The 288,358-nt window shown below is 40.6% G+C and overlaps 14 protein-coding genes across 20 annotated transcripts; 7 read left to right on the top strand and 7 right to left on the bottom strand.

The window, feature by feature from the left end:
• Positions 1-28,603: 28,603 nt before the first annotated feature.
• Positions 28,604-29,678, top strand: LOC146616946 (uncharacterized). The gene is made up of 2 exons (XM_085372893.1): positions 28,604-28,876; positions 29,010-29,678. Exons 1-2 carry the CDS (start codon positions 28,604-28,606, stop codon positions 29,676-29,678), a joined length of 942 nt encoding a protein of 313 aa, XP_085229019.1.
• A 5,851-nt stretch (positions 29,679-35,529) lies between these two features.
• On the top strand, positions 35,530-41,019 carry LOC146616945 (very long chain fatty acid elongase 4-like). Of its 2 annotated transcripts, none has more exons than XM_085372460.1 (6): positions 35,530-35,596; positions 36,190-36,377; positions 37,561-37,641; positions 38,778-38,949; positions 39,073-39,200; positions 40,723-41,019. In XM_085372460.1, exons 1-6 carry the CDS (start codon positions 35,530-35,532, stop codon positions 41,017-41,019), a joined length of 933 nt encoding a protein of 310 aa, XP_085228586.1. The 2 variants fall into 2 exon arrangements, with proteins under 2 accessions (XP_085228586.1, XP_085228588.1); XM_085372462.1 differs by having other exon boundaries at positions 37,561-37,645; positions 38,782-38,949.
• Positions 41,020-45,149: 4,130 nt separating this feature from the next.
• Positions 45,150-51,332, top strand: LOC146616944 (microtubule cross-linking factor 3-like). Of its 2 annotated transcripts, none has more exons than XM_085372110.1 (8): positions 45,150-45,893; positions 46,467-46,691; positions 46,879-47,037; positions 47,353-47,421; positions 48,000-48,269; positions 48,345-48,731; positions 50,216-50,878; positions 51,216-51,332. In XM_085372110.1, exons 1-8 carry the CDS (start codon positions 45,150-45,152, stop codon positions 51,330-51,332), a joined length of 2,634 nt encoding a protein of 877 aa, XP_085228236.1. The 2 variants fall into 2 exon arrangements, with proteins under 2 accessions (XP_085228236.1, XP_085228237.1); XM_085372111.1 differs by lacking the exon at positions 51,216-51,332 and adding an exon at positions 51,014-51,124.
• A 1,745-nt stretch (positions 51,333-53,077) lies between these two features.
• Positions 53,078-58,382, top strand: LOC146616943 (uncharacterized). The gene is made up of 6 exons (XM_085372112.1): positions 53,078-53,298; positions 54,169-54,429; positions 55,736-56,065; positions 56,468-56,547; positions 56,639-57,536; positions 57,638-58,382. The coding sequence occupies exons 2-6, from the start codon at positions 54,286-54,288 to the stop codon at positions 57,893-57,895; spliced, it is 1,710 nt and encodes a 569-aa protein (XP_085228238.1). The 5' UTR covers positions 53,078-53,298; positions 54,169-54,285; the 3' UTR covers positions 57,896-58,382.
• An 8,897-nt stretch (positions 58,383-67,279) lies between these two features.
• LOC146616942 (E3 ubiquitin-protein ligase rnf146-like) lies at positions 67,280-70,515 on the bottom strand. Its single transcript, XM_085372597.1, has 2 exons — positions 70,331-70,515; positions 67,280-69,754 (listed from the first exon to the last, which is right to left on the bottom strand). The coding sequence occupies exon 2, from the start codon at positions 69,751-69,753 to the stop codon at positions 68,695-68,697; it is 1,059 nt and encodes a 352-aa protein (XP_085228723.1). The 5' UTR covers position 69,754; positions 70,331-70,515; the 3' UTR covers positions 67,280-68,694.
• Positions 70,516-73,505: 2,990 nt separating this feature from the next.
• Positions 73,506-74,457, bottom strand: cenpw (centromere protein W). The gene is made up of 3 exons (XM_085373358.1): positions 74,371-74,457; positions 74,177-74,290; positions 73,506-73,532 (listed from the first exon to the last, which is right to left on the bottom strand). Exons 1-3 carry the CDS (start codon positions 74,455-74,457, stop codon positions 73,506-73,508), a joined length of 228 nt encoding a protein of 75 aa, XP_085229484.1.
• An 896-nt stretch (positions 74,458-75,353) lies between these two features.
• hddc2 (HD domain containing 2) lies at positions 75,354-77,032 on the top strand. The gene is made up of 6 exons (XM_085373079.1): positions 75,354-75,434; positions 75,809-75,930; positions 76,187-76,289; positions 76,361-76,429; positions 76,506-76,644; positions 76,719-77,032. The coding sequence occupies exons 1-6, from the start codon at positions 75,357-75,359 to the stop codon at positions 76,874-76,876; spliced, it is 669 nt and encodes a 222-aa protein (XP_085229205.1). The 5' UTR covers positions 75,354-75,356; the 3' UTR covers positions 76,877-77,032.
• Positions 77,033-79,176: 2,144 nt separating this feature from the next.
• On the bottom strand, positions 79,177-95,783 carry tpd52l1 (tpd52 like 1). Of its 3 annotated transcripts, none has more exons than XM_085373608.1 (6): positions 93,367-95,783; positions 86,836-86,951; positions 86,580-86,728; positions 84,441-84,542; positions 81,203-81,263; positions 79,177-80,043 (listed from the first exon to the last, which is right to left on the bottom strand). In XM_085373608.1, exons 1-6 carry the CDS (start codon positions 93,383-93,385, stop codon positions 79,921-79,923), a joined length of 570 nt encoding a protein of 189 aa, XP_085229734.1. In that variant the 5' UTR covers positions 93,386-95,783; the 3' UTR covers positions 79,177-79,920. The 3 variants fall into 3 exon arrangements, with proteins under 3 accessions (XP_085229734.1, XP_085229732.1, XP_085229733.1); XM_085373606.1 differs by lacking the exon at positions 93,367-95,783 and adding an exon at positions 88,009-88,828; XM_085373607.1 differs by lacking the exon at positions 93,367-95,783 and having other exon boundaries at positions 86,836-87,656.
• A 2,393-nt stretch (positions 95,784-98,176) lies between these two features.
• rnf217 (ring finger protein 217) lies at positions 98,177-110,795 on the bottom strand. 2 transcript variants are annotated; one of them, XM_085373603.1, is made up of 7 exons: positions 109,782-110,795; positions 104,728-104,949; positions 103,445-103,609; positions 102,555-102,652; positions 102,362-102,468; positions 100,036-100,107; positions 98,177-98,562 (listed from the first exon to the last, which is right to left on the bottom strand). In XM_085373603.1, the coding sequence occupies exons 1-7, from the start codon at positions 110,748-110,750 to the stop codon at positions 98,480-98,482; spliced, it is 1,716 nt and encodes a 571-aa protein (XP_085229729.1). In that variant the 5' UTR covers positions 110,751-110,795; the 3' UTR covers positions 98,177-98,479. The 2 variants fall into 2 exon arrangements, with proteins under 2 accessions (XP_085229729.1, XP_085229730.1); XM_085373604.1 differs by having other exon boundaries at positions 102,362-102,465.
• Positions 110,796-116,750: 5,955 nt separating this feature from the next.
• On the bottom strand, positions 116,751-223,434 carry nkain2 (sodium/potassium transporting ATPase interacting 2). Its single transcript, XM_085371856.1, has 7 exons — positions 222,033-223,434; positions 164,652-164,789; positions 162,538-162,618; positions 144,318-144,518; positions 132,472-132,532; positions 123,449-123,530; positions 116,751-118,120 (listed from the first exon to the last, which is right to left on the bottom strand). Exons 1-7 carry the CDS (start codon positions 222,084-222,086, stop codon positions 118,111-118,113), a joined length of 627 nt encoding a protein of 208 aa, XP_085227982.1. The 5' UTR covers positions 222,087-223,434; the 3' UTR covers positions 116,751-118,110.
• A 26,347-nt stretch (positions 223,435-249,781) lies between these two features.
• LOC146616933 (triadin-like) lies at positions 249,782-287,767 on the top strand. 2 transcript variants are annotated; one of them, XM_085371858.1, is made up of 7 exons: positions 249,782-250,143; positions 258,700-258,758; positions 272,010-272,208; positions 276,042-276,083; positions 284,579-284,626; positions 287,003-287,152; positions 287,596-287,767. In XM_085371858.1, the coding sequence occupies exons 3-7, from the start codon at positions 272,022-272,024 to the stop codon at positions 287,616-287,618; spliced, it is 450 nt and encodes a 149-aa protein (XP_085227984.1). In that variant the 5' UTR covers positions 249,782-250,143; positions 258,700-258,758; positions 272,010-272,021; the 3' UTR covers positions 287,619-287,767. The 2 variants fall into 2 exon arrangements, with proteins under 2 accessions (XP_085227984.1, XP_085227983.1); XM_085371857.1 differs by lacking the exon at positions 258,700-258,758 and having other exon boundaries at positions 249,783-250,143.
• On the top strand, positions 260,600-264,011 carry LOC146616936 (uncharacterized). Its single transcript, XM_085372891.1, has 7 exons — positions 260,600-261,919; positions 262,222-262,369; positions 262,718-262,861; positions 262,975-263,079; positions 263,189-263,283; positions 263,510-263,514; positions 263,808-264,011. Exons 1-7 carry the CDS (start codon positions 261,778-261,780, stop codon positions 264,009-264,011), a joined length of 843 nt encoding a protein of 280 aa, XP_085229017.1. The 5' UTR covers positions 260,600-261,777.
• On the bottom strand, positions 265,528-267,705 carry LOC146616935 (G2/M phase-specific E3 ubiquitin-protein ligase-like). The gene is made up of 5 exons (XM_085372890.1): positions 267,693-267,705; positions 267,519-267,617; positions 267,162-267,316; positions 266,914-267,042; positions 265,528-265,692 (listed from the first exon to the last, which is right to left on the bottom strand). Exons 1-5 carry the CDS (start codon positions 267,703-267,705, stop codon positions 265,528-265,530), a joined length of 561 nt encoding a protein of 186 aa, XP_085229016.1.
• LOC146616934 (uncharacterized) lies at positions 267,735-268,552 on the bottom strand. The gene is made up of 3 exons (XM_085372889.1): positions 268,255-268,552; positions 267,953-268,150; positions 267,735-267,862 (listed from the first exon to the last, which is right to left on the bottom strand). The coding sequence occupies exons 1-3, from the start codon at positions 268,550-268,552 to the stop codon at positions 267,735-267,737; spliced, it is 624 nt and encodes a 207-aa protein (XP_085229015.1).
• Positions 287,768-288,358: the final 591 nt, after the last annotated feature.

The raw sequence follows: 288,358 nt of genomic DNA, 5'->3' as shown, positions 1-288,358 counted from the left end.
AACATCCTCCAACCTGCTCAGTCTTTCCACCCCGTGACCTCTCTTTCACCTTCCTTCCCCTCATTTCATCACTTAATGTACCCCTTCCTGACTGACTGGCATTTTCACGCATAGAGACACCCACCTGTCAGTTGTGTGGTTTTCACATGACCCATCCTGTTATGTTAAAAGACAGCGACAGAACTCTGCAGCAGGGCAGCTCATGGTTTTACTCGCTTATCATAATGGCAACATCACAGTTTGGCGACTCAGACTGTAGTTTTTGTGTTTACATGTGAAAAATGAAACCAGTCAACATTTGTTGACACCCCTGCCTCAAATAAGATTTTTTGTCCAGTCACAGACAGTTAGGAAAGTACTCGAGGTCCTGATTGTGCAGGCAAACTTGTCGAAGAATTTTGTCCATATGTTTTTAGGAAATGACAAGTTTTTTTAAAGCTTTGCCTCTGCCACAGTGGAGTTTGAATCAAATTGTCAATATGCAATTGAAGTTCACATTTTCAGCTTTAATTTGGGACGGTTTACAAAAAGTTTTGCAGTGATTGTGAAGGAATTTAAAGCCATTTGGACAAACTATCCTTCCATCCATTCATTCTATTCCACTCGTCCTTATTAGGGTCACAGGAGGGCTGGAGCCTATCCCAGCTGCCATAAATTGAGAGGCGGGGTAAACCCTTGACAGGTCACTAACACAGAGAGACAGACAATTATTTGCATTCAAATTTACATCTACAGACCATTTAACCCAAAACCTCTAACTGCATGTGTGTGAACAGTGAGAGGAAGCTGGAGCACCTGGAGAGAACCCATGTAGACTCCACACAAAGATCAAACTTGGGAAGCTCTTCCAGTGAGGTTGCAAGTGCTAACCACTGCGCCACCGCACTGCCTTAAAGAAACTAACATCATTTTAAATATAAGCACTAAATTTAACACTGGGATGGGATTTCCTTTGCAATTTGCAGCAACACAGCTCAGCTTATCACAGCATCCACACCAGGAATCTATTGGAGTTCAGACTTCTTTACTCGTGCTGCACTGCTACAGCCAATCTTAGGGTTCCCACATCTGCCAAATCCCACTTTAATTCTTGCTTACACTTTTTCTGTTACGGAGGCAAAATCACCTATCTTTTTTTTTTTTTTCTTTTTTTTGCCTGTCCCGTTTGGCTCTTTTGCCATCAGAATTATTGTCTAAAGGCGAAGAAAGATGCCCAACGGATTTTCTTTACCAAATTGACCATCCCAGCCTTGCCGTAATGGTCCATTTGATTCACCTTTTATTGTTTATTTTATTTTCACTTACTGAATACGGGACAGACTTGACTGGGGGAAAGAAGGGGAGAAAGAAAGAGGGAAAGAAAAACAGCTGAGAAGAGGGACGGGGGAGAAGGGCAAAAAACAAAAACCAACAGAATGGGCAGAGAGAAAAAAATGCATATATCGATCACCTGGATCACCTGTTGAGAAAGAAAAAAGAAAACAAGCAGAAGAGAACAAGAGTAATAGAATAAACAACATCACAATGATATATGGGAATATGACAGTAAATACTAAATATTAAACATTATTGTGCAGCACGTAAGATCGACAGCACACAGTGTGCTTTGAGGTAGGAGCCAAAAAGGGTGTAGTTTGTGTGTGTGAGCGCCCGTGTGTACACCTGTGAGCATGGACGCGCTTGTTTTTTTAAAAGGTTCCTTCATGTAATGATCTGCTAGAGGGTGTGGGGGGGCCACAGCCCCGTCCTCCAGGGCATGAAGCAGGTATGGAGGAGATCAAAACTCCAGACATCCAGAGGCCCCCAGAACACAAGAGACCAAGGAAGACTAACAGAGGGGCAGCCGCGCCACTGTCCCAGAAAGAGCTGAGGAGAGTCCCAGATGAGGGGTCACTCAGCAGCCGCGGAGCAGAAGCCAGGGGGGGTTGCAGTGACGCGCCCGTGAGCTCCGCCGGCAGCCAGCTGTGCCTGAGTGACCGAGCCCCAGGCTGAGAGGCCGGGGGCACCCCACCTCCGAAGTGGCCCGAGCGAGCCCCAGGCTCCAGGCCCCGATAAGCAGCCGCCAAGGAGTGAGCCGGTGTGCTCCTGGACGCCCATCCCCAGACACAAAGAACCACCAACGCACCGATGTCTGAGGGAGTCCGCCACCGGCAGAGGAAGTGGTGGTAGGGGGAGATAGGCCTCCAAACCTTGGAGGGCCTGAGATGTCCCCAGAGAGGTGGCGTCTGACACCCAACCTGACATATAGACACAGACATACAGGCACACACAGATACAAACATCCATTCCCACCCTCATGCTCTCATATGCACTTACTCCACACTCAACCAACGTGGAGACAGACATAAAGAGACGCTGTACACACGATCACACTCCCCAAGCGTACTCTATGAACCGGGTCTAGGTACCCTTGCCCCTGGAGGGGGGAACTGCACCCAGACCCAGGTGGTGTTACCCTTTTTCCCTGCGGTGGGGAGAAGCAGACCGCCCTGACTCCGCAAAATCACCTATCTAAGACTTAGGCAACTGCAAATAGAGCTGTTTATGTTCTACACAAAAGATGTTCAAGGTTGACACCTTCACTGGACTTACAATTTAGGTTAAAATTGTAAGTCCAGTGAAGTTTTTTTTTCGCATATATAAATATTATTTCATTAGGATATGAATATGGCATGAGCTGCAGTTAGCGGGTAGAACTGTCCTCTGCTTTTTTGCTTCTATGAATGCATGTCAGAGCCTGTGCTTATTCACTTTTACTTGAGTAAAGAATTTGAAACCATCGTTGTTTTTTAACACAAGTATCTGTATTTCTGTTCTGTACTTTTTCCATCCGTGCTGATCAAATATTTTGCTGTCATTTCAGCAGATAAAAAGAAAATCTATTACACTTGGCTAGTTAAGACTGAAGAAATTCAAACAGTATGGGTTTGTGTCAGCACGCAGCAATTTTTGTGCAGTAAGCACCCATGACCTCATTTATTTCTTCTTTGTTAAAGTGATTATTGTTGCTCGGTTAAAAGACCTCTTTTTAAATATTAGATCATAAATACTTGCTGTGGTTGAGCCAAGATTAGCTGACACTGCTGACAGTTTTTTTTATCCTAAAAGCTGGCCTCTTCCTCTGCTAGAGAAAAGGCCTTCCAAAACTGCAGTGAACATGACATAGAAAAAGGAAACATGGCCTTTTTGTCATGAGAGTTCTGAATGAAGTCGATGTTAAACTTTAAAGGATTTGTACTGCGAATAGACAGTCTAATCACTTTCATATTAGCCATGCAAAACGAGAAAGAAAAGAAAAGAAACACTAATCCGATTAGCAGCAGAGAAACAGCCAAATTCCTGACCTTCTCTGACCAAAACCTAAGTTTGTCAGCAGCCACTTGCAAGTATTGATATGGTCTCAAATGGCGAAAAGAAGTGGGAAAAGGAAGAAAGAGTTTCCAGGCTCATGGGACAAAAGACCTGGATCCCTGCTTTAGCAGGTCGCTCACAACACCCTGTGAATGCATGTGCGTCAGAGCGTGCACTCTATAAAACCCCATTCAGCCTGCTCCTCTCGGCCATCTGAACGCAGCTGGTGAGCAGATATGTGGGGACAGAGAGGAGAGAGAGAGGGGTTGACAGCAGGGATAAAGGTAATTCAGGGTGATACAGACTGAATTTATATAGAGAAACAAAAAGGAGACGTGAGGCAGGGTTCAAGTGACATCTGGAAATGGATACAGCTGCGTTTGAGACTTCGGCTTCCTGTCTAGTGTTTATGAAAGCTGTATTAGCATTGTGCATATCATTTAGCCTTATCGCTTAAAGAAAAACATGTTCTTCTCATCCTCAGGGGGGAGTAGATGTTGGAGAGTTGTCTATTAATACACAACATGAAAACTATAATGCTTTTTTATATAATGTATTTTTCCATCCCTCGCTCTATGCACATGTCATTTTATTTGGAGGAGAGAGAGTGTAACTGACATGACTGTGGCCTAATCCCTCAACAACAGTTCTCAAAGATACTGCAGAGCAAGAGATTTGACCAACAGCAAGCATTTCCTTTAAGGTCCAACAAAAACCCAACAAGGAATTAATTTCATAATGACATCACAAAACACACATAAATAAAAGTGAGCAAGTGAGGTGCTGCCAGCTGTAACCAGCTGTTTTGTGTGTGGGGGGGGGCACTGCTGTTGAAAATTTACCAAAAAAAAGTTTGAAAGAGATTATGAGTTCCTGCCTCTTAAGCTAAATGAATGAGATCACCGGAGAGGGGTGAAGGAGGGAGAGATGAGGGCGGCATTTATCAGAGAAATGAGATAATTTCGGGGATGATTCATCAATTAAAAAAACTGGTTCTGAAATCATTGCTAAACCACTTTTCTCTTACAAAGACAGAAAAACATCACACCACCTCAGAAAAAAGCAGACATTTATGGTGTTATTAGAATTTACAGTACTACAATATGTTTGCTGGTTTTTTGTTTTTGGGGAGGGGTTTTGTACATCTTGTGTAAAGTGATTTACTGTTATCTGGTGAGAGTTTTAAACCTACCAAAGTGGTTCTTAAACATACAGCTTCGGCCGCAAAAATTCAGATAAATATATAAATCCTTGAAGACATTTTTATTTTAGTGCAGCTTTTCTGGAAAGTAATTTTTCACGTTTTGTTGCTTTAGTTTTCCCTGAATGGTCATTAAACTCTTTTACATGTTTAACATGTTTAGCAGGTTTAATGTTTCACTGGCAGGATTTAGAGCTATTAAAATAAAAGCCTGTGCTTTAAAAACAAGCATTTTCCAACTGAAATATGGAAAATAGCCGTACATAAAAACGCACATCCTGGCTCTCAGTTTTCATACAGTATGTATTATACATTCATGGGTGTCTTGCCTGACAAGAACATAGTGAAAGTTTTCTAATATAAAAAGCATTTATGTCATTTTTGAAGATTTAAACACACATGGCCTTATGTGTTCAAATGCTCATTAACATACAATCACATGTCAGCAACTCAATTTATTTAGATGTTTAGACATGGCCAAGACCACCAACTAACTAAGTTTAAACCAAGCATCAGAACGGGGAAGAAAGGTGATTTAAGTCACTCTGAACATGGCGCGGTTGTTGGTGCAAGACTGGCTGGTATTTCAAAAAATGCTGATCTGCTGGGATTTTCTAAAATAATCATATCGATGGTTCACAGAGAACGGTCAAAAAAGAGAAAACATCCGGTGAACGGCAGTTCTGTGGGAGAAAATCCTATAGTTGATGCCAGTTGCCAAAGAGTGCTTCAAATAGAAAACAGCATCCATCCATTTTCTTCCCAATTTTAGGGTTTAAGGAGCCTATCCACTAACTAACCACTAATTACAACTAAGTTATGTAGAAGAGCATCTCTGAATGTATAACACGTCAAACCTTGATAGGCTACAGCGAGAGAAGACCACATCTAGTGACACTCCTGTCAGCTAAGAACAGGAAACTATGGCTACCTTTCAACCAGGCACACACAAATTGGACAGTAGAGAATTGGAAAATCGTTGCCTGGTCTGATGAGTCTCATTTTCTGCTGCAGCATTTGATCGACAGGGTCAAAACTTGGTATAAAAAAATTCAAAGCATGAATCCATCCTGCCTTGTATCAACAGTTCAGGCTGGTGGTGGTGTTGTAATGATGTGGAGGATATTTTCTTATCACACTTTGGACCCCTTGAGTATTGCTACAGCCTACCTGAGTGTTGTTGGTGACCATGAACTGCAGGATAATGCACCATGTTACAAAGCTCAGAACATCTTAAAAAGAGTTTGGCTTTCTTGCACAAAACTTCCCTTTTCTTTAAATTATTTAGAGTTTCCAGTGGTAGCCACCAAAACAATTATTTGAAGCATACGAACAGATCAAGATCATAGTTTGGGCTAAAATAAAAAACACTGAATTGCTGAACAGATTTTAAAAGGAAGTCTTGAACCAGGTATCGGTTACATAGTATCCCATATCCGTTTAACTTTTTCCCCCTAGATAGTAAGTCAGATTAGCAGATGGCTTCTAAGACTGGTCTCAGATACAGAGCCTATTAGATAGCCTGTTAGGGCTGTGCACTTATGCATTATGGATCCAAGACATGGACCTTACTCAAAACTGACATGTGCAAACTGCAGGTAATCCAAAAAGTTGCCTTGGAAAAAATTTCGGGGTGTCCTTTCTAAACCACCTATGAAATAAGGTGGTATACTTGCAATGTGACAAGCAGTCACCTGCTGAAGATCAAATACAATGACTTTGATTGTTGGGTAACTTGTGCTGAATGAATGCAAATCGATGACCGTTCAAGATCCTATGGCGCAAAAGAAAAAATGGAGAAACCGCATCGAGGATAATATAAAACATCAACGAATGACCATTGAGGTGATACCGTAACCACTGATCACAGGAAACAGAAGGAAATCATAAACAACTCTGAGAATGCCCTCCTCTTCCAACTGCTAGGTAAAGGACAAAAAGATGCAACTAACATTTTGAATGCATAGCCTTGCTTTCTGTTTAAATCCCCCATTTCTCTTCTTTTGTTTCAAGTCATTAAGCAAAATTATTCTCAAAAGAAAAGTAAGACGAAGAATAAGAATAAAAGTAATAAAACTAACCTTAATATTTACTGCAGTATTCTTGACAGCAAAGCTCAACATCTGCAGTAAATATGGTTGCAGATATTTTCTTTACATGAAAACCTGTTCACATCCTCTGAGCAATTTCCACATTTTAATTTACTACAGGTCATTCCGTTTCTGCTTCCAAAGTTAAAATATACATCATTTACCAAAGAATTTCTCCTATGTGCCGCTTACTGACAGAATAATAAATTACACTATAATAGCTGATGTGAAAAGTCATAAAACGACAAGAGTAATTCCCCTCTTCTCCCAAAATTACAGCCTTCTACCTTCTTTCAGCACATGGTCACAATTTGTGCTGTCATCTGTCAGTATAACACACATCATTTATTGCTCCGGAGAAGTCTCTTCCTTTATTCCTTGCTATGATGGCAAACAAGACAGGTATCTGTGAACTAGAAGACTGAGGGCAAAAGAGGGGGGAAACACACTTTAACCACTGGTTTTACACTTTTGAAGCTCAGGAGCTACATTTTTCTAGTCCTATATTCTGCCAGTTGAGTAAACTGAACCTAAAATGAGTAGACCAAACACAAAGGACCACCTCAATTCTAAAACTTTGGGCTATTTTGGCAAGCCATTGTGCAAAAACACAAAGACATATCTGATGTTACAGAATGTTTTACTCATTCAGCGCCTCATCTGGATCCCATTAAATGATTGATGTGGCTCAACGTGAGTTCCGATGTTGTGCCACTTTGTGACGTTTGATCATTTAGTAAGCTTCACAGAGCTTCTGACAGAGGTACTATGGCATAGTCTGACCAGTGTTAGAATATTACTTTGAATAGGTTGCAGATCACGAGTTATCCTGTTAACATGATGAACAATGTTGCTATTTTAAATGACCCAAAGTAAATTGAAACGTTTGAATTTTGATTATGGTTAGAGATCGCAAGTTGTCCTGTCAACTTGTTGAGCAATGCTGCTATTTTAAATGATCCAAAATAACTTAAAATGGTTGAATTTTGATTATTTTGCCAAAGAATGTTTTAAATAGGGCAATAAAGAAGAAAGGTCCCGAATGGGCTGCAGATGCTTCCTCAGTTCTGGCACTCAGCACTTTCATCTTAATATATTTTTTACGGATGCGAAACAAGGTTTACACTTTAACTGTAATATTAGAGCCCGTTCAGATTTTGGAAGTTAGGGAATGAATGAATTATAGCACTGAAAGGTTTTCTAGACTGACATCATGGCCACATGTCTGGAGTGGCAGGCAGGTCATAGGCACGGCAGCTCAGGTTGTATATAGGAATGGACATGGGGCTCTTTGTAAGTTGTCCAGTCGTTGATGATGTTGTTGGAAATATGCAAAAAGAAGGTAAGCCTGAATGGCAGAAAGACACAAAGCAACTGATTAAATGTTACAACTTTATAAAAACCTTTATAAAGAAGGAAAGAAGCACTCCGAGACCAGTATTTAACATGTAGTTTAAACAGTTTTTTTATATGTCCATTTTTGTTATCTTTCTCCTTTTTAATAATAATTTGCAAAGTTTGTAGTTCAGTAAAAATCAGATAAAGGTAGCATAGAGACTTTGTTTACTTTGATTACACAAACATGTAGTAGTAGGTAATGGAAAACAGGTACTGACCTTTTAATAACTGGACACAATTAACTTGATCTTATTATATAATATTATACTACACTATATATTTATAACTAACTAGGGAGCATTTTGTTTCGCTTGACAGTACTTTCTTTAAAGACTTAACATATTTTGGGAACAACTTGAACAAATGGCAGATGTGAAATATAAAAGTGAGGCCAGAGGCCCAAGGTGACGTGATATTTAGAATATCCATATATCATTGTTGATATACCTATACGTTGTCAATGCAAACAATAGCTGTAAGAAACCTAGTTTTAAATAGCTCTATAGAGCATTATATAGAACTCTGATCTTCAGAACAATGTATTGTCCTTGAAGGAGAGGTCAGAGGTCAAATGTGACATGATATTTTACATCTCTATATAGTGCTTTCTACATGTTGACAATACACGCCACACTTATAAAAATTATAGTTTCTAAATTATAAGGCTTTTGGTCGATTTTCGACCAATAAATGGTTAACCTTGATCTAAGCCAAATTGTAATGCATTGTAAGCATGACCCCAGTCTGCACCTCTATAACATTTTATCAGAATTCATTCAAAACTTTATCGTGGTATTGTGTTTTAACACAGAATGACATGCATACGAATGATACCCAAAACATAACCTCTGTAGCAGAGGGGATTATGTTTGGATGTAATTGTTAAGTAAAGATAAGCATTGTCATTAGTAGCTTTAATCGAATGATTAACTGTAACCAGCAATCACTGCAGAAAGCAAAATGCAGAAACCTGAAAAACTCCACAGTCCCGTGAGGGGCAGAGGATATGAGGTCAAAAGGAATTTCTATTTGATGTAGAAGAGCTTAATCTTCAAACATATTATAATTATTGTAATTTATTTTCATGTTATGCTCATTGAAGATGACTGCAAAACTTCCTTTCTGTTTGTGACTGATCTGTTTTGCAAAAGATACTAAATTACCCTGTGGCCACATGCTCCGCTGATTGATCAGATAGAAAGGCCTATCTCTGGTTACGATCATTACTGGGTTTTGAAAATGGACATTTGACCGTAACACAACTTTTCTCTTTTTCTATGGTGGCCATTTAGAAGTCCTCTTCCTATTGAAAAAACAAAAGTTGTATCCAAGATGGCCGACTTCTAAATGGCCACCATGGTCACCACCCATGTTGAGGAGTTTGCCCCCTCACATATACTAATGTGCCACAAGCAGGACTTTAATATCACCAACCATTCCCATGTTATTACGGTGTATCCATATAAATGGCCCACCCTGTATATATATAAACACCCAGCACGCCCCTGCGGGCGGTTTATCCTTCAAGCTCGGGTCCTCTACCAGAGGCCTGGGAGCTTGAGGGTCCTGCGCAGTATCTTAGCTGTTCCCAGGACTGCGCTCTTCTGGACAGAGATCTCCGATGTTATTCCCGGGATCTGCTGGAGCCACTCGCCTAGCTTGGGAGTCACCGCACCTAGTGCTCCGATTACCACGGGGACCACCGTTACCTTCACCCTCCACATCCTCTCGAGCTCTTCTCTGAGCCCTTGGTATTTCTCCAGCTTCTCGTGTTCCTTCTTCCTGATATTGCTGTCATTCGGAACCGCTACATCGATCACTACGGCCGTCTTCTTCTGTTTGTCTACCACCACTATGTCCGGTTGGTTAGCCACCACCATTTTGTCCGTCTGTATCTGGAAGTCCCACAGGATCTTAGCTCGGTCATTTTCCACCACCCTTGGGGGCATCTCCCATTTTGACCTCGGGACTTCTAGGTTATACTCGGCACAGATGTTCCTGTACACTATGCCGGCCACTTGGTTATGGCGTTCCATGTATGCCTTGCCTGCTAGCATCTTGCACCCTGCTGTTATGTGCTGGATTGTCTCTGGGGCATCTTTACACAGCCTGCACCTGGGGTCTTGCCTGGTGTGATAGACCCCAGCCTCTATGGATCTTGTACTCAGAGCTTGTTCTTGTGCTGCCATGATTAGTGCCTCTGTGCTGTCTTTCAGTCCAGCTTTGTCCAGCCACTGGTAGGATTTCTGGATATCAGCCACCTCCTCTATCTGCCGGTGGTACATACCGTGCAGGGGCCTGTCCTTCCATGATGGTTCCTCGTCTCCCTCCTCTTTCTTGGGTTTCTGCTGCCTGAGGTATTCACTGAGCACTCGGTCAGTTGGGGCCATCTTCCCAATGTATTCTTGGATGTTCCTTGTCTCATCCTGGACTGTGGTGCTGACACTCACCAGTCCCCGGCCCCCTTCCTTCCGCTTAGCGTATATATATATATATATATATATATATATATATATATATATATATATATATATATATATATATATATATATTTCCAGAGTTTCCAGATTTTCTCTTTTCACTTAAATTGGCATGGATTTTCACTGCAAACAACACATATTTGAATTTTTTTTATTTCATAAAAGTTACATCTGATGCTGAAACTGTCAAGATCTGCTGTCTGGAGTGTGGACTGCCTTAATTAAGACGCAAACACAAGAAACAGAAGTAACCATAAGATGAGCAAGTCAAAGTCAAGCCAAATAGTCCAGAGATGTCAGAAACAATGTCCAAAAGTACATTGTTTCTGACATGGAACGTAAAACCAATCAATGTAAAAGTACCGAAGACACTAGGAGTGGCAGGGAAACTAGAGGTAGGAAATATAAAGCAACCTAACAAAAAGGCAAAGGAAGAATGAGACAATATATGAACTGGGGGTTAGGGTTATGGGGTAGTGAGAATAGTATGGTAGTGACACAGAGGAGGACAAACGAAATGATGAGTTGGGGAAAGTGAAACTGAACAAAAGACACAGGGAACAGTCACTAAATTAAAACAGGAAGCAAGATACTAAAGACTAACCTGACACAAGGTAAAGCTGAAAGACAAGGAAATGAGACTGATGGAGGGAACACGAGAGGACAGGGCAAAAATATAAACCTAAAGTCATCAGTAACTTAACAGAGTTTTCAAATAAGAACACTAGAAAATATTCCATAGGGAACAAAATGCAAACATGAATCATACCAAAAGACATAAACTCAAAACCCCTGGGTCCAAGACCCCGGCCACCATGACAGAAACAAAGAGCATGGCAAACTGACTGCATGTAAATGTGTCTGAATTACGCGATGAACATACAATAGCATATTGCAATATTTGGAGACATTTGCAACATTTGTGAGTGTAGACAGTGTAAAATGTGGACATAGCTTCTGGGTCGTAAAAATGCATCAACCTGCATTCTATCTGAATGCCATTTATGGGTTTGGTCACTCAATTTGGGTCATACTGAAGAAAAAAATTAAGAAGTTTTATAAATCTTGGTCATGCTATGTTTCAAAACAACGTCTAACTGGTAAGTCTTTTGCCAATGAATGTGCAGTTTCACAGTCAGGCCCACCCTCTGATTTCACAGGCTTTTTGCTCATCTTGAGACATCAAAATGGAACTTCAGAAACCAGCGACTTACGTCACAGTAGCTAGCGCCATCTTTTATACTCTATGATTTTGATCAGGCGTTTAGCTATTTTCCATTGTTGAAAACAATGATCCTGCTTCACACAGACCTTCTCAAAGAAGCAGATTATTTTGTAACCTCAAGTTTGGTAATTTGACTGTTGCCAAAATGTGACTATGTTTAGATGAGAGGGTAGAGCTAGAGAAGAGCAAAGGGGAGTGGGGGTGAGGAGCTTAGCCTCTTTTATTTTCCATTTAACTCTAAATAGGACCATAATTTACAAAATTACTATCATGTTGTGCTTTAAACTGTGATCCAAGGCAAAAAACTTCAAGGTCGTCTAATTATCAGCGTTAATGCAATCAGACTTGGATAACATATTTTAATACAGCTAAAGCTGCAATTCCTCTGTAATTAAAAGGAATTTCAGTATATTATATTTGAAATTACAACGTAGTTATATTTACCTACAAATATTTAAAGGTAGGCACACTAAAATAAGGTGGTAAAATACCTGAAGTTATGCAATACAGTGGTCTCTCGCTTTATCACGGTTCACCTTTCACGGCCAATTTTGCGATTTTTCTATTTTTTTTTTGTACAATTTTGCATGCTTTTATTTTTTTACAATGCATTGTGTTCTGTGTCCTGATTGGCTGTAGACCATTGTCAATCAATCTTGTGCCGTGTCTCCTGTACAGTACAGAATGCATTCAGCTTGTCAAATTTACATAAATCAAAATCACTAGCAGTGTGACTCTGAAGTGTTTTCTCCCCAACAAACACAACAATGTCGGTAAAACTTTTTGCACCATCAAAGGCAACTGCAGGTTTTTTCATTCTCTAATACTGGACTTATTTTTCTACGAAGGTTTGAACTTTGCGTTTAAACAAGAGAGAAAAGTATGAAAATGTTCGTGCCTGTCTGAGAAAAATGTATAAAATGTGTAGTGAGGGATTTTACAGCCTTAAAACATCTATAATAATTGTATAAAATAAAGTTGGGTACTTCGCGGATTTCACCTATTGCGGGTTATTTTTACAACGTAACTCCCACGATAAACGAGGGACCATTGTACTTAAAATTACTCATGCATTGCATAAATTATTTGCATATCATTTAAAATTACTACTTAAATTTACTCTCATCATAATGACTTCTTTGTTTTCTGTAACAAAAATATTTTCACATGTCTACATGTACAATGTCAAATAAAAGCCATCCATTTCATGACATGGGACTATGCCCTTAGTCACATATTAGAAAGTGTTACCCAGACTTCCTTTGGAGTCTCCCCCTGCTGGACAATAGATCGAATCCACTATCAAGGTGCGTTAGCTTCACTTTTTAGCCTAGCAGTTTGGCATTACAATGAGAGCTACTAGAATACAATTCTGAATCAGTGGAGTACTTCCATATGATATTTACCTAGTAAATGGCTGTAACCGGAAATCTATTCTAAATTTACATGTGATACGAAGAATTGTAACTATTGTTCCCGCAGAGAAACATTGCTTCATTCATTTAGTCAGCAACATCAGGAAAAATCGTGGGAATGAAGAAAACTTGCTGATCGTCCCATGTGGCTGTGAGGGCGGAATCTGAACAAACACAGAAACACTGGTCATTGTTAACCACATCAGACCGCAGATGAATCATCTGTGAAGAAGCTCAAAGGGGTGTCTGGATGGGTTGCATGTGCGTCTGCGTGTGTGTAGGCATGTGGGGATGTGGTTTCTGTAACCACATTTGCAATGGAAAGCTCTGTGTTCTTGTCATTTTGACTGAAGAATTGATTAGCATTTTGTGTGTCTGGCTATGTTTTTGTAAAGGTTGTTCTGACCTTTTATACATCCAATTAGAAAACAAAGAAACTCAGTATTTCTCACCTTTAAAACTTTTTAAGAGAGAATGCTTTAGGGGGCTAAGGTGAGAAAATTAATTCAAAAAAGCAGCCAGGTCTTTGAGCCACTGGCGTATCTGTGCAAGCAACCCTGTTTGTTTCTCAGCAACACCGACCTCTCTAATGAACCGTTCTGCCTGCTGTTTCTGCCAGAGGTCTCGTAATTATCCAATAATTCTTGAGGAACTGTTCTGGCTGATGTTGTAATGACCTGACTGAGTGTTTTTAACAAAGAATGCTTGAATATCAGCATGCACATGTTTCCAATTCAGACTGACAGCAGTTTATTTACATGTTTATTATGCTAAAAATGCTACTAATGATATCATCTCTTTTAGTATTATAAACACTTTTGAATGAAAGGACCGTTTCTGCTGTGAAAATCTGGGATGTTTATACATAAACTATTGTGTGTCATTCTGGGGGAAAAAAAGATCTTAGCAGGCAAATTGAAGTCAGCCCTTTTCCCAAGGAAGCATTACTTTCTTCTCAGTGAGAGCCTAGCAAGTACTTTGTGTTTTCCTGTAGTACACTCACAGTGACACTGCTGCATTCATGTGGTTTTTTAAAACATGTTTCATCATTCTCACATCAGCACACTGAGCATGAGCAGCACTAAACACTGGGGACCAGCCTTACTCTGACCATAATACATTTGACTTTCAGCACCTCTGAAGCTCACTAATTACTTTAAAGACTAATTCAATGTGCTAAATTCCTCAATGATAAATGTTTTAAAATGTCAAACTATACAGTATATGACCGTGGGTTATGTATGGCACTATTTCTTGGTTGTGTGTATTAACTTCCTGGAGTCTCCAAGAAAAGTAAAGTTTATTTTTTTAGCATTATTCAACAGCAAAGCAACTCAGTACTTTACTCAACTGGAAAAACTCATTTTAAGAGAATATACAAAAGCTAAAGAACAACAAAAAGAAAACAAGAAATGTGGAAAAGGGAAGCTTTAAGAGGCTTAATGTCATGGTCTACGGTGGGTGGCTGGAGTTTCCATTAGGCTCCTGAACTGACCTGGGATCCGCCCCTGGGCAGGGCCAACTCCAGCTCCTGCACACCTGGAGCCTATTGCAGGCTATCAAGCCAGAGGGATTTAAACCACACATCGATGTTCACTCACTGCCAGTTCGTCATCAACCCATGTTGGTAACAGGTCTTGTGTTTCAAGTTCTCGCTGTGATTCATCTTACTAACTAAGACTCTTTTGTGCTACAGTCGCTGTACCCACCCTGGCTCACTCCACCTCCGGACTCAGAATACCTAGTGATCATTTTGGAAATCCCTCTGTGCCTCACCTGCCTGCCCTCCTGCCATCACACTCCATCTGGAGCCCCGGATCTCAGGTCAGCCTTTCCACGCCACTCAGCCTCCCCTGGATCTTCATCATCCCCCTCTCAAACACTCCAGGTCCCTAACTGCAAAGTAAGAATTGCTGCTCTTATACTGGCCACTTCTGAGCTGCCTTCACTACCTGCCTAACTTCTATATCCTCTCCCCTCAGTGTGACTGTTCCCCACTCAGCTCCGTTCCACTTCTCAGGCCTCGTTCCCTCGCCCTAGCCACGCTCCCCTGGGCACGCCACACCAAGGCTCCACGTCTCGTCATTTTCTGTCTTTGCCACGTTTCCCTTTTTTTTGTTCCCCTTGCACTTAACCGTAATAAACTATTAAATCATCTACCGTCTCCGCTCTGGGTTCCTGCACCTGGGTCCTATTCAGTACCGGCCATCCGTCGTCGTGACACTTAAAATATATCTCAGAGATTCTCATCCACATTGGCATGAGATTTGTCAGCCGCACATCCATGATATGAATTTCCTGTTCCACCACATCCCAAAGGTGCTCCACTGGACTGAGAGCTGATGACTGTGAAGGCAATTTGAGGACGGTGAACTCACTGTAATGTTTAAGAAAACAGTTTGAGATTATCTGAGTTTGTGCAAGCGCTTGGGCGACAGTGGGAAGGAAAAACTCCCTTATAACAAGAAGGATCCTCCAGCACAGCCATGACTGTTTGGGTGGTGAGGGGAGGAAGAGAGAATAAAGACACGCTGTGGAAGAGACCCAGAGATTAATAGTAAATAATTATTAAATGTAGAGAGGTATATAAATACATGTAAACATGTTTACAATAAACATGTAAATAAAAGGTTACTGAAGGTGAAACACTCAGTGCACCATGGGAAACCGTACCAGCCTTGACATGTTGCAGTGTAACTAAGAGATGGTCAATGGTCAGTGGTGGTCAGTGGTCAATGGTAACTTCAGAGGTGGGACCAAGTCATTGTTTTGCAAGTCTCAAGTAAGTCTCAAGTCTTTATCCTCAAGTCTCAAGTCAAGTCTCAAGTAATGTCAGGCAAGTCAGAGTCGAGTCTCAAGTCACTGGTGTAAACGTCCAAGTAAAGTCACAAGTCTGAAATTTTGAATTTCAAGTCCTTTCGAGTCTTTTAAAAAAAAACAAAAAAAATTATGTTGCAGTTATGCTAAATGTAAATATTAGACCATGTAATTTTTAAATCTGTGTTTTTCTCAACACATGACAAAATAGTGAACTTAGAAAATATACACAAATTGTGAAATTGCACCTCTATAAAATGCAGCTCAATTAAACCTAGCTCCAAGAATAATTTTCACCGACAGTTCTGAGATAAGCTGCATGTTATTCTTGGATGCGGTTGTAGGACCGGCTTTAAAATCGCATGACAAAAATATCATACATAAATAAATGATTATTTTTTTTAAATATCATTTAAAAAAAAAAACTGCATCACCAACGTAGCCTGGAAAGCATTTGCTAGTTAGATGAAGTCAGCTATCTCATCGTAGCATATTTATATGCATATTTATAATTATACGTTTCTTGGAGTGAGTGCATACACTCATGAAGTTTAGTAACTTCAGGTCACTGCAACAAGCCCAGGTACAGTTTACCGACGGATGGGTGCAGGACCTTGAAATGCACAGTGTAGAAAGTAAAGACCATCGTACGTATCATAAGTTTACCAGTCTCACAAATCGTCGTCATAAATACAGATTTGTTAACCGTTTATTAATAGGACCTTTGAGCTCAACGGTAATTAATTAGCAGTGGAAATAATTTCTGGTAGCATCACAGAAATGTAGCAGTGACAATAATATTGTATGTTGTAATCACACTGGACAATTAGTGATACAAAACAACTGTTTTATCCTGTGACTAAAAGTATATGTTTTTGTCAATGTACCATAATAACAGAAGCGAAACGCAATATTGTGTCAGGACAATTCACTATTTATCCACAATAAACAAAGAAGCGACAATTTCTGTTCAGCGCCAGACTTGCTTGTAACCTATATCACCAATTATGTTAAGAAAAATGACGCATTAACTACAACAGCAGACTGACCTTCGTGTAAATGCTTGGAGCAGACTAACCTGTGAGCTGGAGTGTTCTAGGACGTTATATTTGATCTTTGAATGGCTGCAATCCAGGCCATCCGTCGCGTCTTTGTTACTTCGGAAACATGGCTCGAACAATTTCTCTTCAACGACGTAATCCGATAACAACCGATCTCTTTACCCGTCGGCTTCCCGTGGCTGTCATGCGACCGGCTATTGCAGTTAATAATACAACGGCTTCTTGACATTTTTGTGTTTCTTTTTATCGCTGTGTAACTGATTTTAATTGAAAGCCTGCGTGCGCTAGTACCGCTTGCCACGAGCTCCCAGAATCCTTTGCGGTTCTACCCGTGAATGACGTCACATTTTCAATCTCTATATAATATGCATGTTAAATTTTATATTTGGGGTAAAATATCAAGTCTTTTCAAGTAAACCGGTTCAAGTCCAATTCAAGTCCCAGGTCATTGGTGTAAAAGTCCAAGTCAAGTCACAAGTCTTACAACATTTTTTCAAGTCAAGTCTAAAGTCATAAAATTAATGACTCGAGTCTGACTCGAGTCCAAGTCATGTGACTCGAGTCCACACCTCTGGGTAACTTTATTGATTTGCAGCATGTCCACACATGAAACAACACACACATAAATCTAAAAAAAACAAACTAACAAGAACAGCCCAAATTTCATCAGTAATGTCCAATAATGTGTTATTAAGCAAGATAATAGCAGCAGGTGTAAAAGACACTCTGTCGCTTGGTCTTCACTGCAGGCACTTTATACCAATGACCTGAGGGAAGCAGTTGAAAATCCCTAAAGAGAGGATGGTCTGAACATAACATGACAGAGGTTGCCTTCTTGAAAGAGTGAGTGTAAACACAAAAACCTATTTTATTTTATATGCAGGAATATAAAGCAGGCGAGGAATTACAAACCCCTCATCATCAGTGGCACGCCAGTGGAGAGAGTGGACAGTTTCCGATACCTGGGTGTCCACATCACTCAGGACCTGTCATGGTCCTGCCACATCAACTCCCTGGTTAAGAAAGCCCGTCAGCTTCTCTTCTTCCTCAGAAGACTTAGAGACTTCCATCTGCCACTGAAGGTGCTCAAGAACTTCTACTCCTGCACCATCGAGAGCGTCCTGACGGAAAACATCTGCACCTGGTTTGGGAACAGCACCAAGCAGGACAGACGAGATCTGCAAAGAGTGGTGCGCTCAGCCGAACGCATCATTCAATCAGAGCTCCCTGACCTGCTGTCCATCTACACCAAGCGGTGTAAGTCCAAAGCTAGGAAGATTATGATGGACCTCTCCCATCCCAACAATGGACTCTTCTCACTGTTGAGGTCTGGGAAGCGCTTCCGCTCCCTTAAGGCCAAAACAGAGAGAATGAGGAGGAGCTTCTTCCCCCAGGCTATTCGGGCCCTGAACCAGGTGTAGGACTGGACTCTCCCACACACGTCACTATAAGACTGGACTCTCCCACACATCACCACACGCACCACCACACATTTCCTATAATCCTATAATTCCTATAATTTATAATCTTTACAATCTCTTCTGCTATTTGCACATTCTTTACTGTAAATTCCTAAGTTAATTTGTAAATTTTGTAGTAAACTGTAAATTGTAAATATTGTAAAACTTTTCTTCTGTCATTTAATGGTCGGGCATTGTACAGCTACAAGCATTTCACCCCCATGTCATACTGTGTATGGTTGTGTGTGTGTGACAAATAAAATTTGAATTTGATTTGAATTTGAATGTGCAGAAAATAGGTTTAAATGTTAAACAAATTTCTTCCAGTCAGAGAATGTTGCATATAAGTTAATGTTAGCTTGATGCATAAAGTTAAAAGATTAAAACTAATAAAAGAAGTTTTAAAAAGAGACATTTTCATTTGATTACATTTTATATGATGGATTATGCAGAAAAAGTAGATTTGGGCGGAAAGATCTATCGCTTTATTACCTATTCAGGGTGTAAATCATGTTTTAAATGTAACTAAGTAACTAAGTAAATAAATACTTTTAAGAATAAGTAATCAGTAAAGTAACCGGATTACTTTTTTGGGAAGTAATCAGTAATTAGTTACTGATTACCGTTTTTAAGTAACTTGAGCAACACTGGTCACCACAGCATCATCAACGCCCCTACAAGGCCTGTATGCAAATTGCAGTGGATCAAGCTTTTCTACTTGCTCCAGAATCTCCTTCTTGATGAGCTTTTCAAAGGTTTTCATCGCTAGAGACATTAAAGAAACAGGCCTTAAATCATTTAGTGATGTAGGTTTTGTGGTCTTTGCAACTGGAGCAAAAATTGACTTTTTCCACACCTCTGGAACCTTCTGTTGCTGAAGTGATTAGAGAAAGGTGTAAGAAAAGATGCTGCATAATTGCTCAGCACATGTATTTAGCACCTGGCCACATATGTCATCAGTCCCTGGACTCTTATTAGTCTTGGTAAATTTAAAAAGATTGTTGATGTTTTCCTTTAAAAAGCAGCTGAACAGTTGTACAAAGTGACCAGTGAGTGTTATTTGTTAACTATTGTGCTATGCCAAGCTATAGTGCTAGTTGTAACTGGCTAAAATAAAGACACAGAGACAGTAATAATGTCTTCTCTTTTAATTACGACAATAAACCCAATAAGTGCTTTTCACTAAGTGACTAGCCCTTTTATGTTGCTTTTTAGGGCCAACTCTCTCATGTAGATGCTAAGGATGCTAATCATATCTTTCCCAGCCACAATCACTCAACCATAACAGAAGTTTTGGTTGCTGGTCAGGAAAGGATCAACATATCTAGTGTAATTAAAATGAGCTATTAGTGGTACATAGTCTCTCATTAAATATTATGAGACAGATTTACTGTATGTAGGTAAAGTGTATGGTTAGTCAAGCAGCTGGCAATGAGCTTGAAAATATGAGCACGCACAAATAAAAGGCATGCACAAATAAGCATGCAAACATTCCTTGTGTGTGTTTGCACTTTATTCCTTTCTTCTTAAACTGTAACTGCAAGAACAACATAATGGCAGTCATCAAATTTACAATGTAAATGTGTTTGTGGGACATCTAAATAGTCTTTAGGACAACTGGAAAATAACTAGACAAACAAAAACTACAAAGCGTGGTTGGTGGATAAACAAATTAAAGTCACTTTTTTAAAGACAAAGACAAAAACTCTAATGATGTCTGCTCAAACTTTTAAATTACATCATGACCACAGACAACAAAGACTTTCTTTAGAGTGACTCACAAAAGAAGCCAGCTTATGCTGATCTAAAAGGGAGATGCATTTTTGTATAAAAGCCCACTTCTTTTTAAATGTCTGTTAAAACATAGTTTCTGAGTCAGACTTAATAGTGAAATATACTAATACACTTAATGACTGTGCAGACACCATTATATCAAAATTGTATATGACAACTCTTTATTGACTCCATTGCTCCTTTGTATTTTTTCTTCAGTCGACTCATTTTTGTTTTTTTATTAGACTCTCACATCAGTCTCACTGTAGTGTAGGCTGGTTTTGTAGTTTATAGAGCTAGAGGTGTCATATGAGTGGATAATGTGGATGCAAAAATGCAGACTTAAAGACTGAGTGACTAAACAAAAGACAAATCTTTATTTAGATGAAGCTGAAAATCCAAAGGGTAAACAAAAAATGGATCCAAAAATCCTGCCAGGGAAACCACTCAGGCAACCAGTATGACGCAACAAGGAACTGAGACAAACTGGGGCCTTAAATAAACACATGATGTAAACAAAGGAAGTGGATACCAGAGCGTGACGAAACAAAGCTGAACTAATTAAACAAAAAAAGGAAATAAAACTGAAAATAAGGCACAAGAGACAAAGACTGCCAAAGTAAAACTGGAATGAACTAAAACATGAGAACACCTACCACAGAGAACAGTATAACAATAAATCTGCAGATGTGGTTCGTAAAGGACCCAGCCACACTCAAGCACGTCTTGGTTGGTTGTAGGACTAGCCTTACTCAGGGCAGATACACATGGAGACACAACTAGGTTCTCAGGTGTCTAGCCGAGAAAGTTGAGCGCAAAAGAAAATCCATCAACGCTCAACTTTCCACGAACCAAGAGGAGCGTCAGTTTTCATTAGTATTTGTCCAGGAGGGAGACAAGCCGAGGATGAGATCCTCAACCCTGGACCTGGGCCCGCTGAAGGTTGCCAGGGATTGGCAGATGCAAGTGGACTTGGACCAGAGGATAATTTTTCCCACAGAGATCGTAACAGCTACTCTGCGACCAGACCTTGTCCTTTGGTCTAACTCCCAAAAACTTGCGTATGTCATTGAGCTGGCGGTACCATGGGAGGAAGCAATTGAAGAGGCATTTGAGCCTTGGCAGCTGAGGCAGAGGACAGAGGCTGAAAGATCAAGGTGCGCCCGGTGGAAGTGGGGTGCAGGGGCTTTGTTGCCAAGACAACAGCCAAACTGCTTAGAGAGATTGGGATCAGAGGACAGGCACAACGGCAGGCTATAAGAGAACTGGCTAACACTGCTGAGAGGACCAGTCACTGGCTATGGCTAAAAAAGGGCTGACATCATTTGGGCAGCTAAGGCAGTCAGCTAACCGCGATACACATGCCAAGGATTGATCGACCCGTGGTGGGCCTGCCTCAGTAGTGGGCAGCCACTGGGCACCCGGGAAGCAGTGTGTTGGGACGGTACCTTGCTCAGGGGTACCCATTCAGTGGATTCGAACCTCAGACCTTCCAATCATAGGGCCACTACTCTACCTACTGAGCTATCCCTGCTCCTGAATGAGGCTCCATAAATGTTAAAGAGGTAAGTATTTCTCAGTTGCATTGAATAAATAGAATAAACTGTAGAAAGACAAAGGTAGATAGCAAAATGAAATCTAAGAATAGGATGTAAACCAAAAACCCAACCATGAATGCTATAGATAACTAGTGCTATAGGTAACACTAGAAAACTTGAAACTAGGACCAAAAACTGAAACTGATAACTCCAGGTCAAAAAACCCAGCACCATGATACTAGGTAAATAATTGGTTGGACAAAGACACACTTTTCAAAGTTTTGCTTACACCACCACAGTCGATTTTACATGAAACAATAAATGGTTGATCGTAATGTAAGCTTTAAGCTTTATTTCAGCGGGTTTTACAAAAAAAATGCTTTAACTGTTTAGGAATTACAAGCATTTTTGCACATATTACCCAACTTCCTCAAGCTCAAAATCAACTGGACTGGCAGACCTGAAAGACCACAGAAGACAACTGAAGTGCATAATGGGAAAATTATTGCTATGGTTAAGAAAAACAACTTCACAAACAAGTCAAGAACACTCTGGAGGACAGAAGTGTATCACTGTTGAAATCTAAATCAAGAGATGCTTTCATGAATGGAAATACAGAGGGTTTACAATATGATGCGAACTGCTGGTTACGCTCAAGAAAAAGAAAGCCAGATTAGACTTTTCCAGAAAACATCTAAAATAGGCTGCACAGTTCTGAAATTGAGAAATAAATAAATCTTCGGAGAAATCAAGATGAACTTGTACCAGAATGATGTGGAAAAAAAGTATGGAGGAGGAGAGAGACGGCTCATGAGTCACTAATGTTTATTGATTATGTGACTGCTGACAGAAGTAGCAGGATGAGTACAGGGCTACTTTCTCTCTTCAGATTTAGCCGAATGTTGCAAAACGGATCACACAGCACTTCACAATGCAAATTGATAATAATCCAAAGCAAACTACAAAACCAACCCAAGAGTTTCTCAAGGCAAGAGAAAAAAAAATATTGGATTGTTCTTCAATGATCATGTCAATCACACGATTTTAACACAACAGTGCATGTTAAGACTGAAGATAAAACTTTGTCGTTTTGTTTTAACTCAATTAAAAAACAAAATATAAAGAGATTATTTTCACAAAGTACAGGGATTTAGAGGTTCTGGGTCCTTTTGACCCAGTATTTTTGGGTTTTGGGGACATTTTGTATTATGGTTTATGATTTTTAGGTTCACTGGGTAGTCCTGAGTTTATTTTGTACATTTAGGCTCCACTTGTGTCTTTGCCTTTTGTGTCCCCCTCTGTGTGTATGTGTTTAGGTGTGTTAGTCCTTGTGCCTTATTTCCCTCTCCTCTGCCTTTCCCCCACTCCTGTGTCACATTCCACCCTTTCCTGTTTTATTGTGAAAGTCTCGTGTTTCCATGTTCATTGTGCTTCCCCTGTGGCGTCATGTTAATTCATGTCAGCTGTGTTCCCTGCATGTTCTGACTTCCCTCATTATCCTTCTGTGTATTTATGTCCGCGTTTCCCTTGGTCCTGTATTGTGATCTCCCTCGTGGTTGTGTGTTTATTGTGTGTTTCCCCGTGTGTTTTGCTCTTATAATTTGCCAGTATAGTTTCGTGTTATTTTCCTTCTACCTAATAAAGCTATGAGTTTTATGAGTTCTAAGTCCCGTCTCCACGAGTCTACATTTGGGTCCTTTCCTGCCTGCCGCACACAGCCGTTTCATGACAACATAACATTAAAGTTGTTAATTCTGTTTAAGAATTTAAATAGCATTAACACCCTTATATAGAGTTATATACCACAACTTGATGGACAGGGGGGTTACCTGTGTTTACTTTCTGCTGACAATATAGTTTGTTGTTACTTTATTAGTAGTATTTACATGTTTGAAATAAAACAGTCAGTCAGTCATAAATGCAGAGAGACCCACAGCCCCAGTGGCAATTCAAAGGAGGAAACACATCATTTGATGATATCCAGAGGACTTTGCATCTCAGTACTTTTAATATAAATATATATATATATATATATATATATATATTGAAAAGTCTGCATTTCAGTCACATCTTAATTGTGTGATTTAAAAACAATTAATTGTGTGATTTAAAATCCACTGTGTCAGTGTACAAATGCAAAAGTACAGGTCTATGTCCAACACACAGACATGGTTATGGATCTAACTATAGCCCTAGATACAGTGAATTATAGTTCCTCAAATATAAAGTTCAATTCTTGAGAAATTTGGAGATTTCTTTCTTCTGTTCTTCTCCTCTTTTAAACCAAACTCTCTCTCTCCCTTTAGAGGAAAGTATCTGAGTTCAACATAATTAGAGATTTAACATTACTCTGGCGCTCTTATCAAGCCAGAACAGTAAACACATAAACATCTAGCTCAGCAACTGACTCACTAAATTGCTGATGAAACTTTTTGTCATTTTTTAACACAAACAAACAAAAATGAACATTTAATACAGTTTAAGTTGTGCAAAATTGACTGAGCAGATTCAAACATGTAGAGAGAGCAACAGATTTTTAAAAAAGTCAGAGATTTACAAATGTTATTACTTTCTAACGTGAAGAAAATATTCATGTTTTTGATTTCTATGCATCCATCCAGTAGCTACTAAGTGATTTTACAAAAACATAAACAGATCTCATAAGAGAAAACGGATGTGACAAAGTTATTAACATACACTATCTATAAATCTGTAAATTGTGTACACCAGTTTTTGAAGAAATCCAGTAGTTATTTAAGTAAAAACCGTAGCCTGGAATTAAAAATTCACCAAGAATCAACTCCTTGGATAGATACACAATTCACGGATCAACCTTACAACAGTCCACACAATCTTCCTTAAAGCCACACTAATCATGCTAAAGAAAAGTGTGGTCTGATAAATATAGGAGCCATTACCTTTTAGCAGCACATCAAGAAAAACAAACCCACATATCTGACTTATTCTGCTGAAATACAGGGTATTTATTTAGCTTAGACATGTCTGAGTGACTGAGTCTGAGTAAGTTGTTGACTTGAACACAGTCTTGAACAAGTTGGTACAAAGTCTGATGGTGGTTGTGGTTTCTAAATGTTATCAAAGGTCATGGGCATGTTAAATCCAGGCTATTGGCAGTAATTATCAAAGGGCACTCCAGCCTCTTCTAGTGACGTAAGACACTGACCTCAGCCTTAGCTGCAGGCAGTGGGTCAGCCCCTTGGATCCACTTCAGATTAACATTAAGAGAACGTGACAGCGCTGAGAGACTTTGAGCTCGGTCGGGCAGAGGATTAACTACCTCTATACCTGCAGTGCCTACCTAGAGCTAGTGCGTCCCAATTCCATACTACGTACTAACATAAGCAGGGCTAAAATATGTAATGCATTCACACTGGAAGAGGTACTAAAGGTATACTAATAGATTTGTAAGTCACAGCTCCAAATTGCAATTTCTGACAGTGGTAATCTAAACCCATTTCAGGTCAGCTTACTTATGAAGGAGTGTTAATCAGTGAAAGCTGTTGCATAAAGTCTTCTGTACCTTCTGTGGTCTATTAAACATTATATAACCTCTGGAGCTGTGAAACAAAGCTAACATTAGCTAACATGGAAACAAGCTAGACTTTAGCAACTGAATTAACATGCATGAAGAAGGGGTATTATTGTAAGAATAAATAACAATATTAAAAAGCTTTCTCTTGACTGTTTGTAATTTACATCTGTGAAATACATTATGTATTTGATGCTGATTGTGCACCAGACTGATAGAAAAAGTAAACATTTGCTTAAAGAAAGTTGCTGTTTTGGAATAAGGATCTTGCACGTCTACCAAAATAATAAGTTTTCACATATTTCAGTACTATGTGTGTGATATTTTAAGCTATCTAAGCCAGTCTGGGTTTTGAAGGGTTTTTTTCAACAGATAAAACTATCATTCCATTAAATATCACAGTGAATCATACTGTAGATGCACTCTGCTAACTGAGCTAGCTAGCCGGGGCTCGATTTAGCTGATGGCAGCGCAACCCTCTCGTCCGAATATGATTTAAACTACCCAATGCCATCATGGTGTTCATCTGTCACGTACAGCTTATGGTAAGTTTAGTTTGATGCAGTCTGTAAAGAAAAACACAGCATGATTCACAGCTTTAGTGCATGTTTTTGTGTCATTTCACCCCTAAACATAGTTAAATATGCACATTAATTAGTTGCTTTAAAACTGTGGAAGAAGAATATAGCATATATGGTACTTCTTATTTGTTCAATGATTTAGTGGTAGGTTTGCTGGAAAGAAAACTCAGAGTAGACAGCAGATCTCAAACAAACTTAAAGCCTGTTAGCCTGCCTGCCCATTAACCACATCCCCATTATGGGCTTATTGGCAGAGCTGGTCCTGAACCAGCTGTAAATATAATTAGTGACCATACTGTGCTGGAAGTGCCTCGTGTTGACTCTTGCTTTCCACCCCACAGTTGCAGGCCCTCTCTCTGCTGGCTTTGCTTCTTAAAACTGATCCAATAACTCCTGTTTTGAGTGGCAATACTTGTTTTTATGGATTTACATCACACCAGCCACCATGCACTATGACACATTTCGCTCTGCCCAGTCAAAATATCGGTAGACTTGGTGGCAATGAGGCAAAATCCTGGGAATCAGATTTCCTGTAGTAAGGCCAAGTCAGTGAACCACGTGTAAGTGCTTCCAGCTAGCTTTAGTCTACAGAGAAAATATTTTTCCTCAAAATATTGTCATGTGTTACAGCTGTAGAGAAGAATACTGTTCACTTTGTGAACACACATTCATGAAATGTGACTGTATATATGCATACAAAGTAAGTGTAGTAGCTTTCACAGGATGTAATCGCGCTGTCAGTATAATGTAAAGACTTCAATAAGGCAGTGGGGTATGGCTGAAGCAATAAGTGGGGTTTCTTGCTGTATACTATTGAAACTTCCAGCAGTTCTTTAATCAAAAGAACAGGTCTAGATTTCATTAAGTAAATGAAATAGAAGGTTTCTTTTAAGATCACTGCACAGGTGTTCATTATTATAAGAAGTTGCAGTGCAGAGCCAAGTTTTCATCAAAGGCAAAAATGAAGGGAGCAAGCCAACCAGCCCGGCCCCCTCCCACAGAGCACCTTGAGACAACTCCTGTATTATGTCTGTGGTTTCTCACTCAGCAGTGACTGACAGGCTGTAGTATAGGTAACGAAAATATTATAGCAGACCATATAGTGTGTTTTCACAATGCTATCAGGAGCAATGATCTTACAAGCTGCTCACATTGCTTGCAGGGAATCTGTTTAATTTATCTGGCTGCCAGTTTCCTAGATGTGATAGCAGCAACAGCCCACTGATATCTGTCTTTCAATAAGAACCGAGCATTTTCTGCATGTCTCCTGTCTCCGAGCGTGTGGAAGTTTCTCAGGGTTTTGCAATTACTGAGACACATTTTTAACAAGTCACTTTTAATGCAACATTTAAACTTTATGTTTTTAACGTGAACTTTACGTTCTGCTCCACAAAAGTAAGAACCGAATGTGATTTCATTAACTCTCTGGGTCTTATCCCGTAAGAGGATTGCTGAAGCAGTCAGTTCTACCTCTATACTTAAACTGGTCTGGTCTTAGAATCAGTGCTGGAGATAATTACAATACTTGGCATTTTAAATTATATGGGGTTGGTCCTCTCTAAATGAGACGTGTAATATATAAGTTTTTCTTTTCTTTTTTTTAATTCTAAATAACTCAGAAAAACCACATCTTACACATTCTAACCACATTCTATAGTGTAAGTATAAATAACATTTAACTTTCCTTAATGAAAGTAATTTAATAGAGGTTATTATAAATTCTAAATGACCCCACTTGTCACTCTAATAATAAAAACATTTTCTCTTTTTAATTATTGAGTCCTGCTTGTGTCTCTTTACAATGTTACAGTTTTTCTCAAATGTTAAAACACAAAAGCCAATCCTGTAACCCAAATGACCAGTAGTCTAAACACATTTACTAAATGTAGCCACCATATTCCAGTACCATAAACACATGTCACATGAAGACACAATTCACAAAACACAACCCTCTGTACTCATAAATCTAAACACATTTTTCCTTGCTAAAACACATGTTGCAAAACAACTCTGCTCATATTCTCAAATGAAAGCCCATGTGATGCAAAATGCTTGCCACAGTCACCAATCTGTGAAAACAGGGAACACACCTGGCGTCAGTCACTACACACAACGACTCAAAATTGAAGACACCTGTTGCTAATGATGTGACCCCACCTATGAAAGCATAGTTTGGTGAAGATGCCAAACAATCACAATGGATGAAGGCATTCGAGCGTGCGGAAGGAGAAGAGCTGCAGGCCAAAGAGGAAGAGGGGTTGAGATCAGAGGAGGAAGAGGTGAAGGCCTAAGAAGAAGAGGAGTTCGGAGTAGAGGAGGAAGAGAAGGAGGCCAACAAGAGAGAGGAGAAGGTCCAGGTGGGAGAAGAAGACAACCTCGCACCATCATAACAGATGATATGCGAGCAACAGTAATTGATCATGTCATTGTCCATGGCATGACAATGGCTGAAGCGGGACGAAGAGTACATCCAAACCTGAGTAGGTCCACCGTGGCCACCATTATCAAGGCATTTAGACAACACAACAGGTACAGTACGCTATTGCTTTCTTTGTCACACTACAGTTTTACAGGCCTGTGAAAGTGGTCTGTTACTTTACATGTAGTTTTACATATAAATCAGTCAATTGACAACACATGTTTCTTTCTTTAGAGCTGAAAGAATGCCACATAGAGGTGGGAGGGTTGCCATATTCACAGCGGCACAAGAAACCCTCATTGCAGATATGGTCCGTGAGAACAACTGCATTAGACTCCGAGAGATCAGAGACAAAGTCATTGCAGATAATGTAAACTTTGAGAACATTGATGCTGTCAGCGTGTCCACAATAGACCGAGTTCTCCGGCGCCAACAGATGAGGATGAAACAGGTCTACAGGGTTCCCTTTGAGCGCAACTCTGCGCGACACATAGGACAACGTTACGAGTATGTGCAAGTACGTATACATCCATGTCCACAGTACAGTTAGTGGACATACTGTGTTGCTTAGTGGCCTACATTACTTCTGGACAATACTGTGCTACCTGATTGACCGTTCTGAACACCTGTACGCTTTTCCATGTTCACAGAGGATAATGCAGTTGGACGCGATGGCCAGACCCCATGAGTACCTCTTCCTGGATGAGGCTGGCTTCAACCTCCAGAAACGAAGGCGAAGAGGCCGTAACATCATTGGCCAAAGAGCCATCACTGAGGTTCCTGGCCAACGGGGGGGTAATATTACTCTTTGTGCAGCTATGGGTACGGAGGGGCTTGTCCACCGGCATGCTGTCCTTGGGTCTTACAACACCCAACGTCTCCTCACCTTCCTAGAGGAGCTAAAAGACATCCTCCTGGACCGTCAACAACACCATCCTAGGCTAGCACATCACATGTATGTGATCATTTGGGACAACGTCCGCTTCCACAAAACACACCAAATCAGAGAGTGGTTCACCACCAACAGTGACCACTTTTTAAACGTCTGTCTGCCTCCCTACTCCCCTTTCCTGAACCCTATAGAGGAGTTCTTCTCATCATGGAGATGGAAGGTGTATGACAGACAGCCATACACAAGAGAGAACCTCGTACGGGCAATGGAGCTGGCCTGTGCTGACATCCCAGTGGAGGCCTTCCGGGGATGGATTCGCCATTCCAGGGCATTTTTCCCGCGGTGCCTAGCAAGGGACAATATAGCCTGTGATGTGGATGAGGTGATGTGGCCCAATGCAGCTCGGCGACATGATGCCGCACAGTGACTGTGTGTTATACTGTAAAATGACCGTGTAGACAATAAAAAAGACTTCACACCCTGATCATGTTTCCGAGAGTACTGTTGTGTGCGATAGATTCTGTTTTTGCATTGAGTTGTGTTACAGTAGTGTACGTACATGCAGGATGTTTTTATAGATTTATAGTCTTCATGTGAAACTCACAAATCTAAATGCCTAATCCTCTGCAGGGTTCTATGATGATCCGTTACTGTACAGTCTATAAAAATATGCATTGGCAGTTATGAACCAAAGAACCTTCTCACAAATTGAGCATTGTGTTTTCAATTGTTTTGCTGTAGTGTGTAATGCTGTGTATAGTGTTTACAGTTTTGACAGCTTCGAGCTGCTCTCTTGGTGTGGGAGTTTGAGTTTTGCAGTGGGAAGGTATGGTTGTGTTTATGTAGCTTTAGAGAAGGGTGTTGTGTTTGGACATTGGGGGACCTGGTGGTAACGTTTGTGACATGTGTTTTAGCATTTGAGAAAAACTGTAACTGCGTCCTTAGCCTCTAAGAATAACTTTGTGTGGATGGCCAAGTGCTGCGCAAGTCAACATGAAGAAAAACAGAAGAGAAACTCTGTCTTTGAAAGATGATGAATGAAAATGGCTTGGGTTTCAGAGAAGGGAAACTGAGAAAGAAAGCAAGAAAAACAGGAGAAATGTTGTTCTATCATCGTCATCGATATGTTTCTGCATGTGGGTTCCCTTAAAGGCCAAATGAAAAACAGAAGAGAAACTCTGTCTTTGAAAGATGATGATGAATGAAAATGGCTTGGGTTTCAGAGAAGGGAAACTGAGAAAGAAAGAAAAAGAAAAACAGGAGAAATGTTGTTCTATCATCGTCATCGATATGTTTCTGCATGTGGGTTCCCTTAAAGGCCAAATGAGGACGTGTGTGTGTGTGTGTGTGCACGCAGCTGTAGAGAACATATATAAGTGTGCAGCTCAATTCCTGTTTTTATGAGAAGCAGTAAAAAAAGCCCTGTTATCCCCAAAGTGGCACAAGCTGTGACCTAATGCCACATCTAGTGAGCCACTACACACAGAGAGGGATCAGCTACTGAACGAAGCCATTTAAATCTCAGCCTGATGGATATGCCGTCCTAAATTAAAACCATATGAAAGACTCTGATGGAAGATTATCCCGATCCAGATTATACAGAAACAGAGGAAGAAAACGATTCAATGCAATTAGATGTAATTGGAGAAACTGGAGCTAGGGTAGGAGAGCTAATTAAAGGAGCACGAACCTGCGTTGTTTATGGGAAACTGTTGCACTTTGCGCCATGTGAAAAGTTGCTGCACGTGTTTAACCTGAAACAAAAGCACTGGCCTATATGAAATGTGGTGATTTAATCCTGCTTAAGAATGCAGTGACCGCACACCTACAGAAAGAACACACACAGAAACCACTGAGAAAAGTAATATGCACATTCATCTATGAGCTAAATCTCCCTAGGCCTGTAATTTCCTGGCCGCACGTGCTGAAAAAGAGACTCAAAAATACATCTTGACTGAGTTACAGTCTTATTCCTATCTGCCCTCCTCGTCTCACACATTATCATAATTAACTCTGTCAACGTGAGGATGACAATGTGCTTACAGTTAGGGTCTTCCAGTTTTTACTTTTTTCCCAGCAAATAAACGCAAACAGCTACTTCATGCTGGCAGGTTTGACATCAACCTATCCCAGTTACAAGATCCTCAAGGATGTGAAACTCCCCCTTTATTTAGAGAACGCTTTGGAAAAGCGGTATTCCCAAAAGACTTTTTTTAAAAGCCGCTCCAGAGGTATGTGGAAAATAGTTTATCCCAGGTTGCTGGCTGTGACTGTGCCCTACAGAAGGAAATTTCCCTTCCAGAGAGTTCGGTGGTTTGTGCACAGTGTGTTCCAGCATAAATCATAGACTAATATATCTCTGAGAGAGATGGCTGTGCTCTGGCATTTGCTCAGTTTGGAAACGGTGGAATATTTACCCTTTTGAAAATGGCACTGCCAGATGTTACATGAAATATGAAGCCCATAAAGTCCGATAAAAGCGTGTGAGATCAACAGATGGTAACTTTACAAGCTGCGAAAGCACAATATGATATACAGCTGGCCATGCGTGAAGTGAGATGACACTATAGAAAATAGGAAGAGTGAAAACAGGAAGTCTAGTCAGCATATATTCTCTTTAACCCCTACTACGTCACACACTCAGAACCTCAGAGCACTTCACTTCACTTTCTGAATAGGAAGTCTGCAACAGGATATGCTCCTCTGTATGATTATAACATTAGATTGTAATTATGGGATAAATTTACTTAAACGTTTATGGAGTATAAAATGTACATTTTTAAACCCCACAAAGCAAAGCAACCACAGTTTAGTTAGACTTAGCAGGACATTTGGGAATGTCAAATGATAATATTAAATGCATTAGCTTGCATTATTAAAAGCCTAACTTCCAAGTTGCCCTGATGTGCCTCCACACTGGTAGTCATTTCTGATTACGGTCGAGCCCAATTGCCTCCTTCACGTTGTGCATGTGCACAGAAAATGTCAGTGTCAACCAAACTGGAATGCAAATGTGTGTGCAGGATGGTATCTGTGTGCGTTTTCACAACTGAGGTTAAACCCACGGTAAACATCCTGACCTGTGAATTTCAAAAACTGCTTCCTGAATCTTGCGTTTTAATATCGTGTGAAACACTTCATACGAGCTACATTGTAACACATACAATTAGCGTCCAGCATGTTGCACAACCTAAAAGATGAAAAAGAAGAAAAAAACAGCAGTTTGGCTGCAGATGCACTATCGATTGCAAATGCTAAAATGTCTAAAGGAAGGAAGAATATGAGCAACTTCCTATATTTCTTTCTTGCAACACTCAAAGAATAAGTATGCAAAAAAAAAAAGGTGGGGGGACAACTTTGTCCTTTTTGCAATCACAAACACACACTGAAACTATTAGAAAGCACACAAAAACAGTTATTCATCTCATCCGAGGGAGCGTGGGGGAAGGCAGGCCTGCAAAGAATGTCAATTTTAGAAATGATAGATCTCCTGTTAACGAAGCAAATAACTGCAAGCACCATAATTACAGTGCAACTGGAGCCATGTAAAAAAAACCATCAAGGCAAATTTGAATAAATTGCACCAGAGGAAGCACACTGTTTCATGCATTGTTTAGACATAATCTACTGTTCAGTTTATTTTGTATATAGTTCAATCGATCAATGCCAAATTCAGACAGCAGTCAAAACTATTTAAATATTAAGGTGTCTATTAGTGACACAGCATCTTGCAGATGTAGACATGATTACCTTCACAGACCTGTGAATGTATATGCAGTTTTTATTTACAGGGTATCATACAGGACTTAACTGTACTGCAGCAATATCAAAACAAATGGACAGAGGACGTCAGTTTACAAGTTGTATTTGGAGAGAAAGGCATTAATCTGAGCCATTACACCTGTTCCTTGTAGCTTGGTTTAAACACAAACAGACACAGGATACGTTCACATCCTTCACTGTTCTGGATGCCTACAGCCTTTTGGTGGTTGGGCCAGGTTAGTGCAGTCCAGCTGGATCTGTCACCCTTCCTCACAGAAAAGCCTATAAATGGCTCTGGCACAGCAATAGAGCCTTTTCAAATGTACTGGATTCTCCAAAACAGCACAGCCTGACACACTAGTCAAAACTAATTTTCACTTGTAGGTTATGCTGTGACAACTAACCTAACAAACGCAGATAGTGACATATAGCCATAATAATTCGATGACTAATGTTGTGACTTGGCAATACATTTTTGATAAAGGAAATGGGAAATTTCGCTCCACCAAAATACATAAACCAGCTTTCCTTCTGAGGAAACCCTCCTAAAGGAGTCTTGAGCCGGTGACGGTGAATTGAAAACTTAAAGATAGCCTAACAGCACCATCTAGTGGAGAAATCCGACAGGGACGTTTTTACGAGTAAGGCAACCTGCAGAGCCAAACCTCTAGGATGTATATAGTTGTTTTAGGCTGTGAATAGAAAGTTATTATCATTTATCTATTTTTATTAAGATATATGAATAGCAACGAAGCTAGTTTGCTTCTTAATTATCTAACTGTTTATATGTACGGTTAGTAAATGCCGAGGTTTATCACAAGTGCGACAACGCGAGCACGGCCACGAGGTGAGCTGCCATCGCCTGATGCGCGTGAGACGGTAGAGTCGATTCCCGCATGCGCAATGCGCTCTGGCTTCCCTGCTTCCAGGAGATTGGGAGAAGAAGATGCGGCTGAGCGGCCGGCACGGACCGACTGCTTAACGGGCAAACCTTAGTCATAGGTTTCCACTTGCCTTTTCTTTTGTTAGTTTCTTGCCAAATTTGCTGCTTGATGTCGAATTTGAACAGGAGCAGCGAATGAACTGATAAGCTGTAAGGGCAGAAGAAGAAGAGGGGGAGCGAAACAGTTACTGACAGGAGTTGGGCATCATATTGCCACCGGATGTCATTATACGCTTTTAAATATCGAGGACGTAAGTAAATGCATCTTTAAAAACTATTGCATGAGTTTTAAGTGTTATTGTAATGCGGTTTTGAGTATACTTTGTTCTTGTGAGTTTATTATACATGAAAATTAAACATTTGAGCTTTAATTTTGGAGTTACTTAGAGAGGGGACGAGCCTTTTGTACACCAGAAATAATGTATTTAACGCTGGCGGATGAAGAATCACATTTCTATGGCTTGCAAGCTACAAAGAACTATAGTATCAGCCCTCAGTGCCTTTCAGCTACCACCTGTTACCACCATCCGAATAAAGCTGACTGGAGTAAATCACTTGTTGGACCCCTTTTAAAATAAAAAGGGCGATGTGTTTATTCTTTTAAATCCCCATCATTGCAAAAATGACAGTATCACTGCTGTGCAGTGTGCAGGTTGTATTGTCTGTTTTCCTTTCTTTCTTTATTTTTATTTTTTGCGTATGTCATAGCACATATAGGCAGATAACCATCCGGCAGGCTGTCAAATGGTTGGGCATTTGTTCTTAGGCCTACATCTAAGCTCGTTGATCAATTGAATGTAAGCCTCTTGAGCGGTCAGGGCGAAACCTGCTGACACATGCGCCCCAGTCTTTTTGTTCTTGCACAGACTCGGTTAACCCTCTCTTATCTGATCTCCCTTCGCGGCCCTCTGCTGCTCAACTAAACCCTGGACCCTGGATTGGATGTGATGCATCCTGCAAATAAAGTTATCCTGATAAAGCTATGAGCAACTCTGTGCTCAACACTCAACACTTTCCTTCCACTGAGCGCTCACTGGTGGGCAGTAGTTACTGTACACTTAGCAATTAATTATTTAAAGGGCAGCTGATCTGACGCATAGGATTAATTATAGATTAATATAGAGACACCTGCTCCCAGCTCTCAAGTGGATAAAAAGGGTTTGTTATGTAATGCTGCCTTATCAATGGGGTGCAAATCGCCCTCTGCATTATTACTGTCTCATATGTGTGCGTTTTTTATTTGTGTGCCCATTATTACTCAGTATCCTCCATCCATTTTCCTGTAGTTATCTGTAACTGATGGGAGTGCCCAGCAATCATAATAATCAACTTCCTGTGGAGGTTTGTGGTGAATAGGTGACTAATGTGCACTTTCAATGGAGAAAAGAGTGAAAAGAAAAAACTTCATCATGCATTTATCATAACATGCATTTAACATATTATTTGAGCTGTTGAAATGTTTGACTTTAGTCCAGACATCGTTTACCAATACAGTGTAACTCTAGCTGATTTTGATATTCTGCTCTTCTCTCTCTCTCTCCACCACAGTGTAATCTAGACCAAAGGCAGAGCCATGGAGGTTGTAACGCATCTTGTGAATGACACTGTAGAGTTTTACAAATGGAGCCTTACTATAGCAGGTAAGCTAGGATCTCTTGCTTGGAAACAACACGCAATAGGAGCTTTCACTACATACGCACATCTGTGGGGTGGCAACATGGTTTGTTCAACAGTGGCTGCATAATCATAATAATGGATTATTATAACTTCACCAAAAGTGATCGATGTCTCTTGTTTTCATCATCATGCAGTCGTGTGTATGTGTAGATGTGCTTGCTGATGGTATATGGAGTGAACAGAAAACTGCAAAAGTAAACATACTTGATGCTTTGCAAGTGTGTTTACAGCTACGTGCGTGTATCAAGTGAAAGAGGAACTGCAAAACTAAACTTGTCAGCTTATTTTTGAGCCGGGAAGAGTATTTTCACCTTCAACTTACATCCTCTGTACTGTTTTTATAGAGCTAATAAATGAATGCCAAACTATAACTTCTGTAGCTTGTGTTCTTAGTAAAAAATAAATAATAAAATTAATAAAGATTATGAGGGTTTGTGGATCAACTTTACAACATATGTTTATTAATGCTTCAGTTGAATCTATCCTGATATTTACAGCTGTAACTTGTGTTTTTCTTCCCCACCCTTAAAATTAACTGTAACCCCTTTACCATCAGACAAGAGGGTTCAGCACTGGCCCATGATGTCCTCTCCCTTCCCTACTCTGGCTATCAGCTGCCTGTACTTGATCTTCCTGTGGGCAGGACCTAAATACATGCAAGATCGCCAGCCCTACACACTCAGGAAGACCCTCATAGTCTACAACTTCAGCATGGTGGTCCTCAACTTCTACATCGCCAAAGAGGTGAGTGCCATTGTAGCCTTTGAAGGACCGATCATAGCTTAAAGTGGAGGTACTAGATGCTTAAAAGAGCCACGATATGGTGCTTGGCAGATTCTGGGCAGAATCTAAATTGAAAATACATTTTTTGTCCATCAAACTTACAAACAAACATAAAAAAATACTTTACAAAGCACTATATATTTTGTATATACATGAAATATACCTTAGAGCTTATTAAAGGAAATGGATGTATGACACAGATTCTGCAGGTCTGTGAATTCAGTTTCCAGCTTTAAAGATTGTGGATCTAATCAAATGAACATTTTATTTCTTTCCCTAATAAAGAGAAAATATTTCAACTTAATCTTACTGTCAAATAACCATTATTTGCACAAGTCAGAAGCGGCTGCAGTATTTTGTGGCTACCTTTTTTGATGTTAGCAATAATGCTCATATAACATGTTTGCAGTGAAGCCCACAGCATGAACATCTGTCACTGAATGCACCAAATAACAGCATTTCAGTCCGCTCAGAGTTTTCAAAACTCTTACCTGAGGGGGTTTAATGTAGCTTCCTTGATCACCCATTTTCTCTGGTAACTCCATTACGTGGATGGAACTGCCTTTACTCCCTACTAGAAGAACCTGGAGGGCAGCCAGTAAGATTAGTGTGGAAACCTTTGTATTGAATAAATAAAGACATTTTTAATTTGGTGCGTCATATATCCAGTCAACTAGAAGCATAAGACGTAGGAGAAATTCGATTTTTGGATATACATATTTTTTAACTGTCTATGTGACTTTAAATGAGTAGGCATCATATTTAGTGATTTACATTACCAAAGTCTTGTATTGCATACATGGCAATGCATCTGCAAAACATGTTCAATTCTACAAGAAAAGAAAGTGGGGAGATTCACGTGAATTATAGGAGCACATAGGCTCTTTCACTAATTTGATCTTTTTGAGTCAAATTTGTGTCTGCTTACATTCTTCATGTATTTTTGGATAAACTGAAGGTCCTATCTGCACAGAATCTCATGTTCAGTCCTGCTCTCTGTGTGCTGTTAATGTTTTAGCAGTGCTTACGTGAAAAAGGGTAATTGAACAGGAGTGACTTGCAGTAGTTGTCGGTCTCTCCAGATCACAGGCAGGATCTGTTGTTCTGCTCTCATCCTTGTTCCGACTTTGTGTCCTCTCATCAGCTCCTACTAGCCTCCAGAGCAGCCGGGTACAGCTACCTCTGTCAGCCTGTAAACTACTCGAATGATGTCAATGAAGTCAGGGTAGGTTCCCTCGCACGCACAGACATCTAAAAAGCAATCTGTGAACATCCTTCGCACACAGTTTACCTCTGCACTGGACATAGTTAGGGTAAAATAACATTAATATGACACTTTTTAGTATGACAATTTTTTTACTACTTTTACTAATCTTTTGTAAAGCAGTGGGGCTGCAGTATTGACACAGGAAAGAAGAGCCACATTTCTTGACTGTACATATATCACTATAAGCATGAAGGAGAGCGAGGGCTGAGAGATACTGTATATTTCTAATGATTTCAGCACAAAGAGGGTTTGGCTCAACACTCAGAGGGGCGGGACCAGTCAGTCTCACCACCCTTAAGCTCCGCCCCATCTCCACCTTTAGGCTTCACGCTTTCATGATGGCCTTAAGGATAAGAGATGCCAGAGCAAGATGGCTTAGAGAGCAACCTTGTGTGCTGTGTGTCACAAGGGGAGTAATTTGTACTGCGACAGAGTTGAATAGGATAACAGAGAGAGAGATTTTGACATGCTGTGTTAGTATAAAGGAGTTACTAAAAATATTTGATTTGCTGATCTCTCCAAAGATCCTCAGTTGCTACATTTTTCTGTCATCTAAAGATTTTCTATTAGTACAAAGGAAACTCAGGCAAAGAATCTGCTTCATTATTTGTGTACTAGGAAGAATACCACGCTAGAGATCACCACTAAAGAAATATTAATATATATTGTACCAATAACTATGTAAATATATAATTTACATAGTTTACAATAATGTTATTTTATGTGGGATTCTGATGTTGTCTACAGTTGCCATTGGCTTTGTTTACAGTGATCTTAACTCCATGTAATCATTATTTGCAGAACATTTGTTACCAGCAATGTTTCACTGAAGAAACCTTCAGAAAAGGAATCAGAAACAGGCTGTAAATAGTTAAATATGACCTACATAGGACCTTAACCTCCTCCGGAGGTCTTGTTTAGGATGCAAGGGATGTAACAGGTCTGTGTTGAGAAGAGTGAAATATAAGATGCAAAAAAGTCAGAGAAGTCAAATGTAATGTCCCATGCATTGTCTCAAAAGGTTTATTGACTTATGTGACGGATTCACCTCGGTGTGCTGTGATAATTCACCTTGCCTCATTTTATATCTTTAGATAGCCTCGGCTCTTTGGTGGTACTACATCTCCAAAGGAGTGGAGTTCCTGGACACTGTCTTTTTCATACTGAGGAAGAAGTTCAACCAAGTCAGCTTCCTCCACGTCTACCATCACTGCACCATGTTCATCCTCTGGTGGATTGGAATCAAATGGGTTCCCGGTGGACAATGTGAGTCAAAGAATCAGACTAGAGCTTGTCTTTGTACTTGGAGCTGGAAAATAGGCACATTACGGCTGTTTAGTAATAACACAGCCACCATCACCTCTGATATAAATGTAACTGTTTCCACAGCATTTTTTGGTGCAACCATCAACTCTTCCATCCACGTCCTCATGTACGGGTACTATGGCTTGGCTGCCTTGGGACCTCAGATGCAGAAGTACCTCTGGTGGAAGAAATACCTCACCATTATCCAGATGGTAAGTGGCACCTTTAGGGATGCATCATATATCAAATAACTTGACGTTATTGATTGCGAAAGTTTAGCCAACAGTTTTTTATGCTAACATGGTGTGATTGGTGTTTTTTGCCTCTCCGAATTACCTGAGCCAATTGTGAGGACAATGAAACACACTTTGGGTTTCACTTGCCTCAGAGTGATTATTAGTGACAATGGTTATCATCTAAAGATCCACTGATCTGCTAATATGTGAAGCCCCTAGATATAGTTTGCACCTTCATCCAGTTATAATAAAGTTTACGCAGAAACGCAGAGCTTATGAAGCTAATAATGAATTGCTATAAATGTGCTACAAATGAGCGCTTAATTAATTTTTTGCTTGTATTTAATTAACTATATCTGAATTTGTTGAACTCTTACAGACTTAATTAGACCTTTCCATCAGCAATGAGTCTTTTGAAGTCTGCCACATTTATGACTGAAAATTGGTTGACAGTGTATTCTTTATTCCACACATAGGGAATATTAATAAGATAGGATAAGACAAGATGACCTTTATTAGTCCCACGTGTGGGAAATTTGTTTTGTTACAGCAGTGGACAGTGCAAAGTTGCATAGAAAAATTAGAGAAAAAACACTGGAATAATATATCTATGAGATACTGTACACAATAATAAAATACTATATACAATCGAATAAAATAGAATACAAATGCTAGATACAATTGATTATAATACAACGATGCCAGAAAAGAGTATTGCACTTAGTGTTATTGCTATTGCACATGTGTGGATGTGTGTGTTTGATCAGTTGAAGTCTTTGTTGTGGAGTCTGACAGCAGTAGGGAGGAAAGACCTGCGAAATCTCTCCGTCCCACATCGTGGGTGCCACAGCCTGCCACTGAAGGAGGCAGGCAGGTTTTAATATAATGTTATATTAAAAAATCAACTTTTAAATCTGTAACTATATTTTCCTCTTAGATCTTCACATTTTAAAGATTAATACAATTGGGTATCATATCAGTATGAAACATTATTTAATTGTTATAAACTTTTAATATAGTGATAATAGGCTTTTAGGAAATGTTATTAGCATTGATTCTAGAGGTTCCATGGTGTAGTAGCTAACACATTAGTCTAGCACAAGGTGGATCCCTGGTTTGATACTGCGAAGAGATGCAATCTCAGGGGATCACAGGCTAGTCCCAGGTCCCAAGACTGGATAAATTGGAGGGTTGCATCAGGAAAAGCATCCGATGTAGAATTTGTGCCAAATCAGATATGCTGATTCATCCACCGTGGTGAACCACTGGTATTAAACTTGGGAACAGGAGTGAAGTCAGCCCTCTGAAACAGCTGTATGCATGAGAAACACAAATATGTAGGCTTTAGTGTTAAGAAGTTAATCTGACAGATCTTCGTTTGTTACTGATTTCTGCCTGTTTCAGTGATAGCTCTGATTTTAGTTGGTAGTTGTATATTCAAAAATTCAGACTGCTTCTTCTGTGTCTTTTTAATCTTTTTTTCTTACATACTCACCAGATCCAGTTCCACGTAACCATCGGCCACGCTGGCCACTCCCTCTACACCGGCTGTCCGTTCCCCTGCTGGATGCAGTGGGCTCTGATTGGCTACGCCGTCACCTTTATCATCCTCTTCGCCAACTTCTACTACCACGCTTATCGACGCAAGCCTGCCTTTTCTCGGAAAGGAGGGAAGCCCATAACAAACGGCTCCTCTGTGGTGGCTAACGGTCATAGCAAAGTGGAGGAAGAGGAGGAGGACGATGAGGAGGACAACGGAAAGAGGCAAAAGAAAGGAAGAGCGAAAAGGGAGTAAAGCAGGAAACGGGGCTTGCTTTGCGAAAAGCAGACAGTTATTTTATAGGCCAGAGAAAGAGGGAGGGGAGGGGAGGGATAAACAGAGTTCAAACCAGACGATCATCCCTGCAAATAAAGTGGATGGATGTGATTAGGGACCAACTTGATGAAGTGAATGGTTAGCAGTGTGTGTTCACTGGGTGTGTCTGTAAATGGTTCTGGTTTTGAGGGGACGAGAGTGTCGGTTGTCTCCATGACAGCTTTCTTTTGTAATTAAATCCAGATAAGAAAAGAAAATTGCTGTTCGTGTAGGCCCACCCCCCCGTTCCTCTGTCCAGCTCTGTTTTGGACCATAGTAGGACCAAAATATTAAAGGAACCGCATCCTGCTCAGCATCCACTTACTTTCAACCAGAATCCACCTCCAACTTTTGTACTCTGGATTCCAGTACTGTTTAAAAGCTTAATAGTGTTTAATAAGCTAAATTAATTTATTTTCTAGTGCTTTCAATGAGTATCAATTCATTTAAACTGTTAACAAGGGGAAAAAACATTCAAAACTCTGATCTTTCTTTTTTTTTCTTTTTTGGTTTGGGGGGTAATCATTGTTTACAAATACTTAGTTTACCTTAACATGGCTAGCAAAGAAACAAAAAAACATGTCTCTACATTATCTGCCATCAACTCTTTGCAGTCAGCTGCACCATCTACCAGACTTCAAATTTCACTGTCTTCTCTGATTTTATTTACCTGTGCTGCACTTACAGAGTGAGACACTATTTTCTTTATGTGCTTTGTGGATTAAAAACCTGGTTTTAAATACTTTTGAGGGGGGCGGTGAAATTGTAGGTTTTTTTTTATAGAGTCACGCTAATTTATGATTATCTTTGTTATAATACACATTTCTGTGGGTCGTTCTTTCTTTTTGCTGTGCAATGTAGCTGAGGTGCAAGAATAAGAGATTGATGTACAGCTCAGTATTGTCTCACTGCCACGTAGAACGGACGGGGAAAGTCGTCTTGAGAAGAGCTTCGTCTTTTTTTTTTTTAAGGAAAAGGATTGTCTTATTAAAACAGAAGTGACACAGCTTTCCCTGGCTGCACATATAACTGAAATAAAGACAATGTCAGCACCCCATAGGTTGCGTTTGTGTGTCTTTGTGCTAGTTTTGGCATTAGCGTCTGTGCATTCAGCTGCAAATCATCTGCTAAACTACCAGAAGCTAGTCTTCCCATCCTCCAACTTTCTCCCTTTGTCCTACTTACTTCATCTCTCCTATTTCCATCTTATGTCCATCATGGAAAGAGCTCTTATAGGTGAGTGTGTGTGACAGAGAGAGAGAGATAGGCAGAGGTAGGATGTGTGTTTGGCCTGCTCAGACAGATCTGCCCTAATCTTTGGGGGCAAATTGGCTTTAGCTCCAAAAGAGCTTATTTCCACGTCACTCCATAGGTTACTCAGGAAAGCGGGTCACTGAAAGAGAAGCCTTCACTAATCTGCCACCAGGTTGCTACTGCAACTCTCAAACTGCGTGGATTAGTTCATATTTGGCCTTGAAAATAGTTGATTTACAATGTGAACCATGTGTATTTAACAACTTCAAGATATTTGAAAAGAAATAGTAAATTCATCAGCCTGAATTATAACTCTGCCATTCTTGTGACACTGCATGATCTTTCCACACACTCACATTAATTTTTTTCATCATCCTGTAACAAGCAAACTACAGCCCACTCTTCTTTCGCCACACCATGAGTCACTAATGGCATCTATTCAATTATTTAGCCCCTATCATTTTCCTCGTCCATGCCTTTTCCTGTGTCCCGCAGCCTCTGCTCATTCTCAGGCCGTCATTTGTGGCTGCATGTCTGGAAAGTCAATTGCAATTCTTTTGCATCCTTTGTTGTATTTTTGCAAGTTCTCTTTATTTCCTCACATAATTTTCCCACATTCTTATCCCTCCTTCCTAGCATACATGCCCTACTCCTAAACTCCTACTTTCTTATAATGGTATACCTGTGGCTATTTTTATCTTTTTTTTTTCCACTGATGTCGTTAGCAAGGAGGTGGAAGGTTGTAGATGTGAATGATAGATTGGGTGAGATGATTGAGAGGAAGTAAATTTGTCCTCCTTGGGGACACAGAAGGATCTAAGCCAGCGACTAATAGGATTGCAGAATTGCCAAGGCTTTTCTATCAAAGGCATTTAGCACAGGACACTATAACCTGCATGCTTGCTGCTGTTGCTGCAGGAAGCAGAAAAAACATGTATGCACATGCATAAAATTGACCACTATTGCTACAGTTTGATGTGGAACTTAAAACATATGCATTCATAAAAACACACTGCTGCTTCCTGAATGTCTTCTTTCCTTTTGTGGCACACACAAACCTTTACACAAAGACAATAGAAGTTGTAGCTGGGAGACCCAAGTGGGCCAGTTTGCTGGAAGGGTGAAGGGTCAGTTTTCCGGAGGGGGTTAAATCCTTGCAAACCTGACCTGGGTCTTACTCATCTCATTAGCAATTATATTACTAAGGAGCTCATTCTAGCTGAACAGAGAGTGGAAACAGTCAGCTTTTTACTGGCTCTCTCTCTCTATCTGTGAGGCAGATTACCCTCTGGGCTTCTGCATAGGCAGTTTTGTGTATGTAGAGCACCCTCTGTTGGGCCACGGTTATATTTCTTGATTATTTAGAGGTGAGAGGATGAGCCCAATGATACAAACCTGTTAAAAATGTAAATATAAACCAAATAAAATGCTGTGCAAGGAAGTTAAACTTCAATTCAGAACAGTTTAAAACCAGTGAGAGAGTAAAATGCACAGCCAGTGCGGTTAATTTTCAGCAATTCAGGAATTCAGCTCATGTTTGAGCATTTTCTCCTTGTTTCCTTCCCTTAAAAATGGCTTCTTGGCAGTCACACTTTCACTGAGACCATTTCTGATTAAGCTTAAGTGAACAGTCAGGTCTTTACTGGATTGTTTCTTATTTCTTAAGTACATGACCTTCAGATATTGTTCATCTTCTGCTGTTATTTTTAGGCCTGCCACTTTTTCTTTTTAACTCCTGACTTTAATCAGTTTCTTGAAAATTTTCAAGCACAACTGCGCACCATGAAGAGATATAGCAAGTGTTTGCCAAATAGTTCTTTGGGAATCACTTTGTTGGTGCAAAAGTATAATTTTATGTCCGTTAAATGTGGTTATCATTGGCACTTTTCACAGATTCAACTAAGCAAATGGGAACAACTTCTGTGTTTTTGCAATGGGCTGCTAGCAATAAGTGCCTAAAGATACAATTTTAGCTTTTTGGAGGCAAAATAAAAGGAAATTATGGGTTGACTGAGACTTTTACACAATACTGCAAGTAAAAAGGAGTAATAAATAACAGCAGGACTGGATGTGTCAGGAATCTGACAGTTCACCTTTGCAGCTGGACCCACTGGAGGATTACACCAGCCCTTTCAGCAAACTGGAGCCCCAGAAATCGATGCCTGTTTCAGTATCAGTGAAGTGGACTGTATTCAAACCAACCAAGAGTAGTCTATTTCTTACATTCTTGTTAACATTGTGCAACATATTGTAGTACAACAATATAATGCTCTGAATATGAGACAGAGGAAGAGAGTGGGATATGTCTATAAGCACGAGGCTGTCGGGAGAGGCTGTTTTACTTCCTGTTCTGACGTCCACCATAACGTTTACGCCCCCGTGCCCCTGCCCTGCAGTGCCTGGTGGTACCCCGTGTCAGCGTCTCCTCTCTCAGAGGTCCGCGGTAAGGATTCAGCCACTATGTAAAATTCTAAATAAATGTTAAAACGCATTTGTTTTATTATTTTTTTAATACTTTTACAGAGTCGTGGCACCGCTCATGTGTTCCCCGCCCTCACTGGCTGTGCGTAAAGCTTTCGGGTCATATGCATATGGTTTGGGATGAGAGGATAGGGGCGCTGACAGCAGCGGCACAATAGCGACATCTAGTGGCTCACTGGAGGCAACTTTGAACTTTTAGAGTTTTTATGAATGTTTTGCTCATGTTTCAGTCAGGCTAAGATTTTTAGAAAATCCTTCTGTAGGGCTGCTTCGTTTTTCATCTATAAAAGCACGCAAATGCAGCGTGTGCGTGGAGTTTACTTGAGGTGGAAAAAATGAAGCCGACCGTGAGCGGCGCTGCAGATCCTTCTTCCACAGCACCGGCAGACAACAACGCAGGCAGGAGGAGGAGGCAGCACCGGGCTCCCTCGCCGGCTACAGCCCAGGAGGGGGCATTAAAGATTGTTCCCAGACACCCGGGCAGCTCCAGGCCTCCTGATCGTGCACGGAGAAGCGGGGATCTTGGGTTGAGGGACAGCCTGAGCACCGCAGACAGAAGGGAGAGGGAGCCCGAGAGCCGCGGAGGGGCAGCTGTTCACCCGGATGGTGCTGAAGCTGAGCTTGTCAGACCAAACAGGGCGGATGCTGTCGAGGAAGATCCGGCAGATTTCCCTGTACCGACTCTAGGCTCTGCCTTAACCCGCTTTAAAGGTGACTCCACACAGCCTTTGTTTTCCGGCAGAGCTTATTCGCTGAAAGAAAAGGAGAGGAAGCCAGCTGAGAGAAGCGGACACGGGAAGAGAACCGACGTGTCCGCGGCCTGTGGAGCGGGCCTCGGTTTGGGTCTGTGGAAAGGGCGATGCTTACAGGCTGAGCTGATTCACTTCCACCTGCAGAAGAGACTCAAGAGGAGGGGAGCCAAGATGCAAGCCAAAGCGGACAGCACTGGGACGTCGGAGACCGCCGTGGAAGAGCCGGAGCGGGCTGCAGAGGCGACAGAGGCGGGGTCCGTGACACAGCAGGACCAGGCCCTGGAGGAGGAGATGGAGAGGCTGCTGGAGGAAAACGAAGATCTCAAGGTTTGATAGACTTTAACAAAAACATTTTTTTAAATAAAATTAAAATACTTTAAAATACATAATCTCACCTAACCTGAATTGTAGGCCAATGCTAAAGAGGTGAAATCATATTAGAATGACACAATTCAGAAACGTCTTAATTGTCATGAAATGACAGATAGCATATGGGGTCGATTATGTTTGTAGGACAGGCTCTCTGTCTTCAGTGAAAACGCATTCGCTATTGTAACTGTATATCGATCCTGATGCTATTGATTAATACGGATCGATTATATCTTGTGTTTAGAAGGGACTACCCACAATGCCACAGCTGGAATTCATATGTTTGCAATGTTGCATTTATATATCCCTGAAATGAACTGTGGAGTAATAAAGATGATCAGACTCACATCTGGAAAATGATTTTTTTTCAGGTTGTATATTTTAACCTGAACCTGAAAATCTGTAATACGTCTGGAGCTACTAGTCAGACTCTGAACCAATAAAATCTCCTGTTTTCGAAGTATATACACCTCCTGCTGTCAGTGTGACACATGTAGCAATCACATCTTCTGTCTGCTATGATTCTGCTAGTGTGAGATTGAAGAAATGAGGGCTGAGATGGACGAGATGCGAGACACTTTCTATGAAGAAGACACTTGCCAGCTCCAGGAAATGAGGCGTGAGCTAGAGAGAGCCAATAAAAACTGCAGAATCCTGCAGTATCGTCTGCGGAAGGCTGAGAGGAAGAGGCTGCGCTACGCCCAGACAGGAGAGATCGATGAAGAGTTGCTCAGGAGTCTGGAGCAGGACCTAAAGGTAGGGGAGGGGAGGAGATGACTCTGTGTGTTAAGGTTAATATGTTATGTATGGGAGGTTTTAATGTAGGCTAATACGAACCATCACGTTAGTTCAATTATTATGCATTTTACAGCAGCAAAAATCAAGTATAACAGATTATTAGTTATTTCTCCAAAACAGCAGGTTCAGGTTATGATTATTACAGGTAGCAAAGGATGTGTCTGTGAGGCTCCACCATGAGCTGGAAAAAGTGGAGGAGAAACGCACTAAGACGGAGGAGGAGAACGAAAAGCTGAGACAGAAGCTCATAGAGGTGGAAGTGACCAAACAAGCCCTGCAGAATGAACTAGAAAAAACCAAAGAGGTGTGTAAACGCTTCCCCACATCCATCACCATACATCAGAGGAGCATTAAATGTAATGTGTCATAAATGTCCACATATATGAATATTAAATGATCGACCAGCAACTTCATTAGGTAATACCTGAGTTGAACTTCAGCAGGTCGCATTGATCATTCACCGAGTTACTCCCACGTGATTGGCTGAACAGATATTTGCTTTAATCAGCAGTTGAGTGGGTATACTTAACAAAGTGGCCAGTAAGTGTACGCATACAAGTATACTCATAAATACATTAAGAAGTCATAATTTAATTTCAATTGCAATGTCCTCTTATAGTCTCAAAAGAGAAGAGGAAGCAAGGACGTCCAGAAGAGTGACAAGAAAGCAGCACAGACTCCCACTGAGGTGAGATGCTGTTATGATTAAAAATAATTATTTTATTTTGTGTATATTTATACATTTTTGGCATAAATGCTTACCTTGCCTAAACTGATGCAGATAATTGTTAGGAGGTAGTTCTCTTAGGAAAATGTGCAGTCTCATGTGAACTGATGTGTGAATATTTAGTCCTGTATCAGCTATTTTTAAACATGCACTTCAGCCTGGAGACAGCCTGCCCATGTATTGAGCAGTCAGGCCAAAGAATAAACAGCTTTTACCCTGCAAACTCTCAGGGTCCAACCTGAGATTTTGCGTATGAGCTTCTGTGATATCCTGTTGTGTCAAATGTTTGGCTTTTCACTTCCAGCTACAAAGTTTTAGTGAAAGCTGAGGGTTTGCAGAGCTGGAGCAATTTTGTTAGACTTATTACATGCCAAGAATCCGCTGAGTCCGACGAGAGATAACCGTCTGGCTCAGAAAGACTGTGGCTAAAAAATCTGCTCTTCACTTTAATCTTAAGTCTTAGGTCTCAATGCAGAAACCAGCCTTCTTAACAATTTAACAAATTCAATGCACTTGAGTGTATACAGTTTGTGTTTTAGGAGGACAATGAGGACCTGAAGTGCCAACTAGCTTTCATCAAAGAGGAGGCTGTGCTTATGAGGAAGAAAACAGCCAAGATTGACAAGGAGAAGGACCGGCTAGAGCAAGAGCTGCAGAAATACCGCTCGTTCTATGGAGAACTTGACAGTACCCACCCAAAAGGGGAGGCTGGGGGGCCACCCACCACGCGTGAGTCAGAGCTGAAGCTACGCCTTCGGCTGGTGGAGGAGGAAGCCAACATCCTCGGGAGAAAGATAGTTGAGTTAGAGGTAAGAGCAGACTGTGTGAAATTTCTGAATGAAAGATCATGTGATTTTTGCACCCGTCTCCCTTTTTCCTTACAGGTTGAGAACCGTGGCTTGAGGGCTGAGCTTGATGACCTCCGTGGAGAAGGAGAGAGCGGTGGAGGCTCGGGTTGTGGAGCGACAGGTGGGCCGGGCGCAGGCCGAGGCCTGGGGGATGATCTGACAGAGCTCAGACAACAGCTACAGCTGGTGGAGGACGAGGCAGAGCTCCTGAGGAGAAACCTGGCTGATGCTGAGGAACAGAACAAGAGGGTGACAGCTGAGCTGAACAAGTTACGCTTTAAAGCTGGCACTCATGAAGGAGGTGCCAGGCATGGAGGAGGAGGAGGAGTTACAGGAGGAGCAGGCATTGATGGAGCAAAGGCAGAAGCCCTCCAGGAGGAGCTGAAAGCTGCAAGACTGCAGATTAATGATCTAAGTGGCAAGGTAAGAAAGGCGTTAAACACTGACATAATATAAGATGCTGATCCATGTAATTCATTTAATGCTTTTATAATTAGTGTAAATATATGCATTTAGGTATTAATTAGTAACTCATTCCCAAGACTGAGAGTCCACAAACACAATTCCCTAACAGTCTGTGGTTCCAAATACGTGTGTTGCCATCGGGGAAGGTACTCTAAGAGTACCCTCTCATCTCTTCTTTCCTCTCTTTTTTAGCTTTCATTTATTGGCTACTATAAATATTGATGCTGACAGATCTGCAAACATTTAAAATCAGTCGATAGTATCAGCCTGCTTGGTAAATCAGTTGGGTTTTTGTTATGATCTGCAGCAGCAGATTTTGTGGAGCAGAGAGTGAGGACCTATTTGCAGACAATGTAAGCAGGAACAGAACTATAACAAAAGGCGAGCAGATTATTCGGGCTGATTGGCAAAACAGTACAAAATAAGGAAACTGAACTGAAATCTAAACTGGGAAAGACACTAGAACATGGGAAGCACTGGAAACATAAGCTGTGTCTCAATTTAGGGGCTACTTTAGCCGCGCTCCTAATCCATTGCCGCACATGAAAACTATTTTTATATTATTATAAAAATATTTGAAATACTAATTTAATTAATACAGTATTGCAAAGAGTAATAAAAATAATATTACAACAAAGTAGCTGTCGCCATTGTTGGAAACTGGAATTGGCTGGGCCGCGCTATGAATTCTGGGATAGGTTGGGCCACGAAGGATAGTCCCGACCTATCCTTCAAATTCAGGGAAATGAACGACGCATTTGTCGGCTGCATTTGGAGCAGCCTTCGAATTGGGACAGCCTTCATTGCATTGCTGTGACGTAATTGGCCTTCAAATGCGGCCTCCGAAGGATGCAGCCCCTGAATTGAGACTCAGCCATAGAACCTGAGAGACACAGGGGAAGACAGACAGACACTCAGACAAAGGACTGAGACAATACGTACACTGAGAGGTGATCAGGGAAGTGGAAACACATGGGAACACAGCAGGAACAAATTAGACATAACGAGATAGGGAAAGCAAAACTGACACAATGAACATGAGACAAGGACTATCAAAATAAGACAGGAAGTAGCACGAACACAAAAACTCAAGAGACTCAAGACATACAGAGAGATGTAGGGTGAGAGATACAGAGCGAGGGAAAGACAAGACAGTTTTACATGCACCTTTCACAGTTCTGCATAACTTTAAATGGGTAAAATAACTGAACAGTTTTTACAACAGGGGAAAATTGCCCATAAAGTCCCAAATCATTTTTTGTACCAGGGTGTAACATGTTCGATCCTGCTGCAAAGCCTGGTATTTTAACATTGCAGCCTATGAGGATTGACTTGCTTTTGGAACCAGCCTGCAATTTATAGTTTTATCTGTCCACCCCAGAGGTCACTGCTTCGCCAAAACATCTTAAAACAGTTCATCTCTCTCCGCCTCTTCCCATCAGGTTATGCAGCTGCAGTATGAGAACCGAGTGCTCCTCTCCAACATGCAACGCTACGATCTGGCTTCTCATCTCTCCCTGCGGCCGAGCCCACGGGACAGCGATGCAGAGAGCGATGCCGGTGGCACGACGAGTGGTCGCCGAGAGAGCGACGAGGACTCCACCTCATCCCGCCTGCTCCCTCCTCACCGCAAACGCGAGGGTCCTGTTGGTGGGGAAAGTGACTCAGATGAGGTGAGAAACAATAACGGCAGCAGTCGCTGCTTGACGCCCACCCGGGGCCTCTACACCCCTACTGGGCCAGAGGGCGCCGCCTCCTCCGCCTTATCCCGCTTCCTGCCTGGTGGCCGGTGCACCCTGCGTGAGCGGCAGCAGATGATAGACATCCGCGTGGAAGCAGAGAGGCTCGTTCGCACCATTGATAGGCTCATCGCCGATACTGCGGCCATCATCTCGGAGGCGAGGGTCTACGTTTCAAATGGCGACTTAATGTTCGGGAGGTCCGGCGAGGAGGGTGGGGAAGAAGATGGGAGCAGAATCAGGGAACATGAGCTGCTATATCGCATTAACGCCCAGATGAAAGCCTTTCGTAAGGAACTGCAGGCCTTCATAGACAGACTGGAAGTGCCGAAGCTAGAGGACAGGGAGTCAGAGGAGCCGCTGTCGGTGAGAATAGAACTGAAATATCTCATGTGAGCACGTAAAATATCCTCGAGAGTTAACTGTATTTCTTCCTTTTTCTCTCTTTATCCATACTCCCGTGTTTCTCATCTGTCGGTTTGCCGCTCCTCCCTCTCCCAGATGTTCCAGCCAATCATTTTACTCATCCTCATACTCGTGTTATTCTCATCCCTCTCTTACGCCACCATCTTCAAGCTCGTCTTTCTTTTCACTCTTTTCTTTGTTCTGTGATGCACACCTCCCTTTAACACACGTCATCCTTTGGTTTGTTTTCCCTCCGTTGATTTTTTTTCTTTCCATCCCCGCATCATTTGTTGCCAAGGTAACCGACAGCACAGTAAAAGCTCAGCACTTACCGAGGTTGCACTCACATTGGAGGAAGTGTGGCCAGCTTCAGCACTGGAATCTGCATTATCATCACGCATCGCCATCTGCATAAGACGCTCGAGACGGTAAGTTACAGACAGGTTACACATTGCAGATAGCGAGTGGAACTCTAACATAATAATGCTTAATTTTAAGCCTTAGTGATGTTTAAACGGTTAAATTGCAAAAATAATAATAATAATAATTCACGCCCCTAAGTTGTCATAAATAGGAAAATTTGTCTTACAGAGAACAAAATTGTTTTCAACTGGACTGTAAAAATGTCTATTTCTGCTAAATGCAATTAAGCATTTTAATGAAGCGGACAGCGGGGATGTAGTTTCAGTCTCAGATGGCCATCTGAGGAGCTGCAACTCCTCGTAGGCTTCATTTGTAAGCACTGGAAGTGTCCACGGGGTTAAAAACAGCCACCTCAGAGACTTATTGTAGTACAAACTTGCAGCACGACAGACATCATCAAAGAGTCCAGTTATATAATATGTCCTGTGTGTGTGTTTGTGTGTGTGGACATTTTAAGATGTGTGCCTGTTTGAATCATAATAATAAATAGTCCAGTTTTTTTGTAGTTCATTCCTCACTGTGCGGGTAATAGCTGTGGATTTAAAGCCAACGGAGATATGTTGGCATATTTGTGCGGAACTTGTTTAAGCCAAAATGAAAGTTTGGTCATATAGGTTTTATTCTGACTGGATGCAATCTGAACCACTTAGTGCTACTTAGTACATTAGCTGTTGTAACAGGACTTGACGGCAGCGACATCGTCTTTAATTTGTAGAACAACACTTGCTGTGCCGCCCTGCTGTTGTTGTTGCCTCAAAGTAAAGTAAGGTGAAAGTTTGTTTCTGTCCCACCCCTGAATTCCTGAAGGGCTTAATTATTCATTTGGGAACACAACAGGTGGAAGACTAAGGCTGATTTCACACTGGAAGGAATTCTGATCATCACCATAAGAAGGGGTCAAGGACCCCAAAATTCCCAACAGGGTCTTGATTAGGGGTTGCTATTAGTAATTGATGGCGTGGCAGATGAACAGTAGCAACTGTCTTCAGATGTTCACCGCAGCAGAATGAGTCACAGCTTTAGGTTACTCCAGGACATGGATGAGAGTGTGCATATTTTACTTCTTTGCACCATTTGAAGCATAAATAATGTGATACCTCTAGTGAGTGTGTGGCTTGATTGTTAGTTTGAAGTATTTTATATGTATATATATATATATATATATATATATATATATATATATATATATATATATATATATATATATATATATATATATATATATATATATTAAAGCTTTAAATATTAAATTTAAAGATTTAATATTAAATATTAAATCTCTACAAATTAGATGTAAATGCTGTATTATTATTTTTATTATTGTTTGTGTGTTGTTGTTGTGTTTTTGTGACTGTCTCCAATAAAGATATTACTCCGTGTGACACATTATTACTCAGTGTCACACGCACTCATTTGGCATCCCTTGGAAAAATGATTTGCAAGCTGGGCACGGTCACAAGGCAAAATCTGCCCAAGCGTCCGAAAGCAGAGTAGCAACAGAGAAGCTGATTGGTCGAGAGACCGCAGCAGCTGAAATAGCTATGTAAACACTTTCCCCTCTCTCCGCGAGCCCCGGTAATTATAGCAGGGATGCTGGTGACGACAGTTTGTCCCATCGAGACTTCAAATGCTGGAATAAGTTTGACAATATGATATTTGACCTCCGCCCCACGTAAACACCCGGGAGCGGTATAAAGTGTGGGTACCCCGGCTGGAACAGAAGTTGTTTACCCTTTAGCTCAACGCTCCCCGAGGAGGAGGACAAGGGGATCCTTTAAATTCAACCCCTGAGGTTTTTTTTTTTTTTACGTAACACAGTGGAGGCAAAAGCGAGGGGGACGCAGCGGAGAGAGGGCAGTTGAAAATAATTGGCGAGCAGGAACGGTTGAAAGGACCGAAGAGACCAGGGACTAGACTGAGGAGTTACACCCGAGGGCAGATATAACTTTTACGTAGAGGTAGGTAAGAAAAGCTGTAAATTACTAAAGTGGGAAACTTTTTTATTTTATTTTATTTAGTTTTAATTATCAACATATACAAAATGAAAATTGAAAAAATAATAACATGATTTTTTTGTTTTCTTTAAAGATTTATTCTGAGTCATGTTCAGTTTAATCATTTTTCTTTTGGCTTAGTGTCGGGCATACTTTCTGTTCCCCTGTGCCTCTCCCCTGTCCACAGGACGTGCAGTCACTTTACTATGCATAGTTACAAGATTATTAATATCTCTACTCTTACATCACAGATGGGAGGGAAGTGGCTGGTAAATTCGGGCATTTTCTACCAGGATACTTGTAATATTGAGTGGCGGCATCATCAACAACAACAACATCAGAGAAGCCTTGCTGTCTCAGTTTACCACAGCAGTTAGGCTCTTGCTCTTGGCTGGTTTTAGGGAACTGGCTCGCCGTCTTGGGTGCATCTGAGGTGTTCCGCAGTTTAATTCATGCGTGAAATGTTTTTTCTTTGAAATGCCCGGTCAGGCTGGAGGTCAAACTGACCAAGAGTTGAAACAGATGGCTGTGGCACTGTCGTGTAATAGTTTTGTCTACACGTGCTGCATTGGTAGTTCTAACATGCCTGCAATTATTGGTGAAGAATTCCAAAAGCAGCTGTAAATATCTGACCTTCCTGAGGATAGAAGTATTCAAGCCAAACCCAGATGAAAAAGCCTTGACTGAAAAAGTAGAAATGGGTTGATCAGCCTTTTGATTTCAGTGTCAGAAACAAAACCAGATTTTGGGCTACTTTATATAGAAATACATTGAAACACATTGAAATTAATCAACAACGCTTGTTGTCTGTCTTCTATTTCTTTGACTTTTTAGTGTTTCCAGGCCATTAATCCTTCTGCCCCTTGCTTGCAACCCTTTGGTGACCTTTGACCGAAAAGTGAAAGGGGGGGAAGTCATTTGAAAGAGTGTCTGGCTATTAAGCAGCCTGTCATGGCAGCTATAGATCTGGAGCGAGGGCTTGAGCACAGTGGTTGTGGCTGGGGGCAAGAGAGACCAGAGCTGATGGACAACTTCGACTCGGAGATGCAGGAGTGGGAGGACCAGCTGCAGGACATCCAGAGGAAAATCGAAGAGGTGAGACGTTACATAAACAATGCAGGACTTTTAAATGTACAGACTGTATATAAAATATGGCAGTGGCCACTGTGATGTCACCCGTTAGCTTGTGGACATGCATTTTGAAACCTCAGCTTTAGTATTGTGATCATCGCTGTATTGTTGTGGAGCCAAACTGACCTTTGGCGTCACTAACCATGCTTGCTAGCATTACCAAGGTGCATTAATGAATAATGAAAGGCAAATTTGGACATTTCATGTGACTGGTGGGTTGTACTGGGATCGTGTGCAGTTTTCTTGAAGGTGCATATCAGCTTTTGATAAAACATATTTATTTTTGCTCTACAGTTGTGCAGTTCAACATGGGTCTATGGCAGGGGTGTCAAACTCCAGGCCTCGAGGGCCGGTGTCCTGCAGGTTTTAGATCTCACCCAGGGTCAACACACCTGAATCAAATGATTAGTTCATTAACAGGCTTCTGGAGAACTTCAAGACATGTTGAGGAGGTAATTTAGCCATTTAAATCAGCTGTCTTGGATCAAGGACACATCTAAAACCTGCAGGACACCGGCCCTCGAGGCCTGGAGTTCGACACCTGTGGTCTATGGGGATTAACTTTTGGTCGCAGCCTCAAGTGGTCATTTGAGGAACTGCACCAATCTCAGGTTAAATTTAGCCAAAATTGATCCTTAATCACACATTGCATCAGCACAAACAGTCGATGTATCTACGCAGTGTTAACTGAATAGATACGTGCAGATTTCTACAGACTCTGGGTCAGTGGGTGTAAATTGTACTTACTAATACTACAACCTACCGGTGTGGAAGTGCAAAAGTAAAATTCAGTAGATTGATTTTGTGATAAATGATGGTCTCGATGTTTAATTTAAAGTGGAGTTATTTTGTTTTTGTTGTTGTTTTTTCTTCCCAGAAAGATGTATCAGTTATCTCTCAACATGACCACGTGTGGTACATGTTGTGTTTTCAGTGAGGAGCTTTTGTGGCCCCTAGAGTGTGTGTTAATTGGAGTAACATGTGTGTTTGTGCTCCATAATAAACTGTTGGCAGCACACAAACTGACACAACCTCTTGGCTTTGTTGGAGCAGTGATGCAGACAAATGTTAACAAGCTGATTAAACTGTGATGTGCTGACAGATATGCTGGACACACACACAAACTGTCTGAAAAAGGATACCAAAGTATTGCACATTACAAAGATGCAAATTGAAACAGGTGCATGTGTGTAATGGTATTATGAGCTTGTCAGAAATCTAAGTTAGATTTTAAAGTAGTTTTGTAATCATTAATATCGCTGCTTTCCAGCTGTACAATGAAGTTCAGGCCCGCAGAGGAGCAAACGATATCGCCGCTGACAACCAGAAAAATGGCACCCCGTTGGAGTGTGGCCTGGGTCACCATGGCAATGGCCTTTTTGTGCCTGACCATCACAGAGAGAGCCACACTAGAGCTATAACTGTGCCACATCACTATAGTAACGGCTGCAGCTCCAGTGGGTACAGCTACCCTGTGTCTCATCAGAACGGCTACGGTTTCTGCCACGCCAACAGCGTCTCAGAGATTGGCGACCTGCTGCAGGATTATTTGGGGGCAGGGAAACAAATGGGCCGGAAGAACAATGGAGCTCGCCACGTGGTAAGTAGAGGAAATAAATTCTCTTATTTCCCTTCCATGTGCCTCATGTCGTTGGCATTTGCACGCCCGAAGGAACCCGATCAGTAAAAGTATAAGTAGGGCTTTGGTCAGGAGCATATTGATTACAGTTCCCTGTAAGTCTGCTTACACAGACAAGCTGCCAGATAGGAGCTAGTTTCACATTCTGTCCCTGTACCTGACAGCAGTGGAGAAGAAAGCCAACTTGCCAAGTGCAACATGAAAGTACAGTAGATAAGAATAGATTGAGCTATGCTATATCGAGTGGTGGGGTTCAGTTTTGGTAAAGATACAGTAAAGGGTACCTTGCCAATGATCTTCCAGCAAATATAACAGCACAGGGTGATACAGGGTTATTTTTATGTCACTTCTGATCTCTTTCAGCGCTTCAGTGACACAATCAAAGTGAGCCAGGACATCGCTGCATGCCAGGGTGAGATTGAAAGAGGATCTGGAGATAAAAGGTAAGAGGCTGTATGTGTTTTTCATCAACTCTTTATAGTCTGAGAGGATTTTTGTGCCTTGTTTTGAGTTATTTTCTCTGTGCCGAACCAGGCTTGGTAAAGAACAGTTTTTCGGCAGTTTCGAGGAGACTGAAAACAGAAAGAACAGAGTGTCTCACATGAGAAACTCCCCCTGCAGAGAGAGTTCCCCCAACAAAGAAAACTCAGCCAAGCCCCCTCTTGGACAAAGGGATGCTCCTGCGCAAGCACGCTCGCAACTCCAAGGGACTGCAGAATCTCCCGCTCTGGACAGGAAGTCCTTCAGTGCAGGTGTCATGGGTGACAGGAAATGCAGCAGCCCCTCTGTTCTCAGGAAGTTTGGAGCCATGCTGCAGGAGAATGAAGGTAAAATGCTGACAGAATCTGGAGTGGTTACCCATCGGGGGCAAGCTCCAGAAGCAAAGTGTCCCACTCCCAGCTGTCAGCGCAGAACTCTGGGAGCCGCTGCAGTCGCCGGCAGGTTGCCCACCCGCGTGCCTACCCAGAAGTGCCAAACGGATTCTGACGTGCTGACAGCAGAGATAGAGCCCAGCCAAGATCGGGGGTTAGCATTAGACCCTGGAAGGCAGAACTACAAGGATCAAAGAGGAGGGTACAGCAGTTCCAAAGGATCCCAGTCTGGTCCCCAGCAGTCTCAGAGGAGATCACAGGTGGCAGGGAGCCCAAAGATTAGACCCAGAGCTCACAGTGGGGCAGACAGAGATGGAGGACTGGCTCGAGAGAAATCAAGAAAGGCTACAGTGGAGCAAGCGGAGCCCAAAATGGAGCACAGGGTTTCAAGTGCTCCCTCTGTAATCCATAGGGGAATGTTATCAGGACAGGAGTCGACTCGTTATGGCCAGTTGAGGGATGAAGGACTCATTGAACTGCTGGACATGCTGGAGATCCAACACGAGTACAGCTCCAATCCCAGAACAGGATACAAACCCTACAGACAGGAGCCACAACAGGTAGGTAAATTTCTGCTTCTTTTTTTACTATAAATTTGATAAACCTGTAAAAAAAAAACTGTAGTACACCCTAACACGCGTACCACTGTGTTTGTAACCAGACAAACCAAGCTGAGTTGTCACCAGCCACGCCTAAGAAGAGCTTCTCTCGCCCTGCACGGCCGGCCAACCAGCGACCTCCTTCCAGATGGGCCAGCCGCACCCCTCCTGCCAGAATCACCGCCCCCTCAGGCCCAATCTACCGCCCACCAAGCCCACTCACTCACCCCCCTAGCCCCATGACCAGAACCCCAAGCCCTGCCATGAAGCACCGGCTTCTTATTTCTTACTCTCTTCCTACTGAGACCGTCATTATGTAATAGTTCCATTCGAACTGAGCTTGTTCCCTTCCTCTTTTTTTGTAAATAATTTCTATCAAACAAGAGCGCTTCGTTTTTGTTGTGAGATAAAACACATCCACTACATTCTCCAGTGCTGCTGTGGCTTTTAAATCCTTCTGTGCCTAAACTTTGCCAACACATCACCATATCGGCTTTGTTGTAATCCTGCATCGTATCTATAAACTTCTTTATTTTATTTTTTTTTGTATTGAATTTCAGGTGTTTTCTGTGTAACGTGACGAAGCATGCAGCCCTGTTTTGAGGGTGCATGCCCGTGTGTTTGATCCTTACGGCTGCTGTATTATCGACCGTTCTCCGTTCTTCCAGCGGCCACTCCTCTAACTGTCAACAACAGTGTGTTGTACTGTATCACATTGTCAAAATATATTTAAGATGTCGAAATAACAGCTGTGACAAATGACTATAATATGCCTTTAATGTCTTTTTTTCTTGGTAATAAATATGACAGTGCTTTGACATAAAGACTCGTCTCTCTCTGCGTTGAAGGACTGCATTGTCTCACTCCATTAATATTGGCTCATATTGCAGGACGTTGCCCGCTGATGCCTGCTGATATCCAATCACAGCATGCCAGTGAGATGGCAGCTCGTCCAGAGCTAGGCGGCTTTGCAACGTGACATAAGCTATTTGAAACAAGCTATGTGATTACTTCCAGCTTCCAGATTGGCATATGACACAGTTTTGATTTGTTGGGTTTAATCATGTTCTTAAAAAAAAAAAAAAGTGAAATGATGATGCTGTTAAGCACATAAACACCGTGCAGCGTCCGTTCAAGGGCAGTTACGTTACCTGCCGTTATCGGGATATTCAGCGTGCGGCACAGGCAGAGATGACGTCGCATGCTTTGTGTTTCTCACCTCATCATTCTCCCATCAACAACCTCTGGGGCACCTGACACCTGCTTTGGAGCAGAGGAAGGAAACACATTGACACACTCACAAGTTTACACACTGGCGCTGAAAGAACATTTGCATTGCATAAAAAAAGCATTCATATCACACAGTTTCTGCACCAACCAACATCATTTTTAGACGTATGCACATATGTTCGTGCCCTGCTATGCCTTTTGCCCCATTTTACAGGGTATTTGAAGTGTGAAATGTCATTTAAAAGCTGCATTGGTGCGTGGAAGACTCTTGGGCCTGTGTTTCATTTCATGCCTGTCACCCAACCTCTCAGTGCTATGTGGCACCTCAGACAGAAATAGCAAGCGTGACGTGTGTTTTGGTGCCAGAAATCTTATCCTGCTGTCTTTAGGAGTATAAATAAAGAGCAGGAAGGGGGTTTTGGCTCCTCTCTCTGTCTCCTTAGCTCTTTATCTTTTAGCTTATTTATCTCCTTTTCTGCCTCCTCAGGTAGAAATGCCTTTAGATTCTGGGTTTCAACTGCTCATCTGGGACATAATTTTGCCCCTCACTCATTTTCTTTTTTAAGTAATTTTATTTAGTGGTTTTTGGGTTCATTTGTGTGTGTCTGTGTGTATTTTGCTTTTTTAGGCACATTACAATAGTTCCCCTTATTATTCCTCTGTCTGGTATCAAAATTACATCTCTCTTCCTGTATCCCTGTTACAGCATTACTCATTGGTCTTCCCGCCTCTGCTTCCAGGTTCTTTGTGTGAGTAAATGACAGCCCGTCTTACAGGTTGGCGCCTCCACATGCTGCAAGATGCTGGCCATCTCCGCTACCCTCATCAGGCCCCCTACTAACTCGACCTCCCACCTGCATAAGCGAGCTTTTAAACAGGAAATCCGCACTAGAAAGTGTGAAAAAGCAGTGTTCTTTGCCATGTACGTCTTCTCCTTCTTCACCCTCCTAGTCCAGCCTGCTCCCCCTTTATCCCTGCCGCCCTGAATGAAAGACACTGCTATCAGACCGACACAGCATGGCAGAGCCTGGCACAACATGCTCTCCACCGGAAAGGCTATTCATGTGAGCAGAAGCAGACACATGCCAGTGGGGAGAAAGGAAGAGAACACAGGAGCAGACAGCTGAAGTGTCGCCTTGGCTTACTTGACGTCAGCAACCAAGTTAACATACCCAAGGGGGTTACGCCCACTAAAAGATACTTTTAGTTTTACATCATCACACCTCGGACAGCCTCTACTTTACGCAACTACTTTACGAGTTATGCAACTTTTATTATATGCTATAAAAGTGCAGTCCTGTCCAAACACATTCATTCATGACACATGTACAATGCTGAACTGCCCTTTTCAATGGTTTGCTATTGTGTACATGCGTGTGTGTGCTGAGATCCTGGGAGCAGCCCAGACAAGGCAGCACTTGTACCCCCTTAGAGAATCGAACCTGTGGCAGTGATTGCCAACATTTACATCTATCCTCACCTCTGTTAAGAGAAAACACGTGTATCAGTCTTTCAGACATTTATCCAGACTTGGACTGAGCGTAATCTTGGACTAAAAAGAAAAGGTAAAAGAAAAAAGGTTTTACAGACCAATTTACAACTGGTCTAAATCAATGTCTGGAAAACTGAGTTTATTTTACAGGAGCAACTTATAGTTGTTTCATAGTTAATATTGCTTTATTCAAAAATAAATCCTGCTTGCTTTACAGCATATCACAGTCAGCCACGGTCATGTCATGATGCTCTTTAATGCAAGGTTGAAGACCATACAATAGAGAGAAAACATGAACAATCAGATGACCACATATGAGTAAATGCTTGGTGACAGTGGGAACAAAAAACTCCCTTTTAACAGGAAGAAACCTCCCGTAGCGCCAGACTCAGGGAGGTGCAGCCATCTGCCACTACCAGTTGATGGCGAAGGTGTAATTAATAAAATTACAGATGTCTTCCTGATGGAACTGAGGCATCAATATTGTTAAAACACCTCTGTTTATCTTGCAGTCTCCAATCAGAACGTGGTTAAAATGATCTATGATATGCATAATTTGCACACACAACTATTTTGCTGTACATGTACTTTTAATGTCAGAGCTCATCTAAAACAGGGATTATCTAGAAGAAATGGTCTTCCATCCCTCTAGGAGGACTGATGATGTTCTATGTGCACATGTGCCGGTTTTAGTTCTTTTGTCCAGTAATTTTTCAGCATCCACAACAAAAAGACCAAGAAACTGGGTCACATAAAAGGAATGTGGTCGTTTTTAATGTTACCTTTCCACAGAACGCATGCCAGGATTTCCGCTGTGGAAAAATGCCTATTACAAGTGTTAAATATATCTCACTGAGTCCCTGGTTGATGACATAATGTTTTCTTAGATGTCTGAAGAATGTGAGAATCTCACATTCCTTCCTGTCACTTCTTAGCCACATCCACCTGTCCTCTGTCCTCTGCTCTCCACCCCTGTCCCGCCTCTCTAAAGCTGGTCTTGGGGAGTCTTCAATGAAATCCCCAGCATGTGTCAGTTGCTCCTGCAACAGACTCAAAATAGTTGACTGTCATTAATTTTGAGTTCATCTCACAAAATTGTGAACAGGAGAGCAGCAGGGCCAAAATAAGTGTAAAGGAGAACAGATCAGCTGAAACTGAGCCGTTTTACAGCCGTTTTCACAAGCTCTCTCATTGCATTATATAGCTGGATTTCTCGTGTTAAAATTTAACAGACAAGAAATGTTTGCATGTCTCAAACAACAGGTATGTCTCTGTCCTCTCATTGGCATCCACCTGCCACTGCACACGTGAGCGCACAGCTGCAGAAACGAGCAGGGTTCGACTGACACCTGTTTTGTTCAGTCTTTTCAGACCTTTTGCGAAATGCTCTTTCAGAGATCTATGCGAACCTGAAATTTCTTGTCACACATTTGTAAATAAAGTTATCTTCTTGTCTCTCAAAGATATTGGGTGATAAGAATTCACACATTTTCAGCAGCTGCTGAACCTGCTCCTCTCGAATCCCTGTATCGGTAACACGTAAAAAATGGATTTCAAAGCTGCTGTACATCTCCCAGGAGTGTTGACAGCCTAAATTATGAATTTGAGGGTCAACTCTGTTAGGCCAGAGGTGTAATTTCAAATTCCACTGCTCCACGCTTCCATTTTGTGCTCCTTTTAACCATATGGCACAAAATGTCCCGTTAGACTGGAGGTGGTGTCACAGTTTGTTCTGCTCTATCTTCGTCCACCTGTCCACACTGTCAGTGTGCCTGCATCTGTCCATTGAACCAGCCGTCTCAAATGCTAGATGATGAGTGCAGCAGTACAAGAGGTTGGACCATTAAGGACAGCCAGGGGGGAGCCTAAAGTGTTCTTGAAAATTCCAGAACCCTTCATTAAAATAGAATGGGGCCCAAATATCTCCCCTTTGAAAGACGACCCACGAGGGTCGTCTTTCAAAACAAGAGCGGGGCGCTCTCGTGGGATTAGCTGGTGTTGCTTGGCAGAGGTGACTATAGTGGTCCATTTATCGTGTGACAAATGACCAATTTTAATTTGGTGGTCAGCTGGGAGCGGCAACATGGCTGCAGGACTGGCCTGTGGCCCATTCATGTGCCCATGTTCGCGTCAGATAAATGTTCCTGGACATACACATCACCAAGGAATGTCATCTGTTTTGCAGGTACATGCACCTGGCTGCTGCTGTTGACTGCAGTAATGCATTGGTACAATGTTGTCATGGACTTTTTCCCCTGAAGAAAGATTCTCAACCAAGATTTTATGCTTCATGGCTCTGTCCATTGGCCCCTGATTTTGGTAAAATCGTTCTGTACCATTAGTGGAAAATGACACCAAAGCATGTTTCCAACCCTATGCTTGACTGTGGGGATGGTGATCTTTGGGTCATACTCAGCATTTCTAAAACCAAAGAGCCCAATTTTGATTTCATCTGATCACAGCACTTTCTTTCAAGCTCTTTCTGAATCATTTATTTGCTCACCTAAAAGCAGAGTGACCTTGCAGCCACTGGAAGATTCAGTCTATTGCAGTCTAGTGTATTATTAATGGCATTCTTGGTCACTGTGATCCCGAATGTCATTAGATCATTAACAAGCTACAGGGGAGTTTTAGAGTGTTCTGCCACCTTTCTCGTGATCATTCTCACCCCAGAAGGAACAATCTTGCATGGGAGATGAATTTATTTAAGTTTTATGAACTTTGTTAATGTGGATTTTTGGTTGATATTGTGTTTCTCTCCATTGAAATGAAACTTTTTTCATTTCATTTTTCATTTAATTTATTTAGAAAAGGGCAAACTTACAAATTCATTGGATGACCAAATAATTATTTCCCACACTGTATAAACTAGAGAGCAGCTAGATCTCTAAAGAACATTTCTTCCTGTGCAAAAGCTAATATCAGTACCTTAAACTGTCAGCTCAGTACTAACCTGTCTAGTTCTCCCTTTAGCCTTCATTTGGTAGCAAGTAGACACCAAATGGAAAATACAGTGTGCAATCACATTAAACTGTTTTTAGAAATGGAGAAGACTCATAATATAAACTTTACGATCTTCATAGTAATAATGTGATACGTCACTGTTATAAATGGTTCAGTAGCACTGGGCTTAGTGAGGCATGTTACTTGATAGGCTAATGGTGTTAGGTCGATGAGCGTTACAGTAGAAGTGAAGTCATTTTTGGCTCCTGCATGAGTGAGGTACCTTGTCTGTGAATCTCTGCATTATGGTTAGAAATACTGATGACCTACTGTGCATATATGCATAGACACATCATGCACAGCTGCAAGACAGAGGCCACATGCTAATGGTTCTTGTAACAGTCTAAACAGTGTACTAACATCTTTTATTCTCTTACAAAATAAACATTTTAATATTCAATAGAATTTGTATAAGAAAACCTGAGCCTGTATTTAATGGACTCAACCAATCCACCATGTTCAACAAAATAAGGTTAGAAACAATCCCCACAATAACAATGCTCCACTTTGGGCCTCAGGGTGGCGAGAGTGATGAGACTATTTGTGGATGTATTGGAGACAGGGTATGTATTTTATGTAGTGTGAAAAGTTAGGCTACAGAAGGCATTTGACCAGTATATGAGGTTCACGTGAGATCGTTAGAGGGCAGCTACGTGTCTGAAAACATATAGCAGGCTTGTCTCCCGTCTGTCTGCCTGCACTCAGCAATAGCCATATCATATAGTGCATGCCCAGACCAGAAGTAGCCATGACCTCTCATCATAGATGCAATGAGACTCACAGTCAGGTTTTAAAAAAAATAAATTCAGAAAGACATCTTTGTTTCTATGTCAACATCATGTCTGCTCTTCTTCATTTGTCCTTCATGCTATTTTCACGCTAATGTCACATCTCATCTTCCGCCCCAGCAGATGTTCCATCTAAACACAGTCTCTGTTTCTGTGTAAAAGCAAAAGAGCACAATGTAATATCCACGTTATTATTCATGTGCATCACATTAGTTGTTCAGTGATTATATTTATGATGTTTTGACTGTTGCACAACAACATATACAAAAATATATCAGTCAGAAAAGAATACACTGCTACAGTGGTGAGGTAATGCAAGTTTTTTTTAAGTACTTGACAGAGTTTAGCCTTCATGTGTAAATGAATGGAACACACACAAGACAAGTATCAGCTGTGTTCAGGTATAGATCTCCAAAAACTTGAAAGCTACTGAAATCAATATTTTCATAGAAACAATAGATCAAATTGCATGTAATGTAAATGCAACTGGTTGTGGTGACAAGCACCCATAGATATACTCCTGAGCTTGCGGAGCCTCTCGGTTCCAAGCAGGCGTTGTGTTTCAGTTATGTGGAAAACTGATTTACTGTATTGGTTTGGTTGTCGGCTACAGCTGGAAGGTATTTTTAGAGAACAAGAAAATCATAAAACTCACCATAAACTACCTTCTCAGCAACACGTGATACTTTGGTGAATACTATTTTTTGCAATACACATAAAAGGGAAAAGAAAAGGAAATATACTGACCTCAGAAGGTGGTAAGGCCCAGTCTACCCATCAATCTGTCAATGTTACGCAGTATTTAAAGCTTTAATTTTGGGGGGTACATCTCTTGGCACCACAGGATTCAGGCACACTTTCTTGATATGCACTCAACTGTAGTGTTGTAGTGAGGCTCACTGCTATATTGATAACTGCACTGTTGCACTCAGGTCATTTCTTTCAGAAACTCTTTAGCTGGATCCCTGCACATTTTGCTGAACTGCACCTCCACAGCTTGAAGATTATTGGTGATGCAACTCCTGGCAAAAATTTGCAGTCACCACAATTGGAGGATGTTCAGTCAAGATAGCGATATTAAAAATTAGTACTTTAGCTCAGGTTGAGCGGTTTGTAGGAATGTTAGAGAGGCATCCTGAGATGGTTTGGACAGTGGATATACTGGGCAAAGGATGATGAAAAGATTCATGGATGCAGTGAAGGAGGACACGCAGAAGGTCGGTGTGACAGAATAGGAAGCTAGGAATGGGGTGACATGGAGGTAGATGATATGTGAACAACTATTATATATAATTATTTTAATTAATGGAATATTTCTGTCCAGATCCAAAGTTAAACCATTATCAACAAAACCAGAAAAACATCAAAGCCTGACATCCCTGGTTGACGTATGGGCTTTACTAATAAAAGCAATTTTCTCAATCAAACCGAGTCCAACTTTCTCAAAGAGCAGTTGATGGATAAACTTGGAGCCAGAATGGATGTTTTTGGGGTTTTTTAATCAGATTAAAATCTTCAGCCAATACGAATTTATGATTAACTTCTGAACATTCACAGGCCATGCTTCATTTTCATTGTTTTCTGGTTTTCATTTGATCACATTTCTTACAGTTCTGTCAAAACGCCAATGTTTCATGAAGTCAGAATGTCCAGCATTTGAATACAAAAATGTTTTTGTCATATTGGCTTTGTTTATTTCATAAAGTCAAACAGCTAAATGAACATCCTCTAAGTGTGGCGATTCCATATTTTTCTTGTATTTCTTTAGTGCTAAGCATTGCCAGAAACAGAATGGAGCCTGCCAACACATATGAATGGCAAGTCATTTGTATTCCAATCAGGGTATCCTCTATCTGGCTTATTTGCCATAAAGGCCCGTATGATGGTGGTTATCTATGAGCAGGTTTTCCTGTCTCTGCAGAGGACTCCTGAAGCCCTTTTAGAGTGACAGCTAGTTCTTGCTCACCTCCTGAAACAAAACACACCTTACATAGTCACTTATCATGGTCAGAAGTTTGTTTTGTTTAACTGTTAACATGACTAAAAACTACAAACTGAGTGTTAAGTTTTTACCCATTTACAACTCGATAAAGTATACAAAATTGTGTTTGAATGCTTTCTAAAACTGCTGAAAGAATGAAGATGTTCTTTTTTCAAAAACAAAACAAAATTGCATTCACTTATTTTCCAGGCTGCAGATGAAAATTATTTTACCCAGGAACAGAAACACGACATCTGGCCACCATCGCCACTGACTAAAGAGTGCACACAGCTTTGTGAAAGCTCTGAAAAGACACAGACAAAGTCTGGCCCACAGAGCCATGTTTCTAATTCAAGTCACAGTCCAACTGCACGCATCAAGCCTGCAGTTTTCTTCACTTGGCAAATGCTGCAGCTCAGCGGCTTTGGTGGGGTTTCAGAGCATCATATAAATAAATCCAAAGGGCAGAAGGGTCCGGAGCCCAGTGTTTAAGTCACAGCCTTTAGTGATGCATACAGACTAATGCGTCAAACCAAAGCAAATGTGAGCAAGACTTTGATGGAGATACAGTGGGAGTGCAGTGGTGTTAACTGTTAGTCTGTTTGTACCTTTTAAAGGCTGTGAATAAGTTGATGTTTTGGATTGGATCAGCTCCATTTTACTGAAAAATGTGCAGAGAACCCAGAATTTATACAAATAAATTTACATGTTGCTCATGGATTATAGAAAAGGCAGTAATGATTTTAAACACACAAACTGAATATTTCTGTCCACTTAAGATTCGTAATCATTTAAGAACAAATAAATGTTAAATAAAAACTCAAGTATTCACTTTGACACAAACTGCAGCTGAATTCAGCAACTTTCCAGTACAATGTATGCTTGAGTTAGTAATTCCAATGTTAAAAATGTTATTATTCACAATAGGCACAAAAATACTCTTAGTTGCATCACGGGCAAGGTTTCAACCACCCAGTCTGTATGGAGCTGCTTAAGGGTTTCAGAAATCTGAGCAACACCTCCATCTTGTGGACTCTTGAAACATTAAATCCAGGACACTCCTTGCAAGCAAGTCCATGGATCAGAGCTTCCAGTCATCCCACAATCCTCTAATGCACTGAATTACATATTCATCCATCATAAATGAAAATCAACACACCCCATTATGTGACTTTAAATCACAGATAAACAATTTTAATAACTTGACAAAAACACCACAAGGGAAACATTCAGACTTCAGTAAGACAGGTACAGCAAAAACTTAAAAGCTGAAGCAAGAACATGGGGAGGGAAGGCGTCGTGAGGGTGACAGAGCTTGTGAGGACAGTGTGAGCTCATTCAAGTACACGTCAATGCCAAAGCTTTGATAGTAGCCCTGTGACAAGAAATAGAAATCCAAATGTGTCTCTCTACATATATAACCCAACACTTTCCAGTGGTTCTGCCAATAGCTTTTCAACACCCAACAGTGCTCACAACAAAAGAAAAAACACATCATTATTAAATAAGACTATCACACCAAACCAGGGGGGGAAAATGGCCTCCCTCCTCTAATACACACACGCGCACACACACACACACACACACACACAATCTCAAATTTAAATAGCTAATAATTAGATCCTGATTAAGCTTTTAAAAAAAAACAACCTAATCATCACAGCAAGGAAGCAGTTTCAATCCTCTGTAACTTTTGCTACATTTTAGGCTTGATTTTTAAACCATCACTCTAAAAATGGAGAAAAGAGGAAAAAACATTTAGATATACATAAATCAGCCACATTAACAATGAGCTCATAAAATTGGTAAATAGAGAATCACTGAATTTCAAAAGGGCTGTATTACACTGTCACATCTTATGATAAGGCAGTGAGCTTATGGTAGTTTATAGACTGGATAGCTTTCTAAAGCACGTCACTTTTTTGTTTTAGGAACAAGCCTGCTGTTGCATAACCACTGAGCCATGAACTGCAAACTGTTTACGACTATAACAACGACCTTAAAAAAAAATTATATTCCTTTCTAAGGTTTTAGTTGTTTCTGCTCATGAGAGAGTACAACAAAGGTAACATGAAACATCAACCTATATCAGAGGTGTTATGATGATGTTAGCTATTACATTATCCCACACGTAGCAATTTCATATAATGTCTATGTAAAAATGTTAATTTGCTTCAGGTGACATGAACTGGGGAAAGTATGCAAGTCTGCAAGCTAAATTACTTGCATTACAACTTCAGTGGAAATTTTGCTAAGAGTCATAAAATGGATTCTCTAAACTCTCTCAAAACTGGAGGACCTGATTCCAGCTACTGCCTGTAATCCTTCTTCTCGCTTTTACTACTCTCTATATTTTCATGAATTTGGTCTGAACACAGCTCAACAGACACAGGGCCACCGACAGAATGAAGTTTACATTAAAGTGGAGGGAGAATTTTAATTATTCCAACAATAATTTCAGGATAATGTTTGGCACATCAGTCAACAGGTTAATCACCCAGTGACACAGGCAACAACACATTCAAAAGGTATTGCTCTATCCATGGGATCTTTTAAAGATGCATACTGGTTTTTAAACTTTTTTGCTGAACTGATGAGAGTTTGAGAACTTTTCAAATGTTCCAGTCACACTTCTGTCACAGTGCACTGCCCATCAGGACTACGTGAACGGAGACTGAGTGTAGAACTAGAAGGCCTGCCCCTTGGAGGGACTCTGGTTGGCTGGATCTCTCTTAGCGGCCTCTGCCTATGTCTTCTTCGTGCCACTGATTCTTCTCGATCTCTCTCGCACTTCTTCTCGTCCTCACTCTCACTGTTGCCAGATGCAGATTCATACATCTGAAGCTCGTCATCTCCTTCCACCTCTTCACCCTCAGGCTGGCTGATTAGAAGCTGAGAAAAAGATGCCTCCAGGGTCGAAGGTGACAGAGGACTGGTGAGATGATGACGCCCCAGGAGTGTTTGAGGTCTAACAGGGGGACAAGACACAATAACCGGAAAGGAAGACTGCGATTGGCCAGCAGAGTCCGATCCATGAGCTGAGCTGACACGCTCTGTTGCTGCCGGAGCAATGACAGGTAAAGCAGGAACAGGGGTAGGTTCAGGGTCTAACCTTAATCCCGCCACCCCCTTTTTAGGAATATCTAGAATGTCCCTCTTTATCTTGCGCCTGCGACCATGCTCATTTCTGCGGTACTGGACCATGTTTTCCAGATCAGCCACATAAAGAAACCCCGCAATCAGCATCTCTGTGCTCTTTCTGCCCTTGGCGAAGGCCTCCTCTAGCTCTCGGCTTGTTCTCTCATCGTACTGCCACCAACCGTTGCGTCCTTCATAGTACCATGCATAGTCTCCGCAGGATTCACCTCCTACTCCCCCGCTTCGGCTCAACCCAGAAGCCGCTGCCTTCAGTTCTTCAGGTGACAGGAGAACAGGCCGCTCCAGGAAGTCCTCAGGGATTTCCTGTCGGCAGAGAGCACAGCGCTTGCTATGCCAGGAGGCACCTTTCACGCACAGGAAGCAGAAGACATGGCAGCACGGGAGGCGTACAGGATGGACGCAGCTCTGCAGGCAGATGGCACACTCCGGGGTAGTGCTGGTGGAGGCAGCATCCCCCACTTCCTCAATGAGCTTGGAAGGTCGCAGGGCGTTTGCTGAGAGGTCCACTTCTCCACAGCCTGCCATGCTGCAGGGAGAGAGTCACAGCACAGCAAATGGGACATGCATGCTACAAGCTAAACAGATTTAGTGACTCACTGACAAAAACATGGGAATGCAGCCCAAGTTAGCATACACTGCACTGCTCTGCTGACACTTCTGGGAACGCCCTCGTTCGCATATAGCACAAAACTGTTTTCAGGGCAAATATCCCCCTTTGAACATTACTTCCCAAATAACTGTAGCTTTGAAAGCCTAAATATTACAAACAACAGACAGGCCAGCATACTTCTCGTGACTTTATCGGTCTGCAAATAGAACAACAAAGGCCTCTCTGTTTGGCAGAGCTAATGTAGCCACCCAGCTAGGCTACTGTTGTGCTAACGTTAGCTTTTCAGCCCCAAGTTGTATAAACAGATATTAAACTACTTGTCATAATGTTAAACTCTGGCATTGCTTTTGTGGCTGTAACCAATCTACAGTCGAATAAGTTAAATCATTCATTCAGCCAAAGTTGGCCTGCTAGCTCCAGCAGTGCATGTAGCTAGCCTGCTAGCTGTCAGTGTGTCTCCGGGCTGCTAAAGTGGCCTATAAATACACTCACCTGAACTCGGGATACCTCGAGAAGCGTCCTCAGCTGAAGGCCAGGTTGAGATATTTCCACAGCTGCATTTATATTTGGTTATGAAGTTATGTATGACAGGAAACGACTGTGTTGCTACGTTAGTTGAGCTCTGTGCCCTGCCCAGCTAACTTCAGTACTGCTGGATGTGCTGCAAACACTTTCCAGCGGTGATACATATGTTGTGTAGATCTGGTGTGTGTGGCTGCACAAAGTAGGTAAAAAAGGAGTGTATTTCACAGTAAAAGGAGGGCTTCATTAAACCTGTTATGGTTTAGTATGTTGTACACCATAAAAAAGAACTAACTTTATTTAATTTTTTAAAATAACTGCGATTTACTTAAGAAAAACAAATAATAAACCGTAAAAAAAACAAACATTTGTCCTACTCAGGTATAATATTTTCACTTTTAATTAGACATTGTAGTTACTGTGTGTTGTGCTTGGCGCAACCCTGTTACCAGAACTCTAAAAAACTGAACCCAGAGTTAAAAAACTATTGTTTGATAAATTCTTACTCATCAAGTTAAAGATATACATGGTCATACTGAATACTCATTCCCTATGGTGTTAACACCCAGCTCAAACACATTTTTAAAGAAATAATCAAAAAAGTAATTTGCATATATGCCTTTAAATTTGCATAATATTTGCTACAGCGTTTGTCTTAAAATGTCTTTATTTAGGTTTACCAGGCAAAGAAAAAAAATCACACTAATGAAGCCTCAAAAAGTCATGTCTCAAATATAATGCACTTGGCATCAAGGGGTTAAAATATGTTGAAAAAAAGTTACAAATAAATATGTTTAGAAAAAGGTTTAATATGGTTCACATTTTGTCTGAGGTCAAATGTCATTTATACAACAAGTGCATGTTTTAATATTTTGTGCAGGGATTAGTTTCACATTTATCAGTGGCACAGAAAATGTCCTGCAGCAGTAGAATGGCAGTGATTCTATAACATTTTCATGCAGTTGCTACATCTGGTGATTATATTTGCTATATTATTTAGCAAATACAATCAAATTATCTGAACTTTATTATCTGTGTTAACAGTTCAGTAGGAAAGCGGTGAAATTTTTGCACAGGAATGAGAGATAGACACACAGGATGACAAAATTACAAACTGTAAATATAAACCAATCAGCAGCAACGTTAGGATTAAAACCACTGGCATAATAGAAGATCCTTAGGGTCATGTTTGAGTCTCTTTTGTTGTCAGGGAGATCCATGGCGGGTGGGAGTTGGTGTTGGTTTTGTGGCTTATCTCAGTGCATGGAGAACCTTGAAGTGTTTAAGGAATCCACAGCACTGGTGCATCTTTTTGTATGCATTAAACATTTTGCATTTCTCAGCCATTTTGAGCTTCTAACAAGCACAAACACAAAGTTTTCATCATTAAATGTGAAAGTATAATTTGCCCCATACTTGCCCCAGGCTCTTGTGTTGATTTTAGTCCCCAAAAGAGTAGTGTTCGAGTGAGGCATAAACTGAAGCACAGATGAACCTTGGAAATTAATAGCTAACATACAAGCATGTCCAGATGAAGATGTACACAAGCACTTTAATAAAGTTAGTCATATCCATCCACTTCAGTCATAACTGTCGGGCTGTATAGAAAAATCTGGCTTCTTTTAGATGAAAGAGTTTCTACTTGATTTTAAATTAGAAGACATTAGTGCATAAATTCAACAACGGATGCTAAAGATGGAGCTGCAAGGCAGGAGGGGAAAATGTGCACACCTCATGTGCACATCTATGCAGAACATTTAAAAAGGAAATACATTGATGAACTTTCATGGTGCTATCACTTACTTTGTTTTTCTCTACCCTTTCCAGCTTTTGTTTGTTTGTTTATTTACTGTGTGTTATTTATGCTTTAAGGGCTGATTTATAGAACATTTCTATCCCAAAATTGTGGAAAAGTGATTAATTTCTTATGGTATCTTGTAATTGTTTGTTTACTTGCTTGCTCGCTTCTTTATTGGAAATGTATGCACATTTGTGCGTTTTTACACATAAGATACCTCATTTGTAGAGGTAAAAAGAATAGTTAAAATTAAAAGAAAAACAGAAAAACTGTAATATAAAAACAAACAAACAAACCAAACAGATTTTTTTTTGTGACAGGTGAACACACCTATCAGGACATACTTTTCTACATACATTTACAAATGTATGTATAAATATATATCTCCATATCTAGGGTAATATAACAAAGATAATAAAACATGATAAATTAACATGTCTTTTGCCTCATACATGAACAAAGTTGGTTATAATTAAGTTTATGTAAATGAGGCAAAATAAGTAGCCCCATATTTGGAGTATAAATCAGCCCATTCCAACTCATTTTTTCAAAAATGCTTAATTCCCACCCCTGACTCTTGGTTGTTGGGTGTTATGTAGATGACTTTGAACCCCCTCCCCCGCTACATCTGCTGTCAGGGTGCCGGTTGAGCAAACATGACACTCTTTTCATTAGTAACTTAGCAGATACTGTAAAAGAACAATCAGGCACTTTTACGACTTCAACCTTTTGGCTCACTATGAGGAACCCTGTAGTGACGTGGAACCAGTAGGATATCACTTCATCACACTAACACATGTAGTGTGAAGAAGTGAGGAATTTGAAGAATCATGGGATATAATGGGAGAACAAAACAGATTCGAGAGAGCTCATCTGCACACATACAGCTTTTTAAAACCTTATTTTGGGATCAAGTCAGCAAACTTAATCAGGTCTTATCAGGACTGACTGGTGATTATGTATATGCAGGTTTGATGAATCACTGGCCACTGAAATTTAACTACATTTAGGTAGGGAGTGATTTAATTTGGCTTCCAAATGAATGCCCAAATAACTGCCTGCAGGCATTTCAATGTGGACTTTCTAAAAGAATTTGATCCCAAATGTTTTCAGATAAGAATAACAATTATTTTCTATATTTTAAGTTGTCATACATAAATTAGGCAGTGTAAAATTCATGAATGTTTAATACAGAACAATGAAAGGACAGTGTTTACTTGCACGGAAATACAATTTTAAAAAAAAACTCAAAAAAGGAATTTCAGATCAAAACAAGACATTAAAAATATGAAAGAATATTGCCACTGCCTTCCAAAATAATCTTTATGATGCTCTTCACCGTCTTCATCATCCTCTCGCCTTTTTCAATACTTTCTGTAAAGAAAGAACGGAAATATTTTAGAGTGAGCTCAATTTGACACAACACTGAAATTTCTAACTTCTGTACAGTACGTTTAAAATATCTTTAATAATATGAAGAAGAAGTGCCAGCATACTGAGGGAATAAAATTATGTCTGTTTTATGTAGTTTCAATTACAATGATTAAAAGAAAAACTTCGTAATGTAACAAGATGATAGCTGTTATTATTTTACAGTAGCAGAAACTACCTAGCGTGGAGCAATTCTTTAAAAGTCTTTGAAATGTTAACATGTGATTTGATTGTGTGTGCAGAGAAATAATGTTTGTTTGTTTATTTTAATATTAAATAATGTGTATTTTCTGCTGTAAGGGCTGATTTATGTATATAAGTTATTCAATCAAGACCCCTCCAATAAGGGAAAAAAACGTAGTTTACTCTTTTACATTTAGTGCTTTACAGTTATATACACTGATGGAAATATTGAAAATAATTCAATCTCTAATTTTAAGGTTGTTTAGTTAAACGGAGAGACAGAACCAAACGATTAATCGGGAATCAATAGATTAACTAATGATTTACTAATGAATAGTAAATCTCTAATCACTGGTTGGTTACATGATTGTGTTGTTAATGCAGTTATGTGAACATAAACCGACCTTGGAGACTGCCCTGACGTGCTGAGCTCTGATCGTCGCAGATTTCTCCTCAAACGCTTTGGCCTTCGCCTCTTCAGCCAGGCTGTTCAGGAACAGCAGTGTCAGCAGTTCGATCTGAGCACACAGGAGCAAAAACCAGCTGTTATTTAGCGTCGCTCATCTACCGGTCAGCTGCGGACAAAGCGATAGCCTACCATCGCCTCTGACGCCGGCCTCACGTTTATGTTGCCCTTCGCCTTCGTTTTAATTGTACTTTTCAGTCTGGGCGCTTTGTTCAACATGTCGATGAAGTTTCTCTGTGAAACAAGAAAGGAACACCCCACGAAAAACGTTTGTTTACGTTTTCTAATCTCCCGCTTTGTTGACTTCCGGTGTAGATTCTTCTTCGTGGTCTTATAAGCCGTTTGCCTCCTTGCTTGTTTCATCCGCGCCATCTAGAGTTTTGTACTCATTACTGCGCAAAGCAGTAAATGCTTTCTCACCTTGTATTAACATACCAAAACATAAATAAATAAATAAATAAATAAATAGATAAATAAATAAAAATGCAGAAGATTTAAGGCAAACATGACAAAATATTAGGGTTGAAACTTAGATAAAAGTAAAAGTAACATGCACATGCAGGAAATCTTATAATTTGATGTTCACCTGTCACAATTTTTTTACCTCTACAAATTAGGTATCTTCTGTGTAAAAGCGCACAAATGTGGATACATTCTGAATAAAGAATCGATCAAGCAAGCAAGCAAACAAACAATTAAAAGATATCATAAGAAATGAATCACTTTTCCACCAATTTTGGGATACAAATCAGCCCTTACAGCATAAGTAGCACATTATTTAACAGTAAATAAACAAACAAACAAAAGATGGAAAGGGTAAAGAAAAACAAACTAAGGTTCATCAATGTATTTCCTTTTTTAAAATGTTCTGCATAGATGTGCAGATGACATTATATAATATCCATAAATCTGCATAAACTCCTAAAACACAAACTGCAGGATTTTAAAGACCTGAATGTGTATTTTGAGGACAGGAGGAGAGGCAGTGCTTCCTGAATAAACAGATACAAGTGTGTCCTTCGACTCGGTATCTTTACGTTGTGTATGCTGCCATCCAGCGGCTGCTTTGCGCTATTACATCAGCAAACTCAGTCTTTCTGTATCCGGGTCGGCGGATCATGATGGCGGCCACCGCGGACAAAACAGCCGGCATGAGTAAAATGCTGCAGTTTATGAAACTTATCGGACAATTGAAAGTGAGTTATTATAGAAAGAGAACCAAGACACCTCTATGTTGTTATTGTAGATGTGTACATGTGATATGTTCCTGCAGCTTCGTGTGTTTTTTGCCACCAAACCTTTAGTGTACAGTATTTCCCCACAACGGAAAGCCAGAAAAATCTATCACCAGAAGCCAGAGATATATTATCTTTTAGGTCTGCTTACCCGCTTTACCTGCAAAAACAAACAAACAAAAAACTTAAAACTATTCCTACTTGCACTCACGACGAGTTATCAAACACAGTGAAGTCAGTATCTGCACACAGAGTGTCCCCCAAAAAACCCCTGATGAACCAGTTATGAGACAGATATCTGCATGTGTGTCACTGATGGCTGATATTACTCGCAGAGGGTGCCGCGGACCGGCTGGGTGTACAGGAATGTGAAGAAGCCGGAGAGTGTGTCCGACCACATGTACCGCATGGCCATGATGTCTCTGACCATCACTGACCCCACAGTGGACAGGGACAGGTGGGTCCCATACACCTGAAAATCAGTTTTTACACCATTATCTAAAAGGAAAGCTGAAAAACATATAAATGTTCCTCTTTTTATGTGCTCTGGGTCTCTTCCTGTTAAAAGGGACTTCTTCCTTTCCGACATGGCGACAGCTGTCGCCATGTACTTGCTCATAGGAGATCACAAGGAATTGCTCTTTCATATTGCAAGGTTTTTAGCTTGCAGTATAAAGGACCTTGACTGTTGTTGTGAACTCTTGTGTCTCCAGGTGCATAAAGCTGGCTCTGGTTCACGACATGGCAGAGTGCATTGTGGGAGACATCGCGCCATCAGATAACATCAGCAAAGCAGAGAAACACAGGAGAGAAGAGGCAAGCGACTTCATCATAAAGGAGGCAAATACTAAACTTGGCTGTAGTTGTAACTTCTCCTTGCCTTTCAGGAAGCGATGAAGCAACTAACGAGTCTTCTTCCGGAGGCTCTCAGACAGGAAATCTACACACTGTGGGAAGTACGTCTCTGCAAACATGGCATTTGTTGCTTCCTGGCCATGTGCTTTATAATCGGGATGCTTTGTCCTTGTGCAGGAATATGAAACTCAGAGCAGCGCAGAGGCCCGGCTGGTGAAACAGTTTGACCAGCTGGAGATGATCCTGCAGGCGCACGAGTATGAGGAGCTGGAGGGAACACCAGGAAGACTGCAGGAGTTCTTTGACTCCACAGCCGGTACGTCTCCAGCACGTCTATCGTAGCATTTACCCATTTTTCTACTCGCTCTGATCTTGCTGGGCTGTCTTTAGGTCGTTTCCACCACCCGGACGTTCTCCAGTTGGTCAGCTCTATGAACAAAGAGCGAGAAAGTCACATGACCAACACAGATGGCAGAAAGACGTCTGAGCCATCGCAGGCTGCTGATTCGGTGCCTGAAAAAGACCACACAACGTCACACGCTTCCTGACTGTAACACGCACACAGTGAACAGGACTTCTCAGGTAGACAGAGATGCTGGATTCAGACAAACAGTCTGTACAGGGACGCACAAGCTGTAATATTGTTTTTGTTTTTTTTGTCTAAATCACACCAGTTCATTGTTTTAGTCATTGTTTTATATGTTTTCAGTTTACACACATTATTGCGTATTTTAAACCAAGACAAAGTTAAAGCAAAGACTGAAGATTTGAAGTAGCAAATGACTTTTAAGGAACCGCTACGTTTACATATTATCTAGTAACGCCATTTCTTGATCTTGTATTTGTGACAGCTTGTGTTTTTCAGTTATTTGATATACATGTACATCTTTAGTGTTTGATACTTGAATGTGAATCAGGTATGAATCTAAAAAAGATGCGCTCACACTTGGCTCCTGAAAGTAAACTTAGAGGCTTCAAAACCCAAGTTTGGCATCACATTTATAACTGTGGCGAGGGCTCTCATCTTAACTAATTTGGTGCTTTAAACTTTTCACCTGTGCTGGTGTGATTAGATCTGTGATTGGCTGAACAAATAAGGTGGTGGAGTAGGTCTGATATCAGTTATTGTCAAAGATTCCTTCAGACTGATCTCAGTCGTTCTGCATTTTTAAATTAGACAGAAATTATCTGCAAACCTTCCACAGTCTCTGAGACTGACTGGCGGATGCGACTGTTTGCAGACAGCTTGCCTCCTAAAAGCTGACGTGTGCAATCATCGTGCAATCAAGCAGTTGCGTGTATGCAACACCTTCAAGCTTTGAGCAAGCATTTAATCACCTCAAGCTGCAGCTGGTTTAAGAAAATGAAAAAATCAATACCAGACACTGATTTCTTTATAGATGGAAGGAGGTTGTGGTCTTATTTTTATTCATGACTGAGCTCTTGGCTTGCTCTGAATTAGAAGGTAGCTTTGTCGAGCTAAGTGTGTCCAGTGATTTTCTTTTGAGCTGATTTAATATCAGTTTGCTCACCAAACGTTGTCTCGTTACGATTGTGCACAACAACACATGAATTGAGCTGTGGTTTGGGTAAGGCCTTGAAGGGGACTGGCGGCGGCTCCCGGGCCTGGCAGATCCTGGCAGAAGTGAAAGAATTGAAAAATGGCAGGTAGGATGGGGCATGAAAACAGCTTGCAGAACTGGGTGATCATATATAGATAAGAACAGGAAGTGGCGTGTTTAGAGACGTGGTCCTGGTTCTGAAATTCAGATACTTTAATGCAACAGTGTCGCTGCACCATTACATTGTAGTCCATAAATGATAGGTGTGTTTTAGAAACAATGCTGCAGATAAACGATTATTTTAGTATTCTGCAGGTATTAATGTTTGTTCTGTTTTCCTCATGCTTTTCCAGAGTGCTGTTGAAACTGTAGAGTGACATCAGGTTTGGTTCAAACAATCTTTATTATACATACTAAAGTCATAAAAACAGTTATTGATCATTCACATACAGTGTTATTGTACATGATGGTCACAGTTATGTCTTTTTGTGTTTATGCTGTAAAGACATTTATTACATAAAAGGTTTATTGAAATCAAATTTCCAAAGACAGAACAGAACGAGTTATTTTTAGTGAGTCTGTTTCTGTTTATGGATTTTATTGAATGTATTTCAAGGGCCAAGCATCTTCTCATGGGAGAGGACCAAAAACAAAAGTTTAACACATGGAAGAGAAAGTAAAAACTACAAAACACAAACGATTATTTACTGCAAATAATACAAAGACAAAGTAATGAGTTTGCCACACAGAGCAGATTTGAATAGTTGCAAAGATCATTCTCATCGTTTACGGCACCAACATTTTAGTTATAGTGACACTGAATTCAATTTTTCAGCGTTAAAATGTTCGTTAAAATCTGAGCTCATGTAGTTTCACTACATGCGTAACAGCATTCGCTGGATTAATGCGTCACATTTACAGCCAAGAATTGTGCTCCCGATGATACATCATGTCGCACTGATGCTTTTTCACATATACACCACTGCTTCCTGTAGTTGCTCTCACAGTTTGCATTTAGATATTCAAACAGACCCCAGCTGCAACTCCCAGCTGACTGCTGGCTGCGCCTCCCCAACCCCATGTGTATATCAGTACACTGAGTATATATCGTGAAATGCCGACGACAAAATGTTTTTAGATGCCACAGTGAAACCCGAGGAGCTAGATCTTCTGTAGTAGTGTAAAATCCTTTATACAAATGTCACCCAGGATGTTCAGGTTGATCGGTCACATTTTTACAGCATTAAGTAATAAAATTACTTAATTTTTTAAATCACAAACATATTTCTAGTAAAGATGTGAAACAGCAGTTTTCTGCTGTCCTAATAAAGAAAGGTAGCTGTTTTAAAACTCTCATACTGATGCGGTGTTGAACATCTACTGTCACTTTTTCCACTTGTCTTAAATTTACACATCTCACGGAGGAATCGGCCTTTTGTTTTGTGTCTGGGGAAACCCAGCTGTGATCTGACAGCCGAGTGAACTACATGAGCACAAATGTGCCAAATAGAAGAAGAAGAAAGTACCAGCTCGATATGCGGGGTTTAGGTTCAGTCTGTCTCCTGAAGTTGATGTGTAATCAGCTCAGACTCGTTTCATGTCGTGTTTCAGGTCATTTAAGGCCTATCTGCTAGCTGCTCCTCCCCAACCCCATCTCATCAACATCTGTGGTCTAACGTGGTTAGGAAACCTCTGGAGGACAGATGGCATTCATCAAATCCACTAAAAACCCTTCAACACTATAAATAGAAGGAAAACATTATAGGCTCCTTGCTCTCATTAGTCCCCGTATCATATGAGGTTTAGAGTTGATCTTTTAAAATAAAAGAAGACGACTGCAGCCTTAGGGGTCATTTTGGGTAAATGTAATTATTTAGGTTTTAAGACAATCTGTATTCTGCAAAAGCGCCTTGACACTAAGGATCAAAAGGTGTTGTGCACTGTTTCAGTCAGAGCTTTGAGTTAAAGTGCTGCGACACATCGGCAGCGGAGTTCCCGTTTAAGCCCTGGCTCGTGGTCCGGGTGGAGCCTTAACACTGCCTCTCAGAGCTGTCCATCAAGTTGTTGGTGGGCGTGTCCTGTGAGCTGGCGTGCGCTGCGGATGACAGGACGTCCTCAAAGCTGCCCCCACTCCCGGTGCCGCCAACCTTTGTCTGGGACAAGAAACAAAGGCACAAAAGTGTCACTGAAGCTGTCGTTCTTGTTCTGTGGTGCTACAGAGTCGACTCAAGGTGGCAGACTTTTACAAAGACTGAAGCTGTCGGGCATTTGCAGGGCGTGTACATGGAAACAGGAGTCATTTCACCAGCTTTTGTTCCAACTTTGCCGACCACCACAGCAGATTTCAAATCAAATAATCAACATGTGATTAAAGTACAGATATTCAACTTTGATTCAAAATGCCATTAACTGTTTAAGAATTTACATTTTCAGAGGCTCATAAAGTAACTGGACAAACTAACAAATTTGTATAACCCGTGAACATCACCACATCCTGGATAACTTTGAGATGCTCTGGTGGGCCTTTACACTTTGAAACTTCAGCTATTGTGTCTGCTTTGTTTGTCATTAAATAAGGGAACACGAGTCACCTGATTACAGAACCGCTTGTCAGTGAATTTTCCAGTTACTTTTCAGCCACTGTTTGTAATTCATGAACCGTTAATGCAGCTGTTTTGTAAAGCCTCTTGAATTAAAGCTGAAAGTCTGCACTTCAATCACAGCTTTATTGTTTGATTTAAAATCCTCTGTGATGGTGTACAGCGGAAAAAATACAAAAATTGTGTCTTAGGCCAAGAAATCATGTACCAAACTGATCATTTACATCACATTTGAAGCATCCATACATGAATGAGTGAAAATGTGCTTTCAGTCAATTTGAAAACCAAAACTCTTAATATAAACCTCTCTGGTGATCTAGTCGGGTAAAAACAGGGTCAGTTTCACAGCTTACTAACCCATAAATGTTGCTTCCTAGTACACTCCTCTGGACTCTTAGGACTTGTTTTGGTATCACTATAAATGTCAGTAATCAGTGGGTTCCCTGTCAGAGTGTAGGCTCATAATTACACACTAATTATAGTACTTTGTTTTATGCGTCAGTACTTAGAAGCTGCAACCTGACCAGCTTCTTTATGTGCAGCGTTCACATGAAATAGTTTTTAGTTTATCTTGAAAAACATTCAAAAGTGCCCCTAAATGCCTCGGATTAAGTGAGACTACTTTTAAGGCAAACACACTCTGTTTGAGGCTTTTCACATGTTATCACTTTATAATGCTAAATCTCTCTCTCACACACACACACATGGTTACCTTGATAGTGGAAACTGTGTTCTCAACTTTCTCTTCAAAAGACCTGAAGCTGGGAGAGTTTCTGTGAAAAAGGGAGGGAAAGATTATTAAAAAATAAACCACATTTTGCTGTCTTATCACATGAGCACACAATTATTTGTGAAATCCTCTTCTGAAATAGAAGAAGCTACTTTTGGCAGCGCCCTTATTCAAAAAGGGGTCATGTTTGATTTGTAAAATATTCTGAAATAACACAATGGGGGTTTTTTGGTACTGCAACACAAAAAAGTCAAAATGACCTGAAGAAGTGAGCATGTGGAAAAAAACACACCAGGTATTTTTCCAGGTGTGTCAGGGTCAGAGTGCCTTTAACTAAATACAAAGCAGTGCAAGCGTTGCATTAACTCCTAAAGACTGCACAGGATTTTTTTGTGTTAATACACAAAAACTTCAAATTTTAAATGATCATCTCACATATAAACATCTCTCTCTCACTCACACACACACAAAGACACGCACAAAAGCACAGAGTGGTTACCTCATAGCGGGCATGCTCATAGAGTGTTTGATAGAGTAACTGTCCCCGGAGAGCGTGGTGAGAGAAGAGTTAATGATTAACACAGGTTACACGCACTCACCAAACCAGAAACAAAGCCAAGAGTCAGAGCAGTGCTTAGCTGTTCTGTCCTGATGCTGTGCATGTGCAGAGTGTGACAGAGGATTACGTACAGGAAAGCAGTTACATGTCAAAAGATATGCAAGCAAGGAATTAGCAGCAGCCACTCCAGAGTTTCTCGTGTATTTTCATTAATCTCTCTTCAATAGATTTATTAAATAAAGCTATTAATTTAAAACTGAAAAATCCAATGTGGTCCTAAATTTGTTTTTTATTAGCTTAGCTTTAGCACTCTCTGCACAGGGAAGTGCAGCCACTCATGTGACTCAGTCAGGAAGACAGTTTCTCTCCCCGAAAACAAAACTGATGTGATTCTGGGCTCAGACCAGAACCTGACTGAGTCCATACTGTGCTGTCCAGTTAGTGCTATCAGCTGATCTGACTGAGATCTACTCACTGCAACAGACTCCTTACTTTGATAAAATCTACTGTGTGGCTCCTTACCCTATGGAGTTGGATCTTAGGAAGCATGAAAAAAGACGGAAAAACATTTTAGGATACTTGGACAAGCCGATGTCAGCATTACAGTCACACTCTGTCAAATTCACTTTACCAAACATTAATATCAATACAAAACTATTTAACTACAAAAGGCAAACTACCACTACTACACTTATTTTAGGTAACACAAGTAACCAACTCTTTGAAACTTGACTCTTAAAACATGTGTAAACAATCTGTGTTAGAAGAAGAAAACAGAAGAAGAACAAGGGAAACAGTGTCACAGTGACTGGAAACCCAGCTGTGGAACTCGGTTGACAAACAACAGTGTAAATCATCTTTGTAACTGTGTTACAGACTGACTTGATTTGACAGTTTGTTTCTATTAATCTACCTGTAACGTGATTTTCTGTAGGTTGTGGGTTGCTTTTTTTGGCGTCATTGGTCAGTGTTAATTGCACAGCATTAACACATGTTATACCAGACAGGCAGCTCCTATTCATATTTGCATGAACATTTTGTGGCACATCCAGTATTTATAGTTCATTACTAAATGTTGCAAGTTAAACCTTTCAACATTTTTTTGTTAATGATCATGATAGATAGATAGATAGATAGATAGATAGATAGATAGATAGATAGATAGATAGATAGATAGATAGATAGATATCCACAGCAAAAATATTCGAATAAGTTCATGCCCACACAAACCAAACCTGTGTAGAGTGTGAGAACATACCTCCGTGGGAACAGTAACTCTAGACCAAACATGCTGGAATATACCAAAGATAATAAGTTGTTGCTTTTCTGCAATTGATATCCTCAAAAAAGGATACATTAAATTACACAGGGAAGTACTGAAAGTATAGTATAATTTTAATTGTATAATTAGAATAGTATAAAAAGTATATAAGTACAGTATTGGTATAGAATAATTAAGTGTAATTGTGCTTCCACTTAAAGCCAAAGAAAGCCAAACTGTCTGCAGAAAAGACTTCTGATTGATTTCACCACTATTACATTATTAATATGAACTATTATTATTATGAAGCACTAGCAACATGGGCCTGGTGACATTGTGATGTCCTCACTGGGCTTTTGGTTCCTAACCTTCAAAAGCTTTTTTTGTTTTCACCTGCACATCCTGGAAATACTTTCTGCATCACCATTGCGCTGTCACGCAGTCATCTGTGCACATTTAACACAGGGACACATGCTTTCCTGCAAAACACCCCAACATTGTGTGTGTGTGTGTGTGTGTGTGTGTGTGTGTGTGTGTGTGTATCCGTCTCTCAAACAGAGCAATGTAGACTGTCAGCTCAACAACAACAGAAAGTGACCGAGGGAGACAGCTGCTGCCTCGAGCCCTTTGACTCAGAAAGCAGCTTAGTGCTTCTTACATAATCTGATGCTGCCTTGAACTGTTTAGACCAAGAGTCAAAACTCTGCTGTCTGAGACACAGAGATGGGTAGCACAGATAGAAAGTGTCACCGAGCTGGTTAAAAGTGGAGGCGCACGCGGGGCAGATGGGTTCAACCGGAATGCTTGTGTAAGTTACACAGATGAGCCGATAATGGAGCTTTAAGATGATCAAGTGCCTGCAACGGGCACATTTAAATGGTATCTTTTGTGAGCTACAAGCACACATGAACAACATTTAAAGACTGAATGGTGAAAAAGTTCAAAGACTAAAGCAATTAATGGGATCAATCCATGTGTTTAGACAAAGGAAGCCTGGTTTAATACAAGATGCTCTTGACCTGTCAGCAGAACTACTAGCACAGCTTTTATTAAGATAAAATCCACTTTTAGACAAACAATGACTGAAAACCTTCACAAACAAGGGCTTCGATTCATTAGCACATATTCCTCTGCAGAAGGACGACATTTATCACACTATTTGGCGAACATGCTTCACTGAAGAGGCAAGATGACTTTAGACATTTGAAACAGTTTATCTAATCTATGTTTAAAACCGTTTGCAGATCGGGTGTCACAGAAGGCAACGCCATGTGTCCACAGAACAACCAAATTCATTGGGTGACTGGCCACACGGTTTGCATACAACTACTGTCACTGTTAAAGCTGTTTGGCAAGTGTGAAGCAGGAAATTCAATGAACATGTGACCATCAGTCTGTACCTCATATCTCCAATCTTCCTGGTGATGGTGCTGCCGAGCGTGCTGAAGGCTGCCGAGGTTCTCTGTCCCGCTGTGGAAAGCGTCTCTGATGTCTTCTTGTAGCTGCCAAAAACCCCCAAAACAAAACACACAAAGGTGCGTGCAGTGAAAGATAAAGACGCATACACAACACAGGCTTGTTCGGAGAAAACAAAAGCATGAACATGCTGTAATTAAAACTTGCACTACTGAGGTTTTACAGGAGCAAATGGAATAAGTCACAGTTCATGTTGGGTGATTCCTTTAGCTGATAATTCATATGTGCAATTATTTTTACAAAGCCTCACTTCAATCACTGGTAATAAAAATAACCATCTAGCTTATTTTGAAATTATTTGTTAGCGTTAAGTAAAAAGGCGAACACATAACTTTAAGGCCCTACTTTGCTTTTTTGTATTGTAGAAATTTGACATGAATTTATGTTGGGCCTGTTTGCTTCCAGATCGTCTATCACAGCTTCTCGCATGTCTGTGTTGCCCAGTTTCTCTAACACCACACATTGCTGTGGTCACCCTGGTTCATTATAGATGAGGATGGAGTCTGTGTGTAAGGTGATCTTCGGTGAAAAGTGTAACTGGATAAGAAAGCTGGCCTTCAGAGACTATCCTCTTGCTCTTCTTTGTCTCTTGCTGTCTGGATAAAAGCTCAGTGCTGACCATCTGATCAGAAAATTTGATTGTTTCTCTGGAGACAGAGACACTAAAAGATCTTACAGAAACAACATTTTGGAGATGAGAAGATGGCTCTTTAGCTTAGTATTCCCATCAAGAGACTTACCAAGTATCTTTGGAGCTAACTATTATCACCTGGTCTTGTACAGATAAATGAAAAATTAAAAGGAAAACCCAACACAATAGTATTTGGGTTCCTGCTAAGGTGTTAGGTTAATACATGCTGCCAGAACAGCTTCAGTCTGTCCTAGCATGTCTCTGAAGGTCTAGTGAAGGGATAAAAATAATTCTTATAGAAAACATTCCCGATCACAGTGATAAGGAACGCAGTGTAACAAGCACCGGATTCACATGAGATGTGGTGACTGGGCACGATTCACTACTTTTCATTTTATCCAACCATCTGGATGTTATCTTTGAAAAAAAAAACACTCCTTTTGAGATAGAAATGTAGGATCACTGGGTAAATTTGATCACTTTGCACTTAACTGCTAAACCATCATGTTTTTCCATCCGTTAACTATCCCTGCTTGTCCTACAAGCCTGAGTCGATCGCAGTGCCATGCATGCAGAGCATTACAGAACCACCAGATCTTCTTACTATGGAGGTCGAGGCTTTCTGTTTTCCTTTTAATTTGTCACCCTCTGAGATTTTTTGGAAAGAACAGAAAACCAGCACATTTCCCCAAACTCCAAACTATTCCTATTAATCTTTAAATAAGATCAACTCCTGCAGATCTGCATGAACATCAAAGCCCCGGTAAAATCAAACCTAAAACCTGCAGGGCTGCACGTTTTGTACCATTTCATTCACTATTAGGTTGGTAGATAGTTGTACACTTTTTAAAGCACACAGTTGAAATCAATATTTCTTTAAGGGAATTTTTTTTTCAGAAATACACCGACAACTTCTCTTTAAAAAAAAGAGAAGTACACAAACAATAAATGTTTCCTGTTACAGGTAGGGAAGTGACATTTAAAAGAAAATCATAGTACAGTACAATGACTTCCAGCTGCTAAAGGGAACATGTACTACTAATTGTGCACTGAGGACAACCATAGCCTTCAGCACTGGGTGATGTGTTTTGATCAGGTTTATGGTGTCTGTTACAGTGAGCACAACAAAGATAACAAATCACACACATGCTGTGCAGCCAGGAGCAGAACATTATGTTTTTTTAATTAGCTTTTTGATATCTGGCACTCGTTTTGGATAGTCAATGCTGGCTGTTAAGAAGAGAGAAACCTGCTCTTTGTGTGATTACTTTGAGTGTGTCCTATGAAGGGCATCAGTGTTTACAGCTAACATAAAAGCCATTCTGCCGTGTACACTTCGAAACACAAACCTTATTAAGCACACAAATTCTTTCTTTGTTTCTTAGCTGTGTGATGTAGCCTCTCTCTCTCACACACACACACTGTAACTTACGCTACTGAGCTCTGCATGTCGTGCCAGCCTCTGCTGAAGTTGGTTTTGAGCTCGCTCAGAGGAGTGATGCCCAGTTTCTGTTTGAGCTCCGCATGCTGCTTCTCTTTGGAAGACAAAACCTGCCTCAGTGTGCCGATCTCCTCTTCCAGCTGGACATGCACAGAAAGACACAGCTTCTAAAGTGACTTCATAGACCGAGATAAAAAAGTCATCATCCTAATGCTAAAGATATATTTGTGTTCTTGTGTGTGTTTACTTTAGCTAACTCTTGCTGAATCTCCTCCCTCTCTTCCTCCGTCATGGAGGCGCTCAGGTTGACGTCTGACACAAAGTCTTCATCAGCCTCTCTCAGTGGCTCCGAATCTAGAAAACCTGTGTGAAACACACACAAAGGCACCATAAATGCACTTTAGCGTGTCCATGTGTGACCTTAAAACTGACGACACCCTAATGACAAGGTGTGAATTCAACATTTCAAGGTGAAAATCTGGTCTCTGACCACCAGTAAATCTGTACTTGGCGCCGATTTATTTCCTGGTATTGTTACTTGTTTTGTTGCCATCGTGTATTTTTAAATGAGCCATGTCAGAGACAATCTGGCATCCATGCCTCATTCTGCCTTTTTCTGCTTCATTGTTTTTTTTGACTCTGCTTTTTCCACGTTTTCTGTGTCTGTCTCCATCTCTGATCGTGTCTCTGACAGTTATGTAATCTGAGGCTGCAGCCTGTAGTGCCCTAATCTGGCTTAACTGATGTGGATTATCGTGCTTAAACTCTGCTGACCAACACCACGGGCAAACACAAACACTAACGCACACTCAAACAAGATGGGTTGAGACTTCGGGGAGGAGAGCAAATTTTAAGTTGCAGTGATTGATTTTCAGTTTTGTAGCAAATGAAAAACATGCGCTTGGGGAAAAGCGTTGAATTGAGATTAAAGACATTATGTAAAACCTCCGCTTGCTTACAAGAGCGGCATCGCAGCCGTCTGCCCAACTTACGAGCTATAAGAAATGAAATATGATTAGACAGGACAGAACACACACATAATTCAGATACACAAACAGAATGAAACAACTACAGTAAATGACGCTTTCTGATTAGCAATGTTTATTTACCTTTTAATTCTATTGAAATAATAGTTGCAGAGAGGTGCAAACACCCAAAATAAAGCATGAGCTGAAGGTGAACTCGCTTAGACTATTTTAGTATGATCCGTCTTATACTGTTGCACCATTTGCTTTTATGATATTTGTAAAGGGCTTAACAGCAGCACACAGTACCAGGAAACAGCAGGAGGGCAGTGTACACACAACGCAAGAAAGGTAAATACACGCAAGTCGTGTGTCAATGAACACTTAAAGTTATCCCTTTAAATGCTGACTCAGACGCCATTTCGACAGGATGGAAGTAAAACGTTTTCACGTACCTGCGGTGAGGTGTCCCCTCTCTTGATGTGGCCGCATTATAAGACAGGTGAGGGGACAGTGAGGTTAGTAAAGACTAATGTACTGCACTGTGTCGCCACTCTCCACTGACTGTAGTGGCTACTTTAACATATCAGCAGTTCAGTTCTTTGAAAACTAAGGTTAAAGGGGACACAGCAGCAGCTCATGCAGCAAACTCACACACAAAAACAGCGTACAGCACGAAACTCAAGCACAGCTTGCAGCAGTTCAGTCCGTTGCAGGTCTTTCTACAGTAAAGAGCTTTTTCTGCTAACATTACACAGCAGGAGGACAATGAGATTTTAAACCCCTGCGGTTTCAATAGAAGCTTTTCATGTCTGTCTTAAGTGCACTCAGAAAGCAGTGTCCCTGTTTACACAGCCTTAAAAAGCCAGGCAGAGCCCCGGTTTAGATATTTTCTACCAGAGTTGGTAAAGCTTGGGAAACAAAACACTACACAACACAACACACCATCTCTGCTGAAGTTCGTCTGCAAGGTACAGATTATGTTTTCTTTTCAAAGTGCTTTTGAATATAAAGGTAAAAACCACTGCAAGGTAGCTATGAATGACCACATTTGAGTGCTGTTCTTTACTTGTTAGCTGATGATTTTTGCAATTTTTTGGCTAACCTTGATTTCCTTTTAGCTAACTTTTTTTTAAAGACCTAAGCTATGTCTGTCTGTCCAAAACCTTTGAGGTCCACCAAAATATTGCTTTAGCTAAGAAATACCCTGGTTAAGAGTAGTTATAAGGCATCTTATGCCTTTATTTGACAGTGAAATATAGATAAGAGTGAAAGGGGAATAACCTGCAGAAAGGTTAATGTTCATTGGGTAAAATCAAACAGACAGACATTGAAAACAAGATTCAGTGTAAGATCAGGTACTGACAATCTCAATTTCCCAGGTCTTCACATAGGTCTAGAGACCAGTTGGGGATCCTCAAACAAGCAGTGGTTGCAAAGGAAAAATGTGTATTCTCTGACTGGCTGGCAAGTGGTTGCTGGCAGTCGCTAGCAAGAAACTGGTTTCAAAGAAACAGTGCTACTGCAGTAGAGGCGATGATTGGTCGCCTTCAAAGTAAAAGTTTTGCGATAATACACAGCATTTGATTTCTCCGTGTCTAATTGCTGTCACACTTTTTCAAATGTTGCTGAAGCTCGGTGGTTTGTTAGCAAGTGTTTGCAGGCAAGTCTGTGTCTTCCATGCAAACTACAGTGGACGGTGACAACCTGCTAGTGACAAAAGCAATCACAAGCAAGTTTTAGCTGTGGGACGTTCTCCGCGACTGACTTCACCTGGCAACAGCAACCAGTTCAGAAAAACACGTTTCCCTAGCAACCAGAGGTTGCCAGGTGTCAAAAACTGGTCTCTAGGCCTGTGTGACTGACACTTTTTAATTAAACAGGAGCAGTGGGCCACTAGAAATGTGCAGGCAACATCTAACAACGAGAAGATTAAACTTTGTGAAAAGTTACAATGCTAATTTCATGTTGTTTTTATAATACAATATACAATATACAATATAAAAACTATGTTCTACAACAAAAAAAACTTTTGATTGAACACTTAACATATTGTAGACACTTGGTAACAGAAAGAAAATAAATTCCCCAAAAAAATTGCAGGAATTTGGATTTATTAAATTTATCTGATTGGTTAATTGTTTGATTGCATTTTCCTTGTTGCTGCTGTTAGGCTGAGTGTGGTCTATATTTGAGACTAAATGCAAACTGTATTATATACAGTGGGGTCTGTGTGTTTGCTTTTTAATTATAACCGCTAGGGATACATCCCATGTGAAATTCTAGATGGCTATTATGTTAACGTGACACGAGTGATAAACAACAGTCACTGCCACCTCTGAGTGCATTCTCATTTGAGGACACCACAAAAATCATGTATCGGCAGATACAAATAATTCAATCGTTACTGAGATAAAAGACTGAATTTAGTTTTTAATAGCTTTGTCACAGATCAGATTGCCTGATGCTTACCATGTTGCTTGTGCCAACAGAAGCCCTAGGGGTAGCTGTAGGTTTAAATGTTCAGCCAAAGTGAACGACTGATCTAATCTACAGGCTCTATATCTACATCCCTTGTCACCTGTGCTGTCCAGCTGCATATCCCAAGCGGTGGACGTGGCCCAGGTGTCAGACACTGATGTGTGACCCCACCGGCTGTCCCCTGAGGGTGAAGTTTTACCCCATTCTGTCAGGTTTTCCCCATTTTGGACGACGGAGGTAAAACCATATGAGCTTTTCCTAAGGGACTCCTCATCAGAGGGGTAAAGCTTACCTTGATTCAAACCTGAGTAAAGTCACAGTTTAAAACATGTTCAGTACCTGAGGAAAACAGAATTTTTAATTTTGCAAGCAATTAGTTCTTATTTAATATTTTAGCTTAAGGAAGGGGAAAAAGGCAAAAGTGGGAAAGCTCACAGGCTGTGAAACTGCCTGTAAGCATACAGGAAGTTCCTGCAGACAGAACAGAGTGCTTACTGGTTTAAGGGAAACACAGGAATGTGAGTAATTTCATACAAAGAAATCATCCTATCAGTCAGCAACATCTCATATAACTGCCAACGTTTTTTGCTAGTGGTTTTACGTATACAGTATATCCCTCAAATGGTTTGCACTGTAACAGAATTGCATTTTCTTCCAAAACTGATGAAAGACGTCGAAACTTCACCCAGCAGACACAATGTTAGCATTTACAAGGTTTCATAAAACCTATGGAGGCTTTTTAAAGGAGACAGCTGCATGTGGTGGAAGAAAACACAATTGGTGAGAGCTGAGAGTGTTAAATGAAACGGTAACGTTGTGTACCGCGATACCGAAACAATCCACCGAAGATGTTAAAATGCTCTGAAGGGCTGAGGTGGACCATAATTTTCTGTAGCTATGAGCAAAAACCTGTCATATTACACGTAGTATATCTTTTTCTGTTCTATTGCAGAAACATTTCGTGTGGTTTAAATGCATTCCCACATATACATTCATATTTCAGGTCTTTGAAAAAATAGATTATTTGTGATTTAACAGGTATCATGCACTCAAATCAGCCTGATCACTGCTGCTTTGGGTAAAGTTATATCAAATTCAATGAAAGGAATGACTTTCCCTTCAATTTAAGGAATAAAATTCCAGTCTTTTTGTCTTTTTACTTGTTGGTTTATTCACACAGACCAAACTCACTCATCTGACTGTTCATTAAATCAACACTGAATAACAGAAGGGCAATAAGTGCTCCAGTAATTCCTATAGACAGGCACCTTTAAACATTCTGCACCTTTACTGCTTCAGCATTGCTCAGAGCACCACTGCATGACGTGGTTTTATGCTTTTTGTGATTCAGGGTGGATTTACGGGTTTCTTTTGCTTTACTGGGAGAGTTGAGTCTTACCCTGCTCTCCCTCGTGTATGGCTGAATCAACCCATTCCTCTCCGGGGCCCATGCTGCCCCAGTCCACCACTGATCCACTCAGAACACTAGAGTACATCTCTGCAGCGGAGCAAGGCAGCAGGGTGAGGGGACACAAGAAATCCGGTTATACATGCAAACATGGAGACTTCTCCTCCCTGACAGCTGTAGTTAGGCCCAGCTCAGTGCAGGAACAGGAAACCTGACTTTTGACCCTATGTGCCACTGATATGAACTTCTCCGAGCTCTTTAAACATGATGTAGCTCCTTCTTATTATTTAGAGACCCAGACCAAGAAGAAATCAGTGCCACAGAGGGTTCACAATGGGATCTTGTATAACTTTGAAACAATCCAGAAAGAATATCTGAAGCTATTAGGCAATACAAGCTCCCTTCTTGCAGATGAAATCTCATTACACCACACTCCAGCACTACAGGAGGAAGTTGGCCAGGATAAGGCCAGTTTCACTTACAATATGTCCCTCTGGTTCCACATTTTGACAATGAGGCAAAGCTGACTGGCAAAAACAGTTTTTCCAGGGAAGAAAAAGATCACGTACTTGGGTGGAAAAACACTGAGCATACATTTTAATCTAAAAAGCATGTTTTATGGTAATAAAGAAGAATAATTTCCTCAGAGGTGGGTCTTATACAGCAACATGTGTGATTTTAGCTACTCAAAGCAGGTCATACCAGACTGTGAGGGTCTTTTAGCACTAACACTGATTTATGTCATAGGGTGCTCAGAAGAAAATTGTCTCCTTCTTTACTGTCCATTCTGTGTGTCTCCTCCCTCCCCCTGCTTTTTTGTGGGGGTGAAATACCTTTGGTCACAAGATTACCATTCGGCCCAGCGGTCATGTGGCTATGCTAAATCAGAGGCTTGGGGATGGTCATATGGCTGAAAAAATTAATTAAAGCTGGCAAACAGTAGATACTGCACATAACATTTACAGCAGTTAACACAAAAAAAATCCCTGTTCCAGACATTACAGCTGCTTGTACATGGGTAACCATGAAATATAACCAAAAGTATTGCTTTATAAAAAACAAATAAGTTGATTATAAAGTTCATATTCCCATATCAGAGTCTTTTCCCCCCTTTTTCCTCCCTCTCTAAGCCTTTCCGGCTTCCTGTTAGCTGTAACAGGTACCTATTTAGAATCAGACTGCAAAAGAATGCAATTACCTACCTGAATAAGCAATCCTTTATATCCCACACAAGCAGAGCTACTGCTCGAGCTCCAGCTTTCATTTTCACAATTCATTTGGTCTGAGCAGTCAGTCAACGTTATTTATCTATAGCTTGGAGTCACTCTGTACTCTAAAAACAACACAGATTCTTTGCACTGCTGTAGAAAACGAAAGCAATGCGTCTTCTGTAAAGCCTTTTGCGGCAGTGATTTTATCTCCTGCAGTACCTGCAGCAGACCAAAGCGCAAAGGTAGTGGACAGGGGAAGGATGGAGGGGGGCTAAGCCAATTCCTGAGGTGAATAGAAAGCATTCTGGCTTTGCAGAACTTCCACAAATAGCCTGAAAGTCACCACATAGAGGGGGTAAACAGTAGCCAGCCCAGGATTTGGTCAGGAGTTTCCATGTCGTCTTACAGTGTGCGTGCGTGTGTGTGCATGAAGCTTCTTAACTGTTGCACTGCTTCTTAAAAACGCAGCACCCTCAACAAACAGTCTTTACACTGAAGGCGCCATGCAGCAACAGATGAAGCTGACATAAGCAGCAGCAGATGCTCCGCTTTATACACTTTTCCCCCCCCTCTTCTCCATTCCCACAGCGACGTCATAACAGTGGCGCGTGCAACACTCAAGTTCAACTCATTATCAGATCAACTGGAAACAAAAAGTAACGCTGCGGATTCAGTTATCCCGGTCTGAGAGGTAAGAAACGGCACTCACTCACCTTGCTGCCTGGTTTCCATGAGCGACGCACAGGTGAGCTTCACAACAAATAATAATAAAAAAAAACGCGCTCTGAGTCAACAAGGATCGGCCGCACGGGCAGCTGCACCGCTCCTCGGGTCAGTCCGTGTGTCAAGTTTCCGTGGATGTCACGCACGCTGGGCCAGTTCCCGGGCGGAGCCTGCAGCGCGAGCCAATGAGCGCGCGCAGTTTTAATGTAGTTAATTTGCTCCGTGCACAGGAAGCTGCGCTCGGTGGACACAACGAAGATGCCACAGCGACAAAGGTCCAGAAAATAAATGTGTTTGTTGGAGGTGGAGAAATATTTTCATTTTCATTATTAAAAAACAAACAAACCGGAACATAAAAATACAAATAAAGAGATAAAAATAAGGTAAATATTTAAATGTAACCATCTTGGATGTTGTGAGCTACTAGTACATATAAAGTAGTGCATGTACTACACCTCTGCACTGTCTGTGCACTTATTATTTCACTCATGTCTAATTGTACATTTTTTAATCGATTTCATTTTGTGCTGTAATTTAATTATATTTATTCATGTAATTTTTTCTAATGTATTTTTATTCCCGTGTTTAACACTTTGGTCAGTGGTTTCTGTTTTTAAAGTACTTAAGTAAAGTAAATAAGGTTGGCTTTGCTCTTACTGGTGTGTTTGTACCACTCCTGACACGACTACTCACACTTCAGTTGAACACTAAATAAGCCACTTACACTTAATGTTATTACTTGTTTTTAAGCCATTAATGAATCTGCCATTTTTTTTTCAGAATTCATTACACCGCTGTTTTAGTGTCTACTTGTTCATAGGAAATAATGAGGTTTTGGCCTTAGACTGCCCATGGTTATGTTGGCTTCACCTCCTCTGGTGCACTTATGACCCCTGCTGACATAAAACTGCAGTCACAGCCGTGCTTACACGAATACACAGACTGTAGCCACTTAAACACCCTGTCAAACAGACCTCAGAAAGAGCTGCATAATTGAGAGAGGCCTCCACTTTATCTACGAACAAAGAAGCAGAGTGTTTCGGTGATGCGTTAATATAAAAAAGAATCAGGCAAACCGGGGCATTTTGGCATTTGACTTACTTTACTTTATTCTCCGTTAATAAAGCAAATGTTCAGGAGAAAACAGTGTTTGTGCCTGGCTAAGTGAGCAACAATAACAAATATTACTAGCAGATGTTTCAGCAGGTGGAAGAAGGTTTTCCTGGTGAAAACAAGGAACATACTCATCAAGCGTCTCTAACATTTCCTTGAATAGGAATACCCGTGGATAACTGTGTGGCGTGTACACATAAACCTGCTGCTGTTGTCGTTCCAACAACTTTGCATGTCTAGATAGGGAAAACCCAACCCGATGTTACTGATAGTACACCACCATATTGCAACATCACTTGTCCTGAGTCAAACTTATGCTGAAATGACACTGAAATCGTTTTTTTTTTGGCGTGATTAACTCTTTCATCGAGACAGGGTTAGTCCCGTGTTGGCCTTAAATTATATTCATCTGATGAGTGCAATAGCCTCCTCGAATTAATCCAAAGAGCGAGTCGGAAACATGGTGACAGAGTAACTTGTGCAAAAAGGTACAAAGAGTATTTGGGATGTAGCGAAACCCACTGCATTGTGGCACTTATAAAATTTCAGAAGTTTAGTTTAATCTGAAGCTATAAAACATATTTTTAGCAGGAAAACACTGAGTCATCTGCATATCTTCTGTGTGGTATGGGTAAGACATCCATAAATATATATTCCTTCAACAGTAGTTTCAGACAAATTTATTTTACATCAAGAAGCCTGTTGTACTGCTCTATTAACTGTTCTAATAAATAACACATACAACAGCAGGCTGATAAGACTGCACCCTTGTCTGTAATATTTGCAGGACCCTGAATAAAAAGTTGGTAATCTGATCTATTGTTGATGTGAAGGCACCATTGCATATTTATGCCAATAAAACCGGGAATGTCATATAAACAAAACAAAGACCATGGGTGTCAACCAGCCAATGCTTCCCAGCAAGGGGAAAAAAATCATGACCTGAAACAACTCTAATGTCACTAAATGAATATACAGAGCAGCTTCTGGTTACAGCTTTAACCAAAGAGCTCCTGGCTATAGTAACACAACAACAGTAACAACAAAGATGGGATTTCTGCATGGCATTAGCACTGGGCAGAGTTATGCAACACAGATGTGTATAAAAGGGTAAAAACCTGATGTGACATGGAAAAGAACCATCCCATAAGACCTCAATTATCTGTATTTACAAAAAAACCCCAAAAACAAAAGGCAAATTTGCCATCTTTTTTTTTCTACGAGCTAACCATTAAAGAAAAATTTAAATTTAGGAAAATGCTAAAGGACAATAGTCTAAAGGACATATTCTCTGTCAATCATTTAATAACTTTAAAAAAAAAAACAAAAAAAACAAGCAGCAATTCAATACACCAGTGTAGCTGAAACGTGCCTGCATGAAATGCATGTGAGTAAATGTTAAAAGCATTCAGTTTGGCCCATTCATTGCACATCCGCCTCCATGCTGCTGATTTACTAATACATATTGTAATGTACAGGTTTAACCCGTGACCAGAGTGCAGACCGGACAGTGGCGGCTGCACCCAGACAGTTTGATCTTCTTTTGACACTACAGTGGTTTTACTTCCTGGAATTTAAACCAGGGTTTCTAATCCCTGAAGCTCCAGGCATCAGGAAGAGCTGCGACTCTAGAGTGCAGTTGAGGATATCTGTGGCACAGCTCAGGTAAGATGGGAGTCTCTGGGTTACAGTGAAGAGAAAAGCAAACTTCCTGAGAACAGATTCAAACCCAGAATCGTGACCCTGTTGTGGTTGTTCAGATCGGGTGTGTAACAATCTGTGTATGTATATTGCGCCTACAGCTGACACGTTGTATGTGTTAACTCCCAGATGTAGAAAAGAGATCAGGTCATGGGATAAATCCCAGTTAATGGCATTGCACTGCAAATCATCCAATCATCTGCTTCAGTGATGAAACGTGCTGTAATATTCGCTCCGACAGCAACTGCTACGGATGCACAGACACAAACTTTCCACCTGTACTGTAATCACCCGCCTCTCCACATCCACTCACAGCTGAGGTCAGAGTCCAGTCACACCTCATGGGGCAGCGGCACGGACAAAAGATGTTAAAGGACAATCACGAGGCATCAAAGGTATATATATAAAAAAAAATGAAATAAAGCAAAAAACAAAAAGAGTGACAGGATAAGTGGAGAGAGCAGCTGGCTGACTGCTGCCAGGTGGCGACCTTTAAAGCTCTTAAAAATCTGTCGTTTCCTGGCAGCGCTCGCTGTGCGCACTCTCTCTCGTGCCAGTGCGAATGAATTCAGAGGTTTGCATCAAAACTGCTTTGTCACTATCCAAACTGTCAAGCAGGCAGACAGCTTCAAACAAACAAACAAACAAACAAAAAAAACCAAACACAAAACTGATCCACATACAGCTGACATCCAAATAAACTGGATGACCTTAAGAACAATAACACCCTGTTTAGCTCTTTGGTAAACCGCGGGCCTAACTCTACATTCTATTCTCTGTCTTTTCAGTCAGTTTCTGGTCTTCTGAGCACTTTCCAACTATCTACCGTACTTCTACAGCTTGTTTTGATCCCCATTTCTTGTGCACACTCCATTACACCTCATCGACACCCCTGCAAAAGTTCACGTCTAAAAGAACAATAAAAACAAAACAAATAACAAAGGGAAACGGTAAACCGTCTATCCCGCCATATTCAGCGCTTTGTTTTGGCACAGCAGCTCCTTTTTTTTTGATGATGCAGATACTGGCATACAGCATGTAGGCTCACTGGAAACAACATGCCATGCAGAGAGGGAGAGTGTAAACCAGCATCAGCTCAGACAGACAGACAGAGAGGTGGGACAAAAAGACAGCAAGAGAGACGGGGACAGACAGGATGAAGGTTTGATGGAAAACCATAACAGAAAACAACAGAGGCTTGTTAGAACTCCAAAGGGCCTTCCAAAGTTTCACTTTCGTGTGTGTTAGTGTGTGTGCGGTCTTTAACACCAGACGTCACTCTTAAGGTTGGGTACACACCCAATCTTCAAACCTTCTAGTGAGAATTTGAGAGGCAGTCGCTGTTACCCAGAATAGTCAAGTATCATCCTTCCTTTGACATTATTGTCCACGCTGTCGGTTTGCCAGATACTCAAACTGCGATGGAAATTTTTCCAAATATCTGACCTACGCTGGGAAAAATTGAGGTCCAGCTTGCGTTGCATCGGTGAGAACTTGATATCAGTGCTTGTTTCAAATTCATTTCCATTTCTCACCCTTTTTTCCTGCAGCCAACAGCGGCAAAAACAACCTTTGCAAATGAATAAAAACGTATTTCCTTCTTTTTCATCCGCGAGGCTCTGCTATCACCGTGCAGCCGGCATTTCTGGCACCTTCATAATTACCGGTATCCGACACAATCAAAGCCTCGTGTCCACAGTATTCCTACATCTCAGCGTCAAACTAACCGCAGGTAGGAAAGCAAGGGCGCAAACCAAACTGCAGCTGTTTAAGCTGCGATTTATGGTTGTTCTCCTTTAAAATAATGAAATAAAAAGTGTGACATTCGTGGAAAATGTGCACTGATTTAAACTTCCTGCAGTGTATCCAAGAAAGTCCTCAGAAGTTCCTGCATTTAACATCCTCTATGTGACGAGCACTGTGCAAGACAGCAGCTGATCGGGGGGGGGGGGGGGGGGGGGGTGCTTTTTTTTTTTTTTTTTTTTACTTTTTTTTTCTTTAATTACTCTTCTGCGTAAATATCCAGCATTCATTTTGCAGTAGTCCCACTTGAGAGCAATAATCCAGATGTAAAGATGTGCATTCATGTAGTCCTCACGTTATAGATTTAGGTACATCATTCCACCTGAGGTCCTTCCTAACTGCCAGTGTTTAGTTTGTGTTGCTCATCTCAAGAGTTTTGTGATGACTCAGGCTGGGAGGTCTGTCCCTGAGGAGGTGCGGGTGTTGTCTTTCCAAACCGTGTGTGTGTGTGTGTGTGTGAGGTCTGCGTGGAAAGAAGGACGAGCTTCAGATCCATCGTCCGGAGCCTCTGGTGCGCTGCTGCTTCTTCCTCTTCTTGCACACGTAATAAATCGGGAAAACAACCAACCCTACAAACAGAGAAGGCAGAAAGTGCAAGAGAGGTCAAACCGCTGTCTTATCTACAAGCATTAAATATTCTCTGTTGTGCAGCGCTGCAAACAAATGTGGAGCTGAAAGGCATCGGAGAGAGACGGCAGCACAACACTGATTCTATTAATGATGAACCCGCCAGCATGACTATCAGTCTGCAGAGGACCATCAGTCGGACTTACAGACGCAGGAAACAGATTAACAATAATTACACTAATAACTACAGGTCAGCTGAGGCATGAGCAGTTCACAGTGCAGTCTGATTAGTCTGTAGCTGGATGTTCCTACAAATGTACAGCACTGTGCAAGTCTTGAGCCCCTGACCTTCCTCATTTCTTTATATTTTGCAGGGAAAACTGGAGCAATGAATTAAAACCTGCAAACATACACGAAGCTTAAAGGGCTTTAAAGTCAATATTTGGCATGACCACCTTTGTTCTTCAACACAGACTGAACTCTCTTAGGCAGCTTTCTTTAAGTAGTCTTTAGGAATAGTTCTTCTAGAAGGACATTTAAAGCTCTTATGCTGATGTTGGCTGACGTTTGTTCCATGACTGATAGTGTTCCACTGTGTGCTTTTTATTTAAATCAGGATATGTTTTTACTGCATTGGCAGTGTGTTTGGGATCATTTTCATGCTGCAAAATGAAGATGAGGCTTCAGTGAAAAAAAATTCTGAAGGGGAGCTGCATCTCTCGGGTCCCTCTTGTCAGGTCTGTGTTGAATTTCTAGCTATTTCTTAAGTTACTGTTCATCCGCTGTAAATCTCGTCTCCCTCAAATCTTTAGGGGCACAACTTCCAGCTAAAATCTCTTTGGGAATCACTTTGCTGGTGCAAAAGTATTATTTCATACCTGTGAAACTGCCTTATCTTTCTTATCTATAAAAAATAGGAACAAATGATATGTTTTTGCTATAACAAAGTGCAAATTTTAAAGATAAAACTGAAATTGGTCCATTGCTAGGTTGTCTCTTCTGTGTAGACACTGAACTCTAGTTCATCCTTTGTGTTAGCTATATTTTTAAGCTTCAGGTCAGGTACAGGGACTGGACTGAAAAAGAGTGAAGAAGCAGCCCAATGTCCTATGACAACCTTCAGAAAGCCCAGAGAACTGATGCTCAAAACCACCATAAAAAGTTACTAGAAAGCTTTGTTCATTGGAAGCCAAATACAAAGAAATTAGGGGTGACTAAACACTTGCACAGTCCTGTCCTTCCAGGAAGCAATAGTTACTCCATTATAGTGTTTCTCTGGATCAACAGCTTTGTCCTTTTTGAACAGAAAAAGTGAACTTTTACAGAAAATAAAAAGATGCCCATGACCGAAAACAGATGATAAGAGAGCTCCTTAGCAGCCTGGAGGAAAACAACAAGGCGAACCATCTCGCTGATAAGTGTTAAATGCTCTCACCGAAGCAGATTAGAGCTCACGTGTGTTTGTAATATGTTACCTATCACCATTGCGAGAGCTCCGAGCACCACGACCAGCAGAATGACCACAGGAGCTATCAGCACCTTAGAGGCTGCAGAGAGACACAGGCAGAGGAAAAGATGATTGTCATTTTTTTTTCTCTTCATAAATTGCGACATTTGGTCATCGGTGAATAGCTGCGGGATGGAAGTTACTGTAACTACAAATTACTTCATCCGCAGTGTAATGTTCTTTATTAAATGCTACATCTTTGCCGCTAGCAGTGCATGGCACGAGAGCAGTTATGAGCGCTGTAATGGGCCAGTGGCTCGTGTTAAGCGACAAATTAGCTCCCGGTTCACGGGCACCCTGCTGACATAACGAGCTGAAGCTGTCGCTGAGAGCAGAGTGAAAGAGAGCTATCAGAGGGGATTGCATGTATTTGATAACCGTGAATGGATAATAAGAATGAACATCTGATATGTGATTCTAATCATGCTTCATCAGGAATCTCACGAATGAAGTACAGAGGTAGATGTGGATATGTTCACTTCTGTTGTTATTGGGTGGTGAATTCACATCAATCACTTAGAAACCAGAGAATCTGGTTTCTAAGTGCAGGAGCCCCAGGAAAGGCTTTTTCATTAAAGTGATGCAAGCAGTGGAGCTTTAGGGATGGCAAGTCTGCTTAATTCCGGCTGTTCCGCCACTCTGATCCAAACTGTAATAGCTTCAAACTGTTAAAAGTACAAATACCTCTATTCTTCTCTGTGTTTAATACTTCTTAGCAATCGCGCTAAAACACTAAGACAGGATGCTGAACGTGGTAAGGAGTATCCCTACTAATTCTTCCTGCTTCAGTGCAGCCCATAGACGGTTATAAAGCCTCAGTCTGAGCGTCTTCGCTGTGGTTTCAAGGCACCGATCTGACTGTGAAGCTGACTTGTGATCAACAAGTCCTTAGCACATGAGGATAGCCTGGATCATCCTCCTTTCTGACTCTCAGAATGACCATAATTTACAAAATGGACTGCGTGTTTTGTTCAGTATGACCTGAAAGTAACAACTTAGACCATAAATAAAGGTGATGATGATGATGATAAAGTCAACAGGAGCGTGATGACTGAGGTCACAGAGAAACAGCAGGCGAGGGCTGTTTGTCCACACACTTCTTTACAGCCAAAGATCTTTGTGCAGCCACAGGAGTCGGCCCCTGCTGGCCATTAAAAAGACTGCAACTCAAAGGCACCTAACGCTAACCCTGATTGAATTTACAGGCTCAATCACTCATTTCAGGTCACACCAAAATAAAAATTAAGCGTATTTTGTAAATCTCGGTCATACTGTGTTTCAAAATGGAGACTTATCCGTGGAGGAAAACACACCTTCATTTTCTAACAAGAGGCCAAAAACAACTCCAGATTGGTTCAAACAACTATACTTTCAGTACAAGCATTTGTGCCACTTTGAAGACCCAAACTGTCACCCTCAGATGAGAGGGGATTGGTTAGGATGTTCAGGAACCATCAAGGCTCAACCCTGCCGTAAACAGGTAACTGTCCACAGTGAAGTTTTACATCACCAGGAACTGAGAGGATGCTTTCCAAAAGTTAAAAAATCAACACTTTCAAACTCGACTGAAATTTACAGCTACAAGGACAAGTGCCTTCTGGAGAAAAGTTTCATGATCAGACAAAACAAAGAGTGAGTTATTTTGCCTCAATTACAGGAGGTCTGATAGCAGGAGTAAAGCACGGTGGTAGTAGCAGCTGCACTGGCACTCCATACACTGCACAAAGCGCATGGGATAATAAAGAAGGAGGACTACCTCCAAATACTTCGACAGCTTGACATTTGAAACTTGGACACAACAGCTAAATGAAACCTTGTGCTGTACATATGAGGGAAAAGAAATCATTTCCAATAATATTCTTGAAACTTTCAGGGAATGTACTGGTTCTCTGTAATTTCAAAAGCACTGTCCAACTGTCCAAAGCATCAACACATTACTTGAAAGTAGAAAATTGGGGCACGGTGCAGTCAAGCACACATACGGTACTTCCCCTGAGTTTTCTGGATGTAAGGTGTCTGTTACTCGTCTTGCACACACTTGTGTAACGAGCAGAGGACATTGTCCTAGTCTGACACTACTGTTGTGTGACAAAGCCAGTGACCAGAGTTCACTCTCATCACAGCTTGAGCAAACAGCTCTGTTGTTTAAATCTGTGGCAGAACACACGGTAACTGCCATAACGGGCCACTCCTAGTTGTAGACATGCAGCTGTGTTAGCATAAAGCTCACTATAGCTGAAAAGAGCAAACATGCTATGAAAACATCTCTTTATCAATTACACGCAGCAACTTACCACAGACAGAGCCTCTAATTAGCCGTCTCAGATGAGGTTTATCGGGGAGATAGCGATACTTGCAGCCAAACACACTGAGGTTGGATGTGTGGTCCCCAAAAAATCTGCTGGCAAAATGAAGCGAAAGATGAAATCGGAGAGAAGAGATGGGCGGACAAAGCAGCCAGAATGAAGAAAGTGGAGCACAACACACCTCAGGTGTCTGTAGCGCTCTCCGCAGCGGTAACAGAAGTTGGTGTTGCACTGCACACAGGTCATGTGATCGCATCCCTCCGTACGCTGAATATGAATCTACAGACGAAGATTAAAACAAAGAGAGGTGATGTAACATTAACTGAATCTCAATAGTGCAGCTTATCCACTATCGCTTTAGTGCAATACCTGAAGTCTCGTTCGGTTTCGAGCTGTACACTATAAGCATCTAACAGCATCCGCAGTAGTACAGTACATCAGCAGTACGCATCAGGGAGCAGACTTTCTATAACCTCAGCAATAACTAGCTTTGAGCAGCTTCTTTTACTTGACACCAATCTGCTGTCTTCATCAAACATGAGCTCCTCTTCCTGCTTCCAGAGCCATGGAGCACCAGTGTGACAAACACAGATGGAAAGTGTTTACTGCTGTGAGCAAACAGTTCCCATATACCGGCAATTAGCTTAATTTATGTCTTCCTTTAGTCATCTGACAGTCAAATTAGATATTGCGTAGACCAACTTGGTCGTAATGAGACTGCACGATAAGACCAGGCTGGTATTATGGCTAGCAGGGAGATGCCAGTGAGTCTACCAGATATGGTTTTGTGCAGCACACATGGCCATCATTTTTCAGCGTGGACTGCCGCTGCCACACGTGCTTTTTTTTTTACATCTGTGCATCCATCCTGTTCTCTACAGCGCTCCATCCATCATCTACAGCTGCTTCAATGCTTCTTAACCTTCATTGATTCATTCATCTACACCGATAACACCCTCCATCAGTCAAATCCCTTTCTGTTTACAGACACTGTGGCTGCTTTCAGGAGTCCTCTTCCCAAAATGTTGGAAACTAAAAGCTTGTGGCGTGTGTCGTTCATCAGTGTCTCACCTTGCACTTGGGGCATTTCTGGGCGTTTCTCTGTCCGTGCTCAATGACGCTCGCCCAGGTACGTAGCAGCTTGTCTCCTTTCCTGTAGTCGCGGCATTTGAGCCCGTCGTGCCAAGGTGCGTGGCATTTAAAGCACCACACAAACTGGCAATTGCTACACTGGATCTGCAGAGGAGACAGAAGACAGACATGTTTACCCACAAATAACCAACATGCTTAGCCTTAAAAATGGACAACTGCAGTTTGACCAATCACATTGAATGTGGTACTTTTGAGCAGAGGTGCAGATTTAGTACAGGCTATTAATCCTTAAACCAAAATGCATTATTTTAGTAGCCAGTTATTTATATTCATATATACACATGACCCTTAATGAAATCCCAGGTTTATCTATTTTCCAACCGATCTGATCTTTTAGTTCCTGTCTCCTAAAGCATGGAACTCCAGAAAGCCCCTTTTGATTGGTTCCCCCTCGCCTGGCTTCAGCAAACAGAACCTGCTGCTTTTAAGCTCCGCCTTCTCACCGAGGGCTCACCCAAACCCACACCTCCAGAAAGCCCCTTTTGATTGGTTCCCCCTCGCCTGGCTTCAGCAAACAGAACCTGCTGCTTTTAAGCTCCGCCTTCTCACCGAGGGCTCACCCAAACCCACACCTCCAGCTGTGTAATAGATGACTACAAGAGGAAAATATATGTCGAGCTGATGTCAGATAGGCACAGGCTGGAAACCAAGGCTTAGGTCTTACTTCCCACTGATTACCTTATTATTTTAAAACTCTGCCCAATTTCATAAGAGCATTTGACATTATAATACACAAATAAACACACATCACACAAAAGTATTATTTAAGACCTTTAGGTTTTTGAATTTGCCTGTTTTTTTTCCCCAGGATTGTGAGGCATTTTATTCCTAAATATAAGAGTTTGCCAGTAGGGAGATGACAGGGAATGGGGGAAGAGAGATGGGAAACGATAAGCAGCAAATATCTCTGTGCAGATGTGAACTATGGATGTGGTTTCGGTTGAACAAATAAAATCATACATCAATAGGGGACCCTGGTCTTTGTTGCTCTTGACGTGAATAAAGGCTTGGGATCTGATTTGATCCACTCGCAGTTAACCAAAGCAATTACTTTTACCCCAGCTCTGCTTTTGTTGCCTAGTGCACACACCAGCGGCACGAGGCACTTCTTTTTAATCACACAGCTCACTGCGACTCGCTGCGAGCATCCCTTTTTACTGTACAACATTACGGCAACTGTCAACGCCGGCACGTCAACTTACTTTATACTTGTGCTCGGAGCGGTTGGGGGTGTGCGTCTTGAGAGAAGTGAACTGACTGCACTGGGGGCAGGGCTTTGTGCTCGAATCCAGCTGACTCAGCTCCAAGAAGTAACGATATTTTGCCACCTCCTCTTTGGTCAAATGGGAAATCACCAGTCCTTCCTCCAGGTTGCCACTACACTCCGTGATCGGACAGCTGATAAGAGCTTTCCCCACTCGCACCTGGGGAAAGAACACAGACAGATGACATGGCATCGTGGAAAAAGCTGCCTTTAATGCACGCAGAGGCTCAGAGGAGGGTGTTCTACTTTTAAATGTTACTGATAAACCTGTCAAAGGCTCCACAAAGAAATCGGTAAGCTTCATAAAACGTGTGTCACCACTCGGCGGTTTGTTATGGTGTGTTTCTCTGGCCCAAATCTACATGCTGAATATATTTACACCACTGATGAGAGATGGTAAATAATTCACCAAAGACCAGAAGGACTGAGGGGCAGAGGGAGGTCGTGCAGCCGCTGGAGGTTAATCTACGACAAAGCGTGTGCACGTGGGCACATTAGTGCAGCGTGAGTGCCTGGAACTTGGTAACTCTGAGTGGAACTGAACCACAGTCTGGTGATCCAGTAAAACACTAACTAACCATAAGGTCACGCACTCTGGAAGAAGTGCACTCTTTTATTTAGACTTCTCTTGAAGGCGTGTGAGGCTAAGGTAAACAAACCTGCTCACCAAAAGGTGAGCCGGATATTTTGACTGTCTGACTAAGCGATTTCAGGAGGCTGACATGTAATCCTGGAAATTTCACAATCTGTTATTATCATGAGTCATTAATTTAGCCTTTACAGTGCTACGTGCAAATGTCCGGCAAACACAAACTCATGTCATCTAACCCTGCCTATAATGCAGTATGTGATGCAGTAAATGTCACGGGCAGGATTAGAGACAACTCAAATCCCACTGGAAATATTGCCTCCTATTCTTTTACCATCTTTCGTTTCAAACTTTTTTCAATGTGCTTCCTCCCAGCTAGGGCTGATCTTCTCTAGTTCCATTCATCTTTCATTTCCTCATTTTTCGCTCTCTCTGTCTCCTCAACACATTAAATCCATCAAACCCTGCGAGACCTGTTATACTGACACATGATCAGGTCTTTTCTCCCTTTGTGTGTGTGTGTGAGAAATGGCAGGCCGAAAACAAAGCACAATAGCATCAACTTCTGATGGTGTCACACCCATATCACCCACCCCTCAAAAACCCAATATTGCATATAAAGTTAGCATATATCATCCAAAGCTATATTGATATTGTTGCCACAACAGCAGCGCAGGGATGACCAGCACAGACTGGTTTGACTGGTTATTTCTCACCTCCACGTGTCACAGAGTGTGGTCTGCTGAAAATACAGGTGACTTTGTTCTGTGGTTTTAATGTCTTGAGTGAAAACATAATCAAATATAACCAGAAACCTGATTTTACCACATAAGCAGTGAACCGTTCACCTACCTGAGCCAGTCCGAGCACGTAAACTGCCACGTGCTGCACGTATTTGAAAACTAGCTGACTGAGGCTGGGTTGTAAACTAACAGCATTGGGTTACATCCAGCTTTGAATAACAGATTCGTAAGAGCAGCAGATGATGTCAGCATGACGTGGACCAAAATGAGATCATGCTGCCTTAAAGTAAAACAACTGGTAGTAAGTGTTTAGGAATGTAGGAGGCTTTAAAAGGGACCTGTGTTTGGCAATCTGTGATTCAGTATTTGTATTCTGTACTCTACTGGGGTAGCTTTGCACGATTCACAGCCCTGTCCCCCTTCCCTCATACCCAACCAGTCAAGGCAGATGGCTGCTCCGTCCTTAGCCTAATTCTGCCAGAGGTTTCTTCCTGTTAAAAGGGAGTTTTTCCATCCCACTGTCACCAAGTGCTTGCTCAAAGGGGGCTATTTGCTTGTTGGGGTACTCTCTGTATTATTGTCAGGTCTCTACCTTACAATATAAACTCCCTTGACGTGGCTGTTGTTGTGAATTGGTGCTATAGAAATAAAGCTGAATCGAATTCACAGTAAAACAATTTGTCTCACAGGTTCAGCCAGCTTATCAACTGTATGAAAAAACTGTTTTAGCGCTCTCTTCCTGTTCCCTTTAAGCCGACTTTCAGCTGAGTGCCTGCCTCTGCTGAACTGAACATTTGAAGAGCAGATGGGTGGATGTGTCCCTGAGATGATTGATTAGGGATTTCCACTTTTGCTGACATCATACAGAGCACAGAGTACAAAATAATGTCTAGAACTTACTATTATGGGCAATGTGAAGCCTGAGGTTTTGGCTCATAGGGTTTTCCCATAGTTAATCTGACCTCATGAAACCTCTCGTCACTATTTGTTTAATAACACTAAGCTAAAATTGAGAAGCAGTGTATGAAAAACTAAATAAGACCCATACTGCTTCTGTCATATGTCTAAGCGGGTAAGTAGCAGCCAGGTGCTGGTAATCAAATGAACCCCATTAATGGATCTTTAGGAAGTGCGAGCACCTCTATGAAAGCAGAGGTTCTGGCAGTTTGCTGGTCTGAAGCATTCAGCTGTGTCTTAACATGCATCAGTAATGATCTCAGAGGAGCGACTACTGCTGCCCGTTAGCCTGGAAAAGGTTATAAGGCCATTTCCAAACAATCTGGAACCCATCATCCCACACTGAGAAAGACTAAACATGTAAAATGTTGAAGAGATTTTTCCCAGGAGTGGATGATGCAGCGCATTCACCTCAACGTTTGACCCCCCAAAACAAAAACTAAAAAACAAGTTCAACTTCTCAGACTCTAAAGTGCCACATTTTTCAAAAACCCAACACAGCCTATCAGCACCTCATAACAACTGATGATGGAGGGGTGATGATTTGAGTCAACCATGAACTCCTCTGTACACCAAAGTATTCTAGAGTGAAATGTGAGAACATCAGTGCAACAGCTGAAGCTTGGCTCAAACTGGATCACCAACAAGACAATGATCTCAAGCAGAGCAGCAAATCTACAGCATGATGACCGAAAAAGAAAAGAATCAATGTGTTGCAATGGCCCAGCCAAAGTCCAGACCTCGACCTGATTGAAATGACCATTGTAAAGACCAACGGGCTGAAAGTTCCTCCACAATCATGTGAGACAAACAGAAAACAAACACTTCAACTTACTGCCGCTAAAGGTGACTCCACTGAATCACGTAGGATACTCAGCTTTTCACACTCTGCTTCTGCATTTTGGCTTAATTTTTGTTATATAAATGACGACACAGTGTAATATATCATGTGCTGGTGTTCATTTAAGAACATGCTAATGTCCTGATACATATAACCTTGGAAATGAAAGCGATTACACTGCCTAGATTTCATTAGGTCTTTATTTAGCACAACAGGAAAGTTGCAGGTTTAATCCCTGTTATAACAACTGTCATAACAACACGGCTGGCAGCGGTTCAGTGCAACATCCATCCATCCTGCAAAGCCTGACCAAGATCCCAGGAGCAAAAACAAAAACACAGAAAAACAAAACAAAAAAACCACCAATTCCCAAGTGTCTGTGACCACATCCATCTGACATACCGCTTCTACTGAGGGTAAGCGCCAAGCATGTGTGCTAAAAATTCCACCTCCACAGGATAATGTACATGACCCTTTTAAAAAAATAATAATAATAATTCACAGTGTGCTCATCAGAGAGCCGGCTTGGTTCTGTATTTGCATGAATGTTCATGCCCTGTTATCAAAGCAAGGCAACTGCAGATAAAAATGAGCCTCAATGACTGATAAAAAGTGTGTTATCTACACAGATTAAAGCCAATCTTGGCAACAGTAGCAAGGAGATGAGAGTGCAGCTCCTCCCTGGGCTGCAAAAGCAACAGGGATTATGACTGAAAGATTGCTGACCAGAACAGTCTGATGAAGAAGCCACAAAAAGGCAGAAAATCCATCCTGAAACACTTTACCTCTGGTAGAAAGCATCGCGGGCTGGCAAATTGTAATTTTACTGTCAGTGCAGTGAACATGTACAATAAACGGTTATTTAATTTATCTGTTCAGTGGACTAGTCAGTGTTTCGGGGTCTGTGTTAGCAGTGGAGCTATTAAAGCAGAAAATAACTGCTAATACGCACAATTTTATATTTGCTTATTTATCACAGGTCACACAGTCATGGCAGCGCTGACCACTGTTACTGAACACTGCAGAGCTTCCTTACATCGTGCAGGCCTGGTAGGAAGCAGCAATGTGCCTTGTGCTGCAGTCTGATAGCTGTTTATACTGGAGAGTAATCAATCTATCAATTATTAATTCTCTTAATGGATCAGCATAAAGCAACAGAGACTCCACACTGATATTTATTATAGTGGAAGAACTCATTCGTCAACTATGACGTTGTTGCTTCTGTGTTGACTGCTGCAGCTGTTTTTATCCATCTTATTCCTCCAGATACCAAAAGGCATTCTGGGAATGTAGGAATCAACCCAGAAGGGGATGATCCCACACTTTGTGCCCCTTTGGGATGCAGCTGGACATACTAATGCACATAAGAATAAAGGTCTTCTATCTGAAGGTGGGATCCTTCTTAAAGAGCCTGAGAGAAAGACGCTGAATAAGCCAAAGAGCTCTCACAAAGTCCTCTATTGTGAAAACCACCGCTGCCAGGTCCCAATTTTGGTGTGGCATGCGTCTGTGACCCAGATTCACCGAAAAAGTACTCATCACAAGACAAGAAGACCTGTAGATTCTCGCACTCACTCGTTAATTAACCCTTAACGTGGATCTTTTTGGACGCATGCGAAACACGTGGGGTTGGGGGTCACCACCTGGTATGCTCGAAAGCCAAGCCCGTGCTTCTAAATGTGGATAAAATGCCAAATATAGCCCCAGAAAAGGGTGACGGAGAAGACTGCAAAGTTACTGCTGCTCAAGGACACCTCGGCCAGCTGCTGCTGACCGACCCAGCGAGGCCTGCTTCTGGGACAGGCCCCTTTTGTTTTCACTGAGATACCCCCCCCCCCCCACTGATCCCTAACCCAACCAACCTGGGAGCTGACGTAGAGTTTCAGACACTCGTCACACACGGCCTTCCTGCAGCAGGGCAGGGGTGCGATGGTTTTCTCTTCCATGCACACCCGGCAACTCTGCATCGCACCCTCGGCGCCGGCCTGCTCCGCGGACAGCCGGTGGGACAAGTCCCCGAAAGGATCCACCAGGTCGTCCACTGTGTACGGTTGCGGCTCGAGACTCGAACCCGCATCCTGCCCAGTCTCCAAGTCCCGTTCTGACGCGTCTGGTGCGACCGTGTCATCGGAGCGGTCCGTGATTTCGGCGTCTTGTCTATGGCTGTCGTTGGCAATGCAGTAAACGGTGCAGTAGACGTGCTCTTTGGCACTGACAGACCCCTCCGGAGTGGCCGTGCTGCCGCTGTTGTCACACGTATGATGGTGCTGACCTGTAACGGTTAACAATTCAACTGCCCGAACACCCAAACTCGGTAACTCGCTCGAGGTTGGTTCGTTTTCCACCTCGGCTTCGCCCGTTTCTACGTCCGACTTTGTAGACCCGCTACAATCAGGTACATAATCTTGAGTGTCGTTAACGTTTCCTTCGTGGTTTTCAAGCTCGGCTCCGTACTGCATCCGACTGCCTCTGTTAAGACGGAAAGAGGGAGATTTTGAATCCCCGAAATTCTTCCTCAGGATGTCGACAGCGCTCGCCCTCCTCCTCGCTCTCCCTCCGCCGTTGCAGTTGTTGTTGTTGTTGCCCTCCGCATCCTTCCCCCCCGGGTCCCTGTCGCTTTCGTCCAGCGATAGCCGAGAGTTTGACCTGGTGACACGTCGGCTCAAATCTCCGAGCGTCCGCTCAACTTTACCGTCCGTGAGGGAAGTTTGTGTCGGCAGGTTGCGGGACAATTTCACCCTCCCCTCCTCGATGCCGCTGATGAAACTCGGCATTTTACAGGCGTCAGCTATCGGGCCGTCATTTTCCATTCCCGATTTAGCTCTCCCCATTTAGAGAGCGGCTCTCTCCCATGCGTACCGCCGCCTGCTCGTCTGTCTGCCTCTCACCCAACTCCCACTACCAAAACAAAACAAAGCAGTCAGGTCGCTGCTTCCGGGTGTCGTCGTAAGCGTGAAGGAGAGCAGCGATAGGCCGATGGAAAGCCTAGTGGTGGAGATCGGAGAGAGCCTAACTCCCCTTTAATCTATGCCACCAAATAAAAACAGTGCTCCCGGTACTAAGTGTGAGGAAGAGGAGCCAGAAGGGCTGGCCCACTGGTTATTTTGTTTTTTTGTCCTAGGCCTCTGTACATGGGTGTCAAACATAACGCCAGGATCGGCCCACTAAAGACTCTAATCTGGCCCACTGGATGGTTTAGAACAGCGGTCCCCAACCCCCGGGCCTCGGACCGGTACCGGTCCGTGAGTCGTTTGGTACCGGGCCGCGAGAGTTGAGGCTCGGGTGTGAAATGTATGGCTTTCAGGGGTTTTTTTTTTTTATCGGTTTTTAGCGTTTACTGTGTTTCCCACTGATAAAGACCTCCTCCATTAACATCCACGAAGTAAAAAGTAAGTAATAGATAAACATTTAAATGACAGAAAGTTCCTCTTTTTTTCACTAGTTGAAATAAATTATTTTTACTGTAAAAAGAAAAGACAGAAAAAAATCAGTTTTTCTCCCAATCCAGCCTACTGTACAGTTTTAGCAAATGTGAAGGAGTGCACAGATTTTGAACTTTTAACTGTATTTCATAGGTTTTACAGCTTTTCCTGATAAAGACTCGCCCATTGACATTCATACTACACCAAAGTACTTAACTAACAGATAAACAATTTCAAGACAGTAAAGTTCATGTGTTTCCATTACTACAGCGAGTCTACAGTTTAACAGAAACTTTATCTTTTATCATTACAGGACAACCTGTGCAATGAACTGCCATAACCTTTTTTGTAATTTTACACATTTATCATTCAGTTTCACTTAAGATTAAAGCGGCCCTCTTATGCGGCACATAGTATAAAACAAGTGACATCCCTGCCCTCGTAGGTTCTTCAACCTGTCCTTGTAACGACTGCAGCTCTGCAGCTGGATCTTATAATGTGCAGTTAAAATAATTAAATGAAAAAAATCCATCACATTTCTTTGACATTTCAGCATTAAATTAATATAAAATTACAGCCTTCTTTTATAACTATTGTTTGTAAATCTAAAGAAAATGTTCAGTTTAATAAGTTTTGCTTGTAAAAAATCTGAGCTATGATCACATTTAGCAAATACAATATTAAAACATTAAAAATCGTGAGCATTTATTGTCTGAACAATTTTCCATTTTGTCCCATTACGACAGAGAATTGGACCATAATTTAATTTATTTTTTCCTGCCACATTTCAGCTTTTCATAAATGTTCATAAATGTAAAAAGCCATTAGTCTGTATTTTTACAATAACTACTGAACAATCCAAACCATTGAAGCATATAATCATCATTCTGGTAATGTAAAAATATTAACAGTCCTTCTGACCAAGGTTTGTGTATCTTAATTCATAATAATGTGTTTTTGTAATACAAAAAAATACAGGTAATGTCTGTATTTTCTTACTGTACCCCCCCCCCCCCCCCCCCCAAGAGTCTAACAGGTCTTTGGGCAATTCATTTCTGGGAAATTTTATTGAAGGAGAACAAAAAACTTCAGATTGCTGTGTATCTGCTGTGGCAATGTCCTTGAGCAAGATACTGAATCTTTGTCAGCTTCGTTTACAAGAAACTGAATACATCACTTTGTACTGCTGTGCAAATCATTATAACAACTCAGAGAAGAAAGAATCGAGCAATAGCACTTGTTGTAGACCACTTACTCTTTGTTGCATCACACTCACAGTTCCCCTCTTTATAAAAATCCAGCTCTGGTTAAATTTCATCAGGAAAAGTGAAGAATGAAAGCAGTTTGAATGGACACATTTTTACTGCAGTAGAACTTTCAAATGAATCTAAGTAGGGTACCTGTAAAATGGGTTGTTAGCTTTGCTACTTCTCATTAATGCCACAGGGCTGGGGCCACACACTAATTAGTTTTCTTGTTCTGGTTGTGCCCAATTGGTTTTAATGGAGAATGCCAACAATGTTCAGAGAGGAAAAAAAATCTTTACAAGTGCACGTTTATTACATAAGGCCTCAAACCCAATCAGGAAGGTGCTGTTTTACACAAAACAGGTCAAAAAGTAACTAGTGTGCAGGGTATAAAATAGTTCAACTACTTGCATTCTTCAGCATTTCTTCAGCCTTACAATTAACTGGCCTTGCTCACTCCGGGAATGTTTTCCCATATAAGTGGGTAGATGTGTCATTCCTTCCTTTAACATTGATATGTTGAAATGACTGTTGTAGTTTTTTGGAACAGGAACAACAGCTTCCCAGTTTTGACTGCATGTGGGAGTTAAACAGGCGTAGTTGTTGATGACAGGGTGCACTGAATATTTCAGAATCTGCTGATCAGCTGCAGTTTTCCGACATAAGCATTGCTAGGGTTTACAGATAATGGTTGGAAAAAGATAAACTATCAAGTAAGCAAAAGGTCTCTGGGTGAAAATGTCTTCTTGATGCCAAAGGTCTTAGGAGAATGGACAGACTGCTATGAGCTCACATGAAGGCAAAAATAACCTAATTATCAATCATTATAATCGGGGTAAGCAGAAGAGCATCTCTGAATGAGCAACACACTGAACCTTGAAGCAGCAGAAGACTAAACTGGGCCAGTTATGAATAGAATACTAATACTACAGTTCAAATTCATACAATAGACAAATGTCATTTGTCTATTAATAAATAATAAATCCACCCTACCTTGTGTTAATGGTTCAGATTGTTGTTGGTGGCGTAATGTTGTGAAGGATATTTTCCAACATACTTAGTACCAACTGAGCATCATTTAAAGGCCACGGCCTACCCAAGCACTGTTGCTGACCATGTCTGTACCTTTATGACTATAGTGCACCCATCTTCTCATGGCTGCTTCCAGCAGGATAACACACCATGTCACAAAGTTCAGCTAATCTCAAACTGGTTTCTTGAACATGACGATGTGTACTCCAATGGCCTCCACAGTCACCAGATCTCAATCCAATAGAGCACCTTTGGGATGTGGTGGAACGGGAGGTTGACATCCTGGATGTGCAGCTGATAAATCTGGAGCAACTGTGTGATGCTTGCATGTCAATATGAAGCAAAACTTTCTAGCACCTTGTTGAAGCTGTGCTACAACAAACGAAGGCAGTGCCAAAGGCTAAATTGGGTCCAACCCAGTCCCAGCAAAGTGTGAGCGTATACTTGATAAGAAACCCTGAAGTCCACAGAAATAGCCCGGTCTGTAAATGCTAAACTAATTTACATGCATAATATAGCTGGGATGAATAATCTGAGCTAATGTCTAAAAGGAATCAAAGAATAGAGGACACAGTACAGACGTTCCTTCTCCACACTCTACTTTAATCCCAGCTGTCTAGTTTATGTACAGTCAGTCACCTGTGGGAAACCCATCATATGAAGAGAAGGCGCTAACATACATACATGGTACATTCTAGTCAGTGGTGAACTTCAACAAATCAACCCAGAGCCACAGAGAAAAGACTGGACGTCTCTGCTCCCACTTTCAGTAAGTGGCACATTTCCGTAACATTGTACTGTGAAAATAGTTGCTAAATATAAGATGATCATGTCTTATTGCATTTTCAAACACTCGTCTAACAGAAGATTATCTGTTTCAACAAACCAATTTCCCTCCAGAATGTATGCTTTTTTAAATTAAAGCGCAAATTTCCACCTAAATCAATTATCTAAGAGAACTCAGCTAACTGGTATCTCATACCACACAGAGTATCTTGGAGCTTTTTTATTGCAGTGTCAAGAGTTTTACACTGGCTTGATTGAATGTTTATTTACACTGATCAACACAATAATGGCTTGGCTCAATTCTTCTACAAATTCTTTTTTCCTTTTATCACACAAAAGCTCTATTGACTGTTCCAAAGTCTAAATGGGCTCAACCAGCTCTCAAGATAAATAACAAACAGTGTAGCTGCTGTCTTCCTTTTTACTTTAAAAATGTATTATTACTGTTGTTATTGCTGTTTTTTCACCTTTAACAAGCTCTTCCTTCAGCTTAAAGTGGCACCTCGCTTTAGAGCAGAGCGTGTGTTTTTTTAATTGTCTTTTTGTTAGGTTCGGGGTTCAAGTCTGCATAGTTCACCATGACATAGAAAACAATGCACTGCAGTACACAGTCCCACATGTGGTCTCACACACACACACACACACACACACACACACACACACACACACACACACACACACACACACGGGTCACATTATATTTCTGAAATCCTTTCTCGCTTGTTAAATGTACCAAATTAGGACTTTCTAGATCACTGATTACACAGCGTGGTCAAAGACAAATTTATTAACAAATAAAATCCACTTTCAGTTCAAATAAAGTCATTTCATAATGCTGCGACTGACCAGCTCTTTCAATTAAGCTTCACAATAATGGAACATTTTCACAGTTTCCCGATTTGAACTGTGCAAAACAAACCAAGCTGTCAGAAAGCCACATGTGCATGTGTTTGGTTGACAGTTCAAATACAAATGAATATTAGTTAATTTAATTATGTGTTGAATTGAAAGTGAATTTTAAGGCCTAACAGACCAGTTAATTAAACAATTACAGCCTATAGTGCAACTAATACTCTCCCTCCGCCTTGTCCTCTCTTTCCCGCTCTGATTTCAAATATACTATACAGTTAGAAGAAGTAAAACATAGTAGTCCCACTTATACACAACATCATACAGTATTAGTCAACTAGAAAAAACAGTAAACACAGCCACATGTGAATAAAAAACGTCTAGAAGGTCAAAGTTACATTTCATAGTTTTACATCGTAGTAGCTATTTTTCTCCCTTTACTCAGCAGACATTTCAGACTGTGTTATTTATAGAAAAAACCCCACAAAGTTCACATTTAGGACTCTTGGAGGAGCTTTTGAGGAGCATTCGACAAACCAAACAGTTCCCATTTTTAAGTAGCTAGTTAGTCACACGCAGCATGAGATTAAATATGCAACAGTTTGGGAAACACCTCATGCAAACACACAAAATGCTGTTTCTGTCCTCCGGAGCGACCGTCGGCGGAGCCCCACAGGGCAGCGATTTGAAATGCCTGGAGTTTCATTACAAAACGGATATACTGCTGAAGATACTGGCCGAGGGGGTGCTTAAGGTGGATTTTGAGACGAATTTTGTTGAGGAAAACAGTCTGACCTTGTCCATCCTTCTTTCGTGAGAAGCCAGTGTTTTTCCTACCAGAAAAAAAAAAAGATTTTCTCAGTAAAAGAAAAAGGCCTCAAAACATTTGGTCCAGTGATTACAATACAAATGCAACATCAGTCACATTTCCAGGAGGAGTCAGTTGAATAAAAATAAAACATAAAATAAAAAAACCTGCTGGCTATCTGGAATGCCAATATAATTTTAATTTGTGATTTCTTTTATCAGTTTTCTTTCATGGAAACCCTGCAAAGTAAACTTGAGACCTACTATTATTGGTCCCAGTGTGCGGCTCTCTGAAACCGAGGTCTACAGAGGTCTATGTGATGGTACAGTTGGCACTTTAAGCATTAAAAGTGGAGCAATGAAGTGAAAGAGGAGAACTGCTAAATGTCTTTCTCTGTTTTTTTGTCCTCATCAGGCTGCTGGCGAGGGTGTGCAAGGATACGGCAAACCTTGCTTTCCCCATTTGTTCCTTTCAATCTTTTATCATTCACCACAAAGGCGAAACATCAAATAATGCATCAAAGAATATCATTTAAAGGCTTCCCTGTTCTCCAGTGACGGTGACCACCATCTTTCGGGAAGGTTTCCTTCTCTAACATCCAGCTCCCTGAACTGACAGAAAAATGCCAATTCACGACACGACAGGCTGCTCTGACTGTGATTGTCATTTATATAAAGTGTTGCCTGCAGAAGATTTTGGCTGCTTTTGAATTATTATTAAAAAGAGCTGGATATTGCAAAAAAGGGTGATTTGCCATTCTTTCTTTAAAAAAACAAAAGAGTCTAATTAAGAAAAAGAGAATCGATTGTTCGGTGACAGATATGGGGTAGTCTACACAAGGACTGAGACGGATGGGAACCTGTCGCTCTCCTGTGACATTTTCTGTCTTTGTTGCCATCTCTGTATGTGTCTTGGGTGGAAGACGAAATATTTATACAGCAAGAGACACAGCTGTTTTTTTTTCCTTGTATGGCTGAAAACACCCCGACCTTTGGGATGCTGCAGCTAAGAAGTGTGGGTCATCTCTACCTGCTGCGTCAGTCAAGTGTTCAGTCTCTCAATTGTAAACATTAAGATTCACATTAGCAGTAAAAAAAAAAAAAAAAGTGAAGTGCTAAGATTTGTCCTAAGTTTGTGTGTGTGTGTGTGTGTGTTTGTGTGCATGCATGCGTTCACATGTACATTACTCAACGCCTGTCTGTGAATGCGTCTGCTTCCTGTACGCATGCACAGATGAGAGGACGGTAAAATCAACGCTGTTGGATAACATTCAACATTTTTTTGCCAGAGTAAAATGTGTCCTCCTGCCGTCTTGGCCATCACCGTTAGAAAACCAGATCCTGAAATTCACCGAAAATAAATAAATAAATAACTAAAACAAAATAAAAAAAACTTTGAAAGGTGTTTAACATTCCTTAATCGGTAGTCATGTTCGGAGATTCTTCGCTGGACTTTTCCAAGTGTTAATCAGTCAGGCACAAAGAGCAAAAAGTTCCAGAGAAGGTTAAACAGGCTCTGTTGTGTGCACGGGGATGGTTTTTAAACTCTTTGGTGAGGCGCAAGAGCTGTTAGATACCAACACACTTAACCAGCGCTCCTGAAACATGTTTTTTTTTTCTTTTGACAGCAGAAAATTGAACGAGTTCTCATTGGAAGCTCGCAGGAACACGTGACCGTCGACCGTCGAGCGTGGCCTCTTTGCATCCCTTCGGTTTCCCTCGTAAAGCAGACGCCCAGCAGCACAAGGGAGAAGCAAGTCACTGGCTACTGACCGGGTCTGAGGAAGGAATGAAAAATGTCCTGCAGTTACCATGCTGAGCCACATGAGGCCAATGTTTCATCAGGAACTCCACTGAAAGACAGGCTAGTGGGAAGCCATCTGACCAAGTGTTTGGGGAGATTTGTGAGCTGAATCGCAGAGAGTCATCTGTTCCCTGTCTACTTGTCTGTGTCTCTATTGTTTATTAAAAGACAGTTGGGAGTAATAAAAACAGGATTTTAAGCAGGAATCGTTGGTAAGGCAGCACTCTTGGAGTCGCTTCTGGGCTTATTTTGACCTGTGGGGGGAAAAAAAGACAAGATGAAGAAAACCCAAAACAATGCCAATGATTTTATTTCTATTCTAACTGGTAAGTAGTTATTTTTAAGGTGCGATAAGACATGAAAACATAAAGTGTATGTGACACGGTCAAATCTTCCGTAAAAATGAGAACACTGAAGGTTAAGAGGTTTATGCTGAAATGCTAAGCAGTACATTGTGTTCAGTACACTCCCTGACTTAGTCATTTACTCATGATAATGTTGCTGGATGAGAACATCATGAGCACTTGTCCCATGTGTTTTGTGAAAGATAACACTCGAGAGAGAGCCTGACAATCTCAAGGGTACACTGGCTCTGTGATACCCCACACCCCCTTTTTGTTGCCAAAACAATCATCTGACATTAATGCAATCATATTACATCATCTTTAATGCAGTGATGTCTAACTGTAAGAGTAAGACTAAGATTTGGTAGCCGTGTAACCTGTACTTTGAAAAAGTCTTGAGCCATCTGTTCTTGTCTTTTTTTTTTTTTTAGAGCGCTCTTGAGCAACAGCTCTCCAGATTTTTCTGAAAAAAGTTTTTCTTTGGGCAGTGGCTGCTTTTTCACTATTTCGTATCAGCCCATTTCTTTTACCTGACCATTTTCAGAGAAGTGTTTTTCTTCTGTTAGGCCCTTTAACACTGACCCTTGAAACATTCAAGTACAAAAAAACCTCCCCTCACTCAAGTGATAAACCAGTGGTGTATCTACACATAACAGACAACTTAGCTAAGAAACCATTTTAAAATGCATCTTGAGGCACTTTGTTACCAAAACACATTATTTGTTCCCATTTCTTCAGTTTCTAGTCTTTAGCTGAAAACATATCATATTTTAGCACACTGTGCAGTGTTTTCAATCCATCCATCTTCTTCCACTTTTAGGGCGTTACAGGTTACACTCTTTACAGGTCGCCAATCTATCCGGTTGTTCAGTCTGACGTCACTAGCCGTGTCTGGGTCTAAACTCCGCTGCAGGTCCATATATCAAACGATCACTATGGCATTACTGAGAGTTGAAAAACTGTCTAAAGTCTTTCATCTTTAATAAAATGATCAGTGTTCTGCTCTACCAGGTGTAACAATTGAGTTTAACATCCAGGCATCCATGAAAACGGAATTTATGACATTTAACGGAGTTAGAAGTTAGCAGGGAGTTAGCTCGCTAGCTTCTATCTAAATACAATATAGCATGTCCTGACTGCGGGGTTTTGGAAACAAATTAAAACGTACAGCTCTGTTATCACTTCCAGCATAAATGAAGACAGAAAACTAAACAGCAGTGACGTTTGTAGGGTTACTGAAGTTGGGCTAGCTGGTATATAATGATGTGCTACGTGACCGCTAGCGACACAGCTATGTTAGCATAATATAAACAAGCTAACTTTTTTTTCCACTCGATAAAAGTTAACGTGAGTGTTCTCGGTGGTCAGAAACAAATGTAATCGCATGGCAGGATGCTGTAAAAGGACCAAACTTCAGCCAGGAGAACAACTGAGATAATCCATCCACAATACGAGGTTAGTCATTCATATACTGCTGCATGGGCTGGGCTGTAGTTACATCCTAAGGTTTTAAAAACTGAGCTTAAATAAATGATTAGTGGTAATAAAAGCCGAGGGAGGTCAACAGTGATCACTGACTGTTTTAGGAGCTTTTTGAGATCAAATAGAAGAAAATACATAACATTAAACATGTTAACAACACAAAAGCCATATTAAACGCAGACTACTTTAGACCCGGAAGTAGGATTCGTCGCGTCATCACTGAACAACCGGATTGCAGGGCTAACACAGAGAGACAGACATCCATTCACACTGACATGTGTACCCTGTCAATTTAGAATGACCAATGAATCTAACCCTCTGCATGTGGGGCTATGAGAGGAAGCTGGTGTGCTAGGACCAACTCGTGGGGAACATGCAAACTCCACACAGAACAGCCCTAGACAGCTGACGAATTCAAACTCAGGATCTTGCTGCTGTGCAGTGACGATACATGATGGTGAACCACGCCTTCAAGAGTTATTCCTGAAGACTAATTTAAAAAAAATAATACAAGAAAGATTGCCTGAGCGAAATCAGGCAATGTTTAAAAATAAGGTTATACCAAGGTTGCTAGAATTGTACAAACTCATGTATGTTTGCACACAATTCAGTAAATCACTCCAAGTTTTCCCTATTTTTCTAGCAAAACATAAAGAAATGGTGGATGGCTCAAGACTTGTAATTTCTCATTCTAAGGATAACAAATATTACAAAGCGTCGGATGTAGTGGTTTAAAGTATGCCACCACTGGACTCTAGAGCATTAGAGATGTGTTCTCTGGAGTCTCGACTCACACTTCTCTGTCTGGCAATCCCATGATGAGTCTGGGTTTGGCAGTTGCCAGGACAACAGTGCTTGTCTGACTGCATTGTGGCAAGTGTAAAATTGAATGGAGCGGTGATAATGGTGTTTGTTGTTCATGAGTCAGGTTCGGCCCCTTAGTTCCAGTGAAAGAAACTCTTAATGCTTCAGCATCCCAAGACTCTTGGACAATTTCATTCTCCCAACTTTGTGGGAGCAGTTTGGGGACAACCCCTTCCTGTTCCAACATAGTTGCTCACAAGTGCAAAGCAAGGTCCATAAAGACATGGATGAGCCAGTTTGGAGTGGAAGAACTTGACTGGCCTGCACAGAGTCCTGACCTCAACCCAAATACTTTTGGCAATACAGCGCACTGTACTCACAGCAGTCACTGCTGGTCTTATGCTACCTACCAGCAACCACGTAAAAATTGAATCCCCTCTTTCTAACAGAACGTGTTTTAAATATTACAAGTGAATGCTGTCAAAATAAAGCACTTTGAAATCAGATGATTCTTGGCGATACAGCCTATCATTCAAAACTATGCCACAATGCAATAGAGGTCAGCTGCGTTAGGAATGGGAACCAAGAACTGGTTCTTGTAAACAACTGGTTCCCAATTGTTAGTCTGCTTGCCTCGATTCCACTTATTGGTTCCACTTGTACTCGTTCTACAGTCGGCTGATTTCAGTTTGCGTGTCAGAGGAGCAAATTAGCGTCAAAGTCTGCAGCGTGGATATGGACACTACTTTTATTTCTATTACAGAAACGTATGAGAGCATGATAAAAAGAGCCGGAGCAAATGAAGTGCAAACTGCATCGAGAACAGAAAGAAGATGCATTACACTGCTAACACAACTTTGCCTCTTTGCAAGCACCTGTGCAGAGAACATGCTAACATTAAGCTAGCCAAGAACCCAGAATGATGTTAAAGCTGATAAGTGAATACTAACCCCAGCTCAGCTGTCAGACCCTGAACTTCAACACGTAGCAACCTGATGAGCAGTCAGACTTCTCAAAATGTCTTTGTGCTGGTTTTCATCTTTGCTTAGCGCTGTCAGTTTTGTGTTCATAACCAAATACTAAGAGAAAGATCGTATGTGTGTTCTCATTAGGACAGGGGTTTGTGTTGATGTATGGGGCTGTAGCCTAAAGAGACTTTGAGACAATGTGTTTCAGGTCATTTTACAGAGTAAAAAGCAATGTAACAAATTATTTTCTTCTAGGAGTTATTAAGTATCGTACTGCAATACCTCCAGCATGCACAAACATTTGACCACATAGCACTGCAATCAATTTGCATGAATGTAATGTCTTTGATATGCTGCTTAGCAATGGCAGAGCCAATGAGAACCCACTGAAAATCAATAAGAGAATGGATAAGGAATCAAATAGATAAGTGTTATTGATAATGGAATCAGAATTGCTAAATTCTTATCAATTTCCACCCCTAATTAGCGTGAGACAAAAAGATGAGGACTAAATAAAATGTGTAATAAATTCACTCCAAGAGTTTCAGCTCTGTATATTTTTTTCTATCATAAAACCACAAAAGTCATTTTTTTCTTTGTAAAAAGAAAGACATTTCTACAGAAGGCTGGAGGGGTGACTGTTGTGCGTGTGTGTGTGTGTGTAGGTGTGTGTTTGTGTGTTTTTCCTTTGGGATGGTACAGCTGATGCTTTTTTATTGGTCCCTTTGGCCAGAGCCAATAAACACCAAACTGAAGGGACAACAGCTGGAGAACAATGATAGCATATTGATGACGTTTGTGTCAGTATGTGTGCATATACTGTAAAGTACGTTTGTGTGTCCATATGTGTACAAGCACAACTACTGTCTGGATGTTTCTGCGTATGAGTTTGTGTGTACTCATGCTTCAGCTCTCGTGTGTATGTTTATGTGTGTTTGTGTTTCCAGCAATTATCTTGGGTGGGGAGGTGTGTGTGTGTGTGTGTGGAGGGTTTTTTGATGATTTATGACCCGTGTTATGGCTTCCACAGGGGAGATATAAAACTACAGAATGGTCCTTTATTGCCTTTCTTCTTTGTTTAGTCCTATGTTTCATCCATCACTCTCTGTTTCTCTTTTTAGCCACTCCTCTCTCTTTTTCTTTCTCTTCATCTACTAGCCTCTCACCCATCTCTCTCTCTCTCTCTCTCTCTCTCTCTCTCTCTCTCTAATTTGCTCTGGCTCTTTTCTAATAAAAACTGTTATTGATAACCTGCCCGCTGCACATCAGTGGAATCACCATTAATTTTCCTCGCTGTTTGTTACACTGGTGGACCTCTTTCCTGCGTTCGCTCGGCGCCTTCCCCACAACAAACCGAGACAGTGAGATTGATGCACGGTTGTCTGAGCCTGGACTCGTCTTGTGATCCTATTGGCTTCGCTGCCTAAGAGCAGCCGAGGATTTTGATGAAACTGCAATCCACAGTTTGAGTCTAGGGAAATTACCATATAAACTAGGATCTATCCTGCAAATACGCAAAAGAAAAACCTTGCAACAACAACAAAGGCCACTCCATGAGACAAAAATAATACTCTGGTAGGTGCTCGTTCCAGTCAGAGTGGAAAAGATGGTTAAGAGCTAATTATCAAAAACAGTGTAGTGGTTTTCACTACATGGCTCACCTTTATTTGTGAGGGGAGTGATAAAAGCACCACAGTGGTGATAACTGATGAGACCTTGAGCTGGTAAATGATAAGCCCTTATGCTGATAGAGCAAGAACGTGCCTATATCCACCTCTGCAGAATGCATGATATCAAACCCAGATGAAAATGAGCCCCTAAACAGACTGTTGGAGTTGAATTTTAGAGGGTGAGAGCTTTTCGGGGTTTAAAAAAGTGAGGAATGACCATGGCACTGATGTTGTTGGTACAACATATGATAAAATTAACCTCAAAGCATTTTAGCCAGGCATCTGCAGAAGAGACAGAGTGTCCCCATACTTACATGTACATGGGTTGTAGTTGAAGGTGGGAGGTCTTCTGAGGCCCCTGGTAGCCATACGAGTCAAACCCTCCTATAAAATCAACTGCACAAAAAAACAAAAGCAATTAGAGAAAGCGTATGTCACCGTGGTTATCAAGTGGGAACATCCCACAACAGATGATTCATGCCTTTAAACCTACTCCACCTACAGAGGTCTCAGCAGTACATTTTGAACCAGAACCACCATCTCTGTTGCTTCTATTCCTGCTAATCAGGATTGTAAGCATGAAACGGCTTCAAGTAAAAATTCTGCAATGCAAATTTCCTATCTATTTTTAGGTGCAAGACTAAGACTTATGCAGCGATATATATTTATGCCTTGAGAATACGCTTAACTCCTAAATTATCTAGGATAGCTCCACAGATTCCTGAGCTGAGGAGCTGCCAGCAGGTGGTTGCTTTCCTCACACAGAGGCAAAAAGCCTGGACTTTTGAAGCGAGGGAGCCATGATATTTCTTTTACTTTGATGTTGCAGAGCTCATAAAATGATACTTCCCTGCCTTGATCAGCAGCATACATTCCTATTTATTCTGTGAGATTTCATAACTTCAAGTACAATGCAGAGTTTTGGCTGTCACTGCATAGAGCAAACGTAGCTGTGAATTTACCTTAAACCTGCAGAAAACAAGTCTAAATAACATTTTACAGCAAGTACCACATACAGTCAGGCATCTTTATTCCCAAAACAAGCCCTCATTATGGCAGATAGCTTTTATATGTCTATTACTAAGATAATAACATACATACATTGCATGTATGTATTGCATCGTGCATTAGATGAGAAGATTGATGTAAATCTTTATGCAACCCAATAAGCTTAGCTCTACAATTATCAGATAGATAATCAACATGTTAACTCTTGTTTAGTTAATCTATATTAAAAAAAATGTAAAAAAAAGAAAAGAAAAAAAAGGCAGTTTTTTTTTTAGCAACTTAGATTATTTGATTATGTACAGTTAGCCATCCTTTAATCACTAAAATATTATATTTTTAAAATCAAATAAAAAAGAGATAATGTGTTACTAAAATTGTAGATGTAGATGTTTTTGTTTGAGAAAAATTTCTCCTGTTTCAAAGATTTTGCTATGCTAACTCGCAGCTAGCTTTAGCCTCAACAGCTAAGCACTTGTTTAGTACTGAAATAATAAATATAATTTCTGTATTAAGTCGCACCTGTATTGCATGGAAGCCTGTAACTCAAAATTTCAAGAAAATCTATCGGTAACTTGAAATTGTGACTTTTTTTCAGTGGGTTAAGGCCCTACCAGGACCTCCCCTTGTGTGGGTGTGGCGTTCTCTCTCAGCCTCCTCCTCCTTTGCTCCACCCCTTTGTCTTTCTCACTCTTCTCTCTCCCCAGGACACAGCTGGTGTTCATTGGCCTAGTTTACCACCTGGGCCCAGTCAGCAATCACCTCTCTGAGATTATATAGGCTGGGGAAGAACTGTGTGATGGTGGTGATTTTTCTGGTGTTTCTTCATTGGACTGGACTCATAACTCAGACGCCCTCTACAGGAAAGGGCAGAGCAGGCTGTACCTGCTGCGGAGACTCAGGTCGTTTGGAGTGGAGGGCCCACTCCTGAAGACCTTCTATGACTCTGTTGTGGCTTCTGCTATCTTTTATGGTGTGGTCTGCTGGGGCGGCAGCATCTCTGCTGGGGACAGGAAGAGACTGAACAGGGTGATCCGAAGGGCCAGCTCTGTTCTAGGATGCCCTCTGGACCCAGTGGAGGTGGTGAGTGACAGGAGAACGGCGGCTAAGCTGTCATCCCTGATGGACAACATCTCCCACCCCATGCAGCAGACTGTGACAGCACTGAGCAGCTCCTTCAGTGGGAGACTGCGGCACCCACGGTGTGGGACGGAGAGATTTCGCAGGTCTTTCCTCCCCACTGCTGTCAGACTCCATAATAAAGACTTTAACTGATCAAGCACACACATCCATACATATGCAATAATACTAAGTGCAATAATCCTTTCTGTCATCGTTGTATTTTTACTCAGTTGTATATAGTATTTGTATTTGTATTCTATTTTTATCTTATTGTATATTTATTTTATTTTATTCTACTGTATATAGTATTTCATTTTATTCTATTCTGTACAGTTGTGTACTGTATTTATTCTTATTGTATTCTAATTTTTGCCTCATAACTTTTGCACTGTCCACTTCCTGCTGTGACAAAACAAATTTCCCACGTGTGGGACTAATAAAGGTTATCTTATCTTATCTTATCTTATTGTGTTCTAGATGTCGAAAGAGGTCTTACTGTGTGATTGTCCTGCCTGTGGCGTGGAGTTGTGGGAGCAGTGGGGAGAGTAGCTGCTTCATGTGAGTAGTGTGGACTTGTGGGCCTCAACAGCAGCAGAAGCAGCAGTAGTGGAACTTGCTGCTGCTAGTGATAGGGTGGGCTTGTGGGCCCCCGGAAGTGCCTGTTTGGTTGTTGTGTCCTTTGTTCTTGCGAGCTTTTTCTTTTTCTAGTGTTATTGGTAAAACGGCTTTGCCGTCTCTGTCAGTTCAAATTATTTGTAATAAAACTATATTATATACTGAACACCTCTGTCTGGTTTCCTTTTCATTCCATTCTGGACCCATTTGTTACGGGTCCCCACACTCACAACCCAAGACCTCTTCGTGGGGATGTAACACAGTGGTGGAAACAAAGTGTTGGATGGTTTTAATATTCGCTAGCTCTGAAGCTAGCGAATAATTTTCGATCAGCTTAACTAACTTCAGTAACCCTTCAAAACTTAGTTTTACATCTTTATTTTGCTTGTGACCGGCTGGATGTGGGAAGAAAGACAAGAGGCATAAAGATGTTAACTAGCCAGCTAACTTAGTGCAATCGTCTTGGCTCTATGAATCCTGATTTTCATGCCTCGAGATTTATTGCAATATCAGCTGCAAAAGACACTGATCATTATTGGACTTGAAAGAATTTAGACTGCTGCTTTAATGGTCAATGGCAACTCTGTTTGCTTTTGGAAGTTGAGGAACATTTCAATACGGAAATGGATAATGATGCTGGACTTAACAACCAGACTGTAATTGCTTTTATTAAAAAAAAAAAAGTTGAAATATGCCTGTGCACATAACTAAATCTTCACGTTAAATTAAAAATAATCAATTAATATAGATCTTGCAACATTGAGACATTTAAAATTTTACTTTAAAGACAACCATACTCTACATTATCAGTAAAGAATATGAAAATCTAACACTGATTATTATTAAAAGCTATTTAGTATTTTAGGAATTTGGCATGACATACTTTTCTTGATTGTTTATTTCACTTAAAATCTTAATCTTTAGTCTTAATTAGTTGTAAAACAAGTTGTCCTTTATTTTTTCACATTGCTTGCATGAGAAATTTGAATATCAGCCTAACACACAACAGAAAAGCAGATGGAACAGTTTCTGGTGGTCATTCAGCTGATTGTGACTGTTCAGAAAGACAAGACAGAGCCTCTGTTGGTGCATGGAGCTTTCCTTCTTTGTGTGGATCCTTTTGTGGAGGAATGGCCTGGTGTAAACCGTAAGGGTTTCCTGCTGATTCATGCTGCAGTCAAATAGCCTCAGCAGAGTTTCTGCCATGCTCGACCCTTTGAACACTAGAGAAAATGGAGCCTCTGAGCTTGTCAGCGTGCTGCCTGTCAAGCTGTAGCTACCCAATTTAAAAATTCAGATTTGTTATTCATAAGGCTCAAGACTGTCCAGTAAGAGTGTAAGCACATAAGCAACTCTCTCAAAAAATGTTGCAAAACTTTATATTTCTTTACATTTATTACTGGTCAAACATTTCTATGATGACTGTTAAATAAAAAGTTGCTGTTGCTATGTTAAAGTGTTCATTCATAACTGCGTGTCGTTTGTGTGTACGAATGCGTTTGATAAAAATCTGTCTGGCACATTTGAGTAGCTCTGAGACAGATAACACTTACTATCTTGATTAATACACATGCGCACACACACACCTACACATATGCTCAGGCAAGCACAGAATAATTACCAAGGTAATGAGCTTTCTCAGCAACTCAAATTATTATTGGTCCTGAGTTTTCACTTCTTCACCCAAGGCTGATTTCCACCAAGCTCCCTTATTGTTTATTCACCCAGGATGGATCATTGTGTACCACTTTCCACAGCCAAAATTTGGGACTCACTGCTTAGCATCACTATCATTGTTTTTTATATATTAAATCTGATGGATTTATCAATGCTTTATCTGGAGTTCAAGCCTAGCTTTTCCAGTTCAAAGTCAGATAATTATTGTTTCACCACAATGTACCTCCAAGGACTTGTGATTGACTAAAAAAAAGACACAGAGCTTGAATTACAATATCCTGAAAGGTTTTTATGGTTTTCAAAACATGTTGCCTATCCCTACTTTAACAGAGGGCTGAGACTTTAATTTGAATCCTGATTCTTTCTGATAGCATTTTCCCCTTGAGAAGTATTAAAATCTTCCATGCAGTTTATTATCTCTCATCTGTGTGCAGTTTGAAGGTTTTCCTCATGTCTGCAGGAATTTCCTCTGTGCCCTTGTTTGCTCCCACAGTCCAAAGACATGCAATTTCGATAGACTGAAAGCTCTAAATTGCCTGTTGGTGTGAACGTGAGTGCGAATGCATTTGTCAACATGCATTAACAATTTCATAGACTAGCAACCTGGCCAGACTCTACCTTGTGCCTCCTTCTCAGTGTACACTATAATAGGCTCCAGCTCCCATCACTTTTAATATCATAATTGATTTAGAAAATGGATGAATGTATGGGTCAGCTGTTAATATGTGGAGGTGAAATTTGCCCAGATTTGTTAAAGTCCCTCACAACATGGTTTCAAATTATAGCTTTTCTATCTACTGTGAAATGTTCATGAATAAATAAGTAATGAAAAGGGCCCCACTACACTCATCATGTGTTGATTGATGAGTTTTTTTCATTATGCTGTTAATGTCAACAGAGCCATTAAAGGAGAGGAAATATGGCACTCAACGAATCCTGTCTAGAAATATATAAAGGACTATTCTGTTACCCAAAGAATTTCCATCTTTGCTACCAAAAGGCCAATCAACAGCTAAATAATATTTAAAAAATTCAACGATACAATCACCATGCAGTTCAGACTCATTTATAATGGTTCATGACCGTTTCAACAGTTTGGTAGAAGATATTATTCCTTACTATATAAAGTTATAGAGATATATCTTTCTCAGGTTACTGTGACATTATTTAGAATGCTCTCCATTCCTTAGTACTGATGTGGTGAGAGACTCAACTGTAAATGAAATTATAATGATGTTCAGGTAGTACATGTGTAATCAGCAGGGGAACAGAAGCTCAGAAAAAAACGTATTTTGGGGCAAAGACACCAAACTTTTTAAGAACTTTTAATAGGAATCTCTTTTGATTCTATCCATGCAGTTTTTATGTCTCATGTTTATCTATTTAGGGACTTTGTCTTGTTAACATGAAATAATTGTCCAAAAAAGTCCTGCCACTTGTCAGCCTTCTTGCTAATGCCTCTAGACAGTTATTCTGAACATCCTGTTTAGATAAATGGGAAGAGATCCTGCATGTATACAATGTATAGATAATTGGCGTTCTGCAAGGGCAAGCAAGGCAAGCAGGGCTTGGCCTGTGAAATCTCAAAAGAGGTATCAATTAAAGTGAAAGCAATCTCTCTTTTTGTATCTCAAACAGCGTTTTGTCTTGAACTTTCCACCATCCTATAAATTACTGCCATTTTGTAGATGTTGCAGGCTATTAGGAGGCTTGCCTCCAACCATTATTGGCTAATGCCATGTAGACAGAGTACATAAGCCTGCCACAACATAGCAGAAACTACTGTGAAAATGTATGACAACAACACAACTGACTCTCAGGTTTCCTGGTTTGACTGTTGCTCTTTTGAGGTAAGGGTGGGATAATTACCATCCTTGCCACTACAGAATTTTCTCAGATTTCTATTCAAGAGTCTCTCGGTGACATCTTTCTCTTAGTCTCTGTTAGTGCATGAAAATACTGTGAACTCTGACATCTTTTAGCTGAGCCCTATCAGCTCAAACCAATGAAAAGTAACAACAGGCACTAAAATGTGAAAAAATAAAGCTGTTGCACTTTGACAGAAACATGTGTTCAGACAGGACTACATAACTCATGGATGAGTAAATGTTATTTAAACTTTTTCCAGGGACTGGATTTGTTACCTTAAAAACTAAGAATGTTTGTTTTTGGCAACATTTCACGCCACTAAGCACAGTGATGGCAACACATTTCTCTCATCAAAGTCTGCTGCTTAGTTCTGTCAAACTCTCTCTCGGGGTGCAGCATCAGGAGGAATGTGCAGTATCGAAAGCCAACGGCCAAAATGCAGTTAACAAAAGGGCAAATACTAAATGTTGCACATCAATTATTTAGACATGGAGATGAAGGCAAAGTGGCATTTTAGGTTTACTGTCATCACTGAGCTTATTAAAATGCAGTATTAAAAAAACCTCTCAAAAACAACCCCTGAAACTCAATTATTTTCCTTTAAAGTCTCATAAATGTAACATTACATTACTCTCAGCTGTTCTTAAATTTTTACACTATGATGATTTCACTTTTCGCTGTGACCTCGTTTAACATAGAGGTCGTCCTGTCCCAGTACTGACCCACACTTTTATAACAGACGGGATAAATTTGCCCCCTTAAATCTCGACTCCCAATCTGTTCAGGGCAGGAAGGAAAGCAGAAAAATGTGTCTAGTCTCGAGGCTTCAAACTATTTCCACTGATCTAGTCTGCATTTATTACCTATCAATATTTATGCGTTAACAAGCAGCCTCCATGGTTCACTGTTGAATAAGACATGCCACGGTATTGATCTTTGGGAAAAACGGCTGCGTCTACTTTAACGGAATAACTTAACTGATGGCCTCAGGAAAATGGGCTCATTCAAGTAAATGCACAAGGATGCACACTGCATTTTAAAAGCAACAAAAACTGAATTAACATGTTGATGTGCCACATTTTCATCTTCTGCGCCACATGCAAAGGCAACTATTTAGACTCACATCTTACATAAAACGCTTACTATATAGTAGTCAGTGTCACCTCTGGAAAACCAGCCCAATTCCAAATCAGCATGGTTGTATTAATGAATTGATGTATCGATAAAAGCCTCAATAAAGACAAATACTTTGTGAATTGACTGATGAACATCTTTTAGTTCCCTTTCTCTTCACACATTTTTCCCTCCATGACTGTTGCTTGGTGATGGTGGTTGAAAGTGGGAAGCATGAGGGAGAGACCTGCAGTATGAATGAAAAGCAACTTTGATCTAGCAGAAATGTGCTCAGCTATCTTCATCCTCCACACGTTCTCTCACGTCTCTTTCTCTGCATGTTGCTGTAAAATGAATGAGCCCGGCTGTTAAGTCTGTGGGCTACAAGTTTCACTGTGAATTTGTGTCGGTAAAGTAGTGGTAACGACCCTCAACGAGACAATGGCTCCATTCAAACCTTCTGCTTTTTTTTATTAAGAGAATAAACAAGATGGACAGGAGGAGTGTAGTGAGAGGGCGACAGATTGAATTTATTTTAGAAGCCTGACCCTTCAAAGCAACTTTACCCAGTATATTAGAAATCAACCACTCACTGAACCTTGCCAAACAGAGTTTAGTCAGAGCTTAGCAACCGTAACCAGGAACAGCCGGTTTGTCAACCTTTGGATTTCTACACACGCTAAAAGCAGCCAGAGAAACAATTAAAATCCTCAGTTTAAATGGCTACAGTTTTTAAAAAAATCTTTTCAAACGAACAAACAAAAAAATTCAGAACAGATTAAACCATTCGACAGAACAAAAAAACTGCAATTTTTTCTCATTGTGCAACGTCATTGGTTGTGGACCCAGAGTTTTGAGTATCTGTTGACATTCAATTCTTTGATAATTTATTTGTATATATATATTTTTTTTTTTTGATTGTCATGCTCCTTTGTATTTGTAGCCTTAAGTACTTTGTTTCAGATCCCATGTATTTACATTTGTTTTCTGGCTTGAGGTTATTCTGTATACTTGTTATTTTTCTAGCCCTTTTCCTTATATACTTCTGTGTCAAGTGTGTCTTAGGGTTTAGTCTCTGTGTATAATCACTTTCTTTTTTCATTTTGATACTCTCCTGACTTCTGTTTCTCAATTCTAGGTTAGTCTACTTCCTGTCTCATTATCTTTGAATAGTTTCACCTGTTTCTTGTTCCCCAGCTGTTTCCACTCAACTCCGTAACCTTCAGTGTGTTCCTGTGGCATTTCCCTGTCTTTCAATTAAACCTCGTCATGTCATTCTGTTTCCATACCTGCCTGTTTCACGGTGTTTTTCACTGTGCTGCCTGTATTTTATTGTTTTGTATCGTGGACTTTGTTTTACTTCTGTTTTGTGAAGATTTATGAATTTTACAAACAGTAAACTAAAAATACCTCAGGAGTTGGAATGTGGCTCAGTGCTCAAACCTGAGGATGTGTGCTTTGTGACAAATGGTACGACTGGTGTTTATAAACTCTGAGTGAGACAGCTCACCTGTCTGAAGCAGAGAATTAAATCTGATGGTAGAATCTCACTAATCCTGTCTCCATGTTAGAGATAATTAATAGTTTGAAATATTTAATAAAGTCACAGCTGCTGTGCAACTCGTGTAAATACTTGCAACTCCCTCTACTCATATGGATCCCGCAGATGCGATTCTGCAGGTATTTAATGAATGTTGAAAAGATTGATATTTCAGAAGTCGCATATTTTCATGTGACTCAATTATAACTTTTGTTTGTGGATCTCAATGTAACTCCCCATATGTAATCATTTATTCCTCGCACACACTTAAAAGAGATGAAAGTACTCATTTAAATAGAGGATTATGTAAGTTTCAAAAAACAAAAACATAATTTTGCTTTCAAGGTATTTTTCGTGTATGACCATGTGACTGCAGGTGTGTGACTGTGTACTTACAGCTATCCTCCTCTTCAGAAATAAGCTTGACCACGTAACAGGCGTAGATAAACCCCACCAACTAGAGACAAAGACAAAGGAAAAAAGACAAAAAACAGAGGAACATTACTCTTTTGTGCAACACAGAGAGAAAGCGGAAAACATGTGAGGGTGAACAAATAGTTGGAACAGACAGAGAAAACAGGTGTTGGTGGAAGTGGAGCGGAACAGCACTGTGGTATTTTGCTCCAAAATAGAGCGCTGTGTGTGTGTGTGTGCAAAAACATATTTTCAATGACAACCACAAGGTTATCCCAAATTTTCATGGTTTTAGAGCTCCACAGACACTGTTTTAATGCACAATTTGTTAACAGAAAACACCAATGTGTCACAACTGTTGCTCTACAATGTCATGCTGTGGGTAAACATGTGCCGTCTATTGCCTCGGTCACAAGCAATAACTCTAGCTTACAAAATCAAGGCAGATAATGCTACATTTGTGATTATCATCAGAATGAAAACCTTACACCACCGCTGTGGGGTAGGGCTTTGTAAGCGTACAACCACAGGTGAACCTCACAGTCTTCCATCTCATCATGTCATGTCCGTTTGAAGCCATTCACATACCTGGAAATAATGAGGGCCAAACAATCAAAAAAGGATGCTGCAGCTCTGTGCTGTGATTGTTACAGGGAGAAGCTTACATTAAACATGTGTGTATCTGTGTGGGTTATGTTTAGACTGTGGTACAGCAATCCACACCAGCAAAACACCTTTTGCTATCTGATCTGCTTTCCCATTGGCTGTCTGTTTCCTAGGAGACCGATAGGAGGTGGCCGATTGGAGCAAAGATGCAGGAAGGTGCAGTCGATGTAAGGTCGGGATTTTAGTGACCTTATTACCCCGCGATGACAGAGGAGGAGAAGAGGATGGAGGGAAGAGATAAAACGTGGGATGGGAGGAAAAATAGGTATACACGTGTGATTGTATGAGGCATTAATTTAACCTATTACCCTGAATAAAGAGGACTTATTGCTGAAATATGGCTTTAAGTGTTGGGAAAATGACATTGACCTGGTTGGTATTCTATTGACTACATGGACGGATGCCAACACACACACACACACACACACACACACACACACACACACACACACACACAAGCGCATAAACACTCAGCTAGCTGCAAATGTGAGGAGCTACATTTGAGATTCAGTGTATATCTCAAGGGCCTGACCTCATTTACTCTAAATAATGTTCAGCTCCCAAAGCTCCCCTCCGTTTCTCACACTGACTATTCCTTCCAGCTTCTCTTCCTTTTTCTCTTGCCATTATACATCCCATTTCCTTCCACCTTGTACTCGCTCTCTCCTCTGCCTCACACAAGGAAACGAGTCAGGAATACAGTGTTTCGCTGCGCGGTAGATGAATTTACTTAAAGCTAAGCCACATACAGGAGGAGGAAACTGCTGCCGGTATCAGCGGGGGGATCAAAACTGATGAGAAAACAAATGTGCTTTGTGCAGCAGATATGCCATGAGAAATATCCACTGGTCAAAGATGCTGATAAGTTTACGTCCTACAACATCGCAGCTGTCGGTACTACTGACAGCATCATTTCAAAGATTAGGATGACCTCGACCTCAGGCTGCGTCTCCTGTCTGCCGCCAATGATTTTTATATTAGTATTCACTTGAAGCAGACTTTTTGCATTGCAAAGTCAAAATGTTGCTTAAAAGACTATGAAGAGTTTAGGGAGTTTTCCACCAATGATCGGGAGCTTGTTCTGTCTTCTTCTGCAGGCTCATTGGCTCTGAAAATGACTTTTGGGTGCAGTTGTGTTAGCGCGACTGAACAGGGAGCGGAGAGCCATGCCCGCCCCGCGATAGGGAACATTCTGATCAGCTGTGACGGAGTACGTTTCTCTGCACATCAATATCCTGTTAATATTCGTGAAACTCAAGTATTCCGTTTTTGGTGTTTGCTGCATATAAACATAATATCCTGTTTACAAGAAGTCTGATTATATCTCGTCCTGGAGTCAAGAAATCCAAATAAGATAGCTGGGGTTCACCAATATTAGCTATGGGGCTGTAAGCATGTGTGTTCCTTATCTTGTTTATTGCTGGAGTTCTGGGTGTGTCTATGTTTGATCCCTGCAGTTATATTTGGACTTTCCTGCTCATGAACCCTGGAAAATAGCATATTTGTTATTTTAGGTTTTGCAGGGCCAAACACTTCCAAACCACATTTTTAGTTTTGACTAAGATTTTGATTAAAAAGTGCCAATAGCAACCAACTAGAAACACATTGTCAGTGTAAGATACAACTCACAGACAATTACAAAACAGGTGTGTGTATAAATAAAAACTGAATGGCATGATTTGCAACTCTCATAAACACCTATGTTATTCACAAACAAGAATAGAAATCACATCAAATGTTTGAGCTGTGAAAATGTACCATTTTAAGGAAAAAAAGAGGTCATTTTAAACATGTCTCCAAAACATTGGGACAGGGCCATGTTTAGCAGTTTGTAGCATCACCTCTTTTTGACAGTCTGTAACCATCTGGGAACTGATAAGAGTAGTTGCTGGGCTTAGTGGATCGCAGGCCGACCAGTTCAGCACCCGCGATCCACTAAGAACATTATTCTGAAAGTGTTCAACAATTGAAAGACACAATTTTTTTGCAGATTGGTAAAACCTTGCCCATCTTTACTTCTCAGAAACTAGGCCTCTCTAAAATCAACTTTTTTTTTTTATCGGGGATTGTAAAAAGAAAGAAATACGGTGTTTTAGCTTCTCCACAGTACATGCTTTCTGCCTTTTAGTGAGCTATACCCCCAGGTTTCTCAGACAGACTCTGGCTCCTTTTTTTCATTTTGTCTGTGGATTTAGGTTTCCTAGTTACTGAGCGATGTTCAGTGTGACGAGTGGAAATGGAAAAAGCACCACTTCAGCATCAACTCAGACAGGATCCCTGCCCCTGATCAGCCTGACAAGCAATAACTTGTACAGCTTCACCATTTCGCCGCACAGCACCGTGCACCTCACTCAGAGCAGAAGCCCTTTATTCTTATTAGGTTTTATGAGCACAAGGGCGCATGCAATCCCAGGAGGCAGGAGTTTGTCCCATTTCTTAAACATACCGTTTATCGAATGCCTGTTGCCATGGTAAACACTGCAAATGTAGTTAGTTATGCAACAGTAAGTCCGTAAAACCTAGTTGCATTATTCCAAGGTAGAGAAAAGTAATGGTATGGGTGATAAATTGTGAGATATGCATGTTCTTCCCGCTTCGATGTAGTTGACTGCAACATTTCTCCCCTTCAGAGCTTGAACAGAGTGTTCTGAACAAATGTTTGCAATGATAACGATGGCAAAGTGGCCTTCCTGCACTGCAGTTACACCTCCTAGTTTCACAGTGTCTGTGAGTGGCTGATACACATGCACGTGCATGTTTTCAATCTCAACTCTTCTTCTTGGTGTATTTGTTTTACGGCTCCCATTTGGCATTTATAACAGATTAGTCCATGTTAACAATGATTCAATTAATTTATTAAATGAAGTAAGAATGAAATGGGGTGTTGCGATGGTAAATGCCATTATCTGGCAAGGCCTGGACTCAGGAACCCACAGGTGTGATTGTTAAGTGTGAAGTTGTCAATACTACTAATCTGCAAATAAACCCAAAGTACAAAATAATAGGATGTAAGATTTACTAATGATATTTAATAAAGACGTGCAGTGAGCTCCACATGTATTTGTAGATTCCCATTCATGAGTTCCTCTTTTATGGAAAGAAGAGAAAGAAAAGTCATACAACATGAATATCAAGGCTTGCAGTTGGCAATTTCTAGCTAATTGCACCATTATTTGATACAGAAAAAAAAATCATGTCTTACCTAATTTTCTATTGACATCATCCTGGTAGTGGTTATAAGTACAAGTGCATAATAACAGTTTAAGAGCAGCTCGTAGCTCAAATGTTTAGAGCCATATCTGCATATCTCTGTTCCTTTTAAATGGCTAAATTGTTTGCAGTGAAGCCGCTTTTCTACGTATAAATCCTGAAATTTGAGATGTCAGAAATTAGCCAGAGAAGGAGTCAAAACACCCCTGATGGAGGATTTTGTCCACCATTCTATTCATGCTGTTCATAAGCAAAAACCTAAGCAAACACTTAGCTGTGTCTGTCAGATTATAAGTAGCAAGCTGTGCAAGTGTTATTAGTTGGTCTGTCTGCTTTACAATCTGCTAATTGGAGAAACTCCTGCTAGATTTTGGTTGTTATCACTTGAATAAACTAGCTCCATCTGTGATCATAGATGGTAGTGGATCACCCAAAGAACTTTCAACTTCCATCTGCACTTTTTCCGGGCTCTTGCTTAATAAATCTTGCACTAAGAGTCTACAGCTATATGAGAGGTTCTGTGAGCTGGGGTGAGAAATGATATGGAAAACCACAAATATCAACCTCTAGTGGCGCCAAAGGAAAAGTAAATGTCAGTGGCAGTGCATTGTCAGGATATCTGAACTTTTACCAGGTCTTTGTTTTTCTTTCAACAGGCCAAAATCCTCAGGAACATTGCCACATTGCTAAAATCACTTTCATTGCCGCTGTGTGCTACGCAGGCAAAGAAATCCCATTAGACAAAAGGAAGATAAGTGAATCATCATACTTTTCTACAATCATGATGCTCCAAATGTTCCCTTAGCAGTGATTCTGATAACACCTGGAAGTTTTGAACGGAGCGCAGGGAGAAATTAGTTGAATGTCAAGCAGCTGGTGTTCGGTAAGGATGGAAACTCTACGTTCTGCATGGCCTGAGAGCAATAATTCACTGATACCATCACGGGATGAGACCTGTTAGAAAAGCAAGGACAGATGCCATGGACGTGCATGCATAAGTCAGTTTCCCAGTGACGCAGTCAGTTCTACACCAGAAATGAAGAGGAGTTAACATTTTGCATGAAGCACAGTGCTTTTTAAGTAGATCTTAAACCAGCTGAGTAGATCCGCAGGTTAATACATGACCACCACCACCAATTACCCCTCCCATTCACTGTTGCTTTATTCTCATAACATTCACAGTGTTCATTCTGAATCTTAACGATAGAGCTGTTGTCTATTTGTCTGCTAATCTTGCCTTGTGTTGTGGATGTATTGCTCTTTGATGAGAAATGAATTCATCTCCAATGAGCAAATCCATTACAGCTGTCTGTGGAATTGTACTGAAGATAAATGTGACGAAGATGTCGCATCCATTGGATTAAATCTATTTACGTGCTGATGATGTCCTCTAAAACTTAAACAAATGCTGGGGGAGTTGAGGGTGTGGCGAGGGTGCGGCGTATTATATTTTGTCACCAAGAGAAGGAGTGAAAATTTACAGCTTTAATTAATACTTAATTTGTTTTAAACAAAACAAAAACCAAAAAAAGAGACACCATCAAGAAAACAGAGATGTGGTTCATCAGGAGAAGGATGACAATATCATACATACAAGACCAAAAGAACACTGTGTCAGAAGACCACATTGAAACAAGGAGGATTCTTTGGACACATTATGATAAGAGCAGGAATGCAATATAATGATGACGGAATGAAAGACTGGATGAAGAAAGCAAATGAGCTGCTGCACTGTGTGAGAGACGGGGCATCCTGGAGGACCATGTTCGCCAATACTATTCGGCAAGGCACCTAAAAAGACAAACAGACACGTAACCACCAACTGTGATTCTACACTCACCGTTTACTCCCTGGACAAGCTGCCATTTTGGTATTATTTCTGTCGGTCATGGGACTTTGTGCTGCCACTACAGCAGGGTGACATCATGGTGACAATGTAGGATCAAATAAATTCGGTTCCAAGCAAACAGGCTGACTCTGGAACAATCCGTGCATGATGTCACACGAGAAACTTCTAAAAAATTTCATGCACAACACGGTGCATGGATAGCAACAAGGTCTTTTCTTAGTTTTTAGAAACCATCTAATTTTCACATTCACATTATTTGCCAGATTTCCTACTGGTATTTGGCTCTAGTAACTCTGTTTCTATTTCTGCATTATGTTTTCACAATTTCCAATATGTTTTTTAGGATTATAGTTTGTTGTTCTTATAAGAAACATGCAGCACGACCCATGAATACAGCTTGACCCTAACATGTCATTGTGTTTGATCCCACTGACAATGTCACATAATTTCCACCTTAAAATAACCTGTAATTCAAAGGATTACTTTCACAAGATGAAGGCTGAGAAAAACTCTACAGCTGTCTGATAGATCATACTGAAACTACTAGTTACAGTCCATTTTCACAGAGCTTTTTTGGGTACCATGCCATGGACCTGCCAAGCGCAGCACTCTGGAACTATTGGGAGCACAAAATATTTAACTGACTGTTGATATTGCGCAGTGTTAACCTAAAAGCAGTGCTGTACCAATCTGATATTCAGTAGACATACTGGTCTGGCAGCAGTGAGCTCTCTAAATCAGGGGTATCAAACATAAGGTGCGGGGGCCAGAATCAGCCCAGGAAAAGCTCCAGTCCAGCCCACTGAATGGCTTTGAACAATGTGAGGGCGGGCATGAATTTTAGACTTTTAACATTATTTATACAGGTTATACAGGTTTGTACAGGTTGTACAGCTTTGCCTACTGATAAAGACCTCAACCATGATCATTCACACTAAACCAAAGTAATTAGCAACACGTTCTCATCCCAACGCGTAACATACAGACGACTGTGACAAATTGTCGATAGGCATGAGAACGGGTTGGAATAAATCTATACATGCGTTTTACAATCAACCTAACAAAGCATTATGTACGTTAAATCTGTTCACTTTCAGATCCTGAATTACTTTGGAATACACTATGTGATAGGGTTAAGGTGATGGTTAAGGTTAGGATTAGGGCTGGAATAGACGGCTTAGAGCTTCTGCTCTAAGTGTGTCTTACCGCTGTGAGCAGCTTTCTATTTGATTCAACTGAAAACCGAGAGCGTTTCATAAGGATGCGGAAGGGTACCTTTCGCGTTACTATGTGACGCCTAGGGTTGTGACAAATCGTCGGCATGTTACGCGTCGGGAATGATAATGCTGTGTAATTAGGTAACCAATAAACAATTCAGTGAGAGAAAAGTTCTTGTCTTGTGCTATAGAAATTTTTTCATAATTTACAGTGGGTCCACAGATAAACTTTCTTTTTTATAATTACAGGACAGTCTCAGCAATTAGTTACCAGATTTTTTCCTGTAATTTCACATATTTATTCATTACAATTTACCCCCAAAGACTTGGGCTGACAAATTTCTTTCATTTACTGCAGTAGCATTTATTTATTATGAAAAAATTGAGACATACTGTTGAAATTGTTCAATTTTTTTCTTAAATGAAGATATGTGAGGACTAAATGTCTAGTTAAAGAGTAAAGAGTTAAACTTCTTTACAATGACAGAAAGGGGAGTTTCACTCGTCCACCCCACTTGAACTCAAACTGGGGCTGTATGTGGCCCAAATTCTAAAACATGTTTGACATCCCTGCTCTAAATTGTCTAATAAATAAACAGGATAAATAACTTTTTTAAATCTGGTTTTCTGTGTCATTTATTACATTACTCATAAATGCCAATTCAGTTAGTGTATTTATTTATTACATGTTGGACACGGTTAACAAAACAGTGTTTTAGTCCATCATAATAATAATAAATGCCCAGTCTCTTTCTCAAAGTGAAGAATAAAGATAAAATCAATTCCCTGGTTTTAAGTGCTCCTGATTTAAGCATATTCTCTGTGCAGAGTTGTAACATGCAAACAAGCCGACATAGCTAATGGTAATTTTCATCAGTCGATTATGTCTCAGAGACAGGGTTACTCAGCTGTGTGTGGGGACCAGGCTATATGCAGCCATTCCTCCCAATCAGAGAAAGAAAACAAAAAACAACAGTAGGTGATTTCACTGATTAGTATCTCCACTTTAGATGAAGTTATGCTAATCACTGAAATTACTTGCAGGCATGCACTTTAGACCACGGAGCCAGCAGACAGCCTCTTAGATAATATTGTTTAATATAATTATCACTTTGTTTGTGCTATTAGGATGTACAATAGCGCTGAGGGGGAAAAAAACGTAATTAAAGAAGTAACGCTCGTGCATTTCCCCACTGTGCTATCGTCTGGGATTGAAGGCCTACATTTCACTGAGCACGCTCCAGTTCTCCCCGGAGAAGCCTTATGCTCTACGTCAGTACAGCTGATATTCACTCTGTGGAACAAACTGTAAAGGAATTGAAAGTTTAGAAAGCTAATTAGTCCACTCTTCAAAATTAACACAGTAATTCACTGTAAAAGTCAGGCAGCAAACCAATTAACGATTTATCATATACACTTTATGAAATAAATGAACCATGGGACAAAGCCCAACGAGACTGACTGTGGAACGAGTTGTTTTCTTATGAGACAAATATTCTCATCTGTTGTAGGGAGAAAAAAAAACTAAAATAGATTTGCGGTCACAGTTGTTACATCACATGAAGTCAGTAAACTGGAGACGAAAATCCAACTGCTGCGAGACACTTAGAAAAGCAAACTAGTCCATCACACACCCAACTAACCACCCAGACAAACAAAAACATGCAGCCACTGAAGCTGCAATGCTTCAGTGGCTATTTGTCTTCCTCACACTGTCCAGACTTGTCTACATTTAGATTCCCCCCACCATCGAAACACGAGAGCCTTTAATTCTTGAAAACACAAGCATTACCCCTTTTTGTCAGGTTGTCAGATATTACCTGTTAGTATTGATCCAGCACCATTAACGTTGCTCCAGGATCCAATCACCTGGGGTGTGTAAGTTCAAACTTGACAAGAGCAAATAATGAGATTAACCTGTTCATGTTCATTTTTTGGTGTTTTCTTTAATGAGGTCCTCTGAGCTCTTTTTCAGTCGAATGTCATCCAATCATCCATGCACACCCCCAATCATTATCACCTTTCAAACATGCTTTGCCACTTAAATAATGTGTCATAAAGTAGGACATTTCAAAACAGGTGAGTTTACAAATGTAATTCAACTCTTTCTGAACTTTTGGCTCATGCTCTTGCCTTTCGTTAATGACTCTTTAATGTTATGGGAGCTTGAGATGCCATAAACATCAAGGAAAAAGATCATAATGATACTCAATAATAATTTGTTTATTAGCAGTAAGAAAGTAAGGAGTAAACTTCACATTGCAAATGTTTCAGTTTGCGTGCTTGATTTAAATATTCTCTGCTTTATAATTTTCCCCTTGAGAAAGATGCTCCTAGAAATCCAACAGAGTCAGTCTGAAAAATCTCTTACATGTAACCTTGCGCTCTTTTTTTAAATACAGATGATTCTTTTATAACAGTAATTTTCTTTAACGTCAAAACCCAGTTTGCACAAGTGCAATGCATACATAAATCTGGCCCATAGTTTAGTCCCATTTAGATTTTTGCAAAACAATATAGTTCGATTATAAGACACCTTTTTCACAATGTTAGTCACATGTTAGAAAGCCTTTGTGCCAGAAAAGGAAGTAACAATAAATACGAAGCTTTAATGACACCAACAGACCAATGCTGGATTATGTGCCAAGCATCGGTTATTCAGACAATCAACCTGATAACGACCAGTCATTTAGTTTAGGGTGTAATTCAAGCAAACTCTAACCCACCACCAAACAAGGCTGGCGGTCGCCTGGTGAACCTGTCAGACTGTTGAGTTTGTGCTCATGGAGCATGACAGTGTTTCAACACACCAATTACAGTGAGACAGTGGTACAGCTGTGCGGCAGCTTGGCACTCAGCCACACTATAAGCACCACTATCGATTGTCAGAGAGACACAGAGTAGGCATGAGAAGGGGACAGTCATGCACTGCAAGAGAGCGAGATGCAGAATGAAACCGAAAAGACGGAGAGTCACTCGCTTCCGAAACCTTTTCCCTGTTCTTTGTTGGCGTAATGATGCACGGCCGTGGCATTAAAGCTCTGACTTGTTTATTGCGTGCACTTCCTTATTTGAATGTATGTGTACAAACAGAGCTACAGTACAGAGGAAACTGATATGAGAAGTGGCAGGCCTCCCTCATTCTCGCTTTTTACTTCTCTCTGTATGTTCTCTCTTCTGATCCTCCTAATTATCACAGTTTGACAGTGCAGGAGAGGAAGAAATACTGAGGGCAGAGAGAAACAGAGAGGAAAACTATCACGTTTGGAAAAATGAAATAAAACAGAGAGACAGGCAGAAAACCGAGATAGAGGAACGGTTTCTAAAGCAGCTTATCCAGCCTATTCTATGTTAATGAGGGTATGAGTTATTAACTTAATGGAGACTCATTTTAGTCTAAAACAGGTACTAAAAAGGCCCAACCCGCTGCAGCAGACAAAGGAGCTGTCATGGCTGTGGTACACTTTAGAATACGTTCAACTTATAGCCAAATATAATTTGAATAATTGCAATTTTAAAAGCACCGTGTCACATATCCATACACAGACAAAAAAAGTACAAAGCCTAGGATGTAATTGCCGCATATGTTAATACTTACCTGGACATGTAAACTAATGCAGAGATAGACAAATTTTTTCTTTTTAGTCAAATAAAAGAACCATGTAATTATTTATGATCAAAAAGATTTATTTATGGTTGGAAACAAGAAAGGCTCGATGTACTTTAATCTAACAACACCCTTAAATATGATGGTTTAACTCATTTTACTTAATTTTCTAAGACAGCGGTCCCTAACCTTTTTTGCGCCACGGTCTGGTTTAATGACAGACAATATTTTCACGGACTGGCTTTTAAGGTGTGGCGGATAAACACAACAAAATAAAATGATATGACCAAGGCAAAAACTGTGGTATTTTGTAAATATAAAAATAAACGCGAATTCACTGTGTAATTGCGTAACATTATCATTACCAGCGTCCTCCTGAAATGCGCCAACAACATTGAGAGTAACGTTCTCCTCTCTGCTCGCTATGGTAATGCGTAAATATTTCTTTCAAAATAAGACACCCAACTACAACACGGGAAAAGACCCAGGGAAACCAAGTTAACGATAAAAACCCTGAAAACCATAAAGCCTCAACTCTCGCGGCCTGGTACCAAATGACTCACGAACCGGTACCGGTCCGTGGCCCGGGGGTGGGGACCTCTGTTCTAAGACATACACAAAAAGTTCTTTTGTGGGTTTTTTTGCTTGTGTTAGGAGTTTTTTTGATCACTAGCAGACCTAATCAGCTCTAGCTAGGTCATTCTACCGCTGAAATGACAGAAAAATATTCATAAACTCTTTCCTCTTGTTGCTTGGGTTTGAAAATGTGATAAAAAGACACAAACCCTATTAAAAATATTACATTTACTAGAACTCTATGGAAATAATAATAAGAATGTTGACAAATGCAAAAAGAATGGATGAATCTGCTAGGTAGGACAGGATTAACACACTTTTGAAGAGTTAATGGTGGACAGCTGCATTCATTTAAATCCATTTCCTTATCTCCAAATATTCTTTACCAGTACTGACCAGCTATCACTGGACAGAGCCTTACTGTTCTCGTGGTGCGAAGTTGCAGGTTAAGCATAGGTGAATGCAGCCACCTGTACGCAGGCCCACTCAATGCACAGGCATTAGGTTTTTCCTTTGGAGGCTGCCTGATGTTCCCCTCATAATTATGGCAAATTTAGTCGGCTCTAAACTGCTACAGTTGTATCTACAGTACCAGCAGGTCATGACTGCCTTTTAAAGCAATAAACCCCGAGTATGTCTACTACATGCAGGCACTTGAGTTTGAAATTACAGTGCATTGTACTTATTCATCTCAAGTACTTACAGCCAGGAGTATCTGCAGCGAGGAATGAGCCACCTCTATGAACTGAAAATCCATCAGACAGCCAGATATAGATATATATCGGTGGTCCTCGGGTGCCCAGGAGGGAGGAGGGGTGATGGGCGTCACCCTGCATCCTGGGCCATTCTCCATCCACCAGGAGCGGTGCATGGACAGGTTAAATGTCAGGACAAGGTCAGAGTCCTGGCAAACAGAGAGAGACAGACAGAAAGAGGTTGATTACATCCTCAGACAGAACACGAACAAGGAGCAAAGAAGAGGCCGTCTGAATATGTCGCACCCTGAGAGCTAGACAGAAATGTAAGGAGAGAGGTTTGATCTAAGATTTAGATTTAAACTCACCAGCAACTTTATTAGGTATACCTGTTCAGCTGCTCATTGATGCATATGTCTATTTAGACACATGGCAGCACCTCAGTGCATTTAGGCATGTAGGCATGGTAAAGACGACCTGCTGAAGTTTAAACTGAGCGTCAGAGTAGGGTAGAAAGGTGATTTTAAGGGAATTTGAGCGTGGCATGGTTGCAAATGCCAGACGGGCAGACAGTCAGAGTAGTTCAGAAGCTGCTGATCTGCTGGGATTTTCCCACACAGCCATCTTTTAGAGATGAGAAAAGGGCAAATTTGGCATAAACAACATGAAAGCGTGGAACCATCCTGCTTCGTAGTGGAAATATTTTCTTCCTGTGCACGAGCTGAGCATCATTTAAACTGGTTTCTTAAACATGACAATGAGTTCAGTGTAATCAAATGATCTCCACAGCCAGCAGATCTCAATCTAATAGAGCACCTTTGAGATGCGGTGGAGTGGGAGATTTGCATGATGGATATGCAGCCGGCAAATCTGCAGCAACTGTGTGATGCTATCAAGTAAACATGGATCAAAATCTCAGAGCCATGTTTCTAGCAACTTGTTGTGCCACGAAGAGTTAAGGTAGTCCAATCTGGTGCTAGCAAGGCGTACCTAATAAAAAGTCATTCCAGTGATTCTGGGCCTGGATGTGAATTGTGCACATGCAGCTACTGTCATCATTATCACTATGACAATGATGACTTGGAAACTTAACCAGAATCAGAACCAACCTATCAGTAATTAGCATCTGTGATTTTTGCCTTGCTAATCATGGGACGAAGGAATAAATATTCACTAATACTCACTAAAACACATTAAAAGCCCCCCCCCCCCCCCCCCGGCCCCAAACCACACATGCACACACACAAAAAAGTCATTTTTTTATGATCTGAAACTTAAGGTTAGGTTTATGGTAGGGTCACTAGAGCGTTAACTTTACTGTGGGGGTTTATAGCTGCACTGCCAACGTGGCTCCATAAATGTCAGCAACATCATTCACTATACCACTCTGACCCAGATTTAATTATCTTTTCACATACTGCCATGTATTTCCATAAAACTGCAGAAACTCATTTGAGTGGAAGAGCCCTAATGACTGGCGATTCCTTAACTTTTCTTCTAGCATCAGCAGCAGGTTTCGACATCTCCGGATGACTTTTGCTCGCAGACCTTTACTGCGCTGCCACTTTGATTTAAAACTTTCCAGCTCTAACTGCACCACTGTTGTGTCGTACTTTGTGTTTAGAGTTAAACGGCAACTTACTGTAATGCTAATTTGCAAGAAGAGAACACGGTAAGCGTGCTAGCAGCTGACGTCAGCATTTTACCTACATAACTGCACAACATCACAAAGCCACTAGCTACAGTCTGATAGCGTGTACTCATATGAGGCAGGATTGCCTTATATCGTACAGATTTGTTAATTACCTAAAACAGAGAAAGCAGCTGTCACACTTTATGTCCAAATAAGCATGAATAGTCCCCTCACTGATGGAACAAACTCTAAACTTTTACATTTTCTGTGGTAAGTCATTTCAGTTCAGCAACGCTGAAACGGGCCCAGTGTGGAGCATCTGTAGAGGCTCCTCGTCATTACATTTTCTAAAAGCCTCAAAGACGCACAATGAATCAGCTATGATTGTCGTCTCGGATTAAACAATGCACATATTAACGACTCCATTTAGCAAGAGGAGGCATAGATCATTAAACAGACAACCATGCGAACCACACGGGCGTCTGTCCATGTGTTACTTCGCCATTAGCCGAATGAGAGGCCCTAATGCTCTTTAAAAGCACCATAAATCTTTATACTAAGATATAGAAAGAAAGAAAAAACATCATAAAACCGATTTTCTTGTGTGTGCCACTCAGATTTAGAAAAAAAAATCTATTAGTTTTTGTTGCAAGAAAGTGTGCCTATTGTGGTTTGATGTTACCCAAGAAGAAGATGAAACAAAGTCTACATAGCATCCTCACAACAGTCCCATAAGTACACTGTCTGCATTTAAAGTCACTTCTATTGAAGCACATAAATCCTTAAAGAGAGCTTTAAATAGAAACCCTGTTCTTACATTACCTGTTTCTACTCCATATATCCCACCTTATCTTGTCCTTGCCTGTCCCTCTTAACCTCCCACCACATCCGCACTTGGCTCTGTCACCTCTTTCTGTACCGTTACTTAATTTTTTCCTGCTCTCTCTTTTTCTCTCTCCATTCATTTATATTGTGATCTCACCCCCCTTCCCCCCTTTTCTCCCCTTCTTATTCTTCTTCTTTCCGTGGCCTCTCTCTATTTCAGCATAATGAGTAAATGCCTCATTAGCGCAGAGCTCTGATTAATGCCATCTCCCCTTGTTGTGCTCCTCTTTTTAATGAGTAAAATCTCTCTAATTTTCTGTCTTGCTCCCTCTCTGCCATCACTCTCCCCGTGCCTGTCACTGCGTCGCCGCAGCTTTCTCTCTGTCTTCTTCTTTTTCACTATATTTCTTCATTCTTCGCACCTCCTCCCTCCCCCCCGTTTCCGTCAATGCTCCTCTCACTCTATACACCTGCTGAAATGCTGGGGAAACAGGTAATAATGATTCCAGCACAGCATCATCCATCAGTACTTTCATAACAGGCATTTTCAAATCACAAGTAATTCTCGTTAAAAGGCTGAATTTGGCAAAATGTTATGAAGACCCGAGAGAATGCGATGCCAACTCTTCTCATTCTGTGAAGGAAGCATTTATGGACATGACAAGAATAATGCGTTAAGATGCTTGGCTAAATTAGTTTGGCTAAATCGCTAACCACTCGGGGAATGAGCAAACAGAAGGAGCTGTGGTGTTTAATTTTAGATAAGGGAAATACATTTTACAAAAAGTAGTTTGGAAAAAGCTTTACTTTTTTTAGCTTTGATTATAAAATATATGAAATGTTTCCTTTAGAAAACTGACGTTGAGAAAGAAAATGAGTCATGTCTAATTCTAAATGGCATCCTCTCAGACATCGATTTTAGCCGTTAATCTTGCTTGTTATATTCAACAAGGAATATTTAGACACTTTAAGAAAAGTTTTATTTTATTTTATTGTTTTGGACCTTGTGAGAATCTGATGAGAAAATTGATACCATTCCTATATCTGTATGTTAAATATGAGTCTGCAGCAAGGGTGTGGTTAAGGGGGGCCAGGGGCCTGGGGGGTACTGCCCCTGGCCATCAAAATTTCAATGTCCCCCCTGCTGCCTCCCCAAAAAAGAGGTCAGCAGTGAGGTTCTGGAAGTAAAAAAATCCCATTAATATTCTCCAAAAGGGCTTTTAATTATGAGCCACATAATTATGTCGACCATCAAAACCATATTTACTATAAGCTATCACGTTATGAATTGATAGTATGCGTGTGACATCAATCATTTTATTCACAGTGCTACAGAAAACAACTACTCTACCTAATCCTGAAATAAAACAGTGACCTCTCTAATTGGTTATGTTGGCTGGTTGCTTTTGTGAAACTCCAGAAACCGCCCGAGCGGTGACTCGAGTCAGGCTCGAAGTGCAATACCACATCCATAACTGAGCTATATTTTAGTACACATAGGGGGCACTGCGTTACTGTACACACACAAACACAAAAAAAAATCCAAAGATATTACAACACAGTATTATCATTAACCATAAAAAACACTGATGATAAAAAGGATTCAATCAGAGAAGGGTGGAAGTCGTTCGCTTTGGACTCTGTTTGCAATTCATTATGTGACGAACAGTTCTTTCACCAATAAAAGTAACTACAAATGCTGTCTTGTACTTTTTGTTTTTAAAAAATTTCCATTATTTTATTTATTGACTTTTTTCCCCCAAATCAAATATTTTTCTACTCATGATTCACCCCACAGCTGGTTAGCTTGGTTCAAGGCTACAAACTCTTCATATAAAAGATTTTCTGAAACGTCAGTAGAAAAAAAATGAATGAATAATTCTTTAACTAGTGGACGTCAATTTGAGCTCTACTGTACTGTAATATTAATGCAATCATGGGTGGAAATGAGAGGGAGGGGGTCTAGCTCTCCTTATACCTCATTGTAAAGTCCATTACTCCATTACATTTTTTTAGTGTATGCTGGTTCTTGTACTGGTTCCTGTAGCCAGAAGAAGGTTAACTAGCTTAGCAATGAGCAACAGCTAGCCTAGCTAGTCTGAGCTAAGAAAACCCACCTTACAAAATCTCTAAGTTAATAAATGTTAACAGGAAATATGTATTCGTGAGCTTTAAGTTTTGATATGTATTTTAATATTTCTTTAGAAGGAACCAAGATAACTGTTTTCCCTCAGTTTTACGCGTACATGCTAACCTAAGCTAATCACCTAAAAAAAATCAACTATACTAAAGCAGAGCCATTATGAAATTATGTGGTAATACTCCTCCAAAATAAACAAACAAATAAACAAAAAAGAGACTTTTCTGTTTTCTCTTTTTTCTATTGAGCCCTGTTTCAGGATTTTGTGCATGTGTATCACAAAGGTTACAGCATTTCTAATATAGCTCGGCCCCAGACTGGAACTAATAATAAAAAGCGTATTATCCCCTTTGTATTCATCCAGCTGCAGTGAGCTCTCTCAACAAGGCTCCACCACCACAGGAAGAGAAAATGTGACACATTAGAGATTAAGCTCATTTTTCCAAACCCATAAATAATGCAGATATTAAGAGTTGTAGAGTTCACAACCTGTTCAACACACTGGGAGGCAAAAAAGAAAAAAAAAGATTACTCCATGTTCACCAGTAGATCACAAAACAATTAAATTGCAGCCTGCACTGGCATTGATGTATTGAACTTGAGGAATGTATTTATCAGTGCACTATTTAACCAAGTAAAAAGATGAAGCTGCAGCTCCAAAATAATCTTGAGATCTGTGTGGTGATGAATGGGCTGTTTGGCTTGCAAGCCTAAACAAAACCCCTGGCTGAAGCTGTATTAATATTTCTAACCCAGTGTGTGTGTCTGTGTGCATGTACAAAGCACCATTCTGGCTGTTCTTAGTCTCCCTATATTGTTCCTCCTCTCTTCCTGTCTCTCATCCCCCTCTCTCTCTGGCACACACACATGCAATAGCACATACAGTCTATAATTTCCAGTGTTCTAGTTAAGGATCACGCACTCATGCTCTCAGGTCTTTGTCTCTGACTGTGGGCTAGTGCCGCTTCAATGAACCAGATCTGTTTTTTCCACCACCTTCCTCTCCACCTCTACTTTTCTCCTTCTGCCTCCGCTCTTCACTCCAACCCCCTCCCACACCTTCAGTCTTTCTCAATTTCCCCTCAATTTCCCACCTTCATATTTTCCTTTGTCTTCATCTCCCAAGAGGGAGAGGGGGGGGAGACCATTCAGAGTGGTCGTTCCTCTGATGGTCTTACAGTTAACAGGGGAAGAGTGCTGCCATTGTGACATGAAACTACAGAGACTATTTCAACGACTCGAATAACAACACATGCAATCAGGCAAAAATTACATTTCATATTTTTTCACATTTTCAACTAAAAAAACAAAAGAAAAGGAAGGAAAAGTATAAGCCTTTAAAATGAATTTTGAATACCTTAGAGTCAGTTCTAACCAAAATCGATGTGTTTTTGTTTTTATTCATACAGCATGTTGAATTTCCAGTTTAATAAATGTGCCTACTTATTTCTTCTAAGTTAATCAGAAAAATATCATATGGCTGGCTGGATGGATGATGGGCAGAATAAGATGAGGGTGAAAGTAGTAGATTTTTCCCATTTGTACCCCAAGCAATAGTAGATTGTATCACAAATGCAAATATCTCGTCAGACAATCACATGGAAGAAACTTAATACATTTAAGCATGGAGCTGTGGTCAACAGGACATGCTGAAGTTCAAACTGAGCATCAGAATGGGCAAGAAACAAGCCTGGTCTGATGAGTGCATCCCTTTATGACCACAGTGTACCCATCTTCTGATGGCTGCTTCCAGCAGAATAATGTGTCATGTCATAAAGTTCAGATCATCTCAAACTGGTTTCTTGAACATGACACTGAGTTCTCTGCACTCAAATGTCCTCCACAGTCACCAGATCTCAGTCCAACAAAACCTTTTTGGGATGTGGTTGAATAGGAGATTTTTGGATGCAGCAAATGTGTGACACCATAATACCAACATGGGCCATGTTGGCAATGTTTCCAGCATATTCTTAGAACAATGCTACAAGCAAGTTTGGCAATTATGAAGGCAAGAAGGGGTCAAACCAGGTACTAACAATGTGTGGTTAGTAAAGAGTCTGGTGAGTGTATATTAGTTTATAGCTACCTTATAGCTTTCTAGTCTAAACATACCATACTAGCTCCAGCAGTTTTGTAGCAAATAAAAAGGTTTAACAGTCTAACAGACAAACCAGTCACCCAGACAGTCAGTTGCCTCAGCAGGCCACCACAAAGATCAGCAGATCATCACACTAAAGGGCAGAAAATCAGTGATGGGACGATATTAGCTTTATTCTCTCTAAAGTCAATTTTTCACTCTATTTAACTGAACCTCACTCTCTGGCTGTATCCACTTTTCTGTCATTTTCTCTCACTGTGTCTCTCTCTCTGTTATTTCACACCAACATAATCAGTCACTGTGCATCTCCCTGCCTTGTTTTGCCATAATTTCCCACGGGTGTTAGATGAGGCCTTAACCCATAATGCTTGAAGCACTTTTCTCCTATCAGATTGGATGGGGTTTTGGGGGAATTGTTTGTGTGTGAGTGTGCTGGGGGGTAGATAGTGATGAGGTCTGTTCCAGATCATAACCCTGACCTTAACCATACCAAACCTATTACCATTTCTAATCAAATGCCTCAACAAAGTCACTCTAACCTCTTCAATCTCTCTGATCGGTGGGCCAATTATAGTGCTTCTACCCCAGGTAGAATCCATAATTTCATGAAAGGGAGGGGCTGCTAAGAGAAGCATGGAGCGAGTAAACTATTTCATCCAGCCACACCTTAAGGAATAATTCAGAATCCTGTCAGAGCTTTATACTTGTGAATTCCAAAACAAAGAAGAAGAAAAAAAGAGAAAGAAACCCTAAACAATATTTTCAAACGGAAACAGAACAGCTGAATTGTTAAAGCTGCGCTAATCATTATTCGTATATTAAGAAATGATCAAATTGCTGTGTGAGAAGTGAAAAGGTGTTACTTGTAAAGAAGAATGCAAAAATTCCATGCAAATTCTGCATATCCCATGGACTGTAAGGGGCTCGTTTTGGCTCTTACAAGGCCATGCACAATATCTGACTCTTTAAAGTGAAACATAACCAGATTTCTCACATATATTTAAGAAGACGTCCCCTGTCAAACCAAGACAAAGCATCTACTGATCTCAGTTAGTCCTGAGATTCATGTTATTTGAATTTTTTTAACAACACCCGATAAAATAAATTACTTTTAAAAATGTGTGACTTTGGCTCTGATGCAGCCCCCACACTTTCTCTGAAGCCACCATTCGGTGGTCTCAGGCAACATCCCACCCACACAACTTGGTTGCATGTCACAAGTAATAGTCAACACTGAAGGCTGCTGTGCCACAGACGGGCACAGAGGGGCTCATTTGCAGACTAGAGCCTCTCTGGTGTGCAAGCAGAGGTATGTTTTGAAGGTAAAAAACAGATACTGGAGAGGTTGCAAAAAAACCCAAAAAACCCAACAAAACCCCACTGCAATGCTTTAACCTGAACTCGCCATTAGCAGCAAAACCTTATGAGCTATACTTATGATGTTTCCCAGTACAAGTGAAAGCTTACAAATAACACACTTTATGCACTTCCTACTGATAAAAGAGTAATGGTATATTTGCATAGACATATGGGTAACTAAAGCAAATTTCAGTCAGCACGTTTATTTTAATCGTGGCTCAAGAGTTGGCAGTTCGTCTTGTAATCGGAAGGTTGCCGGTTCGAGCCCCGGCTCCGACAGTCTTGGTCGTTGATAAGAAGTACACTGTAAATTACAAGTTGAAGGCTAGGCAGATTAGCAGTTTAGCATTTACAGTGAAATCAAACTCTATCGCTAACATAGTTGAGCTAAATCCATTAAGACTTGAAAATAACACAAGCTGCCATCTGGGCCCTGGGACAAGTTTGACTGCAGCAGGCAAGTCAATCAAATCCATTATCTACTGTGGCATTAAGCCAATCTGTGCTCTGCTCATTTCACATGAAACTGTACAGTAAAAACGAGTAACAATCAAATGGAATCACCAGTAATAATAGCTCAGGGCTCAAGCAATAGAATTGGTGGGGTAGAAATGTCCCACTAGAGATGTGTTGAATGGGGAAGGGGGGAAAAAAGCAATTTCATGCCACAATTTCAACAAATGCATCCATTGATCAAACACAGACGGGGCAGATGGATTAAGTCAGTGACTCAGGGTGGATGTTTTAACTAGAACGCCTATGATTAAATGTGTGGGGATCCCCTCATTCATCGTCTCAATGCAACTATTAGCATAGAAGCTGGAAACCTGTTTTCAACTTTCTTCAGCAATGAATTAGGTGGCTTGGAGTTTGATTTACTGTCATATTTCTACTGCAATTCATCCCGGAGTAAAAAGCCCACCGCATGCTGACAACAGGCGCATCTGATGTTAATATGAAATTGATATGAAAGCCACATTTGATATTTTTTCTTCTTCTTTTTTTCCTGCTCCTCTGTTAGATAAGCGATCCTATCTTGTTAAGAGGTTTTGTTGAACCAACTTTTTCCGTGTTTCGACTTCTTTTTTCCCCCTTGTCCCCGCTTCACCTCTTTTTCCGCGTTGAAAGACACCCGTTGATTCACTTGTGGCTCCATCTCGCAGCACATCATCGTCTTCTACAGCTCTTATCACACTTTCTCATGTCTCATCCTCTCAGTCTCTCTCTTCACCCCCGATGCCTCGCTTTTCTTCTTTTCGTCACCAAAACTTTTGGCCTTCTTTAATTTTTTTTCCTCCACACGTTTTAGTTTGTCGCTGCTTCACTGTGTATGTGGAAATCAAAACGTTTTAAGGCAGTCTGGATTTAGTCCATGCACATAAACAAATATGCATCCCTCATGCACACACACTTTCACAAATTTAAAAAGTATGCAGGACACCCTCCCACACAGTACCCCCTCCCCACCCCGACCACCAATAAATGACTGACAGTTGGTGCGTGTGCAGTTCTACGAGCCACTATCTGTGCGTTGCCCAGGGGGGTGGCTGCATCTTTTATATGACACAGTGGACTTTTCTGACACTTAGCTGTCTGAGAGTGTGCATGCATATGTGTGAGAGCGTGAATATGCGAGTGTGCGTTCGCAACATGGTGACAGTTCTCTCTCTCTCTCTCTCCACAGGCTCCTCTCCAAAACTGTCAGGGATGCCACATCAGAAATCTTTTTAAAGATTAATTTTATGGCATTGCTGCTATATTAGATAGTGCAGCAGCGAGTGACAGGAAGGATGGGACTGTGACAGACTGATATATGGTATGAATCTTGGGCTTAAACTCAAATTACTGTCAAGACAGGATGTACACCTTATCTTGCCTCTGGGGCTCCACGGGGGCCTCGTGGAAGGCAAAGATACACGTTATCAAACACAAATGTTAGAAAAGCCAAAAAAGAAGGCTTCACAGAAAGGCAGACACAGTTATTTAGCAGAAATTTAAACATAAACAAATATAAACTGTCTGCTTATAATACGCAATTCTAATACATCTGAAAATCAGCTTGTATAAAGTGAAAACATCCATAGGTGTGTTGTTCTAGGATTTGTACACAAAAACCTGCCTCGTGCTGACATATGTTAGCAGACATGCATCAGTGTACTGTGTGTCTACTTGGAAGCAGCGTCCAAAATGAACTGTTTGACTCAGCAGTCAATAGGAGTGGTTAAAAAAAAATCATCTTTTTTTAGCTCAATAAAGTAATTTTTTTTCAGCCTTGTTTGTGTCACATTCGTATTTATTTCAGTACACTGATTTTAGATAACCAAATATCTAGTTGAATATTAACATAAAAAGAGGCTAGAGTGAAATTATTTCAATATTCATTCATTAGTACAAGCATTAATAGAACCAAAGACACGTGGATCTCAAAATTCTACTTATCTGTTTTTTATGTGCCATGTAGAGCCTAACACTACACGCCTAACACGCCGACTCTGGCAAAAAGTAATTAAGTCACTGAAGATTAAAGTGACGGGCTGTTCATGCATCTGTTTGTCTACTTAGGTTTCTCATTGCTCAAGAGTTGTCTGCCATATTGGATGTGATACAACAACTGTTTGCTAGTGGAAAATGTATATTCCCCAACTTGCTTGCTGTGTTTCCTGGATGTTGCTAGCTGTTGCTGGGTGAAAGTGGTTGCAAAAATGGTGCTGCACCGAAAAACCTGGTTGCTAGCAGATAACCACGGTTGACTGCAGGTTTTCGTATTTGTCAGTAAATATTTGTTAACTACTAGATGAATAAGTGCGATGCAAACTAGAGATGGCGAAGTAAAAGTTGTGCCTCAGCTCTTATGCTGCACCCAGTGTGTTTTCGAACGGTGCCACTTTTACTTGCAGGTGAATGGTCTCTATGCCCATTTTGTGTTGCACTCTTCAAAGTTTCAGTACAACTCAGAGATAGCATTTGTGGTTTTTGCCACTTATTTGGAGAATACATATTTTTTCCTAGCCACAGATGGTTGTCACGGGATTACCGCCTGGTCTGTAGGCCTGTGTGACTCAAACTTTAGCAGTCATCTCCCTACAACTGCCATTCACCTCCACCATACACTAGCATCCAGTTGGGGAATACTCATTTTTCCTATTACATCCAATGGTTGCCAGATGGCTACAGACCAGTCTCTGAATGAGTAGTGCCTTATTCACTTGATCCTACGTTGTCACCATGATTGTCACATGTCCAACATGGCGGACAAGTTAATGTCATGTGGTTAGTACTCACTTGCCTGTGAAACCTCAACACATTTGCACTGTTTGCCTGCAACAAACAATCCTGATGCAGGCAAACAGTCAGGCATTATTTTACACAATGCAAAATCTCAAGTTCTGAAAGCAGCTTCCTTCTGTGACCGGTGCCAAATTATAATGGCTGCTCTGCCATTATAATTTGATCTAATTCCTAAGTCCAGTAACAAATAATTCATTCTACATTTTAAGAATCGCTTTACACCAATATTTTAAAAAGAATAATATTGTTTAACCCTAACCCTAAAAAATCTGGGCATGTCCCCAATTAGTCTAAGGCTACAGGTTAAGATGTACTGTGTGAATATCCCACTACTTTGCATCTGATTGGCTAATATTCACTGCTTGGCTATGTTTATGGCTAAACGGTTAGGGCTGGTAAAAAAGCCAAACTCTATCACAGAAAGAAGAGCACAGTAGCATCACCCCTGTTAATGACATCGTCCTAGCGTTTTGTTAGTGTGGCAAAGACAACCTTTTGAAATTTACTCAAAGAATCGGAAAACATACCCCACCTGGTCCTGGTACAATCTAATATTAGATTGTATTAAATGGTACTTGCTACTATTGGTCAGAATGGATAAAGACCATCATTGGCTTGATTGCTCACACACTGAAACAGATACCTGTAGAGTCATGTGATATGTAATTTTTCTTGGTATTTTATAGACAAAATTCAGTTCAGTTCAGTTCAGTTCAGTTCATTTTTATTTCAAACATGTGCCTTCACAATCATTACAAAATATGATTCCATTATTTGTTTGAAAAGGAGTAGGCAGAAGTATTTACTTATTTGCAGAAAATAATGCAACCGTTGCTGTCTCTAGATTCATGAAAGATCAAGGAAGGTCAGCTTTGGTCAACATAAATGAGAAGACTTAGAGGATGTTCAGTTTAGTTAAATAAAAAGGAGAATTTTTTTAATGTAGTATCAGTGCTTCCCATAGGCCTGAAAAATAAAGCTAACATATCAAAGGAGGCAAACTGAAGTTTCTCTCAGTGCCAATTGAGGTTGGTTCCAAAAGGGAGTCAATGCCCATAGACTCCATTCTAAAATGGCCAACTTTACAGCATTAAAATTATATTTACAGGCCGCAAAAAAAAAAAAAAAACTAAAAAAAAAAGAAAGAAAAATCATTTTCTCATCCCGCAGCAACTCTGAGTGGGGTCATCCACCTGGATAATTGAGTTAGGCAGCCTATCAGCATCTGCTAGGCCTCATCCACTCTTCACTGTGTGTGTGCTGCTGGAGCATTTTTAATGGATTGGCTGGCTAATGTTATGGCTTGTTGTGCAGAACAGACCATCCAAAAAGCGTCTACCTTGGATTTACTGGGGGAAATACTAGTATTTTATCAGTCTGTTACTTTAGCCAATAACATGGCACTCCACTCTTTAAGTTCATAAAGCTTGGCTTCAAAAAGCCAGCATAGCAGTAACATCTCAGTGATTCCTAGCATTATACGAGGCACAGCATTGATTTTAATGAAACAAACACGCTGGATACAACTGCATTTCCATTAAATATGGGTAACCTTAATCTGCTGATGAAATCTGTGTGATACTGTTGAAATCTCCAGAAGAAGAGAATAAGCCAGCTGTCAACTGCTGTTCCCACCGTTAATAAAAACTGTCAAGCTCAAAATAATTCAGGAATAAAAAAGTGAGTTCCCCCTAACTTTGATTTACGGGCTTGCTGTGTGTTTGTGTGTGCATGTCTGTAAGCGTGGGACAATGTCAGTGAGTCATCGCTGACGTGCACCATGCTCCCACAATGTCCTGTTAGCTCTCAGTGTCATGATGTCTCATCAAACCCACTTTGCCGTAATCTCAGTCATGATAATGATCTGCCTGTTCTTTCAGCGTCTGTCCATCTGGTTGCCTGGTTTTAGGACGTCAAACTGAGCTGACAAACGCGGACACCGCCCACCCATCCACCCCCACCCCACCCCCATCCACCCCAACCACTCGGTGTCTCTCCTACTTTTCCACTCACTTTCATGGGGGTTTACTTTCCTTATCAAGAAGAAATGTCATGGGCATTTGGCAAATGCCATACCTTTACAGGCCTAATATTTCTGACTTTTCCTGCTGTTGTACTACAAAACACCAAGAACATTTGCAGTTAGCAGAACATCAAACAGCCTGTGTGCCGTGCACCGCATGGTTAAAATGAAATCTGTCATCAGGAAGGAATTGAGAAGATTCGATGCCTTTGCCTGCAATATTTCCCCTAGTTTAAAACATATCATGCAGAAAAAATATATAAAATGAAGGCAGACCCCTAAGCGCACACTTATTTCCCTGATAGGCTGATAAACGTACAATCTGCATATCAAGTCTATTAATGGTTAAAACTGAGTGTTGGGCTGAAAAAAATGACATCAAAGCTACATTACAAATCCAAGTGTCAGTGATAACATAGCGTAAATCAAAGGACTGTCACCCTCTTTCATTTGGAGACGCCAGATGGCTTTTATGAAGAAAAATGCAGCGTGTCACAATCAGTTTTGTCCCGTGACCCCGCAGTAATGGTGTGAGTGTATAAAGTAATGGGCTGTACACAAATCCCTGCCCTGTATTGTCCACTAATAGGAGTGCCTTCTCAACAGGGCCACGTTTCCCCGTGTCTCTACAAAAGAAATTTGAAGGAGGAGGGGGAATGAAGAACGAGGCGAGAGATGAAGATGTGCGAGACAGAAGAGGAGCATGGGACTTTGGAAAGCAACTTGAAAAAGACTTGATTATAGGGTGAGCAGAGGGAGAGGAGGGATGACTTACATGGAGACAGAGAGAGTGAGGCGCAGGAGGAGGGAGAGAGAGAGACTGAGCGAGAGAGTGGCATTGAGAAGCAAATGAGAGAGAGAGTTTCAAAGAAATTTCATTTATATCATGGCATTCTTGAAGCGCGTGCCAACCTCAGCCTTATCAAATACCGACAAGTGGCAGCGTGATACATAAATAGAGGCAGCAGGAAAAGAACATGTCACGATGATACTCATCTCACTCTCTGGTAAATATACTGTACAAACCATGTATTATTGATACACTCGTATTCAAATCCGAGCTTGAAGTCTGTTTTCGCTGGGCTGTCATGATATTGATATATCAACTTTTATCAGCTGCTGGTTGGGATCCAATTAAATCTGGCGCTAACATCTAGTTTCCCTCAGGGTGATTAAACCGGAGAGTGTTATAGACCAGGAAGCCCACAGCTGACCAGCTAAAAGGTCAGCTGGGACTCCTCTACATGTGGAACTGGTTATTCTACACACCTGCAATCCACTTTGCAACCCACCTTCATCTCCAGCCTCTATATATATAAAGGCAGGGAGGTGCATTGTCTGCTCTGAGGCCATTTACACAAAGCATGAATTTCTGAGTTTTTAGGATGAGAACTTCTCCTTTAATGCAGCGGTCCCCAACCTTTTTTGCCAGTTAAACCAGTACAATACCAAAAAACAGAAAATTTATTCATAAAGACCCAGGGAAACCGAGTTAACGATAAAAACGATGTTTTAAAAAAAGGATAAAAACTGGTAAAGACCCTGAAAACCATAAATTTTACACCCAAGCCTCAACTCTCGTGGCCCAGTACCGGCCCGTGAGTCACCCGTAGGTTGGGGACTGCTGCTGTAATGTATATACACACCAAAACTCAGCACCAAGCTATCAAACCAGCATCAGAAACAAGACGAGCTGGTTCTGATGTTTCTAAACAACAGAAAGAAAAACTGAGATTCTGGGTTCATCTAATCCTCCCGAGAGGTAAGAAGCAGGGAGAATTTCATGGTTTGGTCCAGGAGTTGAAGTTATATCGGAGCTGCTTTTGTACATATTTCAGGGTAGTTTAAGCTCTTTGGCGGAGTTGGGACCACCTCTGAGGAGGCAGAGAAATAATTTCAAAGCTGACTGACCCTTACCTGCGTCTAGCTGTGTCTGAAGTAAAACAGTATTATATTACTATTTGTATATTCAGTACCGATGAGTGTTTTGAGATAAGAGCGCACTTGTTGCCAAATGCAGTGATCTGATTGGTCAGATCTGTTTATTTGCATCTGAAAATCTTTAAAAATCAAGCTTAATCTTAAAAAGCAAAATGCAGCACGCCTGCATTAAAGATAGATGAATCTGAAAAATATTTTTAACATACAATATATTTGTACAGATTTACAGTTAATGCAGAAGGGATGAGAGGGTCCAAAACAGAACCATACCAATATAAATCAGTATAGATGGAAGTATCCAAGTTAAATAGCTTTGGGGATTCAGTGGTTGCTGGAAGTTGAGAGAAGTTTATGTTGGGACCTGCTCACTTCAAGTCACTGAGCATAATTTACCTCCCACTGTTCACCACATCGCTGCAAATCACTTCCAGTGTTTAAAGCTGTTCTAAGATCTTAATTTTGTAAAAAATTTTGAGGCCTGTTGCCAAATTTGTTGTTATTCTGGCGTTGACTACCACTCACAATGCGGGGGTACAGAAATCAGTTTTCTTATGTTTTAAACTGGATGTGTACACCTGTGGAAACAATATCAGACTTGTACTTGTTTTACATGTGGACCAGAATAATAATAGCCCTCAGGTCAGTAATTAAGCCTCAGAACGGTTGGTGATGGATTTATATCTCACACTGTATAACAGCTGGTGGAGCCGATCGGAGGAGAAGCGGGACTTTGTGGTTTTCTCTGCTGCGGTAACTGGGTCAAGGAGGATGTGTCCTTGAGGCACGTGCAAACTGTTCTGGTCATAAAAGCAAAGCTGTTTAGCATCTGGTTTGTGTGTGCTTCTGTACGATTGGTCAGCGGGTAATTGATGACGGTATTGCTAATTAACTGGCTGCTTTGCCCTCATTAGAAACCAGATGTGTTGATTTTGGTCAGGAGAGCTGAAGCCTTTTAAATGACTTTATCTTACAGAACACAGACTAATAATTTTAACCCAAAGAAAAGTGATCCACACTATTTATTTTGCTGTGCCATTTCCGCATGTTTCTACCTTCCACTCTATCCGTTTAAAATGACAGACTTGCTCGTTTTTCCCGTGTGATAAAAACGAAACCCAAACAGTAGTCCCCTGTTCTCTCAGTTTCAGTGGTTTCTGTTACAACTAGGCCATGGGGATATTGAGAGGTATATACCAATCAGCCACTGACCCACTGTCGAATGCGGTGAATAAAATTTATCGCCCTGCTATTTGGATTTCTGAACAGAAGGCGGATTTTAGACAACTTTCAACTCAAAATTGAAATGTGTAAAAATTTGTGAAAAAGGCTGAGAGTGTAGACTGTGTGCTTGTGTGGGAAGAGCAGAAACGGTATGAGTATATGCAACAAGTACCAGATATAAAAGAAATTGTACTCCCAAATATCATTAATTGATTGATGGATGACTGATGGAAAAACCAATAAGATGTAGATTAGAACAGATTAAGACAGATGGTATGAGGCGGCTGTAACCGCAGTCCTGTGTCAGATATTAAACTGATAGCAAGCATGTTGTGAAACTGTCCAATAAAATAAGTAAATTACAGAGAAGTGAGGCAATTTTTTTTTTTCAACAGCCACACACCCGAGTGTGTAATCAGCAATAATCAGCACTCACATCAACTGATTTCTTCTGTTTATGGAAGCACTGATTAGCCTTAATAAATCATCGAATCTGATAAAATACATTTAAATCAACAAATTTGGAGTTTAGATAAGGCTAACTTTTGAAAAACACATCAAAAAGAATTTGAAAACCCTCCAGTCATCTCTAATATTTATTAGTGGATAATAGAGACATAGTGATTTTAAAATCAAACCAATGACGGCTGAAAGGAAATAATTTCACTACAATGCAATGTTCCACTAAGAAATCTTTGGTCTTGACATTCATGCACATTTTGCTTTGGCACATACCACCAATCTCACCACTGTTGCACTCAAAGTACCCCAACACTCCATATAGCAGTGCTCCCCAATGGCCGCTGCCTTCCCCTAGCGGGACGATATATCCTGGCCACAGAAAAAGCTCAGCAACAGCTCAAGAAACATAACAAACCATCCAGCCTTGCCAGACCCCAATCGATCAATCAGTCAACCAAGCATCTACAAAATGCACTGGAACAAGCCCGATCCGCAGAGGCCAAAATCCATATTTCACAAGACCCAAAGGGTGCCAGAGACTGCAGGACATCCCCAGAAGAATTACAACTAGCTTGGTGACACAAGGGGAACCAACGTACATGTAATGGCAGACGGTTTTAAAGTTGATTAAACCCTCACAAATAATCAGCTTATTTAGTGAGTTAATTCTTTTCTTAATATTTGTGTGACTCATATAGCATGCTGGGAGTAAACAAAGCCATATCTAAATGCAAAAAATAAAATAAAATAAATAATAATAATAATTAAGTTCCCTACACCACTTGAATGTGTGTTATCAGATTTATATCCATATTTTGCAATGGTGCTCCCTCCCCTCTACGTGATGGTTGAGAGGTGCTTCATCAGAGGCGGAAGTTTGACCGAGGTCCTGGTGGTGATCGTCTCTGCTGAGACCCGGGACAGCAGTACAGTGCTGAATTTCAGTTAACCTGAAGGAGAAAGGTCAACCCTTTCTCCTTCAGGTTGAGGGATTTTGGCTTAATACATTTTCATGGGACTGCGTTCAAACTTTGTGAACAAGTAAACAAGTTTGAGAACACGTTACCCAAATGAACAGTGTGGCTCAAGTCACTGTGTCTAACCTGTGTGTATAACACAATATGTATTAAACTTGCAGGCAACTTGAACTTGTTTAGAGAATCAATGCATTGCTAGTTTGGGCCTTTTTTTGTGTTAACGCTGGCACATTAAGACTTGACAAAGAAAAATGTTCTTACTCTGGACAGGTCTCCAACCTCCAGGTAAAAACAGATGATGAAAACGTTCCAGGTCATCCAGACTACGAGCCAGGCTGCATACTGCGGAGAAACAGGCAGAGAGATACGCAGAGAGGAAAGTGAGATGCCGACAAGACTTGACAAGCCTTTGTTAGAGAATTTAAAATGCATCTTCGTGTCTTGCATTGGGACTGGGTGAGACGGAGAGAAAGACAGAGGGCGGCTTCACTTTTGATGTCGTTGAGATGCAAAGAAACAGAAACAACGGCAAATAGTACAACAGATCACCTGAATCAAACCAGACAGGAAGAGAAAATGGATAGGGGTGTTGTGTGTATATGTTTGTGCAAGTTATAAGAAAGCGAGAATGATTTTACAAGCTTTGATACAACTTTCAGTCTCTTTCATTAACTGAATCTTCTTACTAAACCTTGTGTGTCTACTTGAAGGTCTTCTGATTGGATTAATACAATGTGGCAATGTGAAGGGGAGCTTTGCACTAATCTGCTAATTCCTCCTCAAAAGTTCTTCCTACTCCCACTCTGTTCACACCATCTTTTTACACACACACACACACACACACACACACACATATATATATATATATATATATATATATATATATATATATATATATATATATATATATATATATATATATATATATATATATATATATATATACACATATATATATATATATATATATATATATATACACATATATATATATATATATATATATATATATATATATACATATATATATATATATATATATATACATATATATATATATATACATATATATATACATATATATATATATACATATATATATACATATATATATATATACATATATATATATATATATATATATATACATATATATATACATATATATATATATACATATATATATACATATATATATATATATATATACCGATCAGCCACATCACCACCTCTAACCTATTAGAGCGTGAACATGGGACCTCTGGAGTCTGATGGCACCAGGATTCTGGTATAGACTGGGTGGAGCTGCTTTACATTTGGCTTCTATCTGCACATCCCACAGAAGCTTGATTAGACTGGGATCTTGGGAGTGTGCAGGCTCTGATAATGCCTTAGGTCCTTGGGTTCTTTGTTTAAAAAAAAAAGTTTTGCTAGCAATGTTCCAGGTTTTTGATTTGCTATTCAATTAAACAGGAGAAAACCCAGGAGTAGTCTGAAAGCCAGAAAAATGAGGTTAAAATTGGTCCATACAAATAGATTTTATGTATTTAATGTCTGTTTAAAACCATTATTCAAACTCTTTAATAATCAAATTGTATTTTAAATCCCTTAAAAACACGTCTGCAACACGGCGGTACAGTCACATGGAAAACAAAGTGTTCACTGTGCAGTCCTGTGAAAAACTAATTACACTCCATAATTCTAGCTTGTAGAAGCACCTTTAGCAGCAATAAGTTGAAGTAATTGTTTTATGTATGACTTCATCAGTCTCTCACACTGTTGTGAGGGAAATTTTGGACCACTCTTCTTTACAACATTGCTCGAGTGCCTTGAGGTTTGCGAGCATTCGTCTATGCACTCCTCGCTTAAATTTCTGCCACAGCATTTCAATCAGGTTAACTCGTACTAGGGCACTGCAGCACCTTGATTCTTTTTTTCTTCAGCAATTCTATAGTAAATGTGCGAAATGCACGTGTCAAAATAACATGAACATGAATGCCTGGAACCAGATTTCCCAGCAACACTTTACATTGTGATGAGATAATCAGAGTTATTCACTCAAACTGTCAATTTTAATGTAGTGGCTCATCGGTATATAAAATAAATACAGTACATGGTCTTCCATCAATCTTGCATCCACCAGCAGATGCGTTTTTATTAATTATTAATGCAAACTGTTTAAATTTTCTCTGTTATCCATTCAAGTGGATTTCATAGTGCATCCTCCAGGTATGAATGAAGTTTTCACTGTCCTGAACTTTTTTTTAATGAAAGGTTGTGAAAACATCAAACATACTACTTATATAAGTTATAAAGCTTTAAAAAGAGAGAGAGCAGAGTATACGTAAAATGCTTGTTTTGAGTGCAAAACTCACCCCAGTGACATATCTCGGCCTGAACTGAATGGTGCCAAAAAGGCCCAGGATGACAACAATGATGTGCAGGAAGTTGGTCAGGATGGGAGCCCACTGGTATCCCAGGAAATCTATCACCTGGCGCTCCAGCACACTGACCTGATAGAAAAAAGAAGCAAAGGAGTGAGATTAGACGCAAGAAAACAAAGGCATGTTTTCTGTAAAACATTTGACTGTTAAAGGTAAAACTACCAACAGTGACAGAAATGACATAAAACTCTAGTTACAGCTTTGCAGTATGGTACACCTCTACCAACCACGATGGCTTTTCAATAAAAAAAAGGTATTAAGTGTATTTATGTTTGGGAAATGCACTGTAGACACGACACTAGTGATCCTTCACCCACAGAAAGCCACAAATTCTAAAACACAGATGCTTTACAAGCATCTTGAACCCCAGCAGGACCTATTAATCACCACAGTTTGTAGTTTCATCAATCAGTCTTCTGACCATATGGTCATGACCTTTGTTCCTAAGTAATGGTGTTGCAGAATAAGTGTTTTTACACAATGTTATGATGTCACATTGAAGATGATGCCCTTCTGGATCTAAATGATCCGACTTAGTGTTTTCACCCGTCTGGACATTTGAGAGAAAATTGTGTCATTATCCTTGAAAAACTTCCAAAAACATGTTTCATAAGCCCACAGTGAGCTTGCCCCTTGACTGCCACGTTCAGATCCGTTCATTCTTGAGTCCAAGTCAACATTTGTGCCAGATGTAATTAAATCCCTTGCAGCTGCTCCTGAAATATCACTTTCACGAGACAGCAACGGACATGAGATTACTGGGACCTTGGTCTTTTGACCTCTGACCACAAAAATCTAATCAGTTCACCTCTGAGTCCAAAGTGAACGTCTGTGCCACACTGGGAGAAACCCGTTTAAAGCTTTCAAAAGGACAGCTTGGCATAGAGATCGGCACCGTTTTTCCTAATTATTGCAGACATGCTGTGAAACCTCAAACAACTGGTCGACCAACAGAAAATTAATCATTAGTCATTAATCATGGCTAACTCCCTCAAATGTAAGGATTTGCTGTGGTTCTTTGTTAAATGCAGAAAACAATTTTGCAGATGAATCGCAGCCTAACTCTGACGTAATATTTGAACTAACGGTGGCTGTTTTTTTGTTTTTTTAATTCACCCCCTTTCTTCAATCAGCTGATTTTTCTGTCTTCTTTACACAGATTTATTTGGGACTCTTAATGATGAACTCACTGATGGGTCTGATAGGGTTAGAGAGGTCATTTATCATAATAACAAATATAAAATGCTTTGTCATAATGAAGTAAACTGTAATCAGTTATACATGCATTACTGTTAAGCTCTCAGGGCTGTGTGTGTGTGTGTGTGTGTGTGTGTGTGTGTGTGTGTGTGTGTGTGTGTGTGTGTGTGGTAGAGCCAGTGAGTCTGGGGGGGTGAGGGTTATTATCATTCAGTCACTGTAGGCTCATGCTGAGATAGTTAATGAAGTTAGCACAGCGTATGATATGGCACTGCTAAATATATTAACGCACACAGACAAAGACAGGGACAGGGAGATGGTGAGGGGGGAACAAAGAGAGAGCATGAGACAAAGAAAAGGTGTGCACTAAAAAGAAATAGGAAAAAAATATAACATGAAAGCTAAGGATGCCATTATTAGCTTCATTTAGTGCAAATGAGACTGATATTTACTGTTCTACGCTCTCAGCTAGAAGAGATTACACATCATCGACTTACATATCAAATCAAGGGCTTCATTACCAGCCATGACTGTGTAGCTGGTATTGTTTTCAGCTTGTGAGGCTGCCTGTCTGTGAGTGTCTCTCATTTAAATGAATACTGTAGCAGGAGGTAACACAAAGGTGGTCTGTCTGCACAGATTTTGTCAAGATAGCATTGCAACCCTGCAAAATACTGTCCCGAATCATTATGGGTGTGTCGTTGAGTTTAAAATGAACTTTGTTTACACCTGATCTCTTCTCACACACATGCAGGCAAATTTCTGGACGGCTGAGTTCAGAGTGCCCTAAAGGTAAGCCATACGGCAGCACTACAGACAAAGCTAGAGACCGTGTTGAGCTGGGATCACACCAGCAGCGAAGCCTGGGTGTTCTTGGACAAAAACCCATTATGAAAATATTACATGTTCGTACATCAACTAAAGGTGTAGTGTAGTGGTTTACGCATTTGCCTAGCAAGCGAAAGATCCCCAGACGTGACACCAATCTCTTTGGGGTTGCATCAAACAGGGCATGCGCTGTAAAAAGAAATCTGCCAAATGAAACATGTAGACCTGCTGTCTGTGGTAATCCATGTGAATAACAAAGCAGCTGAAAGGTATCTGATACAGAATATTTAATATAAGCATTAAAAATACAAATGATTGTGTAACCATGGTTGTTTGTTTGTTCGGTGTTAATGTTCTAGCGCTAGCATGAGGCTATGAACCCATTGTGGTACATTTTTGGCTGCACCAAAAGCCTCTTTTGAAATATACTTTGGTCATTCTCAGATCATCTCAGTCACTTGTACTTTTGAAAAGCTGAAAAAGAGCAACACTACTGGGAAACGTAAAAATGTTTGCCTTGAAAGTAAAAGTTGTGATTCAATTGTGTTCCAAAAGGTGCAAGTTTTACTTTGAAGAAACTTTTTGCAGTTTCTTTCAAATTTAGCAAGTAGTTGGGGAGTTTTTTGGTACAACATCAACCTAGCATCTGCCACCATCCTCCCATAAATGCTCGCCAACCAGTTGTGTTTTCCGTGGTTGCCAGGGGTTACTGACTGATAGGCCTGTGTAAACGCAGCTTTAAGCAATAACTTACAATAACAATGACCAAATCCTCATTTTTTCCTAGCAACCTCATTGGTCACCAGGTGGTCGCCAACTTGTCTCTAGGCGTGAGGACTAACCTAATTGGTAAACACAAGTAATCAAATTTCAACTAAACATTAAAGCATCAAAGTTCTTTTGACTCTTTCAAGCTGATTCTATATTTGTAAAACTGTAGCAGAAGGCTGGTCACTGGTCATTGTTATTTTATATCTCTATATAAATAAAATCATATTTAATACACTTTTTTTAAAATCCCAAAGTTTACGCTCAATATTTAACATAAAGTAGGGCTGATGGGCACTGGAGGAAGTCCTGCACAGATGGGAACATCCCAACAGTACCAGGCACGCTGTCATGACTACAACCGTAACAGTGCATAAACTTCACCAATCAGACCGTCGTTTTAAAAATGAGTTACTGAATGTGAGAGCTACACGGAAAAGGAAGGTGTATGAATGAGTGTGCGGCGTGCTGACATATGTGCATCCATCCATGTGTGGGTTTCTGTGTCAGGGCAGGTCTGCTGTGCTTGCACTTGACAGCACCTGCTGTTATTGGACACACTGGGCTCAGATGGCTCAACAATGTGTGTGTGTGTGTGTGTGTGTGTGTGTGTGTGTGTGTGTGTGTGTGTGTGTGTGTGTGTGTGTGTGTGAGTGAGATAGAGAGAGAGAGAGACTGTGCTTCTCTGTGTGAGTGCCTTTATGTTTGGATAGACTCTCTCTCTCTCTTTCTTTGTGTATCTGTATTATGTAAAAGTGTGTCCTCCCATTGACAATTATATAGTGGTACAATTGTGTCTCTCTCACAAGCAGGCACACACAACCATACAGACCATTATAAAAAGTCAGAGGCCTCCCAGCCTATTATAGAGGCCTCTTGGGGCCCCTCTTTCATCACCAATAATATAAACAGTCTTCACTCCAGCTGGGACACACACAGACACACACACACAGAGACACAGACACACACACACAGACACACAGACAGAGACACACACACACACACGCACTCACACAAGCAAGAGAAGTCACAGAAAGGAGTATCCAGTGGAGAAAATCTGAGAAATGAAGTAAAGAATTTCTATAGTTTAACTGTCAGTCACTTAAAAAAACAGTTGTCGGGGTTTATTGCTCTAACCTGGGTTCATATAGGAACCAATGAAAGGAATATTCAAATTCAGACCATCTGTTCGTGCACTGCACTCGTCTTTTCATGTGAAACTCTCATTACATGTCTCAGCTGCAAAACAACTAACATCAGCTGCCCCATCCTTTGTATTTCACTTCTTCAATTCTCCTAACAGAAAGGAGACATGTAAGCACCCCCCCTCACCTCCCTACCCTCCTAACGCCTGCATCCTTTTTCATGAATCGTATGACAGAAGAAACAGTTTGAGTTTCTTCTGCTTTTCAACAACTTTAACTCTGGGGGAAGGGAGATGAAGAGCTGTGCATAGGAGCCTCGTTCCCAGCAGCAGTTTATGGCCTGCATGTAAGCAGATATGGCAGTTTTGTGATACGTGCAGCTGATGAAAGCTTCAGTGGTGTGCAGGTGGAGCTCCAAGCTGGCTAGCCGGGTCCTTTGGGATTAGATGCAGCTCGCTTTGATGCTGCTGACAGATTTGGACATTTCAGAGCCAATGCTTAGGCCAGGTATGCATGCACACTAGGGTTATTTTAAATGCTGTACATATGTACTGTAAATCTGCAGGTGGACACAGCAAATTACTCTCGATATGTTCTGGTCTAGCACATAAGAATACTTGGAGCTCTGGAGAGCCAATGCTTGCATCTATGAATGCGTGGAAAATAAAGTGGGTACTCCATTTCTCTGTTTAACAATGGTTCACAAAACACAGAAAACAACTTTATATTCAGCCTTCTGTCAATCTATCTAATGCCAGCACAAATTCCCTCAGGGACCAAGAATGTTTATTCCACCTACTGTTTTGTTAGCATAGACTGATGCGTGTGCTCTTCCTGGCATCAGCTTCCCAAATGCAGACGGAGTCTAAGTAGAGCTACAGTGAATCTATCACTCCCCTGCTATCCATTTACGTGGAGAGAGGCCAAATTCCTGAGAAAAAATAAAATAGATTCTGGGCTGCGTTTAAAGGGAAAGTAATCTAACTGCCAAAGTAACAAAGACCAATCACCTGCTTGTCTCAAACAATGATTTGAAGCTTTGCAAAAAACGTGATTTTTATTTGTTACCAAGCTGCAGGAGGTGAAAGGTGGCATCGACAGCAGTTTTCCACAAACGACACTGTGACCTCTGTTGCCGGCTAATTTACTCTCCTGTCGTTGATTAGCGCCGTTAATGAAACTCTGTCAGTTACACACACACACACACACTGGGGTGCAAAACCATCATAGCGTTTCGAACATTTAGGTTTTAGTGGTGAGTAAAGATACACAACCTACAACACTATCCATGTATCCAGGTTACTCCAGGCCAGTGTTAACTGTGCATATTTAAAGTGTCAGAAACAATAAACGTGTGGATTTTTATTGTTGTTTTTGTAGACAGGTTATTTGTGGCTGATGTGATTAACACTACGGGCAGATAGGTGCAACATTTGACAGTCACAGCAAATCTGTAGAACGGTTGGCAGCGGCTGTTCTTAACTTGATTATGCAATTGAATGTTTAAAAAAATGTGACATTTGGTTGGGAAAACTAATGATTGATTGTGTAAAAAAAAGCAGGAATACTGCCAGCCGCCTGGTCTCTGGAGACGCACAGAATGCAAAGCAAGGTTTCTGCAATAAAGGTTCATAGGTCGAGAGCTGCTGGGAAGTCTGGGTAAAGTCCAGAAAACTGTGTGGTGTTGCCGAACGCATCGTACTGCTGCTAATGAATGATGATGAACAAATATCAGCTGAACAACTGAGCAAAACTGAATGGTGCCCACTCTTTTACATGTATAAACAGAGGTTATTGTACTGGACTAATTCCATGCACTCACTAAGTGTTAAGCTAAAAATAAATAAATGAATGAATAAAATCCCAATGCTTTGTACTAATAGTGCTTCTGACAGAGTCTGTCAGAGTCTGACAGACATAGGATTTTTAAGACAGATACCATTATTTCGTGATTTGAAAATCGAATATTCTTTCAGACACATGACACATAAACACATTTCCCTAATATTTACTATTATTCGCTCATTTACGCTCTGCCCGACTACCTGCTGGTTTTCGTGTTTCTGGCGTTCCAAACACGGGTGTTGTAAATAGGGACATGTAGAGTGCCCTTTGTTGGACAAACGATGGCAACGTCAACATTTGCAACATGGCTAAAAGAAGTTTCTCACAATTCATTTTTTTCCTTTTTAATTTTTAATTTATCGGCTGTTACAAATGCTGACATAGATCAGCATAGGTCAATAGTACTGGTTGCCGACATATCTAGTAGAAGTAAATATGCCTTTTGTTGAATTGTTTATCTCTGTTGTGACCATAACATTCTATTCAAATTGTCTTCCATTTCTTTTCTTTAGTTACTTTTTTAATGAATTAACTTAACTATCTGTTTGGTAAACTAAGCCTGGCAAACTGGAGACGGACTGAAAAAACCCATGAAGTAAGGTGACATAAGCGAAGCATATCTACTAAAATATCTACCCACGTCCTCATTTTAGGTTTGGAAGCATTTTTAGTAGATAAAGGCGAATGGCTTAAGCAAGAAATGAGCTGTCGTTTGGGGCAGGCCTCGAAGGGGACTGGTAGCGGCTCCCGGGCCTGGCAGATCCCCATGTACTAAATAGAAGCGAAGAAGTGAAAGGATTGAAAAGGGGAGGGAGGGTGAGGCACATAAATGAGAACAAACAGCTTGTAGAACTGGGGGGGTCATAAGACTCGGAAGGGGCGTGTTTTGAGACGTGGTCCCGCTCCTGATATTCATAAATTTATCTCCAACAAAGATGTATTCCAACACAGCTCATAGCAGGGGAATGTGTATAAAAATGGCTGTAATGCCTGAGCAATAAATGCACAGGTTTTGTAACACCCCTTGAATTAAAGCTGAAAATCTGCACTTCAATCACGTATTGGCTAACTGATTTAAACTCTACTGTGGTGGTGTACAGAGGCAAGTCTACAAAGGTTGTGTCTGTGTCCAACAAATTGTGGAGCTAATGATGCCATCAACGTAGTTTCCATCTTCAAATATTTAACTAGTTCAGCCTTATCGATCATATTTAGGTTAAAACACAGCTTATTCGGCTTTGTTCTCACTCTCCCGCTATGCTATGAGTTCAGTTGACTTTAGGCTTGTTGCTTTAGTTTTTACACTATGCAACACCACCCACTTAACATTCAGCCATCCAACTACTGACTAACACACTTCGTGAAGTAAAATATGTTTTTGCTTCTCTTTGGTTAATAAATTGGTAAAAGCTTTGCCTTTCCCATTATTTGTCATGCCTCATGGAGGTGGACAACGAAACACGCAACAGCAGGAAAAGTGTGTGTGCCGCATGGTTGTGGTTCTTGACGATGCTGTGCGCATTCCTCTGGGAGTGCTGGTGGAGGATAGTGACGTGGTGTCAGCAACTTATCGATGCTGCAGCTGTGCAAAGATGCCACACTTCCTCAGCCTCCTCGGAAAACAGACCCACTCCTGATGATGTCATATGCATACTGCGACTGTGGGGGTCCCCGCTATGTGCACACAGTGAAACATGAAACTGCTGACCCTTTTAACCTCAACAAAGCCAGTGTGGACAGAGGAAGGTTTCCACCCCTCTGCTGTCTTCTGCAGTTCATTTGTGCTGCAAATTGTTTCTGCCACACACGCACGCACACACACTCGTACACACACGCAACACAGTGATGCAGATGCAGTGAGGGCAAAGACGCACCGAAATACTTCAGGAATAGATTAGCAGCAGAAAGAAATATGAAGCTGATGAAAGGGACAGCAGAGAGGCAGAGCAGGAAAGGGTCTTCGGTGAGGTGGAAAGAGTTGGGTCTATTTGATGATGAATGATAGATGGAAATCAAAGAATGAGCCTCGCTGCCGACAGGAGGACATCTGCACTGCGTGACTATTATGAGACACTGCCGAGCGACGAGTGTCTTTTATCTTAAACACAAGACGAAGAGAAAGAGAGAGAATGAGACAGTGAAGGATGGAGAGAGGGATCTGATGAGAGAACATGAGGAGATGGAGAGGTGATTAGGATCCCACTGTTACTGAGCAAAGAGATGAGTGGCACTGGGTGAGAGAAATGAAAATATCTCCATTCCTCCTTCCTCACCGTCTTTCCTTTCCCGACCTCCCTTTCCTTGCTCTCATCTCCTCATTTCCTCCCATCCTTTTCCTTTTCTCATCATCATCTCCCAGCCTTCTTCCTTCCTTCATCTCTCCTGCATATTTAATATGTATTCATCTGTTAACAGATCTGTTATGTCACAAAACTGCAAATTACCTCATCTGCCCCCTCCCTCTTTTCCCCCCCATTACCTCACTACCTCCCACTTCCGTGCTCGCTTCCCATATTCTCTCCACCGTCTCCCTCTTTGTCCTCTATCTCCTAGTGAAGTTTTTCCTTCCTGTCCCGCCTGCTAGACTCCTCCACCCTCACCTACTTGCTCCCTCGGCTCTTTGGCTGACAGTTTTCGCTTGGTTGTGTGACCTTTAAAAAACTGCTGATCAAATTCTGCCGCTCATCCCATTAGGAACGACAGCGAGGGAAGGAAAGCAGAGAGGGATGAAGGGGAGGAGATCAGGTCAGATGGGCTGTGGTGAGACAACAAGAAGAAGCTGGAGAACGAGCTGGCAGAGAGAAGAGGCAGTATGGAAAGCAGCAGGGATGGAGCAGAGAGAAAAATAAACAGGGAGAGAAAAAATGTGAGAAAATGCCCAGAAACATCATATATGAGTCACGCAGGGAGCATCACGACCGAGTAGCAACATCCAAGCAAATCACAAACACGGTGAAACAAATACGTCCTTTTTTTCTTTACACAACTTTCCTTTTCTGTTTCTCTAATCACCCGAAACTTATTTTTGCAATAAACCTCAGAAGCATTCGTGGTTTTACTGTTAACTTAATTAAGGCCGCCTGCCTGCGCAGTGCCCTACTGTGTACAGCAAAAGCAATCTCCCATCGATTCGGTTCGCACAACGATCAATTCATCTCCATTGGAGGCTATTAGGGACCATTTGTGGCTACTTAGAGCTCGGAGAGAGAGAGAGAAAAGACGGCGGGGAAAGGTGGAGCGAGCAGAGGAGAAGGAAAAAGATGAAAGGATGTCGTGATCCGAAGAAAGGGAGGGAGAGTGTTACGGTCGCTGACCTCTAGTGGCTCTCCCTCTGTAGAAGAGTTGTTTTTCTCCTTTTCTTGTGTTGCAGGTCTGCCTCATGAGCCGCAGCTGAGGTGTGTTCCAGCTCGTCAGCCACGGCATATAGTCTGCCATCCTAAACTGCCACACCCCCTGCCATTTTCCCCATGTTTGCCAGAGCTGTGAGCTGTAGAGTTTTGGGCAGCGGGCCTTAGTGTGTATGTGTGTGAGAACTTACCCTCTGTGAACTTTGTTTTTTCTTTCTTTTATTTTAAGCAAAGGTGTACCCTTATTGTGTTAATTAGTTTGTCATTGTGGAAGCAGGTAGGGGTTCTCTGCCATTTTTGTTTCAACTGTTTTCTCCTGGTTTGGTTAGACAGGGAGCTCAGCCATTGTATTTTGTTTTGGTTAGTGAGTACTTGGTTTTGATTTCTAGCTAAAGTGGGGTGTTTTGTTTATTGTTTTGGCCTTGGAGACCCTGAAGAAAAGAGCTTCCCTGTGCTTGTTTTACTGTAGTAGTTTTAGGCAATAAATCTTGTATACTGACATCTATTTCTCCAGTAGTTCATGTGTTCCCTTTCACTTTGTTACCCCTCGCTCCAGTCGACACTTCGTTCTTAAGTGGGGCGTAACATAAGTGGGGGCTCGTCCGGGATTATTTGGGTTATGGCGCAGTTTAGCCTGGGTGATTTTATAGCTAGGCCTGCATTGGACCAGCTTGATGCATGTCGGAAGGAGGATTTGTGTGCTGTTGCCGCGCATTATGAAATCCTTGTGGCCAAGTCCATGAAGAAGAGCGAGTTAAAGACTCTTGTTGTCAGTGGGTTGGTTGGGAAAGGCGTGTTCCCCTTAGAGGTGGTCTCGGGGGATGCCGCGTCACTCCTCGAAACCTCTGGTCATCCTCAGGTTTGTGCTGAGGAGGGGGCGGGGACACCTACGGTGGTCAAACCAGGTGAGGGAAAGCCACCAACCTCTCTTCCACGGTTTGAGCCCTTCTCTGTCGAATCTAGTAATCCCAGTGTTAGTGCACGCGTAAAGGTACGTTTAGTTCGTCTTGAACTTGAGGCCAAAGAAAGGGAACGTAAGGATGAGCTTGAGTTCAAGTTAAAGTGTCGGGAGCTAGAAGCTGAGACATCTATTAGGTTGCGTCAACTGGAGTTGCAAGCTAACAAATTGTCTCCTGAGCCTTCTGCTCCACCTACAGTGAAGGATGAAGACAACAATAGCAATCCTTCAGATAATTCTCCCCCTGCTCCTGCACCTCCGGCATTTGATGTGGGCAAAAACATTGCCCTAGTTCCACCATTCAGGGAGACTGAGGTGGAGGCCTATTTTAATGCGTTTGAGCGCATTGCTATGGCTTTACATTGGCCCAAGGAGGTTTGGTCCCTTTTGCTTCAGTGCAAATTAATTGGTAAGGCACAGGAAGTATGCGCAGCTCTCACTATCGAGGACAGTCTTGTGTATGACAATGTCAAAAGCGCTATACTCAGAGCCTATGAGTTGGTGCCTGAAGCCTACAGGCAGCGTTTCAGAACCCTGAGGAAATCCGCTGCTCAAACATTCCTTGAGTTCGCAAGGGAAAAAGGGACACTATTTGATAGGTGGTGTCAAGCAAGCAAAGTGTCAGAGTTTAACGCATTGCGTGAACTGGTATTGTTGGAGGAATTCAAAAACTGTTCCTGATCGTACAGTGCTGTACCTGAATGAACAAAAAGTGGCCACTTTGCAGGAGGCAGCTGTCCTGGCAGAAGAATTTGCTCTAACGCACAAAAGCGTGTTTGTGGGTAAATCCGAATCACACTATCATGAACGACTGGAAAAGGACACAAAGCCTCAACAACCTAGGGGTTCCTTGGGTTCCAAGTCTGATAGACAATGTTTCTACTGTCACAAAGTGGGGCATATAGTTTCTGAGTGTTTGGCTCTTAAACGTAAACAAGTGCCCCAGCGATTAAAACAAGCCAAAGGGGTTGGCCTAGTCAAGTCGCTGAGCTCCCCCCCCCATGTGACCATGAGTGAACCTGATAAGTGTTTTAAACCCTTCATTTTCGATGGTTTTGTCTCCTTAACAGGGTTTCCTGGGGATCAAAAGCCCGTGAGAATACTGAGGGACACGGGTGGCTCGCAGTCATTTCTATTGGCCGACGTTTTGCCAGTCAGTGATGAGTCATCTTGTAACGCTAGTACAATAGTGCAAGGTATTGGGATGGCCTACATACCTGCACCATTACATTGTGTTCATGTGCAGTCGAGGTTAGCCTCTGGTTTGTTCAAGGTTGCAGTAAGAAACTCATTTCCTATTCAGGGTGTTGAGTTTATAATGGGAAATGATATTGCTGGGGACAAAGTACTCCCTGTTCCTGAGGTGGTGGATAAACCCAGCTGTATCCCGGAAGAGGACGAGCTGTTGAAATCCCACCCTGATGTGTTTTCTGTCAGTGTTCTTACCAGGTCGCAAGCTCGGAAGCTGGAGGAAGTGAACCTGAGTGAGACTGTTCTTGGATCTGTTCTAACTGGGGACAGAGAGCCAGCTGCTAGCCCTTCTAAACCAGCGCTCGATGAACAGGGTCTGGCTACTCTGTCTGAGGTTCTTCCTTTGCCGGTCTCACGTGAGTGTTTGAGCCAGGCTCAGGAAAAGGATGAGTCACTCGCTAACTGTTTTAAAGAGGTAAGCGAGTTAGCAAACAATAAAAAGGCACACAGGTTTTATCTTGAGGATGGGTTACTGCTAAGAAAATGGGTCTCAAGACCTGCATTACAGCAGGAAGGAGGTGATGAGGGTTGGGGGGTGGTACGCCAAATAGTCATTCCTAGGGATTACCGGGGTGGCATATTGCAGCTTGCGCATGAACACCCATGGTCAGGTCATTTAGATATTACTAAAACCTATGACCGCGTTCTTCAGCACTTTTTCTGGCCAGGTCTGAAGAAAGACGTTGCCAAGTTCTGCAAAACATGCCAGGTTTGCCAAATTGTGGGTAAACCTAATCAGGCGGTGCCACCTGCTCCTCTTAAACCCATCCCGGTAGTTGGGGAGCCTTTTGAGCGTGTTTTAGTGGACTGTGTGGGTCCTCTACCCAGAACAAAAACGGGTAATCAGTTCCTCTTGACAATCATGTGTGCCATAACCCGTTTTCCTGAAGCCATACCACTTCGAAAAATCACCGCTCCCACTGTGATTAAGGCTCTACTTAAATTCTTTTCAACATTTGGTCTGCCTAGAATTGTTCAGACCGACCAAGGCAGCAATTTCCAGTCAAAACTGTTCAAGCAGACATTACAATCACTTGGTATCAGACACATCCCTTCCAGCCCTTACCATCCCCAGTCACAAGGTGCACTAGAAAGATGGCACCAGACCATAAAGTTGATGATGCGAAAATATTGTCTGGTGACTGACAAGAACTGGGATGAGGGACTGCCATTCCTACTGTTTGCAGCTCGTGAAGCAAAACAGGAGTCCCTTGGTTTCAGCCCTGCTGAATTAGTTTTTGGGCACAGTGTGAGAGGGCCTCTAAAAGCCCTGAAAGAACAGTTTTTGTCTGATGTGCAGCCGCAATCAAATGTGCTTGAGTTTGTCACGCAGTGTCGGGAACGTTTGTACCATGCTTGTGCAATAGCTAAGAAGTCTCTGTCAGCAGCCCAAGGGAAAATGAAGCGGCAGTATGACCGGAAGGCAGTGCAGCGTTCTTTTAAACCTGGTGATCAGGTACTCGTGTTGGTGCCCACATCTGGTCCGTCTCTGTCAGCCCAATTTGCGGGACCATATGTGGTAGAGAGCAAAGTCAATGACACAGACTACATCGTTCGCACTCCGGATAGGAGGCGTAAAACACGGCTCTGCCATATAAACATGCTGAAACTGTTTCACTCTAGGGAAGACAATCGCGAGGGCTCCATCTCACTCATTTCTGTGCCCATAAACCATGATGATGGTTTGGTGAAGGGTAGTGAAGGTCAGCAGAGCGGCAGGCTTGCAAACTCAGAGGTTCTTGGTGCCTTAGACACGTACCTCTCCTATCTTCCTCATGACGAGAGAGACGATGTGAAAGATCTGATCCAAGCGCACCCTAGTCTGTTTGGGGATGTACCGTCTAAAACCCCAGTGTTAAAGCACGACATTGACGTGGGTGATGCGTGCCCTATTAAGCAACACGCATACCGGTGCCCCCCACTCAAGAGGGAATTAATGAAAAACGAGGTACAGTACCTGCTTGGAAATGGTTTGGCGATACCTAGCCATAGCTCTTGGAGCTCTCCATGTCTGCTGACACCAAAGTCAGATGGTTCTCCTCGTTTTTGTACTGATTTTAGGAGAGTAAATGCAGTCACAGTCCCTGACTCATACCCATTGCCTCGCATGGAAGACTGCATAGACAGTATTGGAGCCGCCACCTACATAACAAAGCTAGATCTGTTAAAAGGGTACTGGCAGGTTCCTCTAACTAGCAGAGCCTCTGATATTTCAGCATTTGTTACTCCAGACTATTTCTTGCAGTACACAGTGATGGCGTTTGGCATGCGGAATGCACCAGCCACTTTCCAACGACTTATGAACCTTGTGTTAGCAGACATTCACAGTTGTAATGTGTATTTGGATGACATTGTGGTATATTCTTCTTGCTGGACTGATCACGTGAGTACTCTGAGGGATGTTTTTGCTCGTTTAACCCAGGCTTCCCTAACTCTGAACCTGGCAAAGTGTGAATTTGCCAAGGCGGTAGTGACATACCTCGGAAAACAAGTGGGACATGGCCAGGTGCGCCCCGTGAATGCAAAGGTGGAGGCCGTACTGAGCTACCCGGTGCCCACCACCAGACGGGAGCTCAGACGCTTCTTGGGTCTGGTGGGCTACTACAGATGTTTCTGCCGGAACTTTTCAACAGTGGTGGCTCCCCTGACTCGTCTGTGCAGTCCAAAGGAACCCTTCGTATGGACTGCTGAGTGCCAACATGCATTTGACTGTGCCAAGTCTCTCCTTTGCAGTGCCCCTGTACTGGCTGCTCCCGACTTCAGCAAGGCCTTCAAGCTGGAAGTGGATGCAAGCGCTACGGGCGCTGGAGCAGTACTGTTGCAGGATGGAGTTGATGGCATCAGTCACCCGGTTTCCTACTTCTCAGCTAAGTTCAAGCCTCATCAACTCAACTATTCCACCATTGAGAAGGAAACCCTGGCCATGTTGCTTGCTCTGCAGCATTTCGACGTGTACGTGGGGTCAACCACCACCCCTGTCATGGTTTATACTGACCATAACCCTCTGGTATTCCTAAAGCACATGTACAATCATAACCAAAGATTGATGAGATGGGCGTTGCTTGCTCAGGAGTATAACATAGACATCCGACATCAGAGAGGTGTGGACAACGTGGTGGCTGACGCACTGTCCAGGACCCAGTATTAACCCCTTAACCCCAGTAACGGACCTGGTGGCAGTTGTTAAAGGTGTCTGTTTACTGTATGTGATATTTTATGTGGGGGGGTGTTACGGTCGCTGACCTCTAGTGGCTCTCCCTCTGTAGAAGAGTTGTTTTTCTCCTTTTCTTGTGTTGCAGGTCTGCCTCATGAGCCGCAGCTGAGGTGTGTTCCAGCTCGTCAGCCACGGCATATAGTCTGCCATCCTAAACTGCCACACCCCCTGCCATTTTCCCCATGTTTGCCAGAGCTGTGAGCTGTAGAGTTTTGGGCAGCGGGCCTTAGTGTGTATGTGTGTGAGAACTTACCCTCTGTGAACTTTGGTTTTTCTTTCTTTTATTGTAAGCAAAGGTGTACCCTTATTGTGTTAATTAGTTTGTCATTGTGGAAGCAGGTAGGGGTTCTCTGCCATTTTTGTTTCAACTGTTTTCTCCTGGTTTGGTTAGACAGGGAGCTCAGCCATTGTATTTTGTTTTGGTTAGTGAGTACTTGGTTTTGATTTCTAGCTAAAGTGGGGTGTTTTGTTTATTGTTTTGGCCTTGGAGACCCTGAAGAAAAGAGCTTCCCTGTGCTTGTTTTACTGTAGTAGTTTTAGGCAATAAATCTTGTATACTGACATCTATTTCTCCAGTAGTTCATGTGTTCCCTTTCACTTTGTTACCCCTCGCTCCAGTCGACACTTCGTTCTTAAGTGGGGCGTAACAGAGAGCAAAAGAGTGGAAGAGGAGGAAAGAAAGAGGAAGGGGAAAGGAGCCGTGATGGAAAGAGACAATGATGATCACAGGTGAAAATCTCTATTAAATATCCAATTTCCTCCATTCAGGCCTACTCATTGTCATCACAGCTGTTCAGTTATAGCTGTAATAGCCATAATATCCTTAGTCACTCAGCCATACACGGACTATGCACTATTCCAAGTGGAAGTCCCACTTGAATTAACACTGCAGGATGGCCATAGTCATAAGCCATGCCGCTTTAGTCAAGTCAAGTCAAGTTTATTTATAGAGCACATTTAAAAACAACCAAGGCTGACCAAAGTGCTGTACAGTAAATACAGATAAAAATACAATAGAACACAATTTCGTAATAACACCTCGCTGATAAAAATAAAATAAAAATATATAAAACAAATAAATTAAACCTTTCTAAAAGCCAATGAAAAGAGGTGAGTTTTAAGAGCGGTTTTAAAAGTTTCTAGGCTTTTGGAGAGTCTGACGTGAGGAGGTAAACTGTTCCACAGTCTGGGTGCAGCCACAGCAAACGCCCTCTCTCCCTTTGTCTTTAATTTATACCTGGGAACATCTAAAAGCATCAGGTCGGCTGACCTCAAAGATCTCCTGGGGCGATAAGTACTAAGGAGTTCTGACAGGTAAGAAGGTGCAGTGCCATTTAAAACCTTAAAAGCCAGCAATAAGATTTTAAAATCAATCCTAAAGGCAACTGGGAGCCAGTGGAGAGAGCAGAGAACCGGAGTGATGTGGTCTCTTTTTTTGAACCGGTCAACAGGCGAGCGGCAGCGTTCTGCACCAGTTGAAGGCGATGTAGACAGGAACGATCTAGGCCAGCATAGAGGGAATTGCAGTAGTCTAGCCGTGAAGTAATAAAAGCATGGACCACTCTTTCTAGATCGTTCCTGCAAAGGTAAGACTTGACTTTGGCTAAAATCCGCAAATGATAAAAAGATCCCTTAACTACAGAGCTGATTTGTTTATCAAGTTTAAAAGCATTGTCAAAAATAACACCAAGACTCTTAATGGAAGAAGTGCAATCGGAGGTTAGGGGTCCCAAAAAGTCAAGAGAGAAGTTGGGATCTTTAGGAAGCCCAAACACAATGACTTCAGTTTTGCTTTCATTAAGGTGTAAGAAGTTAAGAGTCATCCAAGTCTTAATGTCAGACAAGCAGGAGAGTAGCGGCTGCAAAGAAACATTGCAGTTCAACCTCAGAGGGAGGTAGATCTGAATATCATCGGCAAAGATGTGGAAGGACACATTATGTTTACGGAGCACATCGCCCAGAGGGAGCAAGTACAGAATAAACAACAGGGGGCCTAGTATGGACCCCTGAGGTACGCCACAGGTTAAAGGAGCTCTGGGAGATGACAGTTCACCAAGGTGAACAGAAAAACTCCTATTATTCAAATAGGACTGGAAAAACTTTAAGACAGTGCCCTTTAAACCGACACAATGTTGAAGGCGGGATAGCAGTATGTTGTGATCAACAGTGTCGAAGGCTGCTGTCAGGTCCAGGGTTACTAAGACAGCAGCACAACCAGAGTCAACAGTTAAAAGCAAATCATTAAAAACTCTCAGAAGGGCGGTTTCTGTGCTATGCCGAGCTCTAAAACCAGACTGGAACTTCTCATAGAGATTGTTATTGTCAAGAAATAGCTGGAGCTGCGTGAGGGCGGCTCGTTCCAGTACTTTAGACAGAAAAGGGAGGTTGGAAATGGGCCTATAGTTAGAGAGTAGGGATGGATCTAGATTAGGCTTTTTAAGGAGAGGTTGAACAACAGCGTGCTTGAAGGGTGTTGGAAAACAACCAGAACTGAGGCAGGCATTGATCAGGACCAGAAGGAAAGGTCCGACTGAGTCCAGAACCTGCTTCAGAAGCCGAGAGGGGATAGCATCGGTGGAACAGTTGGTAGTCTTAACCTTGCAGACTATTTCATGCAGCTGAGAGAGAGAGATTGGTTCGAACTGATTAAAGGCAGAATGGCACAAAGACAAAACACAGGGATTGGAAGGTGAAGATGGAATGACAGACTGCAGGGAGGAAATCTTGTTTACAAAGAACTTTAGAAAGTCATTACAGAGGGTGGCAGAAGGTGTGAGGCTGGTGGATGTGTAAGGATTTACAATGGAATTTAAAACACGAAACAGAGTCTGAGGTTTATGGACACTACTGCTTTAGTGGAAACGGGCACTGAAAAAACATACCTGTGACTCACACAGGTGACGTGTTGCCTTTATATGAGTTGGATGAACTTTTAGGAGACTTGTGTTAAGCTACTGCTGAGCCTTCAGGTGCACCTATTATTTTTCCTGATCTTATGGGCTTTTGAGGCTGGTGAATAAGATTATGAAACTACAGCAGGAGATATGGCTTCATATTTAGTTCTGGCATAGCGTTTCGTCATGTGGATCTGAAGCTTGCATGCAGAGGTGAGGCTTAAGAATCACAGCAGGGTGTGTATTTCAGCTCCTGGTGATCATATTTCAGAGAAAAGGTGTAGAAAAGTTTAATTAGAATCCGCGACCTGCGACCAGTGTATCCCGGCTGGGATGAGCTCCAGTCACTTGTGACCGTGAGTTGGATAGAAGGTTAAGAAAATGGATGGATGGATGGAAATTGTATTAGAATTTGTCTTCAAAGGTAAAGCCATTGCTGTTATTCTGTTTTCAATGCTGATGTACTGTTTGGTATACCAAAATAGCATGCGAGAATCTTCAGTTACAGTGGAATACTGGAGCATGCAAGCCTAGGACATTACATTGGCAAAATATTTCCACAGTTGAGTCACCTTACATACAATCAGACAATATAAAACATGTACACAGCTTCCAGGTCTAAAATAAAGGCAACATGGAAGCTGAATCGTTAAACTTGTATACTTTTTTGTGGCCAGCAGGGGGTGATTCCTCTGGTTGTAAAAAAAATAAAAATAAAATAAAAACCTATTGGAGAATGGCACCAGGCTTATGACCTTTATGACCTCTATTACTATTTTCGGGTCAGATTATCCAATATATGCTCATTTGCCCTCCCTCTCATATGCTGTCTATGCCCATATTGCAGAACAGTGGCCCATGTTAAACAAATTTGGGCTATGACTGTAATGTGTCTCCAAGTGCAAATGGACTTCTCTGTAAATGACATGAATGCACTAAGAAGTCCAATCACAAAGACACATCCTACTCCGAGGTGCACAGTTTGGGATGCAGACCCCCTTGCAGATTCTGCCAAAGATTATAGTTATTCTGAAAGCATTCAAAAGGTTCTCGGGTGAAAAGCTGCTGGAGTAGGGACTTTTAAGAGATTTAGGATTTTAAGCAAAGGAGAAACTGGCGGAAAGACAAAGAGGTGAGGCGAAATTATTCCCCAAACACTGAATGACAGTGAGTTAATGAAACGCTACAGATTAGACTGTGCAGGGATAATGTTTGTGGTCGATCTCATTAGAGATTCACTCACATCTCCCACCCAACACATTAACGCTATAATGCCGGAAATGAAAATGATCATCACAACACGAAGATATCTGGCAGCTGGAAAAATGCAACAGTGCAGCACTGATGTCTGTCGCAACCTTTGATCAGCAGACTGATCGCACACAACAAAAAATAACGACGTCTCCGCCTGAGACACACTTCATTGTATCACAGAAACTGAAAGCAGAACAATTTATTTTAGTCAGTAAAGACAAGAAAAATACTATCAGCGTGTGAAGAGGCTACACTGCAAGTAGGTGGGACTCCTAGTTTATTAGTAATTTTGAATGTTGTCAATTCAATTCTATTTATATAGCGTCAATCACAACAGTCGGCCTCTGTGGACTTTAACATTGCAAGCTAAAGACCCTACAATAATACAGAGAACCCTGTATGAGCAAGCACCCGGTGACAGTGGGAAGGAAAATCTCGTTTCTAACGGGAAGAAACCTCCAGCACTCAGGGAGGGGCAAGTTTTCTAATAAAGCCTAAATTATATGATTAGGTATATCAACTTGAATGGCCAAAGTAAGCCAATCATCACAAAAAGTGTATTTTTCTCTTAAAAATGTATCAAACTTTAAAAAGGAACCAGGTCAAGCCCTCCTTCTCAGAACCTTTTTACCTGCTAGAACTCTTTGGCAGAAAGTTTGTGGCTTAGCAGCTCTATGAGAGGATTCCCTCAATGTTTGTCTACAGGTAGATACTTCAAAGACAAAGTCTCCTTTGAGCCTGAAGTGAGGAGGCAAGCAGAAAACCTTGATCAAATGACCTCAGAGATCTACTGGTGTTACAAGGCCTCGGTGTGTCTCTTATTACAGACAGAGCTCTAAAAATGATCACAAGAATTTCTAAATGAATTCAAAATATTTTCGACAGCCAAGATGACAGATCATAATCATGGTTACATGAGAGATTTAAGTGTCGCATAAATTTTGAAATGAATACAGTGGAGTGTCATTGGCCACACTGGAAAAGTGTCTGGAGCTGTTTGGTCACACCTGAAGGTGGGGTGAAAGGCCAGCACTCACAGGATCGTGTACGAATCAACCATTTAAATAACAGCCTAGAAAAAGCTTGAAGGAGGAGTCCAAACCTTCATCAAAAAGTGACACAATAAGTCAACGTATTTTCTTGGCTGGGAATGATGCCGGAAATGACACTCGTGAAAGTCAAGAGAAAGTTTCAGGTCCAAGAATCAGAATCAGAATCAGAATACTTTATTCATCCCGAGGGAAATTAGGGGTTACAGCAGGCAGCACGCTAATGGCGCATGCGCACTCACAAAGGAACCTTCTGACCAACTTTACACAAACATCACATTGGGGAGACATGTCAGAAAGGTAGGCTGATAGGAAAAAACAACGAAAATACACTACATGAGGTAAGAGGAGGAGAAAAAAAAAAAACGAGAGAATGTTTGAACGCTGGTTTTCCATGCCAGAAAGTGCTCAGGTTTACATTAGTGGCTCTTACACTTTTATATATGAAGTGATTTGCTCAGAGCTGGTAGTTTGGTCTCCAGGAGGCATTTCAGACTCTCAGACAACACTCCATCAAATGTCAGTCAGAAGTGTACAAGACTTATATTGATACGCACTATTGGACTGAACCATCCATCCTCTTCCATTTATTCAATTAACTGTTGCAGGGGGATCCTGCTGCAATTGCACCACATCACATATTAATTCAACTCAGGACCTGCTGGCTTAGCAACCCCTGTGGTTATTTTACGTGTCATCACATCAGGTCATGGTCTCTCACCACCACATTCATGTTCTGGTTTCTTCCTGTGTGCACACCTCTTTAGTCTTTTAAAGGTCTTTTCTAGTGATCAGAGACTAGAAATTAATCAATTCATTTTATTAAAGACAGGCTACAAGAAACAAAAGGGACATCATAATGTGTACAACAACAAAATGCAACCACAACTTCCTTGTGACCAGGAAAAATCAGTGGTTGCCCAATGAAGTTTTATGATTCTGGTGACTGATTACAAGTAGTTGCAGCAAAAGGTATTCAATCAAACGTAACGGCACAGATTACCTGGTGAGAGAGGAATTATTTTGGTCGTTCCACAATTTTCAGGCACTGTTTTCCCTATTGTAACTGTAGCACAAGGAAGACCTGCAGTCACTCATCTACCTGGATGTGTGGACTGCTTGACTATTCTTTACATCACTTCCACTTTCCCACGCTTTCAGACTCATTTCTCTCACCATTATTCTGGCAGTCATTTTCTCGCCCACGTTCTGCAAGCCGATCAGCCCCTATTCCATGTGCTTTAAATCTCAGGGCTCCTCTTTCATTCTCCCCTTTCAGGCTCATTCATGTGATCATCCTTGTCCCCACCTCCACCTCATCTCCAACTGCTTCATCTCCCCCACCATCAGCATCAGCACTCTGGGGGGCGCTGTCCTATTTCTTCATCATTGGACTCCGCTCTGCTGCGAAGTTTCATCTGAGTCTAATCGCCGAATAATTTATTACTCAAGCTTTGTACTTAAATAAAATATGTTGAGTTCTTCCAAATTATCTTTCCTTATTGAAACAAGATATTTTTTTAAAATGTGGGTGGTAAAACTGTGCACACAGAAGAAGCCAAAAGAAACCGAGTACACTGGCAAAGGTTCAAGACCACTGACTTCAGGCAGTTTCTACACTGAGTTTAAATGTCACTGCTCTGACCTGCCCAAAAAACTAGTGGTAGTACGTTTCAGGCTCCAGGGCTCCCAGTAATCGATGATTAGTGTTCCCAAAAACATGCGTCACTGTGAACTCAGACTCGAGTAAGTATTTCAAACTATATGGCCAACTATGGTTATATAAGTCTACTGTTAATCTATTGCAGCTTAATGAGGGATTTAATTTCACAAAGAATGAATGCAGTATCTAAAATATCACAGTTTAGATAAACTAAACTGTTTTTACCTGTCACAGATGGCCAGCAGTCACAATAAAAGTGTGCTGCACGACTGTCCAGCATCTCACATTAAAAATACTGGCCCAACACTTGTCACGTCTCATAGATTCTTGTCCAAATTATATGCATTTGGTTCATCTGTTTTGCACTTTTGTTGGCCTGTCATAATGTCAGTTTTTATAAATCTGGCTGCCGTGGCTGTCAGCAGATGGAAAAAGAGGACGGGAGCAGTGTTAGCCAGTTAGCAACACGCTGTAAGTGGATCAAGATGGCAGTGTGTTAATGAAAGCTGCGCTGCCGAGGAGCACTCGTAGGCTGTTATTATGGTCACTCATCTTCACACTACAGCTCAAGACAGGCTACCTGGAAATATGATGAGTAACTACTAGCCCACAGGCAAAAATCCATTTTCCCACCTAATTTGCAGTAATAAGACCCAGCACCTGAGCAAATTGGAACTGCAATTTGGATCCCACGGACATCTGACATTCTCAAAATGGAACGTCATTGGAAAAACAGACAGATAGATAGACGGTGCTGAAATCCTATTTCTGCAACATAATCAGAAATACCACGAGGGGGGATTTCCCTCGCTTTGTTCTTTTTGTCATTTTTTATTCGCAGCTCAGAGCGGCACTGACAAAGTACCTCAGTGATGAAATACATTCAGGTTCTCGCTCACTTCATACAAGATGCCACGGAGCCACTTGCTGGGAAGCTGTTTCATCCCAGCAGTCAAGATAAAAGTTTCTTAGATAGACTGCAGTACATGATTTCACCTCTTAACTCAATGGGTTGTTCCACATTGGGACCACTGATTTGAAAGATGAAGTTCTCAATGCTGAAAAGACCTGCACTGGCATTCTACTGTGGGACTTCTTATAACTACAACTTTGAACCAGAGCTTCCACAAAGCCATTCAAGCTTTGCCCAGCAACTGGGGTTCAGTCTCTTGTCCAGGGACTCTCCAGGACTGGCCAAATTCTAACCCTGCGATCAATGGAGCACCCACACCACCACCTGAGCCCCCTCTATGTATTGCTGGCCTTTTATTCTAATAATAACAATAATAATATGATGGGTAAGAAGTGCAGCAGACAACTGACTACTAAACTTACATTGCAGTAGTTTCTATCAGTGGTGGGGCAAAATTACCAAAGGCGGTGGATGACAGTGCAGGACTTATTCATTGGTGCTTATTCCTTTTCAGTTGCACACAGTCATGCAACGTATCAAGCAGAATCGCTGCATTTGCTTAGTGCGGGCAATGAAATGAGACGCTACCGTATCATGAGCTACTCTGTGACTTCTTCCCCTTGGTTTCTATTTTTGTAGCATTGCTGCTAATATCATTAACTTCTGCAATTGCTCCACCTGAATTCGTTCCTCACCTCCCTTCCCTCTGTCCCTCTCTTCTGCCACGAGCACCACGGATCCGGTACACATCTCCTCGTGAATTAACTAAAGTGATTAATATTCCTTGGAAACATTTCTCTATGTAAACGTGGCATTTAAATGTCAGAAACACCGACTAATCAGTTTGGTATTTCAACAGATCTTCCCTCTCTGCCTGTGACTGTCCGCCCCTCCGTCTTTGCCTCTTTCTGCCGCTGCTCTTTTGTTTTTCTGTCAGCTGGGTGCTGCTCTCCCTCTTTCTCTCTCTCTTTGCCTGGAAACAACATCCAAAAAAGTCTGGCTGAAAAGTCTTGCTTCTGTTATCATCATCTCCTTTTTTAACAGTCAAATTGTCCCTATTATCAGTAAATCCCAGTGTAGGATAACACAGATAAAACAATGTATATTAGCTCAGCTTGCCAAGAAAAGACAAAAAAGCCCATTCTAATCTCAAATTGTGAGGCACAATTGATCCCAATTCCCAAAATATAGACAGCATGAGGGTTATTTATAGCAGCGATATCAGAGGGGTGCACACGGCACATCTGTGCGAGATGGAGTACACACACACAGGTAGGCAGACTGCATGGATACACAGGCGCACACACGACTGGGGGGGACATCCTCTCTCTTAGACTATCAATCAGATATCATTAGGCTGCCTAAAACAAGTGCACGTGTGTCTGAGTGCCTATGACAGTGTGTGTGTGTGTGTGTGTGTGTGTGTGTGTGTGTGTGTGTGTGTGTGTGTGTGTGTGTGTGTGTGTGTGTGCTTGTTTGATGGCCGTGTGCCGATCCTGAGCTGAATGTGTCATTAGCGATAATTGCAGGTTGCAGCCGAAGCTCTTTGCAGTCATTTAGCGTGATTGACCATTTGATTATGATTAATATTATACACATAAACTCAATAAATGCACCTGTCCCGTCTTTTTCCACCGTCTCTTCTCCCCAACCATCTCACTTTCTTTCCCTCCACATCTTCCACTTCTTTACCGTCCGCGTCCTTTTCCCCAACTCCCAGTCCGGTCACCTTCTTTCTGATGCTCTATCCTTTTTAATATACTTATTAAGTGCTGAATTTAAGGCCTTTGATGGAAACCTTGTCCATCTGTTTGTCTTCCTGCAGCTCCCTTTGAAAGCTTTCTCTTCCTCTAACTGTCTGTCAGATTGCCTTTTTTTTCTGTCTGATCCGGCCAGACCAAAGAAACGCTGACATTATCAGAGGAGACCAGAAAGAGTGAAATGCTCGGATTTATCTCAATATGTTTTATCTGCCCTGCCGCTTTGATCTAAACTGGACTGACTTTGACAAAAGCACATAAGAGAGGGGGAAGACAACAGAGCTGGGGGAAATTTAAAAAAAAAAAAAAAAAAAACTTGTAGAAGCGATGAGGTTATATTTGAAATCATATTTCCAATACACTGCTCCAATATCATGATAGTTTAGCTGGGGTTTTTTGGGAACCAGTATGGGTAATTCCTTGTTATATCTTGTGGTTATACACTGAAGAACTTGAAGGTAATCGTGCAGCTGTGGTAATTTCAAACTGATGTCAAGAGTTGTACGTTTTGTGCAAATGGCTCTCTTCTCCTGCTTTTCCTCTCCTGGCTCCTTAATGGCATTGGCTTTCTCTGCTTATTGCCTTCTCCCTCCTTCTTTATCTTCTCTCCTGGTGGCTCTCTCCCCTCTCACTCTTTCTTCTTCCCTTTATCACAAACTTTTCTTCTCCGTCTTGCTTTTAGCTTGTCAATTCTGCTTCCACTTTCTTTGGCTTTCTGTCTCCCTTGCTCCTCCATGAGTTCTTCTTCTTCTCTCCCCTCTCTCACTCCTTGCCTCTGCTTCCATTATCTCATCTTCCTCATCTCTCCTCCTCCTCCATTCACCCCACACACACACACACACACACACACACACACACACACACACACACACACACACACACACACACACAAATGCAGTAGCATCCCTCCTCAGTCAATCTGTAAATGAATTATCAGCCCACCAATGGTTTTCCCTTCGTAGACTCTGATATCTTAATGGACGATCTATGCAGGCAGTGCTTTTATGAGAATAAAACGTGTGTGTGCGTGTACGTGCATGTGTGTTGGTTAGTTCAACTGCTGCATGATAAATAGGGAGTATTAGAAGGCAACCTCTATCGTACCCAGGGGCTCTCGTTTTGTGTGCGCTTGTGTGTTAAGTGCATGTCTGCATGCAGCGTGTGTGGTTCACTGTATGAGACCCGGTTTTGTCAGGTTACTGCGTGTGTGTGTGTGTGTGTGTGCGTGAGCGAAAGTGAGAGCAGTGCATGAAGTGTGTGTTTAGTGCAGTTTTTTGTATTGTAAGTGTGTGTGTGTGTGTGTGTGTGTGTGTGTGTGTGTGTGTGTGTGTGAGTGAGAGAGAGAGAGAGAGCGCGCGAGAGACAAAGCGGGAGTGGAAATGACAACCGATAAACCCACAGATGGACGCCCAGCGGGCTAAGAAACATTAAGACTGCACAAACACATTAACACACACACACACACACACGCACACGCACACACACACACACACACACACAGAATGGTAAGTAGATATTGGCCTCTCCCTCTCTCTGAATAACCTCATGGGAGCCGAATGAAATCAACCACATCATTGGTGGTTGTGGCGTGCATGTCTGTATACACACAAGCAGAATGTAACATGAGTGTGTGTGTGTGTGTGTGTGTGTGTGTGTGTGTGTGTGTGTGTGTGTGTGTGTGTGTGTGTAACTGGTAACAAAAAGGATTACTTTGAGGAAAAATATATAAAACAAAGGAAGTAGCTTGTGTGTTAGTTTATTGTACTGTGTTATATGAGGGCTGACTGCAGCGTGAAAATAACCAGGTAGAGGTTTTAAACACAAGCTGTGTCCCAAAATGTTTCAGCTGCCTCAGTAAGACCGTAGACAATAGCATCAGTGCGGTTTATTGTGTCTGTGTCGGGGCCAAAACTAAATTAACTTTGTGTCCTGGGCTGAATGGGAGACATGAAAAGAACCCGCAGTGTCCCAGCTGACAATGAACTGCCGGCCATCTTTGTCACCTTATTTAAATGAGCTTCATTGTGCTCACGGCGCTCATAGCATCAATGGGCGCCAGGCACTTTATTTCCTCCTGCTCACTGTTATGAAGCAGAAAATATGGCCGTATTTCCATAATATTACTCTGGCTGCTATCACTGAGGCTGCATTGCTGATCACCCATTCAGTGTCAGTGGAGCACATCCAGGCAGCATTCACTCCCGGTGCATGTGGACACGAAAGCTCGTCTGTGTGTTTACCGTACAGAAACACCCACGAGCAGATTGCACTTAAGCTATTTAAGATGCAGTGAATCTGGAGCCTCTGTAAGTTTCCATTGCAGGGTTAGGTGCTACTAGAGGCCAAAGAGACTTTAAAATAAGGGCATGATTACCGTTCTGGGCTGGGCTGAGAAAACTTCGTTTATCTGTCAAGCAGTCCATAATTTACCTGTGATTTATTTTTTACTCTTTTTTTCATGCTGGTGCTGGCATATATTCAAAACTGTAGGTGCTTACTGAGTCATAGCAAGGTTAATTCAGTGCACTAATATAAAACATAATATCAAGGAAATATTTTGTTCTTTGGTTGCCACAAGCAGTTGTTTTCATTATTGAACTGCTTGCCACCTATCTTTTGTTTTTCCCATTAATAGATTAGCTTATAAAATGCCTGTAAACATTAAGACATGACCAATCAAACACAGATCATAAAATAGTCACTTTAAAAATACTGATTCTTGTTTGTGGACACAAATTTCCCACACTAAGTTCGTGTCTGTGAACATGACAGGTCTCATATGTCCATGTACACGTCCAAGTGAATAGGTTCCACTTTTAAAGCCCGAAAAAGATGACATTTTGGGATGTAGAGTGGATTATTTTGCAGCTTAGTTTGCATAGTAGGAGTTACACAAGTAACAAGTTACACTTCACTTATATTATGATATTATTTTAGCTATGATATTAATTCAAAAATACAATTTTCAACTTATCAACTTGTTAAATAATGATTTGGTTGGGTTTAAGCACCAACCATGACTTGGTTAGATATTTGGTTAATTAAGGGAGACCCTGGTAACACACTGCTTTGTCGTTGGCAGTCATTGGCTAGTAGCAAAGCGACCAAAACTGCTAGCTACTTTCTTTTTATACCAAAAATTTAAAAATGCGAATACTTTTTTGTTTTTTTTTTAGTTTTTAGTTTTTTGTACAAGTCTAGTCACCGTAGGCAATACATATATTGAGGCTTTTTCTCAGAAGTGTTCTTGTCTATCATTAAATGTTGTGGCTAAAACACAGGAAAAGCTACAGCTACCCCAATAGTTCCACCTAAACTTCTTGATAAGAAAGGCAATATGAGCCAGTTGGTAATAAAACATAATGTTAACATTTTAAATAAAGGATCTACCACGACTATTGACTTTTCAACATTTTAAGCTCATGGGATAATCATTTTTGTTTTCTACAATTGGGTGTAGAGAATAATGTAATTCTACTGGTATTGGTACTAACTACTAAACCTCTGGTATTGTCCCAAGTTATAGTTTGGGCTTTCTAGGCAATCCTTTAATGTAATTACCACCCTTCATACATCAGTTTGCGATGTTCTTTGCTGTCATTGGTGGAGTTTAACTCATTGTGTTGCCAGTGGTTATTTCGCCCAACATCATTTGAAGTCCCCAAATGTCTTATACTGTGGTCTTTGGTTGCCACATTGCTGCAAAGTGCTTCCCATTTATCTTTAGAAGATTGTGGTTTGGTTTCTAATCCAGCAGCTCTGTACAAAAGCTCTGTTTTCTTGGTCGACATGGTGACCAGGTGAATGAAGAGCCTGGACACAAAATTACCTATTTTGTGTCCAGGCACAAAATATTATTATTACCTATACATAATATAGGTAATATTATATAACTATAAGTTTCAAAGAAGGCTAACTGTCATGAAAAAATTTAGCATGCTCATTAGCACGAGCAACCACAGTTAATTACTTTTTCTCAAGCATTACAGCTTCACAGCAAAAGGCGAGGTTTTCAGGTGAGGTTTTGTGTGAGAAAAGTTCATTCTAAAAGGTAATTATAAGCCCTCACATTTCAGTGAAAAAACTAAATGACTGGTTTAGTTGGAACTGATCTTAAACCCTGATAAAGTTTTTGTATTTGTGTGCGTGTTGAGTTGCACCCTTTTGTACTTTTTGCGCACGGTCCTCGAAATGTAATTTGTGTACCACTTCAATCTATTAAGTGAGTGTGCGTACACGTGTGTGTGTTTCTTCCCTTAAGTCAACTAGCCACTTCAACTACACAAAGGCATTTCTTTTGAGACTTCAAAAACAAAAATCTCATTTTTAGCATTGTCTGGCTGCTGAATGAAAGCTCTTACAAAAACTCAAAGAGCTTCTTTTCTCTACACACAGAGAACAAGCATTTGTCTTTGTGTGCATTTCTACCCCTACGTGTTTGCTTTTCATTTAACTAATGGCATGAAAAAAGCGTCAGCACTTCATTTTAGTGGCAGTTTGGGAAGGGACTGGTAACTTTAGTGATTTTAAATCAATGATCATTAGCAGGGTTGGGGGGGTGTTTGTAATGACGCTGGTATTATCCTTGCTGCCAAACACTCGTTGCCATCACACTGATCACTACACTGCCTAGTGTCCACTATTAATAGTCTGAATAATATTGAATCACTAATTTGCAATACTGCTGGGAAACAGATTATAATGTTTATTAAATGCAGAAGTTGTTACCGCTAAATGCTACGAGTAAAAAGCATGGATCGGAGTGCTGTAACAGGCTCAGTTTGCTGGGTTAGTGCTCCGCTTTCTTTATTGAATAAAAGTTCACAGCATTACAGCCAACAGACACTCACACCAGCTTTATATCAAATGCATTACACAGAGTGTTGAGCACTGAAAAATGTCTCTAAAATGACAATCTCTAAAACGGATCGCAATGTTTTCTGGGTGCTCCAGCTAACGTAATGTGATCCTGGCGCCTGAAAGTCACATGAATATAAATCAGTTCATTTACACAAACAACATAAACAAATTCACTTTATGCGTGCTAAAACACAGAAGCTTGGTTATGTTCTAAAAAAAATCATAATTACAATTATTTTGGTCATGACTCAGATCACGGTTATGTAGCATGATTAACTTATAAAAAAATAATGTGTGAAACTCAACTCAACTATTATTAGGCTGAATTTTTTTTTCTATTTTCATGAACTATGAGTATACTTTGAATACACTTTCAGTGAAAACTAAACAAGAAAATGACAAGAAATGAAGTGGAGGTGGTGGAGATTGTGAGGCCCTTCCTGTAAGGGCAGCTTTCACACTTGGAGGCTTTGTCTGTTATCAGGAGACATCCCCACCTCAGGAGACAACCGATGACAAAGGATGAACTGAAGCTCTGCCATCACGTAATGTCGCATACTGCTGTTTCTGATGTCATTTAAAAAAAAAAAAAAAGGAGACAACCGGTAAGTGACAGCAGGTTTCCTCGAGTTCACCTACAGAAACCTTGTTATGACTTTTACTTCTTCTAGGTAGACCTTGTTGGCTCTCTTTCGGTCACACTGGCTCAAGCTCAATTAAATAGTGAGTGAGTTGGGTTTTTAGGAAGGGATGAAAGCATGCCAATGTAAAGAAAAGAGATCTGCTAAATTTACAACACAAGAACTAAAGCAAGCATCATCACCTTCTTTACTATAATGATCGTAATGTATGTATGAAAGTATGTACCCCATCTCCTCCCTAAGGGGTGGGCCAATCTGAACAAAACTTTCCATGAACTTTGCCACACTTACAGCAATCATTAACGGCTCTATGCTTTAAAAAAAATCCCAGTTTTGATTTTTGCATCTATGATGTTCATCATCATGAATGCGATGTTACATTTTCTGTTTATGTTAGTTTCACGCGTCACGTTCAGCGAACATCACCAGAATGTAAATTAACGCTCACTAAAATTTGCATTCTTGGTGGCATTTTGTTGCTACTGACAGGTGATCAGAAAGACAATGAATAAAACTCGGAATAGAACAAAAGCAATGACATACTGTATAACATTGGTCTATTTTTAGACACTTTAATGAGGATCATTCATCATTAATCACTGTTTTGTCTTAAGCATTTACTTGTGCCATTTTTCAAATTTCCTGGAAGAGAAGTGATCAACTCTAAAAGAGAAACTCCAGCACCAGCTAATGTTTTGGTGGCAAAAGCACACAGGTATGAATGCTGGCAACACCATCGCGAACTTCGGCTGGCTACATTGTAGCCTCTAGATAATTTATACTTATGCATTTAATCTGAGCTTCATAATGTGAAGTGATGGCATCAACTTAATGGATGTGGAGCTTTTGCAAACCTTCTCTGCACAGTGTGATCAAACTTAATGCTGAAAACATTGATATTAATATAAAATTGCATTAATTTACTCCTACCACTGTATCGTAACAGTGCTGGAAATATCTGAGTGTGGTGTGATATGGTTTCTTTGTATCCTGCCAGCAAGCTACGGAAAATAAAACCACCCACAACTCTTCTTATAGCTTGAACATACAGGTGTCTGTACACAGCATGTGGGCCTGGCACTAGGAACTTGGGAGTCAGTGACCTGACAGGCGTACTCACTCACACAGACACATAATAGTCAAATAACATCTGACCTAGCCCGCTGTGTCCTCTTGACTCTGCTAAAAACCACACATATAAACACAGCGGTCTTGATTATCCTGCAGTTTGCCCTGCCACTGACCTTACATCTAAAACCACACTCACATACACACACACACACACACACACACACACACACACACACACACACACACACACACACACACACGCAATGATGCATTTATACCCACACACAGAGCTCAGGATGATTTATGCCCTCGCAGTGCCTTTGAAGATCACATTTTACATTTTAGATGGAGTGTGTGTATGTGCTTGTGTGTGTAGTGGTGGGGTGACTGGAAATCTAAAATAATAATGTTGAGGGTTTGTAAAAGCATAACTTTGCCTCATTATTCGAGGGGACTGCTGTTATGACACAAAAGAACAAAGCAAAAACGATTTTACAAGAAAAAAAAAGAAAGAAAAAGAAAATATTATTTGGACCTTGAAAACTTAACTATGCGAAACAGCTTCTGATGACTGTGAACAAACTTTCATTAATACAGAGCGCCATATAAATTATAGTCAGAGTATTTGTCGTTTGTCTACAACACGAACATGATGATAAGTCTTTTCTCGGCTTGTGTGGGAATCTTCACGAGTCAGTTTGTATAAGGATACAGTATACAGGTGTTACACAGATTTACAGTGCATTTACTACCAAATCAATCTGCTGACACGCTTAGCCATTACATTAAGTGTTTAAGCATCGACACTCCTTTACAAGCTTGCTGTCATCGAAAGAGCCACTCCAAGGAGGTTAATGCTTCAGATTGCTGAGGACACCCAGCAGCACAGAGACAAAGCTTAAAGGATGGTTTATTTATTTATATACAGATCAGGACAAAATCATTAACTTTACTTGGGAAAATCCTGCTAAGATATTAGTGAATGAGTTAGCCAACTGTAGAACTGTAGTCTCAAAGAAGGCAATCACTAGAGCTCTGAACAGGAATAGACTGCAAGGTTACAGACCAAGAAATTCTCCACTGCTGCAGAAGAGACACCTTCGGCCAAACTGAGGTCTGCTAAGGAGACTGGAAGCATGTCCTTTGGACAGATGAGACAAAGCTAGAGCTGGAGATGGAGAAAGAAGGGTGAGGTGCACAACCCAAAGAACACCACCTTGTTTGACAGCTACAGCGACAGTTATATTGAGGGGATGCTTCAGTAGGTCAGGAACTAGGAAGCTCTTTAAGTTGGAATGAATCAACAAGAAAGAAGGATTTGTGAAGATTTTAAGTCAGAAGGTGAACTCAGTCTGAGTAATTGCTTTGCCTTCCAATCCGTCAACAACACAACGTAACCTGGTGAAGAACTGCCGCCAGAAGACGAAAGTAAACGTTACTGACTGGCCTGCATGAAACCCTGACTTGAATCCCATTGAAGATCTGTGGGGTGAACAGAAGATTTGTGCCAGAAGACCTTCAAATCTGAAGTAGCTTGAGAGATTAATCAAAGAAGAATGATCTGGGATTGCACAGGAGATGTTTGTGAGGCTGTTTGTGATATAGCAAAAGTTTATACTAATTTCCACATGAAGAAAATATGTGTATTTGTGGGTTGCAGAATGATTCGTTATTGTCAGTGGTTCAAACTTTGGAACCCAACAAATCTTGTGCCAGTGTCAGGCTTTTGCCATTTTCTTCCAGTGGAAATGTGTGAAACCAGTTAAAGATTCAGGACTGGTGCAGTAGTGGTGGCGATAAGTACATGACCCATGTTTTCATGGCTGAAAGTCGAGGTTTTCATTTACCTCCATCTATTCCTCACTTCATCCTTACATGCTTCTTCGTCCTTTTCTCCCTTCTATATAACCTTGTCTCCCCCTGTCCCTGTCTGCCACAGCTTTATTTAACCATCCATCCATCCTTGCCTCCTTCCATTTCTTCTTTGGACCTTGCCTGGTACGTATTTATTTGTCTTTCCCATCTTATACATCCCTCAGCACCTGACTTACTCCTGCTGCCATCTATCCCTTTTTTTTATTTCTTGCTACATCCTCAGTTGTCCTTCACTAGCTTCCTCCCTCCTTTAGTCCCACATTATCACAACCAGCACTCAGGTTTCCACAGCAACTCTCTCTCTCACTCACACACACACACACACACTCAATCAGAGAATCACACATGGACAGCCAGCAACGTCACCTTTGCACACACACAAACGCACACACATATAAATGCATGCAAGCAGACGGGCACTTGCCACTGTAATCAACCCCACACATGCAAACCGGCGCACAAACATTACAGCTCTGTTCCCCTTGTTCCTGTGTCTCTCGGTTGACACACACATGCACACACACAAATGCGCACACACTCAGATGTAATCACCGTGAGTGCTGAGAGTGCAGTGCAGAGGTGTGAGAGTTCTAAAAGCTACCGCCTGCCATCAATCATAAAATCCTTTCTGGGGATTGGACAGCTGACAGTGTCGGCATTACGCATCGTCTCCCTTTATTTCAATCAATCATGTCCTCCGCTGCAAAAAGGCCTACAGATTGCCAAATGATATTGGCTTGCTTTCATCAGACCCGATGAATGATTATGTCGGATTCAGGGGAGTGATTTGCTTTGTGTTCATGTTTGTACGCTCCATGGGGTTTTTTGTGTTTCAGAGAAACTTTTTTCAAATTTACCGCTTCAACGTGCAAAGGCGCGGGCTGTGTAATAACTACCTCACACTGGCAGACATGCTTCAAGACGATTTAGGCAAACAATTTTTTATCATTAAATGCAGCTGCTAATGTTGGCAACGCCACTGAACGAACACGGCGATACGTACGCAGCTTGATCTTTGGTTTCAAAAGCTGCGTGTACAATTAGCAGACCAAGAATCTGTTGCCAAAAGTGGCACATAAAAAAATATTTAAAAAGCAGCCTATATTATCACATCCTCTGAAACTAGCAGAGTGGGAGGAAAAAGGTGAGAAGGAAAATTTGTAAATATAGAAAATAACTGAGACTATGCTCAGTAAAAAATAACAGCACAGCCTGTTGGGTTACCATAGAAAAAGTGACGTGGATTACATCCTGACAAGCAACCTGTTATATATATATATGTTGCCTTTGAAATGGTTGCTTCAAAGATGGGGGACCATCTGCATCACACATAAAAACACACACACACACACACACACACACACACACACACACACACACACACACACACACACATACACACACACTCAATCAGAGAATCACACATGGACAGCCTGCACCGTCACCTTTGCACACACACAAACGCATCTGCATAGTGACTTTGATAGAAGACTGCAATAAGATCGAGTCATTCTGCTGTCAAACTTAACCATGCAGTTAGTGGGGTTAGGTTAATTGGTAACTTGAAATTGCCCATAGGTGTGAATGTGAGTGCGAATGGTTGTCTGTCTCTATGTGTTAGCCCTGCTGCAGACTGGCGACCTGTCCAGGGTGTACCCTGCCTCTCGCCCTATGACAGTTGGGATTGGCTCCGGACAAGGATAAGCGAATGGATGAATGGATGGATGGCATTCTGCTATCAGATTGTGACAACTGGGGTCAAGTTGGCAATTACATGCAAGCAGTTTGTGATAATATGGCAATTAACAGTTTTTGCTCCATACATACAGATAAATTCCCATTAAACAGAAATTCATATTAACTACTTACATTCAGCACCTCACACAGTAGATTTGTCGTGTCTTTCTTAACTCTCCCCCCACCAGCCATGGCAGATGGCTACCCCGCCCTGAGCATGGTTCTGCCAGAAGTTTCTTCATGTTAAAAGGGATTTTTCCCTTCCCACTTTTGCCAAGTGCTTACTCATAGGGGGCTGTCTGATTGTTGGGGTTGTCTCTCTTTTATTGTATGGTCTTCACCTCGCTTTGAGGTGACTGTTGTTGTGATTTGGTACTATATAAAAAAGCTAAATTGAACATGAAATGAAAATTCTTCTACGAACAGTGATCCAGTTTGAGCAGCACAGTGGTTTAACTGCAAAATGACATAGGCACTGGGCAACCTTATATAAACATAACCAGAATACAACCAGTTGGCAACAACCTGAGTCGAGTCCCCTATTACACAGAGATGTGTTGCAGGAGACTGACTCAGATTGATTACAATGTGTTGGCAGTATGTCTGTCGGCAATTATTTGCAATCTGTCTGAGTGTGCAGTCAATCTGAGTCAGACCCTAATTGTTGGGAGACAGGTTGCCTTCTACCAGGAAAGCTGTGCAACTGCCGAATGCAATGCCATCCCACTTCTACTCTAGTCCGACAAGATAATAAACATTTAAAATAAATTATTATGGAAGCCGATCAATAAACTGCTGGTACTGTATCAGTATAGAACTGGAAAACTGGTACATCCAGTTCATCAGGGATTGTGACTGCACCCCTAAAGGCTGTCCAATTTACCCAGAGCACATAACCGAAGTTCCAAGATCCAATCCAACCGAACACTGGGGATAGAGAAAAGGACTGAACTCCTCACATTTCACAACTCAGTAATGACTGCACTGTCTTTGTCTCTGGCAAACTTCGATGTAGCACAGCGGCGTTACATCAATGCTTGAAGTTTAAGGGCAGGAAGATGGGAGGGTATAAGTGACTCTGACATGTAAGATGGTCTAAAACAGTAATGTGAGTCATTTAACATTTTCTCTCTACACAAGACTCCCCCACACACAGAGACACTGAACACTACTGCCACCATAATGTCTGTTACATTCAAGAGCGCACTGAGCTCCTATTTTGGTGAGACGTGACTGCAGTTTGGCTGATATGCTGATACGGAGCCGGGCTGCGAGCTGACACTGTATCCGTATCTCACTTTAGCTGCCGTATTCAAAAATACAAGAGATTGGCGGATCTGATTACTGTGTCTGAGTGTGTTTGTGTATGTGTGGGTATGACAGTAAGAGCAATAGAAGGCAGTAGTTGGTATGTGTGTGTGTCTATGTGAAAAGGAGACAAGTGGAGCCAAACCAAAGGGCAGGTGTGTAAGGTAATAAGACTAAATCAATCCATACTTAGAGAGAGGAAGAGGGAAGAGGAGGGTTTTGAGTGGTGGAGGGTAAAAAATGATTACAGGTAAAGATGAAAGTGTAACACGCTGTGCTCTTACTGCTCTCACACATTACGCCTCTCTGTTCCTTCAAGGGATTCAAAACTGAATCAAAACTGTTCTTCTGTTGTGCCTTTAGGAGTCATGTGTGAAGACTCTCTGGATTCCTACTGTTAACATATCAGAGGAAAGTACAGAAAAACTGCATCTGCATGTCTGTGTTTACATGCCGGGTAGGGCATAGATATGAGTCTGTGCCCAGCCTGACAGTGTGTGTTCATTTGTGTGTAAAGAGAACAAAGAGCAAAGTAACATATTTATAGATCAGAATAATGGCAGCTTTTGGAGAAGTGATAGAAGACCTTGGCAGGCAGCAGTAAACATGTGACCCATATCAGATAAGACAGCCCCTGTCAAAACTTCTGTGCTCTTTTTCATGCAACAGAAACAGTGAGGCTAACAAGAATCAGTGATGCAAAATGATGTTTTGGCTTCTGTTTTTTAATCACAAAAGTGCTTGTCAAAATGGAACCAATCTGCATGCCTGAGTATTTGAAAAATGTGAGAATCACAAGGAACAGAAAAGTAGTTTTTACAAGGTTTTTTTTTCTATCAGAGTTGTGTATAGCTGGTGTGTTAATTAAATAATAATAAGTAAGATTAAACTATGAGATGTTAGTTAATTAGTATGAAATATCCACCCATCCACTCCATTATGTTCTTTAACACTTAGGCTTCAGTCACCCCCAGTTACAGGGCCACTTCCCATCTGAGCTTACCCCAATGCAGCTATACTTTAGGTCAGGGGGGTGTTTGGGCCCAGACATTAGACTGATATTGCTATTTAGTAGGGCTGGGGGGAAAAATCGATACTGTGTAGTATCGTGATATTTTGTTTGCTAATAATGTATCGATACAGGGACAGCAGAAATCGATATTTTGTTACAAAAAGGTTTTTGTGGACTGGAACATGCTCTGACTTCAGAGCATGTTGATCCTTTTTCTGAGCAAGAATCCTGACATTCCTTCACTGTCCAAATGTGTTCAACTTTTTTTTTGGCAGCAATAAACATGACAGTTTACTTATTTTAATTTAAGACATGTTTTATTTTAATTAAGTTTAAAACTTTTTTATTTAATGTAAAATTATATTTTGTTTTAATTTACTTTCAAATTCTTCAGTTGCTGAAGGGGCTGCATAGTTTTCATAAATTGCATAGTTCAGAATAGCTATAATTGCACCAGATGGTTGGATTCAGTTAAGTTGGACTAGACTGTAATACAAACCATTCAGTTTGTCAACAATAAAACTGACTGAAATGAGAGAAAGACTAAGTGCGAGACTTTGTTATTAGATAAAATGAATATTGATAAAGTTTACCTTTATGTACAGAATCTGAATATTGCAAAATATTTTTAAATAATTGCAATAATATCGTATTGTGCGTTAAGTATTGTGATAATATCGTATCGTGGGATGTATGGTGATTCCCACCTCTACTATTTAGCAATAACCCTGAGATAACATCACTAAAATACATGGGCAGAGGTTTTGTCTTAAAATGAGTCTCCCATCCACCCATTAACACATCCATCCATCCATCCACCCATCCATTTTTTTAAGCCTATCCAAAGCCTGGTTGTGGGGGTAGTCCCTCTCCACGAGGCATCCTAGTCACATGCCCAAACTACCTCAACTGGCTCCTTTTGATTTGGAAGAGTAGCGGGTCTACTCTAAACCCCTCTCAGATGACTGAGCCCCTCAGCCTATCTCTAACAGAGAGACCAGCCACCCTTCGGAGAAAGCTCAAGTAAGAGCAAGATCTGATTTTGTTGTGTGAAACTGCCTGTTAAGACAGCTTCTTATTTACATGATTTTCTGAATGAATTCATGTGATATTCTCTTTATGATAAAAGCCTTAATGCTTCTAATGCTTCTCTCTAGTTGCCTAAAGCAACCACCTCCTTCCCATCAACACTGGGTGCACTCAGTGGCACACGTATTGCATAAGTCATATGAGATGTGTTCATTGTATATTTAGAATTACTGAATGATTAATACTTCATTTGCACAAGAACTGAACAATCCGCATCACTACTGATCTGTGTGTGCCACAACAGGGGGTGTGTGAAAATGTATGCAGTCTCGTATTCTATGAAAAGACACAAAAGATGTAGGCAGGTTTATGATCTCTGATTCTTCTGTGCATCGAGCCTCTTAACCTGAGCAAAGTCTACAGTGATCAAATAATGGTAAAACATTAGCAGATCAGCTAAGGTCAAAACTATCTTTTCCAGGAGGCCTTGCCCAGTTTATTTCCAACCTTTGGTTTTATTGTTTGTGGATAAAGTTCACTCGCTCAAAACTGCCAGTTACTACATTAAAGGAAAGTCTCAACATAAAATATTAGACATTTACAAATGAGTCATGACAGTTGAACATGTCTGCTTACCCTGTACACTCAGATTGCAGGAAGTTAATTAGTAAAGAATTGCTCAAAAATGCAGTTTCGTTGGAAAACCACTAGAACACTGCAAAGTGACAAATAAGTTGAATCAACTAATCTTTATTCTTTCACCCATGTTCAGTTTTGAAACACCATATTTGTGGCTTCTCACTGCGATCACTTCTCCTTAATCCAAACCCTCTAAAGTGTAAGAGGATGATTGTAAGACTGCAGTTCTAATATCACCTCACTTTCTTAAGGTCCTTTAATATAGGCTTGACTTGCAGCTTTGTTCAGGATTTCTGCCGAGAGAAAAATCACATAATGAAGAGCATACAGTTGAATGCTGCTGTGGTAAAAAAAAAAAAAAAAAAAGAGAGAAAGGACAAAATCAAAGCAAAACCCTGCATGTGGAAGAGGTTAGGGCAGGGGTGTCCAACTCCAGGCCTCAAGGGCTGGTGTCCTGCAGGTTTTATATATAACCCTGGGTCAACACACCTGAATCAAATGATTAGTTCATTACCAGGCCTCTGGAGAACTTCAAGACATGTTGAGGAGGTAATTTAGCAATTTAAATCAGTTTGTTGGATCAAAGACACATCTAAAACCTGCAGGACACCGGCCCCTGAGGCCTGGAGTTGGACACCCCTGGGTTAGGGTATGCAGATGGGTTGATACAACATCAGATTTGAACACATGTGACTTTGACCATAAACTCGAAACTCGAAGCTTTACTGTTGAGGGTGTGAGACTGAATTTAAAGTAACCACACTGCTCAACTTTTTATTCATTAATTTATTTATTCAGAGCCAAATACTTTTTATACCACTTCTTTTATACGATTACTTCAGGTACTTATTTTCCTGGGACTAATAATATTAAATATAATATAAAATACAGAGTTACTGTAGGAAAATGATACATATCCTTGACTTGTATTTAGATCATAACACTGAACTTTTGCTTAAAGATGAACTTGCAGGTTAGTTTTTCTTGAAAATAAAAAGTTAAAAAGTTAATTAAGTTCTACACATTATACAGCACAAAGACAGTAAAATTCAGATGATGTTCTATGATATCACGTATGGTTGTAGGCCATGCGTTATTAGTAAATGGCCATTTTTGTTATCTCCTAACACAACATTAGCTCGGTTAGGAGGCCTGCACCAAAAACCTCATTGTGGCTGCTTTGGTTAGTAGCAGACTGCTGTGGTCACTGATAGTTTACTCATTAGCAACAGCCAATGAGTAAACTTGCCTCCTCCCGATGACATACAAAGACAGGCAGGCACATAGTCCCTCCCCTCACTAACAAGTAACAACACTGAACACTTTAGGAGGAATTTCCCAAAGTCAGTAAAGCTCCCATTTTAACAACACTGAAGTATTAAACCATTATCATAAATGCTAACCTGACCAGTGAACGTGGTAACATTAGCCATTTCACTATTAGCAATTACATGGTAGCAAGTTTAGCTGTCTGTTATCATTAACATAATGCCTAGCGGGCTGCAGTTAGATAAGAGCAGAATACTTATTGCACGCTGCTAGAATTTTGTGCCGTGACAGAACGGATTACGGACACGTGAAGAACCTGGCAGATTGCTGGCTGTGCAGAGCAGCGGGGTAACTGTAGATGAACTGAGCAGAGTCCAGAGTGTGGAGAACTAATCCGAGCAAATAACGAGTGAAATCCAGAGCAGAGCTGAGGATGTGAAGAGCTGCAGAGTGATGTGAAGCAGTGAGAACAGTGAAACAGGCTGCAGGCAGATGTGGACGAGATGAAAAAGTTAACTTTTCTACTTAACTTATTAAAATGGGTTTCTTTTTTTGTTGAAGCCAGCTGTGAGGTTTTTCACAGTGAGCGCAATGAGAGTAACTTTTCCATAATGCTGCATTCATTAAATGATTTAGACGTTAGGTATTGTGTTATTTTACCTTTACACTCTGTGTGTAATGATCTGTTTTTTGTAAAACGAATAAAACCTCTAAACTCAATCCTGACTACTTATTTTGTTTAAGCTAAGTTAAGATGTGACTTCTTTGCCATTACTTCTGTTCTTACAGAATGGGATCAAAAGTTTCCCCATAGTATCGAAAATGGTATCGAGCATCTAGTATTTTCATAGGTATCAGTATCGAATTTGACATTCTAATATCGTGACAACCAGCAACCACTCACCTACCAGTTGGCACTCAGTTTGTGTAACATGAGAACCAAGCTCTGAGTTTTTTTTAATGCATATATAAACTTTTTTTCAGAATAATCTAGGTATTGTTTAACTTTCTTATAATTTTATTTACTGAGGTTGCCAACCTGCTAGTCGGTCTTTAATTGGAATCCTGACTGCATGACTTTTAATTCTATGATAATATTTCTACTCTGATTACTGCTTTTATTTATTTCCTCCACCCCTGCTCTTAGTAATACTTACTGATTACTCACATTTAAATACATTATCTAGTCGGGTGTACAGAGTAGCATGAAGGGCCTTAAAGTGCTTGATTTTATTCTTAAATATAAGTTTAGTAAGCCTTATTACTATTAGAGTCTCCAGACAGTATCTGCTCCATTATAACAAAGTCAATGCACAACATATTTGGCTTTCTGTCTGCCATCTATGGTCTTTACTAATAACTCTGCACTATTAAAAGGTCTATTCATTCCTTAATCATCTGTTCATCCATATATCTTGGGTATCCATACATCATCGATCCATCCTCTCTTGTTATCATCTGTTCTTCCCCTCCTGCCCCAACTCATCTCTCTCTCTGCCCTCTCTACATCTATTCATTCATCCAAATCTCAATCCCTCCATCCCAATATCGATCCATGCACACAAACATTCATCTATCCACTATGAATATATCTATCCAACCATCCTTCCTTCCTGCTCTCCCTCCTTCCTCCCTTGGCTCCTTATCCCAGTCGAAAGGCTTCTACAGCAAGACTTAACACACTCCACTACCTCCCCGTCCCTGCATGTGAACACACACACACACACACACACACACACACACACACACACACACACACACACACACACACACACACACACACACACACACACACACACAAAGGCAGTCCCTACAGGATGCAGACTCAAAGACACACAGACATCGTTTTCACAGCTCCCTGAGCAACTCAAATGGCCCGGGAGACTCTGCAGAGCAGCAACAGAGAGAATAAAAGAGAGAGTGAGCTTGAGAGAAAGATTGAGAGACGCAGAGAGAAAAATTACAAGACAACAAGGCCAACAATGACACAGAGAAAGAAAAGAGTGAAACAGCATAAGAAACCAGAGGAAAGACAAATGGTGAATATGATAAAAGAAGACGTAGCAGAGGTTTAGCTGCAGCCGATAAGATAAAGCTTTCAGGCAATATAACAAGATGTTTTATCAGAAGTAGGTTTGTTGCTGTTGAAAGGATGGTTACATTGTTGGTAGAAAGAGAATTCGCTTCTGTAGAAAGAAGAAAACAGCTAAATTGAATTTTCATCACTTCCTTCTTGTAACTGATTTTTTACCTTTTTTCATCTAAATATTGAGCGCTGATAACTCTAGTTTCTTCTGTGCAGAGCAACTTCGCCCAAAATCCATTAGACTCGACCAAATACCAATGTCACTCCGAAAATATGGTTGTTTTCTCTCCAAATAGCAGTTCTTAATCTGACACCGGTCGTATCTCCACATTATAATTATGTGAAATGAAGCTGGAAGCATTGCTCTGCAGCCGCTTGCCATTATAATTCAAGCACTCCTTTGATGTAATAAGATCAAAACGACTGCGCAGGCGGAATATCAGGATTCACGGTAACAACAATAGCAACAACTACATCAACAGGATATGAGTTCTCTGAGAACAATGGGGAGCGTTTCATCTTGAGGGGTAAATAACGATCCCGGAGCAGCAACGAGCAGAAAGTCAGCAGCACAACAATTTGGAGCGCTTTAAAATGAAGCACAGAGAAGCAAGTGTCTGTGGCGGCCTGTCTGTCTGCCTGAGTGTAAATATTGAGGCTGCAGTATCTGACCAAACACCATCTCGGCTCATCCGTCAGCGGTGGTCGTGCACAAGGTCAGCTCCCAGCGCCGTCGATACGGATCTTGGCAGCTCAGCAGGCACGCCCGCCTGTGATATCGCTCGCTCAAATCCAGTACATGACCTTTGTTGCCTGTCGTCGCCTCACTTTCCTCTCGCTCACCACTGCTTAGTGTCGATATGAAACCGGCGGCAATTTTCAAAGATAGGGTCAGGACTCAGGAGTATGATGCAGGGAGATTGAAATTGGCCACCAGATTGCTCTGAAGAAACAACAGCAATCCAATATAACTGGCTGCAGTGGCCTTCATGGTGTTTTCCACAGCTGCAATTTAAGATGAAAGGTTTGGACAATTACTTTGAAAATCTAGATCTATAAGTGCACTCGCTAATGTTCTGCATTAAAGGAAGCTTTCAAGGATTCTAAACATTATTCACCATTTGTTGTTTTTCCTCATGCGCTAAAGGAACTAATTTGTTTGCCGAGGAGTGATGTGAATAAATATCATTGCAGACTAGTTTCGTGCTCAGCAGTGAGCCACTGTGAACTTTGCTGTTCCTCGCATTATCTTTGATACATTGCCTCTGTCTTTCTTGTATTGTGTATGAAATAATCACCTCTGGTTTTAAAAAGGAAAAACCTGGAATTAAAATGTATGTTTCAAGGGAAACAGTGCACACTAAGGACTTTCAGTTAGAGAGTTTCCAATCATTCTCCCCACAGACAATAATAGCTGACTCACAGATGGAGTGTTTCTTTGTCTTGGATGACTATGAAATTCTCTGGCTCAAATCATCAAGTAGAAAAGCTACATCAATTAAGCTAAATCAAGCAACAAAAAAAAATCAATGAGGCAAACGTGTACAAAATATATATATAATTGGAGCACCAAGAGATGTACAGTTTCCAACTTTAGGTTTGTCATATTCAAGTGCCACCAAATAGCTTTTTTCCTCTCCACATGATTTTTTATTACCAAAGAACTTTGGAAAAAAGCATCTAATTCTGGCCAGTTGTGACTGGTTAATGATCAGCAGCGGCTTAGATGAACTGTTGCTAATTTTAGTTCATTAGATGTTCGGCTGGAATGAGCTAAAAATATATTATGGAATCAAGAATCCTGAGTCCAGATGAAATGTTGTGTCGAGCCTCGTAGAGGGTTGTTCAATAAAGACATCTCAATACTGCTGATGAAAACCTGTTTTTTACTGTGAGCAATTATTAATGTGTTTGAAAAAGACACCAAAAGTAAACATGAACAATACAGGATTTTTATGACCAATACCAATATTTGTCATTTAAAGGTCTGATATGCTGATATACTAGCCAATATTTTCTTTCTTTCAGACACACAAACATAAGCAGATTTCCATAAAATTTGTTATGTGCAGTGATTTACGTACTTGTTTACAGTCTACTCGAATGTGCTTGGATCAGCTGGTTGTTGTGTTCGTCACATCCCAAGTTACCAACAGGGGAGTCCCCTCTGGTGGACTGACTATGCAGTGTAATCACACAATAACATGTTTGAAGGTTTTGCTCCTGTCTCTTTACTTTTTAAAATTTAACTCATCAACTAATATGAATACTGATACTCATAGCAAATAACTAATACTGGGCAATAATTAGCCAAATAAATCTATTTATTATTTGTTCATTTCTATTCTTTCTGATCTGCTTTTAATAAATTCTTTAGATAAATTAAGTGACAATTAAAACACACATACCTGAAACAATACACCCCCAGAAATAAGGAACATAATATTTTTCTTTCTCTCCAAAGCAGCAAATACATTTTGTCCTTATCTGAAGTAGTGTCACTGAAAGTCTATTTTTCCACCAACCCCTTTTGTTTTAGTACTTGTATGTACAGCTAAATCTAGCATATTGAACGATGCACAAACTTAAGTGCTCATAATGATGAATTTCCAGTGTTCCCTTTGAATAAAAAAACAAAACATAAACTAGATGAAGATCTGAATCGTTGTAATTAAAATGGTTAACTGAGGTTTTTCTTGCAGCTTGGAACGTTCAAATTTTGAAAAGTGGAACAAAAAATTCAAAAGAGTTAAAATGATCCAGTTTTATCTGAAAGCTTTGTAAAATTGCTGTAGCTCCAATTTGCACCTCTGACAGTCTTCCTCTCCATCGCAACAGTAGAGAAACCAAACCAAATGATGGCCAAACTGCTGAAAACACATGCTTTCCCCAAAATATTAAAACTGAGGCAAGTGTGTTTCTGTGATGAGCACTGTTGATATGAAAAAAAGAAAAATAAGTGAAGAAAAGAACCAACAGCCTCCTCCATCTCACTACTTTTCCACAGTAAATGTCACGTGTTTTTAACGATGCCAGCAGAAAACATTTTGTGCTATAGTACAGCATGCTGCCACATGAACGTACACAACAAACCCACCACACAGTGGATTTCAGTTTTGGTTTGCAGCTGTGATTTCACAATATGCGTGTCAGTATCAGTAAGAATATAGAACAAACAATCCAACTGTGTAAGAGTTCAATTTAAAGCCTCCACTGAGCTGTGCAGGATTGAGTCAGCTTTTCTAAGTCGAACAAAAAAAAAAATCACTCTTTACTGATGCCATTCTTTCACACTTTCACAGACTTTGTTATGATGACAACGTGAGTTGATACACTATCATTGTGTTGCACTCCTTTTTTAAGCCTCCAAGACATGTTGTGTTCACAACTAAGAGAAGAACCCTGCTTTTTACAATAACATTTTTTTCATATGTATATTTACAAACAGTTTTGGTCAGAAGTTTACATCCATGCATCTTGGTCATGAATGTCATGGTAATTTTAATCATTTTTTTTTTAGCTGTTCTTTTTCTTAATGTTACCACCGGTCAGGGTGGAATGATTTCACAGCATAGTGTGGGAGAAATATTTATTTATTCCCCTGCTGAATTTGTAACTCTGCTCATGTAAAAGAAATGAAAACTCTGTCATTTTATGCTAGTTTTATTTTAACAGAGAGCTTCTGGAATGGCCTTCCCAAAGCTCTGACCTCAATCCTATTGAAAAGCTGGGTCTGTGCTAGGAAACCAATCAATTTAAATGAACTCCACCAATCCTGCCAAGAAGAGTGCTCAAATATCCAGCCAGAATTGTGGCAGAAGCTTGTTGATGGCAACCAAAAATCTCTGGTTGAGGTGCAACTTTCTGAGGGACATTTAACCAAACATCAGTCACAGTGTATATATATATTAGATCCTGTATGGATTACACAAAATCCAAAATAAATTCAAACTTTTATTAATTTATTAAAGGTGTATGCTGTACATTAACCCATTTCACCATAAAAAAAGAACAGTTTAAAATAAATTGTTAAAAATTACCATGACAACAACTTTATATCTCGATATAAATCAAGCTTACTCCAGCTGTCGTAGGGTGAGAGGTGGAGTATACCATGAACAAGTCGCTAGAAATGTTTATGGCCAGTTGGTTATGAGAGTCACTTGCTTTATTAAGCAGCTAAAATCCAACATTTTCGACTGTGCTCACTGGCATAATGACTTTCACAATAAAGTAGGCTGTTGCTTTGTTTTTTGTCATAAGGCATGTTGCAGGAAAAATTGCTTGAGACTCCAACATCTTGCATTGTGCGGCTAAACAATGAGCTGTGCACTGTGTGAGAATGGCGCTGTGATCCGTGATGTCACCTGCCATTTGTGGAAACATGCTTTCGACACAGTTTGCTGCTCTGCTTCTTTATTGGACAAAGTTATTTTGCAATAATTCTGTTTATATGTTTTTGTCCAGCTCTATGACTGAGAAAGTGTTTCTTTCGATTTCTTTTAGAAACACTTTACATCAAGTGGCTATTGAACATCGGACATGACGACGACATTAAATTTCAGCATCATCAGGACTCATCACCTGAATGTTATTTAACAATAACTGGCAGGAATTTGTGCCTGTGTGATGTATTCGCAGTCTGTGGCTGCACCTTGCTCCCACAGGTCTACTAGCATTAGACTCTCATCTAAATCTGGCAATTAATACAGTCTTCGACTTTAATTTAGAAATCCAGCAAAGCCTTCTAAAGCAAGATGCTTAACATGCTAAGGCCTGTTTAAAACAGTATCTACGCATTGTTTTTGTGCTGATATTAGTGTTAGGATTTAGCTCAAAACACAGGTGTGCCTAAGTAGTACATCCTTCCAGAAGATTTAAGTATGACTACAGATACTTTCAGAGGTGTTATAGTTTCTCTGAAGCTGCTAGGGTCCACTTGTGTCCGAGTGATTCATGCTGCTCTGTTTGTATAACTGCGTAGAGTTGTCTGGGGAGACGGGCACTAAAGTACAATGCACCAACTACACAGTCGCTCTTCGAGAAGACTTCAAGTGGACTTCAAAGAAGTATAACAGGAAGGACTACGCCTCTGTGATGCCTGCAGCTGTCTGTGTCTGCAACTGTAACATACAGAGTATAATCCACACTTTCTTCTTGCTATACATGCTGAGTGAGTCTGCATCTCGTGAACTAAGTTTTAATAATGTTTAAAATATTTGCTATTCAGTAAACTAGTAGATGTAGTAGCTTTAGCTTAGAATCTAGACAGAAAGCAGGGCGACATGTTTCAACCTTTCAGAAAATATTTATCAAAAAGAAACATGTAAATAGCATTAAAAGGCTCTTTTATGTTGTCCACGAGACTTCTTCCCTTAAATCAACATAAGCAAAGAGATGAGTGGTAGACCACCACAGAGCACCCACACATTTTTCATTTGGTGTTAGTCCAAACCTTAATGAACTAAACAAATTTTGCAAAATGATGTGCTGTTTGGTGACAGCTATTTAATAGACATCTTTGGCTAATGAATGGCTCCACAAAAATTTGTCCCACATTAACAACCAAATAGAAAATTATAGTCCAGGTGCTCACCACTTGAGTAAAATTACTTTCTTTCTAATTTTCACAGCACTAAAATTCCAGAAGTTAAAATTTCACATTCATTTTGACAACTTCAGTAAAATGTAAGTATGGTGCTGCATCCATCCATTTTCTCAACTGCTTATCCAATTTAGAATTGCAGGGGGGGTGGGGCCTAGCCCAGCTGTCATAGGAGAAGAGGCAGGGTACACCCTGTGTAAGGCAGTTAGGAATGGACCCAAAGATGCAGCGTACAAAGGCAAAACTGGACATGAATGCGGCTTTATTGCTGAATTACCAAATACAATAACTAAGTTAGTCACAGGGTGCCTAATCTGCATCTACTAATAAGATTCAGACCGACAAAATAAGGGGAATGGAGGGAGGAGACAGACACAAGACTAGAAGACACAATACGAAGGTGAGAGACCAGGGACACAGAGCAAGAGCAGGGGACCAAGAGAAAACAGAGGAAGCAAACAGACACAGAAACAAGACTGGGGGAACAGACAAATAACTAACAGGAATCCAGAAACAAGAGGACAGGGAACACTTAATAATGAAATACTGAATAACAACAAATACAAAATAATAACTAAAATAAAGATAACAAACTAGAAAAAACTTAAACATTCCCAAAACGCAAAACCCTGGGTCACAGACCAGGTACCACGATACCCTGGATATTTCACAGGGCTAACACAAAGAGACAGACAACCATTCACTCACGCTCACACCTATGGATAATTTAGAATGCATTCCTTTGTGAGTACTGAGTACCTGAGAACTCGGCAAAAACCCACCCAGGAACATGGAGAAAACTCAAAAAGGCCAGAGTCAGGCAGTGAATTTGAACCCAAAACCTTCCTGTTGTGAAGGGACTCTGTTGCTACCTGTTGTTAGCTACAGCTCAAGAATGTGGAGCTCATCAACCTCAGACTACAACTGAGTGGAGAGACAGTTGAATAGGTCAGTAAAGAATGAAGCAAAAAAAACAGATATACTATAGTACATATATACTATAGAAGTACTACACTAGTACAAAAAGTATTATTTATTACTGTATTGAAGAAGGCGGTGGTGAGCCTGCTGGAATTCTGCTGGAACTACTGCAGTGTTACAACAGGCCACCTTGCTTCCGCCTTAAAGTTATTTCTTCATAGCTTAAGCGGTCATTTGGTGTCTAAAGGATGAGCCTTTAAAACAATTAGGCATTTGGTGGATGCAAGTAAGCACAAATGTGAAGATCAATGCTGGAAACAAAGAAAGGGAGAGGTAGATATGCTGGGTGTTAGCGTTTGGCTGTATAGGAGGCGGAGGTTCTAACTGAGTAATTAAAAATATCTGCTTGAACAGAGCTGATCCATTGTCTGACCTAAGATAATTTGTATCACACCACAGTGCAGAGTGCCCTGAAATCTGTTAGTGAGGTTGACTGTCAGTAGCAGTGTAATTATGCTGGGAGAGTTCAGTTACTGCAGATGTAAGTCTTACAGCAGAAAAATTACTTCGGCACGGTTGCAAAAAATACTCACAATATACGCACTATTTCTTAGTACTGGTTGACTGATCTATTGTTTTCCTGTCTGTACCTTCATTATACTGTCTGTACATTAATTGGACTGGGATAGCTTATATAGGTTATTATTAGGGGTGCAACGATACACAAAATTCAAGGTTCGGTTCGATTCGATCAGGGTCATTCTTCACATGAAAACCAAAATAGTTCCAAACGCCACATCTGAATGAGGGTGGGGGAGGTTCAATTTGCCATGTTGCAACGAGCTTAGCTTCTGTCTTGCTAGCTTGCGCTGCGCTCAGTGGATCTGCACTGACAGTGCAGCCTAGGTGGAGTAGTCCAACGCAGATCCACTGAGCGCAAAACACAGACAGCATCGTCAGAAGAAAAGTTGATAAAATAAATAAAAAAATTTGTATTGTTCGATACATATGCGTACCGAACCGAAAGCACTGTATCGAACGGTTCAATATCGATACGAGTATTGTTGCACCCCTAGTTGTTATGTATCTGGTAATAATCTGCTAGTTCAAGTGTGTGACTTCAAACAATGCACTCAATCAGACTTTGCATACACAACATGGAACTGACCACTCAGTAGATTAGAAAGAGCAAAAACCTATTGACATACTCGATACCCTATCAAAAGAGTTTAGAAATATGTCACTCTTTGTTAATTCAGTTCAATTCAATTTTATTTTTCATTATATTGTGCCAAATAACAACAACAGTCTCCTCAAGGCACCTCATATTAAAAGGTAAAGACCCTGCAATAATACAGAGAAAACCCCAACAATCACACAATCCCCTATGAGCAAGGACTTGGCAAGAGTGGGAAGGAAAAACTCCCTCATAATAGGAAGAAACCTCCAGGGGGGCGACAGCCATCTGCTGTTGCCACTCGGGGAATGAGGGGAGGAAGACAGGACAAAAGACACACTGTGGAAAAGAGCCAAGCCAGAAATAATAATGAATAATTATTAAATGTAGAGTGATGTGAAAGGAGGTACACCCTGTGTCATGATGCTGTGTAAGGAGTGAGTGGAGATGAAACCCTTAGTGCATCATGGGAAGCCACTATCAGCCTAGGCCTATTGCAGCATAACTAAGGTAAGGTTCAGGGTCACCTGATTCAGACCTAACTGTCAGTTTTATCAAAAAGTAAAGTTTTAAGCCTAAAACGTAACCTTTTGCACACAGCATACCTTCACAGAAAATCACAGAACAGAAAATCACAGAATATGACACTATCATTCATGAATGTATGAGCAATACAGATGCAGCTTGGATTGATCTACAAAGACTGAGATTCAGTGTGGGACTGATTTGGCACACTGAAACTACCTCATCAGATCAGTGAGTGAAGACTTACTTTGTGTTCAGACTATTGAAATACAGTGAATGAGCTGTCAGTCAAGTCCCTGGCCAAGGTGTGATGGCCGCATTCTTGCAAGCAGAGCCAGACAGCGAGAGGAGGTGGAGATAAAGAAATGAAATGGCCAGAAAGACATACACACAGAGGGTGGGCATATATAAAAAGATGGAGACCTGGGGCAAGGGAGACTGACAAATTAGAGACTGTGAAAAAGAAAGAGCGACAGAAAATCTATAGACTCAGAGCTGAGATTGTGTGTGGCCTTTGTTGAAAGCAGTGTTGTACATAAAGGATAGGAAAGCCTTTTTATCTCGCTGAGTTGCTGCGATGAGGAAGGAGGTCTGAAGATTGTTTGTTGCCAAAGAGCAGAGCTCTGTTCACTTTGAAAACTCAACCCATTCTAAAAGTGGATTTTCTTTAAAATGCTGAAAAAAACCAACAGCGGGAGATGGTGCACACTACAAAATAGTTGCAACTAAAGATCACTAATAAAAAAAAATGGGATATACGATACAATCAAACTGAGTGGGAGAACATTTTTGCCAAATTGCAATGCTGAATTGATATTGACTGTTTATATCAATCTACAAACCAGTTCTGCTGAAGTTATTAAGCCAGCTTCAAGATAAAATGAGTTCTATTAAACTCCCAAAACATCTTGGTTAAGTACTAGTTTCTGAGTTTTGATGGTTACAAAGTCTTTTTTTTTTTTCAAACATGTGGTGCACATGCTGAGATACCATTTCTGCATCCATTTTGCAGCTTCTAAAAGGTAAATTATTCAGTATGTCCCTCAGTGGTGGAAATGTCACATGATCGTACTGTCACAGTAAGATAAACACTGCCTCTGATAGCCTACAGTCATTCTCTGCATAACCTCATTCCATATAAAACTGTAGTTGCAAAATTACACAAAAATACATGTGTGTCTGGTCAAATGTTTCAAAAAAAAACTTCAAATGAAATGGGTGTTGTTGGCAGCAAGCTAAAATGGGTATTTCATGCATCATATGACTTTTCTTCCACAGAAAATGATCCCTATGAGCGCCACCCACTCCAGAGATGTTATCAAAATCAAATTGTGATTAAAAATGAAAAAGATGATAAAAAATATACCAGTACTACAATAACTACTGTAAAAAAGACAAGAAATGAATGCTGCAGCAAACCCTAATCTGGTGCTGTAGCACACAGAGCGACATCAACTTTCAACAATCAACATTTTAATTCCAATTAAATATTTTATGTCTGATGTCTTGCTCTTTGTTGCTGTTTAATTCTAAGGTGCTGGGACGCACAGCTCAGCTTTGAAAGCGCTGAACGCTTACTGTCCCACAGCCTCATAAAGGAGACATGAAAATAACTTTAGTTTGCCAGGAGATCAAAGTCAAATATTCTTGGTATGTGCCTTAGTATCTGCAATTCCAGTCGTGTAAAAGAGAATTTTTTTTAAGAAAAAGCACTTACCTCAGTTTCTGGGAAAATTTATTTTAGGTTAATGTTCTCCTGTTGTGACAGTCTGAGAGATCAATTACATTTCTCTGGATTACCAGTTATTATCTCACTATAATTGTGCACTACACTGAATTACAAGCCCATCATTTTACTCCATTACCTCAATTCAATTAACGTACACATCAACAACATAATTACCGTTCCATCAACATTAACACCCACCGGCCGACTTCAAAAGCTCGACTGAACCAGCCAATGGTGGGAGGCCACGGTTGCAGTCCTGTTACCCGTCACGCCCTTAGATAATTTAGTCATCACTTCTGTGGCAGCAGCTGATGGTTGCTGTGGGCTGTTATAGCAACATAGACCTGAACCATCGCCACAGGCAGTGAGTCACCAGTGGCATGGCATGTATCTGTGTGTTTATGTTTGTGTGTGTGTACTCTATGGCTGTTTTGTTCAATTCAGCTGTATGATCTTCCTCTTATAACACAGCTTGCTCACAGCACCATGAAACTTTATGCATGTAATACAACATGACAACGCTGTTGCTATGGGCTCATTAGGACGCCACTTTTATAGTCAACAAGACTTTATTTTGAGAAAGTCTCTCATTTGCTCATTTTTTTAGTCACTAGAGACGACAAAACCACTTTTGTCTTTAGAATAAATCTGCACTCAACAGCCACATTATTAGATACACATGTTCAGCTACTTGTTAATGCAAATATACAATTAGCCAGTCATTTGGCACCAACTCTAGGCATTTAGGCATGTGGACACGTTGAAGAGGACCTGCTGAAGTTCAACTCGAATAGGGAAGAAAGGTGATTGAAGTGACTTGTTGGTGCCAGACGGGCTACTCTATTTCAGAAACCGCCGCTCTGCTGGGATTTTCTCATATAACCGTCTCTAGGGTTTACAGAAAATTGTCCAAAAAAGAGGAAATATCCAACGAGTGTCAGTTGACTGGGAGGAAAAAAATGACTTGCCTTCAGAAGAGAATGGCCAGACTGTTTTGCTCTGACAGTAAGGGTACAGTAATTCAAATAACTACTTGTTACAACCAAGGTATGCTGAAGAGCATCTCTAAATGTGCACAATACATTGAATCTTGAAATAGCTGGCCACAGAAGCAGAAGACCACACCTGCGGCCACTCCTGACAGCTAAGAACAGGAAATCGAGGCTACACCATATTTGAATTGGACATTAAAAGACTGGAAAAATGCTGCCTGGTTTGATGAATCTTTGTTTCTTCTATAATACTCAGATGGTGGGGTCAGAATTTGGTGTAAACAACACAACAGCATCGATTCTCCCTGTCTTCTACTGACAGTTCAGCTTGGTGATGGTGGTGTACGGATGGTGGGGGGGGCAGCCAAATCAAGGGATATGAAGCCATCACCTTGGACGTAATTACATTTTACGTTTTTTTTCTTTAGAGGTTGCTTGATTCACTGAGAATATAACCATTTATTCAATCCCCCAAAGTCAATAGTCCCTTTAGCTTTACTTACTAAGTGTGGCTGTGAGGAAAAGAAAGAAAAAGATTTAGACTGGCACCGAGCGCTATCAGAAAAGCAGCACACTTTTTTCTTTGAACTAACTGCTGACATTAAATTACACATTACTAATAAAAGCAAGACCAATGAAAACAATCAGGCAAATATATACATTTGGCTGATAGAATCAATTAAACTCTACACGCTTTGACGTCAGCTGTGAAGTAGACATATCTCCAACCTGGATCATTGATCTCTGCTCAGGTGTGGCGACATCAGCTTTTAGCAATTAACCTAGCTAATGAAGCAGGGGGAAAAACTGCTGCTAGGAGTTACATAAGACATCAGTTCCCCTGCATAAGACACACTGACCAGTCAACCCGATATTGCACCAAAACTTGCAACAGACATGCCGGTCCACTGTTTTTTTTTTACACTTTGGAGAGGCAAAGCGTGAAAAAGACATGGTGGAGCGCTGTGTCTATTACATGTTTTGCCGTGATACTGGGTTGGACCAGTGCTGCTTCCTACTCTACAAGCTCCCCAATTAGGCGGAGGCTCACTTAGCAAAAACAATTACTTCTAACAGGGGGGTGTCTGAGGCAGGGTAAGAGGCTGTCTTTAATCTGTGGTCAATGTGGTTAACTCACAGCAGAGAGGACTGAGAGCAGCGTGCCTTCTGGTGAGGGAACCGCAGGAATGAAATATCTTCACATGTATGTCTTTGAAGAGTGGAAATGAGCACTTTTTGTGATGCTTCACGAGCCCTCTGCTCCAATAGCTGCAGATGCTAACCGTGCATGGCCAAGCTGAAACATACAGTAGTGTTAGACCTCCAGCTCATCAGCTGGCTTAGCTATTACAACGGTTAACAGAGCAAAACATGTTGTTGACTATGGCATAGCATTAGTTCCACCGCATTAGATACAATGACTATCTCTGTGACAGCATCTCATTCACAAGCACTCTCTCTCTCGCTCTCTCTCTCACACACACACAGAGTCACTCGTGGCCTTTATTTCACACAGGGAAATACACAGCATCCCCATTTACAGCACAGTGGTGTGTTTCTTCGCGTACAGTGTGTGCACCGCATTTGGTAAACTCATCGGCATTCTGCTGCGGGCGTGTTCACTTACAGAACTGTCTTTATTTGAATGGAAACGAGCAGAGCAACGTCCTATTTCACAGCACAATAGGCCTACAAGCACACGCTCGCTCAAAGAGGGTCATGCACATAATATCTTTATGGTAAATTGGATAGGTTTTTTTTCTCTATATTTTCCTTTTGTATTGAAAACAGAGTGCTTCGTGCTGCCGCTAACAGCTTCCTATTCATCATCACAATAGCTTTTTACTTTTGCACACAGTCACTGTACATGACTGCAAAGGCTGCAACAGCCAAAGCGTTTCACCTCATGTTTATGCATTTCTGTTCACATGCGTGTTCACTGTCCCATTCTATATCATAGCCTGTCTTTGGCTACCATACACGCGGCAGACAAAAGCTCCACAGCGAGATCCTCTAACAGCAACATTTCATAAATCTTTAGAAAATGCAGGATTTATTCTGTGATGAGTGGTACCGCTTTGCCTAAAGGGAATGATTTCCTTTATTTCCCCGGGTTAGCGTCTGGAGAATCTTTGCCTGGAATTATTGCTCTGCTGTGGCTGTTAGTCTTATAGCTACTATAATAATCCTTCAGTATAAAATGTAGCTAGAATGAGCAGCTTAAATATAACAGTATTAGAAAGAAAAGTAAAGGCATCTACTTTCCCACAACTGGGGATCAATTAAAGGCATGCTCTCAGCTTAAAAAGTCTGTTTGAGGACTTAAAAGGGAGCCATTAGAAACAGCGTTTCTTTTTGTCTTATTCTTAAAGGAACATTTTTTAATTACAATCTCCAAAACTGAACTTTCACCACCAAGCAGCAGCATTTTAACAAGCAAGTGTTTAAATGTTTTAGATGTGTCCTGCTGTCCTTTTTGGAACTGTTTCTATACAAACAGTGCCGTCTTTGCCTCCTCCAGCCGATCTTCACGCACAGTCATCCATGCAGCCCCTTCAAGTAGTTAACGTTCATAAGAGTGAACAACATTTTAGGAGGAATTTCAGAGGTCAGTAAAGCTCCCGTTTTACAGCACTGAATTATTAAACACGTATTGTGAATGTTAACCTAGCCAGTACACATGTTGGTGCTACCTGTTTAACTGTTAGCAATTGCCCAATGGCCACATTATGCATCTGAAACCATTAATGCAGCAGCTTGTGGACTGTAGCCAGATAAAAGATGAATATTTCTTGCAGCAGAACGAATACCACACTTCATCCAAAGTTTATCTTTAAATTTTCTTTAATGCTCTTCTTCTACAACAATTAAGTTACTTACATATGGTAGGTATTATGCTGTTGGTTGTACCCTAGGTTTATTATGAGTAATACATATATAAAATACATTTTAACTTCATGGTCTGTAGTGAAATTGTCTAAATAATTTATAAAATAAGTAAAATCTCTAAAATTAATCCTAAATACTTATGTTGTTAAATCAAATTTATAATTGGGGAAATTAGTTGAAAATTAACAAGTTAACTTTTTCAAGATTTTGATCGAGTCTTCACTTCTACAGTTGCACCACTGGGTCAAAACATTGCCTTTGGTTTCAAAAGTGGCATCAAGTATCAAGTATTGTCTTGGGCATCGGTATTGATATTGAAATTCTATTATCGAGTCAACCCTAGTACAAATTGGTATTGGAACGTACAGCCAGGTCCTACTAGAAATTCCTGATTATCTCTTCACCACAACACAGCACTCAGTCACTTACAACATAAAGTTTGTTCACGTTCTTAATGCCCTTCCTGACACCAGCCCTCGGTGGTCTGGAAGGGCATCCAATGTAAAAATCTGCCAAATCAAAGCTGCACAGCTACCTGTTGTGGCGACCCTTTGTGAATAAAGGGAGGAACCAGAAGTAGGATTTAACTGTTTCGCTTGGAAATTCACAATAAATACCTTTAAGCTGCCAAGAGTAACACAGATGCCGTAGGTACAAGAGATGCTTGCAATAACACCAAGTGGAAAAATGTTTACATATCGCTCAACTTTATTGAAAGAGATGCGATGCAAACAGTGGAACGGCCTTACCGAAGAAACAACAGCCTATATTTAAATTTCCTATAGTATCCTCTTAACTAAGGTTGGGCAAATAGACTGTATTCTTGTACACACACACACACACACAGATATAAAACTACGAAATGATAAAAGACAAAATAAAATGCAAAAGCTGGGTTTCCACAGGTAGTTTACAGGAGATTTATGTGTAGTGACTTTATATAGTGGTATACAGAAACCAAGGTGGCAACAAGCTTGTCACAAACTAACCAAAACAAGGCTAAAAAAGCCTGAAAATCTAATCAAATTTAATTTAAAAAAACAAAACAAAAAACGTTAACTGAATTCCAACAATGTTTATTCACATGCTACCTAAAAAAATGTTATCCACTTTGCCTCTTTAATAAGAAATGTCATGATCTACCAGCAGGTCACCCACATTAAACCATTTGGCAGCTCTTGCTGCTTCATTACATCGTTCTGCTCCTGGGAAAAAATTTCCTCATATTATGCAGAAGCTACAAGACAGAACTAATAAAACTGTTTGTGCTGCTCCTCACACTTCCTCACATGTATGCACACATACACACCTACAGACCATCCCTCCTCCCAGTTGTCTTGCCTGGCACCAGTTTCCACTGACACAGATGGTGTAAAAGAGAGATACACCGGGAGACAGACAGACACAGAATGGCAGCGTCTGATGCTGCAACCTTATAATGGGTCTTTACCTTCTTTGCTTTACATGTACCTGCTTCATATATCTATCCATCTGCCATCCACCCATACCTCATTTCTCTACAGTGCCTCAATCTATCACTCTCCACCTCCATCAATCCCTCTATATGGACTCTTAGTACAGCCCCAGAGCTCCAGGCAACAGTATTCATCTATTCAGTCCTCATATTCGTCATTCAACATCATTCCTTGTATCATGACCTTTTATTAACTTCTGAAATGTGACCTTTGAGTAATCCATCTCTCCCTCTCTCCAGCCACCCACCTCTCCTCCTGCTCCACCTCCAGATAAAGATGCCTTTTTTTCTTCTTTCCCATCAGAACCTGTCTGTTTGTGGAGCTTTTCAAAGATTTAACCCAGACTTTCCTCCCCTTACAGGATCAATAGTAACGTAAACACTCACCAGCTGCATGCCACAGATGAAGGCCAAGGTGCACCTGCCACTGCAGCACCCCATGATGTCCTCCTGGCTCTCTCTGGAGGTCCACGTGGAGCAGAAACTCCCCAAGATCTCTCCTTCAAAATCCAAAAGCTCCCAAAGGGCCGTCTGGCTGGCCTCCAGCCCAGGTAGAAGCACTCCCTTCTCGGGCTCAGAGGACAGGGTACCAGCTCCCCCCTTGTACTCTCTGGAGCTGAAGGGAATGAAAGGCAACTACTTAAGCCCGTAACAGTACGTCCTTTGGGGAGGGGGATGATTCAAGTCCACAGAGCTGGATATGTAGATAAACCCTCTCCAAGCCTCAGCAACTGAGGGCACTTTAGTAGCCTGCTAAATCAGCTGCATTTCAATACATGTGACACAAACGAAGTCAGATCCAGCTCCTTCATTCATTCATCCAGCAGAGGTTACAGCGACTTTCCAGTGATTTCTACACAGTTTGCACTTGTCCAGACATCACCTGCGATCACCTCGATTAGTCGCATCATCATCACCATCATCATCACAACGCTGAGCACACTGGAAGTGACACAGTCCAGCACACCAGCAGCAGCCACTTAAAGACACTGAAGGGCTGGGGGGGAAAGAGAGACGGTGAGATTAGATGGATGTATTCCCCTCCAGATTAAATCCCTCGTTTAGTAATCCGATTAAGAGCCACTTGCATTCGTGTGAGTGAAACAGCCTAATTTGTTGTAGGGTGGAGAAAACAAGCGAAAGTGGTCCCTGCCTCTTTTCACACAGGCGAGCTCCTCTCCTCTCAGGGGAAGTAACGGACATGTAGCGGCAACATCCTTCACCAAAAACCGCGTTTTATTTATTTATATATTTATTTCAAATCTCCAACACGTAGGTCCCAAACCTGTCTTATATCTTCCGATAGCTGTGGTGTTTTATCCAGTGAGAAAACGGTCATTGATAAAAATGTTGTGAGGTGTCAACAGCCGCTGGAAGCTGATTTCGGGGGGCGCTTTTTGGCTAATGAGTCCTCCTCCTCCTTCGGTTCATCTCCCCATCAGATCCATGGCACAACTGCTGTCTTGTCAAGCCCGTCAGCCGGTGGTTGTTTCAGTCGGTGCTGTCTCCGTTACTGCCAACGCGTTTATACAATGTTTTTTTTAAAAAACAAAAACAAAAACAAGAAAACAGAAGAGCATGTCCAAATTTCATACACAGAGGGAAGGGGTAAATTTTCAGGTCGAGGTAAGTCTCCAAACGTAAAGCATAGTGTGTGGTGTGAGCGGGAAAAAAACGGCTAAGTTTAGTTGGTCGTCTCGGGGTTGTCTTCAAGGAGTGAACAGGGGAGACAATGAGAACCGGGATGGACCAACGGACCGAGAGAGACAGCCGAGAGAGGAGCGTCTCCCGCCTGCCATCTGTCAAGTCAAATACCTCGGTACAGTGGTGCTGTTCCGGTGGGGATTTTCAAAATAAAAGCGAACAGGATTGGAAAAACTTTCACTTGCCATTAATTAAGTACACGTAGTTATTACCAGGTTGGCCTCTCTCTTGCTTTTAGTACTACCTTAATTCTCCACAGATTCAAAAAGGTGCTGAAAACGTTCATCAGATTGGGTCTGTATTGACATGATAGCATCACAGACCTGCTGCACATCCATGACTTGAAGCTGCAGTTTGAAATGATTTGAGCTTAGTGGCATGATGATTTGTCCTGTTGGAAGCAGCCATCAAGAGATGGGTGCACTGTGGTCATAAAGGGATGGGCCTGGTCGGAGACAAATACTTACTTACAATACTTAAGATGGTCAGTTAATTTAAGTTACTTTAAATCATCTTTCTAATAACTGCCGCAATGATCAAAAAAGCAAAAGCACAGTTTAAATGCAAACAGCATAGCAAATATCAGACTACACTGGTAACAGTTTAAGTGTAGCAAACAGCGCAAAGCAAACAGTATCTTAGTGTGTGCTAAGTGATGTAAGGGTGCAGGGTTCAGTTTAAACTGTTTACTGTCTGTCCTTCACATTACCTATTCCCAACCTTTAACCTGCATACTCAGCAGTTTACAGAGTGCATCACAGTTACACTAGACATGAAAGACATTTCAATTCCTTTAATTTTAAATATGTTTATATTGTCTATCCTGTAAAATAGTCAGATGTCTATTCATATTAATGTACAGAATTCACCTGCTTGCTGCTACTACTGCACATTCACCCAATGTATATATATATATATATATATATATATATATATATATATATATATATATATATATATATATATATATATATATATATATATATATATATATATATATATATATATATATCGAGGAGCGTGTCAGGCTACATTTCACTGTGTGTTATACTTGTATAACTATGCATGTGACAAATAAAGAACCTTGAACCTTGAACCTGAAAGTGTTTTTACTATAAAGCAGGTGGAGTACCACGCTGCTATCAGGGCTAATAGCACTTTATAATATTCTCGCGACTAAGGGTGTAATTTCCCAAGAATTAACTGGAAATTTTATGTATTTTCTGATGTAATTATATTTACCTGCAAATACTTACCAGTATATACACTAAAATAAGTAGGTAACGTATCAAGTATTTCCAAGAAAGAGCAAATAATGATACTGCAAGTAATTTCAAAAATGGTAAATGGTAAATAACATCTGGCTAATTTAGTATAAAAACAAATTTTCCCATCTTGTATTGTAAATATGCTGTATTATGAAGTGGCTTCACTTTGCTTTTATTTGCATATTTATTGTACATCATACTGATGTGCATCATGGATGTTGCACTATTCAACTGACCTTTTATATCACATATAAAATGTTGTAAGGACTGATCTTCCTTTCCTCCTTATAAGGATATAAAAAATTAACACCAGCATGCATTGGGCATAGGTATAGGACCATTTGATCTTATAAAGACAGATCCAAGTGAGATTTGATTTTCTTCTTTCACAACAGTTCAACAGCTGTGGGAAAAAGAAAACAAAAAAATAAACAAAAAAAAAAAAAGTCCCTTAAAATGCAATGTATTAATTATTACCCCCCCCCCCCCCCCCCCCCTATTCTATTGAATATACTGCTAAGTATTTGTAGGTAAATTAAAAAAAAATGGGATAGTTTGTGCAGTGACCTGCAAGAACTTTTTTCAGCAATTTTACACATTCATCATGTAGAAAAACTGAGATATGCTGTTGAAGCTGCACTTCTTTACCCTACATTAAGGTACCTTATTAAATGTGCAGTTAAACGCCTTTACGCTGACAGAAAGTGGAGTTTCACTCGTCTTGCATGCTTAAGATCAAAGGGGGCTGCGTGTGACCTTTTTAAAATGACTTTGACTTCCCTGCCCTACGATAACAGGGATGATACATTATAATACAGTACCTGTGATAGTGTCGACATTAACTACTTTTAATCAGCTTCAGTCAGTCCAAAATTTAAAACCAGTATAGTGTTTACAGTGGCATGTTTTTAAGCACACAATGCGTACTGTATGCGGAAGGTCTCTTCCGCGTACAGTACGCATTATAATAATAATAATTATTATTTTATAATAATAAAATATTTTTATATTTTAAAAGTTGAAATCATTCAAGCAAATTTTGCTTAGTACAACAAATTTCCCCTGTCCTATTAAAAAAAAAAAAAAAAAAAAGGATGACAAAGGATGAACTGAAGCTCCGCCATCACGTGATGTCACATGCTGCTGTTTCTGATGTCACTTCCAAAAAAAAAAAAAAAAAAAAAAAAAAAAAGTACAACAAATTTCAGTGCATTAGGTGTTCCCGTTTTTAAACATTGGTTTTATTTATTGGACTTTTATTTTGAAGGCAGCCTAAGCCATCCTGCCGCCGTGCTGTATCTGAGCCCGGCGGACTTGATGAGGCTGATGTTCTGCTCGGCAGGGGAGCGGCGCGGTTCTTTCACTCCCTGAAACACAAACATGTAGAGAGAGACGTAGCCCTGGTCGGTGTGCAGCTGCTCATGAGCATGGCCTTTAACCATCATCGTGAATCTCTCTCTCTCTCAGTCGGCTGTCCTCTCTGAGCTGTCAAGATAATCATTTTATCCTCATTTTTCATTCACTTAATTGAAGTCTGAATGGTTTTCTGATAACCTGCTATTAAGTCTAAACATTTTAAAGAGGAGGGGGAAATGGTGTAGCTTATTAAAATAACTCGCAAATATCTATAAATTGTTGGAAAGAGCCTTGGGTGAACACTTTGGAGGGTTATTGTCTAATTTATAAATGACACTTAGTTTCTGCTCAGCGGCTCTGTGTTGTTTTCACAGTGCCTGTGCAATCCAGCAGAAGCTTTCCAGCTACCAACTGCAGCCAAATGAAGCTTCAAGAAGCTCCTCGAAATAAGCAGTTTGTTCCTAATTAAAGACTTATAGAATCTGTGTGTGTACATATGTGTGTGTGCGTGTGTTGTGGGGTCGCTTGTGCCACGCCTATAAAATGGCCAGCAGTTTAAGCGGACACAGAGGTGGAGAGGCTATCACTCCTTTTGCTAGACAACATAATGGCCCGCTTTCCCCTCACCATCAATCTCTGTCACAGTCTGCCCCTCCCACACGCACCCAAAACAACACACACATCCAGGTACACACCAAGCATGCACAAACAAATGCAAACACACACTCGTTCCAGCCACACGCAGTGGGACAGGAGTTTAATTATGCCTCTAATCTTGAGTGACAGTAGCATGTATAATGGCTGACTCCCTGGGGCCATGTGTCGAGGCATCCACCCATTCATCCACCCAGCCCTCCTTCTATTTATCATTTACTTACTTAGTCATCCATCACTCCATCCACCAATATTTCCACTCAGGTTCTCGCTTATAGTCAGCCTCCTTTTTCTTAACCACTCCCAGCTCCTTCTCAACCTTTCCTTGTGCCTTTTCTGAGGCCTTTGTAGAAGTCAGCTTTCCTAATTCTCCCTGTCACACATCATCTGCTCTTTAGAAAAGCCTTCTGGACGGGGTCAGTTGGGCCTGTACCCACAGAGGCTCTGACCACTGAAAGCGAGGCCCCGTGTGGTTCAGGGGTGAGTAAATAACAAATCTCCCCTGCGCGTGTGTACACATCTTATATGTGATTTTAGCAGATATGGGAGGTAAGAGTAAAGTCTGAAATGAGGAGCTGTGAAATAGTTAATCCAGAGATAAATTACAAATTCATCAGCAAGCGATTATTTGCAGAAACTGTGGAAAAACAGGAAGAAACCCCCCCCCAACAGATTCCAGCTCATTAAATGTGAATATTTTCTGGTGTTCTTTGTTGTCTCTGATTGGAAATGGGATATCTTGGGGTTTTAAACCTCCAAACAAAACAAGAGGCATCATTTGATTAAGCAAAAAATAATCTGAAGATTAAACCTTAATGAAGAAAAACAAAATCATCAGACTTTAACTACGGGAAAAGGCCAATTTTGCTGTGAAAAAGTCTGCATGACTTTTTTCCTCAAAACTGAAAAGCAAGAACAATTGTGAGTTGAATTTAATTTTATGGTTTGGTAAACGAAATATTGCAAGGATATCTTGCCCATGTTGGCAGAAAGATTTCATTTGTTTTTCAAGATTTCTTGCTGTTTCAGAGAGGGTAATCAATCGTATGGAAAATAAAATTCATTGGACTGTGTGGTGTTTACCCACTGATCAGGTTCCAGCTTTCCTTCCATCAGTCTATCTGGATTCAGTGAAATAGTGGGTTTAAACTTCAAAAGAAACCACACACACAAAAAGAAGGAAATCAAGAAGAAGAGGAGGACAAAAAGCAAGCATAACAACGCTAATTTAAAAGAAGTGCAGACACAGATGTGTTAGATAACACCTTGCAACCTGTCTGTTGGAGAAAATTGAGTACACATCACCCAAACTGTGCGGGTACGGTTGTGAAGTAGTATTTATGCTAATGCACTTACTGTGGTACTACCTTCTTGTTAGACAGCTTTGGTTGGATATTACTGAAAACTTGTCATGTGGTGATCAAACCTCGTCCACTGGGGGGGAAAAAAACTGCATATATTGTTATAGCACTAGTCTTCCTGCCAAAAAAGTTATTTTAATGAAGAAGAGGCAAACAAAAGGATTTCAGTTTGGACTTCAAGAGTTGTTATCAGTGGAAGAGCCCCCAGAGCCCTTTAGTTCATCTCCAGTAATTCCCTGTAACTGCGATAAAAACCAAATGATAATGGAAATTGTTTTAAAACATTTTTTTAGTTTTATTTGTCATAGCATTAGTAAGTCTTTACATTCTCCAGTTTTAAAAATGTGTGACACAGCCTTTGTCTGCCGCCTGGTGTCTTATCCTCTTAGTTTTTATTAAAGCTTCACTGTCAGGGGCTAGCATGGATGAATAGACATCCGTGACTAGTCCTGAGTCTCCTTAGATATAGATTTGAAATCCAAATAAACAAATGTCACCACAAAAAATACAGTATTTTACCATTTTGGGCAGATTTTTATGCTTTTAATCAACACTGCTGGATTACTGGTATTCTGCTTCAGGACTTCAGTGAAAAATTAAATTGAAAGTGGCCTGTTTTTATTTATTTATCTTTAACTTATATCACTTTTAAAGCTATTGGGCTGTCGTTCGGTTTCTTTATATGTTATTATTTTATCAAAGCAAAGCAAAGCTTTTAATTTGATTCATTTGTACTTGAAAAGATAAGATTCATAATGCTGGTTGGTTTTAAAGTAAGCCTTAGCATTTTAATAAATACTTTTCACCACCTGAACAACTTAATTGTTCAGTTTCTTTGTTAAAAAACATTATTTTAATTCTAGTTCTATACTTAAATAATGCATCAAAGACTGTGATGAAAGGGGAGAATTATTTGCACAGTTTTGATGGGCTAATTTATACCTATTAGGCTTTGCCATCTTCATCAAAAGGCTGAAATATGTTTTGCAGCTACATGCAAATTTGTTTGTTGGAAACATTGCTCAAATATAGCTCCTTTGATATAAAAGGTTGCTGAACCCTGTGATAAATGAGGATGCAGTAGGAGAAATAATTATTTGAAGTAAGTTTGCTCACTTCCAAAGGAATGAACAGTCTCTAATTTTAATGGTAGTTTCATTTTAATGGAGAGACATAATATCAAACAAAAATTAAGAAGAAACACATTGCAGGAAGTTATAAACTGTGTGTCATTGAGTGAAATAAGTGCTTGATCTCTGTAATCTGATTACAATCAGCTGATTACAGATACTAATGATCCCAACTTGTCATTTGTATACAGTACATCTGTCCACTATCATGCAAAACCAAATGACCACAAAGAACACCATCCTGGGAGGGAAGCGTGGAGCTGGAAACATCATGCTTTGGGGTGTTTTTTATGTTAAGGGTACAGGATGACTTCACCAAATTAAAGGGCCAATGAACAGGGCCATTTATTGTAAAATCTTGGATGAGAAAATTGGGCTCCTTCCCTCAGCCAGAACCCTGAAGATGGGTCGTAGATGGATCTTCCAGGATGGCAATGACCCAAAACATGCCGCTGAGATTTTGTTGGTTTTGTCCTTTTGTCTCTTAGATCTTGTCAAAAGGAAGCGTAAACAGATTATGGCTCAGGGGATGGGAAGCTCATCTGTAACCGGAAGAGCAAGGGGATTGAACCCCCTGCTCTCTCTGTCCTGGTCGGTGTGTCCTTGGGCAAGACACTTTACCCTTCCGCCTACTGGTGATGGCCAGAGGGGCCAGAGGGGCCGATGGCGCGATATGGCAGCCTCGCTTCTGTCAGTCTGCCCCAGGGCAGCTGTGGCTACAGCTGTAGCTGCCTCCACCAGTGTGTGAATGTGAGAGTGAATGAATAGTGGAATTGTACAGCGCTTTGGGTGCCTAGAAAAGCGCTATATAAATGCAATCCATTATTATTATTATTATTATTATTATTATTATTATTATTATTATTATTACTGCACCTTTTCAAATTCAAATTCAAATTTATTTGTCACGTACACAGTCATACACAGTACGATATGTAGTGAAATGCTTGGACAACTGCTCGTGACCTAAAGAAAACAAAAAAGGAAAAGGCTATGAATAAGATAGGAAATAAATATGAAAAATTAAAAAGGGTAAATTTAACTAAGAAGGAATAAAATATAAATTAAGGTTAAAAATGAAATAACTGTACAACACAAATTAGAATGAAGGGTAAATTTAACTGGGAAGGAATAAGATAAAATATATAAATTAAAGTTGAAAATAAAATAACTGTACAACAAAATACACAATACACACTTTTTTTATTACATTCATGACAATTTCCACTATTAAAAATAGTAAAATAAATAGATAAAAGATTCATTAGTTTAGAATGCATACTTGGTTATTTTACCTGTTATCGTTTCCATCCTGATTTTAAACACTGCTTTGCCAGTATTTGCTGATTCCTGTCCTATCAGTGATTCTGACACAGGTCAAAAGTGATATAAAAGAAAAAACGGAGTGACAACGAAAGAGAAAGAGAAGGTGCGATAGGCTACACCTTGCTGATAGAGAGATAGTGTGTGTTTATTACTTTATCTGTCTGGACCAGATGTCACCAGATGCCTGCTGCTGCCAGCCTATCTCAGCCCACACACACACACTTGCATCCGCACACACTAATGCAAGGAAAACACAGACACACACACACTATCCTTCTGCCACTTTGACATGCAATACCTCCTACACCGTGTCCTATGTGAAAACAATCTAACTGCAGACCCGTGATAGTTGAAAAGATGTGATTGTGAAATATCAGTTACAGTGAGTGAACTACTGAAGACTCATATACACTGTTTACACCCTGTAAAATTGAGGATGGACAGAAATGAGATCAAATAGAGGGGAAAACAAGACATGGGTGGAAAAAACAGAGGAAAGGCAATGACAGCGACAGACAAGAAGGGCGAGCATGGGAAGTGCAACACAAGAGGGTCGCAGGGGGATAATGCGCTGTTCTGAAAAAGGGAACCTCCATGTTAATGGTCCTGATGTAAAAATAGAAGAAAAATGCAGATCACAGCAGAAAAAACATGAAAGCGCATACCGAGTTAGACTAAGGCAACTTAGGAGATCTCTGCACACTGCTGCAGCAAACAGGCTGAAATAAAACGCGTTAAAATGGAGGACTGTCACATGCATTTTGTCTTACTGACAAGAACGTGGCTTTGCATCAATGAAACAATAACAAAAATATATTTTAAAAAAAGGAAGAAGAAAGAAACTGAAGAGAACGCTGACATGCTCTAGGAATATTTTTTGGCAAAAGTACGAGCCAGATATTTGATCTTTTTCCCCCCTATCTTAAGCAACTAAATACACATTTTAGTTTCACAATCAAGGTTCTCAACATAAGAAATATTACTCTCTGTGGTACAAGTCAAACCTTACACTTTTACTCAGGAGGTCTATCAGTTCCTGTTTTGCTAACTAAGACAACAAAATTGCTTGGTTTCTGTCAGGTTATGCTGTGTGGCTGTGGATGTAGGACCCAAATGCAGGACTTATAGACACGAAAGGAAAATGCAGCTTTATTACGCTGGAGCAAAAACATACTAGAAGCAAAATCCAAAAGGAGAAAATTAAAAACTAAGGACGAGGAACAAAGACACTAGGAAACTATAAACTGGGACGCTAGAAACTAGGTGCGAGGATGGTGAGGAACATAGAGAAAACACACAGCACAACCAAAGACACAACAAAGACACAAGGTTTAAATATACAAGGGTGTAATGAGGGAAACAGGAGGGAAACACAGCTGGGACTAATCTAAGCTGGGACTGAGCAAAACTAGATACACTGACATAGGATACAAACTTTCAAAGTAAAACAGGAAACACGAGACAATCAAAAAGATGCAGACTAGACACTGACTGGAAAAACAGAGGGAACATGGAGACAAGAGTGACAAGGCAAAGTAACAGAAACCAAAATCCTAGGACTAAAAGTACAACACAAGCAGAACCAAAACCCATGAATAACAATAATCAAAGAATATAACTAAAACACACACAAAACACTGGGTCACAGACCCCCTACCGTGACAGTTACATACATGGAAAAAACTACTTGGTTTGCTTAGGAAAAGATCATTCATCATGTTGAAATGGTAAATGGACTGGTTCTTATATAATGCTTTTTCACTCTACTTGAGAACTTAATACACCTTACTTCATTCACTTTTTTTCTGTGGAAGTGCTTTCTATCTAGCATTCACATTCATACTCATGCATCAGAGAGCAACGTGGGGTTAGTATCTCACCCAAGGATATTCAGCATGCAGACTGGAGCAGCCAGGCATCGAACCACCAACCTGCTCTATACCGTCTGAGCTACAGCCATCCCTACAAACATCTTAAAATGTTAAACAAGTTAGAAAACAAGCTTCCCTAAGCATACTTTTTTGCAACATAGCAGTGTAGCTCAGCTGCTGAAGCTGAGAGAACCCACTTTAAATATATAGGTGGTAACATGGTCCATTGTTCAGGTCTGCATTTGTAGATTATAAAATAAAGAGAAAAACAGAAAAGCTCGCTGTTGTTGTTGTCGATCCCATAGATATTGTCAGTAGACAGCCTCCTCCGCCAGCTAGTAGGCTCAGAAGGTCATTATCACCTCATGTAATGGTGTTTGTGCAGAGCTGCTGAAAATCCATTTAGGAGAAGTTGGCACAAGGAGGCTGGATGGGTGGTAGAAGAAAAAATCTGATGAGTTTCACACAGATTTGACCAACGGATTAGGAAAAAAATCCTGATTTGTGTCCTGCAGTGCACCTATGTGAGAAAACTCAATTTTAGAGGTTAGAGTATTAACGAGTCTCCTGGAGGTATTACACGCACTTTCTCCTGAGCACTGGAGGTCACCTACATCATACGTTCTGTTTATAATTGACCAGAATGGATGATAACACACCTGCTGGCCTGCAAATCATTCCACAAGGACACCTACTCTCCATGTCAGAGTAATCACAACTGATGGCCATTTAATAGGCTGTTAACATTTGAATTGGGTGAAGAGAAAGTTTGCCTTCTGTGAGAAAAAAATATTGTTCAGAGCATTTCAGTGTGACTTCATGCTCACTGGCTCAGCTGTCCTTAAAACTCTGCTATGTTGATGCATGAACAAAGATGAAAACGTGATTAAAACGTGTGCTTACACTGAAAGGGGCGTGTCTGTATAGGTTCTCTGCCGTCATGCTAGTGTTAAGAGCATGATAAATGAAAGCAATTGGACTTCATAACATTTGTGCCCTTTACCTCTCATCGAAGATGTTTCTTCAGTTCTAAAAACAAAAGGTGGAGAGTCCTTGGTATTTACTTACAAGGAAGTCTTGAGATCCCTTCTCTCCCCACCTCACACCTTGCTGCAGGTGACCCCAATAGGTCACATGATAGGGTAGGGCAAGGGCTACCTCATGATCAAAAATAGGTCAGCAACAAACTCCAAAGGGGACAACATGCACTTGGGTTTAAATATGAGGAGATGGTTTAAATACCACTTTTTTTCATTTCATTTCATTGCAATTCAGTTCAGTTTAATTCAGTTTTATTTATACAGCTCCAAGTTACAGAAACAGTCACCTCAAGATGCTATTTTAAGCTAAAGAACCTACAATAATACAGAGAATACCCCAACAATCAGAATGCCATCTATGAGCAAACACTTGGTGACAGTAGGAAGAAAGAACTCCATTTTAACAGGAAGAAACCTCCCGCAGAAACAGGCTCAGGCAGTGGCAGCAATCTGCTGAGATTAATTGGGGTGATCTGAAGTGAAGAACCCTCCTGGCTTCAAGCTCTTAAGACACTGAAAGAAATATTATTTAGCTTTCCATCATTTCTAATCCAATCAGTACTTGGATGATGCTCTCATGTCATGTTTGTTATATACACTGTTGGTAAAACCATCGTTTCACATGGGCACCGTGACGGGAAAAAAACCCAACACATTTTCCCAATCATGGCCTTTGGTGCAGAGCCATATTGATTTGTTCTCTGAGAGGCACTGCCACCTGTCCCGTTTCTCTAATTATGGACAGTGTGGTGGAAAGCTTGTTGCTTGATAAAAGCAGAAACATTTTCAGTTCAGCAGCAGGAAAAATATTTCAGGCAGAGCCGGGAAATACAGACACCTGTCACCTACCAGGGTGAGGAGGTGGAGATGCCAGGCTCTCACATTTTTTGCACATTTATCTCAACAGTATGGGCATCTCTAACAACAGGAATTCACTCTGCTTAATACAACAGATGGTTTGCCCTTTCAAGACACTGCATAAAGACTTTTATTTAAACAGAATCATGACACTGACAGCAACAAATGCCTGTAAATTCTCATATTTTCCAAGAGAACATACAAACCTCAAAGTCTCAATGCTGTCAGGTTCTGTTTTTAACATCAGGAATTAGCTTTTATTTTCACAGAAGCGTTTCAAGTTTTCGAGGTCAAATAAATTTCCTAAAATTAAAAAACAAACAAAAAAACAAAACACTTTAATTTTCACAAACACTCATTTATTACCTTGAAACATAATGGTAACCTTTAAGAAGCTTTGATGACATAAAATAAGTAACAGTAACCCTAAAATAAAAGCTTCCTTTCTTGTCTTCAAAGAATTTTATTGTGACTGTGCACCAAACAAAGACACCCTCACAGTGTGGATGCAGACATTTACGTCATAAACACACACTAATTCAGCTTTTTTCCTCCTTTCTTTTAGTGCTTCTTATCTTTGAAAGCATTTTCCCTTCTTAATAGGCTGGCCTCAAGTGTTTGTCTATGTGTGAGGGCTCATGATAGTGCATGTACTCAGTCGTGTGTGTGTGTGTGTGTGTGTGTGCCTGGAGGCACAACAGTAAGTGCTATTAGATCTTGATATTGCAGCAGTAGCTCACGGGAGCCCAATACGATTCACTGCGTTTGTCATTTTTATCAAGAACAGGGGCTAAATGTATAATGTAAACCACAACAAGCTTGATGTCCCGTTATCAAATTCCGCTCTGGTTGAGTTTCTGTTTAATACATTTAATTCTGCCATTCCTAGTTTTTTTTCCATAACAATTATAAAATCTGAAGGGCAGCCTTCCTTCTTACATCACCACTTGAAAACCAAGTAGAAACACATCTAAGAACGCTGCTATCAAACGTGTCACTTTTTTCATTTTGCAAAGACTTGCCTTGTAATTTCACAAGGATCACCGACTGTACACTTAACGGCCTCATTTAGGCATGCAGACATGGTAAAGGCAACACTCTGAACCTCAAACTGAGCATCAAAATGGGAAAGAAAAGTGATTTAAGTGACTCTTAGCTTGACATGAGTATTTCAGAAACTGCTGATCTACTGGGATTTTTCTACACAATCATTTTTAGGGTTTACAGAGAATGGTCTAAAAAAGAGAGAATACTCAGTGAGCTGCAGTTCTCTGGGTGAAAATGCTTTGTTGATGCCAGAGATCAGAGAAAAATTCCAAGGCTGCTTCAAGCTGATAGGAAGTTAACAGTAACTCAAATAATCAGTTGTTACAAACAAGGTATGCAGAAGGGCATCTCTGAATGGGCGACGCGTTAAACTTTGAAGCAGATGTACTGCAGCAGCAAAAGCCATACCACTCCTGTTAGCTATGTAAAGCTACAATTCAACAACAGAAGATTGCTTGGTCTGATGAGTCTTTCTGCTGGAACATTTGGATAGTAGAGTCACGATTTAGCATGAACAATGTGAAAACATGGACCTTATGTCATCAGTTCAGGCTAGTGGTTGGGTAATGGTATTGGGGAACAGTTTGGGCCCCTTAGAAACAACTGAGCATCGTACTTGTAAGCACATGTAAAAAGCCATGCCCCATGTTAAAGTATAATAATTTCAAGCTGATTTCTTGACATGACAGTGAGGTCACTGTAGTGAAATGGCTTCCACAGTCATCAGATCTCAATTCAGTAGAGCACCTTTAGGATTTGGTGGAATGTGAGATTCACATCATGGATGAATGACATGATTCTAAATGTCCAACACCTTTCTGAGTTTGTGCCTCATTAAGAATGAATTAACAGAGTTTGAAGGCAAAAAAAGGAGGGTTCAACCCAGGACTTGCAAGGTGTACTAATAAAGCATCTGATGGGTTTCTATACAGTCCTGGTGGACAGTAACATGAGAAGGAAGGAGCAGAAGAAAACAGAGCAGATGTGGAATGTAAAGTCCAAAGTTGTCCCAGAGGAAACAGGAGCATTAGGAGTTACAGTGGGGCAAAAAAGTATTTAGTCAGCCACCGATTGTGCAAGTTCCCCCACTTAAAATGATGACAGAGGTCAGTAATTTGCACCAGAGGTACACTTCAACTGTGAGAGACAGAATGTGAAAAAAAAATCCATGAATTCACATGGTAGGATTTGTAAAGAATTTATTCGTAAATCAGGGTGGAAAATAAGTATTTGGTCACCTCAAACAAGGAAAATCTCTGGCTCTCACAGACCTGTAACGTCTTCTGTAAGAAGCTTTTCTGTCCCCCACTCGTTACCTGTATGAATGGCACCTGTTTGAACTCATCATCTGTATAAAAGACACCTGTCCACAGCCTCAAACAGTCAGACTCCAAACTCCGCCATGGCCAAGACCAAAGAGCTTTCGAAGGACACCAGGAAAAGTATTGTAGACCTGCACCAGACTGGGAAGAGTGAATCTACAATAGGCAAGCAGCTTGGTGTGAAAAAATCAACTGTGGGAGCAATCATCAGAAAATGGAAGACATACAAGACCACTGATAATCTCCCTCGATCTGGGGCTCCACGCAAGATCTCATCCCGTGGGGTCAAAATGATCATGAGAACAGTGAGCAAAGATCCCAGAACCACATGGGGGGACCTGGTGAATGACCTGCAGAGAGCTGGGACCAAAGTAACAAAGGTCACCATCAGTAACACACTACAACTGCAGGGAATCAAATCCCGCAGTGCCAGACGTGTTCCGCTGCTGAAGCCAGTGCATGTCCAGGCCCGTCTGAAGTTTGCCAGAGAGCACATGGATGATACAGCAGAGGATTGGGAGAATGTCATGTGGTCAGATGAAACCAAAGTAGAACTTTTTGGTATCAACTCAACTCGTCGTGTTTGGAGGAAGAAGAATACTGAGTTGCATCCCAAGAACACCATACCTACTGTGAAGCATGGGGGTGGAAACATCATGCTATGGGGCTGTTTTTCTGCCAAGGGGACAGGACGACTGATCTGTGTTAAGGACAGAATGAATGGGCCATGTATCGTGAGATTTTGAGCCAAAACCTCCTTCCATCAGTGAGAACTTTGAAGATGAAACAAGGCTGGGTCTTCCAACATGACAATGATCCAAAACACACCGCCCGGGCAACAAAGGAGTGGCTCCGTAAGAAGCATTTGAAAGTCCTGGAGTGGCCTAGCCAGTCTCCAGACCTCAACCCCATAGAAAATCTGTGGTGGGAGTTGAAAGTCCGTGTTGCTCGGCGACAGCCCCAAAACATCACTGCTCTCGAGAAGATCTGCATGGAGGAATGGGCCAAAATACCAGCTACTGTGTGTGCAAACCTGGTAAAGACCTATAGTAAACGTTTGACCTCTGTTATTGCCAACAAAGGTTATGTTACAAAGTATTGAGTTGTATTTTTGTTATTGACCAAATACTTATTTTCCACCCTGATTTACGAATAAATTCTTTACAAATCCTACCATGTGGATTCATGGATTTTTTTTTCACATTCTGTCTCTCACAGTTGAAGTGTACCTCTGGTGCAAATTACTGACCTCTGTCATCATTTTAGGTGGGGGAACTTGCACAATCGGTGGCTGACTAAATACTTTTTTGCCCCACTGTATAACCCTGAAACTGGAAGAGTGGCTCCAGCAAATTCCAGGCACAACATCAGAGATCTCTGGCCAGAAATGTGCAGGCTCAGGAGCAGCTAAGGTAATGCACTAAATCCTCAGATTTCCGGGCCTAGCTTGAGGAACACACACACACGTGGGGTGTCACTCTGTGGGTGTGATAGGGAGATTTTAAAATGACAGGAAAAGTGTATTTTACCACTCACACCCCTTAGTGGTGAGCCACACTGATTTAAGATAGTTTTCCAAGATTTGTGCTGCTTTTTAAGATTGTATTAATAAATAAAAATAAATAAATAAAAATCAGAAGTAGCATAAATTTGTCAAATTTGTATCCTAGATTCTTTTAAGCATGCTTAGAACCCAGTTTGAATATTCCCCAGTTTAGGAATATTGTCTAAATAATGAAGAAAGCAAGCAAGCAAGCAAGCAAGCAAGCAAGCGAGAAAGCGAGAAAGAAAGAAAGAAAGAAAGAAAGAAAGAAAGAAAGAAAGAAAGAAAGAAAGGCTACTGAATAAGTCAAATCCAAGGTCAGGTGATTTCCAAAATGAATCACGTCTTTAATAATGTATAATAAAGAAATTGGATGGGAATATGAAGACAGAGAGATCGTGGTGATTGGAGCAAAGAAAAACAAAAGGCAAATGAGACAGAGCAAAGAAAAGACAAGAAGCTGGCTTGAGAGCGATATTGTGGCAAGTGATGGAGAGAAAGAACAAACAGAGCGAGATGAGAGAGAGAAAAATAATCACAGCATAAAGCAGCAGCATGAACGTCAGCGAGTAAAGGAAGCAAAGGGCAGACAGAGAGAGGCAAAGAAAAATTGAGCAATAGAGAAGGAAAAAGAGATGTAGAACAGAGGATATTGATTGGTTAAAAATGCATGAGGTGTCTGGTGTGCAGCTCCTCATTTCTAATGCCTTCTGACCAGACAGGCGGAATCAAAAGCATAATCTTTGCGAATAGCTGTGTCTAATAGCTGTTTTTATATCATTTGATGCTCTATATAAGTCAGTCAGTCAGTTAGTCAGACACTGCTGAGTAACAGGCAGATGGAAGCACAGCTAGTCAGTCAGTCAGTCTCTGGCACAATCTGGCGCTAAATAACACAGTCACTCCAAAGTCTCTATCAGAAGTACAATCTTATTGAAATTGATGAGTCTGCCTGGTTTCAGTTGTTTTAAATGCAGAATATTTTGAAGAAATTGAAGCTTTGTGTGCTTTAAACTTGTGTAAAAATGTCATTTCCATTTTTCCTTTGAATTGTGGAACCAGACAGATGAATAAAGAGATATTCTTGTCAGTCTAAGAGCTCTACATTGTTGAACCAAAACTGAGGCAGTGAACTGTGAGATGGCATCGGCCCCTTTTACAAATGGTCAGTAAGTTGGTCAGCGAATTGGCTCTTTAAACAATTTTTTACTTTATTCACCTGTAGTTCAGTTTCGGCTGAACTACAGGTGAAAAAAGGATTTCTCATCCTTTATACAATATACTGAGAACCACATTATCGTATGTTTGAGGCTATGAGTTTGCACAGTATTGCGAATTCTGCGCTTACATGCTCTAAATGACAGTGGTAATATACAGGACAGAAATTATCGTTTTACTAATAAACTTAATTTAAAAGAAGGATGTTTAGATTTACCACTTTTCTTTCTAGTTTTCTCTGTGTTATCTAGTAACAGAAAAAAGTAACTCAATTAATGTAACACCTGAGTCATAATAAACCTTATTACGACCACTCAAAAAGTCTCCTGAGAAAAATAGTTTGTAGATTAACATGTTGAGTTGTGGGGATAGGCCATATTTGGATAACAGGTTAGAGCTGGACAGGTCTAATGTTAGCTAGCCAGTATGATAAAACCAACAGAACAGTTTTTTGTATCCGGCTGTAAATATTCTATGTAAGAGCAACCTTGGCCAGGCGATAAGGGGGTAGACGTAGAATATGGCCTGCAAAGCGGAAGCCCCTTTCTGCAACGACATTGGCTACGTCTACCCCCCTTATCGCCTGGCCAAAAAATCGCCATTACATGGTTCCTGTGCACTACCAAGCGAAAGCAAGGCTGACCAAAGATCACATGGTGTCAAACGTTTATGGATGATCTGAAAACCATCCATCGCCTGGGCAGAAGCTGAAGCAGTCACCGCTGACTGACATCGATGGAGACCGTTAGCTGCCCGATGCGCCGCTAAGCATAGGAGGAAGTAAGCTCTAAGTAAGTGTAAATATTCTATAAAGCAGTGTCATTCAGTTAGAGCAAGCAAGGCAAGCAGTGCTTGACCAGTAAAATCTGAAAGTAGACATTAATTATAACATTACAAAATGAACATGATCTCAATCATTTCAAATAGTGTTGTAACAAAACTTCTTAACTGTTTGCTGCATTCAACCTTTTAATTCCTGTGTTCTTGTGGCTGCATTTGAATATTGTCTCTGGAAGCAGGTTTGTGTCAGCTTGGCTCCTACTGCACTGGAGTCTTTAAGGGCCCAGTATTTTGATGGGCATCTCCAGAAAACATAGCCTTTTCTGGTCATTATAGATAAACCATCTTTCACGGGAAACTGATGGAGAACTGGGAAAGCTGCCGCTCCGCTCTGTGTAGAAACAGAGCTAGAATTTGCAAGTAAACAAGCCCTCTGTGAGTTATCAGTGTTACAGAAAAGTTTTTCCTCAGTAACAACCTCTGCCAACGTGCGTGCATGATGTAGAAGAGTTAGACTGGTGTTAAAACGTTAACAAGTCCTTTTGCACATTAGCAGTGAAAACCTTGATGATTGAGAGAGGAACTATTTCCATGTCTGCTTCAATGAAACAGACAACTTGAATAGGTGCAGGCTCAGTCAGCACTTTGATGATTAGCATGGTTGAGATATCACTTGGCTGACTGAATGTACAAAGTTAAACCAGCTGTCTTGCTAATACAGCGCCTTCATTTTGCATTAATATTTTCAATCCTGGTGTAGATATTGAGAGTTAAGGTGTATACCTGTGTTCCTGAGCTCATTAAAACATTTTTTTTTAGAGATATGCAGTCCTCATGGAACAGTTACAATACAAACTGATGATTTTACAGAATGTGATGCATTACTGGAGATTAAACAGATTTGCTGCAATACTTTTATCATTAATGCACAATTTGCCAGTAATACGTTTTTGTGTGTGAAGAGAGTTTTTTATTCCTCCTTTTGCTAAAGGAATGGGTTTAAAAAAATCCTATACGACTCATCACCGTCTGCCAATAGTGCATATTTAGATAACAACTACAGTTATGACATTTTACAACTCTTTAGCTTGGAGAGAATTCAAAAAGGTGAAGATGATGAGAAAAAGTGCAGCAAGTTGGACAAGGCTGTCAGCATGCATAAATGAACAAAAGAAAGGCGGAACAAAGCGGTATGTTATCAGTTTGTCTTGTTTCATCTAATATCCAGTCATGATGAGATAAAGACAGAAAGCTAAAGTCAGTAGTCTGTGTACAAAGTTTATTGCCTATTCATCATCAAGAAATATCATCGAATCAACAAATATTTATATTGGCTAATTCAGTTATTAATTCTATGATTTCTAATGTTTTATTTAAGCTTTATTTCAGATCATGAGTTGCTCTTATTTGAATTCTTTGGGCTTACGCTGAGCAAATGAGCTGCAGCTACATGGTAAGTAACAAACTATGGCTTTAAGGTTTGTTAAGTGGAGGTTTAATTTCAAAGAAGTGCCAGAGAGGCTCAATAGGATATTGGATTCAAATCAAATAAACAAGACAGATGTTTAGGCAATTTTAATTAAGCAACAATGGAAGTCAAAACAACTACCTAAGCATTTCAGTAAATCAGCTGAAGCGGTATAAAGCGGCACGTACTATCCGAACAATGGTGACACATTTTGGTGTTAGAAAAACAAACTGTATTTTTATTTGTTCAAACTGTAATTAATGAAGAATTGTAAATAGGAAAACTGTGCCACTGATTAAAATTGAGGTGGAATACTTTAACAGCATGTATTGCTTGTCCCTGAGCTCCAATTGTTCATCCTGACACTGTGACTTTAATTTCCACTTCCTCCCTGCTCTCTGCTGTCTTTCCATCTGTCCCGACCAAGTCTGCCAATACTGTGGCTGAACGTGTGTGTGTATTTGTGCCCATATGTGAGCCTGTGTGTTTTCTGTATACACTCCAGTATGTTTCCAGGTCTGTGAACTTGTATCAAGACACAGCAGGGTTTGGCAACTCTTATCAGTCAGTGCCACTACTATAGAACGAACTGCGTGCTCAACAGATCAGAGACCGAATAAGAGGACGGTCGCTGCCTGGCCAAACCACAAAGCCAAAATAACTCCAACATGTCACGGGCCATTCAGATACCTGTTGGGTAACTTGGCCTGCATTACAGTTAATATGTTTTATGTGAACATTGCCAATTTTTTACACAATCACATATGTTTATTCTATTCTATTCTACTCTATTCCATAGTCTAGTCTTGTGTATAATACTAACACATTGTCACTCCAAGACTGATATCATAAGCCCCAGGCCTTTTGGATTTAGCAGATTTCATGCTAATTCACACATCAACTCCACTGGTTGACATAATTATCTGAAACAGCAAGAAACAGCGTGTGTGTGTTTGTGTGTGTGTACATGTCTTATCCCATCAGTAGTATAGCTCTGGGCTGGTTTACATTTGCATAATGAAGTCAATAACACTGGCCTCCTGGGAGGGAGCATGGTGACATTATTACTAATTTAATAAGAAGAGTTGTGTGTTCATGTGTGTGTGTGTGTGGGGGGGGTGAGAGTGAGAGAAACAAAGACAGCAAGGGACGGAGAGATAGATAAATGCAGGATGTGAAAAGAGAGGGAAGATGGATGGAGGGGGAAAGAATGAGGAATGGAAGAAGTGTAACTCTAGAACAGGTTGGACAAACAAAGGGACAGGAGGAGAGAAGAGGAGACTAAGAAAAGGACTAGGGAGAGGTGAGGGTGAAAGGAGGACATACAGTTACAAAGGCAGAGAGGAGAAGTGAGAAGAGGGAGGAGAGGAAGAAAAGAAAGAGGGTAGGTGAAAAAGTCAGGCAGTAATGAAGGAGCAGGGAGAGGCATGGAAAGACAGACATATACGGTTGATGTATGACTGGTCTGTTCTTCACATCTGTTTAATAACAGTGTCCTTGCTGTCCTCTGCTGCTTAAAGGCCTGCAGCTATCTACTCATCCAAAATAGGTGACTGGTACCCCCTGGCAGTATTACTAAGGAAGCACATGGAACGAGCAAGCATCCGGCCCCCAAATTAATTTGTAATTTAAAATCACATCTTATTCAGTCTAATATACATCTTAATTTGACATGTTAAGACGACTTAGCAGCTCATTACGTGAAGTAACACTCCATCATGTACCTGTGGGTTATTACATGTTTTTCCAGAGAATTGATGGCGTTCCTCATTTAGCTTATAATTAATTCCAATGTGAAAATTAAAGCTTTAGATGTAGACTGGGAGGAATAAGGACCTGAATGCACTCTCATCAGAGGCAGGCGAGGTAAAAACTTAAGCCTACCTTTAATAAATGTTAGCTGAAACAGTCCAAAGCAGTGATCCCCAATGCCCGGGCCATGGACCGGTACGTGACTCGTTTGGTGCTGGGCTGCAAGAGTTGAAGCTCGGGTGTGAAATTGATGGTTTTGAGGGTTTTTATAGTTATGTTTTTAAAATCATTTTTATAGTTAACTCGGTTTACCTGGGTCTTGTCCCGTGTGTTATGAATAAATCTTCTTTTTTGCTATTGGTACTGGTTTTATTTTGTTGTATTTATCCACGACACCTTAAAGGCCGGTCCGTAGCGCAAAAAAGGTTGGAGACCACTGGTCCAAAGGAAATGGGACCAAGGATTGAATGGATACATTTAGGGAGGAAAAACGCAAAGGAAAATACAAGACATAGCTGGGTAACATTAGGATAAGTAAACCAAATCAATGTTGACAAAGGGAAGGGAAGCAAAACTATAAACAAGGCACAGGCGGCTATACAAACTATTAAAATAAGACAGGAAGTGGAAACAGCAACTACAAACTTAACATAGGGAAACTGAAACCACAGGATTAGATGGGAAACACTGAGGAACGGTTGGAAAACTATGAATTCAAGAGAAAATATTCAATCGTAAACTGAACTTGAAAATCCAAACTCAAAATGTTGGATCAACAATGTCTTGCACACATTTAGTTCTTTTTGGCCTTACAAATATATTATTCTTTCCTCAAGTTTAATTTAGGTAACACTGTAAGGAGCTAACAAGCACAACATATACAGACTGTATATAAAAGATGACAAAGAAAGCAGCCCGTTTTCTATAAAGTTGCTGCAGTGGCCCAAGTTCAAATCTGCCTCTGTCTCTTCTGCCCTGTGTTCTTTCTCAGCTTTCCTGTCTTCTTCAGTAAAAGCTAAAAATCTCCTCAAAAATACATTTTAAATTATGGGAAAGCAACTACACAAAAAAGCCCCAAATGTATATTTTAAGTATTTTGATTACATGTAACGTTTTGATATAAGTTACAATGTAAAAAAATAATTTTCATGGAATCTGGTCAAGTGAAATTAACTTAAATAAACCTTTAATTTGATATAATTTTGTGCTACGTTGTGGGCTCTTGCTGAATGAAGCTAGGACATCCACTGATGAAGAATGTGAAGAGTGGGAGAAGAGGGTTGCATTGACAATCCAACACAATGGGCAGCACATTGAACACATTTTATAAGTGGTCAGAAACTTGTAAATAACTCATAAAAGAATAAAGTTACGTTAAAATCAAGCACACCATTGTTTTTCTTGTGACATTACCAATAAGTTTAATGTGTTACATGGCCCTCTTCCTATTGAAAAAACAAAAGTTGTATCCAAGATGGCCGACTTCTAAATGGCCACCATGATCACCACCCATCTTGAGGAGTTTGCCCCCTCACATGTACTAATGTGCCACAAACAGGACTTTAATATCACCAACCATTCACATGTTATTACGGTGTATCCACATAAATGGCCCACCCTGTACACCTTCATGCTGTTTAATTCTTGACATTGTGTACCACATCACTTAACTTGAAATTTAAAAAAAAAAAAAAAAACTTTATCAACTGTAATCTTTTTCACTGAGCTTTAATTCAAGTCTTAAAAGTAAGATTTAGCATCATGCTAGTAGTGGTATCCAAGAACTTGTGTAAGGTTCACACTAACGCCTTCATACTCTCCCATACTGAGATTTATGAACCTCAGCTCTAACTGTTCACCTGAGGCACTGAACCAGATTGTTGGACACATCCCATCCAGCTGCGTCTTCTGGCCTCAGGTGGGAGCTTGTCCTTGTTCGCTGTCCAAGGTGCTGAACAGGAAGCAGGAGGGCTGAATATCTCTCCAGGATCTGAACTCGTGCCAGTGCCCAGGGATCAGTAAAGCTCTCCATGCACTGTCACAGAGGACCTCAATTTGTCAGTGTGATGGTTAGTCTCTTAAAACCCACTGGAATTGTTATACAACTGCATCACTGGGGACTTTCCGCACATACCTCTTCAATATGCTGAGTCACAGTTGCAAATATACAAAAACAAGATGTATCTGTGTATTTTTTGTCAGACTGGCACACAAAGCCAGACGCCGGCAGACACAACGTACTGTAGAGCAGACATGAGCGCCATTCTTGTTGATTGCTGTTAGTTTCATCAGAATTACTTTGGGTGTTTGGTTTCATCAGTACATCTCTCACGGGTGTGCATTTGTGTGTGCTTGAAACAGCTAGCTGAGAGAAAAATCAAATGAGATCACAAAGAAATAATGGAAAATCAGGACTAAAGCTGCAACACGCTCACCAGTAAACAAGTAATAAAAAAAAAGGTTTTGGTGTGGGTATATGATCCCGAAAATGTAGTTTGAGATATGCAGAGCACAAGAGTCCTGTCTCTGTTTTCATCACTGTTTGCAGGTGGAGGATAACGGACCAACCGCATTCGCTGGAAGATTTTTTCCAGGTACTGTGCTTCCTGTCAAAGCTGTTGAGGTCCCTCATATACACGGAAGGTGGTGTATCCTGCGGTGTCAGTGCGTCGACACCACAGTGAGATGGGTCTGTCACTCTCAGCTTGTCACATATGATCACACAAAGGATCCGTTTAATTTTTGAATTCTGAAGATAGGGGTCATTTTTAACACACAACACTGATGCAGAATGGCACTGACACAAAACATGATCTTCTCAAGACATGACTAAAAAGTCTCTTGACGTGTCTTGGGATGAGAATGAATTAGATCTAGAGGCAGTAGCAAAGCTTGTGCTGTAACACTACTACTACTATTACTACTAACATAACTTTATAAGAGGCCAGCTAACCAGTGCCCCCAAACTGCACCTGATAGGATACATACTTGAATATTTATTATCCTGAGTTCAAACTGTGTTTCTGTCATTGTGGAAAATGGCGAAAAAACCCAGAATGATCCCATAAAGCCAAATTTTATTCACAATGGAACATAGAAAACATTGAAAATATTTAAACTGACAAAGTGTACCATTATAAGAAAAAAAAAATCAGATTATTCTGAATTTAATGGCAGCAACACACATCAGCATCCCCTCTGCTTTTAAAAACAGTCCAATTCCAGGAAAAGGAAAACCAGCTGCTGGATTTCTTGGGGAGGAATTTTGGATTTTAGAATTCTAACTGCTCAGCAGTCCTGGGTTGTCTTTGTCATATTCTTCATGTCATAATGTTCCAAATGTTTTCGGTTGATAAAACGTCTGGACTGCAAGGAGACTAGTTCAACAGCTGAACTCTTCTAAACTTGCTGTTGGAATTGATGCAATATGCCGTTTAGCATTGTCTTGCTGAAATATGCAAGGTCTTCCCTGAAAAGGACATCAAGTGGATTGGAGCATATACTGCTCTAGAACCTGTATATACCTTTTGGCATTGATGGTGCCTTTCCAGATGTGACAACAGAACAGTGTTCCATTTCTTTGCATGACAGAGCTTTACCCTGGATTTGTGATCCCATGCACAATGTCTGTTTGTGGAAGATCAGAGACTTCCAATATTTGGATTTTTTATTTTTTATCTAGATTATCAAAATCTTTGATGATAATATATATTATACATGATGGGATACTGAAAGTCTTCATAATTTTATGTTCAGAAATTTTATTTCCATAATTTGCAGATGCAGTTTTTTTGCAGATTGGTGAACCTCTGCCTGACTTTACTTCTAAGAAACTTTGCCTCTCCAAGATGCTCATTTTATAGTTAAGATAATTATAGTTGCAAAATATTCCTCAGGCTGTTTCCTTTTCGTCCTCCCTACTTTTCCAGCGTTTATTAGCACCCATCCCATGGAAAGTAAAATGTTCCATTTAGATGTGATTTTTTGTTGATAACATTTGTTTTTTATGTTCGTTTGTCAATAAAACATAACTTTATTAGATTTGTAAATCATTGCATTCTGTTTTTATTTACACAGCGCCCCAACTTTTTTTGGGGGGGGTTGGGATTGCAGAATAATTTGTGTGGAAATTTTTTTTATAAACTGAGTAATATTTTTTCATGATGCTGTGATCTCCCTCTATGCTGTTTGTAAAGTGGTAGAAATTAGTCCCAGAGTTTGAACTCTGAAGTTTTGTTATGGACACGTCATAGACACCTCAGCTTCACTACTGGAACTTCAACATTATGCACTCCACACTGTATATAAATGCCACTTGTTTTGCACATATTCAACTCTGTATATTTTATATATTTTATTATTATTATTATTATTATTATTATTTTTTTTTTTTTTTACTATTTAATTTGTAAAAATGTGTATACACACACACACACACACACACACACACACACACACACACACACACGTAGGAAAATATTTAGTATACACATCCAGAAATGCATACACTATTATATATTGTACATATATTTATTAGTTTCAGGTTGGCCATTCTTGTATTTTGCTCGTTTGTGTTGTTGTGTTTGCACATCTCTGTTGCTTGTGGGGCTCGCACACAAGAATTTCACTCGCATGTGCTGTGCCAGTGTGCCTGCACATGTGATGTGACAATAAAAGTGATTTGATTTGATTTGATTTGGATTCATACTCTTGGAGTTTTAAAAACTAACTGATTTTCAAGCTCTTGTGAATCAAGTATCGTGTTCAATTTCCCTAGTACCTGAGTTTTTGTATTTATATTCCTAGTCCTAAGTTCCTTGTTTGATTTAGTTAGTTCTCTTTTGTCTATCTTGGTCTCATCTCTGCGCGTCAGTTTGGCCTCTGTGTTGGTTTCTCTGTCTGTCTGTGTCTGGTCTCCAGCTCAGTATTTGTTTACCTTTTTCTCGGTGTCAAGTCTGCATTTCTGTTTCCTTGTTCGGTTATTTCCTGCTTTACTTTGGCAGGCTATGTTCACGTGTCTGTCCTTGTCTCATTTGTCAGTCATTTCCACTGGACTCAGTCTGCTTCTCCAGTCGTGTCTCCGTGTCTGCTCTCTGTGCCCTGTTTCTGTGGCTGTCTGGTGAATCTTGTCTCCTGTCTGTTTGTGTATTCCTCCCTGTGTGGCAAATTTGTATATTTGGAGTCTGGGTCTCTGTCTATGTTTATTTCTTGTCTTAATTTGATAGTCTGTCATCCTGTGTGCGTTCTATTCAGTTTTGCTTCGCCTGTCTCCTTAGTCTGATGTAGTTCACCTGTGTCCCTGGTGTGTTCCATTTCCCTGATTACCTTGTGTGTATTTAAGCCTTTAGTTTCCCTCTGTCTCTTGCTGTGATCTCCCTCTATGCTGTTACAGTTTTTGGCAATAAAGCTGAGTTTAAGCTAAAGTCCTGTCTTCAGTATGCAGACTAGAGAGTCCATAATTGAACCACCAACCTTCCAGTTGGTGGATAGCCCACTTTTCCTCCTCAGTTACGAATGACCCCCCACCCGATCCAAAAAGACTCAACATACAGTGTTGGCCTAACTTTTTGTGATACATCTTACAGAAGAAAGAACACGTGTGTTTGTGTGTGTTGTGCCTTCTCTGTGTGCCCTACATTTAAAGCAGTCCAGTCCAATGTTAACACCAGCTGCTGTCTGTATCTCTAATTATAGCCTCTGCAGTACAGGCTCACAGGGCAAAGCTGGGGGGGGTCAGGTTACTCCTTCTGAAAGCTCTCGCAAGCAGACACAAGCATACACACACATCCTTGTTTAAACTGGGCCTCCAAAAAACAGTGTCTGACAAGGCCTAAAATCTCACATGGGGCTCAGCTAGGTATTTATTCACTTATTTACTCTTCACTTTGACCTCCATTTGACAAGCCTGGGCACTGAGGAGGAAACATGTTTCCCCTGGAGCAAGTCTGGGAAAGGCTGGGAAATTTAGAAAGTTTAAAGTTTTAAGTGCTTCTGTTTTCTTGAAGTTCTTGTCAAGGGCACACAGTGAATCTGCTTGGACCCCTGAGAATCTTGTAAAATGTACTTTTGTCAGTGTTATCGAGGAACCACCAAGCATTTAATCATAATAGTACTACTTAATTCAATTTGCAGATGTAAAGGAATTGTCTTTATATTTGTTTACAGTTAGGAAGCCAGTGTGGGTGAAATGAGGTGAGGAAATGGGCCTCTCAGAGGAAACACTGATGAAATATCAGCTGTTCGCTGGTGATTAATAAGCTCTGTGTTTCTGGGATATGTGAGTAGGAGACTTTTAGACCTTCATCTCTTCACTGTATTCTCTTCCTGCCTTTTTCCTTGTTCTTTAAATCTTTTGTTCCTTTTACACCCTTTCTACATTCCTTGCTCCCTCTCTCTCTCCCTTCCCTATCTGTCTATTTTGGACCCTCAGAGGGGCTGGGTGACTCTCAGTGGGTCAAACTCCGTCTCCCTGCTTCTTTCTATCAGTCTCTCCCTTTCTGTCCCACTCTCTCCAGCACTGAAATCTCAGAAACCTCGCCCTGGTAACTTTTTGGGACACAAAACTTAGTTTCTTGGATTTTATCCCAGTTTCACGCCACTTGTGGGAAAGTTTTTGTGTATTTTTAGACCCGCTGTGATCTGGCTTAAGACAATTTAATGTGTTTTTCTCATAATCGACTCGGGTTAAAAACAGGACTTGACAAGGAGTTACATACTTGTTTCTATGGTAACACAGCATTCCCAGAGCCCTTGAAGGACTGAAGATTATCAGTGAACATCCAGCAACTTCAAAGACTAAGGTACTTTAAAAATCCATTTCACTCTTTTAAAACTTATAAAAGTAATAAATTCAAAACAGAAATGTGAGTGTTTGCAATCCACCCAGTTACTCTTTTTTTTAATTGTCATTTAAAATAGATATTAGGTAACTAACAGCCAGTGAGATGGCGCTATTAATAACATGGAGAACCATCTGGGCCATATCTCTTATGTCACTGTTTCCTCTTGAGGTTTTGAAGGGACCACAAATGGTCTTTTAAACTGAGGGTCAGTTTAAAAATGTGTTTTTGACATTGTGATTAGACATTAGTGGCTGTACAAAAGTCTTGAGACAACCCTCATTCCTTTTAATTTTGAATTATAGGAAAATGGGAAATATGTGCGGCTGGAAAATGGGAAGTATGTGCACACATGAGGTGTAGACTATAAGACTCCCATTTAGATGCTATTCATTGGTGTTGGTGATCGTGCCACAGCTGGATAGAAAAACAAACAATGAACACTATCAGTCATGGATTCTTCACCTTCACCAAACAAATTTCAGCCACAAATCATAACAGAGCCTCCATCATGTTTTACTGATGGCTGGGTTTACCACTCCTTGGGACCTGTTACCACTGATTTTCACTCTAAATCTTATGTAATTTCGTGTCCCTCAGCCTTTCCTCCCTATTTCACTTCCTTAAGAATTGTTTCTTGATAGTCTCCCTTCCATTGAAACCATTTCTGGTCAGGATTCAGTGAACAGTAGATGGATCAACTGAAGCCCCAGATTAATCTCTCAGGTCCTGTTTTGGGGTTTTGCTGGATATTTTCCTATTTCTTAAGGGCACGACTGTTTCTCTGTTGTAGACAGATTTTACTCGTGATAGTTTTTCTTATCCTCCACTTGTCCAGTTTCCTCAAATCTATTAAGGACAAACTGCACACCATGCAGAAGTATAGCAAGTTTTCAGGTAATAGCTCTTTAGGAGTCCCCTTGTTGGTACAAAAATACTCTCATATATCTGGCAGACTGTGCTATCTTTGTCATTTTCTGTAGTTTCAATGAAAAAATGCAAACAAACTATGCATTTTTCTAACAGGCTGCTACTAACAAAGTGCCTAAAGAGACACATTAAAATTTATCCTTTGCTAAGTTGTCTTTTATAGGTCGACACAACACTGCTTCATCCTTTTACTGAGGTGTTTTTTGATCCTTGAATAATTCATTGTCAGTGTTAAGTGGCTCAACAAACATAAGAAACTTTGTGAAAACGGTCTGGTACAAGGACTAGAGTGAAAAAGCATGAAAAAACAGAAAAACTTTGAAAGACCTTCTGAAAGCCTTGAGACCTACTGCTCAAGACTGCAAGTAAAATTACATTAAATTTCTCCTTCATGACTTAATTCTATATGATGACCAGTTGCTCTCTTTCTGCATGGATGTAATGATATTGAGCACTTACCTGTAATTCCAAAACCAACGTGTCTAAAAACTATAAAGTGTCCTAAATGTACTATGCTTTGAAATTAGCAGTTGGCAAAGATAGAAAACCACAACCACTGTCAGCACAAAATCTAGTGAAAAAGCAACTTTTTTGCTCAGTACTGTTGTTAGGACCATAATTCATCCTATATGCCCCCATTAAACCTGTACCTACCAACCCTTTTCACTTGTGACCCCCTTAAAATGGAGCTACGTGTGTTATTTATTAAAGCCTGCAGAGTTCAAAGAATCGAAATTTCCAAAAGAAAGGAAAAAGATATATTCCCCTTTCTTTCTTTCAAAGCATCTTGGGGTCTCTCTAACATGTCTTCGTATCCATAGGGGGTCCTGAACCCCAGGTGGGGAACAACTGCATTTGAAAACACTCGCTCTGATGTTGAAACAATTGCCTTTCTTCTTTCTCACGCTTTACTCTTTTTCCTGTTCCTCTGTGCCATCAAATAACTTGTAAAATAGAATAAAGAGAAAAGACTCACATATAAATAACTCTTCATTTATCGTGCCCAGAAACTGAACCACATGTGCAAATATATTTTCACCTCCATGCAGTAAATCCATGATAATTTTAGGAACTTATCATCCTGATAACAAGCATTTATCAGTGGTTTGGGTTGTATTTGGTGCTGTATATCAAAGTAACGAGGACAATAATGCAAAAAAAACCCCCAAAAAACCCTGCATTCACACTCATGAACATCTGGGCTTTCCTGATGAGATAAACCGTCATTTGACGGTGAAATAAAAGCAGCTCAAAACTGGAAACATTACTAGCAAGTTTACTTTGTAAGCAGTACTGTGCTGACTCCTCCTTACAGCATTCGGTGACTCAGAGTTTTGACCAAGCTGTTGTTGTCTTTCATTTGCCCTTTCATTTGCCAGTTAGTTGTCGGCACCCACATTGTTCTAATTCTGCTCATTCCTTTGTCGTGGAGGAGGAGGCAGCACCAGTCGGCCATTGTGTGTGTGAGTGCAGATCAAGCTCAGAGCTCGAGGGTAACAGCAGGTGGGCTGGGTCGTCTGTATTTGAAGGCGGATATATACACGCAGAGTGCATTACATTTCTTTCTCTTTGGTGCATTTCTCAGATCAGAAATGTTCAAAAACAGTTTGTTGTTGTGAAAGCAGTTTCTTTATCTTCTGAATGCTTTTCCCAGTTGGTGTAAATTATTATTCATGTCTGCTGTATTAATTGGGTACGGTAACCAAGATGTATTATACATGCTGGCAGAACTGTGCAGTCGCCTCAGCTATTTTCATCTTCTTTCTTTAGCTGCCACAGCTGACCATCTTCCTCCACCTCACCCTATCCCTAGCATCCTCCTCTGCTACACCAGCCTTCTGTATGTTCTCCACATTCATGAATCTTCTCCGTGGTCTTCCTTTTTTCCCATTTTTGCCTGGCAGCTCCATGTTCAAAATCCATTCCCCTTAAGTTGCAGTCCGTTTGGCCTCTCAGGGCCACCGTATGTTCTGCTCAGTGACCCGGGTGTGGGCCAAGCTTTGTCCGTCCTATGGATGGTCTCGTATTTGAATCTAGAATAATTTGGTATATAGTGGAGTTCATGGTCATCTCAATAACTGCAAAGTGACCAGGTCCTTTGGCTGGAAAACCAACCCAAAATATCACCTTTCCACCACCATGCTGGACAGTTGGTGTGGCGTGTTTGTGCTGGAACGCTCTGTTTGGTGTTCATCAATGTTCAGCGATGTACATTTTAGTCAAACATGTCCGCTTTAGTGTCATCTGTCAAAAGACAGATTGTTACAGAAGTTCAGAAGTGGTTTCTTAGGATGTAGCTTCACAAACCTAAGCCATGCTGCCATGTTCCAAAACATGTTCTCCTGGGAATAACTGACCCTCGTAGAGTCTGAAATGTAGCTTTTCAGCTTTTTGTCCACTTCATTGAAGATGAGAAACTGTCTTTGACTTGTGAATGATCTCTCTTACAGTAAAACAATGGAGATCAAATTGCCTGAAAATTGTTTTATAACCCTTCCCACATTGATCGGCCGCAACAATTAATTCTTTACGACCAGTGCTGTTGTCTCTTCTCCCTTGCCTCATGTTAACACACACCTGAATGCTCCAGACCAGGGCTGCCCAATCCCAGTCCTCAAGAGCTACTATCCTGCAGCTTTTAGATGCATCCCTACTCCAACACAGCTGAATCAAATGGTTTGATTACCTCTTCAGCATGCCATCATGTTTGGCAAAGGCCTGATAACAAGCCATTCATTTGATTCGGGTGTGTGGGAACAAGGATGCATCTAAAAGCTGCAGGACGGTAGCTCTCGAGGACCGGGATTGGGCACCCCTGCTCCAGACCATCAAACTACCAAAACATCTGCTTTTATAGAGGTGCTCACACTTGCTGATGGACAATTAATCAAGTGCATTTATTAGTGACTGTTACTTAATTCCTATGGAAGCAGTCAGGGTGTACTTGGCTTTTCACTCACTGCTCCTGCAGTGAGGTTTAGTGTTGGTTCAGTAAATAATGACACAGTGGAATATGTCATGTGCTGCTGTTCATCTGTGGTTTTATTTACATCATTTTAAGACCTGACTAAGGATCACCTAGTTTTTTAACGAAGTCCTCATACTGTACAGTGGGGCAAAAAAGTATTTAGTCAGCCACCGATTGTGCACGTTCACCCACTTAAAATGATGACAGAGGTCAGTAATTTGCACCAGAGGTACACTTCAACTGTGAGAGACAGAATGTGAAAAAAAAATCCATGAATTCACATGGTAGGATTTGTAAAGAATTTATTCGTAAATTAGGGTGGAAAATAAGTATTTGGTCACCTCAAACAAGGAAAATCTCTGGCTCTCACAGACCTGTAACGTCTTCTGTAAGAAGCTTTTCTGTTCCCCACTCGTTACCTATATGAATGGCACCTGTTTGAACTCATCATCTGTATAAAAGACACCTGTCCACAGCCTCAAACAGTCAGACTCCAAACTCCACCATGGCCAAGACCAAAGAGCTTTCGAAGGACACCAGGAAAAGTATTGTAGACCTGCACCAGACTGGGAAGAGTGAATCTACAATAGGCAAGCAGCTTGGTGTGAAAAAATCAACTGTGGGAGCAATCATCAGAAAATGGAAGACATACAAGACCACTGATAATCTCCCTCGATCTGGGGCTCCACGCAAGATCTCATCCCGTGGGGTCAAAATGATCATGAGAACGGTGAGCAAAGATCCCAGAACCACACGGGGGGACCTGGTGAATGACCTGCAGAGAGCTGGGACCAAAGTAACAAAGGTCACCATCAGTAACACACTACAACGGCAGGGAATCAAATCCCGCAGTGCCAGACGTGTTCCGCTGCTGAAGCCAGTGCATGTCCAGGCCCGTCTGAAGTTTGCCAGAGAGCACATGGATGATACAGCAGAGGATTGGGAGAATGTCATGTGGTCAGATGAAACCAAAGTAGAACTTTTTGGTATAAACTCAACTCGTCGTGTTTGGAGGAAGAAGAATACTGAGTTGCATCCCAAGAACACCATACCTACTGTGAAGCATGGGGGTGGAAACATCATGCTATGGGGCTGTTTTTCTGCCAAGGGGACAGGACGACTGATCCGTGTTAAGGACAGAATGAATGGGGCCATGTATCGTGAGATTTTGAGCCAAAACCTCCTTCCATCAGTGAGAACTTTGAAGATGAAACGAGGCTGGGTCTTCCAACATGACAATGATCCAAAACACACCGCCCGGGCAACAAAGGAGTGGCTCCGTAAGAAGCATTTGAAAGTCCTGGAGTGGCCTAGCCAGTCTCCAGACCTCAACCCCATAGAAAATCTGTGGCGGGAGTTGTAAGTCCGTGTTGCTCGGCGACAGCCCCAAAACATCACTGCTCTCGAGAAGATCTGTATGGAGGAATGGGCCAAAATACCAGCTACTGTGTGTGCAAACCTGGTAAAGACCTATAGTAAACGTTTGACCTCTGTTATTGCCAACAAAGGTTATGTTACAAAGTATTGAGTTATATTTTTGTTATTGACCAAATACTTATTTTCCACCCTGATTTACGAATAAATTCTTTACAAATCCTACCATGTGGATTCATGGATTTTTTTTTTCACATTCTGTCTCTCACAGTTGAAGTGTACCTCTGGTGCAAATTACTGACCTCTGTCATCATTTTAAGTGGGGGAACTTGCACAATCGGTGGCTGACTAAATACTTTTTTGCCCCACTGTATATGAAACCTTATAATTCAAAGACTATATACCACGACTCTATGCACTGCTGCAGTGGTGAATACTCATTTTAAACTAATGCATATGAATCTAAATATCAGGGTCATACAAAGCTGTTCTAGTTGAGTCCAAGAATAATGTTATTGAATTTAAAAATGAGCAAGCAGGTCCCATTTAAGTCTAATTCAGGAAATAAACCAAAGCAAGTGAGGAAAATTAAAAGGGAAAAGGTTGCAGACTGTGACACACAGTTTGACAGAAACTTTCAAACACAGAGGAAATAAACTTAATTAATACATTTAGTAGCAGAACAGTGAAGTGGATCTTTGCACTGTGCAGGTTTTCCCCTCTACCTGCTGCAGGAGATTTTGACTGCTCTCCAGTCCTTCTGTCATTGTAACATTGTTGCTGTTTTAGTTGCTGCAAATCAATATGTTGGCCCGACTAACTGTTGCCAAGGCTTCGCTTGATCAATGGTCGGCCTTTACATCACGCGCACGCGCTCTCAGCTCAGCTTCTGAAATAACACAGACGGCAGCTGTTGTTCACCAGATCAATGCTCAGCTTTCTCGAATCAGACGAACACAAAAATGTGCATTAGGTTGTGAGTGGGTAGAATTATGTTAAATTGATTTTGCAACTTGTTAACTGAACGCTGCAAAAGAAAGGTCAGCCCGAGACCAGCTACCGAATCTTAACATTTTACTTTGTGAACCCCATGCTGAAAAAAAGAAAGAATTGAATGTGTGAAAAATGAAAAAGATAGCACAGCCGTGACATATTATTTTTGTACAAACAAGGTGATTCTCAAAGAGCTGTTAGTTGAGACTTGATATATTGCAGCATGGTGTGTGTCCACTTAACACTGACCTGTGAATCATTCAAGCAAAAAAAAAAAAAAAAGGACCTAACTCAACAGATGAATCAGTGTTCTGCCTGCCATAGAACAGACAACTGAGCAAAGAGCCAATTTTAAATTGGATCTTTAAGAACTTTGTTATTTGCAGCCTATCGCATGGCGTGCACTATGCGCTTAAAAAAAATTAAGGAAACTGGTCAAGTGAAGCACAAAAGAAGGCAGGCCTACAAACAGCTGATGAACAGTATCTTCAAGTCTCAGGTCTTAAACAAGAGCTGAGAGATGCATCTGGACCTTCAGTTGATCCACCTTCTGTTTGTCAAAGCCATCAGAAATGGCTCAGTGGAGGGATGGCTGTCAAAAAACCATTCTTAAGGAAGGGAAATAGGGAGAAAAGACAGAGGTATGCTAAATTACAGAAGAACTGGACTGAAAATCAACAGACCGATTCATCCAAAGTTGAAATATTTGGTTCAAATCGCCAGGTCAGGAGGGAGGTCCAACAGTGAGATCACAACCGCCTATAGCATGGAAAATAGGATGAAGACTCTGCGATGGTTTTGAGCTGCATTAGAGCCAGTGGTGTTGGGGAGTTTGTTGCTGGATTTCAATCCATCATACAATACCCTTTAGAAACTGTCGAGTTGGAAATGGCTTCACTTTCTTAGGATGACAATGATCCGAAACACGCTGTCAATGCAGTAAAAGTGGATAAAAGAACACACAATATAACACTATCGGTCATGGATTGGCCACCTCGGAGCCCAAACCTCAAAATTTGTGAAGCAGTTTGGGATGATCTTGACAGAGAACAGAACAAAAGGAAGCCAACATCCAAAGAACAGCTTTGAATCTCCTTAAAGAAGCCTGGAGAAGGACAAATGTGGTAATACTAAATCTTGACTTTCAAGCCCATTAGATTTGTCCAGTTTGCCTTATATACAGTATTTCCACAAATGTCTACACATGCTTCAATACATCAGAGCACCTGTTTCCCATTTTCTTTGCAAAATATCAAGAAATAATAGCTGCTACTTTATAGAGTACAATGTAGCCCAGATACCCACGTGACTGGGTTTAACTCATCAGAAGAAGAAAGTGGAGAAATAACATGGGTATGCATTTTGCCTTGTGGTACATTCATTATGTAATAAGAGGACAGCAAAAACATTGTCACCACTCTATACTGAGTTTAAATTAATTGGCATCAAAGGTGAGAAACAGCAGCTGATTCTCTTAATGAGACTTTCATAATGAATGCTTAAACCAGACCTGCACAAAGCACGCAGCACTCACATGGATCTGCATCCTTCAGAGTCTAATTAAAGAGAAGGATACAGAGCAGTTTCTTCAAATCTCTCCTTTCATATTAGCAGATACGCCGTGTGAGAGGCAGGCGCAGAAAGAGGGGAGAGAAAAAAAGAATCATCCCAAGCGCCACATAATGAACACAAACAACCTAACATGGGCATGTAATCATGTTACTGGAGCGCGGCCCCCGCTGCCATACAGTGATGAAAACTTTGTTTAGAGAAGTAATTTGTCTTGAAGCGCCGATTTTGGAGCAGGGATGTAATCGTCTTATCTCTTCTCTTTGTCTCTCTCTTCCTCGTCTTTCTGTCGCTCTGCCCCTCTCCTCCTCATGCAGCTTGTGTTCATCCTGACGTAGAAAAACAAAATGCTGCATAAATAAACACCTGCTGCGCATTGAGCTGCTAACATCAATGCCACAGACGTGCCAGTTACTCTGTTATATTGAGCACAAATTGACAGTGCGGGTGCAGTGAATTTGTGGTGGTAACATATCTGCACAATGTCACATAACACACTTAGCAACTCCTGTAACCAGCATTCACTGTCAGTTTAGGACCACAAAACATTTAGCCCTCCAACGCTCCAGAGGTTTGTGTGGTTTTTAAAATGCTTGAAACATCTGTTTTAATGCTAATTGTCATTTAATATCAGATTATTTGTTTCTGTTAAACGTTGCTTTAAAACCTTGGACGCCTCTTAGGAAAACTACCCTAACTTCGCTGAAGTCACAGAAGAAACGTTTTTGGTAAACTACAGTCGGTAAGTAAGTTAGAACTGAGCGTTAACTAGGTAACGGTTTTGTCATCACTTAATATTTATGGATACACTTATATGTACATCTTATTATATTATTATTTAACAAAACTCCCTCTTCTTCAGCCATATTTTTGATTGTTATTTCAATGCATTCTACGGTGGCCCTGAGAGGTCAAACACACTGCAACTTAAGAAAACACAAGCAGATAATAAAAGATAAAATAAATATATAAAATATGAATAGAACACAACTGGAATAGAAAAAAAATGCTTCACAAAAAAACAATAAAAACACCCTACAAAATACAGCAGAAGTGTTTTTGTGGAGACAATAATGTTACAGAGCAGCTGCAGAAGTGACAAGCTAACAGTAAACGGCTAATAGCAAACATGTATCTACAGTATTATATGCGTCGTGTGATTAAAACAACAAACATTATCCACATCTTTTTCTCCCTCACAACACCGATGAATCCTTCACTTTGTTTAAGTGTGTCATCATTCTAATGTTTCCATTTCTATCATTCTGCAGCTGGTCCGTCACGTTATTGCTTCCCCCAAAAACACTTCTGTTGAGTTTTGTAGGCGTTCTCAGCATTTTTCTATTTTCCTGTGTTTCCTTAAGTTGCAGTGCATTTGAACTCACGTTTCGAGCTTTTCATGGTCACTTTACACTTAAAAGAAGCAATTTGTTGCACATCTATATTAAATAGTAGCACAGTAGTGCTATTTACATTTACTTTTAGCCAGAGTTTGGAGAGAATGGCTGAAGAACTGTTTATCTTCTCTTGAATATAATACACTTAAATACTTTTTGCTTTGTGGTGCTTGTACTCAAAATGAATGAGTTGCCCTAACTTAGTCACCTTAAACGAGCTGTACTTAGTTATTCAAAGGCAGCGAGTTTGCATAATTTGTTCAAGTTCTGGAAACTAATCGCGTTTTATACTGTAGTGCCCCAAAAAACATAACTCATCAGCATATGTCTCACTGAAATTATGCTCCACTTACGGTATTCTTAAAATAAATAAATAAAAAAACATGAAATTGAAATTGAAATTATTTGACATGTTATTCATGCCATGCTGGAATGAATCACTAGATTTCTCACTATTGTAATGCCTTCTTACAATCCAGAAAGCCTAGCTAGGACTCACACATATATTGTAATTTGCTAATAAATAACAAATGATTGTCATGTACACTGCAAAACACAATGGTTACACTGAGCAATGAAAGTCTGTGTAAGTACTCTTCACGAATTAACAGACAAAGCTTACATTAAATTTATATAAATAAATAACAGACATTAAAAAATACATTAAATAAATTAAATAAAGAATTGAATCAAAATATAAAGTGTGTTAGTTCAGCACTATTACAATGATACGACTTTGAGAATGCATTTTTATATAAAATTATATTATATTGTGTGCAAATTTGCCAATGCACAGGCCAATATTGTTCAGTAATCAGTCGGGGATTCAGTAACTTTACACTGAATGGGTTTTGCAGTGATGCTTTAAATTTTTTAAACATTCTTGCAAGTATTTCAATGCCCATACCTATGGAACTCCAAAGTGTTCAAAATTAAATAAATAAATAAGTCATGATGAAATAAATAACTATGTGAATAAATAAGACACAGATATGTAATGTGAGAATGATATTGTGAAATAATTGAACACATTTTGAAAAAAAGCTCATTATTGTGAAATATATTGCATTCTGCTATAAAAATTTACTTGTTATTGTGAAATATTATTTCATGATCATTATTTTTCACAATAACAGAGATTATTCCTGAGGTATTTTATTTATTCCCAACCGTTTTTAATCCAAAATGTCCTTTTTTTCAAAGTCAGTCTTTATTTCAAAATCCCGTTTTTCCCAATGGCCTATTTATTTCATAATGCGACTTTTCAGCAGAATGACTTTGTCTGTCAATCAGTGTGAGTGGGCTTGACCTTTGCGCCTATTGGCTGATCGTTTACTATCGACTAGTTTTCCTGGATACCTGCTCCGCGGACGGCTGCTACAGGTAGCAAAAACGTGCTAGGTCAAAAGTCACGGAGGATGGCGGACTGGTGTGAACTTCAGTCAATTCTGCTCATTTTAGCAGATCAGATAGAGAGGGATCATTTACCTGTAGATACTGTTTTGAGTCGTTTAGATGATGTTTCTGAAATGCTTGGGATGATAATTGCTCTTCAAGATGTTAGCATCGATGACACCATTGTCGAAAGTTTAAGATCAATTCAGCACCGTGTTCGTTTGGAATACGCCGAGGAAGAACAGTCTTCAAATGTTGGTCGTCCACGTCTTGAAATCCCGGCTGCAGCACTCAGGACTTTAGTGCTGTCCGGTATAACCATCGGGGTAATTGCCGATATGTTTTCTGTGTCTCCGAGCACAATTAGGAGGAGAATGACGGAGGAAGGTCTAAGGTAAGTTTATGCTGTAATTTAACACCTGTGTGAGTCTGTACACAGCATTATTTAGATGTTGACCTTAATTATGACGTTTGATATTGAAATATTATCGCTTACTTTTTTATTGTGAATGTCTAAAATAAGCGTGGCAGCTACGGCTAATGCTATCGGCGCCATCTTGTTGTTGAGACACGTTTAGCTGGCGCAGTGTTAGCTGTTAGAGTGTGTTAACTCGGAGACTTGGCGGCAGTGGAACCTGTAGGAACCTTTTACACAGAGTAAACCCACCAGCTTTCCACAGTCTACTTACTTATCACATCTTGGTAGACAGCAGGGTCATTAGTGCTTTAAATAGTACATAGTTGAATGTTTCATTGCTGTTTGCAGCTAATTGTTCTCTGATAACACATAACAAAGTTGATGTTAAATAGCAAGTTTATTGAAATGGTTTTGTCTATTACAGCAGCGTTTTAAATATCATACTTTCTCTGGTGTCTTCAGTAAAGCTAAAACAAGAATACATTTACGTCCTTGGTTCTTTCAGGAAAACGTTTTGTTGAGACTTGCTGTTATACTAAAAAAAAAAAATTATGTGCAGAAAATCTGATAGGTATTCTTCTATTGGGAATGAGGACTTGGATGCAAAAGTGCTGGACATTCAGCGTCATCACCCAAATGCCGGCTGCAGAATGATGATGGGACATCTACGATCCAGAGGCATACACATTCAAAGTAAGCTGATATTGTTTGAATATCCAAACACCAGTTTCTGGCCCAGAAAGCATGTGTCAGTGTAGCCATGATGTGATATTATAATGTAGGCATCAAAAATGACTAGGCATGTTCGCATCACTGTTATGCAGTTATGTTCCTGTTTGAACCAGTTTGTACATGATTCTCTGTCCCTAGTAAATCTGTACAGCACCTGGATACTTACCTGAAGCAATGAAGATCTGTCTCATAAGCATTACAGTGTTTACAATACAGTCTTTTTGTAGTTGTTAGTACTAAGACATGATCTGTTTGTTAATCAGGATTTCGACTGATGGATTCAATGAGACGAGTCAATCCAGAAGGGGTCATGATGCGACGGTTATCTATTCAGACTGCAAGGCGTCGTCAGTACAGTGTACCAGCACCAAATCACCTTTGGCATATCGATGGAAATCATAAACTAATTCGGTCAGTACTTGCATCACCTTTTCCCTATTCCATTGAAGTAACAGAATGCATGTATAAAATTGTAAAATGAAGCCTTGAGTTTGTAAATGTCATCTTAAATGCTGTCATATAAGGCCATTTACAGGATTTGCTATAGTCATGTCTGAGGCTTTACATTATGCATGTGATTCCTTGCACTACAGATCTTTCTGTAAAGTGTTTAAGTTTCCCTTCTATTATTTCTTTTACATTCCTGTTATAACATGTTGTCACTTTATATGGAACTGAAATATTGGTCTTGCTTGTATGTAACTGGGGACATGACAATGTTTTTTCTTGTTTTGTTTTTTTTTAATTCTGCCTTGTCAGATGGAGATTTGTTGTCCATGGTGGGATAGATGGTTTTTCTAGGTTAATTGTCTACCTTAAAGCTGCCACCAACAACAAAGCTACAACAGTTTTTGATGGTTTCTTGTCAGCAATCAGACAATATGGCATACCGTCAAGAGTCCGGTAAGAGGTGTTTAACAAATACAGTATGTCAGAAAACTCTGTATTGGACAGTAGTTATATTCAGATTGTTACTCTCACTGACTCGGATCAAAACTTCTCTACTTTTTTTCCAGGTCAGACAAAGGAGGGGAAAATGTGAAGGTTGCACATTTCATGGTGCAGACAATGGGGGAGAACAGGAACTCTCACATTACAGGCAGAAGTGTTCACAACCAGTGGTAAGGACAAGTAAATTGATGGCCTGTCTTACATTTTTTTCACACATGCAATTGTAATAAAACAAATGGTTTCTGAGCATAATTGACTGGTTTTCACTGTGTCTTATAGCATTGAGCGCCTGTGGAGGGATGTATATGAAAACGTCCTTGACCTTTTCTACACAATCTTCACCCAGCTGGAGATTCAAGGACTGCTCAACCCTGGTGAAGAAATTGACTTGTTTGCACTGCACAGATGCTTTTTGCATCACATTCAACATCATCTTCAGTCATTCCAGGAAGCATGGAATCAGCACGGACTCAGAACAGCAAACAACCATTCACCTCTGCAACTCTGGTTGCTGCACAGAAAGGAGGGACAAGATTTGTCACAGGTACATGACTATTTGATCCGTATTTGTTCTTCTATGTAAAACTCTACTATCTGTAGTTGAGGTGAGTTTATTTCTACTGTTCGAGTTGGTGTACCGAATATTTCTCCTGTAAGTGAAAATGTCTCTCAAGCCATTCTCTCCTTTTATTCCATCTGTCAGGTATAGATGGCAATACTTTAAACAAAGTTAAATTTGTTATACCTGAAGAGAACCAATCCTGACCTAGAATGGGTGAATGAATAATTATGCCTAAGAAACTCACATAGGCCCTGACAGACTCAATAAGTCCATCTAGGAACAGCTGCAGGAAACACCTCTTCAGTTTAGATTTAAAACATGTGCATGCTCTTTCAGGTTGATGAGGATTATGGTGTGGACTGGACAGGACCACATAATCACCGCCCATCAAATGAGATCACCATTCCTGAGATTCAGCTCCCACGTGCACTGAGTGAACGAGAGCTTGCTGTGCTACCAAACGTTTCACTCAGTCAAGCTTTGGATACCTACTGTGAAACTGTTCAGTCACTCAAACTTATGTGTGATACCACACCGTAAGTCTTCAAAGTAAGCAGGTGCAATATGTTCACACCCCTTTTTTAAGTTTCTACATCTATGGCTTTGTAGCTAATACTGACTCAAAACAGCATAACCAATTTCATTTTCAACAAAACAGTGAGTGGCTATAAAACAGGATTTGTTTTACACAGCTGTCACTTTAATAATAATAAAAATAAGTGATTTGATTTGATATTCATTTCTTGGATGTACAGTACCGGTACATGTCAACTCTGAGCAGATTTAATACAATGCACACGGTACAGTAGTATAAAATCTTAATGCAAATAAATTTTCCAGTAGCGAGAATAAAATAAACATAATGTGTAATTTATAATGTACAGTGAACAACTGATTTTGTTTTCTGAACTCTTTTTAATATAAACTGACAAAAAGCAATAAATGCTCACCTCTACTGTGTATTTTACACTGTCAAGTGTATTAAAGGAACTAGAACTCACTAGATTGTCCGTTTCTTTGAACACTGAATACAGTAATGTGATGCAAGAAAGAAAAATGGTCTAATCTTACCATGTGGTTATGGAATCAATCCTAAACCAGACCAAAACCTGAGTCAGTACAGTTGAGACACACCTCAATGTCCATCAGAAATGATTCATAGGTACAGTAGTGTGCAGGAAGACGTAGTACTTCAAAACAGGTGGAAGACTTTGGAAGACTGCTGTTGACCACTTCCACAGTCATTTCTCTCGGCAAGACTTCCCATCCTGTCCAAAACTTGATGAGGGCTTTTCGTTGTGCACAAGACGCTGCAATGGAACATTGTTTTGAGCTATAATGACATCCTATATTCATTATTTTGAGTCTTTTATGGAGAAATACCTTAAAAGATGAACAATTACATAAAGAGCACAAGACATTTTTGCCCCACTCAAATTGCTGTTGTAGCTGTCATAGATATTTTTATGGTAACAAAGCTAAAAGTAGTTACATACAATTATAATGCAACTGATAATGCCACCACTCTGTTTTTTATGTATTGCATGGAGGCAGTATGGAGCAAATAAGAAAACAAAATTATACTATAGTGTACTTTGTTAATGACCCGAGATCACTGGACTGTATGTAATTTACCAAAGTATAATCAGAGAAAACCAATAGCAAAATACCTATCGCAGCAGACTTACCATTTTCAATGAAGGACCGAAGGTAGCCTGCCACTCTGCATTTATCCTCAAGAGAGCATTCCTCTTCCTCCTCATCTTCATCTTCTGTGGCAGGCCACACTATCCTTTCTAGAATAGACTGCATAAAATAGTTCACCTTGGTTAATTTTTTCTCTTAAATGCTACAAGATAAAATAAGCTTAATTTGTCATTTTATATCTTTACTTATCTTGTAGTCTTAAGAGCGTCAGCAACATTAGGTGTATTTTTATTAAATGTAACCCAGCTGTTCGACTAGCCCAAGCATACAAAATAGTATATTGATGTTTTGTGTCAACAATTAATGTTCATCCTTCATAAATTAACCAAATACCTTTACTATTCAGATGTTAAAAGATGTGACCTGACTTTACCTCACAACAGGGAGCAGTCTCTGATTCCCTTGGTAAGAAAAGAGGAATGATGTCTGATCTTTCTGTCAGAAGCGGCCATACCATGGTCTCCTTAAGCCCTTTCCTCAGCTGCTTGACTTGACGGCTTGTTCGTGTTATGACCTACAACAGTGAGACCAAACCAAAACTGAAGTGTGAGTCCGTAAAGTAAAACACACTTTAAATGTTAAATACTTAAAGAACATCCACTGTACTGATAAAGCATTTCAAATGGCCTCCAAAGAGATTTTTTTAATGTACCGTAATTGTCGGGCTATAAGCCGCTACTTTTTGCACAAGCTTTGAACCCTGCGGCTTTTAGTCAGGTGCGGCTTTTCTATGGATTGTCCGTGATTTTCGTGATATCGTAAGACGATTTGTTTTGTTTGTTCCGCTGTTGTACGGCACTACGTTGCCTGGCGGAAGGATCGGGGTTCAAGAGTGGTATGTTGGTCACATGTCCATCCGCCAGGCAACATAGTGCCGTACAAGTAGCGCGAAAAACAAACTTCAAAGTAGCGCTACGCATTCAGCGGGAGGCGTGGATGACCAGCGGCGATAAACTTGCGAAAAGCAAGTTATGCTCAACTCCACCAGTGGATTCTGACAGCATGGAAAAGTGTGAAAACATCCACGATCACCAGCGGATTTCGAAGGGCTGGACTGCTGCATGATGAAGAGGAGGACACTGCCACGGCCCTTCTGAGGGTGTTCGACTCTGACACTGACAACGAGGATTTCTTTGGTTTTGAAAGTGACAACGAAGGAAAGAAGCTGAGAGTGGATGACGAAGCCACCCTGAGCCTGTTCGTTTCCGACACTGGAGGAGAGGACTTTGGTGGTTTTAGTGCGCAGGAAGAAGAGAAAGATGGTGGTGAATGACTGACTTTTCTTCTTGTTGAAGCCGTGTTGCTGCACCTGAGCCTGAAAGGTAGTCCGGATCTATTTTTCTGGTGTGCTGTAGGTTACTGTTATGTACTACATTTGTTACGCATTTATGAAGCACAGCACATGTGCAAATATGTACCCATAACTTGTTTTTCAAAATATTAATAAAAGGGGTGTGTCTCCAAACAGCCATCTCTTCCTGACAATTCGCATTGTGCATATTCTCTTACATATGATAAGTCAACATTGAAACACCTGCGGCTTTTAGTCAGGTGCGGCTAATGTATGTACAAAACAGGATTTTCCCCTGATTTTAGCTTGTGCGGCTAATATTCAGGTGCGCTTTGTAGTCCGGGAAATACGGTATATGAAAAATGTACTTATTCACATCCAAAGGTTTGATTTGCTTTTCTATTTAAAATTTACATTTATTGGGGAGAGTAAGTCCGTACTCACAGCGTGGAATAGCAGACGTTCATACAGCCACTTTCTATTGGTTTGTGTGACACCTGGCAGGTCCCAAGCCAGGGCTAGCTCGAGAACATTTCTTCGTTCCAGTTCTGTTAATTCAGCAGTGCCATCAAGCTAGGACAGAGGGAAAAAAATTAGTCAGTAGTAGGTACTGATGGCTATTCAATCTTGTCTCTAAATTTAATATTTAGTGAAATAGTAATTCTTTAAAATAATGGTACAAAAATGCAAACCAGCTGAATAGTGCTGCGGATATCAATGTCAGGGCAATCCTCAATCTGAACTGTAGCTGTTTCAGGTGAGCCACCAAAAAGGACATGGATGATTGCAGGACTTATACCAGACACACACGGTCCACCATGAATGAATGAATGTCCCATTATTCTTCCTAAGATCAAACATAATAAATTCACTTAGCCTAACATTGCATGGGGGTAAAGACAAACAGTTTTGTAACTGTATTCAATCTAGTTTTCATCTTTATGGTTACAGTTAGGATAATGTAACACAAGTAATGCTTTTTCCTTTAGTGCTGCACATGTATTATTTTAAATTACTATTCCTCTTATTTCTGTACATAACTTTCTTACCTGCCACCAAAAACATGTCACTCTCAAGCAAGGTCTGAGAAGTGGATGGAGTCAAGTGTTCTGGCTCACCGTCAAACAGTCTTGTAAGATCTGTGTTCCCTGAAAAGAGTACATCTAGGTTATGGTGAGTATGAGAAATCCAGGCAGTAATTTTAACACAATTAACTCATTTACATAACAAATACATTTTCTTTACATGAATAAATATTCTCTTATTTAATCCACTATACATGTGCCCAGTCTAGTTTCATACATACCAAAATTCAAATGCAAACCAGACTGTACTAGAGAAACTGCCTTTGAGAAGAAGAATCTCTTCACCCCTTCTCCAACAGCAACATCCCCTAAAAGGAAGAAGGAAAAAAAAAAACTTGTGAAGTTTCGGATTAGTCAGTCACTGGATTTCTAATGTTTTCACAATACAGAAAAAATACCTTCCAGTTTGCAGCTGACAGGGCCCGCCCACTCTACCTTTGGAGCTTTGTAGAGGGAGATAAGTGATCTCTGTTGATCCACAATACTTTCCCGCAAGTCCATTTGCAGGACTACTGCCTTTCTTGTCTCATACTTTGAAAGTAACTCGGACTTGTAGAGCCAGGCTGCTCTGGTTGCATCTTGTTCACATTTCCACTCTGAAAGGTACACATTTGTATGGATCACATGAATCAAAAGAAATAAAATATATGTATTTTTTGCCATTTGTCTGGTATCTTCCTAACTTAATTCCTGTCACTACCTGGTTTTTCCCCTAGAAGTGACTTTTCCTCATCTTGATGAGATGCATCTTCCTGCACTACCACCATATCACCTGACGATTGCTCTGCTCTTGCTGAGGTTATGGTGGATTCCAAGATGATACTATCTGGTTCCTCTACCCCGCAGGACAGATTCCAGGCATCACTGTTGCTACAGGATGGGACCTCTGACCTTGCTGTTGTACTACGAGTCTGCCTAGCCTGACTTTCAGTAACAGACTGAGGTTCAGCACCACTCAATGAACTGTGAGAGGGATTGGCAGAGATTTCAGCATCCATCACCAATATATACAAAGTGGACTTACTTAGTTTCCACACTATATACTAAAATATATAGAAAATCAAAGATGTTCCTTACCTTGTGCATTTAGTGATGTGGTTTTTCATTTTATTTAAAGGAATGTTAATGTCACAATTCAGGCATTTTGTGGGGGGTCCGTGTTGCTGGAGGGTTGTCAGGCTCTACAGAGAATATGGAGATAAAAATATATATATACATTTGGTGCATACTGTGATAAAAAATGTTTTGACAGTTCTGCAATCGCATTTGCCAACGTGAGAAGCAGAAACAAATTGTAAACACAAAATTACATATCTCCTTCTAAACCTTTTCTAAGAATTGCTTACATACACATTCAGAACCATTATTACTCATATGCAGTCATGTTTCTAACCAGCTGACAGCTAAAGTGATTTGACACATAGTTGAGCTTAGCTAGCCATTTGAACTAGTTTATTAATACTTGCAAATAACATATTCTGACCCTAGTCATTACTCACGTCTTCCAAATCAATACTTTTCTGCAGTGGCCTTATATAGATCAAAGCTTGTCCAATTCCACTCAATGGACTGCGGAGATATCGCACTGTATATCCAGTGTCTGGGCTTGGGATTGTGCACAGGTTACGGCTTCGTGTTGTACCAGAGATTCTCAGCAGTTCAAACCCTCCTGTGTCTTTAAGCTGAGGGAAGGTATCCTCAATCTTTGCCTTGACCACTTCTGGGTCATCATCCCTTCCTATAAAACACATTACTTGCTGTACATTACTACAAAAATGGTACATATAACAGTAAAAATGTAGTTAAACTGAATCTTGAAATATTAACAAATGACATGTAGCATCACCTTGGAATGAAATCCGTTTCTCTCCAAGTCCAGCTGCTGCTAGGTCAAATTTGACTGCTTTAGCTGGCACTGTGTCTGACATATGATCATGTAAACAGAAGAAGGTGTGTGTGTAAATGGAGCGGCATGCTTTCTTGGAAGAATGCGAGGTCAGAGATGAAAGTGGCGCTGAGGAAGGCCTCACTCTGTAAGGGGCAAACAGTCTTGCGACTTCAGCTTTAAAAAGGGAAAAACAATATTATAGAAAACATTCTAAAAGCTTAGATTAATTGCTACTTAATTTGCAAGTATTATACCCGCTTACAAAATCACTACATTGAACTAGAATTGCTTTATTTTCATTCACATAGATTACTTGACTTCCATATTAGCAGAGAAAATAAGACACTTTAAAACGACATGATTTAACTATTACCTACAACAATGTAAACAGTGATACAGACATACAGCAGCGATGCAGGTGGATGCTTCTCTGGTGTCCTGGATTGTTGATTACCTGACAGGAAGACCACAATATGTACGTCTCCCACAGTGTGTGTCTGACAAGGTGATTAGCAACACAGGGGCACCACAGGGGACTGTCCTCTCCCCCTTCCTCTTCACCCTCTACACCACAGACTTCAGCCACTGCACAGAGACCTGCCATCTTCAGAAGTTTTCTGATGACTCTGCGGTGGTTGGATGCATCAGCAGGGATGATGAGACAGAGTACCGGGCTGTGGTCGACTCCTTTGTCACGTGGTGTGAGCAGAATCATCTGCAGCTCAACGTGGCAAAGACCAAGGAACTGATCGTGGACTTCAGGAAGACCAGGAAACACTTGACCCCTGTTTCAATCCAGGGGGTCAGTGTTGACATTGTGGAGGACTATAAATACCTTGGAGTACACATTGACAACAAACTGGACTGGGCTAAAAACACCACAGCACTTTACAGGAAGGGCCAGAGTCGTCTCTATTTTTTGAGGCGACTGAGGTCCTTCAACATCTGCCAGAAAATGCTGAGGATTTTCTATGAGTCTGTTGTGGCCAGTGCGATCCTCTATGCTGTTGCATGCTGGGGGAGCAGGCTGAGGGTCGCAGATGCCAACAGACTTAATAAACTGATCCGTAAGGCCAGCAATGTTGTGGGGATGGAGCTGGACTCCCTCAAGGTGGTGTCGGAGAGGCGGATGCTGTCCAAGATAAAGACAATGTTGGATAACACCTCCCACCCACTCCATGACATGTTGGTCAGTTACAGGAGCTCGTTCAGTGAGAGACTGAGATTACCGAAAAGCACCACTGAACGACACAGGAAATCATTCCTGCCTGTGGCCATCTCCCTGTACAACGCATCCACTTAACACACTGTTTGCTGCTACAGCTACACATGTTTCTTTTCCAAATATTTATTTATAAGTGACTTATGTATGTATGTATGTATGTATGTATGTATGTATGTATGTATGTATGTATATATATGTATATATTGTACTATTCTTAGTTAGCGTATTGTCTGTCTTGTCTTAATGTTGGTTTAAAATGGAGCACTGTAACAAAAAATAATTTCCCCCAGGGATCAATAAAGTATTCTGATTCTGATTCTGATTAACCCAGAAGACGATTATCTTCTCTTACCTAATTTATTAAGTTCTTTGCTATGATAAAAACAGTATAAAAAATTTGTGACTGAACTGATTAAAAAGCTCATTTTTGGCAGACAGACTAACCAAGCAGTAATAACATCGTTACTTACCCTGAACAGCGTTTCGTGGAGTGGAGCTAGCTGTGATAGCGTTAGCGTTTGCTAACGTTAACATTGTGATGTTTTGATGAGAACTTGGACCAGGGACCGCTTCATCTCCAGTATGCTGCTGCAACACTCTCTCAGACTGAGGTGAAGACGTACAATCTAAGCGGTTAGCAACTTCTCTGAGTAACTCAGAAACGGACTTGTTTCCTGCAGCCATGCCCTTCACAAGAATTGATACACCTGTAACGTTATTCGCGCCCAGTGTTTTGCATTTGTCGGTGCCTTAAGTTTATCTTGAGCTGCATACTGCCGCCAGCTGCATAGGAGACGCATTGCTCCATTAAACCTAAATCGACAATTCATGTGCTATTACTTATGTCTGAGTAAAGGAGCAACCAATCACACGAGTGGCTCCGCCCTGTCTCTCTTGATTGACAGACAAAGTCATTCTGCTGAAAAGTCGCATTATGAAATAAATAGGCCATTGGGAAAAACGGGATTTTGAAATAAAGACTGACTTTGAAAAAAAGGACATTTTGGAATAAAAACGGCTGGAAATAAATAAAATGCCTCAGGAATAATCTCTGTCATTGTGAAAAATAAAGACCATGAAATAATATTTCACAATAATAAGTAAATTTATATAGCAGAATGGAATATATTTCACAATAATGAGCATTTATTTCAAAATGTGTTCAATTATTTCACAATATCATTCTCACATTACATATCTGTGTCTTATTTATTCACATAGTTATTTATTTCATCATGACTTATTTATTTATTTAATTTTGAACACTTTGGAGTTCCATACCAGACCCCCTTCAAACTCAAGTTTCCATCTCCTTCCTTCTCCTCTTTCCCTCTGCTCCCAGCTATCTTCACCAATGAGCAGTCAGACCAGCATCAGGGAGGTGGCCTCTCCATCTCGGCCCAATCAGAGGACATTTCTGGATGATGTCATATTAACGTTCACCTCACCAATGGCCTGGCTGATGGTCGTGGCCCTTATCATCACGTGGTCAGCAGTGGCTATCGTTTTGTTTGATCTGCTCGATTATAAAACTCTGGCAGGTAACGGCTGTTTACTTTTCTTCTTAAAAATCCCGAACTTAATTCAGCATTTTATTCTCATAATTTTATTATTTAACTATTTATTATTATATTTTATTATTAACTGTTATCATGATGTGTTTGTAATGTTTTATAATGCCTAATGACGCTTTCCTTCCACTCATCAATCACCCATTTTCCACATTTCACACTTCCATATTTCATCCGAGCATTTTCCAACAAGACTTCAGACATTTTTGAAGCAAACTTCAAAAGTGGACATCATTTTCACCGAGTCAAACTATGGGACACACACCATCTCCTTGTTGCTTTCACCACATGTGCCTCGACATGTGTGTGTTTTGCTTTAATGCCAGTTCTGTTCAGAGTAACGCGAGGTGTGTTTCCCATCTTCTTGACACATACTGGTTTAGCGAATGCATTTTCTCCTGTTCACATACTCAGTTAAACTTTAACATTAATTAGTCTACCTTTTTCTTAGCTTATTTATCAGGGCAGTAGCTCCTCATTTCCTCCTAAATATCACTCATACGGCCGTAGAATGGATCGAAAGGGTGCGTTCTGGTGTTAACATGCATACTAATAATGGAGTCACAGGGGTTGATTGCAGCATTGAGCCGTACAAAGTAAAATGATTCATTTAATAACCTGCTTAATGTGGACATCAGTGGAATCCTGTGCAGCGGCTGTTGCCACATTACACAAACGGGGAGCAGCTTTGTTTTCTCATATATTTTTTTAATCCCTTTATCTCCATTTCATGACTTAATTGTCTCGAGTAATCACATTTTGTTAGCTTTGATCCGGCTTTAATTGCTTCATTGTCATGAGATAACAGGAAATGAATTTCCCTGAGATCACAACCACACTGCTGATTGAAGTGAATGCAACAGTGAAGATCTCTGCTTAAGCATTTTCAGTTCTGCTTAAGGCTTGCAAATCTGTAGAAAGCTGTTAATTTATATATTAGGGGAAACGTCCATTGCAGTAAATCACAATAATATAGCACGGAGACACGGCGGTGCAGAGCTGAACATTACACTGCTTTCACTTTGAATTCATTCTCAAAAAGGCAAAAACAAATTCCAGCCGCACTTTAAACTCATTTCTAAAATTCACTGTTTCCTACGTTATATCTTTAGTGTTTATTCCTGGAAAAAGAAACAAATTGTCTAACTGAGAAACTGCCATTTTCAGAGAGGATTATTTGGTGAATTTTCTTGACTCAGATCAGCAACTTCCTGCAGCAGCAGCAGCTGATTGCTTGGCAACTGGTTGTGTCAAAAATAACCTCAGCACAAGACAACAAATTCTCGTTTTACGCTTCTGTTTTAGCACATCAAAGTTTAACACGTTAAAGTGTTATTTTAAGTAATTACTGGCAAGTAGAGCTGTCTTTAAGCTAAGCTAAAGATGTCGCTTCTTAATTATTGGATATAAATGTCAGGATAAGACTTTAGAGTCTGACCCAGATTGTATTTTAGGGTTTGCCCTCATTTCAGATTATTAAGGCTGATGTTTTAAAAATGTTTTCATGCACATATTAATGCACATTGTCATAATGAAATAATAAAAATAAACAAAAAATTTGTAATATTAGCGTATCTCACATACATGGATGCCAGTATCTTTAGCTGGCCGGTATCAGCAGAAATTATCGACCAGCTGAATTCTTAGTTGAGCTTCACAATCTTCTCATCCAGTTCTCAGGCAGGAGTCTGTAAAAGTGTATTTCCTACTGTCCAAGTTGATTAAATACTCAGAACTCAGTTAGGGTGAATCCACTGGTATGCATGTTAACATTGTCAGTGTAAACTTGTAATTAGCATTTAATCCATAACAGGTTTGATATTTATCTTGAAATGAACACTGTTTCAGTCACACCTTTAGTCTAAATGAATGTGTTTATTTTCCACTGATAGCATCATTGTATCCAGTACACTTTGTGTCTGCTTCTTCTGAAACAGTGTTAGTTTCAATAATGAAACTATTGTCTTTTAATTGTGTGGAAGGGAGCTGGGTTGCAGTTTCACCCTATACATTTTTAATATCTCATTCATCTTGGTCTTATGCTTTAGTTCATCTACCCGGTCATGTGAACAGTCTGCTCATATTTGTCCCAGCTGGGCATTCGACACATGCAACACAAACTGTACGCAGTCCTGTGGGGTTGTCGCTGGAGGTACCGCCACATGTTTGATTTGGCAGAATTTTACACTGGATGTTCTTTGTGACAAAGCCCTGAGGGGGATTTGTGTCTCAAACCAGTGACCGTTCATTGCCAAACAAATGCGTTAACCACTACATCTTGTGATTAAATAACTTGTAGAACCATCTTTAGCTCGAATCCCTTGAGGTAAATTTTTTCTAAAAAACTTCATCAGCATCTCACATTGTTGTGGAGGAGTTTTAGTTCATGCTCCTTTTTTGCAGCATTGCTTCAATTAATTAATGATTATAGCATTTCTTTATGCACAAGTCTCTTAAGATCCCATCGAAGCATTTCAGTCAGGTTGGGGTCTGGATTTTGACCGGGCCATTGCAACACCTTGATTCTTTTCTTTTATCAGCCTTTGTGCTGTGTTTGGGATCATTGCCCTGTTGTTTGACCCAGTCTCAGCTAAGCTCTATCCGTCTGACTGATGTCTCCACATCCACTCCGGAATACTTTGGTATACAGAGGACCCATGGTCCATGCAGTGAACGTAAGGTGCCCAGGTCCTGTGACTAAAAAAACAAACCCAAATTTTTACTGATGAGGTGTTTGGTTTGGGCCAAACATCTCTGCCTTGGTCTTGTGTGTCCAAAGAACATTTTTCCAGATCTTTTGTGGTTTGTTCAGAAACAACTTTGTAAACCTGAGCCATGCTGCTATGTTCTTCTTAGAGAGAAGAGGTTTTCTCCTGGAAGTCTTTCAAAATAAGCCATACTTTTTCAGTCTTTTTCTAATTGTAGTGCTACGAACTTCAATATTTAGCATGCTAACTGAGGCCTGTAAAGTCTGAGATGTAGCTCTTTGGTTTGTTGCCGTTTCTCTGAACACGATCAGACCTTTGGGGTTAATTTGCTGAAATGTCCCCTCCTGGGAAGGGTGGCAGCTGTCTTGAATGTTTTCCACTTGTGAAGCCTCTTTTGCACCGCAGAATACTGAATTTCAAATTGTTTGGAAATGGCCTTATAACCCTTTACCAACTGATGGGCAACAACTGCCTCTGTAAGATCCCTGCTGTTGTCTTTCCTCCTTGGCAATGTGTTAACACACTTGAATGCTCCAGACCGGCAAACTGTCAAAACTTCTGCTTTTATCAAAGTGAAAACACTTGCTGATGATAAATTAATGAAGTGCAATGAAGCACCTGGCTGTGGAAGAAAAATGCGAAAAAAGGCTGTAGGTAGAGTAAACGTCCCCTAAATAAATAAAAAGAATTGATTTGGTTTTCTTTATTTTTTCTTTTTATACCTACTGGTACATTCTTTTGCTCTTTTTTTAAGTTTTTTGAAGCCATAAAAGAATAATAACTAACACTCGGCAAACTTAAATAAGCCAAGTATAACTGAAAGTTAAATATCAAACTGCAACTGAGCTTCCCTTTCTTTCCGTGTACAACAGCGACATAGTGACCCTTCTATCTATTCTACTCTCCCACCGGTTGCTACTACACATCACCCTCACTATCCTACAGTGTAAGGATAGGCCTGCCTCACACATCCAACACACTCATCTCTAACTCCTCTCCTCACTTTTCCCCTTTCTTTACCCCACTCCACTCCACCCCGCCCCTCCAATTCCCCTCCATGCTCATGCTGTCAATCACCTGCCATCCCATCCAAAGACTACACCTCATACTGTGACGACCCCGTGTGTTTACCTCCTGGTAAAACCAACAGCAAAAACACTGTTTGACTGCTCCGCTTGCTTTCAGAGTGTTGACTGCAGTTGTTCAGAGTCAAATCTGGATAGATGTGATTTTTGCTCAGCATGTTTTTCTTTAGTTCGGAGGCTTTGACTTTCACCTTTAATGGGTAAATCGACACTAAATCTCAATTTTTTAAGAGGCTAATAAGCTATAATAGCTTTTTACATTCTGGATTTCCCAAATCTCGCTTGCAGAACAAATGAACCTCCATCTAAAACGATGTACATTTTCACCCACATTAATGAATCCACTGATCCCAGTGGTCAGATTGGGATGATTGCCCTTACATGCCTCTTAAAATGTATTTGAAACAAGTCCTAAAGACTAAAGCACCTAAAGACTCCAGACAGTCAGTCTGTTTGGAGAACAAACGGTTATTTTACTCGCTCTTTAAGCTTAAGGCACACAGTGTCGATTTGCCCTGATGTCAAGCCTTTGTTAATTTACTTTAGATTCACTGGAATTCAGTCTTGTTCTGTTCTGTCACCAAGCGCAAAGAGTCTGCATTTATCAAGGCCCACGGATGGGTGGCAAATTAAAGGAAATGAAGGACAGAAAGGTATTTGGCTGTCACAAGCGTCCAGAATAGACTCAGTGCTCCTTGACATCATTCCTGCACTTTACTAAAACGCTGCTCCTCCAAAATCCATTTCATCATTTGGTGTTTTCATTTGGCAATTGTGGAGAGCACTGTCCCTGGCCTTGAACCTCCCAAATGGTTTGAGAAGTGCTGACTGAAGTCCACTGTTTTAATTAAAGCATTAAGTGACCCAGTGTTCGCTTTCAGTTTCTCCAATCATTTGCACAGCTTTTATTTTTCTTTAGTTTGTTACCCATCAGCGTGTCCTCGTTCTTTCCTAGTGTTGTGCATAAAGACCAGCATGTGTACTGCATGCTTGTCTGGACTTTCTGAGTGATGATTAATGTGGTGCATGATTCCATGACTGCTAACGTCATAATTCAGGATCATTTTAACGTAGAACAATAACAGAGTCCTTCAATGAGAGTTTACTTGTTTATGAAAGTTACCCATCTTTATATAAGTCAAGGAAACCTTTTGCCGAGGGGCTAGACCGGAGAACCGTAGTACACAGGGATTCTCTAGACGCTCAATGTAGGATGTACATGATAGTTTTTCCCTTTCATCCTTTCAGTTTTTGAAGCAAACATTTCCAAGGTGAAAAATGACAAAATGCTGGGCTCAATTTAACACAAGGCATTTCTTCCATCACAACGTTTCAGCAAAGAACAGCGTGTGTAAATGAAACAGCTACATTTTAAGGGTTATCAAAGAAGAAATACAGTTGTAGAGTTTTTTGTTTTTTGCATTTCAGATCATCAAACAAATTTAAATATTAGACAAAGATAACACAAGTAAAGACAACATGCAGTTTGCAAATTAAAGTGTTTATAATCAAGGGAGGAAAAATCCAAACCTACACGTAGCCCTGTGTGAAAAAGTAATTGTCCATGTTGCTAAATCATGAATTAACTGTGATTAACTGCACTTATTGGAAAGCTAAATTTCATTTAAATAGAAGCTTTCTGACAAAGTGAGGCTAAAATATCTCAAAAAGCAACGCATCAAGCAACAATTTGGAAGGTTTGAGTCCCAATACAACTGCTATAAAATATTACAGCAGCGGTCAAACATGGTGGTTGTAGCGTGATGGTCTGGTGGCTTTGCTTCTACGGTACCTGGATGATTTGCCATATTGATGGAAACATGAATTCTACTCTCAACCAAACTCCTGATGGAAATATCCGGCCACAAGTTCCTGCTCCGGAGTTCATGATCACTCAATGATCCGAAACACAGCAGCAAGTCCTCCTCTGAATGGCTCAAAAAAAACAAAATGAAGGTTGTGGAGTGGCCTGGTCAAAGTCTGGGTTCAAATCTGATCGAGCTGCAGACATAAATACCTTGTCCCCAAACCTTCCAGTCTGGCTCAAATTAAACAATTCTGGAAAGAATGGTGGGCCAGATTCATCCACAGCGATGTGAAAGACTTATAGCCAGTTATTGCAAACGCTTAATTGCAGTTCTTGCTGCCAAGGGTGGCACAACTAGTTATTAGGTTTAGGGGGCAATTACTTTTGAAAAACCTTGGAAAACTTTTTCCCCCTGAAATTAAAAACTGCATTTTAGATTTACTCAGTTTATCCTTGTCTAATATTAAAATTTACTTGATTATATGAAACAAGTCTGACAAAAAAAAAGGAAGTAAATAAATCAATAAATCAGGAACAGGACAAATCATCTTTCATAGCACTGTATGTAAAAATATGCAAACTCAGTCTCTTGTGAGCGATGAATAAAAACCCTTTGAGCATTTAAGACTTAAATGTATAAAACCATTTGGTGTCTATCTGACTTTGGTAATAGTGCTGCAGATAATGCGGGTTAGGGTAGAGTGAAAAGGTTGAGGAACTGAAATGAAGTCTTCCTCTTGGCAGCTCCATCTTCAACATCTCTTGCCCAATATATCCACCATCCCTCCTCTGCACATGTCCAAATAATCTCAGCCAAGCCTCTCTAACTTTGTCTCCAAACCACTCAACCTGAGCTGTCCCTCTGATGTATTCATTTCTAATCCTGTCCATCCTGGTACTCCCAGACATTGTGGATATAAAGGATACAAAGGATGTTGAAGATGGAGCTTCCAGGCAGGAGGAAAAAAAGAAGACCTCAGAGCAGATTGATGGACATAGCGAAGGAGGACATGCAGAGAGTTGGTGTGACAGAGGAAGACTCTAGGGACAGGGTGAGATAGAGGTAGATGATCTGCTGTGGAGGCCCCTAAAGGAAGCAGCCAAAAGAATAATAATAATAGGAAGATACTTTCACATATAGGATTTTGCTGCTCTCAGGTTCAGTAGTGATATTGTGTAAAGTTTCAAATACATCCCAAACACTTACAACTCTACTTTAGGCCACAATATTTACAACACTCTGACCAAAGTCAGTTGGCTTTGATAAATGTATAAAACCATTTGGTGTCTAAGTCTTAAAAATGAAAGGTCATAAAAGCTGAAAGAGTTTTTACTCATTGCTCACAGAGTTAAAGTGATCGCTCACTCTGTATGTTTTGACGTGAAAGAAAGAAAAAGTTTTGTTTTAGTCTTTTGCACAGGTGAGTCGGCATTATGAGAAATACCTTGACTGTTTTGATATCTGCTTTAGGAGTGGAGAGGATGATGTTGCTGATGTGAGTATCGCACCAGAGCAATCTAGAAAAACTGCACGAAAAATATGGGATAACATACGGAATTAGAAAGACAGAGACCCCCACACTCTCAGGGACATACTCTATAACAAAGGCAATTCAGAAGAAAGTAAAAAACAAAAATAACAAAAGCAGGAATGGAAAAATGCAGAGATGCGTGAGAAATGCAAAAGCAAAAGGTGTCACGTCTCAGCTGTGTGTTAGGCAGGGAAGGACCCAAAATGCAGGACTTGGCAGACAAAAGTATAAATGAAAACAGCTTAATTGCTGAACCCTTGCAAAAAATACAAAATTAACTTATACCAGGAGCTAGTAATCCAACAAACAGAAGTATGCAGGGAAAGATTGAAGAAGGACTCAAACAGGCTGAGGACGATTACGACAAAGAGCAGAATGAGATCAAATATTGACAGGGAACAGTAACAGGTGGGAACAAGACTGAAGCGACCAATGAGACACAGAAAGCAAAACTAAACAGAAAGCACACAAAACGAGAGACTATCAAAATAAAACAGGAAATGACATACAGACATAGAAGAGGATTACACTAAGCCAAGGGGAGGGAAAGGGGGGGAGTCAACAACAAAAGCAAGGAGGAAACTACAGGTCAGGTGTCGGACATTGGATCCACTTAATCACAGGAATTGTAATATATTTCCATAACCAGAAGACTAAAGAATAAAGAATAAAGAACCAGAATACAAAGCCAAAAACTCCCCAAGAATTTCAGAATATTCCAGGTAGGAGGAAGGAAGGAAGGAAGGAATGAAGGAAGGAAGGATAGAAAGAAAAAATAAATATTCTCTTGTATCATTTCTTTTCTCTTATCCAGTTTGTTTTTGTCTCTTCGAACTCTGCGCTTTTCTTCTGAAGTTTTTTTTTTGGGTGTTTTTTGTCAGAGCCCCTTGGGTTCCCGTTTTTAAATCTCTGTTGCACAATTTGTATTTTTCATCTATATTCTTTGTGTTTTATCATTTTGATGTGGCTGCTAAACTGCAGTAAACTAAAAACATAGCAAAAACAAAAGGCACAAGAGAGAAGAAGAGTCAGAAGATAAGCACATGAAAGTGAGAGCGTGAGAGAAAATAGATTTAAAGAGGAGCGAAGTGGAAGAGAGATGTGATTGGAAAAGAAAGAAAGAAAGAAAGAAAGAAAGAAAGAAAGAAAGACAAAGAAAGGTGGAGCGGAAGGGAAACTGAGTGACAGAGTGACAGCAATCAAAAGAAGGAGAGGGAGCGTTAGCAAGGGAGAAAGCTGGCCTCCTGTTCCCTGTCTCTCTGGCTCTGTGTCTGCAGTGCCAATCAAAGAAATGTCAGTGCATTAATCAGTTGTTTTATGAGGTTCCATTAGCCTATGCACCTCCTCCGCACTGGGCGAGAAGCAGGCGGAAAGCTTCCTCCACCTGGGAGAGAGAGACTGAAAGAGATCCACGGAGAAAATCCAAACAATCCATTTAGCACTCCAGAGCCAACAGTTATCTAAATGCAGAGTATTGATGAATGTGCTAATTCCAACATGTTCCTCAGAGAGGCAGATGCAAAACACCTGCACTGCAGCGGCAGCATATGATTACAGTTTGTTTTAAGGACTTTTAGCAGCTTAATAACAGGTAATAGTTTCAGGACCAGAGAAACCAAAATAAAAATTAATATCTGGCTGCTTGCAGATATATTCAGGCAGAGCAGCGACAGGTCACACCTTAATCAGCTGATTGCACATGAGATCAGGTCATTTAAAGCTCACGTGTGCAGCTCGGTAAGACAATAAACAGACACAGCAGCAATTACTGGACAGTTTAAGAAAGAGTTAAAGAAGCTGTGACACACAAACAGCCTTTAAAGTAGACAAAAAAAAGTGTTGAAAGGCACAGAGGGGAGGAAGCAGAAAACAATATTCCAGCGTCATGTCTTCATAATGCTTCTCGTGCAGCATTTGATTGCAACCTAATCACTCTCGTGTTCAGTAATCCAACCTAGAAATCACATTACAGTTTCTATTACCGTAACGAGGAAACATTTAGCTGAATGTGTGTTTAACTAATGCATTTGTCGTTAATAGATGGCATGCTTCATTCATTCAACAAAACACCGCCTCTGAATGTAATCCAGAGCACCATTACAATCATTATGGGAATAATAGTTTAGCTGGAAATGCAATTTGTAGGAAACCAGGGGCCCAATTTCCCGTGGAAAAAGGTAATCCTTAAAATGACACAATTGGAGAAAAATACGTATCATTTGGTACCTTGGTGGCCCTCTCGGAGAGGTCGCCCTTTATAAATGTTTTTAGCTGAGGTAAGTCCATTGGTTTCATTGCTAATAATTGTGTGTTGTTGTTAAGCTTGATTGAAATCTCCATTTATTTATTTTTTAATTCAGAGACATCAAATCTTCTTATTGAATTCTTATATTTGATCTTAATAAAAATGCATCCACCATCCCATAATCCCCTTCTGCTTTTACTTCTACTTGACCTGTCCTCTTTGACAACTCCAAACCTTTATCTTAATAGATTTACCATCGCCAAAAAATAAAACAACAAAATATCTTACTGGAAAAACAGTGGCTCAGTTTCCTGACAGATCATACAAATTTAGAAAACTTGACTTCAGCTTTAAAGAACAATTTGACCCAATTTGGAAACACACGGTCGTCGTTCTTATGATACCCGGCGTGCATTTAAAACAATAACATGACAAAATCACCTGCGAGACTCCCACCATTTTTGATACACACAACCCACCTCATCTCCTTCACTGTTTCTTTGATCTTTTATTCATCGGCAAATAAATAAATTAAAAAGGTGTGTGTGTATGCGTGTGCAAAAAAAAAAGTAAAAAAAACAAAACAATGGGCCATGGGCCATGTTCATAGCAGCCTGTGGAGTGAATTTGTGGACGACTCTGGGGGGGCGATTTGACAAGATGAACAAATATAAATCAGTTTTTAAAAAACACTTGTAGAGCAGTTTATGGTTGAGGCAGAGTGTTTAATATTTCAGGTATTTTTGATACTGAGCAGATACCTGGGTTGCAGACTGCAGAGAATACAGTGGATCTACTGTACATTAAATATTGATAATTTTATATAATATATATGACACATTTTTTAAAAAGCAATACTTTTGGCAGAGTGTAGATATAATAGTTATACATAGATATTAATAAAACAAGGGACAGTGTATTAGACCAGTATATATATTTATAGATCATTTATATATTAGTCTGTATAATAATAATAATATTTTCATCACATGAGTATGAATATATATTTTTTATGTCACTAACATTTGTTGCTTATTTGTTTGAAATACAGATCCATCCATTCGCTTCCGCTTATCATTTTCAGGGGCGCTGGAGCCTATCCCAGCTGTCATAGGGCGAGAGGCGGGGCACACCCTGGACAGGTCGCCAGTCTATTGCAGGGCCAACACACAGGGGCCGACAACCATTTGCACTCACATTCACACCTAGTGGCAATTTAGATTATCCAATTAACCTCTCCCCACAAGTTGCATGGAAACGGTTGGAGGAAGCCGGAGTACCCGGAGGGAACCCACGCAAACATGGGGAAAACATGCAAACTCCACACAGAAAGACCGCGGCCTGATGGTGGAATTGAACTCAGGACCTTCTTGCTGTGCGGCAACAGTGCTAACCACCGTGCCACCGTGCTGCAGACCTGAAATACAGATCTGATTTTAATTCATATAAGAAATAATTTACAGTGAAATTCATGCTGTGACGATGTCATTATCTTTCTATTTTTGCCTCTGTATGCCACCACAGTGCACTTTTTTATTTTTTATTTTAGGTCCTTATTTATTGCAGGGATTTATGAACTATTTAGGAATTACAACCACATTTATACACAGAAAAACAGAAGTAATTGGACAACTGACTAAAAAGTGGTCACCTGCTAAAGCCAGTTCTGGTATATTCTGGTATATTCTTAACTCATTCACTGCCAGGGTTTTTGAGCATTTTTACTCATTTTTGAAGGGCCACAGAAAACTGTGTGTTATGATCACATAAACGCTGAACCTACCAAAATGAAGAACAGACTCTCCTCTTCCATCCAAAAAAAAAAAAGCTTGTTTCTACCATTTTCCGTTCTTTAGTAATCAGCTGTAGAAGAGAGGTGGGTTCCACCAAAAATGCCTGTTTTGACCAAAAAAAGGGAGAAAACGAGCTTTTTGTGAAAAATACATTTCAAGCAGTCTGATGTTCACTGACAAGCTGCCCGAGGTTGTATTCTAGCCCCTCCCATTGAAAACGTAATTGACGTCTATAGACGTCAATGGCAGTCAACGTAAGTTTTTCAATTAACGTCTATAGACGTCAATGGCAGTGAATGAGTTATGGCCTGTATTTATATAGCGCTTTACTAGTCCCTAAGGACCCCAAAGCGCTTTACACATCCAGTTATCCACACACACATTCACACACTGTTGATGGGAAGCTACATTGTAGCCACAGCCGCCCTGGGGCGCACTGACAGAGGCGACGGAGTAAAAAATAGACGAAGCTTCCAGCTCTGTAGAATGAAGCCAATGCTAGTCACAGTAAACCTCCACGTTTTTTCAAATCTCCCGGCAGTGATATCTGTAGTTTTCAAAAAAGACTTCTGGTCCTATACAAGTCAAGGACCTACCTGCATTTATATAATAATTCAGTCCTTTTACATTTTTGGTAACTAGTAAAAAACAATTGTGTATTACTGACTTAAAGATTTAAAGATCCAGTATCAGGGTGCTTGTAATGGAAAGATTAGTGAGTCACAACTATTTATATTTGTGCAGATGAGATCAGGGGTGGAAATCCAGGTAAAAATTAATCAGGAATGTTTTAATATTTCTGCAAATTTAATACCGCTGTGGTTTCTTGCTGTGCTCTCATTCCGCATGTGCGCTGCATCATGGAGAAAAAAATGTTTTTTTAATGGAAAGTGTGATTTGTGTTCGGGAGCAGCTTTTTTTCTTTCTCTTTAACATCTTTGCTGCATTAAAGCGGCAAAGCTGTAACTCTAACGCTATATATGGCTGAAAACACGAACTATGCAGTCAGGCGCAGAGACGAAGGCTGCTGATCGTTGTTTTTCTCAGCTCTCGTTGTGGATTATCTTTCTATTGTGCGTGTTCTTCCTTTTCCTCTCAGCATGCGTCCTGTGTGTACTTCATACGATGCAGTTTCGGTTAATGTCGTGCTTGTGTGTCTCCCCTCCTCAGGCCTCCCTCCCCCTGCCGCCATTGCGAAGAGAAGTATGAGGACTAGAGGCAAGCAGAGACTTCTAAGCCAGCATACATCACATATACACCCAAATTCAAAACATAAACCTGTCGCATAGTGTACTATACTATGCTATGCTAGATACTGTACTATATAGCATATTAGAGATGGCACGATACCACTTTTTTATGTCCGATACCGATACCGATATCATAAATTTGGATATCTGCCGATACCAATATGAATCCGATATAGTGTTTTTTAATCAACAAAACTGTTTTTTAAATATCTTGCTGCATTTTGTATAAGTTCATACTCAAGTTTAAAACAACAACTACACTAAAGCTATTCTGTTATACCTGTATGCAAAAAAAAAAATTTTCATAGTTCAGCAATACTGATCAATCTAATAAACTTAAACCTACACCATCCTCCCTATTCTGGTATTTTAAAGAGTACTTAGCATAAATATTAAGCAACCTAACTAATAGGGTTCCAACTCCCAGCAACAACAAAAATAAATAAATAAAAAATAGGGAACCACCCCTCACGCTCCACCTCATGATGCTTAATCGACGTAATCAACCTTAATTTGATGCAGTGTGAAAAAAAATGCACAGAAATCAATTATTTTTCAAGAAATATTAAATAGATTCAACATCTTTCTTCAACAAAATTGCAGACTCCACAGATGGTACCTTCCCAAAGGAAAAAGTACTATAGCTTACTAGGGTATATATATTAGACTTAACAGTTACTATATACAATAATGGACTTCTATACATTTTACATCAGATTAAAACTTTGGGTGTAAGATTCAGATAAATATTAAATAATTAAAAGCTCGACATTTTAAATGAGAATAAGAAAGAAAAGTATGTCTTTGTGCCCCCTTTTCCCTGTTAATGCCCTATCGGCCCCCCTGGCTAAACTTTGCTAGATCCGCCCCTGCACAGTTACCAGCGTCAGCTACGTAGAAAAAGATCCTCGAGTAGAAAGTAATATTAAATACATTCTAACAACAGCTGATCAAGCTTAAACGTGCTGCTGTTGTTTATCCACTGGTTTCCTCTTTCTGGTGCAAAGTGGGCCAAAAGCAAACAAGAGACACGGACTCGCGACAGAAAAGCCGATCAGCTGATCATTTAAGCAGTTTCATGATTGAAGTAGCAGCCGGAGAGCGAGAGGCAGTCGCTCGTTAAGCTTAACGCAGGAATGCTTTACAAACATTCAGAGATGGACTTACACACTTGCTTTACTTCTCTCGGGATAACTTTGTCGGAGATGAAATTCCGGGTTGCTAGCGAAGCTCCAAATGCTATCCAGACCACCGACAGGTCCTGCATGCCACAGCCGCTCTATCAGGTGATGCCTACTGCTCCGACTGCTAACGTTCTGAGGTGAGTTACGGCGTGTTGCAAGTTTTGTGAGGTGCTTTCGTGATATTTAATGGATCGGATTACATTTTTTATTTTTCTCCGATATCCGATCCAGTAATTTAGGTCAGTATCGGACCGATATCGATACGTAATATCGGATCGGTCCATCTCTATAGCATATTGTATACTATGGTAGAATACTAGCATATGGTTGTGAAAACAAACCAAGGCTTACAGAACTGTGACAAACCCCATCATAGTGTGTGAGCTTGAACAGCTTCATAGGGTAAAGTCTTATATAAGCGTCTGTCATATAAAATCTTACTGTTTGGATGTTAAACATGGCCAAAGTTACAGTTGATGACATCAGTCTAATTATTTGTAATCCCCATGAGCCAAAAGCTCAGGCGAGCTTCACACTGGTCTAAACCCTCTGTGTCACCTTGGTTTTTCAACTCTGGTCTCTACACGATATCAGTGGGAGTGGATATTCGAACACACAGCTCTGACTGTGAGGTCAAAAGTGCTTGAGATGGACAGCCAATCAGAAGAAAGCCCTCTTAAAGGGAGAAGAGCTAAAACAGCTTGTTTCCAAAGTCCAAGATCAGATAACTAAGGATTATTTTTGAACTGTGAAAGCAAAGATACTCTATTAGAGTCCAAATAAATACAGGATAGTAAACATTCACCGGCCACTTTATTAGGTATAACTGTTGAACTGTTTGTTAATGCAAATATCTAATCAGCCAATCACATAGCGGTAATTCCATGCAAATTTAGGCACGTAGACAACCTGGTGAAGTTTAAACTGAACATCTGAACGTGGAAGAAAGCTGATTTTAAGTGACTTTGACTGTGGTACGGTTTTTGGTGCAGACAAATGCTTAGAAAGTGCTTAGTTTCGGTCACTTTCTGAGAGAAAGTTACGTTCCAGCGAAACTTTGATTTGCCGTTCTAGTTTAGATAAAACATTAAAATGAAAGGTTCTGTTGTTTAGTTATATACTATTCATTAGATCTTTATCTCTATTCTGCTTTGCTTTAGGTGGAGTTCGTCCAATAAAATCAAGCTCTGTTGGAGTCTCACCTCAGGAGAGCACTGAGTGGCTGGAAATGATGTGGGCATTTGCAGCCAGTCTGGTAGCTCCTGATGAGGAGGAGGAATGTATTCATCATCTAACCGAAAGCCTCACATGTAAGAAAACATCACCTGACATTAAATTAACCCTCAGTTGTTTGACCGTTATTAACAATTCATGCGATGCTCATCCTGCCTAACGTTTTATCAAGGGCTTAGCTTTTGCAGTAGCTGACTAAGAGGGTTATGATGAATAGACAAAGTGTGCACACATGCCGCTGAGGGCAATTTAAAACTGCATTTAAAACATTTACCGTAGATTCAAAAATAACTAAAAGTCATTCTGATTCACACTGATGGCAGCAGAAAGATGTGCTATAGTTCAAGGCCAATCAAAAGGCAAACAATCATTCCTTTATGCACCCAGTCTTAAACTGATTGCTGGGTAATGTCAGCCATTTATTTTCATGCATGTAAAGGAAAGTTTGTCGTATGTGTCGCTCACCATCTGGCAATATTTAACATTAATATTTTTATGAACTCTGTTTCTTGCGTATCAGCTTTCCACTCAGAGGAACTCTGAAGGGCAGGAAGTGGAAAAGGACCAGAGCTGGAGGAGAGAGGACAGAAAGGTTGAGACGGCTGTTACAGTGTTGCACATTAAATCGCAGTAATGTTTTTTCTGTCTGTTGTTGAGCGGTAACTGATGATTTAATTTGATGAATAAAAGATTCCAAATTGAAACCTTTGCGCTTTTTTTTCTGCTTGTAGTTACTGGACTTTTGTGATTTGCTCTAAAATAGGTAGATTGTTTTTTAATCAAATTTTAGGCACATTACATCTTCCCCGTGTTACCATGGAGACATAAAATGACAAAATGTAAGGTAATGAAATGAAACACTCCTGGCTTCCACCTCCACCATTGCAACATCCAAAAAAGGAATTTATTGCTCTTTAACAAAAGACAGTCACCTCTCATGCGTCCAGCATTACAACAGCTCATGAGTGTCTCTGCCTTTGATTTTATGCCTTGACACGAGCACCCATAAGTCTGGCCCTTTTACCAGGACTTGTGAGTTGGAGCACGTCTTTCCAAATGCTTGTTGTCTAGAGAACAACACCCCTGGGGCAACAACCGCCTCAGCCAATCAATGCTTCAATGCTTATGATTTCCTTGCCCTTCTGCCAGTGCCAGCAAAACAAACAAGTAAAATGTCTGACCCTGGGCAAGATTGTCAAATCAGCACCCTGGGCACAAGCTCAGCAGTCCAAGCCACTTGGGACCTATGTGAGTGGCACGTGAAAACCTTTTTAAGTGTTCAT

The sequence above is a fragment of the Diplotaxodon limnothrissa genome, linkage group LG15 (genome assembly GCF_057381915.1).
Source record: "Diplotaxodon limnothrissa isolate DT_005_m linkage group LG15, D_limnothrissa_male_GT1.1, whole genome shotgun sequence".
Lineage (NCBI taxonomy): Eukaryota > Metazoa > Chordata > Actinopteri > Cichliformes > Cichlidae > Diplotaxodon > Diplotaxodon limnothrissa.
Note: the sequence above shows the minus strand (reverse complement) of the source record. Positions and strands in the feature narration are given on the sequence as shown.

Coding starts and splice junctions, on each gene's coding strand:
- LOC146616946 (XM_085372893.1), top strand. CDS start 28,604: ATGCCACATAGAGGTGGGAGGGTTGCCATATTCACAGCGGCACAAGAA. Junction 28,877..29,009: donor AACGTTACGAGTATGTGCAA/GTACGTATACAT, acceptor CCATGTTCACAG/AGGATAATGCAGTTGGACGC.
- LOC146616934 (XM_085372889.1), bottom strand. CDS start 268,552: ATGGATGCTGAAATCTCTGCCAATCCCTCTCACAGTTCATTGAGTGGT. Junction 268,151..268,254: donor ACTTCTAGGGGAAAAACCAG/GTAGTGACAGGA, acceptor TGTACCTTTCAG/AGTGGAAATGTGAACAAGAT. Junction 267,863..267,952: donor TGTCAGCTGCAAACTGGAAG/GTATTTTTTCTG, acceptor TCTTCCTTTTAG/GGGATGTTGCTGTTGGAGAA.
- LOC146616935 (XM_085372890.1), bottom strand. Junction 267,317..267,518: donor TGACATGTTTTTGGTGGCAG/GTAAGAAAGTTA, acceptor GTTTGATCTTAG/GAAGAATAATGGGACATTCA. Junction 267,043..267,161: donor TCCGCAGCACTATTCAGCTG/GTTTGCATTTTT, acceptor CCTCTGTCCTAG/CTTGATGGCACTGCTGAATT.
- cenpw (XM_085373358.1), bottom strand. CDS start 74,457: ATGTTGAACAAAGCGCCCAGACTGAAAAGTACAATTAAAACGAAGGCG. Junction 74,291..74,370: donor GGCCGGCGTCAGAGGCGATG/GTAGGCTATCGC, acceptor CTGTGTGCTCAG/ATCGAACTGCTGACACTGCT. Junction 73,533..74,176: donor ACGTCAGGGCAGTCTCCAAG/GTCGGTTTATGT, acceptor CTTTCTTTACAG/AAAGTATTGAAAAAGGCGAG.
- LOC146616936 (XM_085372891.1), top strand. CDS start 261,778: ATGTGCAGAAAATCTGATAGGTATTCTTCTATTGGGAATGAGGACTTG. Junction 262,862..262,974: donor GGCATACCGTCAAGAGTCCG/GTAAGAGGTGTT, acceptor CTTTTTTTCCAG/GTCAGACAAAGGAGGGGAAA. Junction 263,080..263,188: donor AGAAGTGTTCACAACCAGTG/GTAAGGACAAGT, acceptor TGTGTCTTATAG/CATTGAGCGCCTGTGGAGGG.
- hddc2 (XM_085373079.1), top strand. CDS start 75,357: ATGATGGCGGCCACCGCGGACAAAACAGCCGGCATGAGTAAAATGCTG. Junction 75,931..76,186: donor CCCACAGTGGACAGGGACAG/GTGGGTCCCATA, acceptor TTGTGTCTCCAG/GTGCATAAAGCTGGCTCTGG. Junction 76,290..76,360: donor AGAAACACAGGAGAGAAGAG/GCAAGCGACTTC, acceptor CTTGCCTTTCAG/GAAGCGATGAAGCAACTAAC.
- LOC146616933 (XM_085371858.1), top strand. CDS start 272,022: ATGAGCAGTCAGACCAGCATCAGGGAGGTGGCCTCTCCATCTCGGCCC. Junction 272,209..276,041: donor CGATTATAAAACTCTGGCAG/GTAACGGCTGTT, acceptor TCCCATCCAAAG/ACTACACCTCATACTGTGAC. Junction 284,627..287,002: donor GAGAAGTATGAGGACTAGAG/GCAAGCAGAGAC, acceptor GCTTTGCTTTAG/GTGGAGTTCGTCCAATAAAA.
- nkain2 (XM_085371856.1), bottom strand. CDS start 222,086: ATGGGGTGCTGCAGTGGCAGGTGCACCTTGGCCTTCATCTGTGGCATG. Junction 164,790..222,032: donor TCATCTGTGGCATGCAGCTG/GTGAGTGTTTAC, acceptor TTTTTCTATCAG/GTCAGTGTGCTGGAGCGCCA. Junction 123,531..132,471: donor TTCTGAAGAGGAGGATAGCT/GTAAGTACACAG, acceptor TTTTTTGTGCAG/TTGATTTTATAGGAGGGTTT.
- LOC146616943 (XM_085372112.1), top strand. CDS start 54,286: ATGGCAGCTATAGATCTGGAGCGAGGGCTTGAGCACAGTGGTTGTGGC. Junction 54,430..55,735: donor TCCAGAGGAAAATCGAAGAG/GTGAGACGTTAC, acceptor GCTGCTTTCCAG/CTGTACAATGAAGTTCAGGC. Junction 57,537..57,637: donor ACAGACAGGAGCCACAACAG/GTAGGTAAATTT, acceptor GTTTGTAACCAG/ACAAACCAAGCTGAGTTGTC.
- LOC146616944 (XM_085372110.1), top strand. CDS start 45,150: ATGAAGCCGACCGTGAGCGGCGCTGCAGATCCTTCTTCCACAGCACCG. Junction 46,692..46,878: donor GTCTGGAGCAGGACCTAAAG/GTAGGGGAGGGG, acceptor TGATTATTACAG/GTAGCAAAGGATGTGTCTGT. Junction 48,732..50,215: donor TTAATGATCTAAGTGGCAAG/GTAAGAAAGGCG, acceptor TCTTCCCATCAG/GTTATGCAGCTGCAGTATGA.
- LOC146616942 (XM_085372597.1), bottom strand. CDS start 69,753: ATGGCAGGCTGTGGAGAAGTGGACCTCTCAGCAAACGCCCTGCGACCT.
- rnf217 (XM_085373603.1), bottom strand. CDS start 110,750: ATGGGGAGAGCTAAATCGGGAATGGAAAATGACGGCCCGATAGCTGAC. Junction 102,469..102,554: donor GAGCGCTACAGACACCTGAG/GTGTGTTGTGCT, acceptor TCATTTTGCCAG/CAGATTTTTTGGGGACCACA. Junction 100,108..102,361: donor AATTAGAGGCTCTGTCTGTG/GTAAGTTGCTGC, acceptor GTCTCTCTGCAG/CCTCTAAGGTGCTGATAGCT.
- LOC146616945 (XM_085372460.1), top strand. CDS start 35,530: ATGGAGGTTGTAACGCATCTTGTGAATGACACTGTAGAGTTTTACAAA. Junction 38,950..39,072: donor ATGGGTTCCCGGTGGACAAT/GTGAGTCAAAGA, acceptor CTGTTTCCACAG/CATTTTTTGGTGCAACCATC. Junction 39,201..40,722: donor ACCTCACCATTATCCAGATG/GTAAGTGGCACC, acceptor CATACTCACCAG/ATCCAGTTCCACGTAACCAT.
- tpd52l1 (XM_085373606.1), bottom strand. CDS start 88,045: ATGCGGCCACATCAAGAGAGGGGACACCTCACCGCAG. Junction 86,729..86,835: donor TTCAGCAAGAGTTAGCTAAA/GTAAACACACAC, acceptor GTGCATGTCCAG/CTGGAAGAGGAGATCGGCAC. Junction 81,264..84,440: donor AGGAAGATTGGAGATATGAG/GTACAGACTGAT, acceptor CCTTTTTCACAG/AAACTCTCCCAGCTTCAGGT.